At 45.4% G+C, this 244,787-nt stretch overlaps 33 protein-coding genes, 2 long non-coding RNA genes and 2 pseudogenes across 45 annotated transcripts; 16 read left to right on the forward strand and 21 right to left on the reverse strand.

Annotated features, from left to right (window-relative positions):
• The first annotated feature begins 8,566 nt into the window (after nt 1–8,566).
• On the forward strand, nt 8,567–9,074 carry LOC116442590 (histone H3). Its single transcript, XM_032105751.1, has one exon. It carries the CDS (start codon nt 8,574–8,576, stop codon nt 8,982–8,984), a length of 411 nt encoding a protein of 136 aa, XP_031961642.1. The 5' UTR covers nt 8,567–8,573; the 3' UTR covers nt 8,985–9,074.
• A 1,601-nt stretch (nt 9,075–10,675) lies between these two features.
• Nucleotides 10,676–11,175, reverse strand: LOC116442601 (histone H2B 1/2/3/4/6). The gene has a single exon (XM_032105762.1). It carries the CDS (start codon nt 11,119–11,121, stop codon nt 10,741–10,743), a length of 381 nt encoding a protein of 126 aa, XP_031961653.1. The 5' UTR covers nt 11,122–11,175; the 3' UTR covers nt 10,676–10,740.
• A 258-nt stretch (nt 11,176–11,433) lies between these two features.
• LOC116442597 (histone H2A-IV) lies at nt 11,434–12,740 on the forward strand. Its single transcript, XM_032105759.1, has one exon. The coding sequence runs from the start codon at nt 11,472–11,474 to the stop codon at nt 11,859–11,861; it is 390 nt and encodes a 129-aa protein (XP_031961650.1). The 5' UTR covers nt 11,434–11,471; the 3' UTR covers nt 11,862–12,740.
• Nucleotides 12,741–20,417: 7,677 nt separating this feature from the next.
• LOC116442583 lies at nt 20,418–21,152 on the reverse strand (annotated as a pseudogene). The gene has a single exon (XR_004239598.1). The product of XR_004239598.1 is annotated as a histone H2B 1/2/3/4/6-like (transcript).
• Nucleotides 20,901–22,093, forward strand: LOC116442582 (annotated as a pseudogene).
• Nucleotides 21,673–23,212, reverse strand: LOC116442580 (histone H1.01). Its single transcript, XM_032105744.1, has one exon. The coding sequence runs from the start codon at nt 23,189–23,191 to the stop codon at nt 22,532–22,534; it is 660 nt and encodes a 219-aa protein (XP_031961635.1). The 5' UTR covers nt 23,192–23,212; the 3' UTR covers nt 21,673–22,531.
• An 8,446-nt stretch (nt 23,213–31,658) lies between these two features.
• LOC116442608 (histone H4) lies at nt 31,659–32,098 on the forward strand. The gene has a single exon (XM_032105770.1). It carries the CDS (start codon nt 31,687–31,689, stop codon nt 31,996–31,998), a length of 312 nt encoding a protein of 103 aa, XP_031961661.1. The 5' UTR covers nt 31,659–31,686; the 3' UTR covers nt 31,999–32,098.
• LOC116442594 (histone H2A type 2-C) lies at nt 31,695–33,286 on the reverse strand. Its single transcript, XM_032105756.1, has one exon. The coding sequence runs from the start codon at nt 33,230–33,232 to the stop codon at nt 32,843–32,845; it is 390 nt and encodes a 129-aa protein (XP_031961647.1). The 5' UTR covers nt 33,233–33,286; the 3' UTR covers nt 31,695–32,842.
• A 717-nt stretch (nt 33,287–34,003) lies between these two features.
• On the reverse strand, nt 34,004–35,382 carry LOC116442588 (histone H3). Its single transcript, XM_032105749.1, has one exon. The coding sequence runs from the start codon at nt 34,515–34,517 to the stop codon at nt 34,107–34,109; it is 411 nt and encodes a 136-aa protein (XP_031961640.1). The 5' UTR covers nt 34,518–35,382; the 3' UTR covers nt 34,004–34,106.
• A 376-nt stretch (nt 35,383–35,758) lies between these two features.
• LOC116442593 (histone H2A type 2-C) lies at nt 35,759–37,353 on the forward strand. The gene has a single exon (XM_032105755.1). It carries the CDS (start codon nt 35,816–35,818, stop codon nt 36,203–36,205), a length of 390 nt encoding a protein of 129 aa, XP_031961646.1. The 5' UTR covers nt 35,759–35,815; the 3' UTR covers nt 36,206–37,353.
• Nucleotides 36,950–37,390, reverse strand: LOC116442606 (histone H4). Its single transcript, XM_032105768.1, has one exon. It carries the CDS (start codon nt 37,359–37,361, stop codon nt 37,050–37,052), a length of 312 nt encoding a protein of 103 aa, XP_031961659.1. The 5' UTR covers nt 37,362–37,390; the 3' UTR covers nt 36,950–37,049.
• A 6,193-nt stretch (nt 37,391–43,583) lies between these two features.
• Nucleotides 43,584–44,513, forward strand: LOC116442577 (histone H1.03). Its single transcript, XM_032105740.1, has one exon. The coding sequence runs from the start codon at nt 43,600–43,602 to the stop codon at nt 44,278–44,280; it is 681 nt and encodes a 226-aa protein (XP_031961631.1). The 5' UTR covers nt 43,584–43,599; the 3' UTR covers nt 44,281–44,513.
• Nucleotides 44,514–51,540: 7,027 nt separating this feature from the next.
• On the forward strand, nt 51,541–52,405 carry LOC116442604 (histone H4). The gene has a single exon (XM_032105766.1). The coding sequence runs from the start codon at nt 51,581–51,583 to the stop codon at nt 51,890–51,892; it is 312 nt and encodes a 103-aa protein (XP_031961657.1). The 5' UTR covers nt 51,541–51,580; the 3' UTR covers nt 51,893–52,405.
• Nucleotides 52,406–53,402: 997 nt separating this feature from the next.
• LOC116442589 (histone H3) lies at nt 53,403–53,877 on the forward strand. The gene has a single exon (XM_032105750.1). The coding sequence runs from the start codon at nt 53,417–53,419 to the stop codon at nt 53,825–53,827; it is 411 nt and encodes a 136-aa protein (XP_031961641.1). The 5' UTR covers nt 53,403–53,416; the 3' UTR covers nt 53,828–53,877.
• Nucleotides 53,878–59,173: 5,296 nt separating this feature from the next.
• Nucleotides 59,174–59,619, reverse strand: LOC116442607 (histone H4). The gene has a single exon (XM_032105769.1). It carries the CDS (start codon nt 59,597–59,599, stop codon nt 59,288–59,290), a length of 312 nt encoding a protein of 103 aa, XP_031961660.1. The 5' UTR covers nt 59,600–59,619; the 3' UTR covers nt 59,174–59,287.
• Nucleotides 59,620–72,086: 12,467 nt separating this feature from the next.
• On the forward strand, nt 72,087–73,357 carry LOC116442579 (histone H1.10). Its single transcript, XM_032105742.1, has one exon. It carries the CDS (start codon nt 72,458–72,460, stop codon nt 73,121–73,123), a length of 666 nt encoding a protein of 221 aa, XP_031961633.1. The 5' UTR covers nt 72,087–72,457; the 3' UTR covers nt 73,124–73,357.
• An 836-nt stretch (nt 73,358–74,193) lies between these two features.
• LOC116442600 (histone H2B 1/2/3/4/6) lies at nt 74,194–74,993 on the reverse strand. Its single transcript, XM_032105761.1, has one exon. The coding sequence runs from the start codon at nt 74,970–74,972 to the stop codon at nt 74,592–74,594; it is 381 nt and encodes a 126-aa protein (XP_031961652.1). The 5' UTR covers nt 74,973–74,993; the 3' UTR covers nt 74,194–74,591.
• Nucleotides 74,994–75,251: 258 nt separating this feature from the next.
• Nucleotides 75,252–77,037, forward strand: LOC116442595 (histone H2A.J). Its single transcript, XM_032105757.1, has one exon. It carries the CDS (start codon nt 75,299–75,301, stop codon nt 75,686–75,688), a length of 390 nt encoding a protein of 129 aa, XP_031961648.1. The 5' UTR covers nt 75,252–75,298; the 3' UTR covers nt 75,689–77,037.
• A 4,296-nt stretch (nt 77,038–81,333) lies between these two features.
• LOC116442614 (histone H4) lies at nt 81,334–81,672 on the forward strand. The gene has a single exon (XM_032105776.1). It carries the CDS (start codon nt 81,357–81,359, stop codon nt 81,666–81,668), a length of 312 nt encoding a protein of 103 aa, XP_031961667.1. The 5' UTR covers nt 81,334–81,356; the 3' UTR covers nt 81,669–81,672.
• Nucleotides 81,673–85,420: 3,748 nt separating this feature from the next.
• Nucleotides 85,421–85,764, reverse strand: LOC116442611 (histone H4). Its single transcript, XM_032105772.1, has one exon. The coding sequence runs from the start codon at nt 85,734–85,736 to the stop codon at nt 85,425–85,427; it is 312 nt and encodes a 103-aa protein (XP_031961663.1). The 5' UTR covers nt 85,737–85,764; the 3' UTR covers nt 85,421–85,424.
• An 11,659-nt stretch (nt 85,765–97,423) lies between these two features.
• LOC116442591 (histone H2A-IV) lies at nt 97,424–118,671 on the reverse strand. Its single transcript, XM_032105753.1, has 2 exons — nt 118,639–118,671; nt 97,424–98,128 (listed from the first exon to the last, which is right to left on the reverse strand). Exon 2 carries the CDS (start codon nt 98,126–98,128, stop codon nt 97,739–97,741), a length of 390 nt encoding a protein of 129 aa, XP_031961644.1. The 5' UTR covers nt 118,639–118,671; the 3' UTR covers nt 97,424–97,738.
• On the forward strand, nt 98,443–99,134 carry LOC116442602 (histone H2B 8). Its single transcript, XM_032105764.1, has one exon. The coding sequence runs from the start codon at nt 98,492–98,494 to the stop codon at nt 98,870–98,872; it is 381 nt and encodes a 126-aa protein (XP_031961655.1). The 5' UTR covers nt 98,443–98,491; the 3' UTR covers nt 98,873–99,134.
• On the forward strand, nt 109,186–109,531 carry LOC116442605 (histone H4). The gene has a single exon (XM_032105767.1). It carries the CDS (start codon nt 109,205–109,207, stop codon nt 109,514–109,516), a length of 312 nt encoding a protein of 103 aa, XP_031961658.1. The 5' UTR covers nt 109,186–109,204; the 3' UTR covers nt 109,517–109,531.
• LOC116442584 (histone H2B 7) lies at nt 109,622–110,452 on the reverse strand. Its single transcript, XM_032105746.1, has one exon. It carries the CDS (start codon nt 110,222–110,224, stop codon nt 109,799–109,801), a length of 426 nt encoding a protein of 141 aa, XP_031961637.1. The 5' UTR covers nt 110,225–110,452; the 3' UTR covers nt 109,622–109,798.
• LOC116442610 (histone H4) lies at nt 110,574–111,010 on the reverse strand. The gene has a single exon (XM_032105771.1). The coding sequence runs from the start codon at nt 110,981–110,983 to the stop codon at nt 110,672–110,674; it is 312 nt and encodes a 103-aa protein (XP_031961662.1). The 5' UTR covers nt 110,984–111,010; the 3' UTR covers nt 110,574–110,671.
• Nucleotides 113,553–114,386, forward strand: LOC116442599 (histone H2B 1/2/3/4/6). The gene has a single exon (XM_032105760.1). The coding sequence runs from the start codon at nt 113,602–113,604 to the stop codon at nt 113,980–113,982; it is 381 nt and encodes a 126-aa protein (XP_031961651.1). The 5' UTR covers nt 113,553–113,601; the 3' UTR covers nt 113,983–114,386.
• LOC116442581 (histone H1) lies at nt 115,359–116,104 on the reverse strand. The gene has a single exon (XM_032105745.1). It carries the CDS (start codon nt 116,079–116,081, stop codon nt 115,425–115,427), a length of 657 nt encoding a protein of 218 aa, XP_031961636.1. The 5' UTR covers nt 116,082–116,104; the 3' UTR covers nt 115,359–115,424.
• On the reverse strand, nt 117,985–118,680 carry LOC116442592 (histone H2A). The gene has a single exon (XM_032105754.1). It carries the CDS (start codon nt 118,636–118,638, stop codon nt 118,249–118,251), a length of 390 nt encoding a protein of 129 aa, XP_031961645.1. The 5' UTR covers nt 118,639–118,680; the 3' UTR covers nt 117,985–118,248.
• A 2,108-nt stretch (nt 118,681–120,788) lies between these two features.
• WBP11 (WW domain binding protein 11) lies at nt 120,789–132,342 on the reverse strand. Its single transcript, XM_032107077.1, has 12 exons — nt 132,237–132,342; nt 131,097–131,214; nt 130,242–130,273; nt 129,526–129,619; nt 128,390–128,586; nt 127,418–127,551; nt 126,498–126,697; nt 125,505–125,699; nt 124,910–125,011; nt 123,693–124,007; nt 122,553–122,735; nt 120,789–121,898 (listed from the first exon to the last, which is right to left on the reverse strand). The coding sequence occupies exons 2-12, from the start codon at nt 131,158–131,160 to the stop codon at nt 121,465–121,467; spliced, it is 1,950 nt and encodes a 649-aa protein (XP_031962968.1). The 5' UTR covers nt 131,161–131,214; nt 132,237–132,342; the 3' UTR covers nt 120,789–121,464.
• A 2,315-nt stretch (nt 132,343–134,657) lies between these two features.
• Nucleotides 134,658–145,146, reverse strand: SMCO3 (single-pass membrane protein with coiled-coil domains 3). 6 transcript variants are annotated; one of them, XM_032107660.1, is made up of 5 exons: nt 144,652–145,146; nt 142,645–143,362; nt 141,511–141,775; nt 138,704–139,250; nt 138,154–138,201 (listed from the first exon to the last, which is right to left on the reverse strand). In XM_032107660.1, exons 1-3 carry the CDS (start codon nt 144,742–144,744, stop codon nt 141,681–141,683), a joined length of 906 nt encoding a protein of 301 aa, XP_031963551.1. In that variant the 5' UTR covers nt 144,745–145,146; the 3' UTR covers nt 138,154–138,201; nt 138,704–139,250; nt 141,511–141,680. The 6 variants fall into 6 exon arrangements, with proteins under 6 accessions (XP_031963555.1, XP_031963553.1, XP_031963556.1 ...); XM_032107664.1 differs by lacking the exons at nt 142,645–143,362; nt 144,652–145,146 and adding an exon at nt 134,658–136,393 and having other exon boundaries at nt 141,511–141,678; XM_032107662.1 differs by lacking the exons at nt 142,645–143,362; nt 144,652–145,146 and adding an exon at nt 134,658–136,396 and having other exon boundaries at nt 141,511–141,678.
• Nucleotides 145,147–147,052: 1,906 nt separating this feature from the next.
• LOC116443234 (osteocalcin-like) lies at nt 147,053–152,361 on the reverse strand. Its single transcript, XM_032107272.1, has 4 exons — nt 152,152–152,361; nt 151,620–151,655; nt 149,672–149,741; nt 147,053–148,463 (listed from the first exon to the last, which is right to left on the reverse strand). Exons 1-4 carry the CDS (start codon nt 152,216–152,218, stop codon nt 148,334–148,336), a joined length of 303 nt encoding a protein of 100 aa, XP_031963163.1. The 5' UTR covers nt 152,219–152,361; the 3' UTR covers nt 147,053–148,333.
• Nucleotides 152,362–155,457: 3,096 nt separating this feature from the next.
• Nucleotides 155,458–161,666, reverse strand: MGP (matrix Gla protein). The gene is made up of 5 exons (XM_032107271.1): nt 161,593–161,666; nt 158,793–158,943; nt 157,971–158,006; nt 156,708–156,783; nt 155,458–155,833 (listed from the first exon to the last, which is right to left on the reverse strand). Exons 2-5 carry the CDS (start codon nt 158,851–158,853, stop codon nt 155,695–155,697), a joined length of 312 nt encoding a protein of 103 aa, XP_031963162.1. The 5' UTR covers nt 158,854–158,943; nt 161,593–161,666; the 3' UTR covers nt 155,458–155,694.
• A 14,956-nt stretch (nt 161,667–176,622) lies between these two features.
• On the forward strand, nt 176,623–179,324 carry LOC116442409. Its single transcript, XR_004239542.1, has 3 exons — nt 176,623–176,698; nt 176,888–176,962; nt 179,126–179,324. It is a non-coding gene; the product is annotated as an uncharacterized LOC116442409 (long non-coding RNA).
• On the reverse strand, nt 178,050–197,053 carry ERP27 (endoplasmic reticulum protein 27). Its single transcript, XM_032105332.1, has 7 exons — nt 196,329–197,053; nt 196,029–196,129; nt 192,897–193,034; nt 189,455–189,568; nt 186,349–186,474; nt 179,235–179,432; nt 178,050–178,565 (listed from the first exon to the last, which is right to left on the reverse strand). Exons 1-7 carry the CDS (start codon nt 196,672–196,674, stop codon nt 178,521–178,523), a joined length of 1,068 nt encoding a protein of 355 aa, XP_031961223.1. The 5' UTR covers nt 196,675–197,053; the 3' UTR covers nt 178,050–178,520.
• A 90-nt stretch (nt 197,054–197,143) lies between these two features.
• On the reverse strand, nt 197,144–206,030 carry ARHGDIB (Rho GDP dissociation inhibitor beta). 2 transcript variants are annotated; one of them, XM_032105318.1, is made up of 6 exons: nt 205,654–206,030; nt 201,963–202,151; nt 201,290–201,373; nt 200,386–200,462; nt 198,854–198,917; nt 197,144–197,936 (listed from the first exon to the last, which is right to left on the reverse strand). In XM_032105318.1, exons 2-6 carry the CDS (start codon nt 202,138–202,140, stop codon nt 197,737–197,739), a joined length of 603 nt encoding a protein of 200 aa, XP_031961209.1. In that variant the 5' UTR covers nt 202,141–202,151; nt 205,654–206,030; the 3' UTR covers nt 197,144–197,736. The 2 variants fall into 2 exon arrangements, with proteins under 2 accessions (XP_031961209.1, XP_031961210.1); XM_032105319.1 differs by lacking the exon at nt 205,654–206,030 and adding an exon at nt 202,682–202,774.
• Nucleotides 206,031–217,567: 11,537 nt separating this feature from the next.
• Nucleotides 217,568–226,572, forward strand: PDE6H (phosphodiesterase 6H). 3 transcript variants are annotated; one of them, XM_032105328.1, is made up of 4 exons: nt 217,568–217,673; nt 222,282–222,468; nt 222,734–222,774; nt 223,649–226,572. In XM_032105328.1, exons 2-4 carry the CDS (start codon nt 222,329–222,331, stop codon nt 223,723–223,725), a joined length of 258 nt encoding a protein of 85 aa, XP_031961219.1. In that variant the 5' UTR covers nt 217,568–217,673; nt 222,282–222,328; the 3' UTR covers nt 223,726–226,572. The 3 variants fall into 3 exon arrangements, with proteins under 3 accessions (XP_031961219.1, XP_031961221.1, XP_031961220.1); XM_032105330.1 differs by lacking the exon at nt 217,568–217,673 and adding an exon at nt 218,991–219,212; XM_032105329.1 differs by lacking the exon at nt 217,568–217,673 and adding an exon at nt 218,992–219,217.
• A 1,184-nt stretch (nt 226,573–227,756) lies between these two features.
• Nucleotides 227,757–243,138, reverse strand: LOC116442408. Of its 2 annotated transcripts, none has more exons than XR_004239541.1 (3): nt 242,877–243,138; nt 228,390–228,477; nt 227,757–228,047 (listed from the first exon to the last, which is right to left on the reverse strand). It is a non-coding gene; the product is annotated as an uncharacterized LOC116442408 (long non-coding RNA). The 2 variants fall into 2 exon arrangements; XR_004239540.1 differs by having other exon boundaries at nt 228,390–228,474; nt 242,877–243,132.
• Between the last annotated feature and the right edge of the window lie 1,649 nt (nt 243,139–244,787).

Below are 244,787 nucleotides of genomic sequence, written 5' to 3' on the forward strand. Positions count from 1 at the left end.
ATGACAAAAATTTTTGTATTAATAGAGATTTAAAGGCCCCAGATAAAAGAGGAATCTCTTAAAATAAAAAAATTTGTGACCTGAGTTATTGTAGGCATTAGGCAGCGAAATTTAGGTATTACAAGGGGACCCACAGACACAGCTTGCTTTTTTTTTTTAAATTAATTTCTTACAAACATACTCAGATTTTTTTAAGCAGTTTCATTTTGGTTCAAAGCAAGAGAGAAATAGTTCCTTGATTGTTCCAGACTACAAAGTTTTTGATAACTTCTGAGCTCAGTTAAGGGATAACTCCAAGAATCAGTTCAGAACAATCAAACAGTCAAATTACTATGCGTCTTTTTAATATTTAATATTTCAATGTGATATAAATATTATATGTATGAAAGTGCTACTGTGCTGGATTAATTAATTTATGTTTGTGTATCAGTGATTTAATCAGAAGTCACGTGAAGGTGACATTTCCTTTGCTGGTGCACACCTCATGCATGTTACTTGGGACTTGTCTGGACTGCTGCTGCTTGCTCTGTGCTTTAGGAAAGAGCAGCTCTTTCCCGCTGAGGGAAGGATGCAGCCCTCTCTTTCCTAGGTCATCCTCTCCACAAACATCCTCAGCAAAGGTGACTGCAGAACACATGGGTGAGATCTAATTCCCATTTCAAGATGGTAAGAAAAACATTTCTGTTTTGACTTCTGCCTGGTTTCTGCAGCTGTCTGACTCTCAGTTGTCAGGGTGAAGTGAAAAGTTACAAGTGGAATACCTTTTTGCAGAACTGCACTGTCCTGTACCATCTCCTACAAGCCACAAGCATTACAGGCAGAGACTGAGGGGCTGAGTCACTTCTTAGCTGTCTGGTGCCTTGGCTCAGAAGACCTGCAAGTGATGGTGGAAGGAAAAACTACAAGGATGGGAAGAGGCCAATTAACCGCAGTAATTTAAATGTGGAAGCCATCTGAGATACTCTTACTCCTTGTAGGTTATGATAAATGAGCATCAGAGCATTGCAGGTGAGCACTGAGAAGAAAGCTGAGACACTGGAAAGCTGATATCCATGGGTTCTTCCCAGATATTTTGAGGTTGGGAAGATCTATGCATTCCAAAATGAGCTTGTAGTCCTTCCTTTTCAGGAAGTCATAGTGGGTTTTTACCCAGGAGCCACTTTGGTTGTTTCCTACAGTTCCTAACTGCTGTTTCCTTTTACTCCTTCTTCAATAAAAGAAACCCCAAGCATTACAGGCCTTGCAGATTGTTCTGGAAGCCTCTCTGCATGCAGCCCCAGTATTCACAGAAAAACCAAATTTCATTCACAGAATGAGATCAGCAAAATCAGTGGGATGTAACTATGACATACCTAAATTTCAATGATTCTTTCTCTTAACCTAGCCCATGAGAACACTTGCTGCCCCATCTTTTGGTAGGATCACTGCAGGGCAAAGTGTGGGGCAATCACCAGCATCTACTTCCCTACAGGATGCTGCCAACTATCACTTGGACATACAGATGCTTGAGGCGGCTCAGCTTTGATTCACTGCTCCCCCTGAGATGTCTTTATCTCCTCAAGATATGATCCATTTGCCTCTTATCTCTCTCCTTTGTCCATCTCACCCAGATAACTTGAAGCAAGGTAGTGAGAGGGTTTATTACTCTGTTTAGCTGGACAAAGAAATGGCCTGTCCTGTCTAGTGCTTTAGAATACCCATCCTAAGCTTCTCTTCTCTGTTTAGGTTGACCATAATGATGTCCAGCACATTCCTTGGCTGAATTGCTACAGCTCAAAAACACGTTTCAGTGCCATAAATCAGGCATGTGGACATTTGATGCAGCAGGGAAGAGGTGGATGCTACATGTTTGGTAACAACGGCCATTGCTCATATGCTGTCAGGAAGAAAGAGTCCTTCTCTGAGAGGGCGAGTGGGAATGAGAAATTGTGGGTATGTAGTAACTTCCAGGGAAAAACAAACAGGAGGCACCTCCAGATGAGTGAGGTGGTTAGGAAGAATGACAGAAGGAGTAGAGGAAGAGAAGGGAACAGGCAGATCAGGCTGATAGCCATTATTACTGATACCTGTGATACTTTGAAGCCAGTGTTTGTAGAAGCAGACGTAATGCTGAACAGTGTCAGCAATATGTCATAGAACCACAAACTGGGAAAGGTTGGAAGGGACCACAGTGTGTCAGCTGGTCCAACCTCCCTGCTCAAGCAGGGTAATCCTGGTACACGTTGCACAGGATTGTGTCCAGGTGGTTCTTGAATATCTCCAGTGAGGGACACTCCACAACCTCTCTGGGCAGTCTGTTCCAGTGTGTTTTCCGCCACACAGTAAAGTTATTCTTCGTTATATTCAGGTGAAATTTCCTGTGCATCAGTTTCTGCCTCTTGTTCACCACTTGGCACCACTGAGAAGAGCCTGGCTCCATCCTCTAGGCACACTCCCTTCTGAAAGCTACATACATTAATAAGGTCCCCTCTCAGTCATCTTTATGCAACTCAAGGGGAGCCTGATATTTTCCCGGTATCAGATATTTGAGAAAGTGATGGCATGTTGAGCTGGAAAAAGTGATCTGTGTGGGATCATGATAATGTTTCAGGAAATGTTTGGAAGTGGCTGAATTTTTATTTCATTCCTCAATATCTCTGCTATCATCACTAATAGACTTGAAGAGGACAGATGTGTAAGTTATGGCTATTTGAAAGGGGAGAAGACTTTATGTTAAGTCTAATTTAGCTTCATTAAGTACATTCTTAGGTGAACAAATGAGTTCAGCAAGGTTTGGGGGGAGCAGCAGGAGTGGGCTGTCCTCCTGAAAGGTGGTTGAGCTGAAAGACAAAGGGGACAGCGGGGCAGGAAGGGCCATTCTGTGGCCAAGGACACAGCCGTGCAGCACCTGCACATGGTGAGTGGGGCACGGATCGTGACAGTGTCTGGGGACAGCCACACTGTCCTGGATCACTGAGCAAGTCTGTTGGGATGAGGCTGGCATGAGGCTGAGCTGGGAAAGTGGAGCCGGTGGAGTTAGAGATGCACAGGCACAACATGGAAGGTAAAACCTGAGACTGAATGCTACCCCAAAGTCAAGGTGTTAAAACCGGCAGGTGGAGTGCAAGACCTTGAGAAAACTTGAAAAACAGGTAACCTTCAAGTCTGGCAAAGGAAAAGGGAGAAAGACTGTCCAACCAACAGGAAGTATGTTTCCCTCTCGGGAAATGAGTCCTCTTGGATACCGAAGTACAAGCAGAACTGCAATGAAATCTGCCTGTACGTTGTTACTGTGATGAGTAAAGCGGTTTTGCTCTGCACTGTCGGCCCAGGGTTGGATTTTCCATCATGTGGAACCGGTGATGGGGACCAGCTTCCCTTTCAAATGTCATGCTGTGTTCAGGGAATCAGTTCTTCCATAAATCTGAAAGCACAGAAAAAGTTAGGAGAGGAACAGACACATCAAATATCTCTGTGGGCTGCTCCTGCGGGAAAGACAGTACCTTACAAGAACAAAAGGGTGTTAAAATCCCTGTCTTAAATGTGCAAATGTTTTTCTTTGTCTTTGCCGTTCCCATTTCCTTGTTATCAGGTTTGAACATCCACCCTGAACAACGTGTTCAGCTTACTCGTTTACAGCTCTTCACAGAATTTTTGTCTAGGAAGACATCAAACTAATTGTGTGGGCTCTTATGGTTTTGTTCCTCAGGGACAGTTTGATAAGCAACTCCCAAAGAAAAACTGATTTATACTGCCTGCGTCGATTTGGGATTGTTTTTTTAGTGTGTTTTTTTATTGGGGGGGGAGGGGGGGGAGTGTGTTTGTTTGTGGGTTGGTTTTCTGGGTTTGTTTGTTTGTAGGGGTTTTTGTTGTTGTTGTTTGGGGGTATTTGTGTGTTGAGGGTTTTTTTTTGTTGGTGGCGGTTTTTGGTTTCTAACCATGCCTTCTGGTGCTTATCGCAGCTGTTACTCACCATCTTTTCCATGGCATTTAGCTTTTTTCCCCATGCAAAATACCATATCCACCAGTGCCTGTTAAGGAGAGGACTTTAACAGGCAATCAGTGGCAGAGAGAAGGCATGTCCGCAAAAATCCATCAAGAAGAGTGTTTTAATTTAGATTCTCTTCATCTAAATTAAAAAAATAAAATCGTGGGGGCATGAGACTTTTGTAGCTCAATATGCAAGCAAAAGTGTTAAACTTGTTGGTTAAATATTTATTTATGTCGGTGATGGTTGCCATAGTTTTGAGAAGATAAAGCACTTCGTACCATCACTGGGGAGATGAACTTTATCCCCATCTAGTGCCAGGATATTTTCGCCTTAAGAGACTGTATGAAACTGTTCTTGGAAAGCTGAGGGTAACACAGAACATCAGTTAGTGATAACTAATGCGTTGATTAGGCGAAGTGTGGCTTCACTGCCAAATCTGTGCAGAGGTATGCTACTGACAGAAGGGGATGGGATGGAGTGTGCTCCTAAGCGACAGTCTGCCCGTTGTGTGGAGTGGGAGGAGGGTGTGGACTGCTGAAGGGAACAGTGCCGGGATGCCCTGGCACTGCCTGCTCAGACTTCTTCGTGCCACAAGAAGCAGAGGGACACGAAGGACTCCGCGCCGTTCCTTCACTGCGGGCTGTGCCAGGGGCTCCGGCCAGACATCCATCCCACGGCCGTGTGAGGGCACGGGGCCCGAAGCTGCAGTTGCAGCCGTCGCGGAGGGGGGATGGAGTGTGCCGGACCAGCACGGGAAAATGTAGACGGTGAAGGCAGGTGATGAACAAACAGGCTGACGGTCGGGGTCCTGCCTGCTGTGATTCAGCCCAGAGTCTGACCCTTGCAGGTTCCCCTACCCGATTTCTCTATTTCTGGCTATTTTTTGTATGAATTGTGCTCTGCCACAGGTCTCGGGAGCGAAATGGAGAGACGGCGAGGATCTGAGGAGGAGTCCAATACTTCCATACAAGATAAGACACGGCATTTATTTCAGCAGTTCCCACACTTAGAAAACTTCCACGTACAATAGCTTTTCACTCAACACCCAGGCAAGACAGAGACTTGGTACCGAGAGGAAAAGCAGGGGCAAGTTTGCTGTCAGCCCCACGGCGGTCCCTCCTGGACAGGACGGGCAAGCCAGGATGCAGCGGCTGGGGAAAGGAGCTGCTCCGGGACACGACTGGGACTGTGTACAACTCGCCTGTTTCTGCACAGACCTCGGAAGCCTGCTAAGGGTTAATTTGGGGGCCGTGAGTATGACAGTTCAAGGGCTTCCTGTGGCGATTCAAGAAACAGAAGATAATTAACCCCCTTAAAACCAATGTTTCTGGAAAGGAATAGTCAGATGAGATAGATACAAATTCGGCGCGGGAATGTGTGTTTAATTAACATGTCAGTCTTAAAACCGGGCGCGGAGAGAAGCGGAGCACGGCGGGACGCGGCGCCGGGGCCAGAGCGGAAAGAGCAGCGGCTTCAGACGGAGGGCTGCCGCCGAGCTCCTGATCGCAGTGGGCACCTTCGTGACCAGCTCGTCTTCCCTACGCTGAGCGGGGGTGAGTCCGACCGCCGAGTGAGCGTCGGGCAAGGAGGGAGGGTCGGGCAGTGCCGTGCTCGGCAAACGGGAGCACGGAAATGCAGGAGGCTGTCACCCCTCCCCGCGCTGTCGCGGCTTGTGCAAGCTCGACCGAAGAAACACGGAACGAAACAGGTAAATTACGATCTAGTGAATTGCACAACACATTCACTCCCCCGTCAAGAGGCGGGAGAAGGGAGATTTGATGTATCCTTACAAGTGCTCGGGAGTCCCAACACGGAGTACTTATTACAGTGACCTCTTCTCTCCACAGCCCACTGCTGTGTTTCAGTATTCTACTTTGTCCAGCGTACACATGTTCACTTTCTAAACGTTCCACAATATGTTTTCCATTAAACGATATGCAAACACACACACTATGTGTCTGACATACACATAGCTCTATGATCCCGAAAAAGTGCCCCCCGAAAAACGAATTAGATTTACACTCCTCGGCTCCACCACCGTCGAGCACCCCCCGACACACACGTCGCTCTGCGCCGACGGGTCACACACTGCCCTGCGTACGGCGCTGCCATCGCTCTGCGCCTCTCGAAACACGCACGGCTTTCCTCCCAATGACACACGCATTGTCCCGCCCCTCCCGCACACACACATCGCTGCCCGCCGGTTTACACACATATCGCTTCATTCCCGAAGGACAGCACATCGCTCTGCACTGTTTTACAAGCAAATCATTCTGCGCCCGACGATGCACGCAGTGCACGACAGTCTCGTCTCTCTGAGTCTGCCGAAACACGCATCGCCCTGCGTCGTCCCCACACACTCCCCACCCGCTGCCAGAAACACATCAGCGCCCTCAGTCCACATTACCCTTACGTCCCGACAGACAGAGCCCTCTGCACCTCCCGGCACATAAATCTCTCTGCTCCCTACGACATACGGTACCTCCCGAGCCCAGCAAAAACATAGATCTTTCTGCACCAGCTGACAAACACTGTTCAGCGCCTGCTAGTGCACGCATCGTCCCGCTCCTCCGCGACGGAGGGATCATTTCGATCCCCGACGAACGGATACAGCACTTTGCTGCTTCCCCACACACTCATCGCGCCGCGCTGAAGGAAATACACATCGCTTTGCACCAGCAGACACACACCTCCATCAGCGCCCGACGAGGCACACATCTCTCCTCTCCCGATGACACACACATCGCTCTGCGCTTCAAACGACAAACACTTCGCTTTGCTCTTCCCCAACACACACGCATTCATTGGCGCCGATGGGCGCACACATCGACTCGCTCTGCACCCGCGGTATCCCCATCTCTCTGTGCCACGCGAAAAACGCTACATTTTGATACCCAGGAAACACAAAAGTCCTCCTATATGGATCTAGGGCTACGACAATTACGTCTCTCTACAACCCACGAGAACTCACATTGCTCGGCAACCCCATCTCGTAAACCGCCGCAGACCAGAAGGGAGCACAGAGCTGGCAGTGGAAAACAACACCCGTCTCTGAGGGAACCAAGGCTCTTACCAAATACACCGCATCCAAGTAAACTGCTTCTGCGCCCTGTGCCAGACCTCCTGGACTTAAAGGCTCTTTTAAGTGCCACCACCTTTTCAATATGAGAGGTGATGCTATGGTGATTTGAACTTTGATGTCCCGTTTTGGTTTGGTGTTTTTTTGGTTGTTTTTGGAGGGGGGGGTTTGTTTGTTTTGTTTTTGTTTGGTTTTTGTTGTTGTTGTTTTTTGGGTTTTTGTTTGGGTTTTTTTTTTTTCAGGAAAAGAGCGGTTACGGTGTGAAAGCACTGTAAATTCTAAGGAAAGTGGGACGTGCATTGTCTACGGTAAACGGATATGTCCTGCATCTGCTTCAACGGACCCGAGGACGTTCATAATTCGCTTAAATCCGTGGAAGCCCTCTTTCGATGTATGTACAGTTTGGGGGAGGCGGGTTAGATAAACGAATGCTGTCTCTGGTCTCAAAGCAAACGTGGCCGAAACAAATGTATTCCTGACTTCTAGTACGTGGTGTTTCCTTGTTGAGCTACGCGAACCGAAGACTGCGTGAATCGGGGTCATTCAAAGCACAGGCGATTCCAGACGACCCTGTGCTCTTGATTTTCAGTTCTTTTGGTTTTGAACAAAAGGCTCCGAGACGAATGCCGGCTCTCCTTCCCTCCCCTCAGTATGCGTTCTCGCCCCCGAACCGCATAGTCCTGCACAGGCGGTAGGGACGAGCACAGGCTCCCCAGAGTGGCTCTTTCCCGGCTTTCGTCCGCCTCTCTCCCCACCGCCGTTTCCCCGCGCCCCGTAAACTCCGCCGCCGAGCAGCGGACGGGGCCGGGGGCGGGCGGGCAGAGCCGGGGCCGCGCCGCTGCCGCGCTCGGTCCGACCTGAGTGAGGACTGCACGGAGCCTCCCCGGGGGCGGGCCCGGCCGCGCCTCACGCGGCTCTCCACACGCCGCTGATTGGTGGCGCTCGCGGCTCGCAGCCCGCGCGTTCGCTTCACCGGGGCGCGCTCCCCGCGAGACGCGCGGCGCCTCCGCCGGGCCGCGGCAGCAGCCGGGAAAGCCTGGCTTGGCCAGGGAAGTCGGCTGCCGCCTTGCGCCTTCAGCCTTTCGGCCGCGGCCCTGAAACGAACGCGCCTACGGAGCGGGAAAAATCCGAGCGCACTCGGGGAAGGAGGCCGTTAGCGATGGCAGCTTTAGCCAGCGGGCCCGGCGCTGAGCCGAGCGGCTTTGGAAAAAGGAAAGCGAGCCCGAGGCGTGAGCTACAAGACGGCGCTGCACTGCCCGCCTGCGGTGCTGCCGCCCCCCCTTCCGCCTTGCGAACCGCTGGTTGAAGGGGGCAGGGGCGGGGCGAGGCCAGCGCGCGCTTCCCGCCCCGGAGGCGGGGCCTTTCGCCGGGCTCGCGCGGAGGGTCCAATGGGAGCCGGCCGGTGTCTCGCGGGCGGCCAATCGGCGCGGGCGGCGGGCTATAAATAGTCGGCGGCTGGGAGCCGCTGGTGCAGTGCGGGCCGTGGTGGTTGTGCGTTGCTTGTGTGTGCGTTGGTGCTGAGCGATGGCGCGCACGAAGCAGACGGCGCGTAAGTCGACGGGCGGCAAGGCGCCCCGCAAGCAGCTGGCCACCAAGGCGGCCCGCAAGAGCGCGCCGGCCACGGGCGGCGTCAAGAAGCCGCACCGCTACCGGCCCGGCACGGTGGCGCTGCGCGAGATCCGGCGCTACCAGAAGTCCACGGAGCTGCTGATCCGCAAGCTGCCCTTCCAGCGCCTGGTGCGCGAGATCGCGCAGGACTTTAAGACCGACCTGCGCTTCCAGAGCTCGGCCGTGATGGCGCTGCAGGAGGCCAGCGAGGCCTACCTGGTGGGGCTCTTCGAGGACACCAACCTGTGCGCCATCCACGCCAAGCGCGTCACCATCATGCCCAAGGACATCCAGCTGGCCCGCCGCATCCGCGGCGAGCGCGCTTAAGTCTCCTGCTGTAGCCTTTTGGCGGCCAAGCACGGAGGCAAGTTATAGAAACCCAAAGGCTCTTTTAAGAGCCACTACAACTCCAATTAAAAGAGTTGAAGCGCTGTTTTAAACAAAAACGTTTTTATTGGGTGGAAGAGGAGTGATAGTGCAGGGGCGGGATGGGTGTCCATATTTAAGAATTTCAAGTTTATGTAAGTGACCCCTATATAATACACAGAAAGAACTCTTAGCGGCTTATTTGTAATTAATTACGTGTTTGGTTTGACAGTAAAATTTGCAATGAGCTCTAGGAATTTTTTCCTCTTTCCGGAGCCAGAGAGATTTTAAAAGTGCGTTTTTTAACCCGGGGCAACTGCAGACGGTGGTTCATATACTCGGCCGTCCTTTCCCCTCCAGAGCTGTGTCGTCAGGCACGGTCACAGGGATGTAAACGCCATTCTACTTGAGACTGCTGCTTACCCCCCTTAAATCAATATATTCACTTCTCTCTCCGATTTTGTCTCCCTCCCTCACCCACTGTTCATAAAGCACAAGTTACTCCCTGCAAAGCCTCTCGGATGAATTGTAAATGACGTTTATATCCTTATGGGGTTTTATAAAACAAAGTTTTCTTACATGCAGCAGCTCAGAAAAATGAGACTCGAAAAAAAGGAGAAGCGGGGACCATAAATACATAGCGTTAAAATCTAAAAGAAATTTTAAAATAGCAACCATGCTCATAACAGAGCAGGGCTATAGCCATTTTCATTGTGCATGTAGGGGTTCTTGAAAAAAGAGCCTTTGGGTCTACGTGGGCTGCCTCCGTTCCCTGTCAGGGAGAGACTGTGTCTATTAAGAGCCGCCAATTCTAAAATTTAAAGAACTCTCTCTCTTGTATTTTGTGTCCATTTTTTAATTTTTCGGTCCTCAAAGTCCTGCTTATCCCCTGGGATCAGTTTCTCATCAGTATTTGCAGTTTTTCCTACATATCTGAATCTGAGGTCTTAACCCGGTGCTGTAAAACAAAAAATGACCGAAAATTCAAAAACACCCATAAGGGGGCAGCAGGGACTAAGAAATCACCTTATATGAATGCTATTCAGTTCTGAAGCCATTAACAAGCTATTATTCGGATTCCTATAATAATAAAACGAATTAATAAGCAACAGCTTCATTAATAACGTAAGGCATTTGTTTTAAACTAATTTTATTTTTCAGATTGGGAAGACCAATGAAGCATAGGGGGGAAAAAAGTGTTTCCCTATAAATTAGTGAAAATAAGACACTTTTTAAAAAATATATGGCATTTGGCTGTGGTATGGATGGGAGAGGGGAGAGACCATAGCTGAAACCGGTCGAAACGGGGGAAGAAAGCACTTTAATTCCATTCTCTCATTTCAGAAAGGACTTTTCCTGAGTAACAGCACCCGGGAGATAGCGCAGGGAAGGTGCCCTTCGAATAGCTGCCAATTGAAGCATTTCACGCAAAACAGGCGAAATGAAGGCTTGTCAGCAATTTGTGGGGCCAGTACGGCAGAGAAAACAACTAAGAAACAAGCCCAAAAACCAGGAATAGGATCTAACATGGTTTATACTCTTAAAAACAGAACTATTTAATGTAATTTTCAGTATTTGGGGTTGAATATTCACTACTAAGCAAATCAGCAAACATGCTACGAGCAAATGTACAACTGAGATAAATTACAGCTCTTTTTTGAAAAAGTGGGTGGCTCTTAAAAGAGCCTTTGGGTTGCAAGTGACAGTCCGAGACGCCCTACTTGGAGCTGGTGTACTTGGTGACAGCCTTGGTGCCCTCGGACACGGCGTGCTTGGCCAGCTCGCCGGGCAGCAGCAGCCGCACGGCCGTCTGGATCTCCCGCGACGTGATGGTGGAGCGCTTGTTGTAGTGCGCCAGGCGCGACGCCTCGCCGGCGATGCGCTCGAAGATGTCGTTGACGAAGGAGTTCATGATGCCCATGGCCTTGGACGAGATGCCCGTGTCGGGGTGCACCTGCTTCAGCACCTTGTACACGTAGATCGAGTAGCTCTCCTTGCGGCTCTTCTTGCGCTTCTTGTCTCCTTTCTTTTGGGTCTTGGTGACCGCCTTCTTGGAGCCCTTCTTGGGCGCGGGGGCAGATTTAGCTGGCTCAGGCATGGCTGCAAGCACAGCTTCTCCCTCACTCTCCCTAAGCAGCTACTACCTCAGCAGAACGCCGATACGGGACTAGGGCTCGGGAACCGCCTTTATAGCGGCGCCGCGGAAATCGCCGCATCGCCATTGGCCCGGCATCATCTCTGCTCTCGGCGCCGAGCGTCCCTATTGGACGCGTCTCGATTCGCCTTGTCATTGGCTGTCGGAACAATTCCTCTCGCAGCCAATCGGAAGAGGCGCTGCCGCTCCGCTCGGGTGGTATATAAGGCACGGGGCGCGTAGCGCTCGCTGTTCCTTTGCCTCTCAGGACGCTGTTGTGGTTTGTGCGCTGCTGCTGTTGCTGAATCGCTGCGATGTCCGGCCGGGGCAAGCAGGGCGGGAAGGCGCGCGCCAAGGCCAAGTCGCGCTCGTCGCGGGCCGGGCTGCAGTTCCCCGTGGGCCGCGTGCACCGGCTGCTGCGCAAGGGCAACTACGCGGAGCGCGTGGGCGCCGGCGCCCCGGTGTACCTGGCGGCCGTGCTGGAGTACCTGACGGCCGAGATCCTGGAGCTGGCGGGCAACGCGGCCCGCGACAACAAGAAGACGCGCATCATCCCCCGCCACCTGCAGCTCGCCATCCGCAACGACGAGGAGCTCAACAAGCTGCTGGGCAAGGTGACGATCGCGCAGGGCGGCGTGCTGCCCAACATCCAGGCCGTGCTGCTGCCCAAGAAGACCGACAGCCACAAGGCTAAAGCCAAGTGAGCACCGGAGGACAAAGCCCGCGAAGTTTTGCTAAGAGAAACCCAAAGGCTCTTTTCAGAGCCACCCACAAGGTCACTAACGAGCTAAATTGCTTTTAAGTATGCTTAGAAGTCTCTAGCGCGGTTGCAACCGTATTTGTTGCGCCTCTCCCTTCTCTCGTGTTGAAAAAAAACAGTGCTCTCAAAAAATATTGAGGTCAGTAAAAGCCAGCAAGATCCTTGCACACATGGAATTCTTGTGCCTATTGGAAAGGCTTTTTTTCTAAAGCTGCAAGCCACAAGGCTAAAGCCAAGTAAATGTTGCGTGCGGCTAATCTAATTACAAGAGGCTCTGTTCAGAGCCGCCCACGTTGGTCACAAAGGGTTGAGTCACTGCAGTTTTGGTTGTTTGATAATACAGGCAGAAACACATAAGTCCCTTTTTCTTCAAGTCTTTAGTTATGCCATTCTTCGTTCCAGTCTCCCTCTTTCTGTACTGAAGTTGTCTTAATGCTAGTTTATTTTTTTTAATAACTTATTCGTTTTTTCACCAAGATTAACTTTCCTCTAATGCCTTTTTAGAATTTCTTAATTGTCTAACGATTTATTGTGCTTTGAGAGCACTGACATTCTCAGTGCGTTACCAGTGGCAAGTAGGGGTTTTATAATGGTCTAAATGTCACATGCCCTGGCCAAACACCTCCGCCTTTGCTGTAAGTGCTCTGTTCAGTACGTGTTAGAGGACAATATTAAAGTTTTATTAGCAGCCTGGATTGTTTTCTTTGAGAGTACTAAATAGGAGCTGATCACTGTTGCAACATCATATTTCAGAGAAAGGGGAGTGGGAAGGGAAGCAAATCTTTCTCACAAAAAATAAGGCCCTGAATAAAATTATGCAGTCCTGGCAGTGACCTTGAACAAATTGTTTCACAACAGGAGAGGTGTTCCTAGCCTCGGGCCCCTGACTGATCCATTTTTGCTGCTTTTCAACACATATATGAAGGAATCCCACCGGCTTTCCTTGCCAGAGTTGTATAACACCAGGGAAAAATTTCAGGCAGGGAGGAGTTTGCCAGTGTTCTCAAGGAGCGGTCTGATGTGATGTGCCACTACGGTGGTGTTCACTGTGTTACACTGGAAAGAGCACTATCGCTTTTAATTTCGTTTTTCTGGCACTTATCACTTGATCCACGCCCTCTTCTCCCCGGGGTGTGAGGAATTTCGAGCCAGCACTTCCTTTTGGGAGAAAGCGAGTCCTTAGAAAATTTCCTGCTCTTACAGCAGGTCACAGCGTTGCTTTAAAGTTTGTTTGTCTGTTTAGGTCACAGTGTTCTTTAAAGTTTATTTTTCTGCTTTGGTGCTGCCCTGCTGGCTTCCGATTTCCTTCTGGCTTTAGTGGGACTCCCTGGCTTATTTTTCTCTTAGCATTTCGTGCAGGCTCTTGGTCACAGAGGCCAGCAGTTTCTTGACTTCATGAAGCTCTTTTTTTGCAGCTCGTGGCACTGCAGCAACGGGAGCAGTTTTCAACACGACCATGTTTTTTCCCATCTCTCTCCTCCAGCATAGGGAAAAAGAGATGTGAGTTAACTCCCGTGACCTGGGGTTCACTGAGTTTAATTTTCCTAAAACTAAGTTGGTGATAAATTTACCCTTCCATAGGGGAAGGAAGTCTACACTAATCTCCCCTCCGCGTTACCTTGTTCCACATAATGAAACTGTCCTCTGCATATTGGATTGTAGCAAACAATGGGAAAGGCTTCTAAGAAAAACCGTCGGTGCATCACCCAGATGTGTGACTGGGATAAAATTCTAGTTTGTAGACTGTAGAAACTTCCAACAGAACAATTTAATGGGTTTCGTTCCCTTATAAAAGAATGCCCTGATATAAAGAATACAACGGTAATAGTCAAGAAGATATATAGTTAATAATTATTATTGTAGTCATTCCTCTTATTTTTTCCTGCTAAGGAACGTGTTTAGTCATTATGCAGTTGTAGTTTCGAATTACATGCATGGGAAATAAAGCCATAAAATAAAGATAGGGCTACATGAGGTCCAGATTATGAAGGGCCGTAGGACCTCGAATGTATATTGTACAGCCATACACTCTTGTGAAGATGCTTTATAGATGTGGTTTACCAAAAGAGGGCTAAGTGGACAGAATGGTTTTGAAAATGTATGTATTTCCTAACAATGCCGGTGTGAGCACCGGCAGTCTCCTATAGTCGGCACAGATGGTCTCCCGGATATTTCTTTGACAATAATTTGTTTTTACAACAGCAGAACGGGAGGAAGATAAAAATGCTTCCCTGCGTTAATGAGAGCACTTAGCACCTCCAGCGGGCCAGACCTTCACCAGCCCCCCAGGCCGCCCGCCCCGCCCCCGCCGGCGGGTCCCTCTGATGCCGCATCCCCCTCTTCACCCCCCGTGCTCGAGGAAAGGAGTCTGGGCGCAGTTTGGAACGGCGGGATGCACGGTGGCTCCCGGATTGACGAGCTGGCTGTGCGTTAAAACGAATGAATCTCACGTGAATTCGCGGCTGGTTTGGTTTTCCTTTGTTTTGCGTTTTGCGATTTAATCGCACGAATTTCATTTGGGCATGTTAAGGAGGAGAGCTGGGCTAAAGCTGAGTTTTCCCGTTGCTGCTTAAATACAGCGCGGGCCGGGGGGTAGGTGGGTAACAGAGTGGACGGTTCCCACCAGGAGCCATCATTTCTCCAGCGACAACGAGAAATGGATTTGTTGGTCTGGCCCTGACAAGCAGATATTTTCCTGCTCCCTGCGCCGGTGCCAGGGACGGTGATTTAAGGACTAATCCGCCTCTGGGAGGAGGGAAATGGCGGAATAACACGGGATGGAGCAGGACTTCACAGTGGGAATGGGGGTGTTTAGGGGCTTGGGGGCTGATCAGGTTACGCTGCTCTGAGGCTTCCTCCAACCCCCTGCGAGGCAAGAGGCCCCTGGGGACAGCGGGGAGAAGGGAAAGAAAAGGGTCAGATATCTCCTGGAAGGGCAGAGCAGGGCCCTGGATTTTTAAATCCAGAAGCAAGGTATTTCCCCTCCGGTCTCACCCCAACCCCCAGTTAAAGTATTTTTCACTCTTCCTTTATCAAGAAAGAAACCTGTAGGGTGAAGCAGAAAAGCAGACATCATTCAGTTCAGATGAATGCTGTAAATTAATCCCAGCTCTTTTGCAGTTTCCTGGTGTTTCTCCCTATTCTTTATACCATGTCATTTCCTGCTGAGAAATGTGAGCTGCTATGGTAAGTCTGGAGTACAACACACACATATCCTATGAGGTTTGAAATGACATGTAAGTATCACTTAAGACTAAAAATCCAGCAGCTACATATGCCTGTGAAATGTGACCATAATGAACTTCTTCCATGGGATTTGTAGCAGTGATTTCAAAAGCCCTCGCATGTAGAGAGTGGAACCAACTCAACTAAACTTGGCTTCCTGAGGCAGCTCAGCTGAGTCCAGGCATCCAGTTTTGCCTGTGATGCAGCTGGTCCAGTCTACTGATGCTTGGAGCACAGGTGGAGGAAACTGTTTAAAACATATTCTGATGTGTTGAAAGATTGGGGCTATGACATTCCTGTGGTAATTTTTGTTTTCTTTTTTAACTGGGATGACTAAAGACACTAACCCCCTTGCTATGACCCAAGAGCATAAGGGAAAAAACCAAAACAACTTGATCATGTGGAGTTGTCAGATCGTTTACTGTTGCTGCCATTTGCTACAAAAGGAAAAGAGGATGCATACCAGACATATGTGTATTTCTTCACAGCTCTGATGCTGCACAAAGGGAGGTCAACGTCCTTTAATCTGTCTCAAGCCCAGATTTCAGATGTAACTCTCTATGCGCGCTCTCTTCATATTTCAGGAATTACTTCTTCCATTTTCCTATGACCTTTACAAGTAAAACAATCTACATGCAATGTAAGTAGGATACAGGTACAAAAAAGTTGCGGATTTTATGTGAGATTAAAATTCCAATCTGTTCTGTAACTCTTTTCAATCTACTTATTTTCTAGATGTTGAAAGGAATGAGAAGGAGGTGTCTTTACAAACAAACTGTGGGCCTGCTGTAGATAAAGCCAGATACTGAGAGGTGAAAGAAGCAATAGGAAGAACCATAAATTCCATAGGAATTCCACTAATTGGCACAGACTGTTACACACTCGAGACTGTGTTAAATCCCTGGACTTAGAGAAAAAGAACAGAGACACAAGGAATAAGAAAAAAAACAAGGGGGGGCCCTACACATTAGAAGGGGGTCTTTACTAGGCAGTTGGGGAAGTCTGTACCTCTCAAATACCTCAGCCAATGGGGAAGGAAATGCAGCCAGGAAATTAGGATAAAAAGGAAGCTGCATCCTCCAACAACTTGAGAGACCCCACCGGAAATGCCCATGACATCTCTCTTTATTTGAATAACAGGACTTCTCTGTCTCCTTTTAGGACATAAACTTCTGGTGCTTGTGGATTAATTTTCCTGACAATGTAAAATGGAAGTATGCCCAGAATTGCTTCCTGAGATTTTCAGTGTTAAAAATGAAAGGATGAACATTTGTGATTAATACCTACTATTGTTTTTGACAAGGAATCCTTTTGGAACAACCACTTCAATAGGACTGCTGTCAAATAATTCAGTTCTTTGTAGCCATGAAAGAAATTGAACCCAAAACCCAAAACACTCTTTCCACCTACATAGGCCTCTGGTCCTGTGACCCCAGTCCTTGAGGAGAGAACTGCCTCTGCTCATTGTAATGCTTCTTCCTTCCTTGTAGGTGTGTGAGTTAGGAAGGGAGAAGTTCCCAGCTGCCTTCCCATCTACTTTCTGCCCTCTTCTCCAGAGAGATTTGTATCATGTCTTGAGCTGTGCTGTTCTCTGAATGGCATAACCCTAAGACCAGATTTTTGGAACCTGAAGTCCTAATTTTTTTCATTTACCCTCTGACCTGGGCAGATTTTCATCACTGGCTGAAAACATTACATCAAGGTGTGTATTTTTCCCTAGCTGCAGTCAATACTTTTTCCTGCAACCATAATTTTTAAAAAATATATTCTTTTCTATGTAAAATGGAAAAGAAAGCCTCTGAGAAACTACCATTGCAATAATTTGTCCTGGGCGTCAGATAATTATATTCTGTGGCCATTAAAAAAAAAAGAAAATTGATTTCAGGTTTGTGAGCAGATATTGCTTTACTTCATTAATAAAAATAAAACAAAAATAAAGAAAACCCCCCAAAAAAACACCCCCCCCCCCCCAAATCCTAAAACCCTCAAACAAAACAAAAACACAACCAGGAAGGAAGAAAAAAGTGGTACAAACAGTGTGTGATTTGTTCAGGTTTTGGTCCAGACGTATGGCATCTATTTCTCATTTCTGATTCACTATTCAGTCAGTTAACTAGAGAATACAGTTATTTGTTCGCCCAGCTGGTGCATTTCACTTTTGCAGAAATAAAAAGAGAGGGTGTTTTCTTTCTTAAAGATGATGATGAATAAACATAAGTTTTACTGCAGGATGGTCATCTAGAGAAGAAATATATCCTTCCAGGAGTGATACTAACTTTATTATTCTAGTAAAAATAAAATAGGGTAATTTTTTGTAACTGGTTGCGTTGTTCTTCAGTATTCTTTTTTGCTGGTTATTTACTACAGGACTAAATTGTAATAGCATTCTGATCGTTTGAGATACAAAGAGTTGAGATACAAAAAAAAAAAAAATTTAAAAAAATGTTTGTATTACCAAGGGTAAATATTCCCTATATTTCAGTTGCTGTAAATCAAGAGGTATTTTGAAGGTAAACGTGGAAGGTAGATTAAAAGACAACATGAAGGGCCTGTTTAAAGATTATGCATTCAAGCACTTCCCAGTTTTGAGAATTGATGGGATTAATAACTTTGCTTTGCGCTGGAAGATCATCAAGTTGCAGGCCTAGGGCACACAAGCTGATGAGAGTGTAAACTTTTTGATAAAACTGATGCCACAGACACAGAACAAGCTGAAACTGTCAAGACAGAAGCAGAATGAAGATGGACCAAGGAAACAATCCTGAGAATGAGATAACTTCAGAAGGGTACCCAGTGACCAAAAAAATTAATATGACATCAAGGGACCACCACCAAGAATTAAATAATGGAATTTGGGGCTTGGGTGATGGGTGGCACAGATATAATTTAAGTTGCAATCTGGTGTAGGCAATTCCTCTTTGGAGGCACCCAGCTCTATCTGCTCTGCATGTTGGATAAAGAAACTACTCACTCAGTAGATTGGAAACTCATCTTCAAGGAAGAACCTAGGGCAGGAAAACTGTTTGAGGTGGCATCTGCTTGCTTCCTTCACGGTCTAGGTGACAGCAGCAAAATCACCTGCTATACCAGGATGATGTATTTGAACACTGTGCCACCTTACTGGTGCTGGGTGATATCATCCTGGGTAGAGTGTCTTGAAGAATACAAAGAACACTACTCTGAAATAAATAGAAAAGAACAGTAAAGAATGTGAAAGACTGAAGAATAGGATGTCATATGATTTTATATTCACACTATTTGCACTAGTGGCTTTGAATGTTCATCCTATTGTTGCATGAAATTTTTAAGTTTTGTTTACTTAATCAGCTTAAATCCTACTACTTTTACCTCTGGTGAAAGGAACGAGGTCAAAATTTTCCACGGTCGTAGCTCTTTGTTAGTTCAGAGACTTTGTCCTCAGCACTGTTAGAAAAATGAGAGTTGTGTTACAAACATATCAGATGTCAAATGCTATGTTCACAGAGCCCCCTAATATGCCTTATCATTCATACTGAATTAGCAACACTTTATTTTCTGTTGAGCAAAGAGTTTTATGGGCCTAGAAACAATTTCACACATTGAAATAATCTATTAAAAAAAGTCCTCTGAGTTTCTGTGACAGCTGCTAATGAAGCGTGCAACACGGAGCACACAGAGACAGGAAAGGCAAAACGAACACTTATGAGCTGCGAGGCCAAAAGGCATCACTGAGCTCCTACTTCAAATCAGGCAGCAGGGCTGGCACCTGATAGCTGTAGTTCCAACTGGAGTATTTTAACATGACTGATTATGCAGAATAGCCACCGACCAATTGCTCTGCTGACCACCTTCACTGTCAAAATATAAGCACTTCTTTGTGCTTTTCTAGTGACTCAGGTACACTTAAAAAGCCTAGAGACTGGAGTATACCATGGTTTGTTAATCGTTTAAGGTATTAGACATAAACAGATGCCCAGAATAAGCAACCTGTGTTTCAGAGTTTGCACCAAAGCACTTGGAGAGATGTCAAAACACCATTTTAAGCTGATAAAGAAGAGGATGGAGAGAGCCTCTTCCCACTGGATATCTGAAATCCAATCTGAGAAGTCCCCATAAACCCTCAAACTGAAATTAACTTTTATTAGGTAATAGGTGACAAATTTATGAGAGACCTGGTACCTGTCTCATTAGCTGTACAACCAAACAACGTGCAAGTCAGTACTTCAAAGTGCACTTTGGTGATTCTGTGGTCCCTGTACAAATTATGTTCAGAAGTTCACAATACATACTTGCAATTCAGGATTATTCAGATCTAGTTTGAAAGTGATAATGGCTTTGATCTGCATCTATGGTAGCATGTAATTATCCAAGAACGTGATGGAGTGACTCAGAAAGCCTGCAGTTTAAGCCTAATTAGTAGCTTTATGATAAACTCTGATAGCTTACAAAGCCAGCCCAGGATATCTAGTTCCTTAGTATTTCATAGCTTTAATACAATTAGTTACAGATAAATAGAAAGGACAAGTAAGAGAAAAAAATATTAATTTTCACGTGTTTTCTTAGTTGCAAGGGGAGCCTAAAGCAGTCACAGGGAGAAGCTAAGAAAGTTGCTATAACAAAAAAAAAAATCACATGAACAGTAGAATTATTAAGACAAATAGCGAAAATAAAGGTGATTTCAGAAAGTACTTCTGCGTTGTATTGGTGACTGGGCTATTGGCAAGAGCTTTGGATAAATATCACTTGTTGCTACATAAATTCTTTTGTAGTAGAGTGCACTGTACTCACCTCTTACTGCTCCTACAAAAACCCCAGACACAGCACCATCAAGTGGTAGATCTTACTATAGCACAGCTGTACATGGATGAGTATTCATTAGTAATAATTTCGATTCCCTCCTAACTAGAAAAATCCAGAAATATTTCTTTAAATTTACAACATATATATATAACAGGAAAACTTTGAATAGTAAGGTCTTACTCATATACAATGACACTGAAAATTGTGAGAACCATAAATTAAGGAAAAGCAGCATCAGCTAAGAAAACTTACAACACCTTTAGTTACAGATCTATTGCAGTTAGTGAATGTTCATTAAGACAATTAACTGGAGACCAGTATTTTATAAAAATAACCCCTAAGTTGCATGCAAAACCTAAAAGCCCCTCAAAAAAACCCTTAAAAGAAGCTTTCAGAATAGTAAAGTATTTTCTTACGTGATTATACAGCCCTTTTTTTGAAAAAGTGGGTGGCTCTTAAAAGAGCCTTTGGGTTGCAAGTGACGGTCCGAGACGCCCTACTTGGAGCTGGTGTACTTGGTGACAGCCTTGGTGCCCTCGGACACGGCGTGCTTGGCCAGCTCGCCGGGCAGCAGCAGCCGCACGGCCGTCTGGATCTCCCGCGACGTGATGGTGGAGCGCTTGTTGTAGTGCGCCAGGCGCGACGCCTCGCCGGCGATGCGCTCGAAGATGTCGTTGACGAAGGAGTTCATGATGCCCATGGCCTTGGACGAGATGCCCGTGTCGGGGTGCACCTGCTTCAGCACCTTGTACACGTAGATCGAGTAGCTCTCCTTGCGGCTCTTCTTGCGCTTCTTGTCTCCTTTCTTTTGGGTCTTGGTGACCGCCTTCTTGGAGCCCTTCTTGGGCGCGGGGGCGGACTTGGCCGGCTCGGGCATGGCGACTACTGCTTATCTCCGAAACAGCACGCAGCCGCTCTCCGACAAACCGAGGAGCGAAGTGAGGAGAGCGGCTGCGTGCCACGTATTTATAGCTCCAATATGCAAATGAGCAGCATCGGCCCTGCGTATTCTCATTGGTCAGAACACAAAATATGTCATCACTCCCCAGTAGTCGCGTCTGGTTGGTCAGAATTCGATTCGCCTTGTCATTGGCTGCCCACACAAGACCTACTTCTCAACCTATCAGCGAAGGGACGAGCTGGTAAAGAGAGAGCAGAGCCGGGGCGCGCTGAGAGTCGGCTGCGCTGTGCTGCCGGTGCCTTTCAGAGGAGGCGAGCAAGGGAAGATGTCCGGCCGGGGCAAGCAGGGCGGGAAGGCGCGCGCCAAGGCCAAGTCGCGCTCGTCGCGGGCCGGGCTGCAGTTCCCCGTGGGCCGCGTGCACCGGCTGCTGCGCAAGGGCAACTACGCGGAGCGCGTGGGCGCCGGCGCCCCGGTGTACCTGGCGGCCGTGCTGGAGTACCTGACGGCCGAGATCCTGGAGCTGGCGGGCAACGCGGCCCGCGACAACAAGAAGACGCGCATCATCCCCCGCCACCTGCAGCTCGCCATCCGCAACGACGAGGAGCTCAACAAGCTGCTGGGCAAGGTGACGATCGCGCAGGGCGGCGTGCTGCCCAACATCCAGGCCGTGCTGCTGCCCAAGAAGACCGACAGCCACAAGGCTAAAGCCAAGTGAGCGCCGAAGCGCCACTGGCGCATTTCTTCTTCTCCAGAAACCCAAAGGCTCTTTTCAGAGCCACCCACAAGATCCTAAGAGAGCTGAGTTATCCAAACAACAGTTAAGGCTATTTTGTATTAATTACTCAACCCGTGTTTTATCTTATTTTTTATTTTTGGCTTAAGATATAGTAGCAACGCTTTCCATATTTTCGTTAACAAAGTCGTGTCAAAACGTCCTCTCTCCATACAAGTTCTTCCTGGTATGGAATACTTTCCGTTTAGTTCTTATGTCGGAGAACATAGGAACAGTATCTGTTGAGAGTACCCGTCCCTCCCCGCTTTTCCGCCTCTTTCTTTTCCGAGTGGCTGATACAGTTCCAGAGATAAGAGGCGTAATCGTCTTCGGGGAAGGGAGGGGGAAGGGAAGCGGGCGGGGACTTCCACTGGCCAATCCTTGGGCAAAGCGGGCTTTTTCAAGACTTAAAGCTCTTTCTTTCTCATCGGGAACAAAAGGATTGGGAGAACTGAGGGCTATATTTGTGTCAGTAAAGAAACCCTCCCCTCCTCCCCCCAAACAGACAAAAGGCATTTACGGAGATACCGTAAGAGAAATAATACAATAGATTAGACATGGCTCAGTAGTAGCGTGCCTGGCAATTGCATTATTTTGTTACAAAATATAATCTTTAAAAAAACATACATCCGATTTTTTATCAAATCATTATAAAACATTGTTTCCTGGTAGTCAAAGTAATCACTCGGAAGAAGAAAAGGTCTATACTTCCCTAAAGCCGCCGCGCTATACCGCGTTCATTAGCATTTCTTTCGGTAATCCTAGGGAACAAAAAATACAAAACACAATTGACCTCTTGACGACTTACGAATTACTCGATCCTTGCTGCAGGTTACAGACGACCTCGGTGCATCAGCTCCTTTAGGGAAAGTGTGGGTGGCTCTTAAAAGAGCCGTTGGATAACAAAGTATGTAGAGGAGAACTCTTCTGATACAATTTACTTCTTTTTGGGCGCCGCCTTCTTTGCCTTGGCTGCTTTGGGTTTGGCTGCCTTAGGCTTAGCTGCTTTGGGCTTCACCGCTTTCGCCTTAGCCGGGCTCTTCGCGGCCTTCTTGGGGCGGCCGGCCTTTGCGGCTTTCTTGGGGCTCTTGACCGCTTTCTTGGCCGCTGCAGCTGCCGGCTTCTTGGCCTTCTTGGGGCTCTTCTTCACCGCCGCCGCTTTCTTGGGCTTCTTGGCGGCGCTGGCGGGCTTCTTAGCCGCCGGCTTCTTGGGCTTGGCTGCAGGCGCTCTTTTCTTGGGAGCTTTTTCTTTTACTTCTCCGGGTTTCTTGTTGAGGCGGAAGGAGCCGGAGGCGCCGGTGCCCTTGGTCTGCACCAGGGTGCCCTTGCTGACGAGGCTCTTGAGCCCCAGCTTGATGCGGCTGTTGTTCTTCTCCACATCGTAGCCGCCGGCGGCCAGCGCCTTCTTGAGCGCGGCGAGGGAGAGCCCCTTGCGCTCCTTGGAGGCGGACACGGCCTTGGTGATCAGCTCGGTGACGCTGGGCCCCGCGGGCTTGCGGGCTTTGGAGCCGCTCGCCGCCTTCTTCGGCTTCTTGGCGGCGGCCTTGGCGCCGGGCGCGGGCGCATCGGGGGCGGCGGCGGGAGCGGTCTCGGACATCGCGGCGACTTCCTCTGCGGAGCAGGCGAACACAATTGGGCTGGCCCGGGTCAGATGCTCGTATTTTTAGAGCGGAGCCGCGCGGTGATTGGTGGGTTGCAGAGCCCGCCCCGCTGCACGGCCGGGGAGCCCTTCGGTGTGCTCGATTTGTGTTTCTTTGGACTAACAAAAGTGTATTTTCCTCGGAATTTCTGCCACCAAATCGCCCAATTTCCTCGGTGAGGGGGGAGAAGAGCAGGTACTTGCGTTCGGGAGAGTTTCCTGCGGCAAACACGCGATTTGAGTTAAAGGAGAGGCGATAAATCCCGTGTGCTGCTGCTGGAGAGACCTCTGAAGGGAGAAACTTTTGTTTTTCCTTGCAAATTAAAAATTTCCTTTTGACATAAATGTTATAGCAACAACTCAGCCTGATTATTTAGAGGGTTTTCTTGGGGTCAAAGTTGAAATCTGACGAATTAAAGCTATTTTGACAGTTTAAATTGATTTTGAAGAGGAGGAAGTAACACAAACTCCTTTTTCAGCTGTGAATATGGATTAAGAACCGGTTCCTTTGACCATGTGTTTTACCTCCTAAAACGCTAAAGTCTAGTGTAATAGTGTCTCGTACAACCTCCTATTGCACTTTTTATAGAAACATAAGCAATTTGTTATTATCTGGAGATTTATGAACATACAGTTGGTTTATTTTGTCTTCCTGGAATTTCAGTACAAGGAAGGCAAAGTTACCCTGCTGCCCTATGTGGGGTGTTTTCTTTTTGTTTGTTTCCCATATGAATTTTTCTACCAATTATTAAGTAAATCAAGCTATTTGCTTTTCATGCTCCATTTTATTTTGAAGTAAATAGTCATTTGATACCTTATGTTACAGAACTGCAGCTTTGTAAAAGAAAGCAATCTCCTAAACTTCTGTTGTTTATGGAAATTATCTTTGTCTCTGGTTAATTTAAGATTTGCAAGGACCAACATCACAGTTTACTAATTATGCTCTTAGTTCCTGAAGAGTATTTTCTTGTTATATATTTTCTCTAAAAGTAGTAGAATTTTAAACCATATTACTGTTTGGATTTTTTTATGTATCTCACAGAATATGGCTACACAAAGGTTTAGGTAAAGCCTCTGAATTCTGAATCCTCTTTCCACTCTAAATAAAACCCACCTAATTATTACTTGTGCATTTTACAGCAATCACTGAAATAAGGAAATGCTTTTATGATAAAAACTAAAGCACTTTGTGATAACCTGAGTTTTAACAAGGGGAGAGGTAGGCCATAGGTCATTCCTAAAGGATCAGGAAAGAGCCAATCAATACTGATATCTGGTGGAAGATGTTGTAATATGCTGAACAGAGCAGAGCTCTGGAATAATATTTCATTAATCTGTAACCGATTATGAAAAAAAGTGTATTTATCCGTTGCCTTGTGTAGTTATTTAAGAAACACGAAGACTGCACTACAGCCAGCCCTTTAGTAATACCTGATGTAACATAAAACATGAATACAGTATTTAAGTACATATTAGCAACCAGGAATTCAGATTGTATCAGTAGGCAGTTTTAGGGAAATGTAATTTTATTTCTATGTCATGGTTTCATTACAATAGCTGTTTTGTAAAGACTAAAATGTATATAAGATGAGAGATTTTTTTACATTTGCTGTAAGATTGTGTTTCAGGGAATGTGGAACTATGAATAAATGCACTGAAGGGAAGAATTGTGACCGCCGCCCCATAAGTATAAAATACAAAAAAAAAAAAAAAAAAGGTTGCAGTAAGACTGCACCTGAGTTCTGTAATGCTTTAAGGGGAAAATAATTGAGAGAAGAACTAATCAAATTGTGACTTTCAAGGCTCTGTTTGGCAATCCTGCCATAGTAAGCATACAGGGATTAAACAAATTGGAGTGGGTGTGGGTATTGCAGATATACCTTCAGAAACTGCCAAATGAAAGTAAAATGTTTTGAAGACTTTATCCTGTATTATGTAAATCAGTGAATGAACCTTTCCACTGATTTGACTGCATAGTGTAATAAGGTAGCAACTGCTGGGAACATATGAAATTTAGCAGTTGCCTAGAGACTTCATTGCATATAGACAGAGGAAAAGCACAGGCCATGAGTGACATGTCAGGAAAATGAAAAATTCATTGTTGCTTATTCTTGTTATTTTGAACACATTTACTTCAGTAATCTTCACTGGAGAAAATGTAAATATTCCAGCTCTCATTTGTGCCTTCACAGAGTGTTCATTTGCACTTGTTGGTGGCAAAATTGAGGTGGTTAATAGCCACTATCCCAGTTTTCTGCCTGGATTTTCTCCCAGCAGCTGCAACCCTGTCCCCATTTCCAAAAAGGACTACTAAGTATATATGGGTCTCTAGTTACAATCTAGTAGCTTAAACTGAAGTAACTTCAGAAATTTCATGGCAGAGAGAGAAACTATGATCTTTTTTTATGGTTTTGCAGCAAAGACATAAACCAAGTTTAGTGATGTAGAATTTCTACTTGGAACACATATTCTTCTTTATGTGAAAGAAATACATGCAGGAACAATATTGTGGAAAATTAAGGTGTATTTGGCAATTTTAAAAACTGCTGCTCTGCAGTCAGAGCAGATAGTCAAAAAAGAATGAATGGATGTGCTCAGGCAGAGAAAAAATGTGGTGAAGGATTACCTAAAAGGCAGAAGTGGGAGTTTTGCCACCAACTGAGCAAATGAGGAAGGGAAATAATCCTGGCTTAGAGATAGGATATTGTGGAAAAATTTCATTGAGAAGACACTACATAGACTTTTACATGAAGTTTGTTTTTCCCAGTGAGACTGGAGGGAGGTAGAATTCATTATTCATTAAAAGAGAAGGAAAGTAATATCAGCATCTCCAGAGATCCTTCTGGAGAAGGCACCACTGTAAGGTCTACTTCATATGAATGACTTCAATGCATCTCACCTTATGGGCACCCTAGCAAGCCACACTACATAACAAACCTGCAGTCTGAGCCCTTCCTGCAAGACGCTTCCCTTCAGATACCAAAATCTATCCAACTTTTGCAGTTATCTTTTAAGACCTCTTGGCATAAGCAAGGAGACAGAGGAACCACAGCCAAGGGCTGGCACTACACCCGAGAGCTATCAAACGTTCCCATCTGCAGTTTGGGACCTGCCAATACTTGTTCCTAGGAAAATAAGCTGTGGGTTATATTTAGGTATGTTTGTAATAAGGAGAGGTAGCACAGTAGTTGTTCTCAGGCAATTTTGTTAGGAGCCATTAGCATGAGAGCCAGCCACACGAATGTGGCTACTGGGCTGCTCTACCTGCTGTAGCTGAGTGCTGTGCTCAGTCATTCTTAGACAGCTGGAGACCAGAGCCCCTCTCCTTGCTTCAGATGGCAATTTCCAGAGAGATTTAGGGGAGGGCCTTTACATTATGTGCTGCATTCCCACATACATGTTCCACAGGAAAGAGGTATAAATGCTCCCCGCAACCCGTGATTACACTCCTATTACAGTGTTACACCCATGCCTTACTTGCCCTCAGTGACTTCATCTTTCATCTGAGTTGCAAATGTAATAACACTTGTGTGATCCAACCAGCCAGCACAGTTTAGCAACTTTTAACACTTAGCTAAGGAATTTTAAAGTGATACCTACCAAACTACAAACTTGTTGCAGCTCAGCAAAACAAGCCTCAGCCTACATAGTACTAATGTTGCTGCTGCTACTGCTGTTAAGGCTCCTGAGTATCCTGAGGTCACATAAGGCCTTTTAAATTCAGGGGATGAGTGAGCATCTGTAGGGAGCAGAACAAAGAGGGTAGGGCAACAGATGACTATCCCCACAGACTCAGCTTCCTGGAATGTTGTACACTCCTCCCTGTACCCTTGGTTAAGGGTTGGGGCACCTGTTGTGTCCTCCCTTCTTCATTGCCATGGCATGTAATTTTGCAATTGAAAATCTATAGTCTGAAATCTGGATATGTCCATAGTTAGGAGGCACTGGGAAGGAAATCCTTTCTGGGAAAGGAAAAAAAAGTCAGCAAAAATACAGGGGGCCAAAACCCTTCTGAGAGCAGCTAATGAAAAAAATACGGACTTTGTTCTTAACTCTGTGTGTGTTTATTAGGTCAATGCTTTTTTACTTTTTTCACACACAGTGAAAAGGTCCTCAGTCAGTCAGATATCAAAGAATATAATTATTTCTATCCCAAAGTAATTTGGTCTTCTAAAATTAATCCAAGCCACTTGAAAATTTGTGTTCTTGACCACGCAGGCATGGTTTGAATGTAGTCATCAATGGGAGATTGAGGACACCTCAGGCCCTGAGACAAACTGTCCATGAAAGGTAAACAACATTAACAGAAGCTGCATCATCAATGGCTCCCCAAAGAAATTGTCTCCTCCCGAATCAAAAGTGCCTTGCTGTGACCTTCATTTACTGGTGAAGTCCACCACAGAAGGGTGCCACCACACTGTCTCCTCATAGCGACCTCTCCATCCGCACAGAATCCTGGCTGCTCAGACTAGTGAGCAGCTCACACGCAGTGATGCTGAGCAACTCACTCCTCCTCCCCACAACACCGCAGCACTTCCGTGTGTTTTCTGCCCTCCACACTTTCCTGCTGGTGTGATAGTGCTGTGACTTCTGGTATGAGGGAGGGAGCAATGTGATGAATCTAAATGTTGCTTCCCACTCCAGCCAGGAACGTGTTTGGAACCTATGGAGGGACAAAGTATCCTCAGACATATCGTGCATGCACAGCTGCTCTGCAATCTGCCATCTCCCTGGCTCTTGACACCCCAGACACTGATGTGACATGCTTCCAGGTAAATTTGGGTTGGCAGGCAACTCATTTTTTGCCACACAGGCACTGACAGTAGCACCCAGGCACGACGTAGGCTGAGAGCCAGAGCACTGTGCGACACACCATGCAGAGGTGCTCTCCTTAAGTGATGCTGCCTTCCTGTTATTCATCAGAGGTGAAGCAGGTACTGGCTCTAGACAAGGCTGCTTGTGCCAGCTTTCTAGAGCAGGAGTATTGCAAGGTAGCGTTTGGGTGCTAGCTGGATAGGCTGGCTGTTTTCCCATAGAAGGGAACAAAGAGGTTTTGAAGAGTTGTTCACCGTGTAAGTGTTGTGCTGTAGTTCATGTTTTTACAGTATGTGCTTTGCAGCTGTGCAGTCCATGGTCTGCTGCCAGAGTAGCACTATCTCAGGTCAGTATGTTGTCCAGATTGCCAGGTGCACTGGAGGGGCTGGCTGGTGCCTCAATTTCCCCACAATATATAAATGAGGTCAGTCACTTCTGCTGTCATACAGTTAGAAAATCAGGAATCTGGCTTCAGAGGCTCGTGAGACTTTGTATATACAGTTTGGGCACAGTCAGGAAGAATGCATTTCATCTATTTTGCCTGCAACTTGCCTTGGTCCCAGAAAGGATTGGCTTCCATAATGAGCGCATTAAAACTAAATCTTGGTCTTTATGGCACAGGTTTTTTTTCTGCTTTGGAACTGAAAATGCAATCAAGATTTTGTTGATTTGGTTTTGAAATAGGGAATAGAGTAACAGCTTTAACTTTTGTATGCTGTTGGAGGTTAGTAGTTTGTAACATCTGACAGTTAACTGTGTGCTTAACAAGAGCAGCACAGAAGGCCAGCAATGAGCAACTAGGAGCAGGGATCAGCAGACATCCAGCTGTACAGAGGTGATAAGTAAAGAGAAACCTGCTTGGGTTTGGGTTTGCTCAAACTGCAGTGAGACATGTTCAAGGAAACCTAATAGGCAAAGTTACTCAAAGCTGTTGAGAACGGGGCCTGCTGATGAGTAAGGTGAACATTTGATAAATTCTGATGTTAATTGTCCAGATCTATGGCATGTTCATTTTAATAAAGAACTTCACTGGGGGAAAAAGAAAATAGAACCAAAACCTAAGTGGAGGAAAAATTGTAATCTGTGCTTCTTTTATTAATTCTTTAGAAGAAAACAAGTCTTGGCATGCTTGAGTACATTGGAAGGCTTTCAAGGGTTGTCACTGTTAGCCACATCAGTGGATGAAGACAGGAATTTTTGTTTGCATTTGACACTAATGGAAAAAATGGGTTCTTAATGTTCAAATCTGTTTGGGTTTAGATTTTTCTTATTTTCATTTTACCACATGTACTTATTGTCCCTACATGGTGAATGGTCTTAGCTTTAGTTTATTGTTTTGTTTGGGTTTTTTGGGGTTTTGTTTGTCACCTTCCCCTAGGGTAGCAGGGTCATCTAGTTATGGTTCTTTCAAACCTGAGGAGCACACTGGCTCTGTTAGGCTAGTATTGGGAACACATAAAAGCTGTAATTCTGGGAGCAGTCAGAAGAATACACACTGTAGTAATAGAACTTGTTTCTTAAATTAGTGATATCAGCAGGGATCCAGAGTGCAGAGAAATTAATGGGCGATATGAGCAGGACAGCCTTGAGATTCTGCTCTCTTTGAATTGCATTCTAGAAACATAATTATGTCACTTGAAGAACTGAGTAATTAACAGGAAACTTCATTCTGGACCAATATCCCAACTGTGACAGAGGCCAGTAAATAAAGAGGGTAAGAACAATAGCTGATAATCTCATCAAAGTGATCCTTTATGGTTTAGTGCTTTGTGGGCTGGAGACTCATTGAGTCAGAGGGGTTGTCTTTGAATTAGGGAGCCACAAATGGATTTTTCTTCTTTGTGTTTAGCAGTTGCTTTCTCCAGGCAAAACATTTTTCATGTTTTAGGATTTTGCTTTAGCATTACAAATCATGGAAGGTTGAGGAATAGGTGAGTGGGAGTGGTAGATGGACAAATGAGTGATGGACATGTATACTACGTGGACTGTATCCCTGTCATAGTGGAGAATTTCATTAATATGTGGTTAGCTGTCCTTAGTGTGCGCCTGTGTTATAAAATGCTGCTGGAAAACAAACATGAAGTGGAACAAAATGGCAACCAGCAAGGAGAGTGGACTGAATACCCTTCACTGTAGCTGCAGAGAGATTAAGATAATGTATGTGGAACAGAGGGAATGGCAAGTCATTTAGAAGAAGAGATAAAAAGGAATGATAAGTCTTCAGGGCCAGGAGAGACATTCTTATATAAAATATCTGAGTTGAAAGATGCTGTGAAACAATGACTTCACCATTGTATTTTTAGACCCTGTCACTTTTTCAGACTTACCTTCCTGGAGTCACTGTAATTAAGGCAGAAAAAAATGCCAGAGTCAATGAGAAAAAAGGTTGCCAGAGTTCACAGAGATCTCTCCTAGCCCTTCATCTTGAAGGACTTTCTTCTGTCTCTATGTGAGTAATGATGTGTGTATTTGTCCATAAAGAGCACAGGCAAATTCTCCATATTGTAATTATGTTAACTTCATAGACCCAGTGGGTCTTGTACTACAGATAGGAGGACTGCAGGCATAGCCAACAGAAATGAGGCAGGGATTGAAAAGTCATGACGACTGATTATTAGAGTCATGAAGTTCTACCAAAAAACCAGAAATGTCATCATACCCTTGTAAAAGGAAAACATACACGTGAAAGAAAGAGTATCCACTCAGAATCAATCCACTCAAGCCTTTGAAAACATGGGGCACACATGAGCATGGCTGGCATAGCCGTTTTTGTTGTGCATTTGGCATATGTTATTAATTTGCATCCAGTTAGAAGCAATTACCTTAATGGAAAGATAATGCTTTTTATATATCGCCAGGATGTCTGGGATTTAGTGTGAAGCAAATACTAGAGACAGAAAAAAAAAAAAAAAAAGGGTGAATAGGAAGCAAACTCTAAAGACACTAGGAGAGAAAATAAAGCATCTTCAGTTTATTGCTGAAAAAGCCCTATGCAAATTGCCACTGATACAGTATGCTGAGAATCAGGTATAGCCTGCTTCTGGAAAAACACACGTTTCCTTCTGGTCTAAGGTGAACACTTAGGCATAATGCTCCTCATGCTTCAGACTATATAAGACAAATTCTGCCCTAAGGTCATGAAATTGACCCAGAAGGTCATATATTTGTAAGATGGTTCTCAGTATATCGAATGCCTGAATACAACCTCAGAAGTCAGACGATATAGTCAACGTGGCCTTAACATCTATACGCGGAGGCCTAAAGACCGACAGCTCCCTGTGCAGTGGCATTGCCGAAATATCAGGGGAAAAAAAAAAAAAAAAGCTTTCTGCATTCTCCCCACGGCCAGAGGGGAAGAAGCCGGGGAAAGCTGTTCGGGGGAGCCGAGGGCCTGGGGGATTCTGAGCGAGGCAGGGGGGAGGGAGGGGGGCAGAGACGGAGGCGGGGACAGGCGCGGGAAGGCGGCCGGGACCCCGGGGCGGTGCTGGCGAGCGGCGAAAGGGGCGGAGGCGCAGGCCCGGCCCCCGGCCGCCGAGCCCGCCCCTGCTCCCAACCAGGTCGGACCACACCGCATAAAGGCCGCGGCGCGGGCGGCGCTGGGTCACAGCAGCGGGGCTGGTGATAGCGCTAGCGGCAGCATGTCTGGTCGGGGTAAGGGCGGCAAGGGGCTCGGCAAGGGCGGCGCCAAGCGCCACCGCAAGGTGCTGCGCGACAACATCCAGGGCATCACCAAGCCGGCCATCCGCCGCCTGGCTCGGCGCGGCGGCGTCAAGCGCATCTCGGGGCTCATCTACGAGGAGACGCGCGGCGTGCTCAAGGTGTTCCTGGAGAACGTGATCCGCGACGCCGTCACCTACACGGAGCACGCCAAGAGGAAGACGGTCACGGCTATGGACGTGGTCTACGCCCTCAAGCGCCAGGGCCGCACTCTCTACGGCTTCGGTGGTTAAAGCTCTTTCCTCTTACCGTATCACTGCAACAAAAACCCAAAGGCTCTTCTAAGAGCCACCCACATTTTCATTTAAAGGAGCTGTGTTGCTGTGTTTTTAATAGTCATTCTTGGTTTAATTTTTAGTGTTCCTTTAACGTTAAAGCTTGCTTTTCTCCTGCCACGGGCTTGTTGAGCTGCTGTCCTCCAGCTGCCTTTAGGTGAGTAGAGAAACCCAACAAAACCCACCTAGGCCAAGAATAAAATACACTTTCCTTTAAAAAGATAAGCAATCCTTAAGTTCTCTATGACAAGATATCGCGCTGTATTCTTTTTCTCATTCCCGCTCGTGTCTGAAAGGGGGGACTGGGCAATTAACTCCAGGGACTATAGCAACGCTGCAGAGGAGGCTCTTCACTCTGCCGGGCGGCAGTGGCGGCCGCGGGAGCGCGGGCCCGTGTCCAAGAAGGGTTAAGCGCCCGCGCGATTTCCAAAAGAGCGCGCGGGCCACGATTGGCTCCGGGACATCCTGCGCCCGGCGGAGCCCGCGCTCCCCTTCCTCCCGCGCCCGTCCCCGAACAGCACATGGAACAGAGTGCTTCCGACCGATCCCGGCCCGGGAGTAAAACGCAGACAGCCCGGCCGCGCCTGAGCGCTCCGGCAGAACCGGCCAGGGCTGGGTACACGAAAGACACTCCAAACCACACGCGCACCCAAGGACAAACGCAGGCGCCCTTCCCTTCCCTTCCCTTCTTCCCCCCGGCGCCCGCTCCGCAGCATTTCAAGCTCTTTCTCGAGGTTGTGGGTGGCTCTGAAAAGAGCCTTTGGGTTTCGCCTCTGGGCTCGGGACGCTTCCCTCGCCTGCTTTACTTGCTCTTGGCTTTGTGGCTCTCAGTCTTCTTGGGCAGCAGCACGGCCTGGATGTTGGGCAGCACGCCGCCCTGCGCGATCGTCACCTTGCCCAGCAGCTTGTTGAGCTCCTCGTCGTTGCGGATGGCGAGCTGCAGGTGGCGGGGGATGATGCGCGTCTTCTTGTTGTCGCGGGCCGCGTTGCCCGCCAGCTCCAGGATCTCGGCCGTCAGGTACTCCAGCACGGCCGCCAGGTACACCGGGGCGCCGGCGCCCACGCGCTCCGCGTAGTTGCCCTTGCGCAGCAGCCGGTGCACGCGGCCCACGGGGAACTGCAGCCCGGCCCGCGACGAGCGCGACTTGGCCTTGGCGCGCGCCTTCCCGCCCTGCTTGCCCCGGCCGGACATCGCTGCTGACGCTGCTCCGCGAACAAACCCCCGCTGCCACCGAAACGCAGCAGGTGAGTGACAGCCGCCCTAAGGCCTCCGCCTTTATATCCCCTCCCTTCGCGCGGCCGCCGCCTCCTGATAGGCCGAGGCGCCTGTCGGGGCGCGCGCAGCCCAATGGCACAGCGAATCTCACGCTGACCAATCGCGAGGGGGGCAGCGGCCAAAGGCTCCGCCCGCGCTCTCCGCGCGGCCAATCACGACCCGCGGCGGGCGGGCTTCGGCTCGCGGCCCCGCCTACGACAACGGGCGCTCCCGCCGCCGCCGCCGCCGCCGCCGCTCGGACCGGCGGGGTCGCGCTGCCCCGTCCCGCAGTGTTTGCTCTCTCCCGTGCTTCATTATACTTTCAAAGCCGCCGGGCTGCACAGCGTGGTCGTGGGAGGCCCGAATCGAGGAAATGGAGAGAAAGACAGAGACAGTGTGAATAAAGGAGACGGAGGGGCCGCGGGGAGACCACAAAGGCTGTAAATTCCCCTTTGTTTCACGCTGGGTATTTTCCCCGCGTGAAAATTTCGCCCTTTCTAACACCGTTATGACCCTAAGTTTTCCGAACTTTGAAAACATCATACACATCCCAGCATCGGAAAAAAAATCAAACGTCTCTTCATTTTGTACTCCATCCTTAAAGTACACAGTGAGGAACCGTCTCCCTTTACTCTGATTGCATATATTCAGTGCTTTTTTTTTTTTCTACTTATTATCTCTATAGGCCTACACACCCGAATGCAAACCTCAGTGTTGCAGCTCCTTTTATTGTGTATGGAGTGGCTCTTAAAAGAGCCTTTGGGTTGGTTTAAATGCTTTTTAAATATAGATGGGAACGTTTGGAGAACGCTTATGCACGCTCGCCGCGGATGCGGCGGGCCAGCTGGATGTCCTTGGGCATGATGGTGACGCGCTTGGCGTGGATGGCGCACAGGTTGGTGTCCTCGAAGAGCCCCACCAGGTAGGCCTCGCTGGCCTCCTGCAGCGCCATCACGGCCGAGCTCTGGAAGCGCAGGTCGGTCTTGAAGTCCTGCGCGATCTCGCGCACCAGGCGCTGGAAGGGCAGCTTGCGGATCAGCAGCTCCGTGGACTTCTGGTAGCGCCGGATCTCGCGCAGCGCCACCGTGCCGGGCCGGTAGCGGTGCGGCTTCTTGACGCCGCCCGTGGCCGGCGCGCTCTTGCGGGCCGCCTTGGTGGCCAGCTGCTTGCGGGGCGCCTTGCCGCCCGTCGACTTACGCGCCGTCTGCTTCGTACGGGCCATCGCTCGGAAAGAAAGCAATCAAGCAAGCACCAGCAGCAACAGTAAGAGCGCGTCTGTATTCGGGGAGTATTTATAGCCCCGGTGCCGTCTCTGATAGGCAGACGGGTGAGTGCTGAGTTTCATTGGTGGATTCAAATTTTAAAATTCCCGCCCTTGTTAGATACCGCCTACCTTTTCAGTCTTTTTGTTACTGAATACTTTATGTTCCTGTAAGAAGTCATAACGTATGCTATTACTATTTGCGGGACCGCTAAGACTCAATATTGTTATTACGTGACCGAATTTAACTTGACTATTAAACCACGTAAGGCTTAAAACTTTTTTTACAGCATGTAAACCTATAACTACATTTTACTTTATTAAGTCAGTTTGTCATCATTAAAGTGTGAAATTTTCTGTTTTTCTTTTAGTGGATATATTTGAGCAGGTCTAACACGCACGAAAGTTCCCTGGAAACTATTTGTATTTCTATTCAGATACCTTAAACTATCACAGTAATATGCGAAATACAACCGGGAAAAATAGTAGTTGGAAAATTCTACTTGAAAGAAAAAATTAAAACGGAATAGTAAAAAAACTACTTTTAGCCCAAGAATGTAAACCGTTCAGACCTTTTCTTTCTTGTTGATAATACATGGAAATGCAAAATGTACTAGGCACTTGTGAAACCAAGGGATCTGTCTAGGAATCAAAGCTTGTACCTGAAAGTTTAGATCCATTTTATGTTTCAAGCGCAGAGCCCCTGTTCAAATAAGGACCCGCTAAAAATGTACGGGGGGAATTCCTGCCTTTGCATTCTACGCCTGTCCCATCCTTCCCCCTTTTCCCGCTCGCTGACAGAACCACACTATCTTTCTCTCCATTTCCTCGATTCGGGCCTCCCACGACCACGCTGTGCAGCCCGGCGGCTTTGGAAGTATAATGAAGCACGGGAGAGAGCAAACACTGTGGGACGGGGCAGCGCGACCCCGCCGGTCCGAGCGGCGGCGGCGGCGGCGGCGGCGGGAGCGCCCGTTGTCGTAGGCGGGGCCGCGAGCCGAAGCCCGCCCGCCGCGGGTCGTGATTGGCCGCGCGGAGAGCGCGGGCGGAGCCTTTGGCCGCTGCCCCCTCGCGATTGGTCAGCGTGAGATTCGCTGTGCCATTGGGCTGCGCGCGCCCCGACAGGCGCCTCGGCCTATCAGGAGGCGGCGGCCGCGCGAAGGGAGGGGATATAAAGGCGGAGGCCTTAGGGCGGCTGTCACTCACCTGCTGCGTTTCGGTGGCAGCGGGGGTTTGTTCGCGGAGCAGCGTCAGCAGCGATGTCCGGCCGGGGCAAGCAGGGCGGGAAGGCGCGCGCCAAGGCCAAGTCGCGCTCGTCGCGGGCCGGGCTGCAGTTCCCCGTGGGCCGCGTGCACCGGCTGCTGCGCAAGGGCAACTACGCGGAGCGCGTGGGCGCCGGCGCCCCGGTGTACCTGGCGGCCGTGCTGGAGTACCTGACGGCCGAGATCCTGGAGCTGGCGGGCAACGCGGCCCGCGACAACAAGAAGACGCGCATCATCCCCCGCCACCTGCAGCTCGCCATCCGCAACGACGAGGAGCTCAACAAGCTGCTGGGCAAGGTGACGATCGCGCAGGGCGGCGTGCTGCCCAACATCCAGGCCGTGCTGCTGCCCAAGAAGACTGAGAGCCACAAAGCCAAGAGCAAGTAAAGCAGGCGAGGGAAGCGTCCCGAGCCCAGAGGCGAAACCCAAAGGCTCTTTTCAGAGCCACCCACAACCTCGAGAAAGAGCTTGAAATGCTGCGGAGCGGGCGCCGGGGGGAAGAAGGGAAGGGAAGGGAAGGGCGCCTGCGTTTGTCCTTGGGTGCGCGTGTGGTTTGGAGTGTCTTTCGTGTACCCAGCCCTGGCCGGTTCTGCCGGAGCGCTCAGGCGCGGCCGGGCTGTCTGCGTTTTACTCCCGGGCCGGGATCGGTCGGAAGCACTCTGTTCCATGTGCTGTTCGGGGACGGGCGCGGGAGGAAGGGGAGCGCGGGCTCCGCCGGGCGCAGGATGTCCCGGAGCCAATCGTGGCCCGCACGCTCTTTTGGAAATCGCGCGGGCGCTTAACCCTTCTTGGACACGGGCCCGCGCTCCCGCGGCCGCCACTGCCGCCCGGCAGAGTGAAGAGCCTCCTCTGCAGCGTTGCTATAGTCCCTGGAGTTAATTGCCCAGTCCCCCCTTTCAGACACGAGCGGGAATGAGAAAAAGAATACAGCGCGATATCTGGTCATAGAGAACTTAAGGATTGCTTATCTTTTTAAAGGAAAGTGTATTTTATTCTTGGCCTAGGTGGGTTTTGTTGGGTTTCTCTACTCACCTAAAGGCAGCTGGAGGACAGCAGCTCAACAAGCCCGTGGCAGGAGAAAAGCAAGCTTTAACGTTAAAGGAACACTAAAAATTAAACCAAGAATGACTATTAAAAACACAGCAACACAGCTCCTTTAAATGAAAATGTGGGTGGCTCTTAGAAGAGCCTTTGGGTTTTTGTTGCAGTGATACGGTAAGAGGAAAGAGCTTTAACCGCCGAAGCCGTAGAGAGTGCGGCCCTGGCGCTTGAGGGCGTAGACCACGTCCATGGCCGTGACCGTCTTCCTCTTGGCGTGCTCCGTGTAGGTGACGGCGTCGCGGATCACGTTCTCCAGGAACACCTTGAGCACGCCGCGCGTCTCCTCGTAGATGAGCCCCGAGATGCGCTTGACGCCGCCGCGCCGAGCCAGGCGGCGGATGGCCGGCTTGGTGATGCCCTGGATGTTGTCGCGCAGCACCTTGCGGTGGCGCTTGGCGCCGCCCTTGCCGAGCCCCTTGCCGCCCTTACCCCGACCAGACATGCTGCCGCTAGCGTTATCACCAGCCCCGCTGCTGTGACCCAGCGCCGCCCGCGCCGCGGCCTTTATGCGGTGTGGTCCGACCTGGTTGGGAGCAGGGGCGGGCTCGGCGGCCGGGGGCCGGGCCTGCGCCTCCGCCCCTTTCGCCGCTCGCCAGCACCGCCCCGGGGTCCCGGCCGCCTTCCCGCGCCTGTCCCCGCCTCCGTCTCTGCTCCCCTCCCTCCCCCCTGCCTCGCTCAGAATCCCCCAGGCCCTCGGCTCCCCCGAACAGCTTTCCCCGGCTTCTTCCCCTCCGGGAGGCGACAGCCCCAGACTTGCCTATGAAGTTTTGAGCACGTCCCCGGCGTCGACTCTCTCTGGGCTCGGTGTGACCAGCCTCTGGTGCCTCGGAGGCTCGCCGCGCACTGCGCCCTTGCGCCGGGGTTCGGCCGGTATTGCGGACTCCGGGAATCCTTAGAGTGTATTAGCGCTGCGCTCTCCCCGTACCGTGTTCCCGAAAAGCGTTAGGGGCTGCTTTCCTTGACTTTGCCTTTTTGTCTCCTGCCACCTGCTGGGCATCATGTAATTTCCTTCAAACATTGTCATATTACATTTTTTGCCAAGTGACATGAAAGATAGGAGCATATATTTGTCTTCCTGTTGATGTTGCTCTTTCAGATTTACAACGAATACTTTCAACGTTATTGTGTATACCTGCAGCACAGCATACTTTTTTTTTTTTTTCACCTTCCACATTTGGGCAAAAATAAACTATCTCTTGGGAGCACTAATTTTTTCCAAGAATGGGTGCAAATATAATGATTTGATTTCGTTTTATTTTCCTTTGTGAGTAGCACTAAATCGTCTAAATTGCTTGCTCTTCTGATGCTGTGTAGTGTATACTGGGAACTTATATGACAGTACTTTATAAAGAAACTTAACCACATACACCTTACAGTGAAAATAACTGTCAGAAAATGTATGTCCACTTTCTTATTCTTTCTTTTTTAGATACGGGTTTTGGGCCTACATATGCTCTGGAACCCTTTTAAGCAGAATCTCATGGGAATATATATATCTATCTTACAAAACAATTAATAACTTAGTTATTGATAATGCCACAGGCTAACTATGGCAATTATGGTGTTAGGTAATTGTGAAAATTCTGAAATAATTTCTTAAGATTTTTCTTAATTTATTTCCCGTATTTAAATTTTCCTAGATGTAGTTCTTTTGGGGGGGTGTTATGTTTTTCTGAGGGGGCTGGTGTTGTTTGGTCTTTTGCTTAGTTGGGTTTTGGCTTGGTTTGGGTTTTTTATTTCAGAAAATCAGCATGAAAATATTTTTTCATGTGGATGAAATTTTAATTTGTATGTTACAAACACTAGGCTGAATTCTTTATATTTCATCAGTGAGGACCAGTGTTGAACATATGAAATGGGAGTTTGTCAGCTGTAAACTGAATCTCAAAATTACTCTCGGCTGCAGCAAACAGCAGAAATTGCTATGAAATGGCTGCCCTGGCCTTTATATGCCCCTAAACGTTTACAGATATGTAAAGCCTTGGAAAGCAAGGTTTCACACTCATTGAGTTTGTATTTAGCACTTTTTTGAATAATATTTTCACTGACTTGTGAGTCATCTGGTCATCTTCCCCCTTTTTATCTACTTCAGTGCATGCTGAAGAATCCACCTAATAATCTCCTCTTATGTGCAAGGGTTAAAATCTTCACAAAACAGCAAAGCAGCAGGGACACACTTTTCCCAAAGTTTTGGCTGTTTACTAAAAATTCCAAGGGCCGAAGACTGGGTGAAAGTTCTCTTGGAATCTTTGCTTCATTCATCTGCAATTTGCATCATTAAGTTAAAAATAAATCGTTTGTAAATTTTAGGTTAAGAGATTTTAATACATCAGTATTAAGACAAGAGGAGCACCAAAAAATTAAAGGAGGGATGTAAGCCTCTTTCTTTTAGGAAAAACAATTGATATTTTCAGTTAGTATAACAAAAACTGAAAAGAAAAAAGTCTTGTTATGTTTAAATGTTACAATGCAAGATGTATTTTGTTCAAACTACAACACTGATGTAATAGGTTTCAAAACAGGGAGGCAGATATTCCCTTTAGTGTAGAAAGACCTGGAGTGTGTGCTCTAAAGAGTCTGGGATGATACACAGCAATAGGAATTCAGCTAACTGGTATGTATCAAAGGAGTTGGGGAACTTCATGAGCTCATTTTGCCATATGGAGGAAAAGAAAAAAACTCCACATGGGCTAGAAGTTTTGCAAACATCCTTGGTTTCCCTCACTACACTGTATCAAAACTTTATCTGCTTATGTCATATCTGGAGTTTCCAAAGTGCAATAACTATTCATTGCTTGTAGACAAGAAGGCCTCATTCACATCCTGCCCTTACAATTCTGGAAAGAACTCTAACATGGTTCTTAGAAAATAACTGTAGATCATATCATTCTTCAATCAGCTTTGGGAATCTGTGACCTGGAAAATGGCTCTTTCTAGACCATACTTATTTCCAGATCTGCTCTGCTGACTAGGCATAAAATATCCCTTCTTATAATTCACATATTTTTGCCAGCTCCAGCAGGAGATTTAGGTCTAATGCTGTGTCAGAAACTCCTAGTGTTCCACCTGAGAGGGAAAAAAATTTACAGCTCATTTGTGCTTCTGTGTGCTGAGTAACAGGATTTCTGTCCTCTCAAGAGTGTTAACGGACAAAGGCTGAAAGATGGTGGTATAGTTTCCATCTGTATTTGAATGGCGTGAATTTGAATCCATGTGGTTTAAAAATTGTTTCATTTCCTGATAATGAGGCATATTCTATTGCATGAGAAAAAAAGAAATAAAATTTATATATCTTTCAAATGTGTAATACAGACTTTTTTTACATTTTGAAGTGCATATCTCACCATGAGCCTTGGCCTATACCCAGAAATTATCAGATAAATAAAATAATATTGCTCTACTGCCAAGTCAAGAGCCTCACTGTTGTGGAAGTCACAACACTTGGTGAAGAATTTAGGTGCTGTTCATTTAGGCATGAGGTAATGGAAATACCAAATCAAAATTTATTATAGGACACTTTGACTTTACTAGTCATTTAGGAAAATAAATGTCAGTAGGCACAGAGAAAAATAATGGCAGCCTATGATTCCTTTAAGCAGAAGGAACAGAGATTCATTACTTATGTTACATTGGAACACCTGTGTAAGGAATCAGCTTTGAAATTCGGCATTAAAACAGGAAAAAGAATCACTGCTACTACCTACCCTATTCATCTCAGGAACAGGAACAAGGGTAGTTGCCCAGTTGCTGTAAACAATCTGCATAAAGCTGAATTAATTTACAGCACGTGTGGGATTTTGATGCAGAACATGAACCCACTAGACAATGGTTCTTTTTTTTCTTCTATTAGCTTTCTAAAAAATCTGGGTAGAATCTCTGTATAGGCCTGTGCTAATTCATAAATGTGTTAATTTCCTGGAAGGAACGCAACAACATTTTACTAAAATATTTCAGTATTTCTATTGACATTTTCTGGTTTTAAAAATTAGGGGAAGGTGAATGGAACGATGATACCCAAACAACTTCTACGTGAAGAAATGATGGAGTATCAAAGCCTTGGGAAGCCTTCCTGCTGTATGTATGCAAATGCACCAACTTGCTGTGTTGAGCACATGTTCCGTCTTTTGGGTTATATTCTATAGTGCCTGAAAAAATAAATTTTAGTCTGCAGTGGCTGAGAAATTAAAACCCATTTACTGGATTACAATACAAGTACTCGGATGATTCTAGGATATTGTGCTTGAATATCCAAAAGCAAAACACAGCTGCAGAAAAAAAGAGAGGCAGATTGTCCCTGACTTGCATCAACACTCAGGCCTGCCCTTCCTGTCTTCTGCTTTATGCCCATATTTCTTTTGCTCTTCAATGAAGAGGGATTCATAATGGTTCATTTCCTATGAGCATCCACAGCCTGATACTACCAGTCTGTTGTTTCTTGATCTCTCATTGTTGATTGAGGTTATCTCCAATGCTCAGTAATACCCCATATGAAGGAAAGACGGGCTTGAGAGTATAGGATCACATCTCTAAACACTTTCTAGTTTCTAAGTAAATCAGTATACAATCATGACAATGAAAACAAAGAAAAACACTAATGTTCAGTTTATAGTAATCTCACAATTTGTTTCTGCCATAAAGATGCAGGGAGAAATAAAATGGTTATGGAGTCCTTCAAAGATTGATAAAGATTACAACATTTCTTGTACAAGTCCAGAAAGCTGACAGAAAGCTGCCTCTAAATGTGAATAGCTTGACAAACAAGCCACTTATACACAAATATCAAAGGACTAGAGAACAACAAAATGTTAGTGCTAGTGCCTCTGGGAGGTTTTGAGCTCTCTGTTCTTGTCTATGGAGTTACTACTACTAGTTTAGAAAAAAAAAAATCCTCAGTGTCAGTATTCTGATAGTGTATTCAGTAATGTCACTGAAGGCCTTAATCCTCCCCCACTATAGGAAATAAGTATCAGATTAAACAGGCATTAAATAGATTTTCCCATTTCTGAGTTTTATCAAGAAACAATACAACATTCATCAGGGTCACACTGCAGTTTTTTAATGCTCATTATCGCAGCCAGATCATCCAAAACGTGCATTTACCTTCATCTTATATGTTTACTAAGGGAGACCTCACTAAGCTGTATTTTTTTCAACATTTACCTTCAAGAGGAGAAAAAAAAGGTATTTCAAATTACTAGAATAAATCTAGTATTTGCTCTGGTTGTAGCCGTTTCGATTTTCCACTTAAACACGGGTAATAAGAAAGGGATATGACATTTCTCAAATGACTCAAGTCACTGTGTTTCTTTATTTTCACACTCCCAAACAGCGAGGACTCTACGTTTTACCGACATTTCATTCACCCTTATACAGCTATTTTTAGCTCTGAATGTACCTGCTCAAAGGTTTTTAGGAGCTGATGATAGCCCGGATATGGACGGTACGGAACACAATACCATTGCAGCAGACAGTTAACGGCTTGGTATTTAAAAGAAATCAACATTACATTGAAAACGAAGGGGAAAAAAAATAGAGCGAATTCATCCATTGTTTGTAATATTGAGCTGCCGCTTCCCGGGGCAGGAATCCTCTTGATAAGGTGTAGGTTCTTCTTTTGTGAAAATAGCAAAGTGGTGAATCACCAGACGGTGTTATCCGGGATAAAAACTTACACAATCAACATTCATTCATTGAAACCCAGAAATGAGTTTTGCGTTAAGTGTCCTGGCTACTCAATATACCCTCAAAAGACCGAATTTTCTGGTTTAACTCCCCGTAAAATTCAAAATTCAGTACACTCCAGATTCTATTTCCCAATCAATTTTATCTAATTACGGGGCAAAGACGATAATTACTGCACGTATTAACACTAAAAGCAGCTTTACTGTAATTGTAGTTATCCTGACTTCCGAATCTAACAAACGAAAGCTATTTCGTCAAGGTTACATTGAAAATGCACTGACAGGAACATCAGTCTTCGGGAGGGACACGTCGGTGCTTTGTTCCACTGAAATAGAGAAGCATAAAGAAAGTAACATCGCCTTTCACACACGCTGCTAAAGCACAAACGTCTCCCCAAAAGGCAGTAGCTGAGACACAGAGACTGCTGAAGAGAGACTAAGCAGCGTGATTTCGGAGGGAAGCGGCTCAGCCGAGGGAGCCAGCTCTGCATCAGCGTCTGGGACCATGGGACGAAACTGTGTTACTTCCTCGGATTTAATATCCATTTACTCTGAGACCAAGCCTTCAAATCACTCTGTTTTTCACCTCTTCTGTAGAGAACCTTCTATAGAACAAGATTTCATGCCAGCTGTGCCCATTTAGCTTACAGTAAAATTTTAATTTACAATATAAACCGAAGGTTTCTCTCTGCCGAGGTCTCTGCGGCTTCACGCCGCTGACTTTCAGCGGTCGCATTTCCCTCATTTCTGCCCCTTCTAACGGGAAACTCCGCCAGCCTGTAGGGCAGACGCCCCCCTCCCCTCCCGGAAAGAAACGGAGTGCATCGGCGGTAAATTTCGTGAGGAAAAAGTCGGTTTTGGACCTTGAAGAAACACAACGGGCGCGGCGGCGGGCGGTGGAGCGGGGCTCGGCGCACCAATCAGCGCGCGCGGCGCCGCTATAAAAGGGGCGGCGGCGGCGGCGCTTCCATTGTTCGCCCGGATCGAGCAGGAGCCGACATGGCCGAGACCGCTCCCGTCGCCGCGCCCGATGTCGCCGCCGCCGCCCTGGCCCCGGCTAAAGCTCCCGCCGCCAAGAAGCCGAAGAAGGCGGCGAGCGGCTCCAAAGCCCGCAAGCCCGCGGGGCCCAGCGTCACCGAGCTGATCACCAAGGCCGTGTCCGCCTCCAAGGAGCGCAAGGGGCTCTCCCTCGCCGCGCTCAAGAAGGCGCTGGCTGCCGGCGGCTACGATGTGGAGAAAAGTAATAGCCGTATCAAGCTGGGTATCAAGAGCCTTGTCAGCAAGGGCATCCTGGTGCAGACCAAGGGCACCGGCGCCTCCGGCTCCTTCCGCCTCAGCAAGAAACCCGGAGAAGTGAAGGAAAAAGCTCCTAAGAAGAAAATAGCTGCAGCCAAGCCCAAGAAGCCGGCGGCTAAGAAGCCCGCCAGCGCCGCCAAGAAGCCCAAGAAAGCGGCGGCGGTGAAGAAGAGCCCTAAAAAAGCGAAGAAGCCGGCGGCCGCCGCAGCCAAGAAAGCAGCCAAGAGCCCCAAGAAGGCGACAAAGGCTGCCAAGCCCAAAAAAGCGGCGGCAGCAGCGAAGAGCCCGGCTAAGGCCAAAGCGGTGAAACCCAAAGCAGCCAAGCCCAAGGCGGCCAAGCCGAAAGCAGCGAAGGCGAAGAAGGCAGCGCCCAAGAAAAAGTAAATGGTTTCGGAAAAAAATCTTATCTGCTTTGCAGATAAACTCCAACGGCTCTTTTAAGAGCCACCCAAGTTTTCACAAAAAGAGCTGGAACTTTCTTAGATTCCTGTTCGTGTACGCGTATGCAATTTAAACCTTTTTTTTTTCCCTCTTCCATTGCTGTGGCTTTTAAGTGGACTCGATAATGTTTCTGCGCTCTTGTTCCCGGCTGCCGAGCAGCGCCGCAGCAGCAGAACACACCGCTGCACAGCTCATTAAAAAAAAAAAAAAAACAAAAAAAAAAACCTATGTGCTTCAGTGCAAATCCCTTCCCATTGGCCGCAGGAGAGGGGTGCAAGCCCGAACTCCTCGGGGTAGCTGGGCGGCGCTCGGGGCGCCCCGGCTCTTGAGACGGGGTGGGGGGGGGGGGAGTGGGGATGCTGCGGCGCCCTGTAGTTTCTCTCCTCTCAGGAGGGAGGCGGAGAGCTGCTCAGGGAAGCGCCTCGGACCGCCCCCAGAGCCCGGCGGATTTCGAAAACCCCGCGCTCCGCAAAGATTGGCCGTCTCTCTTCGGCTTTTCTAGTGTCCAGCAGTTTTCGGGTTAAAAAGGCGCCCCACCTTTTTCTTTAAGTTCACTTGGCGGAAGAGGCCTGCGAACTCCTTGGTGCGTTTGTACCGCCTCCCCCAACCCCCTTCCCCCCGCGGGCTTTTTCACTTCCAGTCCAGTTTTGTCCCCGCTTTGAAAACTGTAGGGCAAGCGGCGTCCGAGAAGTCCGAGGTTTCGAGCTGCCTTGGTGCTGCCCGCAGTCCTCCACCTCGGTGCTCAAACTCTCGCTCTTTGGAGCTGCCGCACTCAGTTCTTAGCCGGGTGTTCATTTTTGCACACTTGGAACAAAAAAAATGGTATTTTCTGTACACGTAACAACCTATATAGCTCTGGTCACTGGCACTTCCCCCGTCTCGGTTTTAGGATGCAGGGCACACTTTTTTTACTGCGCATGCTCTATGAGCAAGCGGCTTATGTGAGTATGGGGCGATCACAGCGTGTGGACGGGGATTTACTGTGTTAATGAGCACAAAGCTCAAGCAAAACTTGTCTCTCACTTTAGACTTTATAGTTCTTAGCTGAAGATAGCTGTTAAATATTGTAAAAAATTGTTCCACACGACAAGAAAGGAAGTGTGTCTGTGTGCAGATGATACTGAATGCACTGGCTGTATTAGCTGTAGTGGTTATACTGTCCAGTATAGGAACAAAATTACCATCAAAACAAACATTGCTGTTAAACTTGTAGAGCTGAGTTGGGCAGCACAGCATAGATACCTACTGGGAAAAGAGGGTGCAGTGGCAAAGAGCAAGAGTGGCCTGGGAAAAGTCATACTGTGGGGATAAGTGTAATGACATCTTTATGCCAGCTGCACCACTGGCATATCAGTCAGTAACCCTAATTCATCGTTTCTCATCCTCCTTCCCCCTCAGAGTGTGCACTGCTAGCCCTGTGGCTGCCACCTCAGCTGTGGGAGAGCTGTGCAACGCTCCAGACTGATTCTTCCTCAGAAACAGCTTATGTTAAATTACTAAGTCACTGCTGTGGTGTCTGATCACTGTGTGTCCCTCACATGGACTTCAGCAGGCTTCTCTCCAGCTAATAAGCAGATTCTTGTTCCAGACATAAGAAAAGTTGATATCCTAAGAAAAACTCAGGGCATACTATTTTGTTATCATGGCTTAAGTTTCTAGCTAACCTACCAAACAGAGGTTCAAATGTGTGATTTATTATTGCAGTGAAAAGTGAACACATCTTGCTCCTCTATGACATAGTTTTTGGACATATGGTCATTAATTTATTTTGTCAAACAAGTTAAAGTGCCTCGTGATACTGGGGAAAGAAAGAAAAGAAATGAGCTCTCCTTAATATCTTCTAAGGTGTGCTGTGTGCTGGTGTTTAGTGGCTGGGCATACTTTGACAAAAACCCAAAGGATACACTTTATGATTAAATGCTAGGCTGCCGCAAAATTAGAGGGAAGGTCAAAAAAAACCGGGGGGTTCAGTATTGCAATTAATTACAAGGAAGATTTGTTTGTAGGTCAGCTGTTTATTTCACATATGTACTTACTTAGCAGATGTCAATATCAAAAGTCTATGATGTTTCAATAATGGCAAATGAACCAATGAGTTAGATAAAGGCCTGTATATACCAGAATAGGCTTAGCAACCTGCCAAGAATTCTCTTCAAGTTACTACCCCACAGAATAATACACCACTTTGTACAGATGAACACTTTTTTTATGATGGGGTTACAGACTTTTCATCAGCATTAGTCACCACAAAGACCAATTGCCTGTCAGATTACCACAAAACCAGGTAACTTTCATGCATATATTTCTTCCTGTCTTCATTCTCAATTAGTGGGTTATGTTATTCCTGTACTTCTTGTGTATCTTTGTATCTTTTATGATAGTTGTTGTCAGGTGGAAGAGATTATTCTGCATGGCCTCAGCATGTCTTTGAAAAACAGTAAAAAGTCTCCCTTAGGGGCTCAACTCTTAAAAACATCAAAGGTGGAATTTTATTGCAAGTGAAACCATTCCAGTAATTTATTAAGAAATCTTCTGCATTTGATAGAGAAAATTGGAAGCTAGACTTCCATAAAAAGCAAACTATGTTAGTTCAGGCACCAAGATGTTTAAAATTTGTGCTGGAAACAGCGTTGATAAGACAGGGATGTTTTCATTATTGATGAGCAATGTTTAGACAGAGCCAAGGCCTTTTCTGCTTCTCACACTGCCTCACTGATGAGGAGTCTGGGACTGCACAAGGAGCTAGCAGGGGACACATCCAGGACAGCTGATCCAAACTGACCAAAGGGGTATTCCAGGCCATACAGTTTCATGCACAGCAGAAAAAGCTGGGGGGAAGAAGGGAGGGGAGTATTTGGGGTGATGACTTTTGTCTTCCCAAGTCACCATTATGCATGGCAGAGCCCTGCTCTCCCGGAAGTGGCTGGACACCTGCCTGCCCATGGGAAGCAATGAATGAATTCCTTGTTCTGCTTTGTGTGCATGGCTTTTGCTTCACCAGTTAAACTGTCTTTATCTCAAGCCACAAGTTTTTTTTCACTTTTGTGATTCTCTCCCCCATCTGTGGGAATGAGTGAGGGAGCAGCTGCAGGGTGCTTAGTTGCTGGCTCTGGTTAAACCATGACAGCTGAATAAAACGGAGAAAAAGTCCTTCCTGTTATCCTGCGCTAAATAAATTGCAAAATATAAGTTATGTACATTTCAAGACTAAGTTTACAGCTTCTCAAAAGGAAGCAGCTGAGTGGTGAAACACTTATAATGTATGGGCAGGAAGCTGGAGACAGGCAGTGCGGAGTCTGGAAGAGTGCAACATAAATAGCATTAATACCAGACTTGTTCTCTGCTGCTTGCATGTTAGTACGGATTTGAACCTGCTTGAATTCATGTACAGAACCACTTTTCAGCTAGACACCCTTGACCTGGTAAGATTGCACAACAGAGTTTTTCTTCCACGAGTTTCTTATTTCATATCTAGATCACAAGGCACCCGGTGTACTGTTAGACATGAGGTTACCAAACACTTTTTTCTGTGGGAATTTGAGATCCCTCTTCTACAGAACATGCTGCCAAAGCATAATGAAGTCATCAGTGTGACTCCTCCTGGGATCCCCATTTACTCTCCATACTCAGTTTTGGACAATTATTTCTAGATTTGGAGTTATGTTTCATTTTGATTTTCACTTTCCACACAGTGTTTTGTTGATCTCTTCGCACTTCCATTCCCATACAAGTTTTGTCCATCAGTCCTGCAGGACTCCTGCTGAGGCTTCAGTGAAATCTCAGTGACTGCAGGATTCTTTTTCCAATGATTTCAGGAGTGGGCTGCAGAAAAATTGAAATGTAGAGAAATAATAATAGGATTATGGTTTACATCAAACATTGAAACTTGATCTAGTAAAAGAAGTCCCTACCTATAGCACAGAGGTGTGAGATGACAACCAAGGACCAAGGCAAGGGCTGAAGCTCACTGCCTATGGCCTGCACTGTACCTCCTATGTTATCTGTGCACATAGGGAGATGCATTGTTGACGTCAAGACAGAATGACATGGTCGAAAGAGGAGGTACTGTGAAGATAAGATGGTCATGTTTGGCTCTGAAGAACAGCACAAATGGAACAAAGTAATATGATCTGAATTCTGAAGGGCACATGGCCAAAAAATAACTTTTGCCTGATAAAGTCAGTTAGATATTAAATTGCATGCTGCTGCATATGCTAATAACCTTTATGAAGTATGTGCTACCACATATTTGACTATATTACTCAATTCTCCACCTGGATCATGCCATACATAAGAAGGAGAGGGAGATAAGTTTATGCTGTATGTAAGAAAAGTAGAAATTCTACCTAGTTGGAAGGGTGACAAAAAGACCTTGGAGACAGTCAACAGTCTACTCCCCTCTCCCTCCTCATGGATGGGCAGGCCTTCTTGGCAAGCTTCTTCACATTATTATTATTGTTGTCGTTATTATTACTATTATTATTATTAATAATAATAATAATATCATCTGGGTTAACACAACATTGTTGTTCTTGTTGGAGCTCTACCACACTGCATTTAGCACTGGCAATTCCGAATTTGTAGTTCTGTTGCTTCAATAAACCACACTATTCTTCAGTCTGTGATTCCACAACTTCTTACTGAATGCAATCAGATCTATAGAGCTGAATTGTTAAACTGCACTGTTTGTGAATCTGCACTCATGCTTCTTATTTGACACTACCAGGCTTACAGTGCTGAATCTGCTGAATTTGCTCCATCAGAAATTATCCCAGCTGCACCCAGCCCCTCTGATCTCTGAGGAACAGCTGGAAAGCAAGGATGTTCATCTTCTGCCATGTTTCTATACTCTTAATGCAACACAGAGGTTAGTCTATATGATCTTTGAATCTCTTCCAATGGAAATGATTAAATGGATATTAAATTACAGTTTAATTTTATCAAACAGACCTCACAGAGTAGATGATATTTGATGTACGATTTAGAATCACTTGTGAGCAAAGAAGCACAGGAACTCAGCTCAAAACTTGCTTCACTTTATTCGTTGTTTTTCTGTCATGAGTTAAAAAACTAATGCTATGAACAAGCATGTATCTATTATTTTTTTTTAAAAAATCCTTTTCCAAATGGTTTCTGATGTTTTGCAAAGCAAACAGACAGCAAGAGACAGGGGAAAATATTATATGTAGTCACAGATCCTTGAGGAGAAGCAGCTCATTATGGAGCAGGATTATATTTTGAGGTTCTACCTTCATTTTATTCCATTGGGGAAAAAAAAACCAAAAAACAGCAACAACAACAACAAACAAAACCAAAGAGGCAGAAAGAAAAGCTCAGCTTTGCAGAACTGGACAATTTATCACAAGCTGCTTAGGTATGTGATTTGCCCAGGATATTCTGATAGCCTCATGGCAGGCATCTGCAAGCGGTAATAACTCCCAGGGAAGACCTGTGATACAGAGTCCCTGAAGTTTGATGGAGCAGCCTGAAGAACTGGATTTTCCTGGCAGAATGGGTTTGGGGAGTTCTGAAGCAGGTAGTGCTAAACTGCCCTGTTGGTAACACCCTGGGGACTTGCCTGGGTACTCAGAGAGTGAAAAATCCTTCTGCAAGCATTACACCAAATGTATCCTTACCAGTGCAGGACATACCTACCTTTCTCCCAAAATCTCCTAGAAGTGACAGAAGAGATGCCTACAGAGTGCCCAGTTTCTCCTGCTAGCCTGACCTCCCAAAGCAGTCCAGTTACAGTCCCTGAAATTCCCTCCCTGAAAGGAACAAACTGGCCTCAGGAAAGAAAACACCATGACCTGAGCCGTGGCATCCTCACTGCATTCCAGAAGTATCTCCATAGCCCAGTCTAGAATACTAACAAGTTCCTTGTGGAACAGAGCCTTTGTTACAGGTTTGAAATTTTAGGATGTCTCTTGCAGAGTCTTGGTATTTGTATAGCCTCATTTGGGTTTCCTTTGCGTCCATGCTGAAAAGATGGTGCATGAACATGTGTAACATAATATTTTAATTTGTCAGTGAGGGAGGGGCCACTGGAACATTGATTTCTCTGCTAACAGGTGCAACACCTCTATCTGTGGTCTATGTGAAGATAGATTGATTATTGTTTAATCTTTTATTGTACCCTCATGAAAGCATACATTACACAAAGCTGCCCAGCCAGCAGGAAGAAAACAACAATCAAGCAATCAAAAGACGTCCATGAGAGGGCAGCAAACGCTCAACACAGGAAACTTTATCCTTCCAGATAATCTTCAGGTCGAAAACGATCTACCGAATAATTTTTGCTAAATATTGCTTCTTGATTTCAAGAGCAAAATCTCAGAACATTTTCCTCTGCTGAAGAGAGAAAACTCAGAATTAATAAATACCCGAGAAATGCAAAACCACCCTTCTTTTTGGGCATTTAATTTTTCAATCTCTCTAAAAATAGCCACGCTCTTTTCTATGCCACCACAGCAGTGGAAAATACTGTAAAAATATTTGTCAAAAAAAATACTTTTACCTTAAAAAATGAAAGTGAAATGTGTAAAATCTCGATTAGCATACCTGTACTGCTAAACTCACCTTGAGATAACATTCAGAGAGGGCGGGAAATGAAGATGTGAAAAAAAATTAGGAAGGGTAGAATTTCTCACAAGCACGATTGGACAGAATTTGCTGCAAGATTATCTATATAAAAAAAAAGTGCAGTAGATGTATAAACAGAGAAGCCACACAGGACAATCCATACAAGCAGGTGGAACTGAAATACATAAGACATACATCGTTGAACATAATAAATCAAAGCATAATTGAAGTGAATCAATAACTAGGGTGATTTTCTATGAATCAGCTTTTTCTTCTAAATGATCACAGCATATCGAAGCTTTAAAAGCTACAGGAATCATTATAAAAAACAGACACGACGTCCTTGCTATCTGAAACACAAGGAAGGCACCGAGAAGAGAGAGGAGCACGGAACCCATTGTGCCTCGGGGAAGGGAAATCCACACAAATCCCGCAATTTTCTGCTCGCGGGCTGCGCGATAGAGAAATCGGGGGGACGGCGGGAGCCAGCCCCAAGCCCCGCCCCCTTTCTGCTGCAGTTCTCAACCAGGTCGGACCACACCGCATAAAGGCCGCGGCGCGGGCGGCGCCGGTTTACAGCAGCAGCAGCGGCAGCAGTGGCAGCAGCGGCAGCAGCGGTAGCAGCGGTTGTAGCGCCATTAGCAGCGCCAGTAGCAGCGGCATGTCTGGTCGGGGTAAGGGCGGCAAGGGGCTCGGCAAGGGCGGCGCCAAGCGCCACCGCAAGGTGCTGCGCGACAACATCCAGGGCATCACCAAGCCGGCCATCCGCCGCCTGGCTCGGCGCGGCGGCGTCAAGCGCATCTCAGGGCTCATCTACGAGGAGACGCGCGGCGTGCTCAAGGTGTTCCTGGAGAACGTGATCCGCGACGCCGTCACCTACACGGAGCACGCCAAGAGGAAGACGGTCACGGCCATGGACGTGGTCTACGCCCTCAAGCGCCAGGGTCGCACCCTCTACGGCTTCGGTGGTTAAAGCTTTTCGCTCTTTCCGGACCAGCACGGCAAAAACCCAAAGGCTCTTTTAAGGGCCACCTACATTTTCCTTTAGGAGAGCTGTTACATTTTTTAGTGTCTTAGGTAGGGACGCGACGCTCCGATTCTAGATCTTGAACGTAATACTATGCTTCGTGATTGCATAAGAATTGTCTAATACGTCGTTTTGCTGACAATAGAAAGATTGTTTCTGCCATGTAAGAGACGGGATTTTTTTGTTTCCAAAATTTGTTACAGAAAACACTTTAAATGCTCTGTAATCAAGCAAAAAGTTTAATTTTTAAACGTTCGCCGATTTAAACAATCAGAAATGTTGTTCCATATGTTGTACCTTAAACTTTGCGTTTACCTGAGTAGATAAATTTGGAACGAATTTATCGACTAGGTAAAAGGGGGGGAAGTTGCTCTGAGATTGATTCCTTTGATATTTCAATCCCCCCCTTCATTTCCTTCTCCATGATTTATTTACTTTTAAATAAAAGACTAAATCCAATACGGTTTTCTAGAGATCATTTTGGGGAGGTGGTTGGGAGGAGGAAAGGGAAGGTCTGGGAAGGAACTGGACAATAAAAGCAAATTATGAACATAGAAGCACAGTTTTGAAAAAATGTATCAAAAGAAGCCTCGTGTGACCACTTTTCTTATTGTCACATAGAAAGGGCACTCCAGTCCGGGGCTCGTTTCTAGAATAGTTAAGTAGTACTTCATGATTAAAAGGAAAAAAAAAAATTCTGCTTTTTAAAAAACCTTTGAAAGTCGTTTGGCACTCAAACAATGATATCTATAAATATTTGTGGTCACGTCTGGTTTTCTCACAGCTTAGTGAGTATGGGGGAAATTAAGTAGTAGACCAATACCATATTCATTTTCAATTACTTTCACCAAGAAAAGTGCTAATTGCCTAAGTAGTCTCATCATCACGATTTTGCTTGATGATATGCAAAGGTTGTCATTCAGAATTTCCTAGTGAAATAAGAACACGAAAAACGCGAAAAAAAAAAAGCTTAATAATTATCTTAATCACTACAGCTTGTTACATACTTATAGCTACGACCTTGTGTTACTGGATTTTTGGAGCACCTCTGTTTCAAGGTACCAGCCCACCTTTTCCTTTGTGGCTTTGGGATTAACGTGCCTATTCATGTAAGGAGCTCTGTAGGCACTGACAGAACATTTTCTTTCTTTTGTAACCAGCCCATCGTTTAAAAAAAAAGCAAACCGAAACAAAACAAAGACACAAATAAAGAAAATATAAAGTGCAAGTATCTTAGGCCCTCCACTCGCTCCGAGAGCGCTGCGATCAGAGCGGGGTCGCAGCTGCGGGGTCGAGAAGCTCCGAGCGGAGATTCAGCTCCTTCGGGCCCAGGATGGGATTCTACGACAGCCAATGAGATCGCGCTCCCTGCGGTCCAATCAGAGGCGAGGCAGCTCTATAAATACCGGCGTGGCCGGCTGAGCTCCATTCGCTTCTCGCTCTCGCTGGAGGTGGTGTCCTCGGTTTGCCATGGCGCGTACGAAGCAGACGGCGCGTAAGTCGACGGGCGGCAAGGCGCCCCGCAAGCAGCTGGCCACCAAGGCGGCCCGCAAGAGCGCGCCGGCCACGGGCGGCGTCAAGAAGCCGCACCGCTACCGGCCCGGCACGGTGGCGCTGCGCGAGATCCGGCGCTACCAGAAGTCCACGGAGCTGCTGATCCGCAAGCTGCCCTTCCAGCGCCTGGTGCGCGAGATCGCGCAGGACTTCAAGACCGACCTGCGCTTCCAGAGCTCGGCCGTGATGGCGCTGCAGGAGGCCAGCGAGGCCTACCTGGTGGGGCTCTTCGAGGACACCAACCTGTGCGCCATCCACGCCAAGCGCGTCACCATCATGCCCAAGGACATCCAGCTGGCCCGCCGCATCCGCGGCGAGCGCGCTTAAGTTTTCTGCCGCAGCCCACGTAGACCCAAAGGCTCTTTTAAGAGCCACTACATGCACATGAAAAAGAGCTGTAGCACTGTTACAGATTTCCCTTGAAAAACACCTGGGGTGCTTTGCGAAATAGTGAAAGAACAGGTGTTTTATGAACACTAGACGAGGAGACAAATCGAATGGGGGGAATGTGGGATCAATATATTAAAGGAGAGAGATCAGAGAGCCTCGGGCAGGATGAAGGGGTTCACACCCCCGTGATTGTGATGGATGTGACACAGCTTTGAGGAGGAAAGGAGGGCACTGAGGGGGCTTACAGGGACACTTCTGTGTCTGGGCTGGATCTGTGCTCAGGAAATCTACACCTTACACTCTGTCTGGGTGGGTCTAAGCAAGGGCAGAAACTATTTGCGGTTCAATGTGTTACTGTCAAACCTAGCTAAAACAGATTGCCTTAAGGGGGGCTGCCCCCTTGCTCCATCGATTCTTAACACCAGGAACCAGAATATCTATCTCAATAAATCAGTTTTGAGTTTATCAGTTTTGATATATACTGCTATAGCTGGTCTCAAAACAATGGATAACCATGCTGATGACATAAGGCACATGAGGCTTCTTGCAGCAGGGAAAAGTACCTGAAAAGGCCAAGAAACTGATTGCAAAATACTGTAGAAAGAAATAACTTATCAAACCTTTCCAGATTTGTTGCCATAACAATACAAAACTGAGGCATTTTTTTCGGTGGAGGGGGTATTTTCAGTAAGTTTTATAAAAATCGTGGAGTGAAAATTTATGTATTCTTGCAATAATGAGAGTAAAAGTATTTGTCTTTGAACCTGTACTTCTCCAGGTAGTGATCACAATATCTGATGTATGCTGAGTTGTCAGATTTCTGTAGCCAAATCTTTAGGATTCTTCATGAGTTTCTGGAAGGACAGATGTAAATGCATCCAGCTTTCTACCTTCTAAGGACCCACCTTGGCTTGAATTCTTAATATGAGACAAGGTCAGTCTAACGGAAGTCTGAGAATTAAAATAGGAAGTTAAATATTACACCTCGGATTCATAACTCAGATTCATAAGTAGGTGAATTTTCTCCAGTTATTTTTTGAACTATGTCCCTTTCTTATCTCCATCTGTGAAAATTCACATCTGGAACCTGGGATGCAAAAATCCTGAGGGCTGGAGAGCGCTTGTAGGCTGCTGTTAGAACCCAGAGTGGCGACCTGTTGTCATTAGAGGTTTCTGGGCACTATTTGCCTGCTAAGAGATGCTGCGCTACTGACCCAGTCTGCCAGAGACAGCACTTGGGTGGATGGGAAAAGATGGGAAAAGAAAGACTTGCCAAGTGTAGCAATCAGACAAAATAAAGGTTTGTTGGGTGGTTGGGGTCAGTTTTTAATCTTCTTTTTTTACCCCACTTCTTTATTCTTCCTTCCCCATAAAGCCCTCTGAATGAATTTATTGAACGTCATGGCCTGATTTTGGAACCAGCTTGAAATGGAAGGAGAATTGATACTGTAGCATGACAAGGATTTCTCCTTGTCTTGATTAACCAGCATGATGCTAGAAGAAACTTCTAACTAACAGCCTGAGGAGAGAAAGAAATATTTCAGTAGGCCATAAATGTTCCATGTTCCCGTAAAAGTCAGATAAAAGCAAAACCAAAAACATAACCTCAGTCTTTCTTTCTTCCTTCTGCTTCAGTTGTCCTACACCATATTTAAAACTAACCAGGAAAAAAAAAGAAATAAACTCAGTATTATTCCTGCCAAGTAGCCCTGTACCAATGCTGTAAGATCCTACCCAGTCCCTTTTAGCAATTTTACTGGATCTCACTGATACACAACCTGAGAACACAGACAAGATATTAGCTCCTTACCAGTCATAATGAATCATTTCCTCATTAGCTTTTGAGAGCAGATTCCACAGCCTGGTGTCAGGGAAGGCTTTTTGCAGAGCCTGGGTGTGCATTTAAGCAAGCACCAGTGACCTCTGATGATTTATTTAATATTGTAACACTTCTAAGGTTTTAGCAATTTTAACCTTTGCTAACCTCGAATTTGGGCCTTGTTACAAAGTTTAAGTCAGAAATAAGTTGCAAGTACGTAGCAACAAGTAGTATCAGGATGGCATCCACTGAAGTCTTAGAGAGTAGGCAGATGTATGGTTAATTTTAACATTATAATAATATAATTCCTTTTAAATTACACTTATATAGGCACAGTCTCTGTATTCTTCCAACAGGAGAATAAATTCTCACCCCTTACTCTGCAAGTGGTGATGTACAAACAAAAGAACAGAAGAGAACAGAACCATTTCAGCTAAAAGAGATTTACAGTGATCATCTAGTACCAACTGTGAAGCACTTTATATTATTTAATAGACCATATAATATTATTGGAACTGCAGAAAAACAATGCCAGGTGGTACTGAGGCAGAGGGGAGTGAGAAGGAGTCAGAGATGGATGGATCTGAGATGAATTAAAATTTGTGAGCGGAAAACGAGCATATGAAGGTGTTTATACAGGTATATAACATGTATATATGTCTATATATACTTTTGTACCTACATCACTATGCTATGAAAATTTCTTGTATATACTGTGTTTACCTCATGTGTATTGTTTCAGAAACATACCATACCACACAAAACCTCTTACAGGGTCCCCCACATGCTACGCTCAAATACTTGAATTTTAATTTCAGAACAATTTGGCTGGTAACATTTACAGAAGTGTTTTGGATAGGCCAAAGTCAATTGTCAAGGACAGAGGAAAAGATGTTGTGACAGCAAAGAAGCAAAATCAGTAGTAATACAAGTGCTTTATTAGTGAATTTATAGAAAACCTGACCTCTCTAAAATGCTGAAACAGTGACAGTCTGCAAGGCTTGGCACAACGAAAAATTGAACTGAAGGCCTACTGTAATTTCCTGACTTCAAGGTTTTATTGAACCGAGTAAATTCTGCTAAGTGTTGACCTTTGATCCCCCCATGCATGTTGCTCTAATGACTCAGTTTTCTTATCATCAAACACAAAACACTTCTCTTTAATTCTTGAAACAGCACAAGCCTATTTGCTACAGGTCTTCCATTGGCTAAATCTGCCAAGCCTTGACAGCCATTTTCTTTTCCTCAGCTGATGTGGTCCCAAACAAAAGCCACACAACTTTCCCTGTGACAGTGCTCTCCATGTATTGCAAATAAGACTTTTTTACAGTAAACGGGGATGGGCGTGCGGGGGGGGGGGAAGGGAGAGGGAGGGAAAAGAGAAAGAGGGGAGGGAAAAATACATGAGGTTTCTGTCCTAGTCTGATATTTTTCATTTGATGTATGTGAACACTTACTTGCTTTGTGCAGTTTAACTATTCGTTCAGTTGAATGTGCATTTGCAAGCACCTCATTAAAAACAGTACACAACACTGTCTAAAATAATCACGCAGCCTAAAGGGAATATTTAAAATTCTAGGCACGCTTACACTGGAATTGCAATAACATTGAAGAACTTCAGAAACGCTCTAGCGCAAGAAAGTATAAGAAAGGCTGTGTCCCAACTCTCTTGTGCAATGTAGTGGCTCTTAAAAGAGCCTTTAGGGTGTGGGAGAATTTCAGGTTCACATACAGAGGACCTGTAGGAGGAAACTTAAGCGCGCTCGCCGCGGATGCGGCGGGCCAGCTGGATGTCCTTGGGCATGATGGTGACGCGCTTGGCGTGGATGGCGCACAGGTTGGTGTCCTCGAAGAGCCCCACCAGGTAGGCCTCGCTGGCCTCCTGCAGCGCCATCACGGCCGAGCTCTGGAAGCGCAGGTCGGTCTTGAAGTCCTGCGCGATCTCGCGCACCAGGCGCTGGAAGGGCAGCTTGCGGATCAGCAGCTCCGTGGACTTCTGGTAGCGCCGGATCTCGCGCAGCGCCACCGTGCCGGGCCGGTAGCGGTGCGGCTTCTTGACGCCGCCCGTGGCCGGCGCGCTCTTGCGGGCCGCCTTGGTGGCCAGCTGCTTGCGGGGCGCCTTGCCGCCCGTCGACTTACGCGCCGTCTGCTTCGTACGCGCCATCGCTCACGGGGACGCCACAGGAACAGGTCGGAAGAGAGACAAGGAGAAATAGCAACAGCGCGCTGCCGCGGCCGCTTCTTATAGACTGTTCCCGCTTCCTGATTGGCTGCCAGGAATGCGCCATTTCTATTGGCTACTTTCAAATTCGAAAAGCCCGCCTCGATAGCGCGCGCCTTCCCCAACGGCTGCCCGCCCTCAGCGCCCCCCTGTACCGCCCCCGCCGCTTTTGTTTTCGGGGTGGTCTGTCCCTTACCACAATTTTTACAGTCTACCTCAAAAATGAGACATTTAGGGAGAAATGTTCGAACAGGAATTGAGAAATTGCAGATTATGCTGTGCTGAATGCATAGAAAATTAGGTTCTTAAAATGCTCTTTTTTTTTTCTCTCTAAATAGGGATCATAACGGTATTTTGGGACTTGGATTTTGCTATTGTAGGGTCCATGGGGTTGTGTATTGCGAGGGAGTTCTGGTGGCGGGGTGGCTCGGGTTCCACTTATTTTAACTTTCATCTGGCCGGGCAAATGCTTTGGGGATCAAAATTAATTGCAAATGAAAGCTTTCTAATCCAAGAGAGTGCTTGCAAATGATGGAATCTTTCAGCCTGCAAACTATTTTAGGTTGTTGATGCAGTACCGCAAGGCATAAGGTGAATTTTCCATTTTCCTCACTGTATACATCTGCTATATTTTCCTCTTCGGGCGAGTTGTCGTTGGAGCACAAGCAGAGAAGGGCTTTCAGGTGAAAGGCTGACACCAGGTACGGAGAACAGCTCTGGCGCCCCAAATTAAAAGAAAGCGTATTCCTAACCTTAAACACAGCATATGTACAAATAATGGACAAGTCCTACACACCACAATCAGGGGACAAAGGGGGTAACTCATTAACATGGAAAAGGGACTTAGTGAGCTGCGATACCCCTCACACAGCATTACAATAGACGTTATCATCATATAATCTACTTCTGCTGCTGTTTACACCATAAAGGGGAGAATCCCCCCACAGACGAGATGCCCGCAAGAAGGTGAACACATGCCCGCCCTTAAGCCGTCAGCACGAAAAAGGAGGCACCGTTTAGGTTGCTTTCTTATTTAGCTTTCCTATACAGCAGCTAAATGGGCTCAAACTTTGAACGTTTGAAAACCAGCATTCTGTATTCCCTGACTTTAACTAGGACGGCCTATAGCGTACCAGCAGCGTGTTATTTACCAATTACTAATAAAAGTTTCTACGGCTATAACAATGTATTAAAAACCGAAGTATAAGTTTGTGATTATATGTAACAGTTTAGAAACGTTTCACTTTCCTTTTACCAACTTTAAAGCGACACAGCTCTTTTTCGGTTAAAGTGTGCGGCTCTTAAAAGAGCCTTTGGGTTTTTGTCGTGCTGGTCCGGAAAGAGAAAAGAGCTTTCTTTAACCACCGAAGCCGTAGAGGGTGCGACCCTGGCGCTTGAGGGCGTAGACCACGTCCATGGCCGTGACCGTCTTCCTCTTGGCGTGCTCCGTGTAGGTGACGGCGTCGCGGATCACGTTCTCCAGGAACACCTTGAGCACGCCGCGCGTCTCCTCGTAGATGAGCCCCGAGATGCGCTTGACGCCGCCGCGCCGAGCCAGGCGGCGGATGGCCGGCTTGGTGATGCCCTGGATGTTGTCGCGCAGCACCTTGCGGTGGCGCTTGGCACCGCCCTTGCCGAGCCCCTTGCCGCCCTTACCCCGACCAGACATGCTCCCACTCCTACCGTTGCTACTAGAGCAATGAGTCGGTGCTGCCCGCGCCGCGGCCTTTATGCGGTGTGGTCCGACCTGGTTGAGAACTGCAGCAGAAAGGGGGCGGGGCTTGGGGCTGGCTCCCGCCTGTTTCCCCGCCGCGTCACCGATGAGCAAACATCGTTCGCTGTTACCTACGGGGGGGCTGGAAAGCCTGGCAAGCAAACCAAAGTATAGACCTCCTCCACGAAAAAAAATCCAACGGTGTACGTGTTCATACAGTTGGGAAAGTTTTTCCCCCTCCTCCTCAGATTTGTATAAACCATTTGCACGTGTGTGCGTTTTTTATTTTGTTGCACTGCCGGGGTTGTTGTGAATTACTTCAAATTCTAGTTATTTTCATGCTGTTGTTCGCTAATGCTTTTGGTTTACTACTATTCAAAGTGCTATAAACGTTTCTTCAAAATTTTTAATGATTTGAGATCTCTTAACAGCTTTAAGAAATTTTCCACAATATTAAATTATATTGGTTTCTTCATTTTGATTTCCACCTCCCATTTCTTAAATATTCCAATTTTACTTAAGCAACTTATTGTCTGTAAACAGATATTAACCAGAAGGTGGAATAAAATCATTTTTGTATTATTAAACTTATATTATTTCTTGACTTCTGCTAATTTTGCTCATTTTGAGTTACTGCAGGGGGGTAATTTTTTGGGTTTTAAATTTTTACAAAATGACTTTTACTGTAGCTATTGACTTAAACTTCTGTTCCCTGATTAGTAAAAAATTCACTTTGCTTTTTACTAGAGATCTAGTATATTTTTCAATTTTCTAGCTTTTCAAAACTTTTCCAGAAAATTTTTTTTTAAATGTATCCATATCAATACTGGAAAGAAAAGATATTCTGACATACCTTTTATGAAAGTCAGGAGTGGTCTTCTTCTTAGGATGTTCCAAATGTCACAGTGTAAAAACATCCTGAGCTGGTGTAACTGATACGCTAACACCTAAATAATGTTATTTTTCTCTTGTCCTTTTATGTATGAAATGCAAACATAATTTCTATGTACTCTTTTAAAGTGTTCAATGTTAGAACATATAATGAGCAGCTTCTCTCTATCATGTGACCAAACTGGCAATAAGCAGCTTCCCTTGGCCTATTTAATAGCAATGGAATTACAATTACATTCTATCACATAAACAAAGAAGTGCTTTGCTCTCAGTGGACATATTAAAAGCATAAAAGAGGAGCTCATTATTCTGGCATCACAAATATTGTCTCTGCTGCTATCCCTAGATGTTTTCTCAGTAAATAGCAAATCCATGGCTTTTGGGGTGTGTTTTGGGTGGTTGGGTGAGTGGGTGAGCTTTTTGGGAGGAAGATAACAAAAATTATTTATGTAAAAATTGTCTCATCCCTATCTATTCTGCACCACTTCAGAAGAGGTGTATATCATGGGAATGATCTCTGCTTTTCCCGTCTTCCAAAATGAAGAAACCCCCATTGCACTCTTCTGAGCAGTTACTATCATTGATCCAGCAAAGACATTCAGAGCTTTTACCTAGGTTATAGAAAATGCAACTTCCTTCTGCAGAGGTGCAGAAGAATTCATAGATAAAATGTGGAGTCTCCTTAGATTTTGGACAGCCCTAAGCATGCCTTCTTTCTCTTCCTGGGGGGAGTGGACATGTGAGCTGAATATGATTCTGAGTTTTTAAAAGTGCGTTATGCTGGCTGCAGTTCTTGTTTATATTGAACTGACAGGTCACAAAACAATAAGCAAACTCAAGCCTTTTCCTCTGTAACTACCCTAAAGAAGGATTCCATAGGAGGGTTTTGTTTATTTGTTTGTTTCCTCACTTGGGTTGGTTGGTTGGTTGGTTTTTTTTTTAATTTTGACTTGCTTCATTTAGTAGTGCCACGCTAGCAGCAGAACACCAAATTTCTATATCCCTAATTTTCTGCTCTCCGATCCATACTTACCAGTGGCAGTGCTCAATCAATAGCACTTAAATTTTTGTTCATTTAGCACACATCTCATCTAAGCAGATTGACAATAAGATGTAATCAAGACATTAAATTTTGCAAAAGAAAGGAAATCCAGGTCTCTAGTGTGCTGAGAACAATTGCTCTCCATTCCCATGGTTGTTTTGCACTCATCTTTTGTTTTTCATTTCTAAGTTTCCAGATGCCTTGCTTGTGTTCTGGTTTTGCATCCACTAGGTAATGAAGGGGATGTTTTTTCACACCTGTCCAAAGTCTAGCACAATATGATGGAGCTCCTGTAGGGTATTGTGTCTGTATCCATAACCTCAGGGTGAGTAATTAGAATAACAATTTATTAATTTAATCCTGACTTTAAAAAATCATTCATTACATGCTACTAGTACTTCAGGGTTTGAATTTAGGTCAACATTAGGCCAAAAAAAAAAAAATTGCCAGACATTATATTTCAAGGATATGTATTAATAAAATTCTGGAAATATATTTGCACTTTCAAACTAATAGTTCTGAATTTAGTGTAAGTATTGGACAGGTTTTCATATTCCTTGTTTTCCACCCACTGCCAGCTGGTGCTTCCTTCCCTCAAAATATTCTCTGTATCTCTCAAAGGAAGAATGGAATTGCAGTATGTCCTCTGTGAATGAGACAGGTTGTACAGATCCTTGCTTTGCACTGTATTCGTGCTCTTGTGATCTGCCATGCTGAAAATGTAGATCTCATCTGGACCATCTGGAGGAAAGAGATAAATTCTTCCCTTGTACTGAAAACCTGGGCACTTTTTATGGACCAGCAAATACCCACAAGAGAGGAGAGCTCAGAGGAAAAGGACAAAACCACAATGAGCTGGAGGAATAATGTACTGTAAAGAAAACTGCACTTATTTCAACATCAGGGAGACTGAAGGGTTACCATGGTTTTAGACAAGAGAGCTGCACCAGTGAATCATCAGATTTCCTCAGATGATTAACAAAGACTGACATCTTCCTGAGCAAGGTAGATGAAAATGAGGGGTGGGAAGGATGGGCCGTGCACATGTGAATCAGCCCAGTATAACTTGTGAAAACTGGAGAACAAATAGAAAAGTTTGAAGATAGCAATGGACTTGAGATTATTTCAACCAACATATTCCTTCACAGGAACTTGGGGTGGGGTGAGGGGGGCAGCAGCATTGACACTGAGCATATAGAGACCAGTAATGAGAATTTCATTTCCAGAGTGATTCAGCTGTATATTGCAAATGCTTTATTATGCTTGGCTGCAATTTCAGTACAGTATCCTTCTGTTAATTAGAAATACAATGTAACATCAAATATGCTCATTAAGGAAATTTGGAATTAAGCATTAAACTCTCCTCATTTAATATCTTAAAGGACCTGGGTGGAGAGTATTCAATATCTACAGCATGGAGATGTGATCAACTGGGACCTGCCTCTACATAGGACTGAAAACTGCACAAGATCTGACTTCTTTGGCAGTCCTTAAGCTACTAAATCTATCCCAGTGGTCTTTGTTCTCTGTATCCACGTGCCCACATATCCCACCTTCAGCTGAGCACGTAAGCCATGCTAGAAAGCTGTGCTTACTAAAATAGAGCAGCCCACATCATTTTGGTAAGAAATTTTTTGAGCACAGAAAGCTTTGATTTTGAGACTGAGGCACGAAAGTCAATATTTGCATGTGTGGATTTACCATTTGGAAGGACTCTTCTGGCAGTAGCATAAGTGCATAAATGCTTTATGCTGTCTAAGCAAAACTAGCAAACATCACAGATTTAGCTTAATGACTGGTACATTGATAACTAATTTAGTGTTTTCCCCACCTTTCCCTGCTAATTCACACAGTCAGAGGTGGAGAGACCCATTCTCATTGTTTTAATTAACCACTCCAGCTGGTCAGAGATAAAAGAGTTTGGGCTGTAGCCCTGGTTTGGACTGTTTCCAACTTCCTTCTTGCTGCCAAATTCAGAAACTACACAGGGACTGATAAATAAGAAAAGACCTCTGTCATGGTCCAGCATCTTAGGCTGACCTTTGAGGATGCAGTTTGCCATTCACACAGAGTGGCTTACAGATCAGATGATCCGTAGAAAGGCAAAATGTTCCAAAATTTGTTTTGTGGGCATGTTGTCCGAGCCACTGCTGTGAAGAAGACTTGCACAGGCCTCACCCCCATCACTCCATGCAGAAGCTGAAGCCTTGCAGGCTCACTGAACAGCTGGAACAGCTGATATAGCTGAATAGGTCCATGAAAAAAGGCTGTAGGAACTCCTAGATCAGGTTAGGGGTGTTGGGAAGTTAATGAAATACCCAGCTCTTTGTATGAAGCTTTTTTAGGATATGGGGCAGAAGGGACAGGTCAATAACGTGTAAGTGGGAGCAAGGGCAACAATGTTGAGTGAATTCTGGCCATGGCCATGGCATTCCTGGGCTTCTCTCAGGAAGACACCAAAGGGTCTCTCTAACAAGTGCTCCAGGGTGGCCTGTGGAGCTCCGAGCCCAGTAGCACACCATGCAAATCTGCTCCTGCGTTCCAGTAAAGAGGCAGTAAACAGCAAACCAACTACTCAGCAACCCCAGCTGACATGGATGCTCAGGAGCTTTGCTTCTCTCAAATCCTTACTCTTCTTTCTAAACCAGCATTTGAAGCAGCACAGGCCTCACGATGCACTGTCCCTTGATTAAGCTAGAAAGATAAATCCAGAAGGCATTGTAAGCACGGTATTTCTTGAGCAGCTGAGACCGAGTAGCTCCTCTTGCTGCCCAGGCTCACGCAGAGCTGGTCTGGGCAGTAAGTTTTTCAGCTGAACTCTGCCAACCCTTACAGAGCTGTAAGTACTTAAAAGCAGCTGAAGTATGCCTTGTCCAAATGGTGTCTCTGGGGCACAGTTTTCCAAGCACAAACCTAATATAGGCAGCCCTGTAGGAATTTATTGAATACTGTATTGGGCTATGTGCTTCCGGAGGAAGCCAACTCTGAAAAATGGTGATGTGCCTTGTGTTAGTGACTCCAGACACTACTGCTGTGCTCTGTTTGTGTTACAGTAATACCTGGTTGGAAAACCAAAATCTCCAGCTGGAAACCCTAGCCACTTACAGGGATTTATTTATGTTTATGCTGTGGACAAAGCAGCTTGTCTTCAGGGATGCAGCAGTTAAGAAAGTCACCAGAATGTCCACGTCCTGTCCGGGTCACACCAGTCATTACCTGGACCATGCTGATGCAAGCAGCATGCAAGTGTCTTCATGCGCAGAACTTGGCACTTCTTTTCAACAAACTGCACAAGACTTCTGTTGGCCCATACCTCAAGTTTATTAAAGTCCCTTTTATCTGCAAGTATTACTTTTTGCTCTGTCTACCCTTCTTCACGTGGTGTTATCCACACTACGTGTACATTCTCTCTCATCACCCAGGGTGTTCCAGAAAATACCAAATAATACCAGCCCTGGAGCATTGTTTTGATTACCAGTTGTCTGCAGACACGAAGCTGTTAACTATAGCCTTTTGGCCCTGGGCTACAGACAATTTTCAAATACCTAACAGCCTGCTAATCCTGCCTATAGTCCCTCTGATCCCAAACAAGATCACCTGGGAGATGGTTCCAAAAGTATCATGAAATGTCAAGTATCTTGCATACAGCATTCCTCCTTTGTCCACACAGATACTCTTTAATCAACAGTTCTGTGTTAATTACCTATACCTAGACATGAGCAATTTTTGTTGCACTCCATCCACTCTATCAAGTCAACAGAACCCATTTTATTTCTGGGAGTTACTCAGTCCCTCTGTTTCTTGGAGACCCTGCTGTCATTCTATATAGCATTTTCTACTCCATATGAGAAGCTATTTCCTTACTGCTACCTTGTGACAAAGAACACCAGTTCCTGTATCTTCTACAATGTACGATAAGGAAAATGTGTAATAAGCAAAAATTCCTTCCTTCCTCATCATGTTTTAAGTGTTTAAAAAGAAACTTTAGTTTTTCAGCATTCTCTTTCAGTCAGGGTACTTCAATAATACATTCTTTTCCATCAGGGAAGAATTTTTAGACCTCTGACAATCACTGCTTCTCTCTTCTGTGTATTGACTTACTGTTCCTTTCTCATTACCTGAAATTTGGAACTAAAAATTAGGCCTAAAAACTCCAAATAGGCATGTACCTTTCCTGACTACAGAGGAAGATCATCTTCATCTGTCTTATAAAAGGAGTCACGGTGTTCCTTTTCTACTAACATACTGGTTTTGGTTCATTATCAACATAGAACTATAATCTGAAGATCCAGGTCTACTCAGGTGCTTGTCAGCTCTTGCTGACAGTAGCAGTTTTGTGATATTTCTTAGTATTTGTAAAACTGATATCATTTACGCCAGATGAAGAATCTGACAGATTTCTGAAGACAGAGCCTCTTATCCAGCATTTTTCACTACATAAAATGTACTCCACCATTGTAATTATTTTTCCTAGTTGGTACTCACAGTATTTATATACAAGCTCTGTAGACTTTAACCCAGAGCATAAATAAAATTTTACCAGGCCTAGGATTAAACCCTGCGGTCCTAGGCTGTTTGAGACTGCAGTTTAATTTCATAGTTGATAAATATCTAAATATAAATTTCTACCCTGCAAGGGTTGATGTTTCTGCTAGACCAAATTTTCCTGATTATTACTTTCATTTCTAATACTTTTCTGAAATGAACCAAAATGAAACTGAGAGAAAATCTGTAGTATATCAGCAAGTTCTAGAGAAACATTGCATCCAGTACTGAAACTCTTCCTAAAGTCAATTTTGGAAAAAGCCTATTAAACATGGTTTTCATTTCTTCCCTTATATCTGTTTTGAGTACTGTAAATTCTAATTTTTTATTCATATCTTCCTTGAATTTGTTTGACCTTGTAACTAGTACATCTCAGCATCAATTAGTTATCCCTTCCCCAGTGTGGGCTGAGTCTGTAAACCTGAGAAATGCATTAATCTGTAACCCAAAATGCCTGATTTTGTACTTAGGTCTCGGCCATATTCTTCAGATGCCTCAAGAGTAAGAGAGGCTGCGTAGGTTGGGTGCATAGCTGGGTCTGCAGCATATTGACCCAGGAAAACTTTCAAAATCCTGTTTCCCTCTGCTCAGCATGAAGGGCTGGAATAACCTTTGACAGCTTAGGAAATGGCATCTAATAACTTGTACATCTGGGTCTCACTGGAGGGATAGGACAGAGATTTTCTGTATTGATGACATTGTTTCAATTTGCATTTCTGACTGAGTCAGAATTTACAACCTCCATCACAAAAAAAAAAAAAAAATTTGACTGTGCTGTGCTCCTGGGAGGATAGACAGCACGTCACATAGTTTCCAATACCACATTCCAGTTCTTTTCAGGCACTCTGTAAAAGTTACAGGTAGGGCTACATTTCCATATTTTTGCATGTAGATCCCTGTATTTCTTCATCTTTCGACACTTACCTTCTTCCCCTTTTTCTTCAACTGAAATCAATGCAAAGTTAGTTGGTCTGCAGAACAAAGTAACACAGAATCCTGCTCATAACTGAGATTCCTAAGTATAGTAACCCTACTAATAAAAACAGTAGTTCTCAGTCCCATGGATTGATGGACGGAGAGAAGTAAAATTTGGTTATAAGAAGATCTCTGATCCAAAGGCTTTCAGAAGCTGGGAGGAATATTTTGATGTTTTATTTTGAGGCTGTCATTATATGGGGAAAAAATGAGATTTGTGGGGTCATTCATTACAATGCACAGCCCTTTTTTGCTGGTTGGCAAACATTTAGCAGTTACGGCAGAGGAGTTACCTCTTTGATCAGTCACCTTTCAATCGCTCCAGACTGTAGGAATTTAAGTTTTGCTGAGACTCTAACTAGCCTGAACATATCCTTCATTGATGCACAGCCTGAGCACCAAGTCAAATCAGGGTTGTTCACACTCATCTTGACAAGCCTTGAGACTATGGAGTGTGTGAGAGGTTACAGTGGTTTTTGAAGTTGTCTCTATTGAACTACCAAAATTTAAAAAGTCGTGGGAGTGTCATTCAGGGTTAATCTAGATACAAGCGTCACAAACTAACCCACAGGACTATATGCCAAATGGTACCAAAGGAAACAATTGTTTCCCTCCACTCGGCACTAGTGAGAGAAACTGGAGTTCTATGTCCAGTTCTGGCCTTCCCAGTGCAACAGAAACATGAACATAGCTGGAGTGGGACCAGTGAAGTGCCACAAAGACGGTGAAGGGACTGGAGCATCTCTCACATGAGGAGTGTCTCATTAATGTGTCCAGATATCCTACAGGGGGAATAGAAGACACAGACCCAGTCTTCTTAGTACTGCCCAGGAAAAGAGGCAATGGGCACAAACTGGAACACAGGAAATTCTACTTAAACGTAAGAAAAAAAATTTTGGAACATGCTCCCGAGAGAGGTTTTAGTGTTCCCCAGCTCCAGCTGACCCTTTTTGAGCACAGCCAGGACCTACTGCATTAGGTGTTAGACTAAAGGATGAGGTACTTTTTTAGGAGATGTGATTGCCCTAATGCTGAAATAACTGCCGATGTATTTTTGCTAGCATAGTTGAAGCACAACTAAAAGATATAGTTTTCTTTACTACTCTTTGACACCTTGAATCTTCCCTATGTGTAAACCTTGCAGTTGCTGAATCAGTATCATCAATACAGTCTCAGCACGACAGAGACCTGACTAATATCTTATTATGGTGTTTTTGTTATTAACATTGAGAGTGATTACTTGAATGTCTGCAAAATTATTATTTATGAAGAAGACAGCATGCTTCAGTTAAAAGTTGTCAGTTTCTCTGTATCTTCACTGTCCTAACTATAGTAATTGTATTTAACTGGGTGTAGGCTTTCAGCTAAATTTGTCTAATCAGCTTATCTGGATTGCTCTCCTCCTGCAGTCTGAATGTCTTATTTGCCTTTATTTCTCTAATGTCTTATCTTATCTGTTTCTCCTCCTTGGGAAGCCTCTCTCTTGACAAGAGAAAAAAGTTAAGTGTTTTCTCTACTATACAGTTTCAGGAATTCTTACATTCTATGTAAACTATTTTTGTTTTGAAGATCCTCGCACTAGAAAATACTCTGTCATTTTGTAGGTTCCTCTGTAATCTGCACTGGCACCTACACAGCTGAGCAAGGAAGGCAAGGCATGTGTGTGATGGTGCCTGGGAATGAGGACATGTTTTGGGTGCACATTTAAAGTGGGCATAACAAACTGTTTGAGCTCCTCAGTAAGAAATAAACAGAGACTACAATTGTACAGGGTGCTTGGAAAGGAAATCAGGGAGAATACTGGAAAATGTTTGCTGTTTAATTAAGTATTAAACGAGTCACTTTTAAATATCATTTCTTCATGTGGAAACTGCAAGCAACTTTTATTACCAGCTCACTCTCGAAACGTTTTTATTTTCAAGTAATTTTGGAAGGACAGGAAGAAAATGTCTCTGTCGTTGAAAAGCTGTTCCATGATCTACCACTGATTTGATAAATCATGTGCTCAGATGTTTGCTTTGCTTTGTCTTTTTCTCTTATCAGTAAAACACCCATGGCAATGTCAACGCTATTTGTAATGATCAGTCTCTAAAATAGGATAATTTTTATTGTGGTTCAGTGTTGCATTTAACAGCTATTTCCAGCAGTGCAAACCTGAAAATTGCTCAAAACTCCTGACAAGTTTGTTTTACCCAATTAAGTAGAAAACGTCATTGTTTGGCCCGGAGTTCGGGAATAACCCTAAAAAAGCCTCCCCTTTTCACACCACCTCATATTTCTAAATCCCCTCTCTTTAATAACGCCAAAAAAAAAAAAAAAAAAAAAAAAAAAAAAAAAAAAAAAAGTTCTCCTTCTCCAGAAATGGGTAGTGAGACCAGGAACATTTTGTCTTCTCAAAAGTAGGCCAGGAATAATTCTCTGTACAGATAAGAGCCACTGTGATGGTTAAGGAAAAGATACAATAAAGGATGCTGACACACAATGCCGGAGGCCAGCTGCCAAGACTTCCAATGTCTCAGGCTACCAGGAAAAAGCAAAGGACTTCAGAAGTGCAACTCAAAATAGGGAGCAGGGAGCACGACGATTTACAGGGATGCACCCAGAACGAAAAGTGAGAGGAGTCCTAAATTCTACCCTTGATATCCTTAAATAACGACCTTCACAGTCTTCTTCATATGCTTTCCCTACAAAAACAAAACAAAAGCAAACAAACAAGCCAACCCCAAAAACACCCGGAAACGTTCCTGTGCCTTTAAAACTTATCACAGAGTGGGGACAGCAATCCTTAAGTGCTGCAGGTGGAGTTCCAGTGACTGCGCTGCTTAGGGAGCAAGATCTAAGATCTCCCATCACTTTCTACCTTGTGTCCTTATCTCTAACCCGCGGCCTGTTAATGGGGGAAGGGAAGGAAACCTCTCCTCTCCTGATGGGCCGAGAATAGGTTTGCTAAAAGCAAGCTTGAGGGGAAACTTGCCCAAATGTGTGAGTGTGAGGGAGGTGCGGAAAGGACGCACCCCGGGGCTACAGCTGCATTGTTGTAGGAGCGGTACTGTCCGCTCCCAGTTGCTCCCAGCTTCTTGACCACTTTCAAGTGTAATAAACCAGTCACAGAGCTCTAACACTAAACTGTCAAAGCTGCAGGGATTAAAGCACATTAACCGACGTACATTCTTTGTTCTCTGAAGAATGTACATCACAATAAACAGGCCCGGATAGACGACAACACTTCCCGGCTCTGTCTTTTGTATCACTTACAGTCAGATTCTGCTATATCGTTGTTTATCTAAACGGGAAAATATGCATAATGCTTTCATCCTACCACAACCAACCACTGTTTTACTCTCAAACATATTCATACTGTTCATACGGCTTGCCACGCTGAACTTTCAAAATTTATGGCTACTGTGGACTTGGTCTAGTTGTTTTTGTGAACAACGTCCTGTTCACAAGAAGCATGGCAGATTTCACAGCCCACTTCAATACGCCTTTCAGTCTGTTTTTTACTGTGGAGTACTGACAAGCCCAATTTTTCCCAATCTCCACTTTCTGTTCCTCTCCTTCAAAGAATTTATTAGCTCACCTGCATGCAAGCACAACAAAATAAAAATAAAAATAAAAGAGAACATGGAAGAGTCACAGTTCACTGTTTTAATTTGTAATTCTAATGCATCTAATGTATCATTGCCACCTTAATCTATCTCGTTTCAATTAAAACTGCTTGCTATCAAGTATGACTTTATCGTGTCTTCAACGTTCAGTGCATCAAAATACGTTTCAGGGCCCTTTGTAGCATACGTCATGTCATCTTGAATCTCAAGTTTATCCATGCTAGAAAAGATGTTCCTTTGTTGAAACAGCCCACTGACGTTTTGTGTGACAAATTTTCACAAAGTACAGCGAAGTAAAATATTAAGTTTGATCTTAACTTGTTCTTTCAAACCAAGGGGGAAAAATCTGGCTGCTTTTTAATTAGAAACCAATTGAGGCTTTTGTCTTCTGGCTTAATAAAAAATTAGCCCAAACTATTCATTGCAGTCCCTAAAAATTTTAATTAATTCCTATTGTCACTTTATAAGACTCAATAATTAAGTTGGATTATGATAATTAAAAGTGATTCTGGTTTATGAGGATTCTCTGAAAATTATTTCAATATTTTTAGGCTTGCAATGGAAACCTCAATAGTGAGCTTTTTCCTTTTCCTTTCAAGAAAAGAATTGAAGGAATATGAAACCTATTTAAAAAAAACCCTCGAAAATCAAACAAACAACCAAAACACAACAGTCAATGTCCAAATATTTATAAGTAATATTGAAACTGCAGCATTCTATTCGTGAAGGCCAGATTTCCACAGTATTTAATTTATTGGGTGATAACTGATGCTTCAGCTGGCTCCATAATTGTTTAAGTAGCATATAATACATATTAGTGTATCTATACCTGATAGAAATTTTTCCTCTCCGTGTCTGCTTCTGATGTTTGTAAATCATAAATAATAGCATCCACTATTGTAACCAAGAAAGTGTTACACTAGCAGTTTATCTGGGATTTCTGGGCATTAACTAGGCATTAACAGCTTCATTTTACAAACAGACTATTTGTAAAAATATCAAAATCTTTCTATCCACTTAGAGAACACCACACAAAAAACAAAACAAAACAAAGCAAAAAAAACCAACAAAAAAAGCAGAGCCCTGGCAAGTTCCGAACACTTTTCAACAGTATATATATTCCTCTGAAGGTCTCTTTCTTTCCCAAAACAAGAAAATCTGTTGAAATACTGTATCCTTAATAGTTAAAGATATGGTTAAGAGAGCCGAATCTTTATCCATATTCAAAGCTCAGCCATGAAATTGTGTTACTTCCTTGTCTTTGAAATCAATTTACGACAAAAATACTCAAGCTGCCCACTCGGTTTCTGTCCTAATCTGGAGAAAACCCCCCAAAGAGTAAGCCTGCATTACGGGGAAGACTTTTTATCTACGTGTTTTATTTTAATTTAGAAGGAAAAACAAAAGTTTGCCGTTCCCGGGGTCTCTCTGGCTTCACAACGCGGGGTTAAAAACAGCTTTTCTCTCCCATCTTTGGTCCAAACAGCAAGAAACTTGCCCGAATGAAAGTCCACCGTCTTCTCTTCACTCTCCCAAGAAACTGGGGTGATTTTGCGTCACTAGTTTTACGAAAAATATGAATTTATAACTCCGAAGAAACACAGACTCGGAGGAGGAAAAGCTCTTCCTGGCTAACAGTTAGGCGGGCTCTGCAAAGCACCAATCACAGATCACCGCTTCGCTATAAATTCAGGCATCGGGGTTACTGTAGCCCAATTACTTTCTTTTGATTAGGAAGAAGTCTCTGCAGCGATGTCGGAGACCGCTCCCGCCGCCGCTCCCGCTGTCGCGGCCCCCGCCGCCAAGGCCGCCGCCAAGAAGCCGAAGAAGGCGGCGAGCGGCTCCAAAGCCCGCAAGCCCGCGGGGCCCAGCGTCACCGAGCTGATCACCAAGGCCGTGTCCGCCTCCAAGGAGCGCAAGGGGCTCTCCCTCGCCGCGCTCAAGAAGGCGCTGGCCGCCGGCGGCTACGATGTGGAGAAGAACAACAGCCGCATCAAGCTGGGGCTCAAGAGCCTCGTCAGCAAGGGCACCCTGGTGCAGACCAAGGGCACCGGCGCCTCCGGCTCCTTCCGCCTCAGCAAGAAACCCGGAGAAGTGAAGGAAAAAGCTCCCAAGAAGAGAACAGCTGCAGCCAAGCCCAAGAAGCCGGCGGCTAAGAAGCCCGCCAGCGCCGCCAAGAAGCCCAAGAAGGCGGCGGCGGTGAAGAAGAGCCCTAAAAAAGCCAAGAAGCCGGCGGCCGCCGCAGCCAAGAAAGCAGCCAAGAGCCCCAAGAAGGCGACAAAGGCTGCCAAGCCCAAAAAAGCGGCGGCAGCAGCGAAGAGCCCGGCTAAGGCCAAAGCGGTGAAACCCAAAGCAGCCAAGCCCAAGGCGGCCAAGCCGAAAGCAGCGAAGGCGAAGAAGGCAGCGCCCAAGAAATGAGGTGTTGAAGTGGAAATACTTTTAAACCCAACGGCTCTTTTAAGAGCCACCCACTATTGTCCCCAAAAGGGCTGATACACTCCGTCACTGAGCTCCCTGCCTGCAGCAGAGCTAACTATTCGCCACTATCCGTGTGGGACGTTCGTCTGTGGAGTGGATGGGACGCTAAACTTCAGGCCGTGGTTTTACACTAAGACTTGGAAAAATAAAAGTTTACGTTCTCTGCGAAAACGCTTTCTAAAGGCTGCTTTTTTTTTTTCTTTTTCTTTTTTTTTTTGTTTTGTTTTGAGCACCGCAAGTGAGTGTATATGTTAAAGGGACTGCTTAAGGGCGGGTACCTTTTTGGGGCGTGGAGGTTTCTTTCGTTGCTCTAAAATCAGCGCGATTCCTAACAGCACGGATGCGACTGCCACACCTCTCCGTGACCGTCGCAGGGAACTGTCAGCACGGCTCCGCCGCTTCCTTGGCAATGACCTTTCCGCTTGCCAGCGCTGTCGCGGGGCAGGTCTTCATTTCTGCGTGATTTGACCGACCTACTTTTTCGAGGAGGCGATTGCCGGGGCGGGAGGCGGGTAGAAGTCACCGGCGTTCCTCTTCCGCTCCCTGCCGAGCTGGCGGCGGTGCTGGCGGCGCGGCAGGAGCTCCGCCGGGCAGCCGTCCCGAACCCCGCGGGCGGGAGCGCCGAGGGAGAGCGGCGCAGAGCTCCGCGCGGCAGCGGGGGCGGCCCGGCGCCGCTTGTGATTGGCCGGTGGGAGAAGCCGCAGCCGCTCATTGGGCCGTTGGGAAATTTGGAAAAGCCCGCGCTGCAGGCGAAGGGGGAAAGGGGGGGGAGAAAGTGGGGAGTGGAGGGGGTGGAAAAAGGGAGAACGAAGGGGGTACGGAGCGCTGCGAGCCTGGCTCCGAGCCTACCCGTGCTCCCGGGTTCCCGCATTCCGTGATATCCCCCTGAAGCGCCTACCCCATCTCAGATGTTCTCACTTCCTCCAGTCATTTCGCCCATCTTATACGCAAGGCAAAATGTTTCAGCTTAAGACTGTTCCGAAATAACTACACGAAAAGTGATGAGGGGCGATTATTAAAAATTTACTTCATTTTGTTTTCATTTTCTTGAAGCATGTTTGCCAATTTAACTGTGAAACTCCTAATTTAGATGGAATAAATTATAAAGTATTGCCTTTCACCTTTACTGTAAAAGACTATAATACTATTTCCATTTATTGAAAAACTATTTAAACATATTTCAGAATATTAAATACATTTAAATTAGCTTGCAAAATACTCAAGGATTTCATAATCATTATTATAAGATTAAGCAACTGAATAAACGCTTGGTAAAAATTTTATCTAAGGTTTCCTTACTAAATCTCCATACCCAAGAAGACCGAGGCAGTGTGTAAAAGCTCTTTTATAGAAGATGTGGGTGGCTCTTAAAAGAGCCTTTGGGTTGCAAGTGACGGTCCGAGACGCCCTACTTGGAGCTGGTGTACTTGGTGACAGCCTTGGTGCCCTCGGACACGGCGTGCTTGGCCAGCTCGCCGGGCAGCAGCAGCCGCACGGCCGTCTGGATCTCCCGCGACGTGATGGTGGAGCGCTTGTTGTAGTGCGCCAGGCGCGACGCCTCGCCGGCGATGCGCTCGAAGATGTCGTTGACGAAGGAGTTCATGATGCCCATGGCCTTGGACGAGATGCCCGTGTCGGGGTGCACCTGCTTCAGCACCTTGTACACGTAGATCGAGTAGCTCTCCTTGCGGCTCTTCTTGCGCTTCTTGTCTCCTTTCTTTTGGGTCTTGGTGACCGCCTTCTTGGAGCCCTTCTTGGGCGCGGGGGCGGACTTGGCCGGCTCGGGCATTTTAGCAGCGCTTTTCCTCCCGGAGAAAGCTCAGCACATAAAATGGCCGCGGCGCCCGCTATTTATAGAGACGCCGTATGCAAATTCCAGGCCTCAGCGCCGTGCGATGCGATTGGCCCTTCCTGCGCCGGGCGTGTCCTTGCCGCCGATTGGTCAGAATACGATCCGCCTGCTCATTGGCTCTCTCAGCAGCGACGGGTTCCAGCCAATCGCCGAGGGCTCATCCCGCCCAGGGAAGGGATAAAAGGGGCGGAGCGGTTGCGTCAGCGTGATTGTGTCCCTCCTGCGCTGTGCGGTGCGGCTGTGCTTTATCCGGTGCTTCCAACATGTCCGGCCGCGGGAAACAGGGAGGCAAGGTCCGAGCTAAGGCCAAGTCGCGCTCGTCGCGGGCCGGGTTGCAGTTCCCCGTCGGTCGCGTGCATCGGCTCCTCCGGAAAGGTAATTACGCGGAGCGGGTGGGTGCCGGAGCTCCTGTCTACATGGCGGCCGTGCTGGAGTACCTGACGGCCGAGATCCTGGAGCTGGCGGGCAACGCGGCCCGCGACAACAAGAAGACGCGCATCATCCCCCGCCACCTGCAGCTCGCCATCCGCAACGACGAGGAGCTCAACAAGCTGCTGGGCAAGGTGACGATCGCGCAGGGTGGCGTGCTGCCCAACATCCAGGCCGTGCTGCTGCCCAAGAAGACTGAGAGCCACAAGGCTAAAAGCAAATAAATTCGGCGAGCAAAGCCACTCAGACTTTGCACGACGTAACATTTTAAACCAAAGGCTCTTTTCAGAGCCACCCACACAGTCAAAAAAAGAGTTGTGTTGCTTTGTTTACGCTGGGGCTGTGGTGCTGAGGCCTCTGATATTTGTATTAACTGAATCTAACTTTTGTTAGTGTTTTAAAACCTGGTTTCTACTGAAGACGGTGATACATTTGCTTTCTAGCTCGTATTTTTAAATTAATGTTAATATTTCTGTAGTGATTTATTGTTTGTTTCTTTTCATTTCAACTTCTGGTAAAAAACTTGCTCTTATGGATTCTGTACACCTTTCATGGGTTCCACAGGTTACTTAGGGTATAAAATATGGGAGGGTGGCTAAAGCACGGGTGGGAGTGGCAAAAGCTATGCGGCATGGAGATAGACCATCCCAAATCCCATGTGTAATTACATCTAAAAATGAAGAAACGATTTCTTAATCCCCTTTGAAGGCCTCCATCCTTGAAAAGATGTAAAAGTTCCCTATGAATTGATTTTATGTAGAAATAAAATGAGGAATGCCTTAGGAAAAGTGGCTTTTTGATTTAGATCCTTAGATCTGCACTGTAAAAGAACAGTGTAGCACTGTTTCGTTCAGGACCACCTTTTAGTGCTACTATATTGCCATTTTAAGTGGCATTTTCAAATATCCTACCCTTAAATTCTCTTGCTGTTCGTTGCTACTCCTCTTCTTACATCAATTAACAGTGGGCAATATTACTGAGTTCTTTATATTGTTGACATAAATGCCACCCAAGAGCACAACCTTAAATCTCTATATTTATTATTATAAATTATGAGAAGTGCTAGCTGATTCCTCTTGCTAGGATATTCCCAGAAGCTTCACCTGATGGTTTGTAGCACACTGCATTGAGATGATTGGTCTCATCTCTGCTGCACCTCTACTCTCTCCATCCTCTGGAGAGAAGGAGTGCTCTGGGCTTGGGGGGGAAGGCAATACTCCCACCCTGCCTCTCCTTGCCACCCCCAAGCTGTAGCTGAGAGGCTTCTTAGGCAGCATCGTGCCATGGCCACAGTGGGACATCAGGGATCATTTGTGGAGAGAAACATAAAGAAGAGCGCTGCTGGAGCACCAGACTGATCTTTTATAGTGATGGTATCTGTGTCTAAAGGTTTTGTTTGCAACACATTTAACATTGTTACATTGTAACTTTTTGTTTGTGGGCGCATTTAGGGTTGTAGTGGTTTTCTTATGCTGTTTTACTGATCGTCATTTGCTACAGCTAAATACCTCCTGGCCCCTATATTTCTCTTCCTTAAAAACTGCAATAGTAATTAAATTTTTATTTTAACGGGTATGAGCCTTCTATACTTAGTTTCCAGAAGACATTTCTATATATATGTTTGTCAGAAAATTTCAGTCTCAGAATGATTTAGGTTGGAAGGGACCATTAAAGATTATCTCATCCAAAGCACCTGCGGTGGGCAGGGACACCTTCCACTAGCTCAGGTTGCTCAAAGCCCCATCCCACCTGACTTTGAACATCTTCTAGGGATAAGGCACCCACATTTTCTCTGGACAGCCTTGTCCAGTGTCACACAAGCCTCACTGCAAAAAACGTCTTACTTACGTCCAATCTAAATGTAGCCTCTTTCAGTTTAAAATCATTGTCCTTCCTCCTGTCCCTACAGGCCTGAAAAGAAGTTTTTCTGTATTGAACGTCTGCTATAGGGTTTCCCCAGAACCTGCTTTTCCCCCGGCCAAATAACCACAACTCTCTCAGCCTTTCTTCATGGGAGAGGGTGACCCAGCCCTCTGATCATTTTTGTGGCCCTTCTCTGGACCTGCTCTAACAGATTCTTGTCTTTCTTCTGTCAGAAGATCACAGAGCTGGATGTAGCTCTCCGGGTGGGGTCTCAGGACCAGGAGAGCTGAGCAGAACAGGAGGAGTCACCTCCCTCAACCTGCTGTTCAGGCTGCTTTTGGTGCAGCCCAGGTTACGATGGGCTTTCTGGGCCACAAGTGTGCATCTCTAGATCAGAGCACTGGAATTCCAGAGAAAGGCCATGGAGTAGAGGTATCTTAAACAGGAGTTGGCTTTCTCTGTGGACAAACTCCTGTATGTGGAGGTCAGAGTTGGCATCACAAGAGAAGGCCCCATCTTCTGAGTGTGGAGCTAAGTCCAGTATATCCCTCCAAATTCTTCATGTCATCTGACCAGGAATTCATTATTTGCTTCAAAATTTCATACCAAATACTTCTTACTACACTCATTAGTCTTCTCACCTCAGCAACCAGAGTTTCATCCTCTGGGATACTCAGATCCACCCTTTAACCCTCCCTAGATTTGTTCTTAGCCAGTGGTGGTTTCACCAGTTGCTAACCCTGTGTTGCCATCAGCACTGATGAGGTCTCAAATGCAGAAGTCCTGTAAGTGATGTGGATAATATGGTAGGAGTGCTGGAAACTCTCCTGGTATTAAAGACAGCTTTCAAGCAAATTCCAGTGGATGAAGGAATGCAGCAAAGCAAGTTTAAAAAAATGAATTTATCTCATTTGCATATACAAGCAGTAGGAAGAGGAAATCCATATGACATGGTGCCCAACTGTGTCACTGGGTTCCAATGCACCTTCACATTCTAAAGAATTTGAGATTAAAAAAACCCCTCCAACCAAGGTCCCTCAAATGTTATAAATCACAGACAGTTATGCTTGGGGATAACTCAGTAATGACAGTCCATATATCAGAAGACTTAAAACTGTGTAGCTAAAAATTCAAAGAGCTTTTCTACCCCTTTTCATCTATATTGCTTGCAATGCTAGGAAAAAATGTACCTATTAAGCAGCTCTTACATTACTTTAGTTTGCATATTATTATACTTATTATGACAGTTGTAGCAGATACAGATAGGAATTTAAATTTCCACTTAAGCTCTCAAGAAAATTATTACCAGCCTTGAATATGGTTATAATACAGTGATGCAATGATTTTTTTTACTAATTACGTACCCTGTTGTGCAGTCATGGTGAGATGTTGCCTTGTTGTAATAAACAAATGCAATTTCCTTGTTATATTTTAATGAGGAACTAGGGCAACTGTCCTAATTAATGCACAGTTGAAAAGCTACAGATTTTTATTGTAATTAATTTAACGGAGCTGAGTTTTTCAAAGATTTCCTTTCTCATTTAACCCCTAGTGCTGTGTGCCCAAATTCGTGAGGAAAATGTAATATCTATAACATGAGGACTGGATACAAAACTTTGATCAAAAAAAAAAATTATCTCCAATCAACAGTGGAAACAACTTCATTAGGGATTATATTCAGAGGCAAAATTTTCTTTCCAATTTAATTGGTTTTGCCGAAGAAAATGTTCTCACATGCTCTCATTCATGTGAGAACTGAATATGTCCCTAATGGACACACCCATGAAACGTGTCTGTGCACACTTGCAGCACCCTATAGGCAAGGCAGCCTTCTAGAAGGCACGATGTTAAATTATATCTAATGTACCACACTTATTGAGGAAAGGGGTGTGCAGTTGTTTTACTTACTTTAAGCTACTGGTCTCAGACTCTGTACCACCCACCTCTGGCAGAAATGGAAGGAGATTTTCCAAGTCTTGCAGTGGTTATACTGCTGGAAGGAACAGTTTTACTAGGACCCTCGCTCTGCGTTTAGGAAGCCTTATGAATAAACGATTATTTTGACATACCAAAAGATTTTGTGTAATTCCTCTCGGCTTTCTTAAGTAAACAGAATGTTGTTTATAACTGCCTCAGGAAACATAGCTAGACACAGATTTTCAGATATAAAGAAGAAAGCAGACTTTGTGGAGCCAAACATCAGTTAAGCACCAGCCTGGCAGGTCCACTAGTGACAAATCTTCCAGTTAGTCTATAAACAGTCTTAGTTCATTCTGTTCAGTCAAAAAAGCAAACCTGGTCTAAATTAAAGATACATTTGCCACCTTATATTGTATATATGAGTAGCAATTCTTAAAATTTGAAAGAAAAAGGAATCCACAGTGATACTTATAACAAGATCTGTACTTTTTTGACAGCTGTAACTGAATGCATGAGTATCTCAATTGCATTTCCCCTTGAATTTAGGGAATATTTTTTTCTAAGAAATATTCTGGAGTTATCGTCAAGGTTCTCTAAATTACATTAAGGAATAAATTTAAATAAAAAACTTCAAAAATTGTAAGGGATATGAAAAATTTTGAAGTAGTAGACATGTTTAAAGGGCATAAAATACTGATAATTGGCAAGCACTTAGCCAATTCAGTTCTATTCTGTGTAATATTTAAAAATCTTAACAGATTTAATTTAGAAATACAGTCTCATAACTCTCTCAGTATTTATTCATTCACTTCACAAATACAGTCCAACATTCTGTAAGCAGCATGTTTGATATGTTTTTTGAAAAAGTGTGAAACATGCAGCAAAATTTCTGGATTCCTCATTGGAACAAAAATTGTTTCGTTAGTGTTTCAGATGTCACCCAGACAGTTGTTTGTGATATCCGTAATGTTTTCTTTCGCTTGTTGGATCTCAGTGTACGTCAGCGGACACGTCTTTCAGAGGCCGGCAGCTGCCAGGAGCGAGCCCGGAGCCCTGCGGCCAGCGCTGCAGCTGAGACCGCTCTGCGGGGTTGGGCCTGGCTGAAAAGATGGTCCCTTTCGCGGTCTCAAAAAGACCCTCTGAAATGCCTTCAAGGAGTCTCTGGTCTAACCGTTTCCCACTGGAGCCCCTCACTGGTTATCTCCCCTGCCGCTCAGGGCCTTGCTCTCTGCTTCCCCTCGCACCGACCTGCAGTCGCTCCGTGCGAACATGAAAGCGCAGAACGCTCGGTACCCAGGACCGCGCGGAGGAGGGGACAGCCGTGCGAGTGGCCGGGTAGACAAAGAAAACGTGAATGGCCGAAGCAAACAAAGACAGCGCTGCCCGGGAAAACATCCTCCATCACGCTCCCCGCGAGCGGGAGGGGGAACAGCGGCGGGGAGGGGCGGGAGCGCCGAGCGAGGCCCAGCATTGGTCGGATTTTGCCGCAGACCCGCGGGGAGGGACGAGGAAGGGGCAGCGCAGCCCGAAACGCGGGCCGGGGGTCGCAGGTCCCGCTGGTCCCGCTCTTGCTACCGCCGGAGACCCAGAGCCGCCTTGGAACTGTCACCAGTGCAGAGGGCAACGGGACGGGACAGGAAAGCAGGAAAGCGACGCGTGGGCTGACAGCGGGCAGGGACAGCGTAGTGAGACCCGACATTAACTCAGTTGGTTAGAACCCGGGGCTAAAAAGGCCAAGATTGTACGTTCAATCCCTGTATGAGCCAACCACTCAAGAGTAAGGCTTAATGATCCTTGTGGGTCCCTTCCCTTCTCTCACAATATTCTATGATTCCATGACTGCGAGAAGCGCGGGACGAGGCCAGACCCGGCTCGGGAGAGGCGGAGCCGCCGCGCGCGTCCGGAGGGCAGAGCCGGGAAAGCCCCGCGGCCGCGTCTCGAGGGAAGAGCGCGCGGAGCCGCGCGGGGGAGAACAGAGCGCGGTGGGCGGGGACTGGGGCCGAGACCACGCCTCTTGCCGCGGTCCTCAACCAGGTCGGACCGCCGGCAATATACAGAGGCGCGGGGCTGCTGTTGGTGCATTGAGCGCGGCGGTGTGTTGGGGCGAGTATGTCTGGTCGGGGTAAGGGCGGTAAGGGGCTCGGCAAGGGCGGCGCCAAGCGCCACCGCAAGGTGCTGCGTGACAACATCCAGGGCATCACCAAGCCGGCCATCCGCCGCCTGGCTCGGCGCGGCGGCGTCAAGCGCATCTCGGGGCTCATCTATGAGGAGACGCGCGGCGTGCTCAAGGTGTTCCTGGAGAACGTGATCCGCGACGCCGTCACCTACACGGAGCACGCCAAGAGGAAGACGGTCACGGCCATGGACGTGGTCTACGCCCTCAAGCGCCAGGGTCGCACCCTCTACGGCTTTGGCGGCTAAACTCGATTCTTGGAACAGCTTAGCGCTTTTAGAACACAAAGGCTCTTTTCAGAGCCACCCACAAGTTTCAGAAAAAGAGCCTTAAATCGCTTTTTGTACGGTGGTCTCGTTTTGGGGATTAAGTCTGGGGGAGGGGAAAAGGGGGAAGGGGTTTTGTTTTCTGTAGCTTCTGAAGCGCAACGCTGCCTCCCCCAGCCCCCTCTCCACGCTAAAAGAGGGGAATTCTCGCGCTCGGGAGGGGGAAATGCCCTGATCTTACTGCGGGAACTCTACGGGGGCAACGGCTGTAGCGCTTTGCTGGAGGGAGGCTTCTGGTGTTAGAGGGAAACGTGCTCGGAAAGTCACGGTCCTTTATTCCCCCATTCTCCTCCAACACGGCGCCCCACCCGCTCAACCCCCAGACCCTCTTTCGAAAGGGCGCTTGAAGGGACAGACAGGGGAGAAAAAAAAAGAAAGGGTTGGAGGTCCGGGGCAACCGCGATTGCCGCAGCCGCTCTCGCGGCACCAATTTCACCGCCACAGCCTGGAAGGGGAAGGAAGCTCCTGAAATGGCGGCGGCTCTCCCCTCTCCTTTCGGTGGGCGGGACAGAGCGGGAAGAAGAAACAGCGGAAAGCACCCGTTAGCGCCCTAGGCACTGCACGGCAAAGGGGCTGCGAGCCCTGTGCCCAAAGCCTTCCCCTCCTCCCCCGTCCTGCTTGTGAGGCTGCCTGTTCTCTAAGCACCGCTCTCGCCTCACCACAGCCCCTGACACCCTCCCAGCGCCGGCGGCTCTGTACAGTGAGCCTTCGAAGCACCAACGCATGGGGAGCGCAAGGGGCTGGACACTACGGAAGGCCTGCAATCCCCCCTGCTACCCCAGAACTAGTACTGCTTTAAGCACGAACAAGTGCTTGGTGCGGACTGCCTGTGCCTGCTCCGTAACAAGAGACAACAGCTCTCCCCGGTGGGCTTGTAGTGGCTCTTAAAAGAGCCTTTCGGTTTTGAAGCAGAAGGCTGGAAGACTTAGGCGCGCTCGCCGCGGATGCGGCGGGCCAGCTGGATGTCCTTGGGCATGATGGTGACGCGCTTGGCGTGGATGGCGCACAGGTTGGTGTCCTCGAAGAGCCCCACCAGGTAGGCCTCGCTGGCCTCCTGCAGCGCCATCACGGCCGAGCTCTGGAAGCGCAGGTCGGTCTTGAAGTCCTGCGCGATCTCGCGCACCAGGCGCTGGAAGGGCAGCTTGCGGATCAGCAGCTCCGTGGACTTCTGGTAGCGCCGGATCTCGCGCAGCGCCACCGTGCCGGGCCGGTAGCGGTGCGGCTTCTTGACGCCGCCCGTGGCCGGCGCGCTCTTGCGGGCCGCCTTGGTGGCCAGCTGCTTGCGGGGCGCCTTGCCGCCCGTCGACTTACGCGCCGTCTGCTTCGTACGCGCCATCTCAATGCCCTCCGCACCCTGCAGAAACAAACCTTACGCGGTCTTAGGAGAGCGCTCCCCACCTCGTTTTTATATCCGAGCGCTGCCCGTTGATTGGCTGATGGAATCGGCCGAGCTCAGAGGGATGGTTTGAAAATCCGCGTTAACCCCCTCTATGCTGAGCCCTGCTCCTATTTTGCTAACCCACAACTGCCTTTTCTCTTGGCCTTCCCTTCCTTCCGAGCCGGCGTTTCTGCTTTTTAACCACTTGCCTTAAATAAGTAAAAGACTTTGCTACTTCAGGTGGGGTAAAATAGAACACTATTTTCCTGGAATTACGGATTCGATACCATGTTTTTAAACAGATTTGCTTACTGAGATCTAATTGTCTATGTAAGTGTTCGCTTTTATTTTGTAATCCGGTATTTTTATGGACCTATTTATCGAGGTATCGGGTGCTTTATATGCAATCTGAAACCAAAACTCACGTGGTGGGTTGTTTTTTTTTTTTTTTCAGCTTGGGCTTTTCGTATCTTTGTTTGTTTGATTGTGATTTTTTTGTTTTGTTTAGTGTGGGGGTTGGGGGGGTTGTGGTTCTTTTTAGTTAAGGTAATATAGGTAATTGCATTGTTTGAGATGCAGAGCCGCAAATACGATTCGGATTCCGAAACAATTTCGGGAAAAAAGAAATATTAGAAATAAACACGATAAAAAAAGGACATTGACAGATGTTGACATTTTCCTAATTTAAATGAAACAACGGCCGTGTGCGTTTGGGAAGCCGGAGGTTCGGAGCGCCTTCAGCTGTTACCCAATGAAATTCTCCGCTCTTTTGACCAATCAGCGGCGAGGAGGCGGGGCCGCCGGGCAGCATAAAAGGGGCTCGTGGGGACACAGCGCTGCTGTTTTGGGTTGGTTGCTGCAGGGAGCTGCAATGGCTCGTACGAAGCAGACGGCGCGTAAGTCGACGGGCGGCAAGGCGCCCCGCAAGCAGCTGGCCACCAAGGCGGCCCGCAAGAGCGCGCCGGCCACGGGTGGCGTCAAGAAGCCGCACCGCTACCGGCCCGGCACGGTGGCGCTGCGCGAGATCCGGCGCTACCAGAAGTCCACGGAGCTGCTGATCCGCAAGCTGCCCTTCCAGCGCCTGGTGCGCGAGATCGCGCAGGACTTCAAGACCGACCTGCGCTTCCAGAGCTCGGCCGTGATGGCGCTGCAGGAGGCCAGCGAGGCCTACCTGGTGGGGCTCTTCGAGGACACCAACCTGTGCGCCATCCACGCCAAGCGCGTCACCATCATGCCCAAGGACATCCAGCTGGCCCGCCGCATCCGCGGCGAGCGCGCCTAAGTCTTCCAGCCTTCTGCTTCAAAACCGAAAGGCTCTTTTAAGAGCCACTACAAGCCCACCGGGGAGAGCTGTTGTCTCTTGTTACGGAGCAGGCACAGGCAGTCCGCACCAAGCACTTGTTCGTGCTTAAAGCAGTACTAGTTCTGGGGTAGCAGGGGGGATTGCAGGCCTTCCGTAGTGTCCAGCCCCTTGCGCTCCCCATGCGTTGGTGCTTCGAAGGCTCACTGTACAGAGCCGCCGGCGCTGGGAGGGTGTCAGGGGCTGTGGTGAGGCGAGAGCGGTGCTTAGAGAACAGGCAGCCTCACAAGCAGGACGGGGGAGGAGGGGAAGGCTTTGGGCACAGGGCTCGCAGCCCCTTTGCCGTGCAGTGCCTAGGGCGCTAACGGGTGCTTTCCGCTGTTTCTTCTTCCCGCTCTGTCCCGCCCACCGAAAGGAGAGGGGAGAGCCGCCGCCATTTCAGGAGCTTCCTTCCCCTTCCAGGCTGTGGCGGTGAAATTGGTGCCGCGAGAGCGGCTGCGGCAATCGCGGTTGCCCCGGACCTCCAACCCTTTCTTTTTTTTTCTCCCCTGTCTGTCCCTTCAAGCGCCCTTTCGAAAGAGGGTCTGGGGGTTGAGCGGGTGGGGCGCCGTGTTGGAGGAGAATGGGGGAATAAAGGACCGTGACTTTCCGAGCACGTTTCCCTCTAACACCAGAAGCCTCCCTCCAGCAAAGCGCTACAGCCGTTGCCCCCGTAGAGTTCCCGCAGTAAGATCAGGGCATTTCCCCCTCCCGAGCGCGAGAATTCCCCTCTTTTAGCGTGGAGAGGGGGCTGGGGGAGGCAGCGTTGCGCTTCAGAAGCTACAGAAAACAAAACCCCTTCCCCCTTTTCCCCTCCCCCCTTTTCCCCTCCCCCAGACTTAATCCCCAAAACGAGACCACCGTACAAAAAGCGATTTAAGGCTCTTTTTCTGAAACTTGTGGGTGGCTCTGAAAAGAGCCTTTGTGTTCTAAAAGCGCTAAGCTGTTCCAAGAATCGAGTTTAGCCGCCAAAGCCGTAGAGGGTGCGACCCTGGCGCTTGAGGGCGTAGACCACGTCCATGGCCGTGACCGTCTTCCTCTTGGCGTGCTCCGTGTAGGTGACGGCGTCGCGGATCACGTTCTCCAGGAACACCTTGAGCACGCCGCGCGTCTCCTCATAGATGAGCCCCGAGATGCGCTTGACGCCGCCGCGCCGAGCCAGGCGGCGGATGGCCGGCTTGGTGATGCCCTGGATGTTGTCGCGCAGCACCTTGCGGTGGCGCTTGGCGCCGCCCTTGCCGAGCCCCTTACCGCCCTTACCCCGACCAGACATACTCGCCCCAACACACCGCCGCGCTCAATGCACCAACAGCAGCCCCGCGCCTCTGTATATTGCCGGCGGTCCGACCTGGTTGAGGACTGCGCCGGGGCCGGGCTGGGGCGGGCTCTTCCGCGCGCCCTTCCCCCCGCGGGCCGGGGCGTTCGCGCCATCGCTCCCACAGGGGCCGCGCGCTGCCGGCTCGGGCCCGGCCCCGCGCCCGGGAGGCCAAACCCGGCTCGGGCCGCGGGAGCGGATCCCGGCCCGGGTCGCCCCCTGCCCGCCGCGCTCGGCCCGGCTGCCCGGCCCCGCCGGCCGGCTCTCGGTGCCGATGGGGAGCGGGGCCCCGCCGGCCGCGGGGCTGCAGCAAAACCCGGCCAATGGCGGCGGCGGGGTGGGGAGAGCCGCGTCCCGCCCGCGCCGCGCCGCCGCCATCGCGCTGCGCGCCAACAAAGGGCCCGGGCGGGCAGGGGAGAGTGGGCGCCGTGGTCCCGCTACTACAGTAAATGCACCCTTTTCTACCCAAGGCTGAGAAACGGGAGTAATGTGCTGCGGTTTGTTTGTTTGTTTTCTGTGAGTACGGCACTTTAGGGTTGTTTTTTTTTTCCAATGAGGAGCAGCCTTGCTTGTCCCACACCTCTGAATTAATAATCATGTGGCTTTGTTGTGTTTATGGGACTGACGTGCTAAGGAAGGAAGTGATTTGTTTCTCTTGCTGATGTACCCATGAAAAAATCTGCATTATGTCATGTGGTTTTAAATATGTGGCAAGCTTGACCGTTTTCATGGTCATATTCTTTATTGAACCATAATAAAGCATTGCTTTTGCCCTTTCTTTCTTCACATTATATTACTTTGTGAGCACAAAAAGTGGCCTGGAGATGTTATTTTGTGCTAGGGTGCCTCTTGGCTCCATCAGTCCATTCTGCTACAGTGACTCCTGAAAGCCTTCAAGTTTTTCATGTCCGCACCTACTATTACTTTTTCTTACTATTTAAATTTATCATGAATATATACTTGAGATGTTTTTACTTTGTTCTGGAAGAATCATAAAATAAATGCTATTCCATACAGTTGCTATATACTATCTCTTTCTTGGCACGAGTTTTCCCCTGGTTAATTATACCTGTGCAGTGCACAGGTTTGAGTTTTTTGCTGGTCAGGTATTTCTCATATTGTTTAATCCTTCCCACCTTTTCCCTATTTCCAATGGATGCTCATTACTATATAATGCTTCTTGAATGTGAAAATGTTTTGCTTGCTGATTTCACACACTTTTGCATTTGAGCCATCGCTGTTTTGTTGTTGTTGTTGTTTGTTCCTTTTTCACCACCTACTCTCAAAAGTTCTCTATCTCAGGGGAGATGATGATGGAGACTATGAGATTTATTTTTGTCTCTTTGTAAACTTCTATGTATGTTATTTAATTCAGGTTATGCTTGGCCACCGTAGTGATAAGTATTTTCATGTGTAGATATCCAGCCAGTGTTTATATCAGTTTATACCTATTAATATCAAATTCTCTGTTCTATAGCTATAGGAAAGACATATTTATCTTTGCGTATCAACATTAACGATGCTTGTAGGACAGATGAAACTCTCCCAGTTGTTGTGGTCTAACCCCAGCCAGCAACCAAGAACCATGCAGGCACTTGCTCATTCCCCCACCAGTGGGACTGGGGAGAGAATCAGAAGGATAAAAGCAAGAAAACTCGTGGGTTGAGATGAAGACAGTTTAATAAAGAAAGCAAAAGCTGCACTCACACACAAGAGAACCAAAACAAAGAATCAATTCACCACTTCCCATGGGCAGGCAGGTGTTCAGCCATCCCTGGGAGACCAAGGCCCAAGCACTGTAACGTTACTCAGGAAGACAAATGCCATCACTTTAAATGTCCCCTCCCTTTCTTCTTCTTTCTGCTACTTTATATACTGAGCATTAAATGATAACGTATGAAACATTCCTTTAATCATTTGGGGACACCTGTCCTGGCTGTGTGTTCTCACAACCTCCCAGGTACCCCCAACTTCCTCACCAGCGTGGCAGCATGAAAAGCAGAAAAGGCCTTGGCACTGCGTGAGCTGCTCAGCAGTAACAAAAACATCACTGTGTTATCAACCCTGTGTTCAGCATAAATTCTAAATATATCTCCACACAAACCACTGTGAAGAAAATTAACTCCGACCCAACCAAAACGAGCACACTTAGAATCCCTGTCTTTGCACAGTATTTATCATTGCACTTACTTGGGGGAAAAACCCCAAAGGTTTATATGCTGTCTCTCCCCTGCTGCCACCCCAACATCACTGCATTTATGGGTTGCAGCATAGATAGAAAACAATAGAGAACTCAGCAAAACTTCTGCATAACTATGAAACATATTCTTCCTTGCCTATACTGCTCTCAGCATTTGATATCACATAACATTTCCTTGGCAGAAGTGAGTGTGGCTTTCCCTCTGTTTATCTACATTCAGATGACCTATTTGGGTCTCTTCAGGACTGCTGTAAGAATTATTTTTCCCTTTTCATGCGGCACATTTGGTTTTAATCAGGGTATTTTTGGTACATCTTCTCTACAGCTTTGCTTTCATTTCACCAATTACTTAAAATGCATAGGTGCTAATATTCTTGTAGATTATCTAATTAAATAATTTGATTTTATTTATGTGGTTTAATGAGAATAGTTATTCTGCCTTGCAAACTGCTCTGTTAACCTCCCTTGTCCAGTGCTAACTGGCATTTTGTCAAAAAGTTGCAATCTCTTTTACTGTCTATTTCTTGATGTTTTTTAGTTCACTAGATCTCTTTGTGTGGTGCTTATTGTGCAATTAATATTTTTTCCATGAAATTTAACCCTTGCTTACTTTTAAGTCATATTTTCTTGGTCCTCTCTGTATTAGACCTCTTTAAATAATCAAGTTTTTATCAGTATCCAGGGTCCATTACTTCTTACATATTCTTAAGACAACTTGTATGAAGAACTACAACAGGTATCAGTGTAATTTGTTCCTAAGCAGTACTTTAGCTCCAAAGGAATAAACCCCAGAGATTATTCAGAATGAATTTTTATTATGGCCAATATTACACAGAATCTTTGTAGATATGACAGCAATATACAAGTACATGGAATAGATTCATGTATTACACTGTGCTTGGGTTATTTGAGGAAATACTCTGTATTTCATGATTGTCCAAGTAATTCTTACCAAATTTATTTTTTCCACACCAGGTAGCTTAATTTTCTTGTTTTCATTTTAGCATACTTTATTTGTGTGTTACTTTTCTAAAGTTCTCACCAGCATCTGTAGGTATAAAGTAACAGTGTGGATATTATTGAAGTGTTAGGACACTTCTGAAGATAGACAAAATTAAACCAAAAGGAGGAGCAAACAATCTGTTTACAGGAACTCAAACCTTTCAATACTATGGAAAAGAAAAAAGGAGTTCTAAGCAATCTGAACTCACTGATTTCTGGAATAACACTTCATTTCCTGTATGACATCTTTTATTTTATGGCCAGTCTCATGTTTTATGGCCAGTGTTCATCCTTCACTCCTGGTGGTTCACCTACATGGATTATTTTTTTACTCAGAACCAGTAAGTGAGTATATGGACTACAAATTTTTATCTATCTGTCTGTCTTATCTTTTCCTGCTAATCAAGACAATATGAGAAGGGCAAGGGCAAAAACTTTTCCTGGTCAGGTAGCGTTAGTTGGAAGAGCCCTGAACTTTCTCCCATGAAGTAGGAAGGATGTCAGGGCACACTGGAGTGAAGGATCACTCCAACCAGCACAGGTTGGGTGGCGGCAGGAATGAGTGAGAGAATGACTACACTTCTTTGCCCACTCTAGGAGTGTCAGCAGATTTTAGCACTTCTCTTGCCCTCTGCATCTGCTCTCAATCTCTCATCCTGACATTCTTCCTAATATTCCTATCCCTTCCAAAAGACAACCACCCCCTTGAGGAGGCTGTTGAAATACTGTGATTTTCAAATTTGTTTTCTCTTTAATGATCTGCATTTCTCTTCAGGAAATCTGTTCAGCTGTTAGCTGAGCTGAAGGAGTTACTGATTTCTCAGTGAATCTGCCAGCACATGTAGTTTCACATCCTTAGGAGAACGAATATCAGCTTACAAAGTCTCTGTGGTATATTTTTTGAATCAGCTAAAAGTACCCTGATGGAAATACTGAAAATTGGAGATACAGATTTGGTTTATCTCCTAAAGCAAAAGCTTACGATAGTGCTATTTTCTTTAGATGAGACATTTGTGAGGGAAAGGAATAATCTCTTTTTGCATCATCTTCCTAGGGAGATAAGCATCCCAGGGCATTATCACATGAAATGTACAAGCCCAGCTAAAAATAGAGATGGATTTCTGCCTAGCATGATGATCAACATGACTAAATATTACAGAAGTTGTCTAATTCCATGGAGGGGAAAAGAAACTATTTTTGAAAGTTGAAGAACAAGCAAAATTAAAGCTTTGTGCACCCTACTGACACAGATAGTCCACGCTGTCAATCTCTGCACAGCCCACACTCCAGGATACTGAAGACAGACCTGTCAGCATGGCCACTGGTTATCCCCACATAATAAAGGAGAATCACATATTTCACCCCTCAATATGCCCCTAAATTACTGCCAGACTCTCTGAAGCTTGGTCAGCTCAGTCTTAGTTTTCATTGTCATTCACCTGGACTAATCTGATGAACCCAGGTCAGGGTCTGTCTGGCCCAGGGCACAGCAGGATTTCTTCTTGGCTGTCCATCTGCCCCCAGGCTGTACCTGTAACTTTGTGCTCAAGGCCAGAGCCGATACACTCAGAGCTGCAGTCCTCTAGGTGGAAGCTGGAAATCAGCACAGATCATGGTAGCACCTATCCAGTCACAGTGGAGCCCATCTCTGACAGAGTATTAAAAATCACATTAAAATCATACATGTACTTTTTACCTACTGATGCTTAAAAATGTTCCCTTTTTATGCATTGATGTGTTTACACAGAAACTCTCAGTAGCTCTTGCTGGTTATCCCCAAATTCACAGAGACAGACAAGGAGCAACTTAGGCTGAAAATAAACAAACAAAAAAACCAAAACAGCACCACACAAAGAAAATTACTGAGTCATTTACAAGGTAATAACCTTTTTCCACTCTTTTTCATTTTTCTATGTAAGTATAGCAATTAAATATTGATCTTATTAACACTATCCCCTGCTGCTTCTACTCTGTGTGAAATTCTTGTGGCTACAAGGTCCTTCAGCAATTAGCAGTCTATACACACACACACAGGATTAGCAACTAATGGGAACTTCACTGCTTATAAACATGTGGACTTGGACTTCTGGATCATAATGGGTGATCAAATAGCAAATCCAACCAACCTTTTGGTGAGGAACAAAATAAATCTTCATTTTCCTGATATGCAACAGGGAACTTGCCATGATCTGTACAGCATAAACATCTTGGGCTCTCTATCCTTAGGTGCTTTGGGTGTCATTAAGTAACAGTAGACTTGAGAATTTTCATTAATTTACTTTTTTACACCCATAGTTTTCAATTTCACTGCCTGTCCTCCCCTTGTGCCTGATTCCTGACTCACTCTTCAGATCTGTCTCACCACCATTTTCCACCTTTGCTGCACCCTCCGGTTTGATCCTAATAATAATAAAAAAAAATTCCCACATTTGAAAACCACAAATAAATAAAACAAACATGTTCAATGCTCAGAAGCACTACAATGAAAGTTACTTGAATGTCTGGAATCACCACAACAGGAACAGAGAGTAAAACAGGATTTTGTGTCCTTGTACCATTGTTGCATTGTGTGAAATAGTTCCATCCAGCGTAGTGTGCACATTTCTGGCCTCTAAATAAATAAACCATTGCAAGAGAGAGAGAAAATCTGAGAAAAATTATAAAGGTGATTTAAGGCTTAAAATGGCTTCTCTACTAAGCATACTAGGACACCTTCAGAATAATGACCACTACTGACTGAAGATGTTCTTGCTTATCTTTACTACCTAGGAGGTCAGTGGTTAAATCTATCCAACTTAGTGAAGTCTAATCTCATCATAAAATTAGTTACAACCAAAAGGTTACTGAAACCAGAAACGCTGTCTAAGTTTCATAGGCAGTTTCCTTAAGTAAATGGATCCCTTCTTTACAGGCTTTTTTCAAATCAGAGAGAGAAGGATGATGTGTGAAAAGAAGAAATTGGTGCCATCTCTCTCCTCACAGAGATCAATTCTGGACTACACAGCTGCTTGCACAAGCATAAGCAGTTCCTAACACTGGTGGTAAATAGTTCATAAACTGATCCATTTCATTACATGCATGTCCTGAGGATCAAGTTTGTTTTTTCCGTAAGGTAAAAAAACCCCAACAACCAAAGAAATCCCCTCCCCCAAAACACCCAAAAAACTGACTCTACCCTCCTCCCACCCCCGCCAAAACAAACAAAAAACCCCAACAAACAAAAAACTTACCCTCCAAAAAGCTCCTATTCGAGGCCTTAACTACTGGGTTTTTTCCTGGGCTTCCAAGTTGCTAGCATCCTGGTACTGTGCTGGTATTTTCATGGTTCTCTCAGAAACTACCTGTGAAGGCCATGGAGGAATTCCATGACCGGAAAAACCTGTAGCATCTATAGGAAGAGGACTTGTTTTCTATTTGAAAGCCCTCCCTACACGAGAGCAGCGGCATCATTTGTATGCAGAGTGCAGAGGCCTGAAGCAATCAACCTCTCAAAGATGTGATACACAGAGATGCCTTCTGGAGAGGAAGGAAGGGTTGTTTGCATCAGCCGCGTTACTGTGGCAGGGTTGTTTCTGGACCAGGCAGCCATGCATCGAGTTTTCTTGGACAGAATAGACAGGAGGGGAGGGGAAGGATGTAATGATCACGGGCTCCTGACAGAAGTGTTTTATCATGTAGGATGGTCCATTGCTCTCAGCTGTGAAGCCTGCAGAATTAACATTTTCTAACAGAGCAAGCTGGAACATCCCAACTGCTCCTTGGGGTGCTTTGGTTTTGTGGTGGGTTGGTTAGGGTTTCATTTGTTTGTTTTTGTTTGGTTTTTGCTCCCTTAGCCTGGGCAGCACCCACGGTATGAATAAACGGCAGTCAAAAAATACAAACCAGCATAAAAGGGTAAAAGGAATACTCCTTGATAAAAGGAACACCGGAAGCATTCAAAACGCAGTTTGGCTTTAACAGCAGTCAGAGCGAGATGCTCATCACCCATCGTGGTGTCGTCCAGCAGATTCATGTTCTTTGACTGCGGATTAAGGAAAGGAAAACGGCTCGGGGGGGGGCGGATGGTGGAAGGACGGGAAGCGGCGGCAGGGAAGGTAACCACAGGGAGCTAGAGGGGAAGGGAGGGGGGAGAAGGTGGAGGAGGGAGGCAGGGAAGCTGCTTCCCGGGCAGGATTGGTCGGAAATTGCTGCAGCCCAGGCGGGTGGCGCCTGCGGCCCCCGCTCCCCGCCGGGCTCCCGAGCCGAACCTGCTTGCGGTGCTGGGGGATGCTCCAAACCGATGGAGCCTCCCCTTCACTCAGCTGTGCCACGGTAATGATAGGGATGGCAGAAGATGCAGAGGGAAAGACACACAGGGGTTTAGCTACGGTTCACGGTTAGCAATCTGCTTTTCTGTTGATGTTAGATACACTCAGAGCATTTATTGTGACCTGCAAACAAATGCAGTTTGCTGCTGCATTTTTACGGCTGCAGAAGCTGCAACTGGCTTCCACTTTCATACAAACTTCCTGAGCATCAGCATCAATGCCTTCAAAACTGTGTGAATGGAGACGAGTGAATTTCTTACGTGTTTACCAAAGTCTAAACTGATCTTGTACTATATATTTGAGAGAAGTAAACAGGAACTTATTCTGTAAAAAGTTCTTTGGTGTCTAAGCAGGTCTGGGTTTGAGCATTTAAGAAAAGTAAATTACTAATGCTATTATTCAAATTATTTCTAAAGAACAACCCCAGATTTGTAAGTTTTTCCTACTTTATTTTATTTTGGTATGCTATGTAAGGTGGCAGAAAGATACTAAAGAAACTAAAAATGTGAGTGAAGGAATTTGAGAGTAATTCAATACAAGAACTATAAAAGCTTAACCTTTGCATAGACATTGTGATGCAAATGTTCATATAAGTTTTACAAGGATGAGCCTGGGGCCTGTGGGGATAGCATTGGTATCATGTAATTAATTCCTTCCATTTTTGTTGGTCTAAGTAAATACTCTAGCTTGCCTATATTATTGATAAATTTTCTAGCCTAAAGCAAATTCTCACCAAAAAAAAAGAAAAAAAAAATTAAAATCACATCTTCCTCTAATACTTTGGAAGACTACTTCCTACCAAGGGAGTTGGAGCAGCATTTCTATCCTGTCCTCAACCAGGTCACCAGAGAAAAATCAAGCGCAGTCTTTTTATAAAACAAAAAAAAAACAACCCAAACAAAAACCGTCAAAACCAAACCAGTAAAAAATAAACCAAAACAATGTGAATAAGATTTCTTGAAGGAAATTAATATCCAGGGACTTGTTTTGGCACTCGATTGTCACTAAGACAAAGCTTAATAGTAAATGTTCCATTACTACATCACTTTTTTAAAATTTGTTTCTTGGCATACTTCGGAATGCTTCTGCAACTGAGCAGAGTTTGATTTTGGCTTTTTTTTGAATATAGTCTTGCATATTATCTCTCCATGCTTTATGGAAAAACGAAAAGCTAGTAAGCAACTAGAGGTTAAGTAACATTTACTTGGGAGCAAGCAATCTGGGAGATGGCACTGCCTATGTTATGGTTAGTACTTTAAAGTGTAAGGTTATATTTTGTGTGGACTTAAAGTTCAAGAGCAAATTGGGGTCATATGATACTAAATGTTTATTTCATTACCAAAGCCATTTGTGATGCACTGTTCTTAAATCTAAGGCCTTCCACATTTTTGAGAATTTAGGTTGGCTGAATAGCTGAAACTAAATTTGGGAAGGGAAATTCCGCATCTTCAATGAAATAAAATATTTCGCTTGTCAAAAAAAACCCCCACTTTTAATTCTAATTTGTCACATACTCAGATCATATAATACATTTCTCCCTTTTATTTCAATATATAAAAACCTTTTATTTAACTGTAGTATGCAGACAGAGAATGGGTTCATTTACAACAAGCACAGTTACCTGAGGTAGAAAAACATATTGCCTTTCTACATAAACTGTGAATGACTGGTCAGGAGAAACACGGATACGCACTAATTGTAGGAAAACACTTCAGGCATAATTTAGCTGAAGAAAAAGGATTTATAGCATACAGAACTCATCAGTTCTCCTGTACTAACAAAAACATACTTAAACCCATAATGAAAATCCTGTTGGTGGCATAGAGAATGCAACAATATTTAAAAATTGCTATATAAGGAAACTGAGCTCATTACATGAGCTGTCTCAAGGAGGAAAGGTGGCTAGAAAGGCAGAGAATGAAATGGCGAACTTAATGAATTACAACACTGAGCTTAATGAGTTTCTAGTGAAGAACATAATAGAAAAACAAAACAAACACAACACTAGATTGCAATCTACCCATACCTTATTTGAAAACCGTTAAAATACTTGTGTTTTCAAAAGGTTTTTCAAACATCAGCGGGGGGAGGTGGAAATAAAAAGAAAGAAAACCAACAAAACCAAAACAACCAATTTCCAAGAGAAGCAGAACATATATACTGAAGTGCCTGAGCAGGAAGTATGAATGTTACTCTTGAAAACAAGTGCTCCCTCCTCACATCGTGTTTTCAAGGGCGAAAATGAAACCCGGGAGGCCTCTGTTTCGGGATTTTCAAATGGCCCAATCAGAACCTTGTACAAATCAATTCCCTTCTTCAGACCCACGTAATCTCTCCCTTCTCTACTAAATATACACCAATAGAAAGCTATTTTGCCAAATATGCTAAATACAGCAACATTAAGATTATTAAACATACAAAAAATTCCTGAAGTGTTTTAAACTTAATTCTAGCCTCAAATTTCAGAATGGTTACTAATAAAGTCCTGCAGTTACTGCTGTTTCAAAGTCCAGCTCCGAATGGTAGATGATTAATATCTAATGCAATTTCTTTCAGCAGAATAGGGATGACCCAAAAAAAAAAAAAAAGAGAGAGGGTAAAAAAGGTTCTCTGCCTATTTCAGGAAAGAAAAGGAAAGCCAAAAAAACATACAAGGAAAAAAAAAAAAACAAACAACCACAAAAAAGCCCCACAAGAAACCAGACAAAAACAACTCAACCTGAAAATTGTTTAAGAAACATATACCGCTTAGAAACAGACCCGCGATTCTCATCTTGTTTCCAAACAAGACTTCAGCCGGGCACTCCCACGTTATCTCCCTCTGCTTGAAAAACATTTTCCATTAACACAACGCCCCAATGACTCACTCCTCTGCGTCCCGAGGCAGAACACTAAAAACAACAACAAAAAAAACGAACAAAAAAACCCAGCAGAGCTTTCCTCGCCTTAGTTCTCAAGGGACGATTTTAAAGAACAAAGAAAACACCCTCCCCCAGCCCTTAGGCAGCCTCGCTCGGAGGCTCGCGGCGTTGCATTCCTGCCTTCCCTTCGGGCAGTTTTTACTTCCACGTAAAATATCACTGAACGAAAAACAAACTGGAGTCTCTTTTATCTACGTCTGTTCTAACAAAAGAGGGAACGCGGTGATCATTGCAGTGGGGGAACAAAAAAGCAAAAAACCCGAAAATTAACCTGTTCAGAGGAAAGAGAGGAGAGGGGAGCTGTCGCCGTCTCCGAGCAGTGCGGCCACCTCGAGGCACCAATGGTGGAGAAGCTCCTCCCTGTAAATACCGGTCCCTCGCGTATTATCTTGATTTATAAGCCTCTTACACCCCAAGAAGAGGGATGCAGTGGCTGGAGGCTTCAAAGTCCACAGCCTTCACATCACCAAGGCCGTGTCCCCCTTCTCAGGGTGCAAGGGGCTCCCTCAGTCAAGCAGGCCCAGGCAGTTGTAGCGACCAAGGCCCCAAAAAAGGCAACAAAGGCTACCAAATCTAAAAAAGCAGTACCGAAGAACTCAGCAAAGCCAAAGGCAGCAGTACCCAGGAGACCATACTCTATAAGTAAAGGAGACTTTTGCAGGAAAATCGCCAAGAGCACTTTTAAACACCACTCATGATGAAGGAGATGATGAAGGATGAAGGAGAAAGAATGAAAACATCAGTTCAAGTCCAAACTAGTACATCATGACTCCCTTCCCCGTGTATATGTGACTTTCCGTAGAGCTTGTACATGAACTCACAATTTAGCAACTGTCATCACCATCACTTAATTCAGAATAAAACCTTTGGAAACCCTTCTGGACTGCATCCCAGGGAAGTACTCACGGGGTTTCTTTTACTATTGGTTGAAAGCTCTAAGTTGCAGACAAGAAAAAAAACAGGGAAAGCAGAAAATCACAGCAACCGCTACGCGCAAGGCACTCGAATCCGGCTTCCACGCCCAACACAGAGACACCCGCGGCTCGCAGGGAGCAGAGGGGCCACAATCCCGCCGCGGTTTGAACGCCGCGCGCTCCAGCCGGATTGGCCGGCGGCAGCCCCGATCCCGCCCCGTCCTTCCTCCCCGGGGTGAACGGCGCTTCAGCCCCACGGAACCCACGGGGAGGGAGGCAGCGAGCACAGCCTTCGGAGTTCACGTCTCTTTTTAAGCCATACGGCGGTGACCGATTCCATCAGCCGTAACCGCTACCTTTTATTGATTCGTTCACAAAAAGGGAAGCTGACACACGCTTACATAAGCACATTGATTTTTAACATGAAGGCAGAAAACCAGATTAGCGAAATAGAACTTAAAGATACATAACATTATATACAGCAAAAAACCGTCTTCAAAATTTTAAGTCTCTAAATATCAAATAGGATATATTTCTAGGCTCAAGCGTTCCTGCTCTTTCTATGAAGATGTGGGTGGCTCTGAAAAGAGCCTTTGGATTGTTAGTCAGGTAAGTTTTACTTGGCTTTAGCTTTGTGGCTGTCGGTCTTCTTGGGCAGCAGCACGGCCTGGATGTTGGGCAGCACGCCGCCCTGCGCGATCGTCACCTTGCCCAGCAGCTTGTTGAGCTCCTCGTCGTTGCGGATGGCGAGCTGCAGGTGGCGGGGGATGATGCGCGTCTTCTTGTTGTCGCGGGCCGCGTTGCCCGCCAGCTCCAGGATCTCGGCCGTCAGGTACTCCAGCACGGCCGCCAGGTACACCGGGGCGCCGGCGCCCACGCGCTCCGCGTAGTTGCCCTTGCGCAGCAGCCGGTGCACGCGGCCCACGGGGAACTGCAGCCCGGCCCGCGACGAGCGCGACTTGGCCTTGGCGCGCGCCTTCCCGCCCTGCTTGCCCCGGCCGGACATGTCTCAGCACAAAAAGACACAAAAACAAGCGGAAAAAGTTAAAGAGCTACACAATAACGCCGCGAATACAAAATAACTGCGCTGAAAGCGTCACCTCTGCCTTTTTATAGCTCCTCCGGAGGTTCGCTTGGACTTCTGATTGGTGAAGACAGGGATTGTGAATTGACCCAATCGGAAAGCAGGTGTGAAAACTCAACCAATAGAAAATGATGTGTCCTTTGACGTCACGAACCAGAATTGTCCAATAGACAAAGACAACATTGACTCATCTCATTTGCATACCGTCCCTATAAATACGGGGGGGGACGCCGCTCTCGTGTTTACGTCGTTCCTGCGGTAGCCAGGTATTGACTGACCCGAAAAATGCCGGAACCAGCTAAATCCGCTCCCGCGCCCAAGAAGGGCTCCAAGAAGGCGGTCACCAAGACCCAAAAGAAAGGGGACAAGAAACGTAGAAAGACTAGGAAAGAGAGCTACTCGATCTACGTGTACAAGGTGCTGAAGCAGGTGCACCCCGACACGGGCATCTCGTCCAAGGCCATGGGCATCATGAACTCCTTCGTCAACGACATCTTCGAGCGCATCGCCGGCGAGGCGTCGCGCCTGGCGCACTACAACAAGCGCTCCACCATCACGTCGCGGGAGATCCAGACGGCCGTGCGGCTGCTGCTGCCCGGCGAGCTGGCCAAGCACGCCGTGTCCGAGGGCACCAAGGCTGTCACCAAGTACACCAGCTCCAAGTAGGGCGTCTCGGACCGTCACTTGCAACCCAAAGGCTCTTTTAAGAGCCACCCATATATTCCATAAAAGAGTTGATCACACTGATTATTTTCGGTGAGTGGTATTTATATTTAGCCGCGTTTAAATTCCCGGATTAGAACATACTGTTAGAAGATTGGGAAATGTTTATCCTGTTTAAGTACTGGGGAAGATTTGGGTCGTCTTGTCGGTGTCCTCTTCTGATACTTGGTCCCAGAGGTCTATAAAAAGCATGATAAGCGCCTAATGAGTTTTAAAGCTATTATAATTTTTTCCCCGCATTTTAGAGTATTTATTTGCTCTAGTTTTTTACAATGACAACTTGTTCTCTTTAAATATTAAATGTTATTCTGAGGTGACTTGGCCATAAGACAAAAGGCCTTGTTTACCCGGGAAATTAGGGATTAAGTCTCTGATAACTGAAACACGATGTTAAATGTAACATCTAGCAGCAAGCACAGCAGATACATAATGGTATAGAGAACAGCATAACTTCATTAGTCTTGGAGGTTTCATAAGGAAGCGGTGTACTTTATTTCTTTCTCCAACGGAGTAGAACTGCAGCAGAATCAAAAAATCCCGAGGTGATAACATAATAGGAAATTACAAGTAAACATTAAAGACACTAGGAGAAAAAAAAAAAAAAAGCGAAGGTGAACGCTTTAACGAACCTCAGGTTGCTCAGAACGCGCAGGGGAGGCTGTATTTAAGAAAACGGTTTTTATAATCTGGTTAAATCCCAGTTGTCCCGGGCAGAGGCAGCGAGAAAACTGCTGCGGGGCCAGAGTAAAAACTCCGGGTCTGCGGGCGGGCTGCAGCAGTGGAAGAGCTCCGGGCCGTCTCCAGTCCCGCTCAGTAGGGCGGAGCTGAGGGATGAGAGAAGAGGGGAGGGAGGGAGCGCGGCTGCTCCTGTGGAGGGAGGGAGGGAGGTGCGGAGCGGGAAGCAGCAGCTCGCCCTTCCCCCCTTCCCCCCCCGTCCCTTTCCCTACCCCCCCCCGCCCCGTTCCTCCCGTCCCCCCCCCTCCTGCGCGGGATTTTCAAACCCCGCCCGTTGCCCAATGGGAGCCGTCTCTTCGCGCTGGCCAATCACAGCGCGCTGATGGCCATAAATAGCGGCCCCGCAGCTATCCTTCGGTCAGTGCCTTCGTTCCGGTGTTGCTGTTCTTTCTGGGAGATGGCGCGCACGAAGCAGACGGCGCGTAAGTCGACGGGCGGCAAGGCGCCCCGCAAGCAGCTGGCCACCAAGGCGGCCCGCAAGAGCGCGCCGGCCACGGGCGGCGTCAAGAAGCCGCACCGCTACCGGCCCGGCACGGTGGCGCTGCGCGAGATCCGGCGCTACCAGAAGTCCACGGAGCTGCTGATCCGCAAGCTGCCCTTCCAGCGCCTGGTGCGCGAGATCGCGCAGGACTTCAAGACCGACCTGCGCTTCCAGAGCTCGGCCGTGATGGCGCTGCAGGAGGCCAGCGAGGCCTACCTGGTGGGGCTCTTCGAGGACACCAACCTGTGCGCCATCCACGCCAAGCGCGTCACCATCATGCCCAAGGACATCCAGCTGGCCCGCCGCATCCGCGGCGAGCGCGCATAAGCTCGTTGGCAAACGGAAAATTCAGACCATCGAAAACCCAAAGGCTCTTTTAAGAGCCACCACAATATCACTAAAGAGCTGTTAATTTCTAGTCGTGTTGGAGATGATGTTTTTCGGGGGAGGCTTTATGTTAGCAAGATCTTACGTCTCAGGTAAGTAGCAAGCTGAATGCGTTTATTATGTTGTAAAGTTACAGGATCTTGGTTTTAGCGAAACAGTATACTGCTTAATTCCTTTGAAGTAATTTTGCTAAGACATATTTTTATTTAGGGTGAAATACTGCTTTCTACATGTTTTCCCCGTTGGTGTTTCCGTATTTAAAACTACTGCAATAATTTTTCCTGATCTGAAAGGAAAGATATCCAGTTAGAAAATAAGTTGGTTTTGTTTGTTTGGCCGTGTCTTAAAATCATTCGCTTCAAAGTGCTTGAATTTGTAAAGGAAGGAACTTCCACAGAATTCCGCTCTCACGATTAGAGACGTTTAACGTATTGTAAATGTTGTGCTGTGCTTATGTTCCTCATTTAAGGTAACAGTTTAACAGTTTATTGGTCTATTTTCCTGAAAGCAATATTGTTTCGCTTTCCAAACCCCGTTTGTGGTTTTTTTTTTTTTTTTTTTTTTTGAGGGCGCGCGGGACTCCCTTTGTTTCTGAAGCCGTAAAAACTCCTTTCCCGCCTTCCCTGGAAGGGCTCTCAATCAGTAGCTTCCTCAGTGCTTTATCACTCGTGGTCGTGAGCGCCGTCCCGCGGGCATTTTCAGCCCATCTCGAGCACTACTATTTATTCCCGAGATAAACGTTATTTTCAAAAGGGGAAGGGGAGCGGGGGTGGAATGTAAGGTGGAGGCAGGGATGTTTTCCGAGTCCCTTTTCCAAGTGGTGTGCTCCTTGCTGGTGTAGGACCGCACGCGTGACATCCTTAATGGTTCTGGGTATCCTGTAAGAATTCTTAGATTTTGGGTTGCACCAATTTTTTCTGTCATTATTGAGGCTCTCGAAAAGATTTGTTGAAGTTACCACAGATGTGTTTTCCAAGGAGTATCTGTGCTTAATGACCTAGCAAGTCTAGAATTTTAAAATTCTGACACTTCCCTATTCGTTGTATTCAGTGATTTTTGTGAACCTACCTGGAAAACGGATTTCTCCCTCACTGTAAATTCAATGACACACCCTCTTGCTCTCCTAGTAAATAGATCTGTAGTCAGCTGAAAAATTTACGTTTCCTAAATTATTCCTGACTCTAGGCCGCCTTTATATATTTTAGTACTACAGGCCATTTTATATCATTTGAGGAGCCTGCTGTTCCATTAAATTAATGGAAATAATGTCCCTTTGGTTTTTCGATGCTACAAATGAGTACCCGTGCCTTTAAGAAGCGGTAGGATTGAGTTGGACATAGCCTTCATTTAAACTAGGAAATAAGGAGCCACGGAGAAATGTTTCGAGGAAATACTTCTCTTGGAAAGCCCAAAATTGCAAGAGCCTTAGTTTTCTCTTAACTGCTGATAAGCTTCATTTTAGGAATATTCCCTTCTCTGTGTCAGAAACTTGGACTATGCAGCAAAATCTGACCAATCAAGTGCCTCGACACCATTTTCTTTCCTCTGTTTTTCTCACTTTCAGCCATTTTCTGTTACTGAACCTCGGAGGGTTAAAAGGGAGGGGGGAAGTTTTCGGGAGTAGTGCTTTGGGAATTAAGTCTCTGATCTGATTTTTTCATCCCCCCACATTTGTTCATTGACATAGGACTTCTGCTTTTCAGAACAGATTTTTTACCACCGGGATTGCAGAAATGAGTTTTTGTGCAAGCTAACTCATTTCATTTTACTGTCTGAGATAGCCAAAGATATATTTATCTGAGCCTGTTTGCATATGCTTATAATAAAAATTTAATAGATCCAGTACAGTAGCTTTTCCTAATAGTTTATATAGAAAGTATTTGATATCTAATATAAGCCAATGGTTAGAGTAGTTACATTTCAGCAGATTTTTGGGTGAAAAATGATGCTACTTTTTTTTATGTTTAAGAAATACATTATTTTTGAGGAGTGGGACAGGAAAACAGGTTTTATTTGCCTTAATCTGTTGCATTTTCCTCTAGTCTTCTGAAAACTTCATACTGTTTTATTAAATTAAGTATTATTTGGATTCAGTCTGAGAGAACTGTATGTTTGAATTGTAAAAAAAACACTAACAACTAATCAGCTGAGACAGAAGCAAATGTGCAATGCTTTTTTTGTTTGTTTGTTTTTCAGGGCTCATATAAACTCCGAGTTGTAATGCCCGAGTCTGAAGTAGTTTTGGGGTGTAATACATAGCAAAAGGGTGGTGTGTAGTCACACATGACTCAATGCAAGATTCCCTAAGTCCAAGTGAGAATACAAGTGGAGATTCCTCTGGTGCCAGCAAGGTTCAGCTGCATTTCTTTGCTTTTTGCAGGAGAGCCTGAGATAAAAGAATGCTGCCAAGTCAAAACTGGATGTGAGCAAGACCACTGTGCTGGGCAGCTGAGGATCAACTTGGGCGTTGCAGTTGGTAATCAAGGTGCTTTTGCAGGTGATTTTTAGATGCTCAGCAAGATATTTGTCTAGGACTGGTCCTGGCTCTTTAACTATCCTCCTTGGATGAACTGGCTCAAATTAAAATCATTGCTTGGAAGAATGCTCTTATCAGTCCAACCGGTAAAATACAGCATAACTACTGACATCCTGGTGAAATACTTCATTTCAGGCAAATACATAGAAGGTCTGATGACAGCATCTTTCTAGAACAAAAATATTTTAATCAGTCCTGCTTGACAGCTTGAAGTTTCTGAAAAAATCTGAACAGCTATACCCGTATGAAGAACAACAGAGGTGCTCATTTGCATTAACTATTGTAATGTAAATATTTTATAAAGGTGGTTTCCATGCAAGCTAGTATGCAAAGATAGGTCCTAAACATGTTTTCGTTTGAAAATCCCTCTTCTGGGCTTCTTCACAATCTGAATCACCTGTTGGTTACAGTCTTCTGTAAACACCAACAGAGAAGTTTGAGCTTAGCCAGCCGCAGCTCTCCTACAGGCCTGGCCGGTACTGCTCTGCTGCATCATCTCCTCTCTCTTCTCTCCCACTTTCAAGTCATGTTCTATCTTCAAGCTGGGTATCAGCATGTTTCAGATTGTAGATGTGCAAACAATGGTGTCACAATAGCATGGAACACTTGTCGAGAGTTTATATTGTATATTAGAAAGTACTTTGTCAGCTACTCCTATTACGGAATTAATTACACTGGCCAGAATAACAGGTCCTGACCCTTGGATCCTGTTGACTAATGCACTTTTCCAAGTGAAGGTTTCCAATTTCTTTTATTAGTTTTCAGGTTACAGCTTGAGCTGGGTGGATCTATAGAGTGACCACTACACCAAAAGTTAACCTTCAATCCCACACAGGCCACCCAGCACTCAACTCCCAAGTCCATCACTTGCTTCTGGTTAGTTGTCTCTTCTGTTGTTTTTTGTTTGTTTGTTTTAGTTCTTCTAACTATTGTGTAAATGATCTTCATCTGACATTACCTTAATTCTTGGAATTGTTTCCTTGATCCTGCATTGCCTTTTTCATTCTGCTTTGGGCTAGTTGTATCTTAGCAGCATTAGTTTTTAACAAAACCTTTTCTTTTGGTCAGCTCTTGTGGCCTAATTCTACAACCACTCCAGCTACTATGCTAAACTACTTAATACATCACAAGGATATGGGGAAAGAGGAATACAGTTAATGAAATTTCCTGTAAAAGACTATGAAGCAACACAAGATGAAAAACTGTTTTCAGTGAAGCTGTTACAGCAATAACAGGGTTTGGTAATAAAAAGACAATGAACTAAAGGAACATAATATATAAAAACAATGAAAACCGAGTTTGAATTAAAACCATTTGTACATAAAAAATGTAAGCCCAGTTGGCTGGGGCCCTCAGCCCCAGTCTGTGATGACTGATAGGGATCACAGAAAGAAATCCTGCAGCTCCAGAGGCACTGGGGTGGCAAAAGACATGCCCTAAACTTGCTCACTCCACACTGTTTTTGTCTGTGCCACCCATAGTGCCCTGCACCTTAGTCTAAAGGTGCTTTTAGGTTTGGCTTCAGGTTCAAAGAGCCACAAAGTCTAGAGTCCCAGGGACCCAGGTGCCACCAAAGACATGCCAAAGTGAGTATGGCACTTCCCCAACACTGGTTCCTCCACAACTTTCTCTTCTAGGCCATCCATGGTGCTGGGCACCTCTGCCTCAGCCTAAGCCTGCTCTTAGGGTAAGGTGTCAGAGTCACAAAACCCACACCTGCAGGGACCCTGGGGAAGGAAAGAGCATGCCAGGGGCAGTGTGGCACTGCCCCAACATTTCTCCCCCCTCACCTTTCTCATCTGGGTCACCTGTGCTGCTTTCTCAAGTTTACATGTATTGGCAATGTTCAGTTCTGTATCTGTTTCCCCATCCTTCATGTTCTTTTACCCTTAAGCACTGTGAGATTTTTCTAGTACATTAATGTGAAGATTTTTTTTAATGGGCTTGATCACTTCATCTTTACACATCAGCAAAGTCTGTACTCTGCTGTGCTGTCATCTGTTCTCATGTGGAGGTTAAATGTAGTTAAGATATTAAGGAACCTGATTATATATCCTCTGTGTCCTTATTGCTTCTCTCTCTACATTTTATTCTTGCTCATCACAATCTGTTTCTGAAGATCTTCCATTTCATTGCATGCCTTCCCCACACCATGAATATTTGATGTATTTATGAGTATCCCATTTCTCTCTGCATATAGACTTTTATTTTGTATGTTATTCCAAACACAGCACTGATCCATCAGGACTGACCTGTAAAGCTATACAAAATTCTGGCCTATAAAAGCTTCAACTTGCAATGCCATCAACAGGAAAGTAATTGATCCAGAGGGCCCATGATACACTTTTCCATAAGTGTTCCATATGACCCCATGGATTTATGGCAGTATGCCAATGTTGTAATGAACATAAGGATATAGAGTTTAATGCACAATGTAAGAAGCATGGCAAAAAACAAACAAAAAAGAGTGTTTCTGAAACACAGCTTTTCAGGAGCAGCCAAAAGTCAAGTGTAAATCTTTGTGTGTTTTGGATGCCAATTCAGTGTGCTGAGGTCTGAACATTTCCTGAATGAATTTCGACTACTGATAGTACATGAAAGGTAGGTAAATCCCCACGGCACCAATGCAATGATAAGTAGCACTTAGGAATTTTTGAATGCTTTGCTGCAGTCAACCAGCTCATTGTCAGAATCATTGTCACACTGAGATTGAAGGACTTCTAAGCAACAAACAGTGCCAGCTGCAATTCAAGTTACTTATATTGTGAAATAGAATATTAAGGAAGGATTTCCCCCCTTCTTTTTTACTAAATGAAGCATGCTGTTGGTTGCTGAAATTGAATTGTGTTTTACTTATTTGGGCTGATTTTGATCTTCCCATCAGTTGTCCCAGGCAGACTCATCTGAGAGGCTGTTGTTGCTTTTAAACACAAAGGAAAAACAAACATGTTTGGAAAAAATTAAGATCATTACACGGATATGGACTAATCCACTTCTAGGAGAGATGCATTTAAAAGTCTAAGAGTGGTAACTATGCAGAGACTAAAGAAAATGGAGGGGGTGCCAACATTTGTCACTCTCAGACTCCTTTGGTATTCTCAGTCTAGGCCAATATAACACAGAAATTTTTCCAGAACGAAAGTGTCACCCCACCTCTGCATCCAATGCTTGAAAACAGTAACAGACTCAGCAGCATTTCCAGGCCAGTCCTTGCTGTTTTTCTGGTTGTTGACACAGGCGTGTGCAGAGTTTGGGTTCACCTTACAACAGCAGCACAAGTGCAGTCTACACAGAAATAAAATGAAAAGCAAGTCTACTGTGAAGTATTCAATGCTGGTTACGTGCTGTGAGGACTGAACTATAATTATTATACGTGTGTGCATGCATGTGTACATGCAGTCATTATACATTTTCAGAGACCTGTAACTAGGATCTTTAAATGAGAAGAATAGGAAGTTCTTAACATCCTTACAAAATTTATCTAGTTTAATGGCCCTGAAATGCATGGCTGTAAGACTACATTAGAGGTATTGCATAATACACAGTACTTTGCAAGCACCTGCATATGTTGTAGTTTAAGAACACTTTCAAATGCTAAAACTTTTTATTCTCAAGAGTTTAGGGGTCGGGGCTCGTTTGGTTTTTTTAACACATTATAAATAATGTTTAAGAGTTACTTTTCATGTTTATTTAACTAAAAGTACTGTATGAAGTTTGCACTAATTCACTCAACTGTCCCAGGATAGACGCAGAACCCAAATATATAGAAGAGACACCCTCACCCACGTCCTCAGAAATGTAAAGCAGAGCTCCCTGAGAGCCTCCATGAGACTCTTGCAGGTATTTACTGTTGCAAAAGGAATGGTATTCTACTCCTCCTTCTCTTGGATATCTTTCTGTGTCTCATTCACCCATCAGTGCTAACGACGACTTTATTTAACATTCTGGTTTTGGAGTTGCTAACTGCTTTTGCTGTGTAACAGGCTTAAGTGACTGGAGGGTGTCACAGAAAGCTGATGGATCAATCACTTTCCCATAGAAGGCTCCAGTTTAAATGTAGGAATCAAATAGAAGGTTCACTAGTGGCGCTTATAAGAAGGTGACCAGCCACAAAAGCCAAGAGGTCCCCATGTTGGGGAAGAATAAAAACCAAATGCACTATGAGACATCCCTAAATGCTGGAGTCACAATTCCAGAACAAGCAGTTGCCTAAGTTATAAAGTAGATTCTAGCAGTAAATTTACAGGTTCATGAAAGAAGGATGAAGAGTTTTGAACAAAGTTGTCTGCTGCAGAGGGAAATAGAAAAAGAGCTAAAAGATATTAAAACAAGCAAGCAAACAAACAAACCCCAGTAAAACCAACCAAACCCAAAATTGTTTCATTATGTTCCTGCGTTTGGAAAAAGTAATTAGGATAAACCCTTCTATCTTGCAAAAGGAAAGCAAATTCCTTTTTGAACATGGATCTATCACACTTTTGAGGGGTTATGTGAGGGGAGGTAAAGAACGAGATAAATTTTTTACCCTAGCATGTGTGAGTCATTAGTAAGAAAGAAGGATGATGGGGGATGAGGGCATTGTTACTGCAGCATTTTTTTTTCTTCTCTTTTTCAAAGAAGTTACACAAAATTATGCCAGTGAAAATGTTTTATAATGCTATGAGTTCTCAGAATATGAACACTAAATGCCAATTAAAACAGAAACCACACCAAAACAAAATCTCTAAAAGGATCTTTGGATAATTCTAATTTTCACACTTCTTGGAGACGTATTTATTTCTATGTCAATATTCCTTTATTAAATGTAAAGATTATTTATTATTACCAAAATCAATAGAAATTTGTGAAAATTTCAGCTGTTAAAAAGTAGAAAGGAAAAATGCCAAGTGAACCTAAATCTTTTTTAATTGTGAAACTGTGTTTTATCTCAGTAAGAATTAGTTTAATAATACCTGTGTAAGGAAGTAAAATTTATTAGTTTATGCAATTCTGCTTTAATCCAGGAAACTTAGTAGAACTAGAACATTGATCTGTATTTTAGTGTTACAGTTAAAAATACGAGTAGCATTCCTCTTGTAAATGGCATGTGTTTAGCAAGGAGATAATCCAAACATTAGTGTGAAAAACTTGAAAATAGTCTTTCATTTCCATTACAGTGCAGACCAAGAACAGGTCCTCTACTTCCCCAGTAGGAAGCATTCCCGGAAAATGTTGTTGCAACCAGTGGCTGCTTCCTGACGTTCTGTTCTTTCAGAATTCTTTAGGCTCTTTCCTAAAAACGGTGAAAAATATGCTAGATAGTTTAAGATATGACAGATATACATGTACATGTTTGCATGTGTGTGCACTTGTGTTTCAAGGTGCCAAACTGTTCACGGTTTAATCCTCTCGAATGAAATTCGGCATTATATTAAAAAAAAAAATTAAAAAAAGGTAAAAAACCTCTACCCATTACGAGGCTTAACCATTTCCTTCCCCTCCTATTTTAAACAACAAGAACCTAGTAACAGAAAGAAGCTGTGGGTCGCAGAGGACAAGGTTGGCAGAGTTATATAAATTTTCCCGAGGACGGTGTCTATGCCGGCAAATGCTAATAACCAAAAAATTAAAAAGGCACACTTGAAGCGTCCAAAGCAGAAGCCGGGATGGGCGGGCGGAGAGCAGCGGAGGGGCGGGGCGGGGGCACCGGGGGAGGCCCCGCATTGGTCGGATTTTGCCGCAGACCTGCTGGCAGCGGGGAAGGCGGTGCGGGAAGAGGGTGCCGCAGCCCCCGCTCCTGCTACCGGCGGAGACTCAGAGCTACTGGGGAACTGTCACCGCGCAGGGGGGCACGGCCAGGGCGGGACGGGAGAGCAGCAAAAGGAGGCGCGGGTTGAGAGCGGGGGCGGGCGCGGCCTCGCTCGGGAGAGGCGGAGCCGCCGCGCGCGTCCGGGGGGCAGAGCCGGGAAAGCCCCGCGGCCGCGTCTCGCGGGAAGAGCGCGCGGAGCCGCGCGGGGGAGAACAGAGCGCGGTGGGCGGGGACTGGGGCCGAGACCACGCCTCCCGCCGCAGTCCTCAACCAGGTCGGCTGCCGGGAAATAAAGAGCCGCTGGGGGCGGCTGATGGCGCGTAGTGAGTCGCTGGGGAAAGTGGGACTATGTCTGGTCGGGGTAAGGGCGGCAAGGGGCTCGGCAAGGGCGGCGCCAAGCGCCACCGCAAGGTGCTGCGCGACAACATCCAGGGCATCACCAAGCCGGCCATCCGCCGCCTGGCTCGGCGCGGCGGCGTCAAGCGCATCTCGGGGCTCATCTACGAGGAGACGCGCGGCGTGCTCAAGGTGTTCCTGGAGAACGTGATCCGCGACGCCGTCACCTACACGGAGCACGCCAAGAGGAAGACGGTCACGGCCATGGACGTGGTCTACGCCCTCAAGCGCCAGGGTCGCACCCTCTACGGCTTTGGCGGCTAAATTTGAATCGCTACAATTTACAGTTCTAAAACACCAAGGCTCTTTTCAGAGCCACCGACAGATTTCACTATAAGAGCTGGTAATTGCTTCAAAATTAGTAATGCAAAGAAAAAGTGACCTTAAAAACCGTGCAGTATTCTGTACCTAGACCAATATACTTTATTTGCTCTTTTAACGAAGGTAATCCATATGAAAAAAAATCTCATTATTTGCAATTACAGCTCTATTAAGACCGTGTGGTGGCTCTTAAAAGAGCCGTTTGGTTTATAATTTAAAATCCTTTTACTTGGAGCTGGTGTACTTGGTGACAGCCTTGGTGCCCTCGGACACGGCGTGCTTGGCCAGCTCGCCGGGCAGCAGCAGCCGCACGGCCGTCTGGATCTCCCGCGACGTGATGGTGGAGCGCTTGTTGTAGTGCGCCAGGCGCGACGCCTCGCCGGCGATGCGCTCGAAGATGTCGTTGACGAAGGAGTTCATGATGCTCATGGCCTTGGACGAGATGCCCGTGTCGGGGTGCACCTGCTTCAGCACCTTGTACACGTAGATCGAGTAGCTCTCTTTCCTTGCTCTCTTGCGCTTCTTGTCGCCTTTCTTTTGAGTCTTAGTGACCGCCTTCTTAGAACCTTTCTTCGGTGCCGGAGCAGATTTCGCCGGCTCAGGCATCTTTAATGTTTTCTTTCCGAGACCTTCGCTGTAGCACAACAACATCGAAAATGGCGCCTGGCCCCCGTATTTATAACGGTGTTATGCAAATTAGAGGATTGTAATCGTTCCATTCCTATTGGAGTAAAAAGTATCAACGTAATGTCAGGCACTTCCATCCTGCAACCGCCAGAGCTCAGGCGCTGCAATTTACACAATCGTAGAGCTTTGCCGTTGGGGTGAAGACAGTCCTGGATCTGAAAACGAAATTTAGTGCGCGATGCTAACTGCAATGCGTTGCCATTCAGCAGCGCAATTAGCACCGCCGACCTTGGCACTATAGATAATGCAATTATCCGGTAATTACAGACTACTTAAAGTACTATATATATTATTCCGAATCACTAAAAACTTCAGAAACCCACATATCAGTAATAAACAGCTCTTATAGTGAAATTTGTGGGTGGCTCTGAAAAGAGCCTTGATGTTTCTGACAATGTAAGTTTTTTGAGTTTAGCCGCCAAAGCCATAGAGAGTGCGACCCTGGCGCTTGAGGGCGTAGACCACGTCCATGGCCGTGACCGTCTTCCTCTTGGCGTGCTCCGTGTAGGTGACGGCGTCGCGGATCACGTTCTCCAGGAACACCTTGAGCACGCCGCGCGTCTCCTCGTAGATGAGCCCCGAGATGCGCTTGACGCCGCCGCGCCGAGCCAGGCGGCGGATGGCCGGTTTGGTGATGCCCTGGATGTTGTCGCGCAGCACCTTGCGGTGGCGCTTGGCGCCGCCCTTGCCGAGCCCCTTACCGCCCTTACCCCGACCAGACATACTCGCCCCAACACACCGCCGCGCTCAATGCACCAACAGCAGCCCCGCGCCTCTGTATATTGCCGGCGGTCCGACCTGGTTGAGGACTGCGCCGGGGCCGGGCTGGGGCGGGCTCTTCCGCGCGCCCTTCCCCCCGCGGGCCGGGGCGTTCGCGCCATCGCTCCCACAGGGGCCGCGCGCTGCCGGCTCGGGCCCGGCCCCGCGCCCGGGAGGCCAAACCCGGCTCGGGCCGCGGGAGCGGATCCCGGCCCGGGTCGCCCCCTGCCCGCCGCGCTCGGCCCGGCTGCCCGGCCCCGCCGGCCGGCTCTCGGTGCCGATGGGGAGCGGGGCCCCGCCGGCCGCGGGGCTGCAGCAAAACCCGGCCAATGGCGGCGGCGGAGTGGGGAGAGCCGCGTCCCGCCCGCGCCGCGCCGCCGCCATCGCGCTGCGCGCCAACAAAGGGCCCGGGCGGGCAGGGGAGAGTGGGCGCCGTGGTCCCGCTACTACAGTAAATGCACCCTTTTCTACCCAAGGCTGAGAAACGGGAGTTTCTCTTTTTTTTTTCTGTGGGGGCGACATTTCAAATTTTCGCTGGGGGGGAATTCTTTTGCGTGTCCCAGGTCTCTGACTTCATTATCACACAACTTTCTTTTGTTTATGGGACCGAAGATTGATGAAGGAGCTGATTTGTGTCTCTTGCTGTGAAAAAAATCCATACCTCTTAATGGCTTTTAAAAAGTGGCATGTGTTTGGTCATTTTCATTGTCTCACTCTTCATTGATACCTATTGAATTATTCCTTTCACTCTATTTTTTTTTCACTTAATATTGATTTTTGAACACAAATCAATAGTTTTTATTTACTGTAGTTCTACAGCTGCATTCATTTTAATGAGTTGCATCATCTTCATCATCTTTAGTAGCTTCAAGTGTACTTATGTTTGGGGTTTTTTTTTGAAAATGCATGGTTGACTTTCTCCCCTTCTTTATTCTTTTCTTTCATCTTGTCTTTTTTTTAAATACACTTAATTTTTGTTGTCAAAAGGTGACACATATATTTAGAGTTTCTCCAAGGAGTTAGAGGGTCTTCACATGATAACAACACCCAACAATTTACAAGAGTAGAAAACCTGCAGCTGCAGGCAACAAGGTATGGAGCAAATCAGAAAATTATGCTTAAAATTACAGTCTCAAAACCTAAAGATCTGTAAGTAGCTACCCACAAGCAACCTAGCTTCTCAAATGTGATTCTAAGGTTCATCATAAACTTTAAAAATTTTCCCAAATAATCCCAATCACAAGGCAGATATGTCTCATCATCAGTACATTTGTAATTTTCCCTAATGCTATGTGCTGTCTTCTCTTGATGGCCGAGTTGTTCTTTAATTTTTCCTGGGAGCTCTTGGTTCTTTTCTCTGTGTTCCCCATAGAAAATTATACCACACTAAAAGGAAGTTATGTCCAGAAATGAATCTAAATCTTCAACATTTATCCCTGTTCTGGATGAGAGGCAGACATTAAAACAGAGCAGCAGGATAACCGAGGTAGCATTAAGCTGCTCTTTTTAACACTGTTTTGCCTCCAGAGTTTAGGTGAAAGGTACAGCAGATGCACTTTCAAGCAAGCCTCCCTCACCGGAAAGAAAAAATGTCCCATCCTTTCTTTGTCTGATTCCCTTCAGACACCACTGTATTGGATATAGGCTGGAAATCTTTGTGGATCTATTCTTCTGCTCAGCATGGTAAAAAGGGAAAAAGAGCAGAAGCAAGACCAGTCCTTGAATAGTCCTTAAGGTTTCCAAAAAGAAATAGCATCATGTTTTCTTTTTGCAAGATGAAGTGATATTAACAAGAAAACAGCTTCATTTTCTGGTTCATGGTCAATTCAAACTGCAGAATAAAATCCACATTTAATTTCTAGGATTATCATGGTTTTGACTTAAACATATCCTTCCAGTACTTGTTGCATCTTAAAAGAAATCAAATCATTTCATGTTAAAAATTAAATCAGAACTTCCATTTCATTTAAACTGATGAAAAAAAAACATGCTCTGTGGGCCAAAAGGATTAATTCTAAACACGATTAACCATTTTTGTATTCTGGAGTCTCTGTATCTTTCCTGGTTGCGTCTTTCTCCCTGTTACATTTATTTTGTGGCTGTTAAAAATGCAGACTATTACATGAAGCACGCAGGTATGCTCCTTCGTGTAGAAGAAAAAAAGAGTAACAAAACCCCTCACAAGCTGATTTTTTTTCTTTTTTCCTGTAGAAATGCCGGTAACTATATTTTGTGGGTCCCTAACCCGCCGGAAGCTGCGGAGGACACATGACCCGGCTGCTTCGGGTGACCCCGGGCCGGGAGAGGCCGGGCAGCAGCGTCCGCGTTCGGCACCGAATGCGGGGATTGAAAGAGCTCATTCTGATTGGCTGATAGCGCTCGAAACATTGACCAATCCTAGCGTGGTGTTTAAAAAGGACCAATAGCAAAGCACTCCGTACGATGGGTGACGTCAATACGCCCTTTGTCCAATGGAAACACTGCTTTCTGATACCAGCGATTTGCATACGGCCCGTATAAATAGCGGAGTAATCGCCTTATCCGGCACTCCGCTGTGATACAGCCGCCAGGGAGCTGCAGCCATGCCCGAGCCGGCTAAGTCCGCCCCCGCGCCCAAGAAGGGCTCCAAGAAGGCGGTCACCAAGACCCAAAAGAAAGGAGACAAGAAGCGCAAGAAGAGCCGCAAGGAGAGCTACTCGATCTACGTGTACAAGGTGCTGAAGCAGGTGCACCCCGACACGGGCATCTCGTCCAAGGCCATGGGCATCATGAACTCCTTCGTCAACGACATCTTCGAGCGCATCGCCGGCGAGGCGTCGCGCCTGGCGCACTACAACAAGCGCTCCACCATCACGTCGCGGGAGATCCAGACGGCCGTGCGGCTGCTGCTGCCCGGCGAGCTGGCCAAGCACGCCGTGTCCGAGGGCACCAAGGCTGTCACCAAGTACACCAGCTCCAAGTAGGGCGTCTCGGACCGTCACTTGCAACCCAAAGGCTCTTTTAAGAGCCACCCATTTTTTCAATTAAAAGGGCTGAATCAGTGCTTGTAGTGGGAGGTATGTAAACAGCCTTAACATTTGCACGTTAGTTAGTAATCGAGTGTTCCTTTTTATAGCAAATTTAAATGTACTTTTTAAGTTCTTTAAGAGTTTGTTTTACTTGTGCTTGGTGTGTAAACTTGCTTGTTCAAAGCCTGTGATCCGGTTCGGTTTTTAATGGAACTATAAAGCAGCGGAACTTGTCTGAATACAAATCCTGTGGGGAAGGTGGAGTTTCTTCTGAGGGGTTAATGCCTTTTATTTGGTTGACCTAGTATTTACTTTCAGCGCACTATAGTAGTAAAATAAATATTTTTTTTTTATGTCTTGCCGGCTTAACTTTTTTAGAGGGGCTTGTAAAGTTTCGGGTTTTATTATTTTACTTACATGTACCCTAACCTGCTGTTACTCCTACCAATACTGGCTGTTACTATTCAAGTAGGTGTTAATACTTGATTAGTCAATAAAAAAGGTTTTCTTGAAGGGTTTTCCGCCTTAAAACACCGATTTCCCAGAGTTTTGCAGGAGATGGTTCTGTCTTAAAGAAAAAAAACAAAACAAAGCTGCTGATAAAGGGGCCATCAGTGATTTACACTGCAAGGTTTACTGGGAGCCGGGGAGAATCGGAGCGTGGGGCCGCAGGCTCCGCGCCGCGCCGCTGTGGGAGCGGAGCTCGGCGGAAGCTGCCGCTGGACAGGGCCGTGTCACGGCACGCAGGTTCCCCCATCCCTGCTCCCTTCCTCTCCCCGCCTCCCCCAGCCACACCCGGCTCGAAGGCCGTGAGACAGGGGAGGGAGGGCTGATGCCGCGCGTCACCGACCGGCCAGCGCTCGCTCCCTGTGCGGGGCCGGCACCGGGCACAGCCACGGCGGGGAAGGAGGGAGGGAGGGAGGGAGGGAGGGTCACCGCCCTGGCGGGCGGAGCCTGGCGCGAAGGCGGTGCGGGGCGGCGCGGGGCCAATCACGGCCCAACGCGGCACTTTTAAACTCCCCCGGGCACCAGAGCGAAGGGCGCTCGCTGCTCCGCGGGACCGCCGGCGCCGCCTCTTTTTGCTCCGGGCTGCGCCGGTCAGTGAACGGGGGCGGGGCAGGCGCAGCTGCTATCGCAGGGCTCCCAAGTTGCACGTAGGGACACGCTTCCTCTTAAGAGGAAGCACCAGTCTCCCACGCAGGCGTTACCGAACGCACACGTACCCAAAATCTGAACTTTTATGAATGCCGTGTAAAGCCCTACTGAGATCTCTAAGTGATTTGGGTTTGCTGATGTACGATAGCAGTGTTCCAGCTCTTTTTGAGAGTAAGTGGGTGGCTCTTAAAAGAGCCTTTGGGTTTATTTAAAGGAGTAGACTCAATTTTTCTCAGTCATCTTCACTTCTTTTTGGGCGCCGCCTTCTTTGCCTTGGCTGCTTTGGGCTTGGCTGCCTTAGGCTTGGCTGCTTTGGGCTTCACCGCTTTGGCCTTAGCCGGGCTTTTCACTGCCTTCTTGGGGCGGCCGGCCTTTGCGGCTTTCTTGGGGCTCTTGGCCGCCTTCTTAGCTGCGGCGGCTGCCGGCTTCTTGGCCTTCTTGGGGCTCTTCTTCACCGCCGCCGCCTTCTTGGGCTTCTTGGCAGCGCTGGCGGGCTTCTTAGCCGCCGGCTTCTTAGGCTTGGCAGCTGGCTTTTTCTTCGTTGCTTTTTCTTTTGTCTCACCCGGCTTCTTATTCAGCTTGAAGGAGCCGGAGGCGCCGGTGCCCTTGGTCTGCACCAGGGTGCCCTTGCTGACGAGGCTCTTGAGCCCCAGCTTGATGCGGCTGTTGTTCTTCTCCACATCGTAGCCGCCGGCGGCCAGCGCCTTCTTGAGCGCGGCGAGGGAGAGCCCCTTGCGCTCCTTGGAGGCGGACACGGCCTTGGTGATCAGCTCGGTGACGCTGGGCCCCGCGGGCTTGCGGGCTTTGGAGCCGCTCGCCGCCTTCTTCGGCTTCTTGGCGGCGGCCTTGGCACCGGGCGCAGAAACTGCGGGAGCGGCAACAGGCGCGGTCTCCGACATTGTGTCAGCCGTCGTCCACGATCCAGGGGAAATCACTGGGCCTGGAGCAAGTCGGCAGCCTCGTATTTATAGAGCGGAGCCGCGCGGTGATTGGTGCGTTGCAGAGCCCGCCCCGCTGCACGGCAGAAAGGTCTCTTCTCCCCGCTCATTTTGTGTTTCTTAGGAGCCAAAAACGGCTGTTTTTATCAGAATTTCTACCACCGACCCCCCCCCAGTTCGCAGCGGCGTGGAAAAGAAAGACTCTTGTTCCCCTCGGCCAAGTTTCCTTCCGAGGAGGCAACGGGTGAGCTAAAAAAGAGGCAATAAACACTGAGTCCTGGACCTGAACAGACCTCGGGAGACAGAAACTTTTGTTTTTCCTTCTAAATAAAATCCGCGACGTGGGGAGCTAAATTTCCAAAGTAATTAATTAATATTCTTTAAAGGGTCTTCTCTTAATCTGAGCTGAAAATCAGGGGTTTGAATCGATATTTTAGTCGCAAATTGATTTCAAAGAGGAGGAAGTAACACAGGCTCATCTTGAGCACTGAATATGGATTAGAAATTAGCTCCTTTGTCCAAAATCCTTTACCTCTTTCAAAATAATTAAGAGAAAATAAACTAGTGCATCATGCAGCAAGGCAAGAAGCAGATTAAAGTTCTGTGAAGGGCTTTTTGTGCCCCCAAAGGAGGTGACTTTTTACAGCATAGCAGTTTGCACTGTATTGCTCAGTGTACACAATACAGACATGGTTGCCTCGTCCTCTGCTACAGAAATACTTACTATCTTAATAAATCAGGTGACATAAAAACTTAAAACGGCCAGGTTTTGTTAATAATGATAACCAGTGCCCTATCGTTTGATAATATGTCAGTGTTTTTATTTTGATACAGCTGGATTGGCAAAAATCTGAGTCATCATTGTCTAAGGAGACACTGCTGCAGCTGATTTTCCCACTACTTGGACATATTAAAATTTTCTCAAGTGATCAGTTAGCATTCCTCTTTCACAGCAGATTCCTGAATATTCCAATTTCTTACTGTCTAATGACTGATCCCTACATTGGAATTAATATTAAAAACTACATGTCTTGATGTATCTGCTACACTGAAACAGCTGGCTGCTAGCAACAGGGGGAACAGTCTTCAGATGCACTTTTCCAAGACCAAACTTAAATTAAAAATAAATGCACATTGTTTTTCAGAGTACAGAGAATTAAAAGAAGTATTCTCTGATATGTTTATTAATGCTTGCAACCCATTCTTTTGAGAAAGGCCTGTAAACTCCTTTTTACCTCTTGCTATTGTAACTGTTGGTGATACTAAAATTCTGGACAATGTTTTGATTCAAGTAATTTATATTTTCAAATGGATAATTATTAAAATACGTTTTTTGAGCAATAATAGCAGATTCTCTGTTTCTATTTCAACATATTTATGGTTTATATTGAGCACTATGTGCAAGGTAGAATCAAAACTGGCAACAGTCCTTTTCACCTCAGATTACCAGTGCATTGTGTGAACAATTATTGTCAAACTCCTTCAGATTTGAGGCAGAAAATGAGCTTGGCAGCTGAAAGATTTTTAATAAGAATTAGTAATTCAGAATGCCTATTATTATATAAAAAAAAAAAAACCAAAACAAAACCAAAACAACAACAACAAAACAAACCAACAGGAAAGCCCCCAACAAAGCCTGTAGGTCTAGAAATTGTTTAAAGGGGTCAGGGCTGTTTTTAAAGACATCAGTGAATTACCAGAACTTCACATATGGCCCAGCTGAAAAACAAAGAGGCATGATGGGGCTGTGGGCTTTTTGTTTCGGTCTTCAGAAACTTTGTGTCTTTCTCCAGAGCAGTGATTTACTTAGTATCAAATAAATCTCGTTAGTAGTAGTATGCACTTACCAGCAATTGTTTAACTGTATAATGAATTTTTTTTTAAATTTAATTTTAAAGAGCCAAGATATAAAGGGTTTGGGGTGGTTCGCTAGTTTTTTAAGAGCTAAGATACTACGGCTTTGGGGGTGGGTTGTTCGTTTCAGGTTTTGTTTTGGCGTTTTTAAGGAGACGATTGGAGTTTTTTTAGTTTGTTTTTTCACTAGGATGTACAGCTCCTTTTATGAGGAAGTGGGTGGCTCTGAAAAGAGCCTTTGGGTTACTTGAGGTGGGAGCACTCCTCAGATGTTTCACTTGCTTTTTGCCTTGTGGCTGTCGGTCTTCTTGGGCAGCAGCACGGCCTGGATGTTGGGCAGCACGCCGCCCTGCGCGATCGTCACCTTGCCCAGCAGCTTGTTGAGCTCCTCGTCGTTGCGGATGGCGAGCTGCAGGTGGCGGGGGATGATGCGCGTCTTCTTGTTGTCGCGGGCCGCGTTGCCCGCCAGCTCCAGGATCTCAGCCGTCAGGTACTCCAGCACGGCCGCCAGGTACACCGGGGCGCCGGCGCCCACGCGCTCCGCGTAGTTGCCCTTGCGCAGCAGCCGGTGCACGCGGCCCACGGGGAACTGCAGCCCGGCCCGCGACGAGCGCGACTTGGCCTTGGCGCGCGCCTTCCCGCCCTGCTTGCCCCGGCCGGACATCGCTGCTGACGCTGCTCCGCCGCCGCCCGAACTGACGTGGTCACGTGTCCCCCTGCCCCGCGCGCGGCCGCTTTTATAGCTCCTGCGCGCGCCCCGCTCGCTCTCTGATTGGCTGCGACGCGCTCTGGCTCGCTCCGACCAATGGCGCCGCGGATCCAAATCCGACCAATGGGAGCCGCCGGCGGCCGCTCCCGCCGAGCCGCCCCCGCCGCCGGCCCCGGCCCCGCTCCGCGCCCGCCCCGAGCCGCGCTCCGTGAGCGGGGACAGCGCGGGGGAAACGCGTCCCCGGCCGCCCGAGCAGAGCAGAGGCGCACAGCTGCCGCCCCGGAACGGGATGGGGGAACCCCCGCTAACGCTATCGATTTAGAAATAATCCCGTATTTTAAACCTCAGAAATGCTACTACAGGGCTACTTTAAAAACGTGTTAATGTTCTGACGAATGAGAAACTTTACATCCAGTAGGAACATTTACACCCCAGCACCACTGATATGTGTAGAAACTAGGCAGCAACACGTACTACAGGAGGTTTCCCTGATTCTAGAGACAAATTACTTCAGTATTGCTGTAATCAAAGTCACACTGGTGTCTTCAAGCCGAATGATCTGTCTCCAGGCTGAATCTTTTCACCTTTTGTAAACATAACTGATGTCGTCAGATAACTTCTACAACAGAAGTTGCTTAATAAATAAAGAACTTCCTGTTTCAAGAATTGTATAAAGGTACATCACACAATATGCATTAGGTAGGCGGAGAATATGCATTAGATGGGCGGGTTCACGTAAATTTTACTGTATAAAAGATGTAACTTATTACTCCTTGGTGCGCTTGATTTGTGCACCCCACGCAGAATAAACAATGTCTCCTTTCCAAATTAGACTCTGTGTCTGTTCTTAGAGAGCTCCTAAAGCCAACCACAATGAGGTATTAACGGCAAGGCTGTTCTGCAGAGCATTAAAAATCAGGCTGTCACACTTACTCAGACTCGAGAATAATCACTGCACCAGGAAGCTGAAGTGATTTCTTGAAGATTCAAGACGTTCCTCTGCTATGCTGGCCCTGTCTTACAGACAAAGAGATTCCTGTTGATTTGGTAATCTGCCATGGTTTCTCTTTATTTCCTGGCATATTTGCCTCCTTCTTCCACGCTCTTTGGGCAAGGGCAGACCCTATCCTGCATAAAGCAATGAAGGAGCCTGCAGCTGGGCTTAAGTCACATCCCTCTGCTACACCAGTGTTGTACAACCAGCTCTTCCTTCATTTTCCCAATTCTGCTCTCTTGTTTCCATCAATTTCAGTTATTTATAATTTTTTTCTTGTTCCCATCTTCATTCCTTGAAGTTTTTGTACTCTAAATCAAGGTTCTTCCTTTTTATGCACCCCAGATCCTATGATAAGAGTATCATAAAATTATAGTGGAAGAAGTGTGTGGACAAGGCTGTAAGTTTCAGACTTAGCTAAAATATATTTCAAAAGTACAACCAAAAAAAAATATTTAAGATATTACTGACACAATTGCAACTAAGTCCTGAACCATGAAGAGAACTGCTGTGCAAACCTTTTTGATTGTGTCCAGAATCTGTGAAAACAGATGCAAAGTTTTCAAGTGTAAGTTTGGTTAGCTAATAACTTTGCCTCCTTAAACCAGATTTGACCTCAAAACATGGTGTATTCCATTAAGACTGAAACTTAGAGCCAACTAAATGTATTGTTCGAAGTATCTGCTAGTCTGGGGTCTTAATATTGATTATTAGCCACAAGTAAAATTATCTGTCAGTCAAATCTTTTAACATTAAAATTGTTTACTGATTTTTACCTAAGGTAGCCTGTCCATGATGCACCCAGTGGTTATCTGAGGCTCGATATGAAGCAAACCTTCCAATAGGAGTATATAAAATAAATTGGCTTGTAATTTCAGGACTTAAGTTTCTACTAGCTACCAATAGAGGTTAAAAAAGGGATGTTTATGAACTTAAAAATAAGAATATAGCAGAAGTTTAGTGGGAAAAAGTAAGTATATCTTATTTACAATGTGGTTATTGGTTTTCTTCTCTGAGGTTCTGAATGCCTCTATCATCTTCCAAGGCGAGCAAAGAACCCTCCCCCCTCTCCACCTGCCTGCTAGTTTTACACAAATCACAGGAAAAATGGTATTTTGATACACTGAACATTTATTGTCTTTCACAAGACAAAATGAAGTTTCCCCAGCCAACAAAAATCCATCAAGATGACCATAAAGGGGATAGGGTGCGAAATTCCAGTGTACAGTATATGCAACAAATTACCTCCCTGACTACCCTGGAAGGAAGACGATTGATCAACCTCACTGCAACTAAAAAACATGATTATAAAATATTTACAGAAAAAAAAAACAGTACAGAAAATAAAAACTGGACAACCATTTGTCTATGAAATGCTGCTAACACTTTTCTGGCTCCTTAGAAACCTGTTCCACTACCCTCACCAGAGCACTCAGGGTGTGTAAGGACTCAGGCAGAGCATGGTCACCCCCCTCTCTGACACCCCTGTCCCAGCGTGTCATCAGCTCCCTCCAAGGAAGGGGGAGGACTTGAGGGGAGCAGCATCGCCTTCTTTACTGCAATTTCCTTTCACCAAGTGGACATGGTGGCTCTGAAAGGAGGACCCCAGGCACACCTCAGCTGCAGCGGTCTCTATTCACAGCACACTGGCAAGTTAACCTGTGGGTAGGGAACTATTTCCAGTCATGCGAGCCCTTTTGTTGCAGGAGGACTTTCCCTTTTTCTCCCTCCACAGTGATCTGATCCATGTTCAGAGGGGCAGGAAATCTGACTAGGACTATGACAGGTCACAGGAGACCTTCCATTTCTTTCATGAAGGCTTCATACACGTCATCCTTTGTCTGTACAGAGATAGGGGCAGATGATCCAGCCTTAGGGGCAGCTTTGGTTAACGGGAGGGCAGGCTCATCATCTTGTTTCCTCTGGGAGGCAGCAGAAGCCCCTTTATTCTCGCGGCGCACTCGCAAGGCAGTGGGCACGAAGCGCGTGATCTCTGCCTTGGGGTTGGTGATCTGCGGCTTGGCACTGATGGTGGCCGTGGCTTTCTTCTCGATGGTGGCCGCACTGGTGTCATCCGCCTTGGGCCGCTGAATCAAGCTGGGAGGGGCGCTCAGTACCCCAGGATTTGGAATGGGAGCTGGTGGAAAGAGCCCAGGTGGGGCAGGTCCTAAGGGAGGCACCAGAGGTGGCCGTAACATGCCTGGGCGAGGAGGAGGGATACCTGTAAGAAGAGAAGAAAGCATGAGCTGTCTCCGTATCTGGGAATTTCAAAATATTTGATAAAAAAAGTGCACAGGCTCAGAATGCCAAGAACAAAAACCAAAACAAAATAACTCCCAACAAGATACAGTAGCACTGGCTTTAAAAAAAAAAAGTTTTCAACCCTGCACCAAATGCTGAGTTGAAAATGCTGCTCTTCAGACTCTGAAAGCCACAGGAGCTTGTATACTGTTCCCTTTCAATTTTTAAAGTTATAATCTGAAAATAAAGTTTCTTGACAATCTATCCCACAGGAATTTCAGAGTCATCAGAAATATCTGACCCAGGCAGAAAAAATAAATATCCCGATCTCCAACTCATTTAGTTGAACACCATTATAGCACCCAAAGGGTATTCAGAGAGTCCTGCAGAACAGAAGTTTAAACTCTTTTTAAATTCTCTTTTTGAGGGCAGATTTCTTGCTACCAAACCATGCACAGCACTTATTTGTTGTTATTACACAGAATAATGTAACAGCACATAGCACAATGCAGCCACAGACAGGAACAAAGGCAAACCGGCAGTCCATTATACCTCACTGGCTTGATCACCACAGCAAAAACTGCAAAAAGCAAGCAAGAAGGGACATGGCACTGGAACAAACAGAACCCCTTACCTGGTGGGGCAGGAGGGGGCAGACGAGGAGGAGGACCACGTGGAGGAGGACCCGGCGGCAGACCTGGTGGGGGGCCTGGGGGAGGACCAGGTGGTCGCCCAGGGGGAGGACCCGGTGGCAGCAGTCGAGGCAAAGGCCCACGTAACCCTGGTAACCCAGGAGGTCTCAGAAATGGAGGAGCTCCTGAAAGCATTCGTGCAACAAAAGAGAAATTTAGTTCACAGTTAAAAATACACCCCAGCAACTATCTCATCAACCAATAATAAAGATCTTCAACATATGAATGAAAGCTATATTACCTAGCTGTCAGATTAAGTAGAATTTCTAAAAATCTCAAGAAGAAGCAGCGTTACACAGCTGAAGCATCTTCATAATAGCTAAGAGTATCATGGAAAAAGGGTCCCTCCCCATGTAATTAAGTAGTAACTGGTAACAGCTTTGGAGCTGAGTTTGTCAGAATTTAAACAGCTAAAAACCTTTCTCTGTGGAATTTGACTGTTCTTCTGGCCTAAAAATAAGTACCTTTGCTCTTTCACTCCACTTCATATACTGGCTCTGCTGCTGTCTGCCAGTGTTGGCTCTAACAGAGACAACCATCAGGAAGGCTACAGCTACAGGAGCCTGATGCCTCAAAAACAAGGTACAGCAACAATGATGTAGACTGACAACAGACAAGTCTCAGTAACTGAGTACATATACTCCATCTGCAACACACTCTGCTATGATGGTATCCTGCAGCGGTAGGGAGGAGAGATCCAACAAGCAGGAATTGTGCAGCAAGATTGATCTATTTAATTATTTTACAAACTCTTTTATAGACTTTTTTCTTCATAGTCTAATTGGTCAAAGGATCAGCCACCCCTTGGGGTGATTGGCTAAAATCCTAAAACATCCATTGTCAAAATATTTTTCTACTGTAGCATCAACAAAGCATTGCAAGGTCGCAGGTGTTCATAGTTTATAGAACTCAACAAATATCTTCCATGAGAGAGAAAAGTATCCCATGGGACTGGAAAGAAGCAAGAAAAATTCTTGCTAGCAGCAATATTTGTATCCACATTCTGCAGCTTCCAAACTCCCAGACTGATACCACTGCCTGAGAGCCTGCATCCTTCAAAGCAGAGTAAAGCAAGTGTTCACCTGGTGGAGGGCCAGGAGGAAGGCCGGTGGGTGGGCCGGGGGGCCTCAGTGGAGGGGCTGGAGGCGGTCCCAGTGGAGGAGGCCCAGGCATGGGAGGCGCCTGTATCTGAGCTGGAGGAACAGCCTGTGCAGTCTGCTGCTGCTGCTGTGCCTGGGAAGTCGTAGTAGATGACCCAGTCTCTGCAAGAGCTTCCTCACTGATTTGTTGCTGCTGCTGTTGCTGTGATGTCTCCTCAGACTCTGAGTCCTCTTCCTCCTCCTCCTCTTCTTCTGAATATTCCTCCACTTCTCTCCCTTCTTCTGGAATTTCCTGACCTGGATATGGAGATATACTTATAAAATTTGTCTATGCATAACATCTTTGTGAACATCAGAGAAACTTGAGCACACAAAATAAAAAGAAGAAAAAGAAAGATAAACCTTACTCCAAAGGGAAGAAATCTGATCACTTTTTACTGTTAAACATAAAATGAAAACAAATAAAAATAATAATAGAGAAATCATCGCTGTTCTAGATAGAGCTCTGACAACAACAGCTATGTGTTCCTCTGGGACCTGAAACTTATACTACCAACCCAAACTGCAGCTATTTGATCTAAGCCTTATGGAAGTTTGTGTGGAAGTGGGACAACAAGGGGTTGGGGGACACAATGTCAAAATAAACATAATCCCCATGTCCAAGAAAGTCCTGCACCTTCGAAAGATACTGGAGTTTCTTTCTAAAACAAAAAATAATCTTCATTCTAATAGTTAACTTATTGGTTAAGCAGCGTATTTTTAGGGAGTACAAATCCTTACAGGTTACATGCTGAGCACATAGACAATGTCACCCTTTCTCTTTCACCACGAGATTCATATTGCATTTTGAAAAACTGCTTAAAAGCTAAGCAAGAAAATGCTTAGAAGAAAAAAACAGTAAATTGCTGCTCTTCAACTCTGCTATGCAAAACACACACACTACTTTAAAAAAAAAATTTAAAAAACCAACAAAAGCAAACAAACAAAAAATCCCCAGACAAACAAACAAAAAAAAGAAGCAAAACCCAAGCCATAACTCAAATACCTAATGACAGCTGATACTCTCAGCAGATCCTACATAATGACAGCAAAATACTTACTCTATAAAATAAAACCTGAGCAAAGTAAGCTTACCAGAGAAACCTTAACTGGAAGCCTAATGGCATATTACCATTACATCATATATCCACCTTACTCACCTGCCATTCGTAACATCATGGCCTGGAGTGGAGTCAGTTCTTTCATGTTCTTTTTCTTTTTTCGTGACTTCCCAGGCATGTCTGCAAACCGGACACTGTGACCTGGGGAAAGCAGAGTACAGATAAGGGCAGCAGGAGGCGGGAAGAAAATAAGAAAAATCAGATAGTTCGGTCAATACCTGGTATAGATAGCATATCATTCTAACACAATGATGCTCCGTAGATAAGAGTTAACATTGGTGTTACTGATTGCTAACCTAGTATTCTCTACCAACTGGTCTCCCCCAGGCAAGTGAGCATATTTTACACTGAGGCTTAATTTTGTAGGGTACCTTACCAATGCAATGATACAGGTGAAAGACGCCTTGGGAGCTATAAGCTTACTCAACTTTTAAGAAAACAGGTTTATCTGAAAGTTGCTTCACTTTTAGGTAGCCTCCTTCTGACCCATTTATTAATAGAAATCCTTTAGCTGGACTTTAGGTGAGTTAGAACATTTAGTTGACTAAATAAATTACACACACCCCCTCAACTCTATCAAGTAGTGTTTTTCTTTTGAAACATCAACCCCCAAGCTCTCATTTCCCTTTCACACCTGATTTCTTTTCTTCGCCACCTTCCCTCTCCTTGTCGTTATCACGATGCAGGAAGTCCTCGCCTTCACTGTCTGCATCTGACCTATCGCTGTCACTGTCATCGCTGCTCTCATCGTGCTTATCTTGATCCATATCCTCAGGATAACCTTCATCTTCACTAGTGCTGGACATGTCATCATCATGGCCTCGCTGTCCTGCAGAAGGCAAAGTATTAGGAAATGCATGAACTCCAAATACAGAATACTCTTTCACACCAGTGTATGTTTACAGTCACAACATTCCCCTTAACAAAAGCATGGACAAACTGTCATCCTTTTACTTTTTAGCACGTATCTTAAAGGATATTTTGGAAAATCTGTAAGGTTTCCTATTAACCTGCTGGTTAATTTGCACAGCAAACAAGTGAAGGCAACTGCTACTGCAACTCGTTCATTAATTTCTATTCAGCAATTGCCCACCACTGAAATACTGCGATGCCTTCTGGCATGAAATAAAGCTAATCCATCCAGTCACAAAAGTTTCTAGGGATGATACAGCAACTGTATGAAAAAGAGGACCTGTGTTCTCCTAGCAAATGCACACTGAGGGTTGGTTGTAGGTTTTGTTGTTGTGGTTTTGGTTTGGGGGTGTCTATTTGATGGGTTTTTCAAACAGAAGATTTCTCTGAGAGTGACCGGGTTTTTTAAAGGGGCAATACGTACAATGTTTCAGCACTGCTACATGTTCATTTAAAAATATCTGTGAAACCTAACAAAAAAGTATCTGAGACATGTAATTAAATGTTTCAATATTTAAAAATGCAGGTGGTAACAAAATTGCAGATATTTTGACTATATCTGAATTACCTCAGAGGTGCAATCACTTAGTAGGAGTCCTTCAAGTAGTGCTAACATTCATAATGCCGAGAGAACACTTTGTCTAGGGCACACTGTACTATCCATAGCAAAACAGAGGTCAAGGAAAACCCCAGAGGGTAATAGGAAAGTCCTTACCTGCTTCTGAACTGTAAGAAATCTCCTCCTCTCGCCTTCGAGGAGCCACATCCAAGGTGAAACCCACTTTACGGCCATACATCTGTAGGACTTGAGGCGGGGGTGGCCCTGGTGGAGGTCCAGGGGGCTTCCTCCCTGGAGGTAAACGTGGAACACCAAGCCCCAGAGAAGGAAGTACAGAAATGGACCGAACTGGTGGTCTGGAAATAAGAAAGGAAATGAGAAATGCAGGAACAAGAACAAATTAAAACAAACATGTCTTTAGTAGAATTATTTAGCCTTCTCTCACCACTGCTTATGCAGACTTCTAAAAAGCAACACCAACATTTAAAAAGTATAGATTTGACACAAGGAGTTTACAACCTCATACAAAGACGTGACTGCTGAAGATCAGACAAAAGCTCCTCAGAAAGCAACGGAAGACAATACTGAAAAAAATGAGCTATTGAATCCTACCACAGAAGAAGAATTAAATAATCACAGAATTGGTGAAAACAGAAGGCTATTTAGAAAGAAACAGAAAAAAACTAGTACTAGAATGTAAAAAAAAAAAAAATTTAACAAGCAAACTAACAGTTTATGTGAACTATTCATATACACTGAATATGCCAGCAGGACAAAAGAACATACATAGGCAATTTAAGAGGCATTCACGTTCAAAGCAGCAGGGCTCTAAGTTTTACTGATATGAAAAAGACAAAAACTAGAAGGTATAATGTATTACTTAAAGGAATTTAAACAAAAAGCTGTAATAGTGGGGAAAGATTAAAAAGGGCTTTGATTAAAAGAAAGAAGAATTTACCTGCACAGAATTCCTGACTTCTGTGAGTCAATATTACCCCTGCCTCTACCCCTAGCTCCTTCCCCATAATATGAGTGCCTCCTTTTTACTTCCCTGCTAAGTTTCTTTTTCCACTTACCCATAGGCTGACGTCTTCTTGAGGATAGAAGGTGGCTGGGCCCCTGGGAGGGGAATGTCCTGTATGAGGATGTTGGATGGAGCATGAGGCATATCTGGTAAGGGGATACTTTCCACTTCAACATGCTGAGCATTCTGGAAGGGAGAGAAGGAAAACAAAAACAAAAAAAAAAAAAGAGAGAGAATGGGTTACTCCCACAGAAGCTACTGCACAAACTCATTACTTTTCAAAGTACAGAACATGTGAGACCTGCCACCACTTGTCTGTTCTTAGGGCGTGTTATCTTGCAGCAATCCATGAAAGAAATTTGGGAAAGCGTCAACAGTAAAAGCTTTCAATGCAAACCAAAGCACTTGCAATGCACCCATGAAAAGCCTCAGTATTTCAGTCAAAACTCAGTCAGGTTTCTATCCTCCTTTACACCTACAAAATGAAGAGGCTGCAGACAAGTATGGCTGTGTTTCTTAAGTATTCAAGTCACAGACTGCTGCATGTTCCAAAAGAAAAGAAAAGAAAAAAGAAATCTTACAGATCCTTGCACTTGCTCAACACTATGTTCTCCAACACGGTAGGAAGAATGTTAGAGAAAGATCTTTAAAGGAATGACAAAGAATTCTCATTATTGCTAGCAAGAGCCTTAGCAGAAATTCACAGAAATATCAATGGCACACTCACAGGCTCGCTCTCTCTTTAATACAGAAAACAAAAGGCTGATATTGTTGGTTTGCAACACAAATTTCCCTTTCCTCCTTTCATGTTGAATGAGATCAGCATATCAGAGACAGTGACCTGACAACCACGACACTGTCCTCGCTGAAATGCTCTAATTGGAGGTACTATGTAAAGTAATATTTCATTTGGGCCACATGGTGCTGAACTCGTACAAATCTCCCTTCCTCTGTAACTGCCACACCTAATGAGCAAAGAGAATACACTACCACAGTTACAAGACTGAAACATAGTAAGCATTACCTTGACAGCATCAAAATACTGGCTGAGTTGTGCTCTCTTCTGCTCGTACTCCACCTCCAGCTTGCGCAGTTCTTTATAGATGTCTGGATTCTCCTTCTCATAGAGCCGCAAGATACGTTCAAAAGTCTCACGGAGCTTTTTGCGTTTATCCTTCAGCACTTTTTCATTAAGCTGTGGCTGCTGTACTGGGTTAAACTCTGATCCAAGACAGCCAAAAAAAAGGACAGAAAAATTTGCAAATTATTCTACTGCAGAGCTATCATGAATGAAACTACTTCAAAGCAAATAAGCTCCAATCCCTGTTTTCAGGAAGTCTTCAGCCTTATAACAATCTCCTCCTTGAACTCTACAGTAGTAGCACACATACACTACTCATTCTTCTTATCAATCATCTTCTGGGAAAAAAGTACTCTTTGATGGCACCACACCACCCCAAATCACAAACAATCTCCAGTTATTCACAGAATCCCCTCCTTCTAACAGGAAAGGAAAAAAGATTACTCTATGTCTTATGTTACAATGTAAGATGTAACCAAAAGTATGTATTCTATCCCCATCTTCATAAGCTGTTAAACCAGGTGGGGAAATGCTCTTTATCTCTTCCATGACTCATCCCTGATAACTCCCTCTGGGGATGCCTTCTGCTAATGGGCCATCAAGTCTCACTTCATAACTCATACATAATTACATCACCCCAGTGTGAGATGCTCCACTCAGGGGGAGGAACCAGGCATTCCTACCTGGATATAATCTGGGGTTTGGAACACAACAGCCAGCCCTTACCTACTGGGTTCCCAGAAGACAAGAGATACATAACCACCCCTGGACCTTCAGAAGAAGACCAAACCCTTCTACATGATCACCACTTCAACAAAACCACATTCATCCCCTCAACAGGACTACTACCACTACCCAGACCAACAGGGTGTCAGGTTGTATCCTGACTCTGTCAGTTCAAGCCAGTGTTTTCTGCCTTTAATTTTCCTACTGAATTGTAGTTCTGACTTGGGAGTCTCCCACTGGTTTGTTTTCAAACTAGTACACTCTATTTCAGTCTCCCCAGTCATCTGTTAAAACTATGCTGTGCATCTACATAAACCACTGCCTAAATCCAAAACCTAGTATCTCTCACTCACCCATCTCATCCAATTTTTCCATGTCTCGGATAATCTGCTTTGGATCTTTCATCTTCAGTACAGCTGCTCGTACCATCATTCGTTGCTTCTTGTTCTAAGATCAGAGATCAAGCAGATCAGAAAAGTTTCGCAGAAGAAAGACATAGACCATCTGTTACCCCTTCCTCAATATTTCCATTCTGAAGGAAGAAACACACCTCAGAATGCCCTGAAAATGTTCACCATGGCACAAATCAGCAGCAAATGTAGTTAAAACTTCTGGTAATTTTAATTCCACTATCTTGGTAATTGCAAATGCTATTATCATTCCTTCACTCCAACTAAGACACATAGAATCAACACAATAACCAAACTGACAAAATACAGTAAAACACACTAAGAAGTGCAGGAGAATTGGGGTTTATTAGTTTGGTCTTTTTTTTTTTAATTTGGTTTGTTGCTTGCTTCTTTGCTTTGTTGCTTCGGTTTTTATATTACTCCTAAGTACTTACAATAATGCTTCAAAAATAATTACAAGTTTAAAAACAGCTGGTGATATGTTTACTCAAAACAAGACTTCTACATTTTTTTAAACTATTTGTTTGGATGGTATTTCCAAAGTCAATCTTAGGATATCAACCAAAATATCTATAGTCTATTCATAGCCCTTTACAGTTACAGACATGATACACAGTATAGAAAATGCCAACTAAACGTTCCCCAATTTCTTGATTTACCTTCTTTAGTTCCCTTTTCCGAGCTTCCTTCCCTAGAGTGGAAAAGAAAAAGAAAATAACAACTTGAAAGACAAAATCAAATTAATGAAAAACCTTCCCTTCATCAAGACTAGGGCTGTTTCTCCACAGCTCAGACATTTCACAAAGACTTACTGTAACTCAGCTTCCCAGTGAAAGAGAAATACAGCATGAAATAGATTTCTATTTCTTGTGTTTTATACAGGAAAAAAAGAAAGAGATACTACACTCTTCATGTCTCCAGAAGCAGGGCTTTTCCCATACAAAAAAGAACAAAAGGCAACAGAAATCATAGTGATAGGTGATATCATGAAAAGATTGCAGCAGAGAAGCTGAAATAGAGTCATCAGACAACACACATCAAATATATGTAGGCTTTGAGAATGCCTCTGAAATAAAGCATATCCTTTGTGGGAGTCTGGATTTTCTTTATTTGCTGAGCATTGATAACATCTGGCATTTTACCAAAAAGTAGGAAAAAAACCCAGTAAGACAACTCCCCCATCTAACCAGAGCACCTGCAAAATTTGACAAGTTCCTCAAACTCCTGCCTGGGACAGATTAACTCTGTCCCAGGAAGCAGCCTGCAGTTTGTCCAGCAACTAAGTACAAAGGCCTCCAAACACTGATAACCAGTAGAAAATCAAGAGGTAAATACTCAAGAGAAGCAAGAGCATGAGAGCAAGCAGCCTTCTTAGCCAAAACTGAGATAGCATTTTTCAAGTTAGAGAAACTCAGTCCTGATCCACAAGTGAGGATTCTATCCTCAGAGAAAGCTTTTACCTGCTTCTTTAGGCACTCCCCTTTCCCACCGGCTTAGCTTTCACGGATACTTACGGGCCTGATCCGTGGGATTCATAAACTTCCCACTCTTGGTGGATGATGTAGATCTCCGCCCCATTTTGATCTTTTTTCTTCTGCCTCAAAAAACAGAACTTGAAAAAGAGGGAGGGACCTGGAAAAGATGACATTGTTTCAGGTCCTACACACTGGTAGCTTGAGTATGCTTATTTCTCTTCTTGGTATCAGCAAGTTACTCCCCCAAAGAGCTCAAATACTTGTAAGGTCCTCAAGCCTGACTATGAGCTCAGTCACTCATAGCAAAATTGCCCTACTCCAATAAAGTACTACTATTTAACTAAGTACCTAATTACTACTACTTTAGTAAGTTATAATTTTAAACTAATTGACGAGTTTGTTATTATTCACGCTAAGACTCAAACCAAGAAGTGTCGTGCTTACACTATGGAGGGGTGCAGGGCAGGTAGAAACACACATCCTATTTCTCTAAGTGCATATCAGAGTTTAGCTTCTCTTTCCCTCTCGTAAGTGCTCCCCAGTTTTCACCTTTCTCTGTTTCAAATGTTTCCCCACACATTTCCTCCCCTCCTCAGACTTCTAACTACCCCTGATATCTCTCCCCAGCACTCACTGTATCCATTAGCAAGTGTAGGGTTATTCTGCAAAAACTTATTTCCCGTCTTTAGACATTTTTTCAGCTTACAGATAAGGGTCCAAACTACAGCTAGGGATGTTCCTTCTCTCCCTCCACCTCCAAACCTACCTCCCTGACACAACACTGGGATTTCGGGTTTTTTTTGCAAGACACTATTACTTCTTTAGGAGGGAAGCTCACCAAACAGAGGTAGGAGTAACATTTACACCACGTATTTCCCATCTTTCTAATATTTAAAGGCTAAAGGGAAAGAGAACGAACTTCGGAAACCTCGATTTCACATCTTCTCAGCACCCACGCTAAAGAGCTTCAACGCAACAAGTTAACGGCCGAAGGTGAAAAAAAAATACAGGAAATCAAGCACTAAATTCATTCTTCTTTTGGCCACAGAGGAACGGGGCAGAAAACCCCCCCTCTTACTCCCGCCCGATGGAAGGAGGAAGAAAATGAGGCAGCGCGAACTGCCGCCGTCTCCTCGCCTCTCTTCTCCTCGCCGCCCAGCACCGCCGCGCCCCTCTCACCCTCCGCCCGGCCGGGCCCGGCTCCCTCCCGCTGCTGTGGCCTCGCTCAGCCCCGCGCTCGCCGCCGCGGCCCCGCCGCCATCTTGCACCGAGACCGAGTGGCGGCGCGGAGCCGCGCTCCGGAAGCGGCAGCCCCAGCTCGATGGTTCCGCCACCCCTCGCTCCCTCTCGGAGGCTCCAACTCTATGGTTGGGCCAGGGGAGGGCCGGGAAGGCGGAGCGGAAGCGGGGACAGGCGGGGACAGGGGCAGGAACGGGGCTAGGGCTAGGGACCAGCGGCCAGCCGGCCCCGGCGGGCTCTGGGAGCAGGTGGGCATACGCGGTTCTGGAGGAGTGCGGGTTCGGGAGTGCTGCTCCCGCACGGCCAGTGCTGGAAGCAGCGCTGTGAACGCGGCCTCTGCTCCCCCACGCTGTCCAGGGAACATCCCCCAAAGTGCCCCCCGTGCCCTGAAACAAGGTAGAGCCGAGGGGCGTGGGGGAAGCCTCTGTCCATGGGGAATAAAGGCGAAGCGCTGCGGGAGCAGGGGCTGCCCGCAGCCTCAGGTCTGTTGCATGGGTTTGCTGTGGGGCTTGGCCTCGCGGCAGCGCTGCCGCCCGGAGGGTGAGGCTGGGATCCCTCTGCTGGGCTCCTGCGCCGGCTGCTCTTCCCGGGGACTGCTGGAGAAAGGTGACTGGATGACGTTCATCGGGCAGCTCAGATGAACGAAGAGAACGGGAGAGATCATTTGATGCCATCGGGGACCACAGAAACTACTCTGTTACTTGTCTCCTCCTACAGCCCCTACTGTGGTGAGCTGGCGAGGCTGGTGAACACCTAGTGGGGACTGTTTTGTGTCATTGTCCAAAGTACAATTTCCAGCAAGAGTCCACAGCACATGAAGAAACAGGATAAAGATGCACGAAACATCAATGTGCAGGCAATAAAATATGGGTGCAGGCTTAAAGAACTAGCATGTCGGGGAGGAGATATAGGAAGGAAATTTTTCTCTGCACAGGTGGCACCTGGGAGCAGAGGCGGTGAGATCTCTGGGCAGGATTTCTAGACTCCCTGCTCCTGGTGGACATACCATGCAACACAATGTTGTTACAGTTTTTCAAATGATGGAGTCTCAGTTGGCTAATTTGTAAGGATCACTGCAGGGTGGGTAAAAGACTATAAATTGTACATCACATTATTGCTGGCATTAGTCACAAACTGCACAAAATCCAAGTAAGCAGATAGGCAGTCAATGAGCATCCTCAGAGCCAGAGCTTCAGGAGCTCTCAGTGCCTAGGGAGTCTTGCTAACCACGTGCACAGCATAGTCATCCCCACCTTGTGCCTCTTTGGCATGTTCACTTTGTATTATTTTTGTTACCAGAAAGCACATTCTTCAGGGCAGATTTTGATTGCGGCCATACTGTTTTTCCACATAGGTTTGGAAGCAGTTTAGAGTGGTTTGGGCTGGTTTGAAGTTTTTTTGAGGCTGTTCTTATTTGGAACACACATATCACAGTTTTAATTCTTAAACCTTTGTCCAGATCAGCAGCCTAAGCAAAGGCAGAAAGCTCAAGAGGATGTGATGGAAAGCTGTGGCCACACAGCTGTCAGGTGCCATGTCACTGTAGAGGGGTAAGATAATGTGGGCAAATTGCTTGAAACATACAACAGATTTGTTTTTATTTGACTCCACTATTCTCACACACCAGTGATTGGCAATCTTGCAAAGAGCTGTTTTTTCTTCCTACTTTAGAGTGTACATTTGCACATAGAAAACAGGAGCCAGGAACTCCTACCTCTCCAACACACAAATATTGCTGTTCTACTGATTGAGAGTCTCTTGCCTCTACACAACTAGTTCTAAACTGAGTGTCAGTCGTGTCAGGAGACAAGAGATATTACATCTTGGAGAAATGATGCTTCAGGTCACCACTCACCTACCGCAATACCTCGTGTAGGCAAGGCAGTGCTTTTTGCCACCATTGAAGTGGCTTTCCTGACCCACATAGCCCAGCCTGCAGCTGGCACCACTGTCTCAGACCCTGGCACCCGTCTCTGCTTCTAAACTCTGGGCTTTCTCCCTGATGACTGGCAGAGCTGTTGAGTACCAGCAGTTTCATTGCCATCTAGTGGGTTTTGTGCATAAAAGGGAAGAGTAGTCAGAAAAGATTAAAGTCAGAGGTGGAGGAGAATAAAAACCCAACAAAACAAACAAAAAAACCCCCCCAAACCCCAGAATGGAAGGGTTGTGAATCTCACCCATCTCTTTATTTCATAGACATTATCAATTTATTAACAAATTAAAATTGCTAATATTGAATATTAACAAACATGCATGAATTTGGTTTTAGTATATAAACTGCATGTATAATGACAATTTTAATACTTCTTTATTTGGTTTAAGATTGGTTTTTCAGAAAAAAAAGTACAGAAAAGAGAGGTCTTCCAATACTCATGTATGTTTTTATTAATTCTTAAATTAACTTTTTTTCTAAGATCAAGGAAAAGCAATCCACAGCAAATCAAAACAAGACACTACAAATAATGTTCTTGCTTCCAGCTGTGGTTTTAAAGTCTGAAAAATAAGGACAATTGGTAGCATATTGTGAAATGCAGAATCTGAGCACATTCTTGGCAGTCCCACATTGGTGGGATTGGGTAAAGCACTTGAAAATAACTTTAGTACATTAATAGGGCTTCAACCCTACAGGCGCTTGGACATGTGCATAATCCCAATTCAGTCAAAAAACAGCAACTTTGCACAGACATTTTTGTGGGTTGGCAGGAGCAGAGCCTTACAAGCACAAAAGGTTAATCATGGCCAGGCACACCTGGAACGCAGCAGCTGGTTTTTCTCAGTTGTGGGGCAAGGTTGTGTGTGTTTGCCTGTAGGGCCAGGCTTCTCTTACCTGCCAGTCTACTGGGATTATAGTTTATTCAGAGAAGATCTCTGGCTGGCTCCTTAGGACAGCAGGAAATAGCTATGCTTCAGCTAGTCCTTGTAATGAACAGGGAATTCAGTCTATCAGATTTAGCACTAATCCACACTAAGAGTTTAGCAACCACAGATGTCTTGATAAAGCCTCCAGACGCTGGCATGAATTGCCTTGTTGAAATTGTTTTCTCCCATCATGTTATCATCTTTGATGTAGAAACACACCTTCTCACCACTAGTGGTCCAGCAGTCAGTATTATTGTCACTAGTATGAATTACAGTTCAAGGTTACCTACAATGCTGCCCAGAAAATAACCTTAAGGAAAGGTGCGAAGTATTTGAAACATTGCCTCCCAGAAACACCTGCAAACCAGTTCTTTATTAATATATTTCACTGCCAGCTTCCTGAATTGTCACTTTTCTTGTTCTGCTGTCACTAATAAGATAAAAAAGAGCCATCAGTAGTTCATTTGTCATAATGAATCGAGAAGGTTTCTGCTGGCATAGTTGCTGCTGCTGCTATCACAGCAGAAGCGAGAGCTCCAGCTTCATTTACTGAACTTGCTGTCTCACCAAAGAAGTCACTTCATGTATGGCACACTGGTACTTTTCTGAGGCTGCTTTAAACTCAGCCAGGTGCTTCTCATAACTTCTCACAGCTGTCAGAAGCTGACTCCTCTCCACAGCTCCCAGGATGGCATGGAGGATCATTTCAAGGCCAAGCCCAATAATGGTAATGCTAACTCCCCCAAGAACAGATGCCCCAATAGCCGCAAGGAGACCGATGAGCTTGCTCACAGTGAGAGTTAAAAAGTTGGAGCCAAGAAGTTTGATAGCTACCATCGCAGCTGTTGAAGTTGCTTCTCCAAGAATAATGGAAAAAACTCTCTGGGCTATTGCAATTTTCTCCAACTCAGGCTCTTTGATATCATACAGCTTCTGGTACAGCACCGGCTCGAGCTTTTCCTTCATGTCACTATCAATCTTCTGCACCTGATGCTGAATCTCACTCATCACTTGAATGATAATCTCACAGTTTTCCTTGACTGTGCTGCTCTCTCTCATCTCGATGGGGGTAATGGTACAGCCAAGGTGCTTATTCAGCACTCCAACCAGCTCATTTGTTGCATGGAAATTTGTGGACATACAGTCAAGCAATTCCTGATGCAGATTGATCAGTTCTTGCTTTCTCTTGGGATTATCTGGGTAAAGGAGGTCACTCAATGCCATTCTTCAGAAATAGGCTACTTCAAGAGAGAAAAAAATTTCTTACTCTTTTCAACACCCATAACCATAGCTGTTAAGGAGCAGTGAAATATGCTTTATCTCTCCCCCACTGGTTCTTTTCATACTGAGCAGGTCAAATCCCAAGGCATAGCTTGTAAATGTAGAAATCTTAATTCTTGTTTTGGATCTTTAGCCAAATGATTGGAAAAGGACCTTGTAAGACATTGGGTAAACTCAGAGCAACAAAAGTAGCTAACGAATATGTAAGGAGCAGATTGGTAAAATGGATGTGGGTCATTGGCAACTGAAGACTGAAACTGAAACTGAACCTTGGAAACTGAAGATGGTCGAAGCTGAACTAGTTCACTAAAAAAAGGGAACAATCTCATCTAATCAGCAAAATTAAAGATGTGGTCTAAGATTAAAGGCCTGTTCTAGGCACTCTTTTGTATCAGCCTAATTTTTCCATTTTTACTGCCATCCAGTTTTTCAGCAACCATGATGATTGGTGGAGTGGACATGGTCTGTGTCACAATAAGGGTATTTTATGCCAGCATAGCTTTTTTCTTCTAACATTCAAGAGAAGATGCTATTATATAAGCATTCTGTGCTTATAGTAAGAAGCTTCCCCTTGGGAATTCATAGTGAATAGTAAAATTGTATATAAGAACCCCATCCTAACCTATGTCACCTTACACACATCTCTCACTGTATTTCCTTCCCTGATATTTAGCCCCTGTTCCCTCATGGTTTATTTGCCTCCCTAATGCTGTAATCAATTTCCCATTGTTTTTTTACTCTGCAGTCATTCCCGTGATGCTGAGCACTCCATGTAAGCGCTGTAAGGTGCATCTAGGCCTGCAGGCTGTGATGTCACATTGCCTTGGAGCAGCACACACCAGCTTGCCCAGCTTGCACAGCCTCACTCTCTCCATTCCATGTGGAGCCAATATCTGCAGGCGCTCACAAAGTGCCTAGGATTTGACTGAGCAGAATCTGGCTCTCCCTTGTCACTGTACAGACCAGAGCACAAAATTCAACTCCCCTCAAACCCTTGTGTCTAATCCTTATGGCCACCACTCTTCTCTGAGCTGCTACCAGCTTGCCAGCAAAAAGGGCATATTTAACATACTTTTCTTCATAAAATGCATGCTGACATAGAGAGTCCAAAGAGACTGAGTTATCAGTGATCACGGAGTTACTCCTGATCACCAAGATTCTGTAATCAACACGGTGTCACTTCCCTTTAACCTATCACCAGCTGCAAAGGGAAAATGCTTTAGCATGATTTCAGCTTAAATGCAAACATCTTTGCTATGGGGGCAAACTATGAATGAGTAGAATGACTCGTTTCTTTGTTGGTACTTTTTATGTTCTCAGCCCTCTTATTGCTAATCTGGGCCACTTTTGTGCAGTGCTTTGCATTTTTCTAAGATAAACCTCTTCTTGCTGTTGGTGCCTAAATTTCACAGTTAGAACTACAAATAGTTACGTGTAGGGGACTACCCAGATTTTTCTTCTTAAAAAGGTACCTTTGTGCCATTTTGGTCCTTTGTAGTTCTTGCACTATCTGTTAGCTGCAAATCATCTGACTCTGACCCAGCTGTATTTTACTAAACACACCCTCCCCCACAAGGTCACGGTAGAAAACCAGAATGATTTCCACAATCCCGTGCCAACTTTTAATCTCAGTGTTGAAATACAAGCCAGTCTGAAAAGAGGTTGTTTTCCCCCCCAATATTTTGCACAGCACTGTGTATTTCTTTCAGCCATTTACCTTGTACCTCTGCCAAGAGAATAAACTCTTTAACACATCTTCTTCAAGCTGTAGGAAGCAAAATACACACACTGTAAAGATTTGTGATTTTCAGGAAACAAAGCCATATTAATGCAAGCTATGATTTCGTATCAATCCTGCCTCAGGGATGTTGCTAGCCTGCTCTCTGACTCAGTGTGATAATAAAACCTTTCTACTCCAGTGGTGTTTTGTTCTAAGGTCATTTTTTTTCCCTTATCGATAGAAACTGAGAAGACAGAATGTTTTAGAAGGAATAGCACTTCAACAAACATTTTACATACTAGACAGATGTGAAGACTTTTAGAATCTGTTCTTTACATATGATTATTTCAGCTTCTTATAGCTGCTTTAGATTTTATGTCTCCTACTGCTAAAAATTGCTTCTTACTTTTCACATTAACACTTTTGTTAGTTTTTACATTTTTCTTCTAGAATTAGGCAGGCCACATATATTTCTGTATTTCTACTTCTCCAGCTCCAGGGAGATTTACCACAGAAACTTTTCAAATTAAACATTTAGACTGCCTACCTGATTTTGTCTGAATACTCCTGCTGAAATGTGTATGGAATAGTAACTTCAGCCTCTTTCCCCTCTGCTCGTCTGGTGCTTTCCAGCAGCATGTGATGAGTTAGGGATCCGGAGGCTGGGCTTCAGCTGCATCCTGTTGCCTGCCTGCTTGTCATTAATTCTATTGTGTGATGTTTACCCAGATTCATCTCATTTTCTTCCTCCTCTCCCCTTCCTTCCAATTTTAAGAGAATTCAGTTTACTTAATGCTAGTTCCCAATTAGTAGATCGTCCAAAGGCCTTCCAAAGGAGAGAATAGGTACAGCACAAATCCCTCCTGCCTGCAGCAGGTACCATCACAGGTACCTACAGCCATGGCTGAAAGGGGATGGTGTTTCTTGCTGTGCTCAGGACATAAAAGGTGTAGGACAGCACTTCTAATTCAAATAGATACAAGATTAGGTTTTTAAATGAGATTTAGAAATTTCTATTGTTTATAAATATAAACATTAATGCTTGCAGCTATGCCTCGAAATAATGAATTTTTGCGATGACTGCTTTTGTACCCCTGCAAATTATAAAAGAAAAATTGAACAGTCACACATAAACAGAAAAATAGATACCACAAACAGTGGAAACAGGCTTTGTCTGTTCCAGTAAGGCAAGCTTGTACATATGCCTTCAACCAAGCTAGACATCTTTTGTACCCTTATCCTTAGAAAGGTGGACCTGCAGCCCACAAGGGTCTCACCAGGAATACTGCTTCCACTATAGAGGATGGTTGAGTTCTCAGATGAAAATATAAGATGAAGCATAAAATGAGTACTCTGCAATTGCTAACTTCTTTTCACCTGAAAGCTGAGCTGCTGTATTCACTCCCAATTAATACAATCAGAGTGCCAAACTCTCTTGTTGTCAGAGCTGTGGGCATGAGAACATAAGCTGAAAGAGAACACTAAATGATATAACTGCTGTATTTCTGGAATTGTCAGTTAGTTTTGACTCCTGAGTGTTTTCCACTAAGAATGCCATGTAGTCCTGAAATACTTCTTCCATATTGAACCAAATTTAATTGATCAGGCTGGCAACTGCCTGTGTGTCACATTCCGGAAACTGATTTCAGGTCTTCGGTGTTTGCAGTGGATGCAAATTCTTTTCTTCTAGAGCCCCCATCATTTGGAACATGACAGAAAATACTTTGAACAATATGCAGGAGGTTTTGTTCCTGCTTCACTTTGGGTCTTTTGGGAAGATTAATAGCTATTGTTTCAAGCCTATTAAGTTTGAGGAAAAGACTTGATCTGGAGTGTCTGTCATCCTTCATCGCTGCAATTTGCCAGGTCTCTGATGCCATGAGAGTAGAAGAAGTGGTGTGGAGGCCCAGACTCAGCTCTGAACAGCAGTGAAGGCTAAAATCAATTTTGCCATTTCACTCAATTTCAGACCCCTTTTGCTTAGGGAAAGGAATGGAGGGAAAGGCAGCTGGTTGAACTGAGTTCTGAAAAAAAAGTCTTTAGAAGTATACAGTGGAACAGGAAGTTGCAAGTCTTGAACACTTCTAGCTGCAGACATCTAACCGCAGCAATAACTGATGAAACCTGTCTGCTGCAATCAGTCTGGCTTTATAGGGCTCTGGCACAATTAAAGGCAACATCAGGAGCAGTCTCTGAGCCCCATGCTATCCCAGGACTGTATCTCTAGTTGGCCTTGGGAGAACCCATCGGTGCAAGCAGAAGGACATAACTTTCTTAGCAGTCAAAATGGTATCATGATGGGCACCCAAGCAAGGAGAATGTTTTTGTGCTTCCACCTATCAAGGGATGCTGTCACCATCTAGTCTGTATGAACTGACTGACATAGATCACTTTTCAGGGAACTGTAGCCTGACAAAACATTGCATTACTCAGTCTTCAATTGCTTTGTCCCTTGAATGTAGATGTCATGCATTTGACTTTGCTGTGTCTATTCCCCCGTCCCAAAAATGAGAGTTTAATTCTGTGTATACCCACCAGTATATACAAACTGAAGGATTATAGTTCTAAGGATGATGTAAAGCAGTTGTTTTCTAGGACTCACATGAATTTACCAAAAAACATTGAAACATAAGAATAATTAATTTACAGCACTTTCCTTACTTTGAAGTTTTCAGGTTGAAGTCATACTTCCTGCAGCCACCAGCGTAACAATACTTGCAGTTGGTGGCACGATATTTTGCTGGCCTGCTTGGTAAAACTTCAGAAAAGGCTGTCAATAACTTTTTCTGTGTTTTCTTCTAACTAGTGTCTTGGGGAAGAATGGGTCAGGTTGGCAAGAATGGGTCAGGTTGGCAAGAATGGGTTGGCAATTTGTATGATTGATTTCAGAAATGTAACAATCTAGCCAAAAATATGTCCACCTTTATTCCCCTGTAATTTCTCTGTAATAACGCCTTCTGGATTTCCTCTGTTTGCTTTTCAGAGTCAGACACTACTCCAGAAGTGCTAGTCCATCTTGGTTTTAAGAGTGGCAAAGAAAGGCTGTTCAGGGTCTGCCAGAATCTGCACGGCTTAATGTACTTCTCTGTCATTTCAACCAACGCAATAATCCGACTCCGAATCCTGCGCTCAAAGGAGATATGCACAGCTGCCCAGTTACCCACTTGGCTTTACTGCCATGGTGCCTTCTGCATCCCACAGAGTCTTTCTCACTTAAAATAAAGGTATTAAGATATCTATAAGGAGTCCAGAGTCCCTGTGTGTCTTTCCTGAATGCCTAAGGGAAAAGCTATCTACAGTGAAGGTTATCCCTGATCTAGTCCTCAGAAAGGCCATAGATAAGTTTCCTCTTACCTGAATGGGTCCAGGGAACGTCTGTTTTGATGAACCAGGCTGAATGTTCCGGTCTTTGCTGGAGAGTTGCAGCTGAAAGCAAAGGGAAGATTGAACCTTCCATAGCAGCAGGAACTCCAGAGACTTCTTGTGTACTATTCAAGGGCACATATCTGGATGCAGCCAGAGAATCAGAGATTGTTGGCCAAGCACAGGGAAACTCCAAGCACACTAGGAAGAATGGCAGAGGAGAGTGCAGTATAACCACTGTTCTTGCTTCTTGAAGCTGAAAGAAAGTCAAGAGAGCAGTCATTTAGACCTCTTTTCACTGCTTAATGCTTTTTTGCATTTGCTAACACAACCTTTGCCCACAAAAGCCATTTCCTCAACTCTATCTATTACTTTGACTGTGAAGGCACAAACTCTCACTCCTAAATGATTGCTTTGAGCTCAAAGATTGCATTGACACACTACTTTGTTCTACTGTACAAAGAGACAAAAACAAGAGTCCTGGACTGGTGGTAGACTCACAGAAAGGCAGGGATATGAAACAGACCCCATGAGGTATTCCAGCATAGAGTTCTCTCTATAAACAGGAAACTCAGTGTGTCCTTTGTCAAAGGATACCTTTTCTGCCTTCTGTCTCAGGAGAAAGGTCACTGATAAAGTGACAGTAGCTTTGTTTACACTTAGCTTGCCAGAGATAAATGTAGAAGTAGTAGCTTGCCAGACTAGTAGTGGACCAAAGCCTAGAACAGTCCTGAGGCTTGAAGTGTAGCAGCATTGCAAGACACCAGCACAGATTACTTGGTTCAAGCAAGTCTCACCCACTCTTGCAATAAAAACGCTGGGGACCCAAAGGCTCGAGTCCTACAACATCCTTGCAATGGCACGGGGGATAAATGGGGGCTGCAAAGAACCTTGAGACCTGCTGTGTTACAGGTGGATTCATCTTTAATGAGCTGTGGGATTGTCCCAGGTTTCACAGCAAACAGGTAAAACCTGGGTGTGGTTCTCATAGTCGAACATGGCAGGCAAGGTACAGGTTTGGCCTTGAATGTGGCCCCGTGCAGGTGCAGCTGGTGGGGCTGCTTGGGGCAGTCGAGACCAGACTGTCCTGCATCCCCTCCTTTCGTGAGAGGCTGTATACAATACCTTCCACCAGCTGGCACTGGTATTTGCTGTAGTTCCCCACAGAATGCAGCTGCAGCCGGTTACCCTGCTGGGTCTGAAAGAAGCTTTTGACAAGAAATATCTCATAAGGGGGAATGAGGACTTCTTTCTCAGATGTGTGGTAAGAAAAGCCTTGCATAGCTGATCCCAGGCAAGTGGTCACTGTGAACAAAGTTTCATTCCCAAACTTCTGGGCTTCATTCCTGAGGAGGGAGGTAGAAGTGAAACGGCCAAATCGCACCCTGCTGCCCACCTCGGCCTCGATATGTAAGTCTTTTACACCCCTGTACACCTGGTAGCACTTATGTTCCCCCATTCTGCTCTGCCATTCCTTCATTATCTGGATAGCAGTTGTTAGGTAGAAGTGAAAATATTTAAAATGGAACTTGTGTCTGTAGTGCTCTGGAGAGATTCCTGCTGTAGATGTAGCCCAGTTCAGCTGTGAGTGCAGGGAAGAGTTCATGGTGTAAGCCATGAGGACAATGGCATGGCTCTCACGCATCTCCCTCAGGAGACCTACAGGGCTCTTTAGCAAAGCCTCCCGAGCCTTCTTCCAGAGACTCAAATAGTCCTTGTTAGCAGCTATTTCCTTTTGAAAATAGTCTCCTTGCTCCAGTTCTTCCATCATCTCCTCTCTGCACCCCAGATACTGGTCATCAAAGGCATGCAGAGCCATATCCATCAGGGTGTGGGACATAGCCTATGTAAAAGCAAATGAAGATTAGCACCAGAAGTGTGAATGTCTTGTGTATCTCTGTGGATGCAAGCCAAGTTTTCCTCTACCCTTTTCTTGCCTCTTTGTCATTACTGGCAGAGCAAGCAAGGCTGGTAGCTAATCTTTAGCAAGACCTTCCTGAGCAACCTCAGGTTACTGTCTATACACCAACCACAGGCAAATACTAGTCAGGATGCCAGAGTTCTTATTTGATGTGGATCTGCTACATTAAAATCTCTGGGAGAATTGGTCCTTCAGAGTGTGATGGTATTGAGCCTGCAGGACAGACCCATGGTCCATTTATTTCAATATTCAGCTTAGTACTGTTAAGTGGTTTTGAAGAGGGAAAGAATAAGCAAAACCATGTACTAGAGGCAGTGTAGCCTGAACTATCACAGGTGAACTTCTTCTCCCTGTTCTTACAAACCTTTTGGACATGTTTTGGCTCCAGGGGAAGGTGTTCAGTAAAGAATAATATAGCAGCAGTGTGCCAAAACTATTGTTCGTTCACTGTCCCAGTGAGACCAGCTGGACTCGTCATGTAAATAAACATTAAACACATGAGTAAGGATTTACACAGCTGGGTGCTATAATAGGAAAATAACCCCTAATGTATTCTGCCTATGAAACAACATGCTAATTGTGTTTCTAGCATTTCTAATTAATAAAAACCTCATTTAATCAGATCTAAGAAATTGTGTGAGTTATGGCATTGTTCTTTTTGCTTTATGATCACCTAGTAGACTAGTCAAGTACTGTAATCAGTTGAATTCTACAAAGTAGATAGATATTTACTTTAATCTCAAATATTCATCCTGGACACATAATCAAATTGGCACCTTTCTTAGCCTCTGAAGTTATACTGGCCCATAAACCACACAGGGATTCAGTTTATTTATCCATGATATCATAATTGTTTTAAGGAAAAGCTAAAAGGCAGTCACAAGAAGCAGAGCAATATTATCACTGTCCCGTCCAACAGCACATTGATTTTGTCAGAGCCTCAGCTGAGACAGGCTGGAAAAGGAGAGGAAAGATTCCATGAGATCTACCCACAAACATACTCTAGGAAACCATCTGGATGCAAACAAGAGGAAAATTCCAACCAAGTAGTTAAAACAAATTAGGACAGGTGAGAAATGGAACTGAGGAACTGAAAGCAGAAAAGTAAAGTTGAACCCAAAGCTCCTTAAAGAACCTGTTTCAAATGGGAAAAAAAAAATATTTCTGGGCTATAAGCAATTTCACTATTTCAAATAAAGAGCAATATCTACCTCTTTTGCCAGTATTTTTGAGAAGATCAGCAACAGGAGGCTGCCCAGTGGCACCAGCTTCCTAGAGTTCACCCAAGACACTGTAAAGAACATTTTTTCAAGGAAAGGCAATTTACATGTCCTTCCTTCTGTTTTTCTTTGAACTGGAAAGTTCTGCAGTTTGTAATTTGCATTCAGGTTTTGGTGGCCGTTCTTCAACCAAAGATCATTTGCCAAATTCTCACTGCAATTCAGAAGTCATTAATCAATCCAAGCAGACAATTTACTGGTAGAAGTGTGCCTGAAATCCATCAGGAAATGTCTGGTTGCACCAACTACAGCTGGAGTGAGTGTCTGTCACCTTGATAGTTCCTTTAATTCCAAGGTATTTCGTGTTGTTCTTGCAAAAAGGAAGAAAACTGTGGCTTGGAGAAGTCTAAGGCACTTCTCTTGAGGAGTGATGTGTCAGGGTGACTACTCCCTGCTTAAGAGTTTAAAAAGCCCCTTTGAAGAAGTTGACTCTGATAAAGCCAACACAGAAGTGCAGGGTAGGTTAGGATCCCGTCTGGAAGTAGAGATAACCTGACCATCCTTATCACCCTCTGGTTTCTACTCATGTGCTGCCAGTCCTACTCTTACACCACTGCAGAGTGGCACCTTGTTGGACTGTTTACATTGGGCACAGGCAAAACGAGTGTGTAATTGCAGATTCTGTACTGAGACAAAGCTTTCTCTAGCAGCTGCTTTCCAGACACCCTTCCAAATACTGGCAGCGAGTTACTCACCTGTGGAGCCCCATGACCTCTGGTAATTCTTCTGTATGGAAAAAGAGCCAAGAGCTGTCAAGGCTTTGGTTCTGACTACAGAAAAGTGAAGCCCATTTTCCATGGCCTGATGGTGATAGGCTGGGTGAGGGAGGCACCCCCAGACATGGAGTGGTTCCCTGAGATAAGAGATGTTTGTGAAGCTGCTTGGATTCTGTGGACAGAGAATTTGCAAAATATTGCTGAGATAGGTGGGAGGTGACATACTGGGCTGCTTTCAAAGCAGTTGCTGCTGCTGACAGTATCTGCAGCCCCTGGTGACATGGGATGATGCCATGAGGTGTGAGAGAAAGTGATGGATGCAGACTACCTACTTCTCCTTCCTGGAATTTCTCTGTTATCTTGGGCTGTATTTCAGAAAGTGGTTGCTTGACTGCTAGAAGTGAGTCCACAGGAGGGCTCACGAATTTATTCAGAGGCTTCTCCATGTCTGTTTGTGTAGAGATAAAACAGACCTAAACTGAGACAGGCTCCCGTGGGAGCTTGGCAGTCATGATAAACACCCCCACTAAAATGTCAATTCAGCTGCGTATAATCAGTTTGCAAATTATGTCCCTGGTTTTCATCTCTGGCCTGTTAGTGAATGTTTAGTATGAAGGGAACCAGGAAGAAAGGCCACTGAATTTGCGTTTTCGAACGCTTCAGGAGCAACGCGGAGTATTATAACTACAATAAACACAACGGCCGTAAGATGGCAGCAGAGGATTTGTGGCGGTGCTTAGAGATTCATTAACCAAGCAAAAATCGAATTCCTCCATTTCAGCAGTAAATCTGTAACGTGATCTGAGCGCTCAGATACCCAAAGGTCGCAATGACTTCAGCCCATGAAGAGATCTGATGACACAGAGCAGATGACATAATGGAGGCCTCCAGGCGCAACTTGCCTGAAAAAAATATTTACTGAAAGGGAGAGAAAAATATAAAACTAACCAAAAAAGGCAAATATACACAAGAACGTTTTTGTGTTAACAAGACCATACACAACAACAAAATCCCTATTTTATTAGTACAGTAGATATTAGGATTCCACTAATCTCTAGTATTTTTCCAGGAAAAAATTTCACTCTTTTCAATAAAGCACTCTGTTAATTTTTACTAGATGGTGTTCAGAGGAGAGTTTTACTGTGAGCAGTAAAGGCCCATTAGTTTATGTCAATAGAGGAACCAGTCACAAGTGCTTGACCAAGACATACAGAGATATTTACGAAGTGTCTTCTCCTTGGCCAGGATCAGCATAGCCAGTGCAAGTCATAGCAGCTTGCCAAACAAGGCTCACACTGGCAGCCATCTCTGTGGACTTATCCTGCGTCCTTACTTCAGGACAAGGCTTTTCAGAGAAACGCTGATCTGGGTAGATGGTGGGTCAGCTAAAGCCTGGCCCTCCTCTCCCTCAGTGTCACAGAGTGCTGGAACTATGACCTAAATTTCAATGTCGTCATTTTGGATTCAAGATGGGGCATTTGAGGGGAGAAAGAAGCCTCATGCACTGGGTTCCTGCTCCTCAGGGATCACAAAAGCAGACTGTGTCTTTCAGACACCTCTTTTACCACAGGTAAAAGTTGTACAGAGGAACAGAAAGAAGCAGCACACCAACTTGCTTTACTTAAGCAGTATTTATTAGAATTAGCAGCTGAGGATGGTTGCACTACCTTACATGTAACCAGAGAGATTTGGTCTCTGTCAGTTCCCTGAGCATCAGCAGTCCTTGTCCTTGGAAGTGTGATCTGCCATCCGCCTCTCAGGGAAGGAAAGCTGACAGAGTATATTAAGGAAGGTTATGCAGAAAGTTGCTAAGGTATAATATTAATACCAGAGGACAGAATGAAGTAGTGCAGAGGGAAGACAATATGTGTACATAAAAATACACATACTTTGTGTATATATATATTTAGCTACAAGTTGTCTTGAATAAACGAAACACTGCCCCAACTTCAATCCATCCTTGAAGCAATTTTCATTTTGTTTTTTTCATAATGTTTATAACTTTCGTTTCTTCTTCTTCTTCTTTTTTTTAAGCTGTTAAGACACTTCTAGTTTCAAGGATAAATGCAAAGGCAGTGGAGGAGGTTATTTTTTTTGTTCTGATGGGCATTTTCAGTTTCACCAGAAACTGATTGTAAAAAAATCCCAAATAACCAAGAGAATTCAAAGTCATTTTTTACAGTCACTAAAAGCAGCACACAAAAGCAAGAGCTCATCTAGAAGGACTCCTTAAATGCACCTTTTGGGATTTATTTGTTGTTGCTATACAGGCAAATTTTGTGACAGAATAATCAGAACAGCATACCAGAACTTGATTGCTGTCTATGCAAGAGTATTCGCACGCTTCTATCTTTACAAAACGATCCTACTGTGATGTGTATTTAATGTGATCATACCACGTGAAAATACTGAACTTTCCCACTAATTGGAACAGGAGACAGGTGTTCTTCCTTCTTCCCAATGAGCATCCCAGGATTAGATCCATCACATTTACACACATCGTGACATTCTTCTTCCATAATCCTCCTGCATTTTGCAGAAGAGGATAAGAGATATAATGGTGTTTCTAAGGCATGCAGTGTTTTCTTTGAAACTAATCACCATTTTTCGCCTATTCTGTGCTGGGGATTCAGGTGGAAGGAAGTTAAGAGTCTTCTGGTGAAGCTCAAAATACCACAAAAGATGTCTGAAGAGAGACTTTATTGATGAAAGGAAGAAAGTTAATGGAAGCTCAACAAGAGGAGTAATTCCTGCCTTGGTGTTCCAGCTGGTTAGGGAGACAATGGCAGAAGATGCCAGTCTAGATGCTTTCCTTCCCTCCTTCCCAGCCACAGCCTTCTTTCTCCTGTGGGATTCGGAATGTTCCAAGCCAAACAAGTGAAGAGACCTTCCCATCCTCAGTATCTCCCAAAGAAGCGGTTGTAGGCCAAGGCAAATCCTATTTGGTCAGAGAGATAGTCACAGGGGGGATAGTTTTCACAGCGCTCATGCATCTGCTCCATCGGTCGTCTGTAACTCTCAAAGTACCTGGAATAGACAGAGATGCAATTCTGCAGATTCAGCCAATGCAGTTGGAGACAGCTCCCTCACCTGACACTGACATGAAAGAAGTGATTCTCCAGTGTGACCCAACAGAGGACTGGTCATACTGAGTTAACATCTACTTACACAGGGATAGGCTACTTGGTCAATGCTGGGAAATATGGTATTGAACCCAAGTTAAATAAATTGCTCTTGAGGTTTTCTCAGCAAAGGATACCACAGAAGCTGTAAGTATTTGGGGGTTTTTTGTCTTCAATCTTGTTCCCCAACTACCCAGGATTATTTTTTTGTTGTTATCTATTTTATTATATATTTATTTTATTATTTCCTGCTTACCTTTATTTTTGCCCAATTTCTACTCACCTTCCCACTAGCCATTCTTTTTCTTTAGCTTAAACACTTTTCTCTAATTATCCTCACTTCTGTTGTAGATAGGAACACTATCCCCATGTAACTTCTTTTTCTTTTCTTTTTTGCCAGGCTAAGAAAGCCCAATTTTTTTAGTCTCAGCTGTACACTTTGGATGTCCTTCTCAGCTCCTCTTCTAGGTTTTGTTAATCTTTCCTGAAGACTACACACACCACCGCAGGAATCCCGCCAGTATCTCATGAATTTTTACTTTATTTCTGTATTGGAAAGAGTAGCTTAACAACCTCTTCCAGGAAATACGTGAAGAACATTCTTGCATTATCTCAAATTTCTCAAATAGCTAGGATTTCTCCCAATCTTTGTGTCTGCTTTCTGCACATGTGAATGTATGTTCTAAGTTTCAGAAAGAACAGCCAATCTTATCTAGCCTTGTTCCCGCAACAAAGCTGTGCTTCCTTTGTGGGGAACCAGAGGCAATGACCAAGGCTCTGTGATTCTCATTATCCTGGAAATTGGTTCTGATGACCCTGTAGGTTGGAGCAGCTTCTAACTTGTATCCTGCTGTGCCCATGGCTAGCCCACAGTTAGTGCTGTCTTTCCCCCTGGGAGGAATACTGGAGTTCAGCTATGAGACTTCAAAAGGGTTTTAATGAAAACAGAACCATTTTTCCATCACTGTCTCCTACAGCCTTTTTCCTTCAGTACATGAAGGTAATGACATAGCTGTACAGGAAAATAATGCCTTGTCATGCCCTACTGCCTTCCCACCCCCTCTTCAGAACAAGTCCAGAGTCCAGCTCTCAGCCCAGCTTCTGAGTTGTTACCATTCATATGGGCTGGATCTTTTATTCCTCTTCACAAAGGCATTGGCAACTTCTTTCTTAATCTTGATGCCTGCCAGGAGAGAACACAGCATGTTGGAGATGCAGCGCTGAAGCACAGAGACTAGTCTAACCTCTGAATATCAAAATCTACTCTCTTCACAAGCACATGACTGCCACAAACCATGCTGATGGTCTGTTTATCTCTCCCCATCCCACTGTCCACTCAATGCTCCCTTCCCACTTCACATCTCCATGAACCAAGGGCTTTTTCTGTCATAAACTCAATTTCCTTATCACACAGCATAATCTGAGTCTGCAGCAAATGTGCAGAAGGCATAAAATATGAATAAGAAGAAAATTAGGAGATTGACACCCTCTCTCCCTGGCCTACTTAATTTTAGAGTCTTGGCTTCCTTTCTATATCTTGACTCAGACTGAGAGTGATGTGGGATACCGACCAGAAGACCTTAAAACACCTCCAATGAGCCATGAGCAACAGGCAGCACACAGAAATGCCAGTGCTCACATGTACAGAGTTCTGTGAAAGGGGAAGAGTATAAAATAGCTACAGTAAACATCACCCAGTGAGAAATACACCCAGGATGTGCAAAGATCGCAGTACTCGGGACCTGGAGAATACGAGAGGTTTTTCAGCCATGACAGCATTTGCCCCTGCTCTGCACTAGCACATTGTGCCTGCACAGTTGCTTCTGTGCTCCCTTGATTTGTGGTTGTGCAAACACTGTGGTACTCTGAAGCACCCCACAAACACCAGGTAGAGCCACTTCTCTCCCCAGCCCGAGCCAGGGCTCAGCACAGCACAGCCTCGCTCCTTGGGATGGTCTCACAACAGCAGAGGTGTGCACAGGTGCCAGCACAGCAGCAACACAGGCAGCTGCACACCAATACACATTTCAGCGTGGAAACTGGCAAGCTGCTGCTGTCTCTGGGGGAAAAGAAGGTTCTAAGACCTCTGCCTGTGGGGAGATGGTGGGGTTTGTTCCTTCCCTCATTATCACGGAATGTTTGGCTGTATTTCTCTTTGGAAGTGAGCTGTATCTCCTCTCTAGCAAACTGAGGTTTATTCTGGATCAAAATACTGACTACACAGAAACTTCCAGTTAATGAGTTGTCAGAAACTACCACCTTTCCCTGAATAGTCTTTACATCTTTTTTTTTCTCTTTCCCAATCTGTGTTTGTATTGGCTCACTGGAAAAATACTAGCTTTCATGATTCTCAGCACCAATGTTATCCTTTAAAGTGGGAGAAAGGAGAGACAGGAGAGAACAAAAAGGATTTTCCATACAGATTTCTGCCAGGATCAGCTTGCTGCAAAAGCTGTGAACAACCCAAGGTGTGCAAATCCCCACATCTCAGGTGACCTGACAAGAGGAACTGCAGCCCTCAGGAGCAGCTAAGGCAGCCCCTTTCTTTTAGGCTTTCCATGTTGCAGGGTTTGGCAGGGATGTCACAACCCATTGATGTGGGCAGCTCTCTTAACACCTGGGGATGCAGCAGTCACTCTGGGCAGGTCTCTGAAGCCAGGTCAGAGCAGGGAGGCTGGCCGTGTTGCTCCACCAACACAACCCTGTTTCACAGAAGGCAGATGCATCCAGCTGCTAGCAACCTGCATCACCCATGTCTTTCCAGGGCACTGCTCGAGGGTTTTGGAGATGCAGGCTGTGGCACCAGCACACCCGGAGCAATGCTAACCTTGCAGGTGCAGGGACACTGACTGCTCTCGTGTCACCTGCTCACACAAGAAGGGCTCTGTTTGCTGCACATGCTCCTGCACCACAGGGACTGCAAACTTAGGGAGCAAAAAGGGAAGAGCAAAAAGAGAGGGACTCAGCATAGGTCTTGTTCAGCCCTTGAACCTATCAAAGGGAAGAAAGAAGGCAGATGCAGGAGAATGGAGCTGAGCATCAGTCAGAATGATATACTCACTGTCAGCACTGGGAGATCCTGAGGGTTCTTTGGAATCTGGAAGACAGACAGACAGAAAGGAGTCTGGTTGTGAGTCGTTCTATGGTTGTGAGTCATCTTCCTCTGTAACTGAATCCCACCACTGACTTGATCCACCAGATCCAGCTCCCCCCACTTACACAGAAGGTCTGTTTCTACCAAAACGGTTTTATTAACACCCACCATTTAGAGAGAGACTAAATTATAAACCAGTTTAATTCTTAAGCATATTAAAATGTTCAAATTCTCTGCTGCAATTCAATATGCAACTGAGGTGGGGGTGAGTGGGTGTTGACCAGCAGAAGAAAATGCCCAGCAAAAGATGGGGGTCTCTGTTCCCAAGCCCTCTCTCACCCGTGACTCTCTCTCCAACAGAGATCTGAAGTTGTGCAATGACTGGTGGTGCATCTCCTCCCCCCAAAGCTCTGTGTCTCTCCCAGACTGGAGGGAGGCTGGCAGCAAGCTGCAGGGTTCAGCAGTGCTCTAGAGCCTTCCTGGGAAGATGTCCCCTTACCTTTCTCACAACAGCAGAGTGCTGCCAGGGCCAGAGTCACGATCAGCAGTGCCAGCAGACTCCTCATGTCTTCTTTGGCTGCGCTAGTCCCCCTAACCTCAGAGCTTTCCTGGAGGCTACTGAAGTTCTCCGGAGCTTGCTTTTGGGCAGCGGTTTATAGCCTGTGATTTCTTGGAGAGGTGAGTAATCTGGCTTGTGTTCCTGTATCTGTGCTCCAAAACAAAGCCCGTCTTTTGGCCAGGAGATGCCGGGACCTGGCTGTCATTTTGGCATCCATCTCATGACCCAGGGCATTTCCAGAAGATTTTATCTGAGGTTTTGAATGGGGCTGTTGAAGAAAAACAACCAGATTTTAAAATAATTTTTCTTACAGACTTGAAAGTCATTCAGTCATGCTGGAAAGCCAGGGGAGAGACCAGCACACCCTGAAGTTGAGCAGCTCTTTTCATGTGATGGGGCTGTCTCATGTGGAGTCTGTCAAATGAGACTGAACCCAATGGTGACCTTTTCCTCCACCCCACCTTCAACCATTACCCTGAGGGTAAGGAAACCTGTAAATCAGTTTGCATAGGAAAAACAGTAGTTTTTCAGACAGTTTCACAGTTTCACCCAAATCACTTTGGAGAGATGAGATTTTTATACTTTTAGGAACTTTGAAAGTTAGTTTGAGGTAAGATCTTTGTATTTTCCTCCTGGAAATCTTCATAATTTAGAAGCTTTATTTTGGCTTCTCTTGTCTAAAAGTCAAATAAAAATTTAGACTCCAAAAGTGTTTTATTCTTCAGGATCCGAGTGTCTAAAGTTACTTGGTACTACAAGAGCCTTGCATGGGCTGTGTATCAATAACCCCACAATCCCCAAACCCCCTATCCAAGTTACCAAAGCCACATCCCACAAACAGCATAGGAGCCACAGAATCACAGAATAAGCTGAGTGGGAAGGGACCCACAAGGATCATCAAGTCCAACTCCTGGCCTGCACAGGGCCATCCCCAAGAGTCACACCCTGCGCCTGAGAGCATTGCCCAAATGCTCCCTGAGCTCTGTCCAGCTGGTGCTGCGACCACTGCCCTGGGGATGCTGTTCCAGTGCCCAGACACCCTCTGGGTGAAAAACCTTTTCCTGATATTCAACCTAAACCTCCCCTGATACAGTTCCAGCTGTTCCCTTGGTGCTGTCACTGGTCACCAGAGAGCAGAGATCGGTGCTGCCCCTCCACTGCCCCTTAGGAGGATATTGTACACTGCAATGAGGTCTGCTCCAGGCTGAACAGACCATGTGGCCAAGTTTGGCAAGTTTGGGGTTTTTTTAAATCATATGTGCTTCTTCTTTCTGGTAGTGGAAACATAATCTTCCTCCACCTCATATCCAGTCCTCCTCAGACCCATGTGCAAAGGCAGACATGTCCAAAGGTTACAGAAGTAAAGTTTAGGAGGCTCCCAAGGAAAATCAGAGCCATTAGGGACTTTGCCAATTCTTAGAAACACTGTCTTTTATCTTAGAGAATTTAGCTTAGAGGATTAAAATAAACCCCAACTTTTGTCCCTGTTAACTTTTCTACAGTCCAGGAAAGCTGAATATATATACTAATGATATCCAGCAAAAGGTTTTGTATACATATTATTCCAGCAAAAGAGCAACAGTTTAAAAGTAAACAAACATCTAAAAATAATAAGTATTCTAGGAAAGTTATGCTTCCAGATGAATACTTGAAATAATATAAATATATAAATATACAATTCTAGTAATGAAAACGGCTTTATTTATCCTCCCATCTTTTCCCAAGCTTTCTAACCAGCATGTAGTCTCTTAAATCTGTTTGGTTGTTGCTCCCACTAATGAAATCCCACAGAAATCTCTGGTATTATTCATTATTTATACTGGTTAACTGGGGATTGGGATCACTAGATATTTCTGGACACAGACTCAGACAGCACTAGACCTTGTGCCTTCTGTTTTGGTGGTGTCACAGTGTCAAGTCAAACCCAGACACTGCTGACTTGTTGATTCTAGCATATGTGAGCTTGCTCTGGTTGGTGATCACAAGATTTACCTACTTGAGAATACAGAGAACAAGTGTGTGAATATACCTAATCCATACAGGTTTTTTCCTTAAAATCATTTCTCTCCCCTGGACAAAACTTTAGCAACTGTCAGGGTAGAGTTTCCTATCAGAAGTGTTTTCAATAAATAAATCACATTTCTTTCCAAAATTCAGTTTCAAAGCTGGCAAAGACTTGAAGCACCCTTTGGAAGAAGATGCATGTTTCTAATGGGCCAGGTAATTTTGGCTCCAGGCTTAATTTCACAGATTAGTCAACAATTTGATACTTCATACATCATAGACTTTGATTGCATGCCATGAATCTTTCCCACTTCTATAATTTGCAGGTGCCTGTGTAAGCCTGGAGAGGTGAATGTCGAAACCATCTGTGTCGAGCTTAGCTGGATGTTATGTCTCCTACACAAATTGCACCAAGGAGTGTCCCAGCTCCTGTGGCTGCTGTTAAGCCCAGAGCAGCATTGAATTCTTGGACATGTCAGCACTGGTGCCTTTTGGCCTGGGGACAGGCCCTGGTGATGGTGACAACCAGAATGCAGCCATGCTCACTCCTCAGAGGACTGGGAGGTGCTCAGTAACCTGTGCACAGGGTCAAGCCACATCTTGGCTTCAAATGATTTGAGAACAGTAAAATGAAATTGTTCTATGTGAACAAAGTTGGGCCTGACCCCAAGCATTGGATTGCTTTATCTGTTTATTTACCACCAGGAGCCCCTCTCCAGCTTTGGTTTCTGCAGCTTTCAAGTGCTACCAGAGTAGTTTTAAGTGGAAAGGTTTCGAAAGGGGATTGCAAAAGGAAATACAAGTTAAGTCCGGACCACACACTCCTTTCTAAAGGAGCACCTAGCATCAGGACCTGATGGTAGCTGGATAAACAAGAGGCAATTTACAGGATTTTCTTTCACCAACTCTCACCCTAATTTTGTTTTAAGATTAAATAGGTGCCTTCTGGATTTAGTTTCCCCAGCTGAGGAAAGATTTGATTTTCAAAAAGTGCATCTGCATTCTGAACATCCCACCATTTTTAGATGTCTTAAGACTGGGAGTTGAAATTGGCCAGTGACCTCTGAAAGAAGCCACTAGTAGAACCTGGAACAAAACCATTATAGATTCTTCCCGAACCATATGCTTGCAAGGTAATAACTTTTTCTCCCATAATCTGCACCAGAATCTGTGATAAAAAAATTCAGTTTCTTCATGGAAAATTGCATACCCCCTTCCAAAGTACTGTGACTCATGAGAAGATAGTATCAAACCAGCAATTTATTTTGTAGTGAACACCCACATCCTGACCTCTCTGTGATCTCTGCTACATCAGCTCAGAGCTAATTAACACAGTGCAGGAATCCATGGCTACATGGGAGAGAAGCAGCAGGCAGGATAACATATAGGGACACAAGCAACTGAGTATTTTTCAGAGCCATTGCATTTTTGGGGAGGATACCCTGGACTCCAGGCCCCAGGGTGGGGACGGGTCATCCTTTACTTAGTCCTCCTCCTTCCAAAATAGTGCTTGTAAGCAGCCGGGTAGCCGTGGCGAAAAGCGTACATTTCACAAGGGTAGTAGTCCTCGCAGAGCTCCCTCTGATGCTCCTGGTGTGCCTTACTACGCTCCCTGATCCTGTAAAGGTAGGAGAGAAGAGGGGTAAGTGCTGTCATCTTAAATATCCACCTACAGCCCTTTCCTGTCCAGAAACTTCCCACTGAGATAAGGATCCACCACCAGAGCCCATCATCCAGCGACAAAGTTCTTAGAGCGCCAGCTTCTGTGTTAACCACACCCAGGGAGTGACATGACTACAGCAGGAATGTTTTGCCTCCTCAGGCAACCTTTTATTTTGGGGCTAAGTAAGGTGGTGGGGAGAGGGGAATGGCTCCTGCCTGAACTTGAGGAAGGGTCCTCCCGTTGCAGCCTCCCCCAGCCTGCTCTCTTCAGCTCTTCTGCTCTTTCCCAAACACACACGGGACAAAGACCTGAAATATTCTGCAAAGGGGTCACCTGGTTCTGAGGAGAAGGTTTGCCTTATGCCTTGCTATTTCTGTGCTTCAGTCTTTATTTTCACGAGCCTTGAATAAGGCATGAAATTTGTTATATCTGTGTTTTATAAATGAAGCAATGAGGCCCTCAGATGACCCTTTGATTTAGAAAAGGTCATGCAAGTTCTGCATGAGATTTGAGGACTAGAATAAGATCTCAAACTGAGCTTTCTTGTGGACCACCCCACACTCATTCTCTCTCCTTCTGTTGGTGCTTCCTTCAGAACAATTCATCAGTCTTCTCAGCATATGACATGTCCTCAAATCAAAGGACCCACTCTCTGTTATCTGAATTCTTGCTTTTCCTGGGATTGGGGACTTAAATGGTACCTCACATTGAGAGAGGGGCTGAGGCTTCTCACAAGTCACCCTGGCTGCCACCCCTGGTACCAGCCTGTGCTTGGCAAGGAGGAACCTGTTCCCACTCTCGACCTCAGTGTCCTGAGGCCATGACATACCTCTCCTGAGTGACGGCTCTTAGTCTCGTGTCAGCCTGTATGAAGTCACTGGCCCTTCGCCTGTTGAGGAAGGGATCTGAGAAGGCAAGGGGTTATTCAGAATGGCACTTTTTCAATGCCAGATTTCAACAAAAGCTATCGTCCTCCTTTATAACAGCCTCCTTGTCTGCCCTCCCATGTACAGTGAAATCCAGGACCTTTCAATATCCCCTCCTGCCCCCCCCCGCTGGTTCATGCTCAGGCTCTCTCAGTGGCTGGTGCAGCCTGTACAGAAGTGCACATGCTGCTCTTGTTCTGCTGTTACTCAAATCACCCAGGGGAATGCTACTGTGATTTTGCTGCCACAGCCCCTCTGAGTGAGTGGAGCTTGGCCCAGAAGAGGTAGGCACCAAGCTGCACAGACCATGAAGAACTACAAGCTGCACGCTCAGAAGAACTACAAGAATTGTGAAATTACACACAGAAAAGGCCTGAGTAAGTCTCTCTGCCTCCAAGGTTAGACAGTGATTGAGAAGTCTTTGTGGCAGTTTTGGACTGAGGGGCCTGAAAGCCCCTTCTGACCTTTTTGAGAAACATCACAGTCCCGTTGCAGAGTTCAGGAGTCTGTGGATGTCATTGATATTGGCTCCCACATGTGCCTTTGTGTTGCTGACTCTCTGCTTTGTGAAATTCTTCTTCCAGATGTCCTAATTTCTTTTAAGTTTTGGTTCATCTGTTCTCTAACCTCTCCAGGATATTGCTTGTTCCAATACAAGACTTTCCACCCTTTTCATGCTTTTCCTGTGACACTTTTTCTCCCTCTTCCAGCCAAAGGATCCCTTCTACTCACACACCCTGCCTGCTTCCAAGGTGCTTAGAGTAAGGCTCTCCTTGTTCTTCGGGGAGAATAATTGTGTAAGTGGCTTCTACAGTACCTCTTTCTATGCTCATCCCAGAGTTTTTTGAGCAGTGTCCTTTTCTAGTGTCAGTTAACCTGGTTTTGGTATGTGTAACAGAGACCTGAGCACTGTTCTCAAATTTTGTTTTGCAATTCTCATTATATTCTATGCAAAATGGTGTATGAGCTTGTGCTGAAACATGTGAAGTTTTCTTTCTTTTAGCTCTCTCCCTTTTCATCCTGAAACTCCATCACCCAATAAAGTCAATTTCCTTGGGCTGGGTGGCTCTACCTATTTAATCCCTACAGTAGGAGTATGAGGAAATGATCTTGGACATGTCTGTAGCACTCTTCAAATTCAATAAAATAGTAAAGCAGTCTCTTACAGAGATACTCATCGGACTCCATGCTCTCACGGGACTCTGTGGAAAGAAAGAATGAAACATGTAGTATGATGCTGTATTGATGGGATTCAGTCTTTCCTACACAACAGATAGCTAGAACACACATGGAAATCAGAGAAGCCAGGTTTCAAGGCATATGTTTAAAAGGAAGACAAAGGAATCAGTGGTGTGACCTAGAATTTATATGAGGAGTTTAAATTGCTCAGGAATTTAATACAGAACTACCTGGTGTTTTAGTCAGTACTTCCAGACTCATGCTTGGTCATCCAGCCTGATTCTCTAGAATAGTTCTTCACCTTCTGTTCCTGACACTACAGTGGATATGATACCTACTTACCTTCAAAGCTTGCATGTGCTCTTAGGGAATGGATTAGCACAGTGAAATGCACTTGACTCTTCCATGAAGCAGCATCCTAATGCCACCAATATGGAACTGTGTGCCTCACAGGAAAAAGGGGATGATATTACAAAAGGAAAAAGGGAAATCTTCCAATTAGCAAGGAATAATTAAGAATTAGCACTCTTATCATAGTCCAGACAACAAAGGCACAAAAAGAGGAGCAGTCTGTGAGGTGAGGTGAGCTGGAACAGAGATGAAGGGGTTGAAGCATCCTGGACTGTGAATCCCAATGGCTGAAGATAACAGCTCTGGATAAGGGCTAGGAGGATCTAGCACAAAGGCAGGAAAACAGGCAAGAGATCAAGTTAAGGGGAAAGAAGACACAAAGTTAAGCAACAAACATCTGAACAGACCCATAAATGTCTGCGAAGTTTTCATTCTACCCAGCAATAAATGTCACCTACCATAGCAAGTGGCAGCCATCACCAAGACAGCCAGGAGCGTAAGGACGATGAGAGTGCGCATTGTGCCAGTGCAGGAAGGAATCTCTCACTCTGTCTTCCTCACTGTGTTTTACTCTCTTCCCACTGAGGGTAGCTGGAGATCCTGGGCTGACTGCAAAATTAGCGGTGGAATGTTTATTATGAAAACAGAGCTAGGAGGGAGCCCATGAAAGAGCCTTGGCAAGGTGACAGCTAGCTGGTACACATTCTTCTTGGAGCTGTTACAAAACAACCTCTATTAGCAGACTGAATTGGGTTTTGGGAAGGAAGGGGCATGCCCCCTTCCTCTCACAGTTCAGTGCTGGGGGACATAATCCAGAGGCAAACATGTCACTAGCACTCCACACTCAGAAAAGCTGGCCTATGCAAGTGGAAGGAATTTCATGGGCTGCCAGGGACCCAAAGGCAGAGGTGTGTGTTGATCCCAAATATAAATGTTTGTTTTTCTGAATTTTCCTCTGATCTGCTCTCTTTGATCTCATCATACTCTGTCTGGATACAACCAGCCCAAACTGTCCTGTCAGCTTTGCCGATGGAGACATGGAAAATGAGGCTTCAGACATTCCTGTCCCACTCAGTCCCCCTCTCCCCAGCTGGCCTTTGCTGCAATGATAGCCTGCCAGCTATCAGAGGAGAAATACAACCCTGCTGCCCCTTCTCATCTCCTATTTTTTTGCTTCAGGAGTGACAAGCAGCAACCTGAAAGAATCCCTTCTGCTGGTGGGATCATGATTTTTGCATTGAGATGACAGCAGCACCCAGAACTCTAGCTTTGAAGCCTCTCATTGTGGTGCTGACCCTAGATTCCTCTTGCAGCCCAAAGGACAACATCTTGGTGAAGTCAGAGGTAACCATTTCCCTCAGGACTGATGTCTCTCTGGTGTAGCACTAGCAGTCCTTGCCTCACTGGGCACCGAAGTCACATGTCAACGAAAGGCTTTTCACCTGGGACAAACCTCCAAGGCCAGCAGTCTCAGGGAGAATTACCTTGCCTTTTAACATCTAAAAGAGTTTGACTGGGTCCAATATAATGGACAGCAGAGACATCCAAAACATTGGGTGTTCCACTCTCCAACTCTTGGAACAGTAGAAAGCAGTGTAAGAAAGAAGGAGGAGTTACAGAGATGGCTACCCCTGCTGGGTGAAAAGGAAGGAGTGTGCTAGAGGCAAGGTAGCACGGCAGGGTGGGTTCCCACTGCCTGCCAGCCCCTCCCACAATGGCAGTGATGGGCTTGGGACACCACATGCTGCCTGGGGATGAACCTAGGGCACAGGAACCATTCTTATGTCTGATCCAAGCTGTGATTACTGCACGTTTTGTCCATGTGTATATGCAGTATCAGGATTTCTCACTGACAGGGTGTGAAGTGAATGCACTCTGGGTGCAGACCATTCTCCCCAAACCAATATGCTGTTGTCGCTGCTGTCACCTTCAGAGGCCAAACCATGAAGCCACATTGAAGGTAACACAGCCAAGAACTACAGGGACAGATAGCCAGAGCCTAACACTTCACCAGTGAGGAGTGAAATTCAGTGGAAAAAGATCACTCTGGGCTTTGCAACTTACCCTTTCAATGCCGAACTCATGACCCTTTCCTGAAGCCTCCTGTCTCAGGGAGAAAAGCTGAGTAGGGACTTCAACTTCAGACCAAAGAGAAAGAATTGCTCTTCTTCCCCATTATCCCATCCACTGTGGAGAGCAGCTCAGTCCTGCACCATCACCCCCCCCCATACACATCCACTTCTTGCCTGCTTAGTGCTTAGCCTGAAATGAGGAGGAAAACTTGGGAAAAAGCTGTAGGTTTGCTATAGACACAAGGTCAGAGGGGAACTGAGACTTTGCTGCTGCCCCTCTGTGCCCTGCCACTCCAGTCTCTTTAAGGAAATTCTCTGCTCTGGGATCCTTTTAATTTCTTAGAACTCATAGTTTTGGACTTCGTGTTGAATGTGGATTTTATAGGTTTCCCAAATGTCTTGTACAGGACCTGCTAAGGAAGAAAAACTTGAGGGAGAAGTTGGAGGACAGACCAGCAACTGTGGGAAAACAGTGGGGCACAGAGAGGAAGATGCTGGGTGTACTTTGGAATGAAAGTGAGGCTGCCCAGTGGGAAACTCCAACATGCTTTCCAGCCAAACCCTCTTTATTTGTCTTCCCTCAGGGCAGAACTTTCTGCTCCCTGGACGACTCTGCTTCCATTTCAGATGACTCTGATCCCAGAATGCCTGGAGCATACCCTGCCATCAACCACAGAACAGCCACAAACACCACTTTAACCCAAATGTTTCATTTTTAACCACAGAGGCAATACATTTTTCAAGGAATGAATGAACATGCCAGTGACACAGCCCTGTAACAACAAACCTCTTTCGGGGAATGCTTCCTCTAGCAAAAGTACTCTTTTCTACTCCCCCTGCACTCCATACTTTACTCCCCTACTCAACAACAGTGGGCTGCCCTGGGGGTAACATACCATGCAGCACAGTGAGCCCAAACCCTCTGCTTTCTAGCAGCATCCACTGGTTAGAAATACAGAAAGGAGCTAAGACCAATCTTCTGCAAATGCCAGGGAAATCTCTGCGGTCCAACAAATAAAGGGGGCATCAGAAAAGCAGCCCTGATGTGTCGGCTGCTGGAGTGGAAAATCACAATGTTACACATGTTGTAGCAAGCACTCCTAACATTTTATAGTGGTGAAGCACCAGCAAGGCAATAATAACAAGCAGCTGTCCAGGAAAAGCAAGGCAGTCCCTGTATACTCACTAAGCTGTCGCTTCCCTGCCAGTCTGCGGCTCTTGTCTCAGGGGGCAGCTCTCCTGGCGTCTCGGACCCTGGACGGAAGAAGAGGGACCTTTTATTTATTAGCATCGATCAGTGACTCCTCCCCTCTCCCACCCCCAGGATACCATCAGAACCACCTTCTGCCCACAGCCAGCAAGCCAGCAACATCAAAGAACTGAGCCAAAAGGGAGAGAGACAGAGCACACACCAGGGACTAGTGGGGACACAGCCACATCCAGGTTGCCTTTCTGTGCCTGGGTGCAGTGACTGGACAGAAATATGAGAACAAGCTCCAGTCTCCCTCTTTGTTGCAAGACCCCCCCTCTTTCACCCCCTCCTTTTCTGGCTGGGCTCTATCTCAAGCTACACTGCTAGCCAGGGCACTTGTTCTTCCTCAGGGAACAGGACCCTTCTCCCATCTCATTTCATGCTGCTTTTACAACTGATCCCTCCTCTTAATGGCAGGCTAATATCAGACAGAAAACTCACACAACAAAGGTGTCAGCTCCAAAACCCCCAAAAGTCACATACCCTATGAGGCAAAGAGTTGGCTTACACAAACCCAAATCCCTGAGGTGCACCTTCTGTTCACACCAGACCCACAGCAGTGCTGGGCAGCCCAGGACACATGCTTGCTGAACTGTGCTTTGGGCTTCTGGCCCAAAATGATAGCAGATCCATGGAGATGAAGAACCACCACTGTTCAGACAGGGAACAGTGAGCACCTCCTGTCCAAGGGTTTTATCTTTAGCTCCTACAGTGCTCTTTGAGTTTGGGGAAAGTTCAGACTTATCTGTGGCAGTGAGGTAGTGTGTTACTTGTGTCCTCGTACAAGCAGCTGTTGGTCCTTGGAGCCTGAGAACAGCAATCTTGAGCTGTCCTCAAGGCATAGGGCCTGTGCCTCAAGGCATCAGGAACCACCTCTGAAAAGCAGTGCAAACAGGAGGTCATTTCTTGCCCTTGTCTGCCACCCTTCAGGGTCATCTAAGTTTGCAGCCCTATGACATGCTGAACACTGAAAGAAATCAGGGCTCTGATGACCTGGTCACCCTCATCTGCCTAGATACTGAAAAATCATTGGCCTCAGTACCATCTGGCAAACTCTTAGTTAAGTAGGAGAAAATGGGTATTAAAACCAAAACAGCAAAGATGGTAGGGAAACAGACAAATGGGGCAAAAACTTAAGCAGTGGAAAGGAGAAATGATGAGAGATTGCCAATTGACTTTCTCTTGCAACAAGTTTTACTTTACTTCTGTTAATAACTGGCTCTAAAAAGGAATACTTGTTGAGGAATTTTGTCAATAACACAAAGCAAGAAAACAACAGCAGTGAAAAGGAGATCTGAGAGCCCATACAGGAGGAAAAGGATGACCTTTAAAGCTTTATTAACAGAAACAGGATAATATGCAATAGGGCAAATGCAAGGTCTGCCATCAGGATCAGCAGTAAGAATCCTGCTGTAAATTAAAAGCTCATAAGCTAGAAGTAAATGGGGAACAAAAAGAAGAACTATGAGCCAACAGTCATAAAGATGATGATTCTAAGATGTCTACTGAGAATGTGCCAGCAGAGATGGGCACCTGTCAGTGCCACTGGGTAAGTTACCAGGGAGACCTCAGCAGGATTCCTCTGTATGGCCCAGATTGCTCATGTTCATGGAATAATAATTCTGGCAGGAAGTGCTATAGATGAGGACTAAAAAGACAATGTGATTTGCACTCACACCCAAAAGGACAGACCTTTTCACCATAGCTTGTGGGAATGTTGCATTCTGCAACATTCTGCATAGTTGCAGAGCCCCTCCATCCCTGCACTGAATTCAAGGCTTTTCCAGCAGGACAATGGACTAGCAGTTAGGTTTTGCTTCCAGTACCCGCCAGGGGCTGTTTCACAGTCCACATCTCTCACGATTAGGAGAAGTCCCATTTCCAGCCTCTGTGTCTTTAAAGCCATGATCCACAGTTATGTCTCCCTCACTGAGTGCCCAGCTCATTCTAGAAAGGCTTCAGCAGAGTAGCTGAGCACTCCAGTAGGGGAATAAACCCTATCAGTACTGCAACAGAGCAGGGTTTCCAAACCCAGGTTGCCCAGAGTAACTGGACTCGCCAATCGGGACAGTCCTTTTCAAGCTTGCTCCTGTGTTTCAGGATGTAAGTTAGTCAACCACCACATGGTCCATGGCTTACGAAGAGATTTCTCAACATGATAAACAAGTGCTTTTTAGAACAACTAGTTCGACAGCACATGAGAAAACAAGACTTTATTTTTACTTTTCCATTTCGTCCTAAGTAATACCTAGGAACTGATCCAAGAAGCAAGAATAATTGAGCTACTAAGTAAGAGTGTTTGAGTGTCCACAATATAATTAAAGTCAACAACCTCATGGAATAAATCGTGCTGAAAACTAGCATGCTGACACTAAGCTTTAGAAAGGGAGATGTTTTTTAAACACAGAAGCCAGTCAAAAGACTATGAAATAAAAATAAACAGAACACATTTCAGACATTTAAAGAACTTGATATACATATCTCAACATGTGTTAGCTCTGGCAGCAAACTCACTCAGCTACGCAAAATTAAAACTAAAACTAGTTCAACTTCTAGTTCAACCTGGGAAAAAAACCATTTCAAAACTAGATTTAAAAATTTCCAAAGATTGAAAGAGAAGGGGAGCACATAAACAGGAAAATCTAGTTTCAAATCCATCAAACAATTTTTTTCAAAATAACTGAAATGACTAATATCCATTTCCATGATGGAATGGGGAAAAAAGAGTAATTTCATAACAAATAAGTGGGGTTTTTTTCCTCAAAAATATTTAAACACATCTTTGAAATCTGTCTTGACCTTTCCCCTAAGAAAAATTTTGCCCCCAGCATTACAACTTCCTGCAAAAATAAAAGTTTTTAGTGTGAAAGTACATATTGGTTCTAACAATGTGCATCCATGTGTAGTCCTAGGACTGTTGTAAAAACCACCATCTGAAGCTCACAGACAATGTCAATTTTCTGTGGGTGGGGAAGGCTCCCACACCATCTCACAGCTATTTTCTTTCATGCTTCCTCCAACATTTTGGGCACTTTAGAAGCTTCCTTTTCCATCTTACGTAATAAATTCCAGCAACTTTCTCCTGCCCATGGATGTGGAGTACACCTGCATGTCTAACCTGAAGGATGTCTCTCTGGATTCTTGGACAAATGGTTGCTCAGTATCCCAAGGCTAAGGAGCAGGACTGAAAATAAACATCATTAAAAGGCCCAGATCCTTCCTACTTGAACAAATTCAGAGGGCGAGAGGATAATTCTTCTTCCACTTGCAGCGACTTACAGAATTTGGGCCTGTCTGCACATTAATCACGACCATAAAGAGAAGTTTACAGTTGGTGAGCTCTGGGGGGTGGTTGGCCAGTTGGTTGGTTGGTTGGTAAACTGGGGAATTTTTAGCCACTGTATTATGTTGGTGGTGGCAAATGTTTAATCTACTGAAATTCAGAGATTAGTGTCCAGACACAATCTCTGTGCAGCTGTGATACTCAAAGTTACTACTTGTAATCCATCAAACTTCAAAACAAAGCCTAGTGTCCTAGAAAAACCGCAGTCTGGCTATGAATACAGGAGCATTTGGAGCCAGCAGCACAGCCTAATGGGAGCCCACTCCTCTCCAGTTCTGCTTGTTGGAAAAAAGTGAGCCTGGCTCAAGCCTTCAATTCCAATACTCAGCACACTCCATGGGATATCACTGAGTTACCTCAAAGACTAACTATCTCTGTTTGGTCAGGACTTCCCAGAACAGCTGTGTTCGGCTGGTAATAGGAGGTTCATGAGCCGAGAAGACTAAAATTTCACAGAAGTCAGACCAAGGTTATTCAGTTCACTGAATAAAGCAACGAAAACATTTCAGGGCTAAGAGCTAACTCTGTTGCTTCCTTTGGCTTCACCCCCACCCACACATGTCTACATATACTGATCAGCATATTTCTCTTTCAGTCTGGGAAGGAAGGAAGAGACAGGATAATATTAATATTATTTGGATGTTGAAAAAATTGGCAGAGGCTCTTGTGTAGAGACTAAATAATGCATATAAGAAACTTGCATTGCTTGTACTTCAAGAATCCTATGAAAAACTGAGCAAGAAAATGTTCAAATTTTGTCTATATAAAGAGAGCATGCTTCTGGGTTGCACTCTCATGGGAGAAGGGAACAGAAATCTCTCTTCTTTTCCACATCCATCCCCCTTGCTTCACCACATGAACACAAAAATGTCCTGACCTGATTCATTCTTTGGGATCAGATGAGATTTACCCGCCTTATTTCCTGTACAGACCTGGAAGGAGATAAGAAAGCAGCTGTGGTTTCACTCTTCTCATCCATCTGGTAAATAAAAAAATAACAATAATGCTTCTTTTTTCTTTAACAACACACTTAGATAGCATCTTAGATCCCAAATCTGCCAGCTCTTGTGAAGCCAAGGTTGGACTGAAACATTTATGTTCTGTCTGTCTTGAGTGCAGGAGGCCACTGAAGTATTTACAAGCATCCCTGTAGTATTATACATGTTTCTTTGTTCTATCTCAGTTCAGTATCTAAAGGATCATAAATGTTGTCTTTAGTAAATAAATAACTTTTTCTGTGGCACATCAAGCCCCTGGTCTTGGCCTCTCTTGTTAATATCAGATAGAGTACAAAGGAATGCTAGGGAGTGGAGGGAAATACACAATAGCCAGCTAATTGTGAAATGCTGTCTGTGGCAAGAACAAAGACATCCTTATTTATTGAGTTATGAAATCTGATTACTCTTATCTTCTTGTGCATAACTACAAATTATATTAATGTTCCTAACATCACATGCTAGTCAAATCATCTGACTTGATGACCTTTCTTGGTAACTAATTTCACACTGCTTATATGCTCTTTGGATACATATTTATTGTTTATTTGTATTAAACTTGACAACCGATTATTTTTATCAAGAAATTTTCTGTTCTCATAAAGCAGGAAAGAATTTTAAAAGGAGAAGGAAAGATAAAAGGAATTCAAGAAGTGTTTAGACAATGTTCTCAGGCTTATGGTGTGATGCCTAGGGTTTTCTGCTCAGGGCCATGAGTTGGACTCGATGATCCTGATAGGTTCCCTCTGACTCAGTATACTCTATGTTTCTGTGATAAATCAGATCTTTTAGATCAGTTTTTCCTTCTTCGTAAAATGGCACTGCACTCCAAAAGCCACCACTCTGCCAGACGTGTCTTTGTCATTAATGGTCCCAATTTTCTTTAAATTATAAAAGAAACAATAAAATAACATAAATTGAGAACAAAGAAGAGGTCTGTGTGTGGAAGCACTGGGAAGAAAGGCATAAGAATGGCTACAAGAACAGCATATACTGATGGCAGCTGGATTAGCAGATCATTAAGATCCCAGCATGTTGACACAGATCCTCTGGATATCCAGACCGGGGGAAAAAAATAAATCACAGTTTAAAACCAGGTAACTCCTAAAACAAGGGACAGAGTACACCTAAGACTTAATGAAAGAAAAAAAAATAAGATCTCTGGAGATGATGGTGCTAAGATAAAGAACAAGATTGAGCTCTAAGATACTTATATGAGGAGACAAAGGCAGATGAGTTCTAATGACACTCAGAGGTGGGAAAAGGTGGAGGCACAAAAGACAACAGTTACTGCCAATTTCTGCAGGATGCAAAAGGTGCATCTAAAATGAGCATATGGTGGCCAAACTAAGAGAAACACAGGAGACATAATGAGAGCTCCAGAGCCCATGAATTGAATCTTCTACGTGATTGCAAGAAAACTGAATAGTATGAACAAATGCCTACTGGTGCCTATGAATATGTGGTTATGAGAGTGTTAGTCTGAGTGAGTGAAATCAGTGTGGTTTGAAATAAAATAACCTTTCCTTTCTATAGTGTCTCACATTGCCCTCTGTTACTTCAATATTGCAAAAATAATCACTGAAAAATGAAGTATCAGAAGGCAGTATAAAGACTTCTTATGATGTCCTCAGTAATGAAAACTCTTTATTCAAACCCATCTGAAGTCGTTCTGCATCTTGGGCAGTTGTCTGCTTGGTAATATGTTTCTTTCAGAGCTCTTTGTCTCATTTTGTCTCATGAACCTTTTTAGCCAGTGCTGCAGGCATGAGTTGACAGTTTTGGATTCATCATTCCCTCTCATTTGCTCAGACAAAGCTGGTTGGGGTCTTCTCAGCTGAAGTTATCTGCCCTTTTTTGTCTACCTACATGGTAAAGGATGTCATTTTAAGACTCGCTACAAGTGTCAAAAATCCCATAAGAACACACGTATGACTTACAACATGTATCAGTCATAGAAGTTACATTTTACTGTTTTTCAGAGTAGAATCTTTCTTTAAAGACTTTTGCCAACAAAGACACTTTCATCCTTCCTGTGCTTTAACCAATGTTTTTTTCCACTCTGTTCCAGTAATAGGATCTGCTTACAGTACTTCCTGGCACCAACTGGATTGTATTATTTGGGATTTCTTTTCACTTCTTTTCCCACCTACAGCCATGGCTTCACTGGAAAATGTTACTGTACATTTATCAAGAAAATACACTGCATGAGTCACATATTGGGTACACAAGTAGTTACAACCTCGCTGGTTGGCTAAGCCTAACATTAGTGACAATGTTGTTTAATACCATACATTTTCATACAGCAGACACTGAATGCGAATCTCTGCTGTGCAAATACTATATACCAAACATCTGTACACATCTGTAGAACACAGCTTCCCCTGTGTTACTTGGCCAAGCATCTGTCTGTCACTTCTTCTTCGAGGTAGGTGCCTGTCTTTCTTGATGACTATTTCACTAGTAAACTGGAGGAGGAACCAGTGAACCTGCTGGAGGATCCAGCAAATAGAATAGCAATACTACACAATAAGTGAGATATACTCACTAGCTCCTAAAAAGACCCTTGTCTATTTTGAGACCTGAGTGTATACCTGAAATGAACAGTAAGGACTGCAGTCAGATGGTCATTTCATTAAAATCTCCCAGGGACCTCATTAGGATTAAGATCCTGTTTGTGCTAAGTGCTGTACAAGCCCCAGAAGGGAGAGATGTGTGGTTATGTGCCTGTCCTCACCCCTCCATAGGAGAAGAGGCCTGCCTGGCAGGAGCACCTCCCTCAGCCAAGGGCCCTGTTATCACTGCCTGGTCTTCCCAAGCCCGGGGCTTGGTAATGACAGATGATATGCAGGTGTCCCAAGTTCACTCTTTTTCAGCCCCTGGAGCTCTTCTGCATTATCTGATCTCTCTGGGCTCTCTGTGCTATCACTCTAACAATGATCTGTTGCTGACCCCTATCCACTATTGCAGGCACTGGATTGCTGAACAGAAATCTCTGTCATTACCTTATCTGGGGAGATCTTGAGTAAGTAAGAACAGAAGAAAATAATTTATCGCACTGGGTTTGCACTTCGAGAAAGGGACATCATCAGTAAAACAGCAGCAGGAGTGCTCTGAGGAGCTCTGTACTGCCACTGAAGAGAGATCTGCAAGGATGGCATGGCAGCTGAGAGCTTGGCTACAGCTCCTTCTCTCCTGCCTGACAGCAAGCACCTGAAATCTCAAATCAGGTTTCTGCCTTCTCCATGTAACATTTAGCACCGAGGCACAAAGATTACCTTAAGCTGCTCCTGAGAAAAAGGTTCCTGATGTCTTGCTGCTGAAGCTGCTTCCTGCCTATCCCTGCCTGCCTGGTGGCTGTCCTTCATTCTGCTGAATTGTGCGAGCTCCCTGAAAAGTTACTGGGCCCCAGGAAGTATTTCTTCTGCACTTCTGCAACTATTCCTGTGGTAATGTGAAATGCCCCCCACCCAAGCTGATGTCCAACAGTTGCAGTGGAGAAAATTGTCTCAGGAGATGAGGGAAAAGTGCACAGGGACTTTCTTGACAGCCATCATGTTGGTATGACTGCCATAAGCTAACTCATACATATGTGATCAAACTGCCCTGGATTTCAGCAGGCTGTGATTTTCTTAGGAAATTACGTTGCTAAACAGGAATCAAGTAACGACGTATACTTGTGGGCCTGAACAGGTAGCAGAAGACATGGATTCCAGTTAAATAGCTGAATTTCAGCTACGTCTGAATCAATGTATCAAGGTCTCCCAGGTATGGGAGGGAAAGAAGATGTAAGCAAGACACTGAGGGCTGCAAGCAGCAACAGGACTGTTCCTCAGGCTAGGGCAAACTGCATTCCCAGGGTGGAAGGAAGATCAGCCCCAGCAGTGCCTTGTGTTTACAGCAAATACAAAACTAGGTGAACATCCAGATCAGTAGTTCTGAGCATGGCAGGAATGCTAATTCCAGCCACGGGGACCAGCTCATCCACCCAGCCTCCAGAACAGATGTGCCCATGACCTGTCCCATGAGGGGGCCTGCCTCACCTGTCACACTGCAAGTCCCCTGCGCCCCCTGCCATTACTCACTCAAGCACCCCAGCTTCTCTCACAATAGTTGCATGCCTGTGTGTCCCCTCAGCATGCATTTCTTCTACCTAATCTGCCTTGCTGTCCAGAAACTGAATCAAAAGGCAGAGGGACATCCAGGGTGTACCTCCAGCCCTTTTCTTTGTGTAGGGCTGCTGGTGTTCATGTGAAGTTGAGTCTATGACTTGTGCTGGCTCCAGGACTGGGTTTCCAACGCTGCAGGAAGCACAGCATAACACAGGAACAGCAGCCCTGGGGAGGAGAGAGGTCAGGCTTCTCACTCTGCCCCTGCCCACCATGCTTCAGCCATAGGGTTGAGCAACAGCAGTCATAAAACAGCCCACAGCCAGCCTCAGCTGCCCCCATGCCACTCTACTTCCAATCCTCTCTATGTTTGCTCCACTTGGCCAGTGGGACACACTATAGCACCAGCCCCACCCTGTACTCCAGGGGACTCCCTGTCCCCTTCGCAACAGATACAGCACTGCCACCTCCCACCTGCTCCAGGCCCTGTTTGGCCCTGGAGAAGAGTCTGCAGGAGGGTGCCACAGAAAGGGAAGCTTCACACAGAGGGGCCCCAGCTGCCGGGGAGAGGAGCAGGGGGAACATGCACAACCAAGCCCAAGTGACAGAACAAAGCAGATGCCAACAGCAGCTCCACAACCAAAGAAGAAGCAAATGGAGGTCTCTGTACCCTGGGTCCAAGCTCAGGACCCCGGTGTCTCCACTCTCCATCTGGCAGCATTTTAGGGCAGATAACTTTGCCTTTCTTCCCAGTCCCCTCCTCCTTGTTTTTAGTGGGAGCTTTTGCTGTTTTTGTCAGTGATCTGGGGAATGGGCTCCCTGAGATTTCTCTAAGTGGGTGGTGATCTTGGGGAGAAGCAGAGGAGGATAGTACTGTCCAGAAACAGAGTGCTCTCCCACACATGTTGCCCGTCCCTGACACGCCCGTTTGTCGCGAAGAAATTCATGGAGACAGATTAAATATATTAAACGTAAATAAAGCAGTGCCAAGCCTTTGGCTGATGTCACAGCTAGAAATAGAAGCCAACTACTTCAGGAGCTTAGGATTTGCATGCTGATGGATTCCCAGCATAAGGACAGACATTCAGATAAACCCAGCCCAAACTGAAGTAAACAACCCTGCATGAATTTCCAAGAAGGTGGCACTGAAGTGAGTCGGAGAACATCGGTACCATTCAAGGCAATGGGCAAGGAGCAAGGAGCAGCTCCCAAGCAGCTTGTCCTGGAGGGCTTGAGGGTCCCAGCAAGGGTGTGAGGGCATGTTATGAGCAGGACTACAGTACCCCTGGCATGAAAAGCTAATGAGGAAGTTTTGGGACTTTCCCCATCTGCCCAACACATAGTCTCACAAAACCAGTAGCACCATAATACCTTAGAGACCACTGCCCTACTGTCAGGTACATCTGATCATTTGAAAGCGGGGACAGGACAAGCAGACACACAGACCACCTCATTTCTGTAGGAACAGCCAAAGAAAGAATCCCAACCTATTTTGTAAAATGCTGGTAAAGCAGTTTCTTAAGTTTGAAATGTCCTGAATGCAGTTATCTTTATTGTTAAAAGAAGGGTTTTATTGTCCTAGATCACAAAGCCAGACTTGCCAAGAAGGACTCCACTGAAATACCAGTCTCAGGACTCCAAGACCAAACAGAAACCTTCGAACAGGGCCCCCAGGCAAAGTGCTAATCCATTTGCTTGTGTTGCTTAAGTCTTTCTTCATCACCACTCTGACAGAGGGTGCCTGGTGGGTTCTCTCTGTTCTCCTTTTGCATAGGATATTTGTTGTTTTTAAAAGGGAATGCCTGGGGCACATGCAATAAGGCAGGCACTTTTCCCTGGGAGCAGCAGTGTTGTGCTTGAGGCAGACCTCCCTCCAGAGCTTGGGTATGGGCAAAAAGAGAAATAAAATCATTCCAGGGTCAGAGGATCCATCACTCACGCAGCGACAGGGAGCCAGCAGGGAGGAGGAGGGTGCAGTTAGAGCCAGCACTAGACTGGAGACTGAGAGGGAACATGTGGAGTACCTTGTTCTCTCAAGTCTCTGTGCTGCTTGCAGATAGCAAGGCAGAAAGAAGAGACCCTGGTTTGGGATACTGAGAACAACCTTAACTGGGTGATTCTTAGGTCGCCCTACTTCTGCCTGCTCCTCTGTGGGAGCAGTGCATCGTTCCAGAGTGGTTTGTGTCTCTGTGGTGGTGAGTGATCCAGTCACAGCAGAGACACCAAAGATGCGCTGTTTCCATGCTAGAGACCTGCAAGACGGAAGCACATGAAAGACCCATTAACCATGGCAGCATCCAGACCCCTGGATGACAGAACAGGTTTGGGAAAAGAAGATTGATGAACATTTAAAGACAGTTGATCATTTGATATAAGCATTACTACCTCAGCTGTAGCATGAGAAACTGCCTTTCGCTTTAACAATACCTTCCTTTCTGCTGCTGTCTTGCCACGACTAAAATGTACCAAGCAAGGACTCATTCACATTTTCTTCTCACCTGCCACTTATACTTCTTGATTATGCAAATATACCTTCTTAATATCTTTGTAATTAAATATTTAAAATACTTTACTAAATATTTTAAATAATATTTAAATATTTTCATATTATTTAAAATAATATTAAAATATTTACTACACAAATATATCTTCTTAATATCTGCTTAACATAATATTTTCTCTACTGCTAGAATCTCACCAGAGTGAAAAACCTGAAAATGTTGCTACAAGATGGGGTCTGAAACCCAGGATGCCCAGGGATCCAAGAAAGCACAGCAACTACTTGGAGAAAGTCGTGTGGAAAGGAAGTACATTCACCATCAGACCCCAAAAGAATGAAGCAGCTTGTCCAGGAGGAAAGGTCTCACTGGGAAGGAGTGAGAAATGGAGGGAAAACAACGATCCAGATCTGTTCAGCTTCAGCTATGCCAAACAAGCAACCAAACAAGACAGCCTTCTACTCCTGGTGAAAGACTGCCACTTCAACTTAAGAAAAGAGCCATTGGGAGTCACAGGGAGAGGGAAGGTGAAGAGAAAGTGCGGCCATATGGCTTGCATTCAGGAGATCTGGATGCAGAAGGTCTGGGCTCTGTCTCCAGCTCTGCCTACAGGCTTCATCAACAGTCTGGGGTAAGTTACTGTCTGTCTCTTCTGTTTCTCAGCCAAAAACCAGAAAAAATTGGCCAAGGAAAATAAAGTCCTGATTGCAATGGGAAGTCATGATACCTCCAGGATCAACACCCACACTGAATTACAAAATGCCAAAGAATACTCTGAGCACAACAGATTTATATTGAAAATATCACATCTGTATTTTAAAACACAATCTTTCGGGCATACAGCCCTCTATAATTCAGTGGAGAAGAAAACAGATGAACCTTTTTTCTTGAGGTGATTATTCTATTCCTTCCAGTGATTAACAGCAACAGAACAAAAAAACAGGAAAACTGCAAGTTCCCATCCTGCTCTTCTGATAACTGACTAGAACACCCAAGGACTTGACATTTGTCTGCAGTTGCCCACGCAGATAAAGGAACCAGAACTGGCCTGCACCCATGCTGTGTCTTCTGGCACCTATGGAAGTAATGATGTGGTGTACTAGGCCAGACTGAGAAAGTTACAGATAGCAATACCACCTGTGCCTCATCTACTAGATAAAAGGCAAGAAATGATGTCGGTGATGTAGACATACAAAACACATGACATGGGTGGCATAGAATCACACTAAGTCCCTAACAAGATGATGAAATGTGGGCTCTGGCCTAGGAAGAGAGGAAGGTGGGAGACATGAAGAATATAGAATACTCATAACACAGGGATAGGGAGAAATGTGGAGTGCTCCCACAGCCCATGTGTTTAGACTGGAAACTGGATGGGGCTGGCATTTCAACCTGTGTGCGGACAGGATATGGGGTTCTCCGGGGGCTGTTGTCATCCACGGCAGATTCAACGCCTTGAGCCCTGGTGAGCATGTGGGGAGGAGGACACAGCGCCGTTTGCAGCTGTGATACAGAGGGCTGTGATACATAGCTGCCATATGCGGAGGCCTGGTGCAGGCAGGAATGCAGGTATCCACGGGCCTTTCCTCTAATCCGGAGAAAAGTGCCGCGTTAGAGATCACGCAGCTAGCCTGCCCACCTGCCTGGATTTGCAGGTACTTCAGCAGAGAAGGGAGAAACTCAAATGAGAGAACAAGTACTCTCTTATTCAATGTGCATCTTGTGGTTTTGCAGGTTTTTCCACTGAAAATGTCCTCTGAAGTTTCCTTAGTGACTAGGCCAAGATGTGTCAAAGAGGTATTTGATTCACAGCCTTAGAAAAAGCACTTCAGTGTTTTCTTCTCCACCATTATCAGTTCTCGGTGGTATCCACCTTCCCTCACTGACTCCTACCTGTTGCTGGCCACATCACTCCTTGGGCAAGTCCTCGCCTCCTCTCCAAACAGCTTTTGGTTCTTCCTTCCCCCCCTCTTTCACGGTCCTGCAAACCACTGTCCCAGCTGTATCCTTCAGACAATATTTCCTCCTCCTGTGTCAACTGTCCCTACCTCTTTGCCAGCCCATGGGCTGCCATTTGTGGTACTGAGAGGAAGCCATCCTGTGTGGAGGTGACTAAGAGTGACTCAGTCCTGTGATCTGTCCACCAGCAAGAGAGAGTTTGTTTCTAATATTTCTGCCCAGATTTATTGGTTCAGCTTCCTTCCAGATGAACTCCCCTTGGCCCCTCAGCACAAGAGAGACATGGAGTTCCTGGAGCAAGTCCAGCAGAGGACAACAAAGATGATGAGGGGACTGGAACACTTCACTTATGAGGAAAGGCTGAGGCAGCTGGGTCTGTTCAGCCTTGAGAAGACTGAAAGAGGACCTCATCATTGTCTGTAAGTATCTGAAGGGGGTGTGCCAAGAGGATGGATCCAGGCTCCTCTCAGTGGTGCCAAGCAACAGGACAAGAGACAATGGGCAGAAACTGATGCACAGGGAATTTTATCTGAATATAAGGAAGAATTTCTTTACAGTGCGGGTGAATGAGCAGATTTCCCAGAGAGTCTGTGGAGTCTCCCTCACTGGAGATACTCAAGAACCATCTGGACACGATCCTGTGCCATGTGCTCTGGGATGACCCTGCTTGAGCAGGGAGCTTGGACCAGATGACTCACTGTGGTGCCTTCCACCAGACCCATTCTGTGATTCTGTGAACAGAGGTGTCAGCCAGCCATGCCCTCCCTCCATTTATGATAAGGAGAACAATGGTTCCTACCCTATGTTGCTCTAATCATCGCTATCTCAGGCGCAGCTCAGTGCTGGACTGTGCATGAGATGGGATCTGACTTAGGCACCATGAAGTTCATCCTGTGACAGCTATTCTGGGAAATATCTGAGAGATTTTAAAAATTTTTCTTCAAAATTGGCAGGATCCCTAGCAGAAAGGAAGAAGTTTCAGCCCTGCCTTGCTGTGCTGGTGGTTGACCTCTGCATGCATAAGGCACCAGGGCTGCATGGCCTGGGAGATGTCTCTTCCCTTCATGCTGGCAGTCAGAGGCCTCTCAGCACCTCCCAGCCAATGCCAAGAGCAGGAGCAATGCTGACAAAGCAGACTCACATGCAGAAACCCGTGCCTGCTCTTCTTCTTCAGGGTAGGTGCAAAGGTTGTTCAGTCCTTGTGCAGCCAGACTCTCTGCAGCTCAGCAGCCCCTCACAGCCTGATTCATAACTCTACGTGCAGTGGGACTGAAGTGACAAAGCTGAGGCACAGATTTTCATATGCAAAGTCTTGGTTCAACCTGCAGCAGATGGGGACTAGTTCACCTCTAAGCAATACTTTGTTGTTTAATGTCACACACAACGGTTCAGGGGAATGAAATAAAAAAATGTTAGTCCCCTTACTGAACCTCCAGGTCTGTGTAACATTCTGCTTCTGGGGATATTCAAATCCTTTCTCACCAAAGATGGATATGAAATTGCATCTTCCATCACATGACCGAATACCCTGTTCCCTGGGCTAAAGACAGCAGCTCTGACATGCCTCTGCAGCCTCACTTTCCTGTTAGGCAAATTGAGCTTTCATCATAGATATTTTGAACGTCCTTTGAGTTCAGATGCTGCTGCAGAGCAGGGGTTCTCATACCACAATATGCCCACAATGCTGAGGTGAAAGGGAACCCCTTCATCCTGCCCTCTATCCATTTGCATCTAGCACTTCCTCCCTTTGAAACCCAAACCAGCCTCCCCAGACAGCTCAAAACATCTGGGCCACGTACATCACAAGTTCAGACCAGAGATGACACAACGAAGCACAAAACCCAAGAATAAAACAAACAAGAGATTGACCCATGCACGTGATTCTGCCTCTGGTTTCTACCTCAAATGCCCTATGGCAGTGGCTAAGCCCACCAAAGCTGCATTGCAGAAGCCTTTGAGCACAGGGATTAAGGCAGACCCCCTGACTCCCCCTCCACTGGATCTGTGCACAGGGCATCCTGTGTGCAGCGCCCCCGGGCTGTCTGTGCTCTCTAAGTCCTGCAAAGTACTGCAGAACTGCTGGAGGAGGGGGAGGAGGCCTTTCCTGTTTCTTGCTTGTGGCTCCCAAGTTTGTTGGTTAGATGCAGAGCTCTGTAAGGTGCAGAGGGAATTAAACTCCCCAGTGTACATAAGGAAGCTCCTGAAAAGCTGTACCTATAATTAGCTGTGTGCACAGCAAACACAGTCACTGGGGACACTGCTTTTACTCCCAGGCTTGTTTGCAGAACCAGAGATTCATTCATGTCCTATTTTGTTTCCCTGCAGCCCTGAGGAAGAGTCACGTCGCTGTGCCCGGTTCCTGCAGCTGGCCAAGACAGACTTCAGACACTCGTGCAGCAGGTCAGTGCCTCCACACTGAGGTCTGGACCACAGATGTGCATGACACTGGAAACACCTACAATGCAAAGACTATTCACAGAGGTCTCCCCAGAAGACCTTCCCTCTCTTCCATACTGCAGAGAAAGGAATAAACCCTTCCTAGGTAGGAGCAAGCTATAGCCATAAAAAGGAGAAGTTTTCCAGCTGAGGGAAAGTGAGCAGCGGTCTTGGCAGGAGATACAGCCCTGCACGTTCTGGGACTGGCATAAACCAGGAATTCAAAACCACACACACCACTGACATGAGGATCCTGGAAGGCAGGTGTGAGTTTGCTCTGCCTTGGTTCTGGGCCAGTGTAAGGTGAGCCATCTCTTATCCTCAAAGCTGTAGTGTGACAGGGTCTAGGATGGGACCCTCTGGCTCCCCAGTACTTCAGAGGGGCTGATCCCTGTGCTCACACCTTCACACAGATCAACACCAACGCTGCTTCATTCAGTCTTCCAGTCCAGTGCTACAATCTCTGCCCATACCCAGGGCAAAAGCAGCAAGGTATTCTGGCACCTTAGACCCTTCTCCTCCCTCTGGGGCTCAGCCTTCAGCTCTTAGCATCTATCCTGTACTTCTGTAGTCCTTTTTCAATGCACAAAAGCCACAAGAGCATCCAGCAGAAGTCAGGCATACATTTTTATACTTTACCTCTGTACACACACTCATTCAAGAGATCATCTGATGCAGACAGTTCTCTTCCCTGGCCCCATGGATGGTGAGAGCATGACTTGCTCTGACCAACAACTGCATCTTCTGGGTAAGCTCACTGACTACAACATCCAAGGCTCATTCATTTTTGCTGCACCATCTCAGACCTGCTTACCTCATGCTGTTCTGATCCCAAAGCTTCACAGATATCTCCTATCCTGGTGGAAATATCTATTGATGATGGGTCCATTTCCATAGGGAATGATTCTTAGCAATCAACCTGACTGGTTAGGCATTGCATTGGTTAAACTCAGAGAAAGGAGATTTTTTGAGCTTACTTACTTATAAATACAGAGACTTTGTCCTTAAATGAAAGAAAAGGGGAGTGGGAAATAACATATTTGCATAAAAATTCAGGCTATTCACTTACTGCTTTATTTAGTAAAATAAATGGAGAATTTCATGTGACATGAAGCAACAAATCTGTTCGTAGTATCAGGAAAGGCTGACAGTGGATCCCAGCACGGCACCAAAAACCAAAAGAATGAGGGAAACAGATTCCTGGGAACTACTAGCTTTACCTCTAATATTGCCATTTCACTATGTCACCTTTTGTTTCAACAGAGTGGCATGGAAGGACACACTGTAGGGCAATACCAGAGGTCCTGGAGTACTGAAAAAAGAGTTCTGGAGCCAACAAATGAGAAGAGATAAGAGAGAAGATATTCCTGGAGAGGACAGAAGGCATAAATGTACATAGAATGACAATGGGAATCCATGACTGACTTGGCTCAGGAATTGCTGAGCTGTAGGGCAGGGTGAACTCCTCATACACCAGAAGCAGATGACTCTGGCTACAGTCATCCTCTTGGCTGAGAAAGAATCAGAGTTCTTCATTGAGGGGCTTCTCCTCAGATTTGTCTTCTTTCTAAAACACATTAGAGGCATGAAATCAGTTTTGACATTACTTGGCTTGTCCGCACAGAGATAAAGAAAACAAAATAACTCAAATGCCTCCCTCTGCTGTCTATGCCACTGCCCTATCTCATTTCCATCACACAACACAAAGCCTCTGTGCTACAGGGGGATGAATTTTGACAGAGAGAGAACCCTTAACACTGAATGAACATGGATATTTAATTGTCCCTCTCCCAGCAGAGACCTCTGGTAGAGTCCTAAGGCCTTATCTGTACACTCTGTTTTGTACTCTTCCTGATCGATTTAATTCCTATCCATGCCACTGTCTCTCTGACCTGCTCTCATACACTGCCATCCACCACCTCCATTCTCAGCATCCAAAAGCACCCTTCACTTTTTCTCCCTAGCTGCTGTCCCCAAAAGATAGATGCTTCACAGAGACCTTCAGACAGCTGCAGAGACCAGTGAGTTCTTGCTGTAGACTAGAAGGTAGAGGTCAATGAAGACAGAGGCTCTGCAAAGACATCCATCTCTGCTCTGCCCTAAATCTAATGTTTTTCTGATATTCAGGTGCAAATGTACATGAAAGAGGAAGTGACAGGGATGGGGAGGAGTTCAAGGAACTGAAGTCACCTTCTTCAAGAGCCTGGTAAACAACAGCATCAGGACCCCCCATTACCTTTTGCATTCTTTGAAGAAAACGATTACAGAAGTCCTGTACACGCTCAATGGAGATTTCATCCAGAGTCAACACGTCATGCTCATCATCTGGTGTGTGGAATACAGCCAGAGCTGGCAGCTGGGACTTCTTCAGCTGGAAGTATGACACTACTCGTTCATTGCTCTTCAAATTGGTGTCTAACAGGACAAAGAGAATCTGTGGTGGAAATAGGAAAGGAGCTGTGAGAAAAACAGAAGCTGAGAGAGAGAACAGATCACCAAAGAGTGATAATATGAAGATTTATAGTGATATTTTTATAAAGAGTTTGAGAAAACCATCCATACTCTGTTAGGACACCACTTTCCTTGGCCACTATCTAGCAGCTCCATGAAGCACATTTGTCTGTATTTTATCAAGTCCAGACTTACACTACCAAACAAAATGTCTTCTTTCACCTTCTTTAAAAATACATCTACAGTATAACATGTCTTTTATCTTAACAGCAAATGTCAAAGAAGCTGAATCCTTTATTTGAATGTTATTTGGATGAGATGCTCACATCCATGCAAGACCCAGAGTAAAAAGGGGTTTTGATGTGGGAAGAATCAAACTCAACTGCAAGAGTGTGGGAATGAAGTACAGGGCATCAGGAGCCTGCAAGGATAAGGACGTGAGAGTACCAAAACCAAAGGACATATTTAAGTGAGCTGCAGTGAGCACAAATGAAGACACAATGATTTGGGAAACAGAAGTTGTTGGCAAGGCACCAATGTCCACACAGCCCAGCTCGGTGGAACCTTGTTAAGACCTGGGGAGAGAAGCTCAACAAGGAATAAGCCAGGATGAGAATGACCTACAGTTCTCTGTGCTTCCGAAAACTCTTGGAGAGCAAGATCAAACCAAGGATTAGGATTCTGCTGGGATGATCAGAAGACAGACTTTGGTGACAAACTCTATGATTTTATTTTTAAGAGCTAAGTTTCAATTTAGATCTTAAAGGTGCAGTAGGAATAGGTATGAATTTTAAATTCTGGAATCTGAAGGATTATCAATAAAATATATAGCTACTTCTAAAAATTTTTGTTGATTTATACATTAATATTAAATACAAACATCATGTATAAAATTCATAAAAGAAAATTAACACAGCAATTAAATAATTTACTCAGTGACCTGATTAAATAGAATCCCTCAATAGATGAGATCCAAGTCATTGAAATAAACATCCAGCCAGCATGTGTCATTTTATCTTTTTTTTACCCTGTGCAATCTACTGGGCCTAGCATATTCAGTGTACATATGGACAAGGCTATGGCTTCACTTGCACAGGATGAATTTAAAAAAAAGAAGCACTATAATGTGAAGATTATGTGCCCAGTTCCCAGGCTGTGACTCATGTTTTTCTTTCTTTTCAATGAAGAACACTCAAGTTAGTTCCAAACTTGTTTTCTTCTCTAAAAATAAACTTAATCAATCCTAAATTCTTTACTTATTAAAGTTATGTTCCATAAAAAAACAAATATATCTGGAAACTTTACTAGGCAACAGCCTATGGGAAGGAGGATAGTTAGGCTGCTCTAAGGTTTAACTTCAGTTATATAGTGAAATACAGAAACAGGAATGGCATTTTCACTGGATATATGGTATTTACCATTTGTAATTTCTCTTCCAAAAGTCAACTGTGCCCCAAGAGCAAAAAGCTAGTGAGCAGACAGGTTGTGGGGTAATTGTCCCAGAGTGCTTAATTCATCTTTTTGCAGGATAAAACATCAAGCTAGAGAAGGGTCACGAGATTAAGGTTAACATGTTTAGGGACTTGATCTAAGAGGCTTTAAGATGGAACAGCAATATTTAATGCTTTAGGGCTTGCCTTCCAACTAGCAAGCTGGAAACAGAGGCCAGAGTTGGAGGGAAGCACTTTCAGAGTGTCAGTACAGGAAATGTACATTTTCACCAGTTCATCTCTTATAGAGATTCACTAGACAGCAGTGTTTTTTTAATCAAATGTTAAAGAAGTAGTCATGAATTTTTTTTAAAGTATTGTTAAGTTGTGTCACTTTTTATATAAAATCTCCGCTACATTTAAAACAGATGAATAGCATTTTAAAATGGTGATAGGAATAAATGTTAGTCAACATTCTTCACTTCATCAAGCTTCCAGACTTTGTTAAAGCCACCAAAACTAAAAAGGTGTATGTATTTTATCCATGAACACAAAGAATAGAGTAAGAATAAAAGAGTAAAAGGAGTAAAAAGGTTGGGGTTTAGAACTCCAAATGCCTTCTTCCTCACAAGAACAAACAGAAACACACAAACTGGCCCCTCAGCTAGAAAGGCTGAGATATCATCATCATTCAGAGTTACTGACTTGGATCTCTCTAATGACTCCCATTTGGCTCACAGAGTTAGAGCGTGCCAAAATACAGCAAAGTTTCCATTTCCACCTATATTCAAAAAATACAGGAAAGAGAGCAATTGCATTTGGTCACTGTAGCTCAAAAGAAGACACCTTAATGCCTATCAGGATGATGCCTTCCTGGGAAGTGCTGTGACATGGGATGGAACCTCCTTCAGCAGAAGGGCTCGACATGCATCCTGTGCTGGTTGTGCTGCAGGAGTCCTGCCAAGGCCTGTGTGGCCTCAAGGTCACACCTGTGGGGCAGAATGTAGGATGTGTTGGCCCAGAAGCCACAAGCACTGGAAGCCTGATCTCCACAGCAGCTGAAAACCAAGAAAGTTTCTCAGTTGGCACATTTCCATGATGGATGCCATCTCATGCAACTGGCATTTTCTCATGAGGAATTTATTTTGTTCTGAGATTCCCAGTCAGCTCCAATCATAAAGAATGAATGCAGTAACCATGGAAAACTATATTGACCATGAGGCAGGATTCACACTGCCTAACTTCTGCCGTTCAGATCCCAGTCTTGTCTCAGCCAGTCATCTATGTAACCTCTACAATAAACAGTAACAGGAACTTCATTCCACCTATTTTAGAAGGGAAGGCAGCATATGCCTGTCCTTCTCTTTCAGTGCTGAGAAGAGCCTAAAACCTTTGCTCAGATCCTTACCAAAGCTGCAATTCACCAAAACAAATCCCACTTATAATGGCAACTCTCATGTCACTGCTAGAAATCAGTTAGCTCCATACCGAACAGAAAGTTCACTTTCTGTTTCATACTATCTTGTAAAATAGCTGGTTGGGGTTTTTTCATTCTGAAATTATTTCCATGAAATTTTTTCATTTTGTAGCAATCTTCTTGCCTATGTTCAGATGTGCTGCTTCAGGCAGTGAAGGATATCCTGCATGCATGAGGAATTCCTGACACAAAATCTCCCCTTCACACATGATATTATCTGTGCACTGTCACCTGCAATAAGGTGCCTTTCAGAAAATTTTGTATACTGGTGTTGTCTTGGTATTTTGACAACTTGATTCCTAGCCCAGTGCTTTTAGAACATCAAGTTCCTGGTAGATAGTGAGATATGGAATGATGTTATTGCCCAAAGAAATAAAGTTAATTGAAAATAGCACTGCAATGATAGAAACCAATTTGACATTGCTTAGTTTTTCCTCTAACAAACAGAAAGGGTGGTCAAGCCTTATATCCAAGGTTTGAGCTTCAGAGAGCTGCAGTCTTCATTGTTCTGTATAAGCTAAAAGACCAAATTCTGAAGTTTGAGTAATTTCTTACATCAAAAAAAAATCAGTCCTGAATTAAAAAAAAAGACAGCTATAAAAACAACTCTACTGCAGATATCTATTAAGTGACATTAAAAGTCCATATTTATGGGCTCCTCTGTTTATGGCTAAAAGAGGCATCTCTAAATACTATCTCTTTTAGTTCTGGAGCCATCAGTGTCTGACAAGAAAAGTTAAAATTGTGCAAATGACTATTTGCAAGAGAAAGGGCATTAGCTTTTAATTTCCGTAGAAGAACTCTTGAAGGACACCAAGAGTTTCTTAGAAAGCATTTCTAAATGGACCTACATGTAAATTTAAAGGGAGTTTACAAACATCCCTACCCAAATAATTTTGATATTGGAAACCAGTTACGTCAGATGCAAAAAAAGTTGCTCTTGTTATTTCCAGCATGACCTTACTGAGACTTCTGCAAACACCCGTGAGTTACACCAGCTGTAATTATCATGTTCTACTCTGATACCGTGGAAAGAAAACTAAGTATGACTATGCTAGTTTGGCTCAGCAATGCAAACCCTGACATTTCCTTTCCAGTGCATTTCCATTCCTTGCCTGGACTCTTGGCAGTACTTTCTCAAATAAGCACATATTTTATTGAAGATCCAAGAAGGCTGGTGGATTTACTCTTGCAGCTGCAGTGCTCTGAACTCTGTTTACCATTATCCACCCACAATTGTTTCTCAAAATCTGCTAGAAAACTACCATATTTCTTCTTATTGTTGTCAGCCTATGCTGGCTCAGCATCATCTACCATTTGTATTTTTCCTTCCAACATCTTATAGTGCTCAGGTTCCACAATAAAATCTAGAAACATCTAGAGTGCCTCCAGGCAGTCACTGCTGCTCCAGGTGCAGTTCAGGCTGTTTTCAAATTACAGTCCTCACCATACTGCCTCATGGACTCTCCAGCTGAAAATCTCAGCTACCCCTCAGGCAGAAGTGAAAATATCATAAACCAGAGATGAAAGGACCATAATCCAGAAACTGGCAGGTGAATCACTTCCTCATGATCCATTAACGGTTGGACTCAATCATCTTAGGGGTGTTTTACAAGCTAAATTATTTCACAATTCTATGGTTTTTTTCACTCTTTGGAGCCAGTCGCTCAGCAGCAGCAGCAGCTCCTTTTCATTTCTCCATCCAAGTAACAAGTTTCTCCTTTCCCTCCCACTAGTGATGACAACGACAAGGACTGCTCTTCCATCAGCATGCAGCAGAGGTGTGTGATAGGATTGGTACCCCTTCTCCTGCTTGGGAACCCTTTCAAGGCTCTGTGTTTTGCACTGGCTTGTAGAAATGTTGCAACATACACCAAGTATCCCCACTCTGTTCTGACACTCTGCAGTCACTGTAAAGCAGTGCTGGATGCAGTGGTACGTGCTCAGAGGGAGCCTGAACACCCCTCCACTGCACAGCAATGATTCCTTGCTCAAACCACTGACAGCACTAACCCCTCAGCACAAAAAAGCCTTTCACCACTATCCCACAGGACAGGAATTATTCACTGGTAATGCTGAATAAAATTCAGGTCAAGAATCTTGCATTTATTCTCAGACAATCTGCAAGCCACTAAAAGGCAAAATCTAATCAATACTTTACTTATTTTGAAGCAAACCTCAGTTAACAGAAATTCACATAGCAAAATTAGCCAACAGGGATTTTCATGGTATCGTGCAGTGGCCGCCACTGATACCCAAACTAATTCAGGTCTTTCTATACAACAGAGAAATGGAGACGAACCTAAGTGGGCTTATCACTCTGCTTACTCCTTACTATCCAGACCTAAAAGCCAAAGAGAGGGATCCTAGCACTCTCTGGCTGCTTTCTAGGAGGGCAGTCTAAAACACAGTTTATTCCTCAGAGTGCCACTCCTTCAGGAAAAAGAACTTATTAGACTCTAAGTCACTTCATCTCTGTGTTCTCAAGTACCAAAGCAGTGAAGTGGAAATAATTAGTCAAATCCCCACATCCTTAATGTTTATATTTTACTCTGGCAAACTTGTAGACTGATTTGGTTGGAAACTTGCCTGCAGAAATAAAAAAAAATAAATTTGGCTTGCTAAGAATTCATAAATTGTCTGAACTTCAGTACAACAATTTATCCAATGTTTTGTGAAGTATTTCTAGGAAAATTATAGCCATTTTCTCAGATCTAGACAAGTCACATGAAGACTAGATGCAGCTGCATCAGCAAAGGACACTGATGCTAAACAGCATCATGTTAGAAGAGACAGCTGCTAGGTGGAGACCTGTATCAGACTCTGCTTCTCAGGGAGAACAGTTTTAATTGGTGTCACTTTAACATACATCTTACAATAGATAAATGGAATTTTACAGATAAATGAGTTTTCTTTTATCACTACATATACATCAAAGCAAAACACTTTTGAAGCGACCTTTTGATTTTGATGCATAGTTTCTGCCCAGGCTCTTGCCAATGGGTAGGAAAGACATAAAGGTCCAAAGCAGTCCTGCCATAAGCAGTCTCAAGACTTTTGAAAGTGCATGGTTCTGAGGTGGTCCCTGAATTTGAAGCTGAGGGTATACTTGATTTCTAATCTGTCCCTTCAATACCAAAACCAGGTGCATGCAGATGTTCTAGTTATCAAATCACAGCTCTTTCCAGCTCCACATTTCTCAGAGGAAGATCTCTTCATGCCTCTCAGCTTATCCTTCCCCACTTCTATGATATTCTGCCCCCTCCCATCTGCTGTTCTCCCTTGCCATAAATGCCTTCCTGTTGCTCCCAATCCTCCTTTGCTTCTGTCGCTTGGACACAAATTCCACTGTAATCCAGCTGCTGGCAGAGAAGCAGACATAGGATGATTTACTATTTGGGGAGCTCTGTTCACAGAAGGATGGGATTCAAGCAAAATTTCTCTGAAACACCTCATCTATCTCATCACCTTAGTGTAGAAAATCTAAGCAATTAATCTGCAGCTCCTTTAAAATAGCCATTTCCCCAGGACCCAACCAGAAGTCTAAAGGTTAAGAAGTGCTGACATTATTTGCTATCTGGTCACTTATATAAGGCTCCTTGGCATCCTTCAGGCTGTAGATACAAATTCACCTATCACATCAGTGCAACGCAACTGTTGCCAGACTGAAGTGCAGCAGCTGTGTGTCATCTGCCAGTGCAAGGGAACCCGCCTGGACTAAAAGAAACACGATGTTTCACCAAGAGAGCAGAGGAGCAGGATACAGAGGATATTTTCCCCGTGAGGCGGCAAACTGGCAAAAGGTGAACAGAACCAACCCCTCCATTTAATTATCCAGATAATCCTCTTCTCCTGCTACTTGACCTTTGCTCTCATAATTCACAGAGGAGATTATGCACTCACCATTCATGGCAGAATTCACTGTTCTTTCTTCCTCCCTAACAGTCCTGACAGTCCTAACTCCCTAAATCTTTCTCTCTGTTTGGGCTTACCTTCCCCTTGTAGAGCTCTGCCGCTGCCCGAAACTTGCGCATTCGCTCAGGGTGCTTTGGGGACATCTTGTCTGTGATCAGGAGGAGGTTAAACTCGAGTGAACTCTGCATCACACCTATGGCGGTCTGGCCAGCACAGAGAGAAACACACACAGGCAAGGTGATTGAGAACATTCAATTTGCATTGGATGCAGTGTCAGAGGGACGTAAGTCCAAATGGCTCAGCTGTGGTTTCTTTGCAAATCAGCATCACAAGCAGGATGGGGTTTTTTAAAGCAGGGGAGATCCAGTCTGGGCTCTTTGCAGAAGCACTTAACCTCCTGGCTTTGCTTATTCCCCAGACAAGAGTCTGAAGACCACAAAGGTCCCTCACTGGCCTCAAGACAGTGACTAGGCAAGAGGAGTAGGGCTAGGGCAGAATACAGCAAGCTGAAAACTAGAACAAGGATGCGAAGAGCAAGGCCGGCAAACACTGAATATAAGGGTGTCCTAAATTGCTGAAGCCTAGCATCTGCCTGAAATGTGAGCAAGTAAGTGGGAAGGATTTGTGGTATAAAGGTTGTCCTTATTATCTTTCTTTAGTGTTACACTGTGTGTAGGATGGGAATGAGTCCAGAGCTTCAGCAACCCGATGGCCTTCACACTCCTGGGTGCTGAGGGTTAAAATTACCTCTGCAGTCCCACAGTGAGAGAAGACCCTGGGCAAGGGCCAAGAGGGCACTACACACTGGCCCTCTGTGAGGAGACAGGGCTGGCACTGCCCAAGAAGCCACGGCATCATCTCCATGAACTTGCTCATTCGTCATCTCACTTCTCTTTCTGCCTGTTTCCTGCAGGCCTGCAGCCTCTCCCTCAAATTAAACAGTAGTGGGGCCAGACCTGCTGCCTCCCCCGTGCCACCAAAACCACAGAGGCACAGACTGTGCAGCTCCCTGTCAGTGGGACCAGAAAGTTTCCACATGCTCCAGGAGCAACAAGGAAGGGGTCAGGGAGTGCATGCTGGCCAGGGTGGGGCATAACAGAGCATCCAGCTTCTGGCAGACGGGACTCTGCTGTTAGCTTAATGTTTATCAGATATTTTATATCCCTTCACTTTTCTGATGGTGTGCAGCTGAGACAGGTGACAGTAGAGGGGTTGCAAGCTAAGCTGGAGAACATTAGAAGACCTCATAGGAGAGGATGAGGCTGAAGGTGAGGGTGAAGCCAGCCGGCACCAAGCCCCATGACAAGCCTGGAGTGAGAGCGGACAGGGCTGGAGCAGCAGTTCCTCCAGCAGCTGCATGCAAAGGTGTGCCTGTCCACACAACCGTGTGAGAGCGATCAGCAGAGCTCATCAGCACGGCTGGGCCACATCTGACTGTCCTGAAAAGCCCACAGGGTAAAAATTGCCTAAAAACTCCTGAAGTATGTGGGAGAAACAGTTAGGGCCCCAGAATGGGGAGAGAAACTCTTGGCAGCACTTGGTGCGAGCCATGTGACCCCATTATCTGCTGACCTGCAGCATTTTTGGATGCAAACAGCATAGGCACTGGGAATAAATATTTATGAAAAACCAAGCTACCTTAGGGAAGCTGGGAGGGCTTTGGGCCAGGGACTGCAGGAGGCACTGTTAATTGCAGCACCTTGATAGCGCTCCAGAGGGTCTGGAAAAAAACTGCAACAACATCTGTACTGACAGTCAGGGCAGAGGGGACCAGCTGAACAGCTGAGGAATTCTCAGTCAGGGAGACAGACAGCCTGGGTGCCAAACAGGACACCATGCAATTAGAACCCAAAGCATCAGCAGAAATGCATAAAGAAAGAGACGTGGTCCCATGAATTGCAAAAGGATGCAATAGGGGCTCCCTTTAGGATGAATAGGGAAGGTCTGGGAAATTACAAAGATAAGAAGAACATCCCTGCTGATGTGACTTGGATGTTCTTAAAGGGCTGTTAGGCCAGTGGGGCAGGATAGAGCAGTCCCCAGAAATATTCTGTGATTTCAAAATGTATTTTTCCCTTTTGAAGATGAAAAACAATTTTTTTTTTCTTTTTTGTTACAGAAAAAAAAAAAACTCCTACCATATTTCATTGTGGAAAAAAAAAGTTAAATTTCAAAACAAAATACTCTCTACTGGTGGGCTGCGACTGAACTGACTGAATGTGTCAGTTCTCTTAGATGATCCTTGGGTTTATCTTGATAAGGTTTAGCTCTGAAACAGGTTGGGTCATTCTTCTCTGATGTAAGCTGAGCCTGGTCAGCACTGCTGTAGCTATCCAGAAGGCCACAGAATACCCTATCAGCAATGATAAAGTCTCAGCCTTGCAGCAACTGGGGCTTCTAAGACCCACTGACTTCACAGCATTGAGCCCAGGGAACTGCTGAGATTTCAGAGGAACCTAAATCCTCGGTCAACCTCTACAGCAGGGAGGAGCACTGGGACCCTGCCACTGCCAGTCAGATGGGTGAGCCAATGAAGATGGCCAACATGGAAGCACTCTAAGCCTGATTTTGCATGTGGTTTGTTTGATCGAGTGTTTGTTTGTTTGTTTGTTTTGGTGGCGATTGTTGTTGTTGAGCTGATGAATTCTGGAGGAATGGATGGAAGGGATGGGAAAGATTTTGCTTGGGAAGTTCCCAAGCTGCTCTTGAATATGTGTTCAAATTTCTTGGCTCACATCAAGCCCAGTGTCTGAGTGATGCAGAAAAGCCTGCCTTCTGAGAGCAGGTCATCTGAGCTTCCATGTTTCTCAAGGTTTGTCAAGGAGAGGGCGTTCTGGCTGAGCTGGCTCTGCAGGCATGGCACAACACGGCAAATATCCGTGGGAGGAAGCAGAGCTGTGCACAAGAGTAGTAAGAAATGGAGTTCTCTGCCCCTCAACACCCCAAATTTACTGGAGAGCTAAAGAAATTGTGATGACTCCCTCTCCCACCACACTCATGCCCCAGCAAATCTGCTTCCAGTCCACACGTGGAGAAGCAGCGAAGAGCTGTGTGGCTCCCTCAGTCCCATCTACACCATTGCTCCAACCCTCACACGCATCTGGGTATGCAAACTGGGGCCAGAGGACACCATGAGGAGGAGGCCAAGCGCAAGGGTGAGGAATGCAGGGAGCTGGTAATTACCACAGGGTTGTACTCTGTCACCAGGCGGAGCTCGTTCATCCGAACGAAACGAGTCAGCTTCTTGGCATCAACATCTCTGTTGTTCATATCCAGATCCCTCCGGTCATTGTCTACCTGAAGACATGCAAAGACACCTACAGTGACAGCTGTCCTCTCATCTCAGCACCTCCTCCAGAGGCACTGGTTGCACTCCCTCACAGAGATACCCACCCCCTGGGGCACCACCACCCTCTCTCCCCCACTATGTAATCCCCACCTCTTCCCATCACCACTTCTGGAGGTCTAGAACCTACAGGGGCCAGCCTGAGATAAGAATCTCCCAGCATTCTCCAGCCTCCCACGGACAAGGCAAACTCATGGTATAACAGAAGTCTCTTAGGACTCCAGACATCCCTACACTATCAGCTCTCAATGCACTGGAGACAGGGAGAATTAGCTGACAAACTATTCTAGGCATTGTGCAGAGAGGTCATTAAATAGTCTAACTCCTCACATCAATATTGGCTTTATGTCCCTTTTAAAAATCTTCATCTGCTTATTCTGTTTCTTCTACAAGTAATAAACATTGGCATCATCTGGTATGGAATTCCTGGAAACATTGTGCAAGCAGGAAATCTCTCCAATAAAAAGAGGATTTTTCTTCCAGCACAGCAGGGAAAAAAAAGAAAGAAAAAAAGAAAAAAATAAAGCCCAGCATATTTCAGCTTTAGAGGAAAATCCATCCTGCCACACATCTTCCCACACTTCATCCCCTCAAAGTGGTGTGATTTTATTGAGATGTTCATGACCTGGTAAACAGAAAAAAAGCAGGCAACCATTGAATGATAGCAACACACCAGAGTTTAAGGGCAGAGTTCCTGTGCAGTACCACCACAGGATGTGACTGAGTTAAGCCACAGGAACAGTGGTCTCTGACATGAAGTAGGATTGAAGTTTGGGATTTGAAGGCCATTGATACACATGTTGAATGAGGTTCTTGGGGCTGAGGAGCGGTCCACATGCACATCCCAGATTTTATTCTCTGCATCTGGACAACCTCTGAAAGTGCTTGTGTTAGTTTTTCCAGTGGTGTGCAAACATCTAAAGTCATTTTTGCTGTTCTGTGGTCATTGGCAAGGTGTTTGATACCAGCCACCCACCCTGTCTGACAACACAAGCTGGTGCTTTTCAGACTGTATGGCCCAACTCCTCTCACAGATTTTCCTCCTCCATAACATGAAAGGGCAGTTCTGCCTAAGTAAAGAAGATGAGGACAGTGCAACACCTGGGTAGGTGAGATCAGACAGGCCCTGGGAACCAATCTAAAGCAGCCTGGACTCTACAGAAAGTCTTCTCTTGACTTTCATGGGCCTCTGAAAACATCTGATTTCCATTTGGGGATAATAACATCTTGAATCTGCACTCAACATTTACGTTTTTAAGAAAATAAGGCTGGAAAATAGCCTGCATTTAATAATTGAAGCTCTAGTCAAAATGTCTTTATCACTCCATATAATTAGGTTGTTAGCATCTGTTAATTATGTTCTTTTTAGGTCTATCAGGAATTCTTACTAGAATAAATCAGTGTCTTTCCACTATATACAAAAAAGTCTCACCGGTTGACACAGTCCCTCCTACTACTGTAATTATGGTTTAAACTTCTAAGCATTATATATGTTTCATACACTGCAAACGCAAAGAAAAAATTAATTTATGCCTCTGATTCACTTCTATCCTGGTGACGCATCTTTGTATCCTTCAAATGAGTATTTGATTCCAAGTTCCTGTATCCATTCTTTTAAAATTCCTTTTTATCTCTGACCCCTTACTCCTACACATTATTCAGCACAGGATAAAAGGAAAAATAATGTGTCTGGCAATTTAAGAAAAACTGACAATCAGACAAGTGAATTGTCAACCACATTTGAACCTGACTGGTGTATTATTTTCTTGACTGTTTTCTTCCCTATTGAACAAGAGTTCAGTTGCAAAAACTGGACTCCGAACAAAGAATATTCAATATAATACAAATTCCAACAATCCAAACACTATCTTTTATCAAACTCTCTCCCAGTGCAGTCATCCTCACTATCTGCCACAGTTCAAAAACAAAGGATCTTTTCAATATTTTTGGAAGAAAACCACAATGACTAAGAACCAAAATTGAAATGGGTGTTGCTTGAAATTGCAACATCTAGCAAATAAAAGGTTAAATAAAAGGACCTGCCTACTTATTGCTCACTCTTAGATCATTCTTTTTTTAATTATTTGGATAATATTAGTGGTAAACATGGTGCAGGAAATGATGAGGGGGAAAAAAAGAGAACAAACTGTCTTTATCCAATCTTTGTACAGCCTGGATCTAGAACTTGGCCAAGCTGCCATATTTAGTTTCCCCAGAACATTTCTCCCCACCTCGAGCACTTAGAGGTTAGGTGTCACAACACTTCAGTGGTTTTTAGGACATCTTGTGCTGTCTGGGGCCCCTTTCCTCTTCAGACACACCTATCTCTGCAGTTTTCAACTGCCATGCTTGTGTGAGAAGGGGCAACACGAGGAAATTGATGTAACTAGTAAAACACTTGCTCTTAGCTTTTCTTGGTACTCTTGCAGCAAATACATGGTTCTTCCCAGTATCATCTGCTTAAATTTCAGCAAACGTAGCTACACTGAGGCACCAGCACTTAGAGCTGGAGTCAACAGAGATTTGATCTTGCACAGCATCCATCCCTAAGAAACTCCAAAGCAAGATTTCTAATGCCTAAAGGATATTTAGGAAATGAGTCTGCAGACCAAAGTGTAGGGTGGCACAGCATCTCTTACCTGCACAGACCTAGTCTGGATTTGTTTTCTGTCATGATGGAAAAGTTTTGTACCCTAGGAGACAGCTTTGCCTGCCTGAAGTGACACTTGCCAAGTTCTGATATCAAGCCTGCTATGTTGATCCATGGTAACATGGACCTAGATGCTTTTCACGTGTCTCAGGACCCTTTCCAAAACCACAGAAGCTCAATCCAAGCTAATGCCAGGCTCCGGGCAGGTCATGTAGAAACACAGGCATTGCTCCTTGCAGAGCACTGGGTGCTGAACCAGATCCACAGGGCAAACACCTGAACAGGAGACTCTTACCAGGTGTAATTAACGCTCCATGTCTCGGTGACAGGCACTCTGCAACTGGAAAGCAAAAGCCCTCTTTGGGGCAGGAAGGGGGATGTACTTCGAGGTGGGCAGGCAGCCTGACTGCCAATGACAACCCTGTTTTTGGCTTGCCCTAAGGAGAGATGAGTTTTACGCTTTTTACCGTTGTAAGCACTCGTCCTAGAGCCTCTCCCACCCACACCAGCGGGCTGGGGGACCCGGAACCAGACGCTTATGCTGGAGATGCAGGTTTTTGCCTGGCAGCGTATTCCCGGGCAGGGAGCTGCTCGTGATGCCCCCCACGCCGCGCCGCGGGCCCACGCACCGTGCGGAACAGCGCGACAGTGTTCGCCGAGGCGCCGTAGTGAGACAGGACGGCGGCGCTGCTGCTGAGGCCGAAGGGCACCTCCGGGATCTGTCCGGCCGCCAGGCGAAACTGCTCCGCTTCGGGGCTCTGCGGCTCCTGCGGAGGCAGAGGAGAGCGGGTGAAGGGCCGAGCCCGAGCGGGGCTCCAGGGTCGCACCGGCACCGGCACCGGCACCGGCCGTGGGCGGCGCGGGCGCGACACCTGCCGGCCGCCCGGGGCAGCGCGGGCGGGGTGCTCCGGGACCCACACACCCCTACCCGCCCTACACACACCCCGCCCTACACACCCCGCCCTACACACACCCCGCCCCACACGCCCCTACCCGCCCCACACACACCCCGCCCCACACACCCCGCCCTACACACACCCCGCCCCACACACCCCGCCCTACACACCCCGCCCCACACACCCCTACCCGCCCTACACACACCCCGCCCCACACACCCCGCCTCACACACCCCTACCCGCCCCACACACACCCCGCCCCACACACCCCTACCCGCCCCACACACACCCCGCCCTACACACCCCGCCCCACACACACCCCGCCCCACACACCCCGCCCCACACACCCCGCCCTACACACACCCCGCCCCACACACCCCGCCCCACACACACCCCGCCCCACACACCCCGCCCTACACACACCCCGCCCTACACACACCCCGCCCCACACACCCCGCCCCACACACCCCGCCCTACACACACCCCGCCCCACACGCCCCTACCCGCCCGCTGCCGGCGACAAGCACCGCTCCGCTTCTGAGCCACAGTCGCCACTCAGTTATGGCAGGGTGGGCACCCTGCCCTGCTTACCCACATGCCCAGGGGGAGCACGCCAGGATGGTGCTGAGCCCTTGGGCACTCAGAAAGAAGGGGATAAACCCAGAATATAGATTAGCACGTTTAAACACACACACACACACACAGGCGTGTGTGTTTATGTATATATGTGTGTGTATATAAAATAAATATATAAACGTCACAATTTTTAAACTAATCTTTATTCTAGAGCCAGGAGGTTACAATTTTGAACACCCTGCATTATCAGTACCCCGGCTCCTTTTAAAAGAATATCTTAGCTATATCCTGTAAAAAGTAGCTAATTCAGGTGTATCAAAGGATAGAAATGTGCAATTTCTCAGCAATTTGAGGTCCATTCTCTTTCCTGCAGAGAGAGCATTAACTACTACTAGCCTTTGCCTGTATTAAAGCCTCCCTTGCTATTCTGATTCCCAACTTTTCAGTGATGTATTTTTGATACTTCTATTTAATGGACATAGACATAGCGTCTGCTTGGAAATTGGTTTGTTTTTCTTTTTAGTTTGAACTGTCAGCTCAGCTGTTTGTGAGCCCAGAGAGAATGGAAAACAGAATTCTTTGTTCAAAGAAAATTCTTTTTCCAAAGAAAAACATCTCTCATGACCCGTTTTGGAAATGCCAGTGCATCAACATTGCTCTGGTGAGAGCACTAAAGCCTAAGATGGGAACAATCTCACTGAGTTTTGGAGCATTCCTGAGAAACCTGGGGTTTAATCAGGCCAAGCGTGGCCCTTTCTCACAGACACACGGGGTTTCTGGAGCAGTGTGCTGTGTTTCCATCACGGCATGCTGTTCCCAGTCAGGGAGGCCGTGCTCATTATACAGGAAGCTTGCTGAGCCGCGTTCAGCAGTGAATTGAAAGGCTGCAGCAGAGAAATAATTCATGGTGAGCAAAGAACATGGACTTTATTTGGATGAATATACTTTCAGGCAGAGAGCCAAGCCTTCATGGCACACATACGTCTTTATCTACTTTATCTTATTCAAACGCAGCCCTGCCATGCTTCAGGCACTGAATGCCCGACATGTCTCTGGCTGCTGCCTCGTGCCCTGGCAGCTGGGGCTGCACGGCAGCAGCCTCCTGTCTGGCTCTGAAGAATGAAATCCTGCAGCAGGAGATCACTGTGGCACAAGAGAAAAGGAGCTATGTGCCTGCTGCAGCTCAGGAAGAGGCTCTGGGTACAGCTCTGCCAGCTACCCTCGGGGAAGGAGGCGTCTCAGCACTTTCATTCTGCGTGTGCAGATTGCCTGGCTGGTTTGTACAGCTTTAGCGCTGCAAGAGCAACCCCCAAGGAGCTCCAATTGCCTGCAGGCACCGAAGTGGAGGCGGCTGGTGCTCTGTGATCAGTGCTTACAAAACTCCTGGGGCATAAGCCTCCTTCACTCCCAGACTTGTTGCTGCCTGCACTGCACAGGCAGCACCATCGATCCTCACTTTGTGGTGGGCTGTGAGACGCCACTGCCCTGTACCAAGAGCATGATGCCCTCCCCTAGACTGCCCTCCAGCCCCAGGCACAGGGCAGAAGGAGGAAGGTGCTTGCAGAAGGACGTGTTTTTGAAAGTCTTAAGCCTTCTCTGACATGAGGCAGTGTGTGGGCAGCAGGGAGGAGAACGGAGCTCAAAAAAACATGGAAAAAGGTGCAAGGAAAAATACTCATGCCATTTTGGGGCCAAGGGACTTGTACCTGTCACTCACCGTTGAATTCAATGGAATTTAGACAAAAAGAGACAGAGATCTCAAGGATATCTACTCTGGGGAACAAAGCAGTGAGACACAGCCCATGCCTACACCCTCCCTACGAGGAGGTTGCAGCCTGAGCCCAAACTCCTTTGGACTTCAGCGGACCTGTGCTATCACTTCTCCCTGAGACTTCGCTTCCTCAGCCCTATCACACAGGCAGTGCCGTACTGTCTTTGCTGACTACAGCACATAACTGATGTTCCCACTCACCCCTCACCAACATTGTTTCTCTACCATGCACATTTCTGTTTTGCTTCCCCTGCAGCATTTCCCTTTCTCCTGCACCAGGGCTCCTACAGTCTCTTTCATCTTCCTCTCTGTCTCCATCTCCTTTTCCATTCCCAGACCAAATTCCCTGTACTCTCTCTGTGACCCATCACCTAATCCCTCCACGTGCCTGTCACAGCCTCAGCACCTTTTGGGACAACAGCTGCCTTCGGCAGATGTTTGCATCACATCCAGCCTCATGCTCTCATCAGGGTGGGATAGGGCTCACGACTGGCAGAGGGGAGGTGCTGTGAACACACCTGGAAGAATCCAATGACTGCCACCTCTGCACCGCTGACGAAGGCTTCAGCATCTTCAATGTTGTTTAACAGGACAGGTTTCTCTGTGGTGCTGGCTGTGCCTGCAGAGCAAAGGTCAGGGTTGGGCAGAGTGTACACACAGAGCAGCTCAAAGAGGATGCCCCCAACACAAGCATCCCAACCTCACCCACACACCTCTCCTGCAAGCTCAACACAATGTCTGTGCAGCATACCTTGGATAAGGAGGACTCCCTGCAGCAGACCCAGCCTTTCCCCGAAGCAGGAAGAAAGCTCACTTACTGTGGGATGCAGAGTCATCACCTCCAGCACACCCCGCTCGGGAGCATCTGGTAAGCAGGATAACAAGGAGGAATGGGAAGACAAATGTGGCCACGGTACCAGCTTGCCTTTTCCTCGCCATGCCACCCTGCTCCGGTCCTCTCCTTGGCAAGAGACACGTCAGCTGCCGTGAGGACTCACAACCTCTCCTGAGGTGGTGGGAAGGGAGCAGCTGGCCCAGGCCAAAGCCTTCAGCTCCTGAGATAACTGCCTGGCTGGAGAAAGCCCCTCCCTGCTGTGCAGGAACAGCCTTGGAGAGCTGCACCAACACTGCCCTTGGTGTGTCCTCACCCACAGTACTGGACATCTCAGCTGCCCTGCACCTTTCTGACCAGGCACCCCAGCTAGGTTAAAAACATCCCTCTCCAGGTGCTGGATCCCAGAGGCTGATGTTCCACTGTGCTTGGCCAGCAGGCTAGCCACAGGGACATACAGGTCCGCCATTAGCTCTGAGGAACAGCTGTTACGGTGTTAAACATCAGAAGGGTATGTTATAGCTCCCTGGCTCATTCAGCTGCCATCTGGGATGAGAGGTGGGGGCTGTCTACCCCTGGAGTCTATCCCCATCACAGCCCAGACTTTGAGCTTCAAAGGATTCATTAAATTCCTGAAGGAAACAGTTCTGAAATAATTTGCTTACAGAGTAAGGCTGCTGTTTTGAAGGAGGAGGGCTATTTCCCTGCTGAAATATGCTCTTAAGCCTTCCTATAATGCATTCTTCACATACACATCACTGAAAAACATGCTCTAGAAAAGAATGTGACACTCATGCAGAAAAGAAGAAAGAAACTGGTTTTATTCTTGGACACTGAAGTCTTGTTACGGCATCTAGCTGCATTCCCCCTGACTGGCTTTGCCTGCACAAGGATGGATTTTAACAGGGTAGGGCACCAGATACAGACCAGGAGACCATCACGGGAGGTAAGTAACCATTTACAATGAGTCAGAGCATATGGCAAGTGTAACTCAAGATTGGGATTTTCCAGGGACCAGTCCGCCCTGCCAGGTGATCTTGTTTCCTCGAAAAGGCACTTCCGGGACCAGAGTTGGTACAGGAGAGATGGGGACAACAGAAGGAAGTACTGGGGCAGAGGGAGAGAGATGCTTCCCAATTTAACCCATTATGGTGTCATGATGGGGCGGTGGTGAGAACGGTTGGGTCATTTTCAGTGTATCAGAAGAAGCAGCAAAGGCCACCTGCAGGGCTGGGCATCGAGCAAGGCTGGCACAGAGCCCCAGCACCTCCGGGAAGGGCTGCCAGGGCTGTGGCCAGTGATGCTGGCAGGAAGGAGCAGTGGTGGGCATGGCCCACCTGGAGACTGGTGCAGGAGGCAAGGGGATGGGAAGGGGGAAGGCAAACTGGGTAAACTCATTCTGTCCATTCCTTCTTGATGGACAGGTTCCACTCCCAGGTGAGATGGTCATGCTTGTCATCATCCGTGAAGAAGGATTTGTTGTGATAGGTGCCTCGAGCCAGCATACCCTTAGGAGCCTCTTCAATAGGTGTCAGGAACTCGTACTCCTCCGGCCGTGGTCCGTAGCTGCCAACCATGAATGTGGCTTTGTCCACTAGGAGAAAACAATCCACAGGGAATAAAGCCCCTTAGGTGGGGAATGATAAGGGAGAGAGGAAGCCATGAGCAAAAGAGCAGAAAGGAGATGGGGGAGAAAGGGACAGTCCATGTCAGCAAAGGAGAGCAGAATCAGTGGAAAAAGTGGGTTAGTGAAGCATAAGGACGGCTAGAAGGATAACATGGATGGATGGGCTGGTGAACAGGCAACTCAGCCCATACACTCTCACATGCATGTGTTGCTAGAAGGGTGTGAGTACATCCAGCATATGGCTCAAGGTAGAAAATCAAGGTAGATTTCCCACTACTTCTCTTTCCTGGTATAAAGACACCAGTTATGTGTGCTGAACAGGATGCTGAAGCCCTAGAGGTGGTTGCATGAAAATGCCTGTGGGATGTGTGTGTGCAAAATGGGGCTTTCCTCTGCCTTGTCCAAGCAGAGCAGCACTGAGGAGAACCCATGGGCAAATACAGGGCCCTGCACACAACGAGAAGCTTCAAAGAGCAGGTCTGAATTTCACCAAGTGCTTCTGAAGAGCTTTCAGAGGGTGGGAAGCTCCACACAAGTTAAACCACTGCACAGGTGATGGAGAAGAGGAAAAGAGCTCTGTATGGAGAGGCAATTCCTGGCAAGCACTGTCTAAGCAGAGTCTCTGTGGGCTTTGCTGCAGACAGCGGTGCAGCATACAGATCCCAAAGCTGGCTCATACTGAGTTTGCACAAAACAAGAAATAGCTGTCTTGGGTGAAGCAGGCTTATGCACTCTGCTGAGAAGTCACCTCCTGCATGCTAGCACAGGGTGGGACTTGGGACCAAGGGAGCCTCTGTCCCAGTCCAGAGCTGCAGGAACACTTCTTTGAGAAGAGGGATCACACAGGTAGGAGCAGAGGGGTGCAGCGCATGCAGGGCTCTTACCCTTCACCCCTGTCCGGTAGGTGTGCTGCACATATTTCAGTCCCGACACAATGTCCCTGTTTACCTGCAAGAAGTAACCAGAAGTAAGTGTTAAGAGGAGAGTGTTGGTTCTGTATCTGATGATTTTCCTCCTCCTTAGGGACATACCCATCTTGGCTCCCTACACCAGGGAGCCTCAAGTCCCTAAAACAATTTCTCCACAGGTACCTGGAGACCTACAGCAGCCTCTGTGCATCTCCTGCACTTCCCCATCCTTTGCCCAACTTTGAAGCTGACTGGAGCACATCAGTCAGGTTCTCAAGACATGCTGATGAGGACAAAGAAAAGTGAAGCAGGGAGTTCCTGTTTAATAATTTTCATATTGAAAACCATACATGGGTAACTAGTCATCCCTTCAGCCTAAATGGGTAGGCAAGATCAGCTGAACACTTCCAGCTGCCCTCTAGCCTCCATGGGGAGCTGGCAAGTCTCTTCTCAAAAGACAGAGGGACAGTTTTCATAATCTTTTCTCAAATCTCCCATGGATAGCTTGGATGTCTCCACTGCTGCTCCCCTCCAGCATACACTGCCTTCCTGCAGTGTACACTACTCAATCTGAAAACAAGATGGACAGATGCTCTTACATCCCAGGGTAGAATTCACACAGTATGAGCCCTTACCAGCCATGGAACTGAGGGAGGGAGTTAGAAAAACCTGTCTGGCTTCAGGTATCTCCTGTCAACAGGGCACAGATACAGGTGGAAATGTTTCACAGCACAAAAGAGAGCTGGTGTCTTGGGGAGAGCACTGGGGGACAATCATCTCTGAGACAGCAAGCCTCAGAGAAAAAGGGAAATCTGCCCTACAGAACCCACAATATTAACATCCTCCCTCATCTGTCTCAGGAGAATTATCTTCCTTTCCTTCCTGCCTTCTCTTCCAAGCCCAGCTTTGAAGCAAGCACTTGTGGAGATCATCAGTTCAGTGCTGGATGCCACACTGCAGCATGGCCAAGCTTCATTTTCAGCTGTAAACAGAATAAATGGCTGACCCACAGGTTCATGGGAGTGAGGGAGAAATGAGCCCATTTGGTTATATCACAACTTGAAGAATTCAGGTATCTTCAGCCAAATGCTGCAATATTACATCTTTTTTATGTGTACATGAAGCCCAGTAATACTGATTGAATCAGTACTTAATGAATAGCCATTCTCTCTTCTCCCTGTTCATTTCCACTTAGTGTGAAGTAAAGATTTTCCAGTGGCTAAAAAGCAAAACCCAACTCAGCCAAAACTACCCATCTGGCTTTTAAACCACTTGCTGTTTATCAGTGTGAGCAAACAGAAGTCAACTTCCTCCAAGGGGTGAGCAAGCAGAAGTAATTTCCTGGAAATACCTCATCCCTTGTTGGGTAGAACAACACCTGAAGCCAGAGGAACTTTACAAGTGCTCAGCTTTTGGGCAAGCATGCTGCCTGGCTCTAGTTATCTGATAGACTGCCACTGACTGGCCTCAGTAACTGACAAGAAGCAACTGGGAGGAAAATAACTCACTCTGAAGTGGATCTTAACTCTGTATTCCACACCTTCCTTTAATACGAAGGTCTCTTTCTTGAGTGCTTCGAGGTCACCTGCAAGGAGAGGATCAAGCTGTCAGCTAGAGATGTCACAGTGGGGAGACACCATGCACAGGGGGAAGATGGGGGTGGGGCTGCTGTCAGAGGTGAGCATCCCTTTGAAGGATGACACCTGTAAAAGGAGTACACAGACATCTGTACAAAATACACAGAAATGCCTGGATGTACACATCTATCTGTGCCCACAGAAGATAATGCCTAAACAGACACAGGTCTGGGCACATACACATAAAGATGTTTATGCACAGACTGGTTGAGCATATGCAGGAGTGTGTGTATGCTCCATCCATGCCCAGCCCTGGCTTGGGTGAAAGGAGCATGTTTCACAGCTCCTGCCCAGCTTGGAAGGCTGCCTGGGCCCTGCAGGGTTCTGTGTGGTTTTGGGTGAACAGGAAGCTTCTCTGCCTCTCCAGGCCCAGCTTCCTCTCTCTGCAGAAAAGCCCATATAAGGTTTTCTCCCCATGTCCCCAGGAGCGGAACTGCAGTATTGCTTGATTCTGAAGTTTCAATTCAGCCTGTTACCCAAATGCATGCACATCCCCTGTGCTCATGAAGTCTCATTGAAAGGAAGTAAGCAGAGACGGCAGGAGAAAGCCAGGAGCTCCTGGAGCAGTCTAGATGAAGAAAAAGACCCTTAACATTTTTCTCTGTTACATCTCCTTTTGTATTCATATGTGTATACCTTAAAATAAGAAACAAGGCTAAGATGCCTTCAGAGTTCCTCTAAAACCCACTCTAGCACCCCAAGGACAAACCCTCTTGGAGCATGCCAGGGCCTTTGCTTGTTCCCCTTTGTGATCAAGGGCAGAGCCTGTGCCTACCTGTAAGGTCCATAGTGATCGGTCCTGGAGCAGAGTCACATACCAGAGTGAGTCGGGTGACCACCACATTGGGAGCTGTTGGGTCTGCAGGTAGGAAAAGTCAGGAGGAAGCTGTCAGCTCACAAAATTAAATGCAATCGGAGGGGAATTACTCTGAAGAAACAGGGATGCCTTCCTACACAGAAACTGCATTTCATGAAACACCCAGTAATGCCCGGCTTCATTAGCACAATAGGACCACACGTCTACCCAGTCCTTCCACATGGATCCCTCTGGCCTCCATCACAATACCTAGAGGTGGTTTTTCCGCTACAGAAAACTTTCTTCTTAAGATCATTCTGAGCAACAAGACCACCTTTCAGCATAGGCTGATCCCTTCATGTTCCTCACCCCTCAAAAGTCCTCCGAGACGCACACATCTCCCACCACAAGTCCTTTTCTGATGCCAGCACTCCCCAGTAATGTTCCTAACTCCTAGCACTCAGAGCATCTTTCATGCTTACTTTACATCCATCTTTCCACCTGCCCATCCCCAGTCCTCCAGCACAAGCAGTGCATGTCCCTGGTCAAACAAGATCCCTCTTCTTTGAAGCTACCTACCTTACCTCATCCCCACAGCACTCTGTCGCAGTACATCTCCCCAGTCCCTCCCCATCAGTGTACCCCAGCCTACCTACTACCACAGGTCCATCTCCCAGCAGGGATTTCTTGTACTTAGCGAGGCTTTCATCATCTTTGTCCAACTCTTGCAGCTCCTGCAGTGTTTTCTGGGGAGGAGGTTTATAATTGAGTTTCCCATCCAGCTCATCATCATCATCCTCCACATGAGGTTCTTGGGTCTTCTCAGTCATGGTGACTTGGTCTGGGTAACAGAGGAAGGGACGGTCAATGAGATTGCTCTGGATGGGGGTAGTGTCCCTGGGGGCTCTCACTCCAGGCACAGTGTGTCTCAGTCCCCCTGACAGGCAGGCACCCACTCAGTGCCAAAGGCAGCAGGATTCCTACAGGCAAATGGCGACGGTGATCGGCTGCAATCCCGACACTGCTGTGCTGATATTCTGGCTCAAACACAATCCCCCTCTACCCCCACTCCTCTCTCCCTGCAGGCACCACGCGCACACGCAGACCTACACCATTCTTCCCTCCCAGGGAGGAGGTGCAGGAGCAGAGGCTGAAACCAGAGTGATTTACAGCCACTCTGCAGCACAGTTGTGGCCAGCAACCCTGCAATTACAAGCCATTGTACAAGGCTTCAGTGCTGCCTGCTATCTCGCACAAAGAGCCACTGCTACACACTGGAGCACAGAGAAACACAAATAAAGCCAAGGACAGATGTTTCATTCGCCCTCTCATAATGGGTTAAAAGCCACATTTCATAGAAAGATGGAATACCTGACAGCCACTTCCTTAGATTAGCACGTCAGCTGAAGTTCTCAAGGAAGTGGGCAGGATAGTCTATCTGCTGGCATTCCGTGTGCTCCCACTAACAGCTCACTTCAGGCACTGATCAGGACTCCTTCCCACTGAGGAAAGAAGCATGGTGGTGACCACAGAACAGCCATGCATAACCGTGCTGCTCCAGTGGGGCTTCTGGGAGTGGAGAGGCAGGACAGTGGGAGCCGCAGTCAGCACGGCTGGGACATGCACCGCTGAACGGCAGAAGGGCAGCGAAACTGTTTGGGTGGCAACCCAAATGGGAGCCAGAGCAGGGAAATATCAACCAGTGGGCAGCCAGAGCATGGGGTGGGGGAACAGGAGACAGGCAGGAGAGGTAAGCAGTGCTGCGCCAGGTCCCCTCTAGTCAGCTGCCTGCCCCACGGAGCCAGCCACATGGTCCCAGCCACCTTCCTACTCTTCAGAGGAAGGCTGAAAAACAGAGCAGTGTCCTGGTACAGTGGCAGTTGCCACAAATGGCCAAGCCATTCCTTGTTCTTTGGCAGCAAGAGGATTTGGTCAAGCTACACAGATTATTCAGTTCACTTCCTCTTATGCTTCTTTGAGAGTGTCCCTACTAAAAAGTCCCCTTTTGCTTGCTTATTTGCAATTTTCCAAACAAATCATTTGTCCTTCTCTGCAGCTGTGGCCTTAACATTTGCCCCTGGTCCCAAAAGTTAAACCGGGAGCTAATGGGATAGTTTTTTCATTCATTAAAACAGAAAGGAAATACAAAAAAAAAAAAGAAAAAAAAAGAAAAAACAATTGTTCAAGATATATCAGCAAGTGGTATCAGGCAACACTGAGTAGTATGCAGACTTCTCAGAGCAATTCCAGTGCTGGGAAGAAAAATAATCAACGAATGGTACATTGGCGTGCTACAAAGGGACAGAGAAGGACTGAGCAGCGCACAAACAACAAGATTCAGTCAGGTATTCTAATTGGAAATGGTCATCTCAAGACGACTTTGCAATTTTGTGGTGAGTGAGGAACTAGTACAGAGTGGGCAACTGGGAAATAAAAGGGAATTTCAATCCAAATAAGCAGGAAAAAAAGCAGGTCCTAGCAGCTGAATAACCCTGGCTCAGTTCATGCCCCAGCTCTAGGAGTGTGAAGTACCCAAATACCATAGAAAAGGCCTGTAGGACAGGCCCTTGAGCTTGTCCTCACGAGAAAGGAAACCAAAAGCTCCCTCCTGAAAGCAACAATTACACATGCCCCACCACTCTGTGGCCCCAGCACAGTCACCTTAGAAATCCTCACAATCCCCTCAGTGCCACATTTGGCACAGGAAGAGGCTGTGATTAGCCATGACAGCGACTGCCAAGTCTTGCCTTCCACTTGGGCTCCAGCTGCAGGTCTGAGCACTGTCCCAAGCTCTCTCACAATACCAGGCTGCATCTACCACCAATACAAGCACATACCAGAGGTGCCTGCCTGCCTCCATCCTCCTGTGTCCACCTCTTGTGGTTTATCACAGGAGAGGGTCAGACACAGGAGATGGAAAGACACATCTCTGTCCACAAGCACAGAAAAGGCAGAGTGAGGACTGGACCAGCTGGTTGCTCCTCATCCCTCAGCCCTGCCCTTTGCATCACATATGCCGCAGAAACTGTCCCTGCCAGCCCAAAGGGGGGGGTTCACTTGAGGGGGAATGCTTTTAGGTTCCGAAAACCTCCCTGTAAGGTGGAAAGACAACCTGCTGTGCCAACAGCAAGAGCCTGCAGGGAACAGGACCAGCCAGGCTGTCTGGGATGAACAACCCCTGACTCACAGGCGTCTCAGGATGGCACCGATCAGACCAAGTTCTGGCATTTTTCCCCAAGCCGTGGACCTGACATTGCCTTCCTGCCAAATTCCAAGGCAGGCGGTGACCAAGAGGAAAGCTCCCATCTCAGCGGCTCCTGCCCCTGCTTGCTCCAGCTTTGGAGCTGGTCTCCTTTGCAAGCTGAGACACATTCCTGAGCTCAGGCACCACTGCTTCCCCAGAGATACCATGCTGCTGTCGGGTTCCTGAGCTTCTGTGCCACTGCCCAGGCGAAGGGCCAATATAGAGCCCCCCACCGAGACCAACAGCCTCACTAAAATGAGAGAATTAACCCTGTATTGCTCTAGGCAAGGAGAAATCTGTGTGGCTTGTGTCTTGCCCTGCCACATTTTTCTTGCGTTCCTGTAGCCCCAGCCCACAGTCCTGCATCACATGCACCTATGAGGCCTGGCAGCACCCCTGAAACAGCAGGGAGAGGGCAAGGGCAGGGTTAGGGACCCCTGTTAGAGAGAGATGGCTTAGCGAGAGGTGCGAGGGTTTTGCAGCTGAGCTCTGCCTGTGCCGTGGGTGGACAGCTGCCCTCGCACCTGCAGCAGGAGGGGGCAGTGACAAGGTGGAGGGTAGGCACCTCCTCGTCCCCCCATGCCTCCACGGGTTACACAAAGGGGTGTCAGAGGGGCAGCATTTTACTTGCCCTCCGTCTGCTCATCACTTCTCCAAACCAACCCCTGGCCGAGGGCTTATCTCCAGGAAGCGGGTTTAGCAGGGAGGAAGTAATTTTCCGTGATGGGGGAGAAACACACCGGACTCAGCAGCGCCCCCAGCCCTGGCCTCCCCATCCCAAGCCCCGGGGTGCGGGGACAGAAGGGTAGCCCATTGCCCGGGGAGAGCCGGGTACCACGCCGCACGGATACACCCGCCGCCAGCCCGGGACCGCGGGTCTCTTCCCTTCCCCTGCCCCTCCGCCCCGTCGCAGCGCGGAGCCTGACTTCTCCCTCGGCTGCAGGCAGGGCACTGCCCGTCTCCCCGGGCAAGACTGGGCAGCGCCGCCAGCCCGCGGGAACAAAGGCGCAAAGTTGCGCGGCGCCAGCGGGGAGCGGGCCGGGGGTGCGCCCGCTCCGCTGTCCCTGCCCGGCTGCCCCCACCCGCCCCGCGCACTCACCGGCTGCGCGGCGCCTGCGGCCGGGGTCCTCCTCTGCTGTCAGCGCTCAGCCTCGAGCTTTGGCAGTTGGAGCAGGAAGGAAGTTGGTGAAGAGAGGAAAAAAAAAATAACACTCACACGCAGCGAAAAAAAAAAAAAAAAAAGGAGCCGCGGCAGCAGCAGCAGCCCACCCGCAGAGGAAGCCCTGCGCGGCCCCGCATGCTGCGGCGCTCTGCCGCCTGCCCCGCTTTGTCTGCGCTGCCGCCCGCCCGGCGCCGCGCTGCGCTCTTTTTGCGCAGAGGTGCACAGGGCTTTGTCTGCGAAGCTGAGCCCGGCCAGGGACGCGGGAGTGCTCGCCGTGCGCGGCTTCGGGCTCTCGGTGAGGGCTGCTGTGCCTGGGAGCGAGGGGGGTGATGTCTTTGTTTTTCTCCGCAGGCTTTTATTTTGTTTATTTTTCTGGTGTAATTAAGGTCGATTTCAAAAACTGGCGCTGATTTATACCGATTAAAATATGCGGAGGATCAGATTATGTATTCCCGCGTACGTGGGAAGATAAGGGGTATTGCAAATGGAGGTCATTATGAACCTTATTTTTCCTGCAACCTGCTGCACTTAATCAGCTTATTGTTCCCAACTCCCAGCCGTTCTCACACAAGCAGTTTCAAAGATCAGTTACCTCCGGAAGAAAAAGCTCTCGTTTCCCAGGGTTGTTTCATTGATCTGAAGGATTTTACACTGCTTACTTTCTGAAATATCAGCAGATTTCCTCTTTCTTTGCCACTCATGGAGTGCCCACTTAGTTCATCAGTCACATAAATCCTTCATGTACGTAGTCCTCAGTGCACAACAAATTAGATCATTGGTTTGTAAACAACAGTCTGGGCCTGTAATGACTGGTAGACTGCTCTTAATGCATTTACAGAAGCAAAATAAGCAAAGCATATCTATTGCCAATGGGCTCACATTCACTGTCCCGGATCCACATGTCCATTAAAAAAATGTTTGTTGTACACAAATTTTTAAAGTTTGTAGACAGCTGAGGAAAAGGGCTCTTCTTCAGGGATGAGCAGGTCTCAGAAGAGGGGGACTGATTTTTCCAGCCAGATGTTGCTTTCATTTAGGCTATGGGTGGCACAATGATTCTTACCTCATGCATTTCAAGGGAATAACAGAGCATATGTCTGTCTGGCAATGGATTCTCATTTATCAGGGGCTATAGCCTCAGAAACATTTCAAGCTTCCATGAATTACCTTCACCATCAAGAAAAATTATTTTATTCTCTACCCCTCTTTTTCACTGCTATACTAACCCACTCCTTGGGCCAGCACAAGGTACTTGACTTGAATACAGTACTGAGATGAGTTTAAATTGTAGCAGGGAAAAAAATATGTAAGCAAATGCGTAAGTATATATTGGTGAATTTTCAACCCAGATAGGTTTCCCCATACTTGTTCATAATGGACAAATGTGGCTAAACATTTATGCCAGCACCAGTGACTTAGTGGGACAGGGATGAGGAAAGGACAGAGCAAATTCTTTCAACTACAGTGCCACTTTATGGCAACCCATACTGCTTACGTAAGCAGTCCTGGCCTGGGAAAGCTGTGAAGAGTTGGATGTGTTAAGTATGGGAGGCTTTGAGGAAGCCTGTGTCTTGTACATCAGCTTCTTGTCTTGGTTTCTTTGCTGTCTGCACCAACTCTTTGGTTTCAGTTTCCCAGTTTATATGGAGAGACCAGAGCACAGTTTAGCTGGGAGGACATGTGGGTTGAGGTTACTGTTCACTCATGGCTTGGTTTGAAATTTCCTTGGCTTTAGCGACTGTGAACAGTGCAATTCGAGCTAGTGTTATTGCAACCATTCTTGCTGAGGAATAGTTGAGATTAGCTTGGTCTCTTTTGTGGGTTTCTTTTTAGTTAAACATCAGACTGTGTGTGCCTTTGCGCAGCTATTTGCACACTGTTTCTAAATGCATGTGAGTATAAGTTAAGATCAGTTTATCCACAAATATGCATAAAGGTATAGGGATCTATAGCTCTGTGCCACCATATGTATGCACATTCGGCCTACATGGGTTCATCTGCCTAGCATGCAGGGGAAACAGATTTTACTCCTAGATTAGAAATTAGTCATTATTAATCACGGGGACATCATGTAATTGCTCTGTGCTTCATGTTCCTATGGTAAGCAGTGTGAGAAGGAGCTGGAGATGTTGGAATCACAGTATGCCAAGCAGATGGGAACTTAGAAACCAGGCATGATCCCTTGGGTCAGAATATCCGACATCCTGCTGGGGAACCAGGTCACTGCTCTGCTGGAAGAAAGGAAAGATTTGAACCATGATGGAGCAGAACATCACTGAAAGCAAATCTCTACCACCAAGTATGTAATCTCTGACAAACTGATGCCATGCCATGAAGATCATGTCTTGGCAGACAGTGTCCAGCCCCAGCTGATTCTTTTGCCTGGGACAGAGGGAGGCAGGGACAACAGCTAAAGTGTACCTGCTTTATTGCAAAAAACATGGTAAAATTTCAAAGGTGTTCTTAGTTGGAAAATAATATTTTTTACTTAAAATATTATGATTAGATCTTATTTAATTTTACCCCACTGATAACAGTTGGTTGTACAATTAATAGACCACATTAATAGGCGTGATCAACTGCTAGTGTCTGAGCTTATTTCAAATAGTTTATGCAAAACTTTGAACACATATCCTTCAACTACACAGCCTGTACTCCCAGCAGTCATATATGTCTGTAGCACCTTATTGGAAACAACAAACCTTGACTTTTTTTAGAACTGTAAGATCAAAAATTTAGGTGGTTTTTTTTTCTATTTGAATTTGGATTGTTGCCATTAGGTATCCAGTATTTCTGGATTTGAGTTTGTTACAGTGATGGTACATTGCAGCTTTGTGCTGCTAAATGTCATCTCCATCTTTTCAGAACAGGTTGCTGCACTTGAGGAACAGAACTATTTTATTTAGAAGTGACTAATCCAGAAAAATTTCACCTGTTAGAATCTCTTCATCTACTTTTAATTTCCAAAACTATCTAATTTGGAGCTGAAATTTCCCAGGCTGGAAGCCCTGAGGGGAAAAATAAAAAGAGATTCAGTCCAGGAAGGGAATGCATTTTTGTAGTTTTAAGAGGCTCAACAGAGTAATACTTTTTTATGCTGCTCTTGTAAAGTGATTTGTTTTGGAACTACTCAGTACATAGTGTTACTAACTTAGATTTCTCTCTAATGAACAATGGTGCTGAATCCTGTCACTGTCATGAGTTTTGCCTCCTCCTCAAGCTTTTTACAGTCTCCAGGAAGGCTAGAGGTGACATGCTGGGAAGACAACCTCACAGTTCAGCAAATTCACGTCAGCAAGTGCTGCAAGGTAAGCGTCAGTTTTGGCCGTGGGTGTCCCCTAGATGGTGTCCCCAGATGGTGTCAATCACTATGTACAGAGATCCTCTTTCCTGCAGAGATGGGAGGAGGTAATCTGGTCCTGAGGCAGTCACAAGGAGATGGGAGCTGGAGAAGGTGACAGATCAGGGAGCTTAGACGTGAGACCCGTCCCTGCCATGTCAGGGAACATTCACTGCACCACGAGGTGCCACCTAACTCTTTGGTAATCCCGGCACTGCCTTCTCTGACTCTCAGTTAAGTGGGATAAACAGGATGATACAGCCAATGAAGCATGAGTTCATCTTGTATGAATAAAACACAGGCACAAGTTGCCCCAGGATTGGCTTTAAAAATCAGCATCCTACGGTGGATCCTGTTGTGCCTAGGAGAAGTGGTGCCTGTTTTCTTCTTACTTGGTGCTATTCACCTGTTCTAAAGTGCTGCAGAGGGAAGGGAAGGGAAGGGAAGGGAAGGGAAGGGAAGGGAAGGGAAGGGAAGGGAAGGGAAGGGAAGGGAAGGGAAGGGAAGGGAAGGGAAGGGAAGGGAAGGGAAGGGAAGGGAAGGGAAGGGAAGGGAAGGGAAGGGAAGGGAAGGGAAGGGAAGGGAAGGGAAGGGAAGGGAAGGGAAGGGAAGGGAAGGGAAGGGAAGGGAAGGGAAGGGAAGGGAAGGGAAGGGAAGGGAAGGGAAGGGAAGGGAAGGGAAGGGAAGGGAAGGGAAGGGAAGGGAAGGGAAGGGAAGGGAAGGGAAGGGAAGGGAAGGGAAGGGATGGAGGCTAGGTAAAATGCCAGGAAAGGGAGCCAATATTCAGCATGGAGACAGAAGGCACTTTGAGGTGCCAGCACAGAGCCCCTGATGAGGGTTTAACTGGGTTTCCCAACCCCAAATCCCATGGGAATCCCTTCAAACCACCCAGCCACCAGACTTGAGGGCTGTCAGCTGGATGAAGAGCTGATCCCTGAAAACATAACTGTGGGCTCGATTTCTCCAACTCCTCCAGAAGTGATTTCTTTGAAAGATGGAGAGATTGGAGATTTAATACTTGTCTAAGCAGCTTTCAGGCTTGTTAAAGTGCTAATCCCATAACCCCCATCACAAGCCTGAAGGTGTGCAAAGACTTCACATGTCACTTCTGGATGACTCAAATCCCCTGGGGGAGCAAGGAAAACAGGAAGACAGAGGAAGGAAAGGGATTTCTTTGGGGATGAGAGAATAGGGGCAAAACAGAGCCAGTTTCCTCCAGAGGCTAGCCTAAGAAAGGCTGAGGATGGACAGAGCAGCTGTGAAGGAGAGAGAGGGAGAGCTAAGTGGGAGGGAGGGGGGTGAGGGAGAAGACAGGGCTTGGTGAAGGGAAGATGGTCCCTGTCATTGGGAAGCAGGAGTGTCTTCTCTGCATCCCCTGCACTCCAGAGCCTAGCATGCAGGAAAGCAGCTTTTGCTCTCCATCCCTCACTAGGTGCTGTGGCAGAAGTCAGTGTTCTGCAGGTGAAGGTGTCCTGGAGAAGTCGCCCACCAGAGCTGGATTTAAAAGAGGACTGATTATTTTAGGACCTCTAAGAAAACAGGTGGTTATGTAAGGTCAAATCTCAGCAAGTGTGATCAAATCCCAGTTCTAAGCTGATCATCAGGCAGGGTGTTGGAGGTATTTATTCAAGCACTCCCTCCCTGTGTTGTGACTTTCCTCTGAAACAGTCAGAGCTGAAGCTGGGACTAAATTAGGAGAGCTGTGGAATCCTCTCCTCCTCTGCTGACCTTGGGAAATCTCCCTTGCCAGCTGCACCCTGACATTCCTGTGCTAAACACTACTCTCAACAGGGAACTTGCTTTTATACTGGAAATTATGGCTTCTTGTCAGGTTGTGTCCAGCCTCTGACTAGCTCTTAGGTGCCTTATGTACCTTGGTGCTTTGCCTGTAGCTCAGGGCATGCTGCTTGCATGCCTCTCTCTATATAACCTCCCTCTGACCCCATGAGACAGTAACTAGCAGCCTCTCTGTGCCAACGTTTTTCCTTTATTGCACTTGTGCTGCTCACATGTTATTGCTCTCACAGCCCTGCCTCCGTAAACCCCCACAGCGTTATTATGGTAGATTCTCGTGGAAGAACTGGTGTGAGAATTGCTGTTCCTCCCACTCCTTCTATTTCTCTTGTATTGTAGACTTCAGTGTATAAAGGAGAAAAACAAATGTGGTGTTCAACAGAAGCACCAATGGCTATTTAAATTCTCAGTAAATATTATCCAATGTCATATATTCACGGAAGCTGAACAAGCAATGAATGTGCAGCATTTGCACATGATGAGTGTTCTCCTCTCAGATCTAATAGAAACACACCCAGAAATAACCCATAGGAGTTTAAGTGGGTCTTGATGAAAAGTATATCATGCTAAGGGAAAGCAAGGCAAGAAATCATCATACTGGTCGTTTTCACTGTCATCACCTGCACCACTGGAGAGAGTCCTCAGAGTAGGATGCTCCTATGGGACCCCATCACTGCCCTTGACATCTGGCCAGTGGAAAAAAATTCCCCTTTTTCTCTCTCTCCTTTTCCTTTATTTTCTTTTTCTTTCTAGAAATAATTTTCAGCATTACAGTCAAAGTATGCCAACAGCTGTCATTGTGCCACAAATAAATCTTCATGTATACAAAACTGTCAGAACATCCTTTGTGCAACATGTGCATGCCCCACATGCAATGATGATTACTAAACAATTCACTTAGTCTGTGGTGTGTTTATGATGCCTGACTGGACCAGAAAGCAAGCTGCAATTCCAGGTTCTTGGCACAGAAATATCCTTAGCAGCCTCCCAGTAAGAAACTTCAATGCACTTTGTAGAGGTGTGTACCTTCAGTGGGAAACAAGAGTGTAGAGGATCTAGATTAAAAAAAAAAGGTTGGAATCTGACAGTGAAAGGCCATTAAAAACAAAAACAAACAAACAAACATTACAACATTAAGCTCTACACTTGTGCAAGATCCTGAGGGGAAAACAGAAGACTTAGCACTAGCAGTACACCTAAGCAATAAAAGGAGAAAATAAAATTTTAAAAAAAAATTGGTTCAGATTTTCATCCCCTGGCTTTTCTGCTTCCACAGTTATTTCCACCAGGGATCTGCTATCACATGGCAGCTAGAGCATTTAGCATCGATGTGTCTGGGAGCTGAGCAGCAACCCAAGAGACAAGATAATGGAGCAGGAAGAGCTGCCTCCTCTGCCCATTAGTCAAATGTTCCCAAGGAGAGTGTGAGATGCTCCCCAGAAGCAATCATTTCTTTCTGAAAGCCTCAACTGTTACACGAAAAAAATCATAATAATGGTGGCAAAGAGCTGATCTGAATGAGATTGCACAGCGGTGCTTTTATGTGGTAGGAGGAGGAAAGAAGAATATGTCTGTTGCATGGTGTGAAAGACATGGGAAGGTATGTGCCCCCCTAAGAAGAAGAAAGAAACATTTTACCAAAATGTTTAGAAGAGCCTTCCATTCTTGGGCTGCTGGTTGCCAAGGAGAAAGAATCGATCATTAAAAAAAAAAAAAAAAAAAAAAGATGATAAAAGGAGCTGTAAGGAAAGAAGACATCTGGAGCTGACTTGTGTACAGTTTCTTCTTCTTAGCCCAGTGACACTGAATCATTTGCTTCACTGTTTTAAACTGAAGAAAACTCTGGGACTATCTGATTTCTATTTAAATAAAAACACACTCTTTTTTTTTTTTAGCAAGGCAGTATTACTTCTCTGTTTAGTTCAATGCATGATCATTTTAGAGAGCACTAGCGTGTCATTTAATCACTGTTCACAGGTACATGGCATGTAGTTCATACAGAAGGAATCAATTATGAGAAAAGAAAAATCTGAATAAGACCCTTGAGACAATACTGTGGAAACTGTGTGATTCAGGTACATTTTTAAGAGCAACCACAAGCTCTGATTTATAGCAGTCACCTAGATAACCAGATTAACTACCTGGGTTTGATAAAAAAGGGAAAAATGCTAAGTTTTGGTTCAGTATATTAATGTTGAGCTTGTTCTGTAAATGTCATTCAGGAGAGAAATAATCTTATAAATTAAAAAGTGGATATTTTAATTGCGGGCAGAGTGAAAGCAAGAAAGAAAAGATGCTTTTTAAAATGATCTAACAAGCTCAGTGCTACTGTGTCATTACCAACAGCCTGGATGCAGACATCAAGCAAAGTTAGTTCCCAGAAAGAATGCTCACTAATGATACTGCTTTCTCATGGGACAGCTTTGCAATGAGCATGGGGATGCTCTTAAACAGTGAATCACAGAGCAGTTAGAAACAACTGAGCTTTTTGTGCTGCATGGCCAAGAATATCAGTCTCCACAGCAGATGCCTGCATGGCTGAGTCTCATCTGCAAGTCTGTGAACTTCCTCTCCAGCATCTCTTCTGTATTTACAAATAAGAACGGTAAAAATTTAGTTCTCTCTTTTGAGATCTGATGGTGAAAAGCGTTATCAAAAAAAAGAGAGAGGGGAGAGGATTCCTTTTGGTTTTCCTTTTATTTATGCCAATCAGGGAAAAGTTTCTGTAAGTTACTAAAATCATGCTAACATAGCAGCCTTGTGAGTGTGAGATGCTAAGACTCAGTTATATGTTCCAAGAAAGGCCAGACTTTCTACTCAGAAGAAAACATAACTCTCTGGTAACTAATGAAGTGTAGGACAGACTACATGGTTTTGTATCATCTGCTATAAAAAGCCCCAGAATGTCCTAAAGCATTTGTGCCTGAATGCCTGGGGCCTGTAATGATGTTCTTACATGCACAAGTAGAGCGCCCTTGACTGAATGAGAAAAGCAGGGACTTCATTTTTCTTGAAGAAGCCTTGGCAGTGGCCATTTGGCTTGAGGACTTAGTCATGTTCCCAATGCCTAGTTTGTAGCACAGACAGGGCCATTGCTGATAGTTCAGCAGAACCTTATGACTTGATTTATATTTCCTCAAAGGACCCTTTTCTTCAGGTCGGTCATGGAAATCTCCCTCTAGAGCCCCGGTAGTGGAAAAACAGACCTCATCCTCTTTCATCTCTGCCCTGTTGCCAGAGAAGCCTCCAGGGCATAAGTGGAAATGAGTATCAAGATCAGGCTCTTCTGCGAGCTGAGCTTGGACGCACTGAACACAGCTTTTGTATCCAGCAGCAGGCACAGATTCCCAAAGTCAGCACACCCTGTTTATTGCAGGCTGTTATAGATGCTTAATCCTGACACCAAAATAACTGTGCATGATTTCCTGGATGAAAAATGATAAAACTATCCATGAGCGTGCTTTCTTCTGTGCATTTTTGATGGACTGATTTTCATGTATTCGAACAACCAAATATCTCTGCCAGGCAAAGCCCAATCCCCTGTATCTGTTTCTCTTTTCTACACTAGGACAAATGACATGAGGCATTGCAGGAGGAGGATTACAGCATGTGAGTGTTCTTTTACAGGCAACTTACTACATTGAGTTTCTCACCAAAATTCTGTTGACATGACAACCTCACTGATCTTCTATGAGACCAATTGACAATCCCATTCTAAATCCAGATCCTACCATGGTTCTCTCACCAGGGATTCAGACTCAGTTAGTAGGCCACTTATCTTCGGGAGTGAAACCAACATTTTACTGCGTGGTTGATTCTCTGCTCACTTCCAGTTAGGTGTATCTTTGTGGCAAGTGATAAATCTCTATCAATAAGGCACAAAATCTCCCAAGGATGTGGCACAAGCTTGTAGAGATAATTTTCAAAAGGTTTTGTGGCCCACACCAACCACAGCCCTTATCAGCCGCATCCCTGAGTCTGTGTCTCAGCTGGGATTTCCTCCCACAGTCCCATGAGCTCAGTCAGCCTGTGGAAAAATCACTGTCTTGTAAACTCGTGTTTTCTTTGTCATTCAAGTGATCTGCTATTTCTGGCATAACTACTGTTTCCATGGCTACACCAGCTCATAAATAGGGTCAGAAACCTTGGAGATGCTTTTTAAGTGATTCCTTGGAATAGAGTATAATCTGGCCAGAGGTGATGAAGCTCATGAGTTTTCCTTTGAGGCCATGAGGACTGAACTCCTGCTACCACTTGGTTTCTGGTGCAGCTTTGGTCTGGATCGAATCGCAACTGTTGTGGCCAAAAAAGTTGTCAGTGGCTTTCCTGGGACCAGGGAGGGAAAAGCCTGTGCAGGGAGGGACAGGGACTGGGTACTCAGTCCCTGGGCAGGACTTGTCATCCATGTGGTGTGGCAGCCAGGCATGAACATAAAGCCTCTTGCTCTGAAAAGAAGCTGTGCGCCTACAACTCTGAAAAGCAAATGCCACCCACTTCGTGAGGGGAAGGGAGAGAGAGAGGATGGATGGAGAGGGAGGACTGATAATCCTGGGAGATAAGAAAGAACATGAGAAGTGGGGCCCTTTAGGGAGTTTCTGTCATGTGTTGTCAGTGGTAAAAAAATATCTTTGTGTGACACCATGGAAATTTTTTTCCCACAGTCCACTTTTGTTAAAGAGAAACGAGACAGGTTTCATTGGGAAAACAGGAAAACAAAGGGAGTATTTTGAAAACAAACGGCCTGAATACATGTAAATTTTTAAGCTTCAGGAAAGAGTAGAGGGCTGTAGAGCTGATTTCCCCAGCAACTTTACCTACATAAGAGGAGGCAGAAGGGGAGGGGGAGCCCCTGGAAACCTGTCTGCAGCAGATGGAGGCATGGGAATGAGCAGCAGGGATGGGAGTGAGTCTGCTGCCAGCAGGCTGCACCTCTTTATATCCACACAAGCAGGTCCCTGCCCACAGTAATCACTTCTGCTGTCAGAAGAGGATGAGTGCAATCAATCTCCACGCATTTGTATACGTGCTCTAGTTACCACAGGGAAGAGAGGATGCCAACACTATGCTGCCCCCGTCCTCTTTCCTGTGCCCAAAAATTACTGCACAAGGCTCTGAAAGCTGTGTGATTGTCTTAAATGTGTGGGAATGTAAGTGTGCTTGCTCCTTCTCTGCTAGATTAAAAGCCCCTCAGCTACATCTAGTATTTACTTCCTGGCTTCTCAGTGCCCACTCAAGGGCTAGGACCTTACTGATTTTTTTAATGTAAGCTAAGAGTCTCACTGAAGGATTTATCTTGTCTAACTTCAGCCATCTGAAAGGTCAGAGGCCTCAGCTATAGGACTCTTGCTCAGCAACAGCACAGTGCTGGACTGGTGTTCACTGCCAGGGTCTGTCACATCAGTGAGAGACTGTCCCTTCTTGGCCCCACGTGGCCACACCCCTGGCTGGCATGGCTGCTCCAAAATCCCCTCCTCCAACCTCACCCAAAGACAAATCCCATCCATCATAAACAACCCACACTTTGGTGTCCTTCTGCCCCTCTGCTGCTCTCATGCTCCTGTTGCTCTCATTCTTCAGGATTATTTTCAGTCCTGCCAGCCCTTATCTCGTGTTGTGAGGTGGGAGCTCAACAAGGGTGAGTGCAAGGTGCTTCACCAGAGCCAAGAGCCTCTGAGGTTTGTTAACCTTGTGGTTGTACCTCAAGCCTGACAGTTACAGGCCATGACTGAGTGTCATGGTTTAGCATAGTCTAGGTTTCTATCAGGGACAAGATCGGAGCAAGTTGTGGATAGGCAAATAGGCCTAGGGATGATTTATAAGTAAGTAATGGATATTTTCAACCAAACCACTACACTGAGGCACTGCTGCAGCCGAGGATGAGGATGATCTTCTAGCCCATTTTAGCAGGACTCTAGACCTTCTCTTTTCATCCTGAGACTCCACCAACTCTTTCCACATCTCTGACACTGATCTTCCAGGCAGTTACAACAGGCTATTACAACATATTGGAGATACCAAGCACTTGGTATAAAATAGTATGCATTACCATGCACGGAATTTTGTTGGGTTGGAGTATGGGTTGAGCTCTACCTCCAAGGGCTCCTCACAGTAGCAATGCTACTGGTACCCAGATGTGACCTAGCTGTTACCTCAGCCCAACACCTGGGCTCTCAGGAGTGACTGGCTGGCCACCCACATGCAACACAAAGGTTCCCCATTCTCCCCCTGCCTTCCCATCTGCTTTACTAGAGCCCTAGCAGCATCTCAGCAGCATTCCCTGTGACTCTCTTGAGTGGACTCAGCTCTGTTGACACTGGTCTAACTGCGTGCATTGCTCTGTAAGATGTGTCTTTTCCCCTGCGGCACCTCTGAGAAGTTTACTGGGAACCCCTCCAGGCATTTGCCAGCACAGGAGAGGGATAGGGAATCCTCCCTTCTCTGACATGTGCAGACATGTGTGTTCCCAAGAAGCAGCATCACTTGAAGGGCAGGTTATTTCTTTATTTCTCTTTGCTTCTGCAGAGATGTCCTCCCAGAAGCTCCAGAGAAGCCACACCCTTCTTGCAGAAAGGGCCACATCACCCCTCAGAAGTGTGACGAGGCTCTGCTGCTCCTCCAGACCTTACTGGAGCTGTGCCTGCACAGCTCTGGTCTCACAGTGCTCCCCCCACTTCACCCCTGTGTGTAGATGCCCGCCCACGATTGATGCCCTGATGTCACCTGGTGGCAGGGTATATCTACAGGACAAAGGACACCTCGAGACTCTTTCTACACAGGCTGGAGGACGGGAGTTGAATGATTTGCAAGAGGAGCCCTTGGCACTGTAAGTGTTCCCCAGGAGCTCAAAGTAATAGCAAGGGGGGGAAGTGGGATGCAAAAAGAACTGGGTGCAAAACCCAGGGGAGAGAAACATCCAGATAAAACTCCATGGAGGAAAAATTTGGATGTTTGTGCTTGGAGAGCATGAACAGATCCAGTATCTAGGGGAAGGAGTTGTGATTCTTGTGTGGTTGCTCACTGTTTTCTCTAACATTAGGGCAGGTGCTGCAGCAGTGGTTTGTCTCAAAGCTCCCTGGCTGTACGAGCTCGGTTTCTCATGCTGGGCATCCCTCAGCTGGGGCTCCCTGGAACCCCCTTGGCTTGTGTCCTCAACTGGCTGAGCCTGCATGTGAGCAGCCCCGGGGGACTGCCTAGGAGCAGCTGGGACAGGCAGCTGGTGTTTCCTGCCCCAGTGCCCAGCCGCACATGCAGGGCACTTCAATGAGGAGTTTATAATGTGATGCTGTACCTCTGCTGTCACTGAATCCCTTCTTTCAACTGGGGTCTTTCCAGTGATCCCCATTTGGGAATATAGTTCTACTGGAAATGAGTTTCTGTCTTTTAGAGTGCATCCTCTTTCACCTGTTCTTGGTCTTAAAACTGCTGCTAGAATGAAGGATTTGAAATCCTTTGTAAGACACAGGAGCAGAAAGGGCTGAACCTGCGTGGACTTTTTCCCACCACTATGATTAGCCACCTCAAGCAATTGAGACTGGAGCTATGAAACACCTCAAAGGCACTGGATTCAATACTCCCTGACGAAAGCCTGAAAGGATGATGCTAGTGGCTTTCCTGAGGCCAAGATCTGAGCATGCAAGAAACCCATAAAAAGTATCTCTACTCATGGAAGAGTATCTGCATGGAGGGCCACGGCTTATGGAGGTTCTGTGTCTGACACCCTGAGGCAGCACAGGACAAGTGCACACAGAAGAATCTGTATTTTTGAAAGTTTTGGATGAGGAAGACAAGTCCCTACACCAAAACTGTCTGAAGAAGATCAAGTGAGGTATCTACATTATCTGCCAGGGACATTTTCCACAGAGAGTCAGAGATTAAGGATGGGGCAGATTAAAGAGTCAGCATTTGTCAGTAGTATTCAAGCCCCTTTAAATTTAAATAAAACTAAAAGAAGGATGATTAACCTGGCCAACAACCCAGAGGTGGGATTTCTGACGAAACTGAGATAAGCCCATTAATGAGTATTAGGTATAATTAGCATTCAGATGCAAGCAAAGCTCTTACCTAGAGGATTAAGCCCTTGACTGAGCAGAATTGCTGTCAGGGGCAATTAGGTAACACCTCATCAGAGGAGGGGGCAGAGGAAGTGCATGGCAGAGGATCTTATGCCTCAACAATCTTTACATGCACAGCCATCAGCTCTTGCCCAGGAGCTGCATGCTGGTGCTGGCAGAAGCAAAAGAGCTCTGGCAGACCAGGAAACACTGGGAAGAGGCAGCATAGCACTTGCAAAGATCTAGAGGAGACTCAAACGTTTGTCAAGCCACCTGTTTGATCTGGTACCAAGGACTAGCCAAGTAACCAAGTACGGTAAGACAGAAGGCTGTGAAATTCCCACGGGAAGAGCTGCTATTGGCATTTCTTCCATATCTGTGATCCTGAGGTTCTTGTCTGGCTGTGTGTAGGGGCAGTTTGTTCCCGAGGTGTGGGAACTGGAGCAGGTTCCATCCTGTGGGGCAGGGCCCACACTGGCATGAATGGAGAATTTTTTGACTCTAATGATGGCAATTGAGTCTCACCAGTTCCGTGGTGGGAGGGCAGCTTGATTCCTGCTGCAAGATGGAAGTTGTTATGTGGCATTAAGGTTACTTTCCATCCTCGGTCATTTTTTTTTGTGAAGCATGGAGATAATAGGGGGAGGTTAGTAAGGAAAAAGTTAGAATTGTCCCTAATGTTAGAAATGTCCCTAACTAAAAGTTTCATTGAGTGCTCTTTGTTCAATTCATGCAGGTGAGAGAGGATGAAGTGTGATTTGGGCAGATCCTTTTTCCTACCAAATCCTGTGTTATTGAATACCTGGTAGATGGATACAACTACTTCAGATTGGGGCAAAAAGAAACTTCAAGGGCTCAATCTTTCTGTTAGCTATTCCTCTATTGAGTGAATGTCAGGGACAAAGTGTGGACTCAAGGATCTAAGAAGTTTTGACCCTCAAAGACGTATTGGTGGTTAAGGTGACATGCCAGTACACAGCAGAGGTTATTGAAGCAGGAATTCAGTTGGAGATGGAGCTCAAATACAGCTGTCAAGTTTTGGATGTCAGTCCTAAGGGATGGAAATCTGTTAGCCAGTTTGTTTTTTCTGTTGTACTTTTGGAAGTAGCCCTTGAGAGGTGTGCCAAGTAATTTAGGTGTCAGATTAACATGGTGCTTAAAAGTGGATGCGTGTCCCTTTCAGTTCAGGAGCGGGGTGTAGCACTGGGACAGACAACATGGTGATGAGAATTGCACCTGAGACAGAGGCATAATAATAGACTTTGGCATATTAGCAGACGTTACAGAGCAGCTTTCTGATGCGAAGCATTTTGTTGTAGGGCAGTATCATCTGAATTCCTCCCATCCTGAGTAACAGAGAGGCACCAAATTCTGTCTTTGTTTTGAGGCAAAATGCCTTCATCTCTCAGTTTGGCCCTAAAAATCTGTGAGTCAAAAGATTTCATCTCTCCTCCGAGCAGTGCAGTCCAGGTCATACCTATCACTGCACTTCCATTCTCATTCTGTAAAAGAAGAAGGTGGCAGTGTTTGCCTGTCCTGCCACCATGCTGTGAGGAAAAAGAAAAAGCTGTAAATACTGGGCAACTGTTCAGGCACTGCAGAGATGGCAGCCAAATAAGTAACTTCCACGGTTTGAGCTGATCCCTGTGTTTGTGGGCACAGTGTGTGCTTAGGAAGCGTAGTGTTACACGCGGGGGAATAGCATCTGTGCATACTTCAGCTTCAGACACAACCATCTGCTGCTCCATTTGGGGCTGCTGGAACCTGTCCAGTCTCCTGCTTGGGATATCACAGCTGAGACAGAAGCCTGACCACAAGCGACAGAAGAGCTAGCCTGCCTCTAGGTACTATCATTTGGAACCATCCTACTGCCACCACAGATGGAAAGGTGTCCTGGGTGAAGTATTTCCAGACTGCCACAGATACAGAAATATGGCTTTTAACCTTGCATTGATATGCAAGTGACACAGGAGGATTGCTTGGATGATCTTTCTCCTTGTATCTCAGGATTTGCTTTCCAGCGCTCTGGCTATTTCAGGACAAAGACGTGAACTCTCTTTAGACTTGGGAAAAAAAATCTTTGATGACATTTATAGTTCTGAGATTAAAAATCCGGTGTGTCACGGTGATGTTGGGGATTAAACCAGAGTACTATGTGACCTAATGAGATTAGTCTTTAGAACCAAATCCTGAAGTTAATTCCATCAGCGATTACATCAGCCTGGATGCACAGGGATGAACACCTGGAGATAGGAGATGTATAACAGTCATGGGGAAGAACGTGACTTCAAGGAAGAAGGAAAAAAGTTGCATTTATTTTTATCCATAAATGCACATGTTCAGACCATTCTAGCATACTAATTAGCACAAAATTTGACAAAGGACTGGAAGCTTCCCTTTGGGCACTGGTGAGAGTTACTGCTGTCCTCTCTGGGAAAGAAGCAAAAGGCTCAGACTGCAGCAGTTCTGCCCTCTAAGACAGAGGTCTCCCAAACAGAAATTGCTCTCTGATAACTATTTAGCCCCCGTGAAGTGGAGTTTGGCTCATGTACAGTGTGATGAAAAGGGGTCAGCATATGTAATACAATGCTCAGAAATACCAAAATGGGCACATCCCAGGGAAAGTTACAGGCTTTACTCTTCTAAATCCTGAGAAATTTGCAGAATTAACTTCTGCCTAAAAGACAGTCCCCAGTGCTTTGCCTTAGCCTTCTGTATAATCTTTCAACGATCTTGTACTATTTCCTGTAAGTTTGATATTGACAATTGTGGAGCCCTAACTGCAGCTCCACCCAGACAGAGGGCACATCTAGCTCAACATCCCATGTCCATCAGTGTTCAAAAGGTAATGCTTAGGCACAAGTATGAGAACAGGTGATTCCCAAGGATGGGCTATTTCTCTAAGCGATACATGTGTCTTTGTGGCTCCTGCAGCAATCAGGTCCTGAACCAGGAAGCAAAAACCTCAGCAATGCTATTCCAGGGCTAGCTAGAAAAAAAACCCCCAACATTGTAATTAAAGTTCCTATTGTACCTAAATTGTGGGGCAAGCTTCTGCAGCAACCTGTCTCCAAGAGTGCAACTGTGTTTGAGACAAAAGAAGGTGTTAGTCTCCATGACTCTGCAGTCATTGCACCATGGGGTTAAACGTCTTTTTGGCCTTAGTTTGAGTGTTCTTTGTTTGGCATCTTAATTCTAGCATGCCAGATGAAATGCAGTGCTACCCTGCTTAATTTCTATGCATTACAATCTTTCTTTATCTTTAATAGCATTATCTTTAATCCTGCCACAATTGTATTTTCCATAATTCTGTCAACTGACTACTGATACCTAGAAAAGATATGCAGAGTGTTGTGTCAGTCCTTGCTGTTATCTTGCAGACAGAGGGATCTGAGAGAGGCGCGTGCCTGCCGCTCACAGCCCAGCGATGAGTGAGACCCCAGCCGCCACCCTCAACACCGGAGATGCTCCAACTGGTCCCAGCACACCACGCAAGGGGCCTCCCAAGTTCAAGCAGAGACAGACAAGGCAGTTCAAGAGCAAGCCCCCCAAAAAAGGAGTAAGAGGGTAAGGGAATTTTGGAAAGAAAAGAAACCATGCTAGTTGAGTAGCTCCCCACTGCTCCATTGTGCTTCTGTGATACCATCTTCCCTTGGGCAAGGAGCCAGAAGGCTTTCCCCTGCCCCCGGGTCACAATCAGCTCTCCAACCTGGAGCTGCTTCTCTTCTGCTCCCTATCCACAATTCTCCTTCCTTGGCTGGGCGTTTAGGACATCTCCCCTTTCCTTGCTGCTGCCCCAAACACACTCCTTACCTGCTCTTTTCTCTCCTAGGTTTGGAGATGACATCCCAGGCATGGAGGGGCTGGGCACAGGTAAGCTCTGAAGGATGTTGTTGTCATGCCCTGCTTTAGCACTAGTGCAGACAAACTTCATCATGGGAAAGGATTCTGGGGTGGTCTTTGTTTCCCTGGCCTGTCTGCAGCTCTCAGGGTCACCAGAGAAGACTCGTTCTACCTCCCCAAGCTGCCACGTTCATGCTTATGCTTACATTCACTACAAGAGGGAAAGGCCATTTATGTATGCTTCAGCTTCAGACTACTTACATTGGGCTGCAGAAGTGCTTGTTTGTTTTCTGCTAATACTCTGGCTAAGAATTTCAGCAGCATGAGGTTCTCAAAGAAATGCTAAATGCTAAGCTATTAATACCAAAAAATCACAGAAACTAAATCCCAGATGGTTAAGTATTTGTGTTGTCATCAGAATCCTAATTTTAAGTATTTCATGTACCCATCTGGGATTGAGAAACATGCATTGGATGAGCTGTAGCCAGTCAGAACTTTGAAGTATTGATAATGAGAGAGTCACAGATCCTGAATATTGTAGCCCAAATTATTCAGCATCTGATTTAAAACTCCACATGTCTTCAAGGAGATCACAGTTTGGCTACAGGTAATTTATGAGAACAGGAGAAACCACATACCTGGAATGAATTTTTACACCAGTTTACATAGTCACTGAAGAGACTAGGAAATGCTGCCTTGCTTTTTCTCACTGAGAGAAAGTACACTGATATGGTTTGGTCTGACAGGTAGTACCAGATTTGTAATGCTCATCTGCCCATTTAACCTTCAAATGGAGTCTCATTCTTGTTAATGGCTCCTGAGTAAATCAGCCTTGCCATTAATAAAAAATAAATCCAAGGAGTGCATTGGCAAGAACCCATTTGTCTTTTTCTCTCTTTTGCAGATATCACCGTGATTTGCCCATGGGAAGCTTTCAGCCATCTGGAGCTGCACGAGCTGGCCCAGTTTGGGATCATCTAAGGTGTCAGCATCTCTTCTGGTGTCACCTGGTGACTCCACAGATCCCAGCATGTTCTTCACCACCTTTGACACTTATTTTTGGCCCTTGCATCCACTTGCTTATGGGCAGGGTGGTTTTGTAAGAGCTAGTTATGAGAAACTTAACTTTGCAGATTAATTTGGCAAAGAAGTTATTTGAGACCCTGAGCAGGCCTCATGCTCCATGTGATGAAACTACTGAAAAATGTCTTAATGCCTCCCTGCACAATATTTTTTCTTCTCTCACTGTCATAGATCTTCAATGTTTATGGTGATACAGGGAGGCTGTATTTGAACTTTTTTCCTGATTAGCTGAGATATTGTGTGCATGTATGTCCACACCTAGTTAAATCAGCCCATTCTGTATTCTTCCTTCCTTCCCTCTCTTTCTTCGTCTTTCTATATAGAATTTCCATGGGTAGGTCCCCGTGTTATTTGGGCCACTAATTATTTGCTCAGAGTACATCTGTAGAAAACAGCATTAGAGTCACCAGTCCAGACATTAGGCTGCTTTCCATAGGAGATCCTTCCCCAGGGGTTCACCATAAGGAAGGTGCTGCTAAGATTTACCTCATCAGCAAATGGGGAAAAGGGCTTGCAAATGCTGTCTCTGCTGTACTGCCCACAGGCTACGAACCATGAGAGTCTGGCTGTTCTCATAATGTTAAATGAAAACGTGTGCGTCTGAGATCAATAGCTAAGTGAATTGATCCCATTATTCATTCCTTTGTGGTTGCAACTCCAAAGAAGCAGCTCTCCAAATGATGCTGCGTTTCCTCTCCTTTGATGGGAAGCCCCGTGTGACACTTGCACTGTCCCCATGCCCGTACATATTTACATGAGACATTTGCTCCCCAGGACATGCTTGCTGCTGATTAAGGCAGGGAATCCTTATGGTCTGTCACCAGACTGTGCCAGCAGTCCCGCCACATTCAGCAGAAAATGGTATTGCAGTAATTGCTCCCTCTTCCCTGTATTTAGCATAGGACAAGTCTCCCTTCATGCTGCCCCTCATAAGCAAGAAGGCTTTTCTCTCTTTACTCCCTGGCAATTTCAAGCTGTGGAGCTTGTTTGGACAAGCAGGCAAATGGTGTCCCCAGAGGAAAGTAACAACAGAGCAAGTGGGGAGGCAGGGGAAGGGTAGGATGTGTACATGCAGGCAAGCACAGAGAGAATCCACTTAACCCCATCGATCTGTGTCTCCTGGTCTCTGGCAGCCTGAGTGCTGCCGAGTGGTGAGGCACCCGTAACCACTTAAATGTTCGGGGAAGGCACCGAGATTCCCTACGGCCCTGGCATTAAGGGAGGGCTTTTGGCTTGTTTGCAGGCAAGGAGCAAGTTTATTGTAGCTACATAATATTCATAAGGGGAGGTAGAATTTTTAATCATTGCCTTTAGCTTGAGAAGCCTCATTGCATAAGAACTGCCTCCCCCTATCTTATCTTTCCTATGCTGAACATGTTCATGGGCACAGGGAGCGATTGTGGAGAGGAGAGCAAATCCTGTCTAAACGATTGATCCCCACGCATAAAGCATTGCTATAAATCCGTGGCGGTGCTATAGTTATCTGCTACTGTTATTCCAGAAATAAAAGCTAGCAGTTTCCAGTTAAAATATAGCTTGAGCACCAAAAGCTAAAGGAAATTAATTCCTGTTGGCAGTCCAGAGTACAGCTTTTATTATTCAGCACTCCTGCCATTAGACACAGCAGTAAACCACGGAGTGGTTCAGAACCGCAGCACTATCACGGCGCAGAAGCCATGTACCATTTAGCTAATTGCAGCCCTCAGCTATTTCCTTGGGCAGAGGCAGTCTGTCCTTTCCACTTACTTCCAGTTTCTCCTGCCTTTCTCACCTTTTAATGCTTTTCTTCTTTCCCTAAGTGTTCTTTATGTAAATGACGTTTTATTTAGCTTTTACTATAGGGAACTGATGTCATTTTTTTCAAGCTCGTACTAGCCCTCTCCTTCTGTAGTTAAATGTGAATGTTCCTATGGCAATACTCTCGTGCTCTTGTTCACATTATGCCATCCTGTTACATACGATCCTCATCCCACCTTCTCAGTCTGTCCCCTTCTCTCTGGGAAAAGATTCACTAGACCCAGTTTTGAATCCTTCAAGCTGGCTGCCTCTATTATCATTGAGTTTTCCCTTTTTAAAGCTTTTTTAATAGGACAAAAACAAGAGAAGAAAATTTTATTTCGTCTTTTTGCTCCCTTTTCATCCCAGACCTTGGGAAAACAGTCCACAGACACTGAGACACTTTGTCAGAAAATACTGGGATAAAAGCAAAACTCTTCTTAGTCCAGGGACTGAAGTTTTAGCAAATCAGAACGTCCTGGTGTAGTTCCATATCTGATTGCCATATCCCCAGTTCCCATCAGAGAACTACTCCATTCTTCTTCCTAGAGGAGTCCAACAGGAATGCACACATAAGCCAGCTCTCATGCCTGGCTGATGAGCTGTATCAGAAGAGGGATGCTTTGAGACAACACAATTTGTTAGTTATTTTAAAAATAATTTCTGTGCATTAATAGGGATTACATTAGTTCCTTTACTTGTAAGGAATTTTGAGACTTAGAAGAAGAGTCTTAAAACACACTCACAGTTGTTTTGTCTGAGGTTCTGAGTTTTTTCTTATGAGCCGTAATTCCTGAAACTTCCATTTTTCAGTGAGAGATGGCTATGGTGCAAGAAAGCAAATGTGTTAAAGCAGCTTGTTGAAGGACTTCAGTCTATATGCATTGGAATATGTTACTCTCTGTTCTTTTACTACAAAAACATGTCAAAAGGAATAAAAATTAATAGAAATTGTTTAAAAAATCTTAAGAGTGTAGTCTGACTTGCTTACAAAATACAACCAGGGAAAGGCACATGACTTAGCTTTTCCTGAAATCCTTTCCCGGGGAAAGACCTGAAAGTCACTCATCACCTCTTGCTAGAGAAAAGCAGCTATTTATCTCCAAACAATAGACAATAAAGACCAACTGTGATATCATCTGAGAAGCAGTTTTTCCTGAGTGATGACTGGTATATTCTCCCAAAAGTGTTGCACATGATTTCCTTCAGGCTGAAATCTTTTGGCCAGTTACATCTTCTGGGGCTCTGTGCAAATGAATGTCAGTGTGTTTGCTACCCTATAGCAAAGAATTGCTGAGATGTGAATGCCACTTAGTTCCTTCTCATTGCCATGACTGCAAGACAGAGCTGCAAACACTCATCTCCTCTTGCGTCTTGCTGCGGCTGAACTTTCTAAATGTTCATAGGGGTTTCAAGATGGTCAAGTGCAATTGCGTTCTGGTGCTATGGTGTCAAATCTCAGCCTTAGAAGTGTTTTCTTTTGTGCCATCCTTGGCATTTTTTCTTGCAACTCATCACTGAGCGTCCACTTGAAAGTCTTTTTGTCTTTGAATGTTGTCTATCCTGTGAGATACGAACATGAGTTGCCCAGGGCTCCTTTGTGAGGGCTTTTTCAAACCTTTTCTCAACTGCATTTTGAAAGCCATAAAAATATCTTCTCACATGATTATGCCAATTTAAAGCAGTAACCAACTTTTGAGTCCCATCCTCACTGACCCCAGTTTCTGACTCTAGTGAGAAAGTTAATTAAACCCAAATCTCTTCAAGAAAAGAAGAATGAACCTTAGGAGAAGTGAGAAGCACTTGTCTTGCTTCTCCCCTTTCTGTCCCCCACAGTATCTAAATCACTTCAGGAATCTCAGTTAAAAATAAATAAAAGAAAAAATAATAATAAAAAAATTAAAGCCCCAAACCCTCAGTGTAAGTTGGATGCTTCAGGAGATCTGAAGAGCATTAGTACAAAATTACCATGCTCCAACAGTTTTCAAATCAGCACCTCACCCAGTATCAAGCCACTGTCACATTTTCCTATGGTATGGATCAATAAGGTGTAGGCTAAAAAATGACATTATCACTCTGTGTTTTGTGGGGCATTTTTCTATTTTATAAGTGGGTTTTTAGGAGTTAGGTAAATTAAGAGTACTCACCACCTTTAGGTCTTCAATACCTGATTTTTCAGAGTATTTTACAGTTTATCTTGAAGTTTAAAATGCAGCTGTCATTAGCTGTGGTTGCATCTGTAAGTACTCATTAGTGAATCTCATTCTCTCTGAGCCAGATCTCACCCAGACAGTAAGATCCAGGGCCTCAGATTGGAGATCTGAGCAACAGGAAGTCTGTATTTTTGAGAGCATTTATGTAATGCTCCGTAGGGTGGGCAGGTTATTCCAGCCAACAGTCTGTTTCAGCATCACCACACCACTGTGATGCAAACCTAGACAGATCTGAAAAAAAAAAGAACAGAAGATTATGCGACTAAAATAAAAGATAGTATCACATGCTTAAAAATGTGCTCAACTCTGGAATTTCCTCATACCAGGCTGCTTAACTTTGAAACCTTATTCCCAGTCCCCATAGTGCTGTCAGGGCTGCTGAAGCTGGGACCAGTTTAGTACCCTAATGTCAGGCACCTGCCCCTCCAAAGTTTGTTCTGACAGCCCAAGTAGGGAGCATCTATGGCTTTGAGCTTTTTCCACACCGACTGTGATCCACCTGGAGGGAGTGGGATGGCTGAAGCCTCTGTGCTGGGGGTATATAACAATTGAATTCTGTCAGTTGCAACTTACCTTTAACACGTTCTCTCACGATTTATGTTGTTCCTCTTCTTGAAGTTTAGCATAATTGTGGTGCGAATTTTGGTCGTTTCTGCTCCTGCTGGGTGAAAAGAATACCTTCTTTATCAAGGCTCATTGCCTTCAGGAATTTGCAAACACTTTCTTGCCTCTGGCATTTTCTGAGGGCCTCTCACATTCCTCAAGCTGTAAATGAAGTGGCCAAGCATAGCAATGACCAGCACATACTCAACATACAGCAGACTGTCCAGATGGCAGAGCAGACAAGGGATATGACAGAAGTAAGTCACTACCCTAAGTAAGAACTACCCTATGAAGAGTAGGACTTTAGACAGGGGGGCACTGGGAGTGCTTTTGGTACCCTGAGAAATTGGTCAGGACAGTGGTCAGCACAGGAAAAGTGCACAGGAAGGAAAGATTCCTTCAAGAAGATGGAGACCACGGAGAAGGAACGTGGTGAAGCCCCAGGAAGCTGCCTGACAAAGCTGTACACAGGGCTTTGCCCTGTGGTCTGTGCCAGACTGCAGCTGGCCAAGGAGCACTTGCAGGAATTCTGAGCCTGTTATGATACTGAACAAGAGCATCCACACAAGGTACAAACTATTTACAAAGCACTGAGCAAGCTGAACTTGGTTCCTTACCAGAGACCTTGCTCTCTCTGGGAGACAGCAGCTGCACAACCATCCAGGAAGAAAGAGAGCTTGCAGAAAAACACATCAAAGTGTGGGAGCTCCGAACTACCACCACAATGACCTTGTAATCATGGGTGATAGAGTAGGTAAGCAGGAATAACATCAATGGGAAAATCTGTATCTTGTGCTATTAGGAGACCTCAATAAACCTGTGTTTTACTTCCCCTCACTTCTGGACAGGACACCAAAAGGAGCAACAGATAGAAATCCCAGGATCATTAAAAACACCACCCTTGCAGGCTGCTGGAACACATCTCTTGGAAGTGTGACCTAGGCAGGCTTACAGGGGCTGCAGAGGGGCACAGTAGCCTAGAGGCAGATGGGAGGCAAGGCCAGTTTCTCAGCCATGCAGAAGTTTCTGCCCCACCAGTGACCTGAGGCACAAACTCCCATTGCTTGATCAAAACACCACATTGGTTTCTCTAGGCACAAGGAGAAGGCAAACTCATTTGCTCATCTCACAAGAGCTATCTGGATTCAAGCCAGCTCAAATTTGTATCATCCAGACAGCTGGCATGCTGGCATGGGCATAACAATCTTGCATCTGTCTGCACCAGGGAACTGGCTGCAAGTCTGAAAGTAAGGGAAGAAAAATAACAGAAGGCCAATGTCGGCGACTGAGGCACAGACCCAGACAGGCAGGGAATTTGAATCGTTTATTCAAAGGAATGAGCTGGTTTTATACAATTTTCTAAGGCACAGTATTTCCTTACATGGCAATTCTCACTACGTGACCTATCCCGTGTTGCCACATCAGCAACACACTGCCTTCTGTGGGGTGATCACTCGCTGTTCACTGTCCATCAGCTCCCGGCAGGCTCCTCTCCGTAGGGGTCTGCCCTGTGACACCTCCTCCCCCCAGGGTCCGGCGGAGACAAGCCTCTGTGTGCTGCCATGTGCTCCTTTGTGCTGCCATGTGCCTCTGCAGGCAGCTTTTACAGCTCACAACTCAACTTTATTCCATCTCTTCCCACAGGCCAGCCATGTGGAAAACAGCAAGTTGTATTAGATCTGGCTTTAGCAACTGCAGTTTTACCAGAAACATTCTCTGGGATCAAGGTCTTTCCATGCTAGGCACTTCATAAGTACATCACTAACAAATCAGTTATAACCCTGTTCTCCAAGAGTGTTGCTCCAGCCTGTGGATACTGAACTTCACTAATAAGGGGGCACTGCAGAGATGCAGCACAGTCAGTCTTGAAAATGTCCGTACGTGGCCAGGTCACATGCAGACAGCTGGGGTGAGGAACATGAAGATGGAGGCATTGGGGAAAGTCCTTTCAAACACAAACCTTAAGCTAGATGATCTGGTAAGCACCAGTCTCAGACAAGAGCGAAGGGAAAGCAAGTCAGCAATTACATTGGAATGAAATATGGTCAGCAAATGAAGCAATTGTGAACCAAAGCTGCCTATACTGAAAGAGTACCACAAGGAGCTATATTATGATAAATCTGAGAGGATCTTAACACCACTGCATCCCCATCCAGAAGGCTCCATTCAGTTCTAGGCATTTTGAGGACAGAAGGTGATGAACTGTTCTGAGGACAGAAGCTGATAAACTGTTCTGTATTTTGAACTCATGTAGAAGAGGGATGAAGAGTAAACAAAAATGAAGAAAGGAGGAGTAAGGACTCCACAGGCGTCAGGGAAGTTGTTCCAGCATGCACAGCCCCCTGAAATAGTCAAATGGAGTTATGATTCCCACCCAGAGGTAGTTGTAGGGTATAGATAACAACGGAGGACAAATATTAGCAAGGATGAAACAAGTAAAAACTATCTGAAAATAACATCAAAATACTAAGTAGCTGTTGTCAAGAAGTCCTGACAAATACCTTCCTTGGGAAAACTGGACTCTTGGCCCCATGGGAACTGGGAAGGCTCTGATACTTAGTACATTTGTGACTGCGTTGTAGAAAGTAACCAAGAATCCCCTGCAGAGAGCATCTGGCACAGAACAGGCATAGTTCCTGCAGGAGTCAGGGCAGTCACCCTGGGCCATCTCCACTGCTGTGTCTCTCAAGCTACACACTAGTGATGTATAGAAAGTAAGTTTGCTTTTCATAGGAAATTCATGCATTACAATATCAAAGCTAAATACATAGGAAGCTCTGCTTAGCAGCCATCTGTAAGCTTCTGATAACAAGACACAAAGTAAGATGCTGTGTTCTTAGCTGCTAAAAAATAAATGTGACAAAACCAGCAAAAATCTCAAGCTCAAAACAAAGAGCGTGGAAGCACACAAGATATTTTCATTTCACTCTTCAGTGAGAACTGCTTCTTTGGAAAATACAGTAACATTTTAGTTCCACATCCCACCGATTTCTCACTTTGGAAGGCACAATGTGCACCTTGTTGTGTGTAATGCTATGATATGTAATTTTTTTTTTCTTTGCTTCGGTCTGGAACCATTTCCCTGAAAGGTGGCATAAAGCTTTGAAGCTTTATCTCAGCGATGTAAACTTTTTGCATTCATTCACAGTAATGCCTAATCCCATTTTAATCTTAATAAGCTCTTTAGTGCAATAATATCCTATGGCATTAAGGCATACAACTTAATTCCTTGAATTAAAGCCAGGATTCTCTTTGGAGTTTTCGCACTGACTTCCACAAGCTTTGGATCAGGTCAACCTCCAAAAAAAACCCAACCTGCTGCAAACCACTGAATTACCTGACAGAAAAGGCTTTATGGTTTTATATTATCTTACAATAGCTCTTCCATGTATATAGAATCTGCATTCATAAGAATTTCAGAGCTTCAAGCAGCATCTAACTGGAATAATTAGCTACCCTGATCCCAAGATGCTGTTGATAAACTCTTCAGGAAGAAACATTTCCTTACCCTCACTACTCTGGCCCAGGGCTGATACAGTGATCCAACGTGAGAAGCTTGAAGCCTTTGGGTGCCTACTCTCAGAAGAACGTTATCTCTTGATCTATCTAAATGAGCCAATTATGAACTGGATTCCCAAGTTCCTTCAAACAAAAATGGTAGAGATAAATTTAATATGAACTAAATAGCAAAAAGGAGGAAGTTGTTGCTTGTTATAATTATTTAGTTATAGAGGAAATTTTAAATCACCTCTTTCAAAGGTCTGAGAAAAGTCATACTGTGGGCACCACCTGGAATTTCTCTCTGAACATCAAATAAATGTCCCAAGTATTCCCAATAGTACAAATCCTCTGGCTTGTTTTCAAACTGTAATTGTGGCCAGGAGCTATGTAACAGTGCAAAACCCATTCTCTGCCCTTCAAGTGTCTTCACTCTGACCTTACTTAAAAATGAGAAACCTGTCTCATAGCCCCTTCAGTCCCTCGAGCTTTGTGACAAGGCACTGAATGTACACAGAGAAGGCAAATCAGTCCTAAGCTCAGACACAAATCCAAATCAAGGGGGTTGCTTTAAAAGTTGCTGCTCACTGACTGGGTTAGAGAAGGTGACTTCTTTGGCTGCTCCAATTGTCAAATAAAATACAGTTCATGGTGACTTAGGCTTGCACATATCATCCGTGCTTGCAGCAAGCTCAGAGCACAAGCACTACTCATTGTTGCAGCTCAGCTGCTGAACAGTACTCAGTAACCCTAAACAGCTTCGTTATATTTCATCAGGGTCCTTAACCCCTCTTTGGTTTACTAAAGAGATAGCCAAAAGGCCATTTGATCAAACCCAGAAATGTCTTCATGGGAACATATTTCTGATAGGAAATGAGTCTTTCTTACATGCAGCAGAAAAGTAAAATCATATCTGGTGGCTGGTTTGGCAGATTGAGATAAGAACCACATTGCTAATTTCTCACAGAGGCAATAATGAAACTCAGAAACAACTTTCCACATGATCTGTGCCTTGTAGGTCTTCAAACCAAGAGTGTGTGACAGGAAGGTGGATAGATATGCTGAGGGTAACATCTGTGGCTCAGGTATTTCAGACCTCCTGTGCAGGACCACTGGAGAAGCTTTCAAGTCAGGACTGTACAGGACATCATTAGGATGACACCAGCTATATTTGACAATCTAATACCCATGCTTACTCACTGGTGCACAAGTGGGATCCCATGAGTGAGAACTCATGTGTTTGGATGTGATAATCTGTATATTCATACAAAAGTATTTGGAAGAATGGAGATTGGCATGTATGTTAAACTAATGCCATTGAGCCTGACACAGGCACTGCAAAATTTCTAGCCTATTGGTATCGAACAGGCAAAACAGGTCTTCACTAGACACTGTGTGTCTAATTTAAATGAGAAATGTCCAGAAAAGCACAAGAATTAAAAGTCTCTACCAAATCAGAAAAAAAGTCCCTCAGACCCAGTACTTTGTCTCCAGATGTAGCCAGTAATGGTTGCAAAGGACAAGATACAAATTATGTACATAACAGCATGTCACTAACATATCTAGTAGCTTCCAGTGATTTGCACTCAAGGACATCCTGAGCCAGAGCTGATGTCTTTGTGTACAATAGCACTTGGTAATTTTTTCCTTCATGATGCTTTGAGACACTTTCTGAACCTATAGAGACCTTCACTATCTGTGGTACCCCTAGTAAAGGAGTTCACACAATAAATCCTCATACCTAAAAGAGGAATAAATAGATCCATGACCTTTCTCTCTCAGAATGCATAAAAACCCCCACCTCATTTCACTTGCTGCTACCTGCAAGTTTCCTCAGTGCTTCCCTTGGAAGAGACAAGAATACTATATTGACAAAAGTAACCTATTCCTATTACTTTTGGTGCTCCAAAGCAGAGGATGTTGTGGTCATTCATTTTTTGGCCAGTGGTAATCAGCTGCAAATGCTGGCTTCCAATTTAGAACATTGTTACTTGAAAACTATTAAAACGCCATATTATTTCTTACCTAGAGAGGTCGAGACACCTTCTATATTTAAATACAGTTACAAAATGCAGAGGGAGGGGGTTTTTCTTTTAAGTCAGTGTTACTTAAGAGCAGCATTTAAAAAATTCAGATAGGATATGGTGAAGATAAATAGAAGTTACTGGAAGTTGGTTAAATAAATTTCCTGTGAACAGATAAAATAATCTTTACAATTACTCTGTTCCAGCAGTAGTTTCAAGATTAAAAAAATACAATTCACAGCCATTCTCTACACAAAAGATCAGAACCATAACTGCTGAAAATTGACCTTGTTCCCATAAGTCACCACATTTACTGCAGCTGGTCACAAGACCAACTTTCTGGGTCCTTGGGAGAAGCTCGGGTGGTCTTGTGTGCACTGTTTCAAGGAACTGTGTTTTCTTCCAGCAAGTAGTCTCTTTCCACATTTTGTGTTTGAGGCATCACCACCCCAAGTGTCAACCTCCAGCTTCTCTAGAGTGTTGGCAGCTGATCCCACCAGTAAAACCCATCTAGGTTCATTGAAACAATGGGGCTGAGGGCTTTACTGTGGAAAGAGACATAAAGTTCTTAGCCTTCATTACATAATTAGCGAGAAGGAACATTTTAGAGAAGGCGAGGTAGCAGCTGGTTAAATGTTTTAGCCATCTGTGGGAAACCAGAGGAGGAGACTGCCTCATGCTCACTAATATCTTAACTGAGCATATTACATTTTGTGGGTTATTCAAAACAAAGTTTAGGTGGGGAATTATTGCCTCAGAAAAGCTGGCAGGACACACCTAGGACAGAAACTGGATGATTAACCCAACAGGTGCTCTGTCCAGCAGGCAGGGTCCAGACTTGGTATAACAGAAGCAGAGGGAGAACTGCAGATCCCCAAGGGATTCAAATGGAGAGATGCTACTAATTTATTTGTGGCAAATAAGGTTTCATTAACAAGAGGGTAGCTAGGACACCCCCATTCCCTCAGAGCAAAGTCCAGCTGTAGAAGCAAGGCCATGTCTCAGATTTGCAGTGAGTAGTAGCCTTGCTCTTGTTCCAGCGCTAGAGGCAGCAAGGCTGCAGGTGTGGGAGGGGGCACCCTCTCCAATTCTCACTCCCCATGCCCTGCACTCAGCTGCCTCCTTTAAGCTCCCTTTGGAGGATGGTGGCAGTGGCTGCCAAGGCTGTTCTGCACTCTTGGGGCTCCCGATGTGCTTGTCCTGGTTCTGCCTGCTGTTCCTCCGAGGGTTACTGTGCCTGGCTTCCCCTCTGCACACAGTGCTGGGCACTCAGCTCCTGGCCATGCCAGACTTCAGAAGATGTCAACACAGAGATGTCCTTATCGAGGATGCAGCCTTGTACGGTTAGACAGAAATGTCAGTGGTGTATTGTGAGAACTGGAGCTATAAATACAGAAAATAAGGGTGACTTTGGTATGTTTTCCCATTAAAATTTTTATTGGACTTTTTAGAGCCAGAAATATCAGAAAGCTGCTTTAATGACAATGGCATTCTTCAAGAGTCTCTGCAAAAACTGAGCCCTAAAACTTCTGCACTACTAGCTCATGCTTCTCCAGCCTTGAGGCAAAATCATTCTGAGTCAGGTTGTGAGAAGTAAAAAACCTTTTGAGCTTCCCATTTCTGACTCTGAAACACAGGGAAGTTCCCCATCCATAGAAACATTTAGAGGCTTTTCCAAAGCTGATGGAAGAGGAATCATAGGATTAGTAGTACCTGACATCTGAATGCAGAGCATAAGGAGTCCAGCTGCCTCCCACAACCCATCCTGTCACACAGAAGGGGAGCAATACTATAGTACCTGGTGCCAGGAGCAGCACAGAGGGGTCCATGATGCTCATCCACAATGACATCTTTGTATGTCAGGATAAATTCTCCCTACATGGAAGTATTTCCTAGAGTAGGAAAATGAGTAGTAAGCCCCTCCCCAGCTGCTGGGATGGATTTACTTGGAAAAAAGCAGTGTTATAACATGAGTTTCATCTTTTGGCAGCTGTTCCATAAATAAGAGCTTCCTCTTCCTGGAAGCAAAGACAAGGGGTTTTGTGAAAATATTTTGTACCTTTAACATTATCAAGTATTATTCAAGTATTTTCCAAAACTGCAGAAGAAAACAGCTGCTGGGTCCTGGTTTTGACCAGAGGAAGTCATAGTCAGGACTTGGAATTATACAAGCACAGAGATACAAATAGCTTGTTTTTATTTATTTTGTTTTCTGAAATCTATAAAAATAAACATCTTCAAGACTATGAGGCTTTGCCAAAAGTTAAAAATATAACTGAAGAAGAAAGCAGCAGCCACAGACTGTTTCTAACCCAAATTTAACATTAAAAAAACCCGGCCTAGCCACAGCGGAGGAACCAGTGCTTTCCACTGTACAAACTCACTTAGCTCTCACCTCACCTCACCAAGAAAATGTTTGAATGCAAAAAGAAATTAAGAACATAATTCATTATCATACTCTAAATGTCACATAGACCTTTTGTTGTCTATCAGGTGCTTTTTGTCATGCATGTTCCACTGTCTTGACCTGAAAACCACACTTTCTGTCTCAAATAACCTATTAAAGGTTATTAATTGTGAGGCAACACCCTGATTTTTCTGCTGAAGGGCATGCTGTGTCCCAGGAACATGCAAGGCACAAGCAAAGAGAATTATTAAATGATTTTCAGTCTGTGGTCTACAGTCTGCAGGGACTTCATGAACTATTTCTAAAGAATCCAGGAAAAACAATCAAGGCAAGCAAGATGCTTGTCACTATGCTTTGATTTCATGGTCAGCCCACTAGAAAAAAATTTTGAAATGTTTAGGGAAAAGATAGAAGAATTCATCCAAGGTTGGAGGCAGGCTAGAAAAGTCCATGAAGCCATGTAAAGAGCAGGAACTTGTTTCATACATACTACTTTCTGGGCTATAAGTGTTTCAACTAGCTGAAACATGAACCTATGGTAATTTTATATAGCTTCTCAGCAGCATTTTGCAGTCCATGCAGAATTCTTGCTGCTGCACCAATTTTCTCAGCAGCATCCATGCCAGATAGCTTAAAGCTAGTGCAGTGGTTTCATCACCTTTCAGTGATACTTTATTTCAGCTGTTGTCATTTCAGTGAGCCAAGAGGCTTTGCTTTTACCTTAAAAGTAGGAACATTGTTGAACTTTTTGGTTTTTGCATTACAGATCTGCTATGCTGATTTACATAGCCAGCCCCAGATCTTCTTGACTCATTAAGCATCACCAGATCTACTCCATGTTGTCCTAATCTGGGTACAGCTATCTTGCAACAGAGAGACTAAAATAACCTCAGCTGTCTTAGTATTTGTCATGTTGTCTGTTATACCACAGCTCTGTTTGGTGCAGAAACAGGCAACAGAGCCTGGTGCAAAGGCTACAAAGTTAATGCCCAGCAAAATAGCTCTGCATTGAGAAACAGCCTATCACCTCAGCACAGTAGCCTGGTCAGCTAATTTTCCTGCAGAGAAAAGGAGTCACCAGTGAAACTGCTGTGCTGTTCTCTAGGTTCAGACTGCTATCTCAGCACAGCACTGCTCAGGTATTGCAGCTCTAACTGGAGCCAGCCCAGTACATCTGAGCTGTGAACTACAGACATGACAGCCATGTGCCAGTCCAGAAATCACTGAAGGGATGCAGAGTATTTTACACAGACCACATCACCTCTACACAACAAGCTTCCACAAAGAAGTAAACGAGAAAATAACAAAATATTTTTCCATCTCTTGTGCTGCGGAAATTTAAATCCGAGTTCATGGTCTTTAAGATGCTATGCAATCAGGATAGCTGATCTCTAAAAGCTCCTGCTTATTGATGCAGTGCTGTAGGATCAGAGCTTGCCATCAGTAGGCACGTACTGCCTGCTCACCTTCCCTTTTGTAAAACAAAATTTTTCGCTCCCTAAAGCATCTTCCCCATCAGCTTTTCTCACTTCCTCCCCTGCCATTCTGGAAAGCTGGTCACTGTTCCTCCAGCACTGGTGTCATATTGTTGCTCACAATCAGCCTGCATTCTACAATTTTGGAGTGTAACAGAGGGAAGGAAGACTTCTAGCTGCACTGTATCTTACAGAGATCTTTCTAAGACACAAGACCCTTCAGAACCTGGTTATCCCAGGGCTTCCATATCCTGAATGGCTGAGTATTAAATCAGAGGCAATCTTTGCTGCAAGTCACAAACTCAGACACTGTACTAATACTAAAACACATCAGCCCTGCTACCACTGCTCTTCCACCAGGCCCTAATCACCCCAGATGGCAATGCTTTCATTAACTTCTCTGTTCTCTGAGTACAGCCAATCTCTGTGGAGTTTATAGCTAAGGAAAAATTAATTATTTCATTTTAAAAAATCAGAAAAAGTAATTGAGTTATTAAGTAAACCCCAAGTTTACAAAACAGCCACACAGCCAGCGATGTCAAGTCAAGAGTGAGGAGGAAGGAGAAGGGATTAGACACATCAGCCCTAGACAGACTGCCACGTCCCTACCTTGTTCTTGTTCATGTACTTAGACCCCAAGGTAATCTCTCTGATTTAGAAAGGTTTTGAGTCAGACCTCTGAAGGCTGGAAGCACCACTGTGGGCTTGCCCTGAATCCTTCCCTAGGGTTCACTGTCGGAAGATAGCCGAAACACAACAAGAGTGTTGTGAAACCTTGGGGCTGGCCCTTATGTTCTAAGCTCTTTCAGAAGCTGAGGAAGGAATTTCTCTTACTTCTGCTGCCCCTGAAGTTAGAAAAAGACAAGTGAAAAATGTCCTGTGAAAAATCAGTGAAACCAGTAGAAAACTGGTAGTCTGGGTAGAAGACCATGTGGACACAAGCATGGCACGGGCAACAGCAGCAGGGATTAGCCAAAGGGAAGGGGAGGACACGGCAGGGAGGGAAAATATGGCAGAGGGAAAAAGGGAGAGAAATTATTATCTGGAGCTCAAGTTCTGCCCTAGATGTGACCATCTCTGTGGACATGGTTATGACAGATTCACAGAACAGTAAAAATCTAGAGGAGCTGCTTTGCTGGGTGGGGGGACAGCCCCTGCAGCCCCCAGCCCTCTGATGGGGGTTGGATTGAGCCCCCTTCACACATCATCTTCCTATGCTTGGTTACACAGGCAGCATGGTACAGGTCTCCAAGGACGGGATTCATCTCTCCTGGCGTTAGGTACCTACAGCATGACTGCCAAGGAGGATCTAGTCAACAAAACCACTGGAGCTGAAAGACGTATTCATCTAACCAAACACAGGCATCTGCTTCAGCATGAGATGAGTTGTGCTCTAGTCTCAGCAACACTGATTAACCCTTTACGAACAAGGGAAAAACCCTAAGGTGTCTAGCTCAGACACGGGCATTTGCATGTGATTAGAGGTCAGTGCCATACTCAGAATCCAAAAATAAAGTAGACTGGAATGCAGTGAGGACCAATGCTGGCAAAACAATGACAGTGATAGTCACTGTCACCAACACATAGCTGAGGAATGTGGATAAAAATAAAACCTGTGGGAACAAAACAAAATCTGAAAGCACTACAATAACTGTTGGTTAAATAGCACGATATTTACTGGCATTGCCATAACATCCAAAAACCTTTAGCAGGGTTCAAAGCTTTGCTGTGCTAAGCACTGCCCAACCATATAACAAAAAGACACTCCTGATCCCTGGAGATCATGTGCAGGAGCAGTAAGATCCATGTGTGGTCACTGCCCATTTTCTGTGACTCCTTTTTTCCCCAACCATTTCCAAAAGTTTCTCAGCACTGCCCATTTCTCTCAAGGGATTGTGCTGGACTATAGTAACATGATATGGGCAAGCATTTGTGTTAAAACAGGGTTGCCTCAGAAAAAGGCATTTATTGTTGCTTGCAAACTTTCTGGCATTGCAAGGCCAGGTTCGTACCATGACATTTCAGATTTCCTTTCAGGGGATCTCACGTTGTTTCAACATGTCTCAAGAACTTCAGCCTAGACTTTAAAACAGATTGAAGTTACAAAGAAAAATATTAGAATTATTCCCCAAGTATGTGAGGAAACTTTTTCATATATACAAGAACCAGAACATTTGGAGGAAAATAGGGAAGAAACATATTTACAGACCTCCTTTATAGCTCAGTAAACAGAGAAAGGAATTTAAACATTAAGACAGGCTCAAAGCAACTTGTTGAAGAAAGCAGAAAAATATTTTAAATTTTTTTTTACTTTTTCTGTACAGCAGGCTTGAGTTCAGGTGTGTGTCAAGTACCCAGCTCCACATATCTTCAAGAACTATTATGTTTAGTCTTTAAAATAAAGTCTTTTAAAATATTTTTAATCCACATAGAAGACTTTTAATACGCAAGGGTTTCTTTGCACTTGCAAATGAAATCTTCAAAGAAAGCCCAGGAGGCTTATTAAAGTTGGAGCTGGAAAAAAAAAAGAAGAAACCTAAGCACGGACACAAGATCAGTATTGGCTGCTAGGGATGTCACGCTGTGAGACGGCCCGAGTGAATAAAATGTCTGCAAAGAGCAGAAAAGAACAAAGTAGAAATAACTGGATTTAATGGAGCTTGCCTGACATGGAGCTTCTCAAATACCTGTAAAAATTCATAGAGATTTACTAAATCCCTTAAGTAAGTCAGTCGTGTAAGTATCCAGAGAGTATATTATTTTTATTTAGCTAGAAGTATCTGGAATACATATATTCTTAAACAGTTTGCTTTCTGTAAAATGGAGGATGCACCTCTGAGACTTGTGCAATCAAAGCAAAACATGGAAATTAAGTCAGAAATAGGAAAATGTGTCAATGGTTGCATCAGAGAGGAACAAACTGAAACAAACTTTCAGTGCAGCATTTTATCTTTTCGTAAGCTATATTATAGCCAAAGGAAAACAGCAAAGAAAGGAATCAGGTCAATTCAAGACATGATTTATTTTGAACCTTCTCTGTAGCATGTTTGACACTAGCACGTTTCACTGTGCTGCTAAGAATAGTCCTATAGAAACCCAGAGAAATTTAAAGCATGTGTGCATGTTTGCACTGGGCGAAAGGCACCTCACACAAACCAAGTCTTCATTATTGCAACATAAAGTGACATTTAGACTCCTTCTTTGCCTCCAGGGACAGAGTCTTACTGAGTAATGAATAGGTATTTAAATCATTAGCACTGAGGAGAAAAATTTGCACAAAAGATGGACTTCATGGAAGAAAAGGCAGTTCAGACGGTTTGTTATGGCTCTCAGTAAGCAGATGGCCATGAAAGTTGGCTCAATACAAATACTGATACTGTTTTGCTGGCTTTGACATATTTAAACTGCATGCTGGAAGGTGTTTGAGCATTCACATCTGAGTGCCATGCCCAAATGAAACTGCTCTTATTTGCAGCACAACCAGCATTTGTACATAGAAATGCAACAAGAAATGCAGGGCTCGTCTTCCCCGCAGAGTTAAATTAACTTTGTAATGTTGTAAATTGAATGTTGCTTTTATATTAAGTCCTGCTGACACACAATAACCTCACTCAAGCACGACGTAGGACAGACACAAGATAGATTAGTGTTGTCAGCCCTCACGCACCTTCCCCTAAATTCCATGCATGAAAAAAGGATGAAATTCTGCCAGAATTCACAGTGAAATGGTTTACAGAACAATCTCTTGTATCTTTTCTGGTAATTGCAACCCAAAATGATCCCTGCAGTTCTCTGCCTCAGCAATCTGTCAGAAGCTCCCTTTCTCTTTTATCTTACAGCAGAAGCAGCAGAAGAAAAAACTTTGGTTTTTTCCCCCCAAAACTGTGTGTTTGTGCAATTAATAGGGGTTTGCACACTGACAGATCAGTATGCTGCAAAAGTTTAATCTTGATCATGTGTGGGCATATGACAGCATTTCTGTCAAATCAGACAGGGCACAGGATGGAGTTTTCACTGTCTTTTCCTATTAACATGAAGTTTATGTCAGCCAGGGGAGAGTGGATGACACCCGATCTCTCACAAAGCCCAGCGGTGTGAATTTAACCCCTTATATTGCTCTGAACAGATCAAAGAGGGCAGAAGGAGTCTATGGCAGGTCAACACTCTGCAGCCTGGGGCTGTGCCATTCTGGATGCCATGAGGACAGCCCAAAAAGGAGGACTGAACGAGCCAGCCAAGGCCTCACAGCAGCACACAATCCCAGATGTCAGCTTACACCGGCAATTTTAAAATGAATTTGCACTTGGCACCCTTCTTTGAGTCATGTCGCACCAGCCTGTGGTGCTACTCTTCATTGCTTTACCTCACACGAGATTACCTCAGAGCGAAATAATTCAAAACACAGTTCTGAAATAGCTCTGCTTGTACACCGCAAATGTTCCACCCTAAGGTACAAGGCACACAGGAAGCACTTGCCTCCCTGGATCAAGAAGGGAAGCTCAGAGCCGTCTCCTGCCCTTCCCTGACAGACTGCTACCATCTCGTGGCCGTTCTTGTTCTCTCTGTTGGCAACAGCACCCGACCTTTTTAAAAGCCAATTCTGTTTTCCCCTGTTCTCTTAGCTGTTCTACTAGAAATGAATGATTCTTAGGGAAAGAAGTAGCAAACCCAAAGCACTTTATGTGTACTGTGACACTGTAAAATGGATAAAATTAAAGAAAAACGTGCCAAAACCATTTTTCATAAAGTTTACACAAGGATCTGAAAATAGCACCTATCACTTCATTTTGCAAAAGCAAATAAAACTCTTGTAAGGAAATATAACACAGATCTTTTAAAAACAAATAAATAGCTCATGAAGAACAATATCTTTAGTATCAAACAAAGCTTTAGTGCATTCACCCTAAACTCCTGCCACCCTTGATTCACTCAGAAACAAATTAAGACTTAGAGAGAGAAACAGTTTTCAACATAAAGCTTAAAGAAAACATTTTAAATCAAGCTGCTACCAACATAAGCATTTCTTCCCAAGAAATAATACAAAAATTCTCACCAGAGGTACCCAAAGTTTCCTGGAGATCCCAGGCTAAAGTTTAGGCTGTGAAGTTTCCCCTGTCAGCAGCAAACTTTAGAGCTCATGTAAGGGATAATGCTGCCCAGTGGACAGGACAGATTTATGATATAGTTTTCATTGGCAGTTCTTCCACTCCAAACTCTGGGAAAAGTCATTCCTGTTTCCTATCTCTGTCATCTCTGCCTCTCCTTTTCACCTCTCTAGAAGAAGGGTAGACTCTTAGCAAAACACTGCACCTTACACATGATTCCAATTGAGATGATGATTTTTTAGTATCATGATGATAGAAATAAAATTGGATAATTGCAATATGAGCATATGACTGAGTTTATTTGGTTTGTGGTTAGATTACAGAAATTAATGTTTATACAAGGGAAGTAAACCTGATCATTTGACCGGCATTTTGGGAAAAGAAAAAAGTAATTCTGGAAATCACAGGATATTGATCATTTAATATTAATTTTTATCCTGCAAAACATTTTAAGGCTTTTTCAGGATTTTTCCCCACTATTTGCTCATATTACAATGGTTTTCTTGCAGCACACAGTAGTACTGTAAATATAGTTATATTAAACACACAATTTTAGTTCATTTTAAGTAGGGGAGCATTATGGTTTGAGTATTTTTTTCTCAGAGACATAATTTATCTCGAACATTTTAGTAGCATGGCACAGATGTTCCACACCTGCTTGCCTCTCAGGGCCACCTTCACTAGAGAGAGAAACACATCCGTTGCTTTCCAGTGCTGAAGGTGCAGAGTCTGACCCTAGAGGGGGTTGTATAACCACATGTGGAGTGTGATAATGACAGGGAGGAAACAACTTTTCCACCTGTATGAAGAACTAATGGTCAGTCCCTCGTGTCATCTACAGACTGATGCAACCATAACAAACATTGCTGGTACAGAGGCCATGGCATTCGTCTTGTGGCAGTGAACAGCAGAACCCCCATGACTGTTTAGCCCTGGAGAGACTATTTGTGGAGCTCGTAGGTGTTCTGTTACACCCATGATCAAAAGCACACAGGAACACGTTGAGCACTCTAAAGGGCAGGTTTGAGTTACCCCTCCTCTGCTCAGTAGAGAACACGCTTACCACCTACAGTCCCTTCTGTAGCCACATATCCCCTTCGTGACTTGCTTTGGCCAAGGTCCAGGGGGCTGGACTGTCATGCCTGCCTGCAATTCAGAGAAATCCTGGCCATGTATATTCACACATAACCAACTTGGACTCCCGTGTTAGCCAAGGAACTCACCATTGGTGCCTCTATAACCAGTGGAGGAAAAGCAGCTCTTCCAGAGAGCAAACCCAAGCAGATATAAAATTCGGTGTTTTGGATGGTTCCTCACGAGTATATATCTTCATGGACAACAGAGGAAGCTGGAAGAGTCCAGCCAGTTTGCTTAGATCGCTGTGACCTCCAACACCACAGTTATTCCTTAACTCCTGCACAAATTGACCTTTCTGTTGGGCCTTCATGGTATAACCCACCAGATTTTCCTGCTCATGCCTCCTCAAACAGCTGAAAAGCACCCTGTCTCAGTTATACAGGGGCATGAGCACACTATCCAGGCATGGGATAATGACGGAGTACATGATTATGGACATTAGGCTTAATTCTTCTGCAGGCCATAAAATAAACCAAAAGAGGTAGCTCTTCTCTCTGAAAATAAACAAAATCAAGCTATCCTACTATCAACTTTCAATTTTATTTTAGTATTTAAATGTAATTAGCTTAGGATGAAGACCCCCCCCCAGCTAATTTGTGACACAAGACAGTTGGCACTGTTCTTACATATTAAGACCCTTTCAATTATTCCCTTACATTTTCCCGGTAGAACCTCAGGGTGGAAGAAAAGACAAGGGAAAATACATTAATGATCACATTACT

Source organism: Corvus moneduloides, chromosome 4 (genome assembly GCF_009650955.1).
Source record: "Corvus moneduloides isolate bCorMon1 chromosome 4, bCorMon1.pri, whole genome shotgun sequence".
Lineage (NCBI taxonomy): Eukaryota > Metazoa > Chordata > Aves > Passeriformes > Corvidae > Corvus > Corvus moneduloides.

Excerpts from the sequence above, each read along its gene's own strand:
- LOC116442590 (XM_032105751.1), top strand. The coding sequence starts at position 8,574 with ATGGCGCGCACGAAGCAGACGGCGCGTAAGTCGACGGGCGGCAAGGCG.
- LOC116442601 (XM_032105762.1), bottom strand. The coding sequence starts at position 11,121 with ATGCCTGAGCCAGCTAAATCTGCCCCCGCGCCCAAGAAGGGCTCCAAG.
- LOC116442597 (XM_032105759.1), top strand. The coding sequence starts at position 11,472 with ATGTCCGGCCGGGGCAAGCAGGGCGGGAAGGCGCGCGCCAAGGCCAAG.
- LOC116442580 (XM_032105744.1), bottom strand. The coding sequence starts at position 23,191 with ATGTCCGAGACCGCTCCCGCCGCCGCCCCCGATGCGCCCGCGCCCGGC.
- LOC116442608 (XM_032105770.1), top strand. The coding sequence starts at position 31,687 with ATGTCTGGTCGGGGTAAGGGCGGCAAGGGGCTCGGCAAGGGCGGCGCC.
- LOC116442594 (XM_032105756.1), bottom strand. The coding sequence starts at position 33,232 with ATGTCCGGCCGGGGCAAGCAGGGCGGGAAGGCGCGCGCCAAGGCCAAG.
- LOC116442588 (XM_032105749.1), bottom strand. The coding sequence starts at position 34,517 with ATGGCCCGTACGAAGCAGACGGCGCGTAAGTCGACGGGCGGCAAGGCG.
- LOC116442593 (XM_032105755.1), top strand. The coding sequence starts at position 35,816 with ATGTCCGGCCGGGGCAAGCAGGGCGGGAAGGCGCGCGCCAAGGCCAAG.
- LOC116442606 (XM_032105768.1), bottom strand. The coding sequence starts at position 37,361 with ATGTCTGGTCGGGGTAAGGGCGGCAAGGGGCTCGGCAAGGGCGGCGCC.
- LOC116442577 (XM_032105740.1), top strand. The coding sequence starts at position 43,600 with ATGGCCGAGACCGCTCCCGTCGCCGCGCCCGATGTCGCCGCCGCCGCC.
- LOC116442604 (XM_032105766.1), top strand. The coding sequence starts at position 51,581 with ATGTCTGGTCGGGGTAAGGGCGGCAAGGGGCTCGGCAAGGGCGGCGCC.
- LOC116442589 (XM_032105750.1), top strand. The coding sequence starts at position 53,417 with ATGGCGCGTACGAAGCAGACGGCGCGTAAGTCGACGGGCGGCAAGGCG.
- LOC116442607 (XM_032105769.1), bottom strand. The coding sequence starts at position 59,599 with ATGTCTGGTCGGGGTAAGGGCGGCAAGGGGCTCGGCAAGGGCGGTGCC.
- LOC116442579 (XM_032105742.1), top strand. The coding sequence starts at position 72,458 with ATGTCGGAGACCGCTCCCGCCGCCGCTCCCGCTGTCGCGGCCCCCGCC.
- LOC116442600 (XM_032105761.1), bottom strand. The coding sequence starts at position 74,972 with ATGCCCGAGCCGGCCAAGTCCGCCCCCGCGCCCAAGAAGGGCTCCAAG.
- LOC116442595 (XM_032105757.1), top strand. The coding sequence starts at position 75,299 with ATGTCCGGCCGCGGGAAACAGGGAGGCAAGGTCCGAGCTAAGGCCAAG.
- LOC116442614 (XM_032105776.1), top strand. The coding sequence starts at position 81,357 with ATGTCTGGTCGGGGTAAGGGCGGTAAGGGGCTCGGCAAGGGCGGCGCC.
- LOC116442611 (XM_032105772.1), bottom strand. The coding sequence starts at position 85,736 with ATGTCTGGTCGGGGTAAGGGCGGTAAGGGGCTCGGCAAGGGCGGCGCC.
- LOC116442591 (XM_032105753.1), bottom strand. The coding sequence starts at position 98,128 with ATGTCCGGCCGGGGCAAGCAGGGCGGGAAGGCGCGCGCCAAGGCCAAG.
- LOC116442602 (XM_032105764.1), top strand. The coding sequence starts at position 98,492 with ATGCCGGAACCAGCTAAATCCGCTCCCGCGCCCAAGAAGGGCTCCAAG.
- LOC116442605 (XM_032105767.1), top strand. The coding sequence starts at position 109,205 with ATGTCTGGTCGGGGTAAGGGCGGCAAGGGGCTCGGCAAGGGCGGCGCC.
- LOC116442584 (XM_032105746.1), bottom strand. The coding sequence starts at position 110,224 with ATGTTGTTGTGCTACAGCGAAGGTCTCGGAAAGAAAACATTAAAGATG.
- LOC116442610 (XM_032105771.1), bottom strand. The coding sequence starts at position 110,983 with ATGTCTGGTCGGGGTAAGGGCGGTAAGGGGCTCGGCAAGGGCGGCGCC.
- LOC116442599 (XM_032105760.1), top strand. The coding sequence starts at position 113,602 with ATGCCCGAGCCGGCTAAGTCCGCCCCCGCGCCCAAGAAGGGCTCCAAG.
- LOC116442581 (XM_032105745.1), bottom strand. The coding sequence starts at position 116,081 with ATGTCGGAGACCGCGCCTGTTGCCGCTCCCGCAGTTTCTGCGCCCGGT.
- LOC116442592 (XM_032105754.1), bottom strand. The coding sequence starts at position 118,638 with ATGTCCGGCCGGGGCAAGCAGGGCGGGAAGGCGCGCGCCAAGGCCAAG.
- WBP11 (XM_032107077.1), bottom strand. The coding sequence starts at position 131,160 with ATGGGGCGGAGATCTACATCATCCACCAAGAGTGGGAAGTTTATGAAT. Across the intron at positions 127,552-128,389 it reads AGTATTTTGATGCTGTCAAG|AATGCTCAGCATGTTGAAGT; the intron begins GTAATGCTTACT and ends TCTCCCTTCCAG. Across the intron at positions 125,012-125,504 it reads TGGCGAAGAAAAGAAATCAG|GTCACAGTGTCCGGTTTGCA; the intron begins GTGTGAAAGGGA and ends TGCTTTCCCCAG.
- SMCO3 (XM_032107661.1), bottom strand. The coding sequence starts at position 144,744 with ATGTTCTTTACAGTGTCTTGGGTGAACTCTAGGAAGCTGGTGCCACTG. Across the intron at positions 143,363-144,651 it reads CAAAAATACTGGCAAAAGAG|GCTATGTCCCACACCCTGAT; the intron begins GTAGATATTGCT and ends GCTTTTACATAG. Across the intron at positions 141,776-142,644 it reads CCAGTGCCAGCTGGTGGAAG|CTTCAAGAAGCAAGAACAGT; the intron begins GTATTGTATACA and ends ACTTTCTTTCAG.
- LOC116443234 (XM_032107272.1), bottom strand. The coding sequence starts at position 152,218 with ATGAGGAGTCTGCTGGCACTGCTGATCGTGACTCTGGCCCTGGCAGCA. Across the intron at positions 149,742-151,619 it reads AGGATCTCCCAGTGCTGACA|GCATCAAGATTAAGAAAGAA; the intron begins GTGAGTATATCA and ends CTCTCCTGGCAG. Across the intron at positions 148,464-149,671 it reads AGATCCAGCCCATATGAATG|GTACTTTGAGAGTTACAGAC; the intron begins GTAACAACTCAG and ends TGTCTATTCCAG.
- MGP (XM_032107271.1), bottom strand. The coding sequence starts at position 158,853 with ATGCGCACTCTCATCGTCCTTACGCTCCTGGCTGTCTTGGTGATGGCT. Across the intron at positions 158,007-158,792 it reads GATGGCTGCCACTTGCTATG|AGTCCCGTGAGAGCATGGAG; the intron begins GTAGGTGACATT and ends TTCTTTCCACAG. Across the intron at positions 155,834-156,707 it reads AGAGCCGTCACTCAGGAGAG|GATCAGGGAGCGTAGTAAGG; the intron begins GTATGTCATGGC and ends CTACCTTTACAG.
- ERP27 (XM_032105332.1), bottom strand. The coding sequence starts at position 196,674 with ATGTCCAGTACTGTGGGTGAGGACACACCAAGGGCAGTGTTGGTGCAG. Across the intron at positions 189,569-192,896 it reads CTGTCGCGCTGTTCCGCACG|GTAGACAATGACCGGAGGGA; the intron begins GTGCGTGGGCCC and ends GCATGTCTTCAG. Across the intron at positions 186,475-189,454 it reads TGACAGAGTACAACCCTGTG|ACCGCCATAGGTGTGATGCA; the intron begins GTAATTACCAGC and ends TGTGCTGGCCAG.
- ARHGDIB (XM_032105318.1), bottom strand. The coding sequence starts at position 202,140 with ATGACTGAGAAGACCCAAGAACCTCATGTGGAGGATGATGATGATGAG. Across the intron at positions 201,374-201,962 it reads AGATGGACCTGTGGTAGTAG|ACCCAACAGCTCCCAATGTG; the intron begins GTAGGCTGGGGT and ends TCCTACCTGCAG. Across the intron at positions 197,937-198,853 it reads CTACCGGACAGGGGTGAAGG|TGGACAAAGCCACATTCATG; the intron begins GTAAGAGCCCTG and ends GTTTTCTCCTAG.
- PDE6H (XM_032105328.1), top strand. The coding sequence starts at position 222,329 with ATGAGTGAGACCCCAGCCGCCACCCTCAACACCGGAGATGCTCCAACT. Across the intron at positions 222,469-222,733 it reads CCCAAAAAAGGAGTAAGAGG|GTTTGGAGATGACATCCCAG; the intron begins GTAAGGGAATTT and ends TTTCTCTCCTAG. Across the intron at positions 222,775-223,648 it reads CATGGAGGGGCTGGGCACAG|ATATCACCGTGATTTGCCCA; the intron begins GTAAGCTCTGAA and ends TCTCTTTTGCAG.